The sequence below is a fragment of the Diospyros lotus genome, chromosome 3 (assembly GCF_014633365.1).
Source record: "Diospyros lotus cultivar Yz01 chromosome 3, ASM1463336v1, whole genome shotgun sequence".
Lineage (NCBI taxonomy): Eukaryota > Viridiplantae > Streptophyta > Magnoliopsida > Ericales > Ebenaceae > Diospyros > Diospyros lotus.
Window position 1 is genome coordinate 39646428 of NC_068340.1, and position 222399 is coordinate 39868826.

Genomic DNA, 222399 nt, shown 5'->3' on the forward strand with positions numbered 1-222399 from the left:
TTTTTTATACTACTAAAACTAAGACTAAAGCATATCATTGCTCTTATACATTTCAAAATTTTTATTCATTTATCTCTAAGGAGAATTATTATAAACATTAAATGCGGAAGTTAGAATCGAACCTAAAAAATCAACTTTTACATCACGAGAACATAAATTTCTCAACATAACTTAATCATAAGTTCTCAACTAACATTAACCCTGAATAGGGTTTTACATCATCATTTCTCAAACATTTAGAATTCGAAGCAGCAGAATTTAAATACATGAGCAACATAACATACGTTCAACTGATCATACAACTCATCATGCACTTTGCTAAGTGCCATTACATGCCTCATTCATCCTCGTTTCTGTTACTATTTTCATCTGGAACGTTTGAATATTCCAGGGACAAAGCCTAAGTTAGATAATGAATCATCTAAGTAAGGATACAAAATATTTAATACTCATGTATGTATGCAATGCACATAACATTATAACTCTCATGTTTGGGTCGACTGTACCTTAAGATTACCCGCCATTTTTTCAGTCTCCCTGCCAGACCGAGGTGTATGGGTGCACCCTTGGCAAAGTAACGGAGCCAATACCTAATCCCAAACTCATGCAACGTATGACCGTGAATCTCATTATGCTCATATGCATATTTCATCATCAAACATGTAAATGTAAACTACATGACATACTCACATCAAGATATGATAAAATTATTTACTTAAAATCAGTTTTTTTGGGGTCGAACAACTTACAAATCAAACATTTTCATAAAACTAAATCCAGTTGGGAAGTACCACTTACAAATTATTTTCATAAACTAAATTCAGTTGAATAGTATCACTTACCTTGCAAAAAGATAATTTTGCCCTTAGCGTAATTTTGTCTCAAAATTTGCTTTGAACTTCCAATCGAACTCAATTATAAACCTTGGCGTACCCTGGGCATCATAATTATTTAAGAAAAATCATATTTCTAATTTTCTTCAATTTTCTTAATTTCTCCCATTTCCTCCTATTATTTCCTCAAGATTATGAAATAAATACTTTCTCATAAAATTTTCTGAATTTCTCTTCTCAATAATTCCTAAAGCAATATTCCTAAACCCCAGAAATTTCCTCATAATTTTTAGAATCCAAGTTCTATTTATTTCTCATTTTCTCTTTGATTTTCAAATATCTATTGCCTCAAAAATCTATAATAAATACTAATCATGCATTTCTCTTCCAATTTCATCATTGAAAATTCTAAAATATCATTCTCATATTTCTGAAATTTTTGAAGAAATTTTTGAAGATAACTCATTTTCCCGCGGAGCGATTCGGTATTCTTTAATATTGCGATAAAATCTAGATTTGCGCATCCAACAACGGCTTCTATCACAAATTTTCACACAAACTACTAAACCCAGCTTATAAGATTTTTCTAGAAATTTTTTGGTATTTTTTTTCTCTCCCTCTCTCTCTATTTTTTTTTCTTTCTCTTTTTCAAATCCCTTTCCCACTCTTAAATCTTTCTTTCAACCTTTCTCCTTCTAATTTAAGTACTCAAACCTTTCAAATTTCCTCTATTTATAGGAGGTTGAATTAAGCTTAACCTAATTGTAGCGACCCACTATCTTTAATTATTTTGTCACATTTCTTAATTATTTTTCACTAAATCTCACTAAAAATCCTTAATTATTTATCCATACCTTACTTTGTCTCCCACATTTTTCAATTATTTCACCCATTATTTTTTATTATTTGTCCACACCTTAATTTGTCTCCCACATTTCTCAATTATTTCACTCATTATCTTTAATTATTTTGTCATCTTTCTTAATTATTTTTCACTAAATCTCACTCATAATCTTTAATTATTTGTCCACACCCTACTTTGTCTCTAACATTTCTTAATTATTTCACTCATTATCTTTGATTATTTGTCCACACTTTAATTTGTCTCCCACATTTCTCAATTATTTCACCCATCATCTTTAATTATTTTTTCATCTTTTTTAATTATTTTCCACTAAATCTCACTCATAATCTTTAATTATTTGTCCACACCCTACTTTGTCTCCAATATTTCTTAATTATTTCACTCATTATCTTTGATTATTTGTCCACACCTTAATTTGTCTCTTACATTTCTCAATTATTTCACCCATCATCTTTAATTATTTTGTCATCTTTCTTAATTATTTTCATTAAATCTCACTCATAATCTTTAATTATTTGTCCACACCCTACTTTGTCTCCAACATTTCTCAATTATTTCACTCACTATCTTTAATTATTTTGTCACCTTAATTATTTTTCACTAAATCTTCTTCTAAATAGATTATTCTTTTATTTAATTCATTAATTTTAAACCTATTTTCTTAGTCTACTAATTAGCCCATTTACTTAACCTTTTATTTTTTTCAACTTAGTCCACTAACTCTAAGCCCATTTACTTAGTCTTTATTTTTTCAATTTAGTCCACTAACTCTAAGCCCATTTACTTAGTTTTTATTTTTCCAATTTAGCCCACTAACTCTAAACCCATTACTTTTTTCAATTATAATCTCTAATTGATGTCAAAAATATTTTAAATATAAAATTAATTATTATTTATTATCAAAATATTAGGATATTCCAAGTGTCCTTATCAGTCTTTATTTTAAAAACCATGCATTAATGCTAATGGAAAGTAATATCTTAATTTATAATAATTATTTTTTTAAAAAAATAATATCTAGATATTCAGGAGTGATTAGTGTGACAATCTTGTATTAGAGTATTATACATTTATATATATTAGTCACACAGTACAATACACTAAATATTGTTGAAATAGCATAATATAAAAGATTTAGTTATTATAAGTCCCTTCATCTTTTCAATCCATAAGGACCAACAAAATTAATCTACGTTATTTTTTATAAACCTTTTATCTCTTTATAATATTATTTTTATTACTTATTAGTAAAGAGTTTTCACTCCATAACAATTACAATAATAATAATAATGTATTAAATTCTAATTTTATCATATAGATTTGGCTAAATAAATTTAAGTTTGCCTGTTATTTCTATGTATGGTGTTATTTTATGTAAGTTCATATCATATCATGTTTAAATATTCTATAAATTTTTTTTTTTTTGCTAAATATATATGTAATTCCATTCATTTTTTCACATAAGTCTTTATTATTCTTCTTTAAAATTCATATTATTTGTAATGCTCTGCTTTCTCGAGCGTGTTATAACTTGGAATAATTTTGAGATAATAAATTTTTTTCTTTCAAACTTAAAGCTAAATCATATTATTCCTCATATCAATCCCAAAATTTTCATTCATCTATCTCAAAAAAAAATCATCATACACATCTATTGCAGAAGCTAGAATCGAACTTGATATCTTAAAATTGATCATAAATCAATCCTTATATCTTCATTAACCATAAATAAGGATATACATCATCAGTCATCAAAACGTTTAGAATTCAAAATAGCAAAACTTAAATACATGGACTACATAACATACATTTCATTTATCATGCACTCTGTTAAGTGTCTTTTTATGCCTTATTCATCTTTGTTTCTATTACAATCTCCATTTGGAACGTTTGAATATTCTAGGGGTAAAACCCAACTTAGAAGATAAATCATCTAAGTAATGGGATAATAAACATAATTTATGCATGAAAGCAAAATGTAAAATGTTATTTCCATATCATTTCGGTTTGAGTCGATCATACCCAACTGCTGCTCTCTATTTTTACAGCCTTCTTACCAGATAAAAGTGTATGGGTGCACCATTGGCAGAACAGCGGTGGCAGTCCATAATCTCAAACCCTTATGCGATGCTTGATCACTAATATCATCGTGAACATATGCATATTTCATCATCAATACATGTAAATTGTATTTACATAATATATTCACATCAAGGCATGACAACATGATAAAATCATTTGCTTAAAACTGGGTTTTGGGTTAAACCACTGACAAACCAAGAATTTTTCATAAAACTAAATCCAGTTAGGGAGTATTACTTACTTTCTCAAACTTATCTGGCTATATTACTTCGAAATACGTGCATCGCCTTGATTTGAGTGTTAATATCAAAATTCGCACAAGTCACTTCAACTTTAAGCCTTAAAGCATTCTAATCACCATATTTGATTAAATAAGTATTAAAACCTATTTTTTCATAATTTCTTACATTTTGTTTATTTTTCTCTCTATTTCTTCCTATTTTCCTCAATAAATCCAAACTAAATATTTTTCAAATATTTCACTATGACAATTCATAAAATAATATTCCTAAATTTTTGAAATTTTCTAAAAAAATTTACTTACCTTAACTTAGCCTCTCAGGCTTTCTCGGTATGCGCATCATATAATCTCTGGAATATTAATAAATATTCATTTCCTATTTTTAAGGATTTTTTCTATAACTTTCTCAATTTTTTCTATTTCCTTTCATTTTATTTCTTTTTCTTCTTCATCCTTCTTCTTCCCTGTTCCCTGTGCACGAACAGCCATGCCATCGTTTATTCTTTTCTTTCTTCTTTATTTCTTTTTCTTTTTCTCCCTTCCTCCTCCACCCGCTCACTCACTCACGCTCTCTCTCTCTCTCTCTCTCTCTCTATATATATATATATATAACACAAATAACATAGCAACCTTCTCTTTTTTCCATGCCGTCAAATGTATGCTTTCTGTTTTTTTTTTTATTATGCCTCATTTGTAATATCCCGGAAATTGGAAAATAAATAAAGATTATTAATTTAGAGTTTGGGGTCATTACAAAAAATTTGAGGAATTAAGGAAAAATTAATATTTGTGCCGTTTTGAGGAAAATAAGGAATTTAATGTAATTGATTAAATTATTTGAAAGTAACTAATCATTATTATTTATTGTAGTTATGGGTTTAAAAGAAATATGAATTTATTTGGGTATTTAGGGATTTAAGAAAATGTTTATGTATGTTAGTTTGAGGAAATAACTATTTATTGGGGAATATTTAGAAAAAGATTAAAATAAAGTAATTTGGGAGAATTTCTGGAATGTTTGGGATATAAGTGTAATAAGGGAAATAGGAGTTAGGAGTGTATGTGGAGGTTTCTGGAAGTTGTGGGTTTAAGTGTAAATTTTCGGAAGTGGATGAAAGTCACTATAAAATTAATTAAGTGTGTATATATTGTTAAGGAAGCAGTCAGCTCAGTGGCCGCGTGTGTGCGGGTGCTGGCGTGAAGCACAAGATCGAGCCATGGAACGGGTGCGCGCGCTGGGAAGAAGAAATTAAATTTTGGGGCAGCAGAGGCAGCCCAAAACGATGCCGTTTTGAGGCGCCAATGCTGGCCCCTTGCGCGGCCACGTGGCGCGCGCTGGCGTGCCTAGCGGCTGCCTATCTCACGCCCACTGTTTGCATGCTTTTTAAGGCTAAATTGGCCATGTTTTTCTACCGATTTTACTGCCATAAATTGCTTCAATTGAAGCTAAAAATTTAGATTAAATTGGGAGCGAAACAGAGAGCTCGGGAGAAGAAGAAAATGGCGCGTAGAGGCTGGAAATCTTGAGGAAAATTAGGAGAAGTTGAGGATTAAGTCAAGTTTAATTGCGGATTAATTACTCGGGTGAGTAAATAATTATGTATTAATAATTTTGTTCAGTTAGAATTTATTTAAAAGTTTGATTCTAGTAATTGTGGATGATTATGCTATGTTATGTGTAATAATTTGTTGCATAAGTATATATATATATATATATCTACGCGAGTGCACTGTGTGCAAGTGGTGAGCTTACTGTGTGTATATTAATTTGATTGTGAGGGTTTGTGTTGCAGTGAGTGTGCCGTGTGCCAATTTATGTATCTATATGTATATATGTGTAATCAGTGTGTCAGTGTGAATCAGTGGGTGAGTGCAATGAAATTAGGATAAAAGAAAAGTTAAGGAATGCCTGGCCGTGTAAGCATATTGGTGAAGATATGTGTATATGCTGTTAAGTAAATATATATATATATTTTCTTATGTTTATAAGCTAAGCAGGAAGTAGTGGTGCATATTGGTGAGTTGTTGTAATAACCCAAAATTAATAAAAGTGTAAATTAAATCTACCTAGATTAAATTTAGTTAATTATTTAATGTGATATCATTTCTGTGTAGTTGTGTGCGTGTGCGTGGAGGTTTAGGAATGGCCAGTGGCCGTGTTTTTCAAAAAAGAGCAGATAAGAGACAGAGGGAGCGAGCAGAGAAAGAGCTCGCGAGAGATTGCAAAGGAGAGAGCTTGCGAGAAAGAGAGAAAGAGAGACCGAGAGAATAAGAGAGAGACAAAGTGCAGGGCGGCCATGGGAGGCTGGCCGAGAACTCGGCCATGGCAGCCGAGCACTTCGTCGTGGCCATGGGCGACACGGAGCAGCGGTGGCGGCAGCGACGCGAGGCAGTAGCAGCGGTGGTGCGCGCGGCCGTGGGAGGCGAAATTGGAGGCGGGGGCGGCGGCAGATGGTGGAGCTCGGCTGCGCCACTGGTGTGCTGGTTGCAGGAAAGAGGCAGTAGCCGCGGGGAAGAAAGGAAGAAGAAGGAGAATAAGAAAGGAAGAAGAAGAAAGGAAGAAGAGGAAGAAGAAGGAAGGGAGGGCGACTCCTCATGCGTGCGCAGGGGAGATGACGCAGGGAAGAAGAAGAAGAAGAAGAAGAAGAAGAAGAAGAAGAAAGAGAAGAAAATAAAAGAAAAGGAAGAAATTAGGGAAAAATAAGGGATTTTGGAATTATTTCGGCGTGGAAAGTGACCAGGTATGTGGGTAAAAATTAGTAGAAGCCTGATATGTTTAAATTATAAATTTTACGCGATTAAAATTAATTAATTTGAGTCTCGGTTGTGTTATTTGCTAGAAAATGATTTAATTTGCCTCGGGAGCTTGAGAGAGGTCGGAATCAGCTAGTTTCAGGCAAGTTCCTAATGCTTTTCTCGTATTCTTTAATTCCCGCGTGAAACGCTATGATTTCTCGTATTTTATACGCTCCCTTCGTCTGTTTCGATCTGTTTATTAATTATGAAATTTTGAGTCGTTGATTTAAATTTAATTTATTAAGCTGGCTTCGAGGATTTTATTAGCGTGATTTAATTTAAAATAAATATGAGACTCGTTGAGATTTTAATTGTGGTGCGCTTACGTGGAATTTTAGACGGCTAAATTAATTATATTACACGGTAGATTTATTTAATTAAAGCCGCGATTTTATTTATTGCCAGCGAACGTTTTACTTAGCAGCGGGTGGGCAAGAAAAGCAAGGAACGATCGTGTAAAGGCAAGCTCTCAACCCTCTTTTCCTGATCTTTAATTCCCGTGAAAGACCCCGTGATTTCTTGTATTTTATCACCTCCCTTACTCTAATGCGGCACTTAACCTTATTTGTTAAACTATTATTTATTTGTTTTAATTTAAATTAAAACCGAGACTTCTAGAGTTTTATTTGTTGAGCGCTTATGGGGGTTTGTACCGCCTCAACTTCTTTTGGGAATGATGTTGTACTCACCCGGATTAGGTTCTTAGCGGTTCGGGTATTATTACTGAATTTTTGGTTGTTTATTGGCTAGAGTAGTTGTGTAGTGGGGGCAAGGATTGGCTGTTCGGTGACGGTGCGACTGTTGTACGGTCTATCTTAGGTCGTTGGCTGGTCACGGACTGCTAACCGATGCCAGGCACTGCTAACTAGCTCTGCCGTTATGTGATTATAGCATGCTTGTTTTTATTTTATTCTTGTTACATGGTTTGATGTGCACATGGGTACGGGCTGCATGTTGGAATTATCATGATTTGGTTATGCTTGGTCAAGGACATTCTAGTTTGGTTAGGTTGCATCCAGCACGGGCATATGCATCGTGTATGGTTTACTATGTGGGCGGAGCATGGCCTGATGCCTGGATGTATGGGCGCCTTGTATCACGTTGATGCTCATTACGCCATTGCATTTCTATGTGCATTGCATGGCTACTCGTAGTATTTAGTTCTCGGACGGGAGTACCGTTCCGAGGGAGCCTTTGGCTCGGCTGTCGGGAGTACTGGCAGGGATACGGGTAGCGGGAGTACCGGCCCGGGACAGCGCGCGCAGGTTTATTGCAGATACTTGTTGCCTTTCAGGGCAATGGCAGGTTGGTATGAGACTTGTGTGCCGTGTGTCTTGTGTGGGCCCCAAGGACCGGTATGTGCTTTTATTATGCTCTACTATTGTATTGTAGCGTCTCATGACTTGTGTATACCTGGGGGTTTATTTTGGGAAGAGTTTTCTGGTTATGCTCAGCCTACAGCCTTTCTTTTCTTTATGCTTGCTGAGTCTCTCGACTCACTTTGCTTTCCATCATTCCAGGTAGTGCCAGCGTGGGTCCGAGCAAGAGAGTCAGCGTCTAACGGCCGAGTCGGTATGGTGTACAGGCAATCCTGGTTAACTCTGATAGTTCAGTAGGACTTACTCTATTATTTTTACTGTGCCAAGTCGTTTCTTGAGTCTCGTGTATATTGGCACAGGAGTCTGTGTTTATTTATTTATCATGTGACCGCTGTGATAGTGGGGCACCCGTAGTGCATGCATGTGTTTAGCTTTGTTTCTGCTGTTCTTATTTTTGTATATGCATGCCAGGGTAGTTTTTTGTCTCGTGTCTCATTCTTTTTCTCCCCCCGTAGGCGCTCCCGTTTGGGTAGTCCGGGTGGTTGGGGATATCCGGCCAGGGGTGCTTACAGTTGTTATTATTATATATTAATTAATTAATTATATATATTAAGGATGTTATTGATGTGATATAATTTAAATCAAATATAAGACACGTCGGGGTTTTATTTACGGTGTGTCTACATAGGATTTTAGATGGTTAAATTATTTAAATTACACAGTTAGATTTAATTAGTGTGAGCCACGAGTTTTATTAATAATTATTAAATGTTTTACTTCGCAGCAGGAATGCAAGGAAGAGAAGAAACGACTGTGTAAAGGCAAGCCCCTAACCTTCTCCTCGTGTTCTTCAATTCACGTGAAAGACCTTGTGATTTCTGGTATTGTATCACCTCCCTTACTTTAATTCGGCACCTAGCCTTATTTGTTGAGTTATTATTCATTTGTTTTTAATTTAAATTAAATCCAAGACATCTAGAGTTTTATTTATTGTGAGCTTACGGGGGTTTGTACCGCCCCCACTCCTGTTAGGAATGATGCTGAACCAGCTTGGGAATTAGGTTCCTAGATGTGCGGGTTTATTTACGATTTTATCGGGTTTATTTATAGTTTTTTCCAGATTTATTTATGGTTCGGTTAGAGCTATCGAGCAGTAGGGCAGGGGTCGGTTGTTGGTGACGTTGGAGTAGACTATTGTACGACCCTGATGTGGACCGTCGGGTGGACACTCCTAGTCATTGGCCGTTAACCGGTGCCGGGCACTGCTGACTAGCTCTGCCAGTATGTGATTTACTGCATGTTTAGATTCATTATACTGCTATTCATGATTTGATATGCACATGGGTACAGGTTGCATGTTGGGATATTCATTTATTGAGTATGCTTGGACACGGACATGCTAGCTTGGTCAAGTTGCATCCAGCATGGGCATATGCATCGCGTGTGGTTTACTATGTGGGCGGAGCATGGCCTGATGCCTGGATGTATGGGCGCCAATGTATCACGTTGATGCTCACTACGCCGTTGCATTTTTATATGCATTGCATGGTTACTGACAGTTATTAGTTCTTGGACGGGAGGACCATTCTGAGGGAGCCTATGGCTCGGGTGTCGGGAGTATTGACACGGACACACGGGTGGCGGGAGTACCTACCTGGGATGGCGCGCACAGGATGCTGGAGGTATTTGTTACCGTCCAGGGTAGCGATAAGTTGGTATAGGACTTTGGTGTTGTGTGTCTTGTGTGGGCCTCAATGATCGGTATGTGCTTTTATTGTGCTATACTATTGTGTTGTAGCGTCTTATAGCTTATGTGTACATAGGGGTTGGTGTTCTAGGGGAAGTATACCGGTTCTATGCAGCTTTTAGCCTTTCTTTTCTTATACTTGCTGAGTCTCTCGACTCATTTTGTTTTTCCATCATTTCAGGTAGTGGCAGCATGAGTCAAGGGCAAGGGAGTCAACTTCAGCAGTAGAGTCGGTACGGTGTACAGGCAGTCCCGTTAGTCCCTGTCAACTCTGATGTCTGAGTATGATTTATTCTATTATTTTGTACTATGCCAGGTTATCCCTCGAGTCTCGTATATGTCGGGACAGGAGTCTGTGTTTATTTATTTATCATGTGACCGATGTGCTAGCGGGGTACCCGTAATGCATACGTGTGTTTAGTTTCGCTTCCGTTGTTCTTATTTTTGTGTATGCATGCCAGGATAGTTTTTGGTCTTGTGTTCATTCTTCTTTTCATTCCGTAGGCGTTCCCGTTCGGGTAGTCCTGGTGGTTGGGGATATCCAGACAAGGGTGCTTACATCATTACTGGCGTCTTCAGCCACCCTACCCTTAGAACTACACTGAGAAGGAAAATTAAGAGATATGGCTAAATGATCAGGGTGGTAGGCCTTAGCACCACTAATGTCACTCCTAAGATCCTCCCCTAGAAAGAAGCATTTTACTTCCTCCAGGAATTGAATTCACACTAAGAACTTCCAGATAAACTTTCAACTTACCCCTTTACCACTTGGCTATGCCCCTAAGGGCTGCTTTCTGTTACTTTTTGATCGCATTCGCAGGTCATTGCGGTTTCAACTTCAAGCCCCCTCTTACGCTTTATTATAATAATCTTACGCTTTGTTATTCGTTTTCAAATATCATTTTATCAAAATTATATGATAACTTAATCAAAACTCTTTGATTCTTAACAATTGTGTTTATGAGTAATTAAGTATTTTCAAAACATAATTATAACTTCTTAATAACAAGGAGAAGGAGGTTCCAAATAAACATGGGTTTTGCTTTGTTTAGGACACAATAAAAGTAGCCTTCAGTACCACATAATAGATATGTTGCCACCAATTAATTCATCTTTTATTAAGGTTAAAATATATTTTTAATTTTTTTTAAAGTTTATAACTTAAGAAACTTAATTTTTTAGTATGATAAAGAAAAAGGGGGTAAAGTCGACTATGAATCTCTCGCATTGTGAGATTTAAAAAATATAAATATATAATATAATTTTATTATTTATTAATAAAAAGAATGAGTCAACAAGTAAAAAATAAAAGGTGTGTAATAGTTGATTTGAGCAATAAAACGTATTTTAAATCACCTAAATCATAGTTTAATAGTTTGAGTGATTTGAGAAATATAATAAACACAGTTATTAAAAATATAATTATCAACAATTAGTAATTATAGAATTTTTATATTTTAATTAAAGGGTATTGGTGGTCGATTTTATATGTCTATTTATGAAATAAATTGCTACAATTAATTTTTTCAATAATTCAAATTATTATTGACTGGTCAAATCAAAAAATTGTGATTTGAAAATTTAAGTCAGATTCTTTTAAATAAAAGAAAATAGGAAAACAAATACCTCACTTAAAAAAGTTTTTGGATTGTCTGTTTTTAAAAAGTGATATAATTTTTACTAATGATAAAAACACATAATATTGGTTAAATTATTGAAGAAATATAATATTTCTTTACATCAAATAAGTATGTAAAAATTTGTATTATGGTTATTTGAGAGATGATTAAACGCTTGTGATAAAAAAAAACTCACTATAATCTCTTATTATAGAACCAAATTTAAGATTTAATAATTTATTAAGAAAAATAAATAATAAGAATTTTATATAGATAGAAAACAGGGTAACTGGTAAAAAAGTTATATATATATATATTGAGAATAAAATTGCTCGTAATATTCTCATTTTCAAAATCAGAAACTAATTTGGAAAACAAAAGCCAAACACGCCCCATGGCATCTGTAATCGTATTCATTCATTTTCCGACGGTTACTAAATTCGACCAACACGTGTCCCTGTGAGGATAAGGTTGGTGTTTGCAGTCATTGAAGTCTTATTCGAAATATTACTATTTTGGAAGAAATTATTTTTTGAAACTAAAAAGACATTATTTTTAAATTATAAATTACACGTGGCATCCTAGGTTTGGCGAAAAGTTGAGGATTTCATTCAACTTTATATGAACTTCGTATGTGATAAAAATAATTATTGATTTTTTTAAAATATCAAATTATCCCCTTTCTTTGTGTGTTGCAAAAATATAAATTAAAAACTAAAAATATAAGTGCTCTCCCAATTGATTCGATTATTGTGATTATTGAATTGATAGAATTTTTTAAATCAAATAAATTAATTTTTTTAAAAATTAAATTGAACTGATCAAATAATTGTTCGAACTAAAAATATCAAAAAAATAAAAAATAATAAAGTGTAAGTAAATAAAAATAATTAAAGATAAATAAAATTTTAATTAAATCAAAATAACTGGCCAATGTATCCTTTGAAATGTACATGTTATTATAAAATCTTTGAAATTTATGCGTTATTACACTACAAGAGGTTTGATCTTTTCTAGCGGTTAAAAAACTGCCGGAAAAAGTAAAAAAATCGCCGGTAAAATTTTTACCGGCGGTAATTTTATCTGTCGGAAATACGTCCGTCGGAAAATATTGCCGGCGGTTTTTAACTGCCGGGAAAAAAAATTTACCAACGGTTTTGTTGAACCATCGGTAAAAATAAGAATTTTCGGCGGTTGCTGGAATCTGCTGGCAAAGTCAAAGATTTGCCAGCGGTTTAAAAACCGCCGGTAATGATATTATTACCGACGGTTAAAAACTGCCGGCAAAGGAAGATTGACTTTGCCGGCAGTTTAAAACCACCGGCAAAGTTTTTCCTTTGCCGGCGGCTTAAAAACCGCCGGCAAAAGTGCATATTGACAACTTTACCGGTGGTTTTTAAACCGCCGGCAAAGGTAAACCGCCGCAAAAAACTAAAATGCAGAAAACTAAAAGTGTGTTCAAACATAATGAAGTGGCATAATTCAAAGAATTGTCTAAACCGGAGAGGTAATGCTTAAACAGACAAAGACCACTCTAAAAAGACAAAGACCACTCTAAGTCATGCTTAAACAAAAAGCTAAGCACACGTAATTAATCGCAATCCACAAAATAGTCTGTGCCTATCTGAAAGCATCACAAAACAACACCAGCAAATTTCAATCTTCATCAACTTTATTCTGACATGCAACTATGTTGCAAATCATGACCATAATGCAACCACAACTAGCTTCATTGAAATGATGGGTAACATCAGCCCCAAAAATGATGGTACATCACTAACTAAGGTATGCGCCTTGAGAGTGCATCAACAAGTACTGTATTCCTTCCCCCAACTTTCACGTTAATCTTCAAGGCCACATTTGCAAGATATTGTTTATTCATCCCATGATGCTATGACCAAACTGCATCCTCAGGGCAAGGAGCTGGACCTGCTTATTGTCATTTTGCCTGATAATAATGGTACTCTATATGGTATGGAATTCACATTGGTTCAAAGAATGCTTCATATTCATTTCTATTTTGGGTTCAACATGTTGCATTTCTTCTGTTGAACTATATTATGTCTTCAGGTGATGTGAAGCGGATTTGTGAGACAGATCTTGGCATTGTTTCCCAGTGCTGTTTAACAAAGCATGTATTTAGGATGAATAAACAATATCTTGCAAATGTGGCCTTGAAGATTAACGTGAAAGTTGGGGGAAGGAATACAGTACTTGTTGATGCACTCTCAAGGCGCATACCAGCACTGGGAAACAATGCCAAGATCTGTCTCACAAATCCGCTTCACATCACCTGAAGACATAATATAGTTCAACAGAAGAAATGCAACATGTTGAACCCAAAATAGAAATGAATATGAAGCATTCTTTGAACCAATGTGAATTCCATACCATATAGAGTACCATTATTATCAGGCAAAATGACAATAAGCAGGTCCAGCTCCTTGCCCTGAGGATGCAGTTTGGTCATAGCATCATGGAACCGAGCTTTCAAGACCCTTTCTACCTGATCAGGGCGGGCACTGATTAGTGGAAGCACAGGTTCGCGATGAAATACCTATTCAGACCACCCCAAGGCTCAGATGAAACAACTCAATGTCATCACAATGATAAAAAAAAAGAGTTGCTTCACCTTGTCAAATTTTGAATTTGTTCTCCAAAAAACGGAACAGTTACAAGAAATGATTTAAGTAAATTAAGATACATGAAAAGGCCCATACCATTCCTGAAATTACACACATTTGTGCAAGCTCAGAACAAAAACTACGAGCCACACTGTCTTACACATTCCTTGAAAAGTTTATGCAGATCCAACTGTTCACTGTTCCACCATTACCTGCATAACTCTCTTTCTTTTTCTTTTTTCAAATAAAAAATGAACTGCCACCCTCGTTAAAAGAAATAAGATAAATTATGCATGCATAGTGTCTTCGCTAGCACTGGTAATCAATAAAATAAGCCAAACAGATAAGCTACAAGCATCAATCAAATATCCAACATATTTACTTACAGCAACATTGCGCATTATGATAAAAAATGAATGACAAACATGACAATTTTCTCCTTAACATATTACATCACTAATGTGGGAAGAAATAAAACTTGTCGCACAATCAAGACAATTAAGAAATCCCTACACATTAAATTTCCAGAAAATAAATGCAAGGTTATCCAATCAAATTTTAAGAATGCTAACCTTATTCATCATGTTCCATTGACCAACTTGAGGCAAACAATTCTTTTCTCTACCTGTGTCATGGTAGAGAAAAAAAGTTGATAAGAAAACAACCTGAAGAATGTCGTACTCTCTTTCATGAGGACGTTGACAGGTCACCTTAAGTAAAGCAGTTATTTGCCTCTCATTCAGCCTTTTCGAGTATCTCTGACCAGGTACAATCTTGCAAACCTGAATTCACCAACACTAAGTTTGTATATCAACAATAAAAAAGGATCAGGGATTAATGAGAAATGCCAATCTCCATGGGCAAATAATTGGGTCTCTGCTGGTTCCCAACTTGCAGGCAAGGCCATTGCATATGTTGTATGGCAAAGCCATACGTCTCATGAAAGTACTCAACAACAGACTTCATTGTGCCTCTTTCATCAACCGGGAAGCTAGCAAAATGCATAAGATAAATCAATCACACAAGGAAGAGGCAACAAATGTGCAAATAAAATGCTTAAACCATATAATACAAGTGACATTTGATAATTTAATCAACAACACACACACTAGGCATTGTCTCTTACGTTAGCTCTCTTGTTGGCTGTGATGTTAAACCAGATATAGTAGAAAAAGGCATTTTAAGGTTAATGAAATTATTCAAGTGATGCTTACATCAAAAAGGAACTAATGGCTACAAAATGAACACTTCATTTTGCAGGAATGAAAAAGATGTTCAAATTTGTGAACTTACGAATGAATGAAGCCACTGATCCATACTATAGAACCTAAGGTTAAGATCATGTAGCTAATTATTTTACTTTATTAATTATGGTGTAATTTATTTCTTATTCATTGTATTGTTAAATTTAAAATGTTAAGACTATAAAAGTCAATAAATGTTTATAATTAGAAAATAATACTTTATTGTTAAAATTAAAAATCATTGAAATGATCAAATCAATTTTACTCCAATCAACACTAACTCTAAAAACAACAATGTTGATCAATAATTATGATCTAATAGAATGAATTATCATCTAAATCTCAACCGATAAACAGAGGATCTGGGATAACACGCAAGATTCATACGTATAGATAGATAAATAAACGATAGAGATACATTATACACAAGCTGGAGACAAACCTGATCAAGGAAGAACAACTATCGCGGAGCAATCGAACTGTAATTTACCCCAATTCCAATCAACACTTCTCTGGTTGCATGTGCGACTGATCAGTGAGCGAGGGAGGGCGAGGCCGATGGCGAGAGCGACTGAGAGTGAGCGAGGGAAGGCGAGGCGAGGCGAGCGAGCGAGGGAGGGCGAGGTCGAGGGCGAGAGTGACTGAGAGTGAGCGAGGGAGGGCGAGGCGAGGCGAGCGAGCGAGGGAGGGCGAGGTCGAGGGCGAGAGCGACTGAGAGTGAGCGAGGGAGGGCGAGGTGAGCTAGCGAGCGTGATCGAGGGAGGCAGCGAGGCGCGAGCTAGATAATGTTAGGGTTTGTAGGGGGGATTTTGGAAGAGATCGAAGGGGGTGAGGGGAAGATCAATGCGGCCGGGTGCGGGCGGGAGAGAATTGGGCTGGGTCTTATATAGTCCTATCCCCGGCGGTTTTAAAACCGCCGAGGATGGTTAAACACAACCGGCGATATTTTTAAACCGCTGGTTATGCTTCAAAAATCACCGGCGATTTTAAAAAATCGCCTGAGATGTGTAACCCATTACCGGCGGTTTTGAAACCGCTGGTCATTTTGACCCATCACTGGCGGTTTTTAAAATCGCTGGTAATTGTGGTGTTTTCCCGACGCTTATTAAAACCGCTAGAAAAACTTTGTCGCCAATACCCCTTTTTCCTGTAGTGTTATAATAGTTAACACAATTGTCGATTTTAATGTACCATTTGAAATTCTTATAATAGTTCTCAATTCTTTGTCTTTGAAATATTTCCCAACGAATGAGGTTTTTATGGTCACACTTAGAATAGAATAAAAGAGTGGAATGATGTCTCCAGACATAGTGCAGTGGTAAATATATAAATTATTGGGATTTGAATCAATGCAACAACTTAAAGAGTAAAATTATTGTTTGAAGATAGTTTTTAGCTAGAAGGCAAGTTATGCATGTATTACGCTGAATGAACAACTTTAAGTGTGTATAGATTGTGTTTGTAATGTCCCGAGAGTCCAAAAGATGATAGTATATATCGAGAATAAGTAAGAAATAAAACATCACCAGCTAGATATATTTTGAGCTGAATATAGCCAACGAACTCTAGGGTTAAGCATGTTTGAGATAGGGTAACTCAAAAATGGGTGATCTACTAGGAAGTTCACGTAAGCCCATCAGGATAAGTTGCTCCGGTTTTTCATATCGCTTGATGCGGGATATTACAGGTGGTATCAGAGTCGACCCTTAGAGAAGGCGGTCTGATGAGGGCGGGGAGTGGTGCCGGGGCGCGAGGCCTGATCAATGAGCGGCTCCTAGTAGGCTTTTAGGATAACAGCCTCCAAAGGATAGAAGATCTGGGACCAGTTGTAAGGTCGCATAACGAGGATCTCATGTGCTCAAGGGGGGATAATGTAATACCCTGAGAGCTCAAAGAATGATAGTATATGTAAGCACTCCCGCTCGGATATCCCAGCCACCCGGACTATCCGAACGGAAGCACTTACGGAAGGGGAAAAATAATGAAACACGAGACAAAGACCACCCTGGCATGCATACACAAAAATAAGAACAGCGGAAGCTAAACTATATACACATGCATGCACTACGGGTACCCCGCTAGCACAGCGGTCACAATATAAGTAAAAGAATACGAACTCCTGTGCCGACATACACAAGACTCAAGGAAAGACCTGGCACAGTACGAAAATAAGAGAATAGACCTTACACAACCATCAGAGTTGACAGAGATTGACGGAACTGCCTGTACACCATACTGATTTTGCTGCTAGACGCTGACTCTCTTGCTCGGACCCACGCTGGCACTACCTGGAATGATGGAAAGCAAAGTGAGTCGAGAGACTCAGCAAGCATAAAGAAAAGAAAGGTTGTAGGCTGAACATAACCAGAAAAACTCTCCCCAAAATAAACCCCCAGGTACACACAAAGCGTGAGACGCTACAATACAATAGTAGAGCATAATAAAACACATACCGGTCATTGGGGCCCACACAAGACACACGGCACCCAAGTCTCATACCAACCTGCCGCTGCCCTGAAAGGCAACAAATATCTCCACAAACCTGCGCGCGCAATCCCGGGTCGGTACTCCTGTCACCCGTATCCGTCGGTACTCCCGACAACCGAGCCATAGGCTCCCTCGGAACGGTACTCCCGTCCGAGAACTAATAACTACCAGTAGCCATGCAATGCACATAAAAATGCAATGGCGTAGTGAGCATCAACGTGATACAAGGCGCCCATACATCCAGGCAGGCCATGCTCCGCCCACATAGTAAACCACACGCTATTCACATGTCGCGCTGGATGCAACCTAACCAAGTTAGAATGTCTGTGTCCAAGCATTCTCAATAGATGAATATCCCAACATGCATCCCGTACCCATGTGCATATCAAATCATGAACAGTAATATAATATATCTAATCATGCAGTAAATCATATACCGGCAGAGCTTGTCAGCAGTGCGTGGCACCGGTCAACGGCCAGTGACTAGGGGTGTCCACCCGACGGTCCATATCAAGGCCGTACAATAGTCTACCCCAACGTCACCAACAATCGACCCCTGCCCTACTGCTCGATAACTCTAACCGAACTATAAATAAATCCGAGAAAAACTATAAATAAACTCGATAAAATCATAAATAAACCCACCCGTCTAGCAACCTAGTCCCCAGGCTGGGTCCAACATCATTCCCAAATGGAGTGGGGGCGGTACAAACCCCCATAGGCTCACAACGAATAAAATTCTAGAAGCCTCTAATTTAATTTAAATTAAAACAAATGAATAATAATTCAACAAATAAGGCTATGCGTCGAATTAGAGTAATGGAGATGATAAAATACGAGAAATCACGGGATCTTTCACGGGAATTGAAGAACACGAGGAGAGGGTTAGGAGTTGCCTTTATACGGTCGTTCCTTGCCTTTCTTGCATTCCCGCTGCAAGGTAAAGCGTTTAATAACTATTAATAAAACTCATTTATCACATTAATTAAATCTAACCGTGTAATATAAATAATTTAACAGTCTAAAATCCCACGTAGATACACTGTAAATAAAACCCCAATGAGTCTCATATTTAATTTAAATTGAATCACGCTAATGAAATCCTCGAAACCAGCTTAGTAATTTAAATTTAAATCAAACAATTCAAAATTTCATAATTAATAAACGGGCCGAAACAGATGAAGGGAGGGTAAATAAATTGACAACGAAAGGAACATCGCAGAGGGAATAAAGAACTTGCCTTAACGAAGATATCCTTAGACTTGTTCTGTCCCAAAGCGATAAAAATTATACAAACTGTAACACCGCAATAATTTGTCAAAATTAATAAAATTAGGCTCTAAACAAAATTCCAACCGTACAGAATGTTTAATACTAGCTTCTCTACTTACCTGACTAATTAAATCGCAATAAAACTTGATTAAACCCCAATTTCTCCTCCATTTCCACCATTTCTAGCACTGGTTTGCGTTTCTTCTTCTCTGAAATTTCTCTCCCCAGAAACTGCTGCTCGAAATGCCCAATTTCATCTCAAATTGAGACTTAAAAATGAGAGAAAAGTGGGCGGCACAGCGCGTGCCGGGTGGCAGCTGCTGGCTGCCCACCGCCTTCCGTTTTCTCCTCCTACTCCCTTTAACTTATTTGCTTTACTATTTCTTAGGTGTATTAATACAATAAACTCTAATATTATATAATACAACATCTCATATTATATATATATATACATATATTTATTCCTTGCACCTCGGCAGCCTCCTCATTTTAAATTTTTAATTTCTCCTAGCTAATATATTCATTTACATAGAATAACATATACTATTAAAGTTATTTCTATGTTAACACTATACATACATCACATGTATATGAATATACTGGTGCCCGGCTGCCACTTCCAGCCTCTCAATTGCTTTCCTATTATTGTATTTATTTTATTTTTAACATACAATACATGTTACACGTCAAGAGTTATAATAATATAAAAAAAAAATAAAATCCTCAATATGCCACACGCAATCCTTTTTTCTTAAAAACCTTATTATAATCACTTTTAAAAAAAATAGAAATTAGTAATTATTATTCATTTTTGAATTACCAGGATGTTACAGTATATATTGAGGATAAATAAGAAAGAAAATAACACTAACTAGATACCTTTTGGACTGAATGTAGGCAACAAACTCTGGGGTTAAGTATGCTTGAGATAGGGTAGCTCAAGGATGGGTGGCCCCCGAGAAATTTGTGTAAGCCATCAGGGTAAGTTGTTCCGATTCTTTATATCGTTAGATACGGGATGTTACAGTGTTTGCATTCAGATTTATCGGGGGTGCATCACGAGGGAGGTCACCCGCCCTTAAGAATTAGTCGGGAGAAGTTCGAACACTCCAAGTGAATAAAAAAAAGTGGAATGATAATTTTATTTTATTATTACATTTAATATATTTTAGGATGACTATTCTTGCGAGGCCTCGGTGTTCGTGTCCTCAATTACGCTATGGAAGGTAAATCACATGTAGGGTTTTCAGCCCTTGTATAGGTAAAAGATTAAACTTACAACCCACCAAATTAACACAAACATATTATTCACCCGACCATTTGATCTATACCTTCGGGTTACGTTTAATATATCTTGATTTTTATAAAATAAAATATCATATTTAATGTTAATAAAATGGAATGTATTAGATAAAATATTCTGCCTCGTTCACACTTGCGTATGCATTCCCTTTGTTCTTCGATTCGATTGACGGAGAGATCAAATCAAATTCTTAATCTGTGTTAGAAAATTGAATGCTGGGAACCCTAGCTTTCTCTCTCCTTCCTTTTGCTGATCTGATCTTAGAGTCGTGTTTGCATATAGATAGCGACAATTCATTTCAATGTGGATGTAAACCCTATATTGATCTACTTCCAACACTCACTCTAACTGGATCTTCAAATCAGATCCTCAAAGATCAATATCTTCGATCTGTTCACGATTGAAGTTGTTTCGCAGTTACATAGCTCGAAGCGCCTGATTTCTTCAAAATTTTCTGGGTTTTATTTCCATGCTCCTAGGATTAGATTAACCAGTATGGGAGCTGGGAAGAAATGGTTCTTTGCTCTCTTCGCCCCTGCATTTGTGTCTCTTATGCTCCTCCTCAGGGCCTGCTACTACACTTCGCGAAGGCCCTTCGCCGTCGCCGTCCGCCGCGGAGTCGGCTACCCCCCGGCCTTTCACTTACTACATCTCAGGCGGCAGAGGCGACCCCGAAAGAATTTTCCGGCTGTTGCTGGCGGTTTATCATCCCCGGAACCGGTACTTGCTCCACATTAGGGCGGATGGTTCGGACGACGAGAGGCGGAAATTGGCTGGTTTGGTCAAGTCCGTGGAGGCTATACGTTATTTCGCAAATGTTGATGTGATGGGGAAGCTTGATCCTTTGACGTACATGGGATCGACTACCGTCGCCGCAACTTTACATGCGGTGGCTGTACTGTTGAAGGTTGATGGTGGATGGGATTGGTTAATTACCTTGAGGGCAACTGACTATCCGTTACTTACTCAAGACGGTATGCTACTTTACTTTTTGAAGAGAGCAGTATATTGTATAGTGCCAAGACCTATCCAATGTGAGAACACATAGTTCATATGGTCAAATTGGGAATATTTGCTCCCTTTATGCTGCTTTTTTTATTTAGCGGTTATTTATCAAAAAAGAAAAGTAAGTCTACTTGGATTTACTACCTTTGTAATATTATGCAGAATGCTTGTGTTAACCCTTTTAGATTAGAGATTAGAACTTTCTGATTAGTTTGAATGTTGAGGCAAATGGTTTTAGGAAGATCATCATCCATTGTTTATCTGTATTAGGTGGGTTGGAGGCCATCCTGGAGGAATTTGTGATTGAAATGATGCAATTTTCTTATCTTGATCACAATTCTGTTTTATTTGAAATTTTCTTTTTGACTATCAAGTTTACCATCTGCCGGTGAAAAAAGGATTCTCAGGATTGTTTGTGGATACCAACAAAGAGCTTTTGGATTTAACAATCAATGGGTTTTCAATATGAGAAGAAACTTATAGACATACGTGTAAGGCAAGCGGTTGGAGTGGAAGAAGTTCGTAGTAAATGAGATAGAGAAAGACCAAAAAAGTTAGTTTGAGAAGACTTAGATATAACATGGGATATAATGACCTTATAGAAAATATGGCCATGAATAGAGATGATTGAACAGTTATACTTCATTGAGTTGACTCCCTTATTGGGATTAAAGCTTAAGATGCTGATCAAGAAAATTAGAATCATAATTATCATCATCATCTATACCTTCTCTTACCATTGTGAATGTGAAATTGGTATTTTCTTGACATGCATATTTTGATCTGTGATTAATTGTGTCACTGTCATGAATTTGATGCCTGAGGCTTTTAGTATATACATCAATAAGTTGATATTGAATACCCCAGCATCATGATTTCAATCAAATGCTGAATGGTATTTCTTGTCATTGCTTTGATTTTCTTCGAAGTATATGATATAGGCTGTTAACTTAGTATCTTTATCTGTTGGTTTCATTTTGTTCCAGAAACTAGGGTGCTTGTAGCAAATGCTTGTGCCGTTGCCTGGCATATGGTGTTTATACTTGAATAATGCACCTTGTGTGGTGGTAGACAATCAAACTTCTTGTTGTGAGTCTCCCACAAATTCCTATTGATTATTGTATAGGAAGTCCTGAGTTAACTAAAGATTTGCTTGTCTTAAATACACTTTCAAATTTATCCCACGTGTTCTCTTCTGTCCAGAGAGACGTCAATTTCATTAACCACTCGAGTGATCTTGGATGGAAAGAGTAGGCTAACCCTTATTGCTAAATAAGCTATAATTTTGCTGCTGACAACACGAACCATATCTGAGCAGCAGGGCTTTGTTTGATGTCAATGCAGGGGTAAAAGGATTCAGCCAATTGTGGTTGATCCAGGGCTTTACTTGGCAATGAGGGTCCAAATATTTCATGCCACACAAAAACGGCCAACGCCGGATGCTTTTAGGGTCTTCACAGGCAAATTATCTTTCTGCTTCTTTACTCATGTTGCTAGTTTAGTTTCCCGTAAATGTTAGCATGAAAAAATTGGGATCAACAAAGGAAAACTACGCTGAAACAGAGTTCTCTGTTACCAGGTTCTCCATGGGTTTTCTTAACCCTGGGTTTTCTGGAATTCTGTATCTTTGGCTGGGATAACCTCCCCCACACCCTTCTAATGTATTTTAACAACGCAATCTTGCCCCAAGAAGTCTATTTCCAATCTGTCATCTGCAATTCACCCGAGTTCAAGAACACAACTGTTAACAGTGATCTGAGATACATGATCTGAGATAATCCCCCCAAAGATGGAACCCCTCTCTCAACACATCAGATTACGAGAAGATGGTTCAAAGTGGAGTTGTTTACATATTATATTTAATTAATTTAATAAATATTAAAATTAAAATAATTATAATTAATACATGGGCATCACTATGAGACTACACCAGGAGATTACTCGTATATACAATTTAGTGTATCACTATGAGACTAACACAACTATTTGCGACCCAACTGACAAACTAAAAGATTTTTGAAGAATAAATATTATACTCAATTATAATAATGTAACAACATAGCAATTTTAATCTACTATTTTAATCTTCCTTTCTATAGCAAATTGAAATAAAATAGCATATCAAAGTTAACATTTAACCGTAGGTGAAGGAAGATTAATCTGCTATTATTGTTAACATGAAAGGAAGATTAAAATAAAATTAAATTAATATTAACAGTTAACAGTTAACAGATTAACAAATAAAATAGCAAAAAAAAGAACAAAATACATATAAGAACAGAGCCTAGATTATATATAGGAAAAAGAAATTGGGGGCAGCAATCTGGGAGCTACAATACACGAAATATATATATAAACTCTGCCTTACAACTTATATATAAGAACAGAGCTTATATATACAAACATCAGCACATTGATACACGAAATCTATATATAAGAAGCTTATATATACACAAATATAATGTTATACAATGCTTATTCCCCTTGAGGCAGCGAGCCAGACAAAACATATTCCACACACAAAATACATAAATATACACACACAACACCGCCTTAGCCGGCGATTTCTGGGGCATCCATCTACCAGTCGCCGGCGACTGTCACTGCCACCAATGTATTTTTATATGGTGATTTTGATGAACTCATTTATATAGAATAACCTGTTGGATATATTGACATTCATCATTCTGAAGTTTGCTTAAAAAATCATTATATGGATTAAAATAGTCTCCTAGACAATGATACGTACAAAAAATTTGATAATTTTGCTGATAAAATTAGTTTTAATCGAAGTAAATTTGATAATTATTTTTATTATATACTATCTGATATCCCAGTTTATCTTCTTTTATATGTTGATGATATCTTGTTAATTAGCAAGTCTAAATTTAAAATATGTGAATTAAAATCTTTGTTAAATATTAATTTTGATATGAAAGACGAATTATTTCAAGTAAAATGTCATAGTTTTTTTTCTAATATATACAAAATAATTATAAATATCAATGTTAAAAGGTATAAATAAATTTAAAACCATAAACTCATATTTATAATTTTTTTAATTTTAACATCACGAATTGTAGTGAGTTTTTATATATCATTTATATTATACAACTAAATCATTAAATATTGGTGTGAGAGCAATTTCTTTTTAGTTAGGTGACTGTAAAAGTTAAATTTAAACTTTACATAGTTGTTTTTATTAATAAATTTAATATTATATAACCAAAACATGAAAAAACAAAAATAAAAAATTTAGCAAAAAAAAGAGTTAATAAGGAGTTGTCACGTCACAATTCATACAGTGAAACTATTTCAGTCTTCACAACAGCAGCATGGTGCCATGCATGCGTTTTTCTTCCTGTAAGATTTTCCAAATTCTGGTGAAATAAGGATAGTAAACTCTTTCGATTCAGCGTTTGTTAAAATAAGCAAGGTAAGAGAGTATTAATATATAATTGAAATACTTTTCAGATCAAGATATAAAATAATCAATATAAGGTTGGAAAGCATTTCAAGATTTTTATCAAGCTGTTTGTTAAATTTTTTAAACTGCATTAGAGGATTCAATTATTATTTTTTTCTTATCTATAAAGATCAAGATATACTTATTTTAAGAGGGAAGAGATAAGTATATCTTGAACAATCAAGATAAGAAGTCATTAAGGACATTTTCAAGAATTGTTAAATAAATTTAGCAAACATATTGAAAAAAATAGAAATCTGGGATGCATCCCATATTTTGACTTTTTTATCCTATATCTTGATTAACAAACGTCTCCTTAATGGGATGAATAGTTGAATGATAATAATTAGTTTGTACCTTCGTGTCCTTATTTTTATGTATTGATTTATAATCGGCTTAATATATATGACGTTTTTTTAATAATTAAAAAATATAATATTTAATTTTTAATGTATAAATCTTTAAGATTTAATATTTTAAATATTAAAAATTATTATTTTTTAAAAACTTTAATAAATTTGGATTCACAGTCAACAATGGCATTACCTATTATTTTAATATATATCTACTAACATTTTTCATGAATATATAATTATCGTACCCACAAGTACTTATTTGTTTATTTATATATTTTTTTAATTTTATGAATTTATCTTCCACCATAAATTACCTTTATCAAGGAAGTGGAGAATTACAGAACATTTAATAGAATTAGAAATTCTATTTAAATAAGTCAATTGTGACATAGAAAAATATGATCCGACAAGGGCTTTAATTTATTAGGTGAGGACTTATTGTACAGAAATTAATTATAAAGAAATCAAATCACCAGCTACCCACCCACCCCAACAATTAATTATTGTACAGCAATTAATTTATTAGGTGAGGAGTGAGGACTTGACCGGCTTTTCCAATTCCACCAATGACTTGAATAAATTTCTAATTGTGATAGCCAAAGACTTTGGGGTCAAGTAGAAAATTTTAACTTAATAATTATAATAATACAAATAGAATTAATGAATTTATTCTTATTTAGTCTTTCATTGATGAATTATTTCAAGTATTGCCATAGTTTTTCCCTTTTGTTTATACAAAATAATTATAAATATCAATATTAATACTAGAGTAACAGTCGCATGTAAATTTAGAACTATAATCTCATATATTTATATTTTTTTTTAATTTTAACATCACAAATTGTAGTGAATCTTTACATATTATTTATGCCTCACAACTAAATTATTAAACATTACCTAATTAATATACACATATGTCAAATTAGTAGGAGAGCTCGTGATTTGCACAAAATTAGTGTTTTTTTTCCTAATTTTTAAATTTATTAATATAAATAAATTTTTTAATGAGTTTTATTTCATTTTGTCAAATACTTATTAAAAAAATTATAGATTTTAAATAAATTCACTATAGTTTATAAAATTTTATGCATGTAAATGAATTTATTTAATGGGTGTTATTTTGTTTTTATTTTTGTAATTGAAAGGAAGTTGTAATATTTAAATAAACTTTAATAGAATTTGTGAAATTGTGATTTTATTTTCTCATTTTTCTTTTTTCTGCAAATAAGAATTTCATTAAAAAAAACAAATAATTTGCAACTTAAAATTAGAGCATATCTCGAGTTTCACAACGAAAGAAAAATGCAAGAAAAGATCTAAACTATTCATATATATATATGGACAGTCCATCGAACATTAATAATAGGTATAAGAAAATGTCATGTGAAATCTTTATCATTTTCATGGTCTGAATCCATCTAGCATATCATTTTTCTAAGCATTATTTAAACTTTTTTATGCGAGTGTTAATAGTTGTGTTGTCGATTCCTGATTATTTATCAAAATAAGCACTTATGATGCAAAATGTACTCATAATTCAAACCACCACTTGGTGTGAAAGTTTTATTAATTGCTTTTTCATGAAGGCAATTTAAAGGGTTCACAAGAAGTTTTTTTTTTTTCCTTTATAGAACATTTAAAAAAAACCTATGGATAAGAGTAAATCAAGTGCATTTAACAATTAACGACAATTGTTATTTAACCTATGGATGTTAAATTTTGCCAAGAATTCTAAAAGTCTGAATATCGCTCAAATGTAGATAGTCATATAGGCTCATCTTTGCAATTGAATTTGAATCGATTTCCATTCTTTCTCCAATAAAGGGCTGCCATTCTTGTATGTGCTCATTTGGGATCTAGTTTCAAGCTTTTGGACCAATTTAAAGACAAATATACCTTTTATCTTGAATTCATTACGCTAGTTTAAAAACACTTCCTTTAACTAACATGATGTTATTGAGCTGTGGGACATGTATATTTTCATCTTTAATAATGTTTGATGGTTTAAGATTCTTGGGATAATGTTAATGTTCTTGAATCACTTTCAAGTATATCTTTGCAAAGACACCTATCTATTAATTGTAAAGGAGCTTGCACTTATGGGAGTTGCCTAAATTTGTGGGAGGGAATTTGTAGTTTTATACGATTACTTTAGAATTTGTGGGAGGGAATTAATTTTCAATCTCTGTAGAGATATTTTTTGAAAAACTAATTTAATTTTTCAAAAGTTATACTATTCATTTCAAAAATCTGATATAATTTTGAATTAATAACTTTCTTTATCCTTTTTCAATTAATCATCTCTATGCACAAACAAACATGACACCAACACTACCACGCCACTCATATTTCATTTTCATACAAATATTAATTTATAAAATTAAAAAGCTAAATTAAATATATTTTTTCACCTTATTAGTTTTTATTTATATACTTCTACGTACGAGGCTCCCAAAAGGCAAGCAAACATCATATTGTTCACTCTCTTATCTCTCCCCTTCCTTTTGCATAATGCGGACATTGGCAGTGTTTGTGTTTGTTTGGTCTGTGTGTGCAACAGCCAGCAGTGGAGGTGTGAGTTGCAATGAGAAGGAAAAGCAAGCCCTTTTGGCTTTCAAGCAAGGTCTCTCTTCTAATCCTCCAGGCGCCCTATCTTCCTGGTCTCTGCAGCATGCTCCCGACTCCGATTGTTACAATTGGACAGGTGTTCGCTGCGACAACATGACTGGTCGAGTCATTGAACTGGATCTTTCCAATCTACATCTAATGGGCAATCTTACACCTTCATTGTTAGATCTGAAATTTCTAAGTTATTTGGATCTGAGTATGAATAATTTTGGAGGCTCTCCCATTCCAAGTTTCTTAGGTTCTATAACAAGTCTCGTGCATCTGGATCTCCGTTCCAATGACTTTGAGGGGTTGATTCCTCACCAGCTTCAAAATTTGTCCTACATTCGTCACCTCAATCTAAGAGATAACGATGGGCTATATGCAAACAATCTCAATTGGATTGGTCATCTTCGTGCCTTGGAATATCTTGACATGAGTTCGATTGACCTCAGCAGGGAAGTTGATTGGCTTCGAGAGGTGAGCAGCCTTCCTGCCCTTTCAGAATTACATTTGATGGACTGCCAGCTTGAGAATTTGACTCCTTCACTTGAACATGCCAATTTTACATCTCTTGCACTCCTTGATCTTTCTGTTAATAATTTCAATTGTGAGATTCCAAAGTGGTTATTCAATCTCAGCATCCTTCAAAGTCTTCAACTCTCATATAACTCTTTGCATGGTTTTATACCATATGAGGTTGGGCAATTCAAACATCTTCAAGAACTGGTACTGGATATGAATAAATTGAAAGGTCCAATTCCTAAATCTCTTGGTAACTTATCATCCTTGGAATCATTAGATCTCTCCTACAATCAATTGAATGGAACTCTTCCAAAGAACATTTGGGTTAATTTAACGACCTTAGACATTAGTAATAATCTCCTAGAAGGCATTGTTACAGAGGCTCATATGTCCAAACTCTCAAACCTATGGATTCTTGATTTGTTTGGAAACTCTCTCTCCTACAACATCAACTCCACTTGGGTTCCATCTTTTCAATTGATACAGCTTTCAGTTAGTTCTTGCAAAATGGGTCCAAATTTTCCTTCATGGCTAAAAACACAAACATCTCTTTTAGATTTAGACATTTCCAATACTGGGATATCAGACACAATTCCACACTGGTTTTGGGACTTGGCTTTAGGCATGGACAATATTGATCTCTCGCAGAACCAGATTGATGGTGACTTGTCCTCCATTATGCTAAATTCCACTACCATTGATATTAGCTCTAATAGATTTAGAGGCAAACTACCACATCTCGGTTCAAATGTTAAAGCATTTAATATTGCACATAATAATTTTTCAGGACCTATTTCCACTTTCCTTTGTCAAAAGGAGAATAACCAAAATATATTAGAAAGTTTGGATGCTTCATATAACCTATTCTCCGGCAATCTTTCTCATTGTTGGATGAATTGGCAATCTTTGATCCATGTCAACTTGGGAAACAACAACTTGTCTGGTGAAATTCCCATCTCAATGGGTTATTTATCCAACCTTCAATCGTTGCAGTTGAATAACAATAAGTTACTTGGATGTATACCTTCATCATTGAAAAATTGTCAATTTTTGGGTTTCATGAATCTGGGTAGGAATGAATTGACAGGGACTATACCAAGTTGGTTGGGACATATTACAAATCTGTCAATTCTCTGCTTAAACTCGAACAAATTTACTGGTAGCATTTCACCAGATATATGCCACCTTTCTTCTCTTATAGTACTTGATATTGGCAACAATAACCTAGTTGGATACATTCCGAAATGCCTTAGTCATATCACTGAGATGGTTGCCCCAAATAAATCATACTTTGACACTTTTATTTATTACTACAATATAAAAGAGCATGAAGAAGGACTTTCATTGGTCACAAAAGGAAGGGAATGGGAGTACAAAGGGATTCTACCACTTGTTAGGAGTATAGATCTTTCAAATAACAACTTGTCTGGATCAATTCCTTCTGAAATATCAAGTCTTGCAGGATTACACTTTCTGAATTTATCTCATAATCAATTCGTTGGAAAGTTGCCAGAGAAACTTGGAAACATGAAAATGTTAGAGTTTCTTGATGTCTCAAGAAACCATATTTCCGGTGAAATTCCTCAAAGCATCTCAACCTTGGCATCTCTTAGTGACTTGAACTTGTCGTTCAACAACTTGTTTGGAAGGATCCCAACGAGCACTCAACTCCAAAGCTTTAATGAATCTGGATTCATGGGCAATCCAGGACTTTGTGGGGCTCCTCTCAAGATAAATTGCACTGATCAACAGAACTATCCAAAAACAACATTTGCAGTTCATAAAAATGCTAAAGAGTCTGAAATGTTTGGATTTTATATTAGCATGATACTTGGATTTATCATTGGTTTTTGGGGAGTTTATGGGACTCTTTTATTGAAGAAAACTTAGAGACATGCTTATTTTCAGTTTATTGATGACATGAAGAACCACATATATGTCGTTGCAATTCTACCAATGAATTGGATGCGTAGAAAGTTTGAGAGGTCAACTGATGAAGATTAAATGATGCCATCTTTTTTAAGGTATTGCTTGAAGTCCTTTCAATAAAATTCTAGCAAAAAAATAAAATAAAAATACTCTTTCTTACCCGCATTTATTGTAAATTAATTTACCCATTTTGGTTTCTTTAAAATAGGAAAAAAGAAAACCAAATACTACCTTGAAGTTCAACGAAAGTTTCCCCAGTCAATGTGCCTTTCTTATACTAATACTACCGTCAAAATCTCGTCGCTCACAACGTAACGTGGCAGGTTCGGAGGATGAGTGACGGTAGCATTGCCCACTTTATATATTATTTAGAATGGATGAAAGCTACTTAAAATCCACTTAGGCACTTTGGTTTAGATTTGATTACTATTGGTGTGAGCCCAAATGAACATTCAAAATGAAGCCCAAATCCTTTCAATCTAAATAAAGCATTTCAGCTTTTGCCTTTAGGCGTAATTGTAAAATAATATTTATTTTATTATTTTTTATTGTAAAATAATATTTATTTTATTTTTTAAAAATAATATTTATATAATATAATATTTATTTATGAAAAATCATTAAGAGCGTTATTAATGAACACTTGTTAAGGCCACTTGCAAACGTGTATTTAAGATATATTTAATATATTTTATTTTTAACATCTAAACACTCATATTAATTATTTATATTATATATTTTAAAATATTTTATTAATTAATAAAAATATTAAAATAAAATATATTAAACAAATCTCAACGAATACGCATTTTTATTAGTTCAAAGGGGACAAAGCATTAAAACCAATACTTGGTTAGCAGGGGCCCAATCAAAAAACCCAAAATACACTTTTGATTAGCCTGATATTTTTGCCTTCTCTGGCAGGATTAGGGCACATAAGTCAATGTCAATATGAAAACGAGCAATTCTATTCGCAGTCATGTTTTTATTCTTTGCAATTATATTTTAGTATACCTAAAATATTTTTCTTTAAAAATTTATTTTTACCCTCACACCCATTTTCTCCCTCAATTAATTACCCACCACCCAACTATTCATGCATACACAAACACACACAAATATACATTAACAGTCACATATACATCGCATACACAAACATAAATATATATATATACAGATACATATATATATATATATATATAGAGGAAGGTAGGAAGTAATAGCCATGGACGCCTCACGCCCCCCGAACCCTGGGGTTCGGGGAGCTTGAAGGCTCCCGAACTCCAGGGTTCCATCGCTTTTTATGAAAAGAATATATTTATTATCCTTAATTTAAAAATAAAATACATTAAATGTTTATTAAAGAATACTTGTTAAGATCACTCTTTAACTTATATTTAAAATTTATTTAATATATTTTATTTTTAGCATCTAAACACTCATATTTATTATGTTTTATGTTTTAAATATTTTATTAATTAATAAAAATATTAAAATATTAAAATAAGATATATTAAGTATATATTAACAAATTAATGCCTAACATATCTAGATAACTTGGACAAAGCATTAAAACCAATAATTGATTGTAAGAATAATCTTCTGGAACTGATTAGGAGGGGCCCAATTGACATCATTCATGGTCGTGGCATTTACTTCTTCCATATAATATTGTTTGAAAATTTTATATAAAAAAAATATTGATAAATTACATCTAAATTCTTCCTAAATTTAAGATAAGGAGTCTTCTAGAAACTAATTAAATTAAAATCATGTGGGTTTTTGTAATTAAAGTGGATGACTGGGATTGTTTATGAGTGAGATTGCTAGGGACTACAAGGGTGGTAATCAAGACCAAGGTAGAATCCTTGCTCTTTCTTTATAGGGCCACGGTAATGGGTCTAGAGACTTTAAATTATTAAGTGTACAAAGCCCCATAAACAAAATAAAATAAAATAAAAAAGTTCATTTTATTTTGTTTTATTTTTTTAATAATGGGTTAATGGGTCGGGTTAAAACTAATTCAAATCTGGTGGATCCGGGCAGCCAACAAGGCGGATCCAAGCAAGGATCTTGTTTCATCTGATCCGACAAGAGATCTGGGTCTTAGACCCATCTCCTTAAACATTAGCTAGGGTTTCTTCTTCTCCAAAACTCCGCCGCCGCCGCCACTGCTCCCTCACTTCTCTTCTTTACTCTGTGTAAGCATACACAGAAATACACATGTATGTATATAGATAAAGAGAAGATCACTACAACTGATTACAATAATTTTGTATCTAAATGAATGAATTGACGGGTTTTAAGAATTCATACAACCTTGTTCTGATAGCACATGTAGAATAATATAATTAAACAACAGAATGTATGAATTATATAGAGGGCACAAAATAGATAACAGACATATATACATCGATTTGAATGTTCTATGTCTGACTATCCGTTATCTACTCAAGATGGTATGCTCTACTTTCTGATTTTCATATATTCGTAATGTTCTATACATGTCTGTTGGAGGGAATTTGATTTCAATGTTGCTTTTTACATTGCTATATACAAATTTTTGTAAGAGAGCAGTATATTGTACAGTGCCAAAACCTATCTAATGTGAGAACACATACTTCATATGGTCAAATTGGGAATATTTGCTCCCTCTTTATCATAATTATCGTCTATACCTTTTGTTACCATTGTGAATGTGAAGTTAGTATTTTCTTGACATGCACATTTTGATATGTGATTAATTGTGTCACTGTCATGAATCTGATGCCAGAGACTTTTAGTATATACATCAATAAGTTGATATTGAATACCCCAGCGACATGATTTCAATCAAATATTGAATGGTATTTCTTGTCATTGCTTTGATTTTGTTCCAAATATATGATATAGGCTGTTAGTACATTTGTGTGTTGGTTTCATTTTGTTCCAGAAACTAGGGTGTTTGTAGCAAATGCATGTCAGTTGCCTGGCATATGGTATTTATACCTGAATAATGAACCTCGTGTGGTGGTAGACAATCAAACTTTTTATTGTGAGTCTCCACAAATTCCTATTGATTATTATATAAGAAGTCTTGAATTAATTAAATATATGCTCATTTTATATACACTTTCAGATTTATCTCACGTGTTTTTTTATGTGTAGAGAGACGTCAATTTCATTGAAAACTTAAGTGATCTTTGATGAAAAGAGTAGGCAAACATTTATTGCTAAAGAGGAGTGCTATTTTGCCTGATAGATTAATCGAGGGGTTATCGAAAGATGTTAAAAAGACAAAAAGACCCTCGTCTAAATTATAAATTTACAAAATTTGCCATTGCCTTACCCGCTGCTCTCTTCTCTTTCCATGGCTACCGATGTAACCATTGATCGCCGCTGCCTTCACCTTGATGTCTCGCCGCCGTCGCCTCGCTGCTAAACATTAGACTAGCAATCAGTATATCTTGAAAAATGATCAATTCAGTAAAAATTATCTTACGACTACAATTAAGTGTTGATTTATATATATTTATGTCATCAATAATCACTTTAAATTTTTATTATATGATGGAGTAAAATTAAAAGTTATTTTTCCAACAAATTAATTAAAAGCAAAGAAAGTTATTTTTAATGTTGAAGTATCTGTAAGATGTTTATTTTTTTTATTCTTTTGGCAATAAAAACATTTCTCAATAACTATATATATAATTATAAGAACAATTTTATTGATTAATGCATCATGTTTAGCATTCTGAGTTTAATCAAGTAATAAAATTATTTAATTATTAAAAACGAAATACGTTTATTATTACCTATTATTGCTACTTAACTATTATTATATTTGCAAACAAGATACATTTATTGTTATTTGTTGCTGCTTAATCACTTAACCTGTACTTATTTTATTTATTTATATATTTTTTAATTTTATGAATTTATCTTCTACCATAAATTGCTTTGTTCAAGGAAGTGGAGAATCAGAAATGCTATTTAAATAAGTCAATTGTGACATAGAAAAGTATGATCCAACAAGGTCAAAGAAATCACCACCTGGGTCCCACCCTCCCCAACAACGACTTGATCGGCTTTTCCAATTCCACCCTTGACTTGATGGTTGTGATAGCCAAAGACTTTGGGGTCATGTAGAAAATTTTAATTTAATAATTATAATAATATAAATAGAATTAATGAATTTATTCTTATTTAATTATTCTTTCATTCATGTCAGATTTTTTTTCTTTTGTATATACAAAATAATTACAAATATCAACATTAAACTTTTGTTGGAAAGATTGATAACCAAAGACACAACATAAGTTTATTAAGTGTCTATATTTTATAAACTTATGTCTCTTCTCTTTCACTGACGAATTCGGGACCTTAGTGCCTATAACAGAAGTTTGGTAAGCGTCAACTTCTGAATGTTAATTTTATTATATAATTGATATAGAAATAAATTTTAAAATTCTTTTAATAATTTAGACAATTTTATTTAGTGTCTTTGTTACAATTGGCATTCCAATACATTGGTTGAATCCCATGGCAGTGGGTGGTTTTTCCAAAATGAGAGGTAAGCCAACGACAGAGAATATGACAACGTTATTTGTTGAAAATTAATCATCAATAAAAATGAAACATCGATAAATCAGAAATGTTTGATATAATACTCTCGATAATTGAAGATCAAATCTAAAGAAAGAATTCTAGAGAAGTTAGTGTATATATTGAGAATAGTAAAAAAAGAAATAACACTAGTTGAATTTTTTTGAGCTAAATGTGGATAAAAAACTCTCGAATTAAATGTGGTTGAACTAGGGTAGCTCAAAAATGGGTGATCTCTACAAAGTTTACATAGACTTATTAGGGTAAGTTGATTCTGTCTTTTCTATCGCTCGATGTAAAATGTTACATATGATCTATAAAAATTTAATAGATAAGAGTGATCGAAATCAGTTGAATAATTAACAACAATTGATTTCTAATAACATGAAAAAACACATACATCTCATGCCTTATGATTAGGAGGTGCACTAATGTAAATTGATTGTTGTTAATTAGGGTAAGTTGATTCGATTTTTTCTAACACTCAATACGGGATGTTACATCTAATCTATGAAAATTAAATTTAAGTAGATAAGAGTGACCGAAATGAGTTAAATAATTAACACAATTGATTTCTGATAACATGAAAAATACATACATCTCATGCCATATGATTGGGAGGTCCACTGATGCAAATTGATTGTGCCCATCTATCTTCCTTCCTTAAGGTATTTGCTAGAGTAGTTGTTTGTTGTCACCATTAATTTACTCTAAATTTGGCCATTTTGGGTTTCTTCCTAAATGCCCCCGGGGGGCGATGGTTGGGTATACTTGAATCTTGGTTCTGGTGTTGTGAGCATCCACTGATGTTGTTTTCAAATGACCAAATTTATCTTTAATAGGAATTATGTCTAGTCCTGTTTTTAACAACTTTTATCTTTAATTGTTTTTATAAGTGTACACCATTAAGCACCCCATTGAAAACGTCCATGACTTGGTGGCTGTGATGGCCAAAGACTTTGCGGTCAACGTCTACAAGTTTCTAATTTAATAATTATAGTAATATAAATAGAATTAGTGAATTTATCCTTATTTAGTCTTTCATTGATGAATTATTTCAAGTAAAATGTCATAGTTTTTTTTTAGCATATACAAAATAATTATAAATATCAATGTTAAAAGGTATAAATAAATTTAAAACCATAATCTCAAATTTAAAATTTTTTTAATTTTAACATTACGAATTATAGTGAATCTTTATATATCATTTATATTATACAACTGAATCATTAAATATTATCTAATTAATATATACATATATCAAATTAGTGTGAGAGCTTAGTTAGGGGACTATAAAAGTTAAATATAAACTTTACATAGGTGTTTTTATTAATAAATTTAATATATATAACTAAAACATGAAAAAACAAAAATAAAAAATTTAGAAAAAAAAAAGAGCTAATAAGGAGTTGTCACGTCACAATTTATGCGGTGAAACTATTTCAGTCTTCACAACAGCAGCATGGTGCCATGCGTTTTTACCTTAGTGTCCTTATTTTTACGTTTTAATTTATGACAATTTTTTAATAATTAAAAAATATGATATTTAATTTTTAATGTATAAATCATCAAGTTTTAATATTTTAATTATTAAAAATTATTATTTTTTAAAAACTTTAATGAATTTGGATTCACAGGCAATCCAAGCCAGGTTAACTAACAATAACTGTACTTTGTTTTTATTTTCAACAACTAAACGACAATAAATGCATCATGTTTCGAGTTTTGAATTTAATCAATTAATAAAAAAAATTAATTATGAAAAATGAGGTGCCTTTATTGCTACTTAATTATTGCTCAACAATGGCGTTACCTACTATTTTAATATATATCTACTAACATTTTTCATGAATAATTATCGTACCCAGAAGTACTTATTTGTTTATTTATATATTTTTTAATTTTATGAATTTATCTTCCACCATAAATTACTTTTGTCAAGGAAGTGGAGAATTACCGAACATGTAATAGAATTAGAAATTATATTTAAATAAGTCAATTGTGACATAGAAAAGTATAATCCGACAAGAGCTTTATTAGGTGAGGACTTATTGTAAAGCAATTAATTACAAAGAAATCACCACCTACCCACCCACCCCAACAGCGACTTGACCGGCTTTTCCAATTCCACCCATGGCTTGAATAAATTTCCAATTGTGATAGCCAAAGACTTTGTGGCAAGTAGAAATTTCTAATTTAATAATTATAATAATAATATAAATAAAATTAAAGAATTTATCCTTATTTAGTCTTTCATTGATGAATTATTTCAGGTAAAATGTAATGGTTTTTTTCTTTTTGCATATACAAAATAATTACAAATATCAACATTAATACTAGAATAACAGTAGTATATAAATTGGAACTATAATTTCATATTTGTAGATTTTTTTTTTTAATTTTAACATGGTGAATTGTAGTGTTTTTTTATTAAACATTACATACACATATATCAAATTAATAGGAGAGCTCGTGATTTGCACAAAATTAGTGTTTTTTATTTTTAAATTTATTAATATAAATAAATTTTTTAATGAGTGTTATTTCATTTTGTCATTTACTTATTAAAAAAAATTATAGAGTTTAAATAAATTCACTGTAATTTATAAATTTTTATGCATGTAAATGAATTTATTTAATGGGTGTTATTTTGTTTTTAATTTTTGTAATTGAAAGGGAGTTGTAATATTTAAATATAGTTTAATAGAATTTGTAAAATTGTGATTTTATTTTCCTATTTTTTTTATAAATAAAAATTTCATTGGTGAAAACCAATAGGCATCCTATAGCTTAAAATTAGGGCATATTTTTGAGTTTCACAACAAAAGAAAAATGTGAGAGAAGATCTAAATTAATAATATATATATGTACAGTTCACCGAACATTAATAATAAATATGTACAAATATCATGTGAGATCTTCATTATTTTCATGGTCTGTAATACCCCGAGAGTCCAGAAAAATTAGTATATATCGAGGATAGTGTAAGAAATGAAACAACACCAACTGAATATTTTTTGGGCTGAATGTTAGTAAAGAACTCCCAAGTTAAGCATATTTAACCTGGGATAATCCAATGATGGGTGACCCCCTAGGAAGTTTATATAGGCCTATTAGGGTAAGTTGTTCCGATCATTCCTATCACTCGAACGGGATGTTACATGGTCTGTGTCCATTCATCATGCCATTTCCCTAAATATTATTTGAACTTTTAACACGAGTGTTAATAGTTGTGTTGTCAATTCTTCATTACTCATTAAAATAAACATTAAGCTTATGTTCTATTTATTGTTTTCAAATTGTTTTTAGTTTTTAATTTTTCAAAACGGTGAAAACATGTTTCTTTACCTATTTTCAAAAATGACTTTTCCAAAATACAAAAAAAAAAAAAAAAATTGTGCACAAAACTAAAAATTAGAAAATCTCATTTTAACTTTTTTCATAACAAACATGTTCAAAATTTCCGAAAGCTAAAAAACGTTATAGACTGTTTTAAAAGAAGCCGTTTTTAGCAATTTTCAAACAGGCATTCAAAACATGAATGTAACATCCAGTATCGAGCGATAGGAAGGATCGAAACAACTTACCCTTATGGACCTACGTGAACTTCCTAGGAGGTCACTCATCCTTGAGCTTTTCTACCTTAAGCACGCTTAATTCGAGAGTTCATTGCCTACAATTAATCTAAAACGTATCCAGTTGGTGTTATTTCATTTCTTACAATATTCTCGATATATACTAGTTTCTCTAAACTTTCAGGATATTACATTCTTCCCCTTTAAGCACATGACGCCCTCGTCATGTAACCTTATAACTGGTATTAGATTTTCTCCTCTTTGGGGATAGTCATCCTAGAAACCTGTTAGGAGTCGCTCCTTGTCCAGACCCTCGCGCCCTAGAATTACTTTCCGCCCTTATCGGACTGCCTTTTCCAAGGGTCAGTTCTGAGACCACCCGTAACATTCCACATCGAGCGATAGAAAGAATCAGAACAACTTACCCTGATGAATCTACACGAACTTTCTAGGAAGTCACCAATTCTTGAGCTTTACCAGCTCAATCATGCTTAATCCAGGAGTTTCTTGCCTACATTTAACTCAAAAGGTATCAAATTGGTGTTGTTTTCTTTCTTACATTATTCTCGATATATAATAGCCTTTCTAAGCTCTTGGGATATTACAATAAAACTAAAATAAATTTAAAACTGAAAATTAAAACACAAAGAAAATATCCCCTAAGGGTGCAAAGTATACTTATAATTCAAACCACTATTTGATGTGAAATTTCTGTTGATTGCTTTTTCACGAAGGTGATTTAAAGTGTCCACAAGAAATTTTTTTTTTCACTATATAGAACATTTAAAAAAAAAAAAAAAAAAACTAATCACCACTAGAAGCTAGCATACTGCAAACTCAAGGGATCTCTTATCATATAAAAACCTAATGGATAAGAGTAACTCAAGTGCATTTAGCAATTAGCGACAATTGATTTCTCAAAAAGGATGGGATGTCGAATTTTGCCAAGAATTCTAAGAGTCTTAATATAACTAGGCAAACCTCTATGCAAGTTGGTATTGGAGTAGACCTCCAATGTAGATAGTCTTATAGGCTCATCTTTGCACTTGAATTTGGATCGATTTCCATTCTTTCTCCAATAAAGGGCTGCCATTCTTGTATGTGCTCATTTGGGATCTAGTTTTAGGTTTTTGGACCAATTTGAAAACAAATATACCTTTTACCTTGAATTCTTTAAGCTGATTTTAAAACATTTCGTTTAACAAAGAACATGATGTTATTGAGCTATGGGACATGAAAATTTTCATCTCTAAAAATGTTTGATGGTTTAAGATTCTTGGGGTGATGTTAATGTTCTTGAATCATTTCCAAATATATATATGCAAAGATGCCTGTGTGGTAATTGTAAAGGAGCTTGCGCTCATGGGAGTTCATCTCAATCAGTGGTGAGAGTTGGTGGAGGGTGAGACGTGAAATGATGAGGTTGCCAATATAGACCCAGAAAAGTCTGTTTGGAAGAAAGGAAAGAACAGTTTGCCCCGAAGAAAATTGACGAATGGCGAGCTCTGAATTGTCAAATGAGGGGCCTCTAAAGATTTTAATTTATCAATCTTTACACTTAAATACAAATTGTCTAATTTTATATTGACTCAATTCAAGCCTTCACATCAAGTAGGGGACCAACGACCTGCAATTTTTGCTTCTTTCTTCTTCTTCTTTTTCTCCCGTCAAAATTTCTATCTCATACGTTAATGTATTAATGATGGTAATAAATACGTGAATGTATTTTTACAAATAAAAGATGTACATAAATAAAATTTATATATTTAATAAAGTTTTTTTGTTTTTCATTTGAATTCTCATTATCACAGTTTTCCATTAAGTCTTTTTATAAAATTTGGTCTTCTTTTGAATATTTTTAGTTTTTTTTTATTTATGAAATTTAGGTTTTTTTAATATTTTTATGAAATGTATTTTTTTTAATATTTTTAGTTTTATGAAATTTTTAGGTATTTTAATGAAAATTTGGTCTTTTTATTATTTTTAGACCTTTTTAATTAAAATTTTAGATCTTTTTTTGAACTTGTTAGTTGTTTTTAGGAAATTTAGGTTATGTTTTATCAAATGTGGTCCTTTTTTTCATATCAAGAATTAAATATTAAATGAGAATATTTTTCATTTTTATTTTTAATTTTAATTTTTTGCCTTTATTTTTCTAATTTTCTATTTCTATAGAGATATTTTTTGAAAAACTAATTTAATTTTTCACAATTCTAATATAATTTGTTCCAAAAGTTATACTATTTATTTCAAAAATCTAATATAATTTTGCATTGATAACTTTCTTTATCCTTTTTAAATTAATCATCTCTACACACAAACAAAGATGACACTCACATTTCATTTTCATACAAATATTAATTTATAAAATTAAAAAACAAAATTAAATATATTTTTTAACTTATGTGACCTTATTAGTTTATATATATATATATATACTTCTACGTACGAGGCTGCTAGAAGGCAAGCAAACATCATATTGTCCACTCTCTTATCTCTCCCTTTGCTTTTCATAATGCGGACACTGGCAGTGTTTGTGTTGGTTTGGTCTGTGTGTGCAACAGCCAGTAGTGGAGGTGTGAGTTGCAATCAGAAGGAAAAGCAAGCCCTTTTGGCTTTCAAGCAACCTCTCTCTTCTGATCCTCCAGGCGCCCTGTCTTCCTGGTCTCTCGATGGTCCCAACTCCGATTGTTGCAATTGGACAGGTGTTTATTGCGACAACATGACCGGTCGAGTCATTGAACTGCATCTTTCCAATCTACATTTAATGGGCAATCTTACACCTTCATTGTTAGATCTGAAATTTCTAAATTATTTGGATTTGAGTGGCAATAATTTTGGAGGCTCTCCCATTCCAAGTTTCTTAGGTTCTATGACAAGTCTCGTACATCTGTATCTCTTTGATGCTGGATTTGAGGGGTTGATTCCTCATCAGCTTCAAAATCTATCCAACATTCGTTACCTTGATATAGGGAACTATGGGCTACATGCAGACAATCTCAACTGGATTGCTCATCTTCGTGCTTTGGAATATCTTAACTTGGGTGGAATCGACCTCAGTAGGGAAGTTGATTGGGTTCGAGAGGTGAGCAGCCTTCCTAACCTTCTAAAATTACATTTGATTAGTTGCCAACTTGAAAGTATGACTCCCTCACTTAAACATGTCAATTTTACGTCTCTTACGATCCTTGATCTTTCTTTTAATAATTTCAATTGTGAGATACCAAAGTGGTTATTCAACCTTAGTAGCCTTCAAACTCTTCACATCATAAAAAGCTCTTTGTATGGTTTTATACCATATGAGGTCGGGCAATTCAAACATCTTCAAGACCTTGATTTGGGTGTGAATAAATTGAGTGGTCCAATTCCTGAATCTCTTGGTAACTTATCATCCTTAGATGAATTATCTCTCTCCGGAAATCAATTGGATGGAACTCTTCCAAAGAGCATTTGGGTTCTCTCAAATTTAGAGACCTTGGCTATTAGTAATAATTCCCTAGAAGGCATTATTACAGAGGCTAATCTTTCTAAACTCTCAAAACTAAGGGCTCTCTATTTGTCTGGCAACTTTTTCTCCTACAACATCAGCTCCACTTGGGTTCCATCTTTTCAATTGGGAATCCTTTCAGTTAGTTCTTGCAAAATGGGTCCAAATTTTCCTTCATGGCTAAAAACACAAACATCTCTTTTCGATTTAGACATTTCCAAAATTGGGATATCAGATACAATTCCACACTGGTTTTGGGATTTGGCTTTAGGCATCGACTATATTGATATTTCACAGAACCAGATTGATGGTGACTTAACCTCAGTTATTCTAAATTCCACTATGATTGATATTAGCTCTAACAGATTTAGAGGCAAACTACCACATCTCGGTTCAAATGTTCAATTTTTTAATATTGCAAATAATAATTTTTCAGGACCTATTTCCACTGTCCTTTGCCAAAAGGAAAATAACCAAAATACATTAGAACTTTTGGATGCTTCATATAACCTTCTGTCGGGTAAACTTCCTCATTGTTGGATGAATTGGCAATCCTTGATCCATGTCAACTTGGGAAACAACAATTTGTCTGGTGAAATTCCCATCTCAATGGGTTCTTTATCCAAGCTTCAATCGTTGCAGTTGCATAACAATAAGTTACTTGGATGTATACCTTCATCATTGAAGAATTGTCAATTTTTGGGTCTCATGAATTTGGGTGGAAATGAATTGACAGGAACTGTACCAAGTTGGTTGGGACATATTACAAATCTGTCAATTCTCAGCTTAAATTCAAATAGATTTACTGATAGCATTTCACCGGATATATGCCACCTTTCTTCTCTTATAATACTTGATCTTGGCAATAATAACCTAGTTGGATGCATTCCAGAATGCCTTAGTCATATCACTGAGATGGTTGCCACAAGTAAATTAAACTTTGGCACTTTTATTTATTACGGTAAAAAAACATATGAGGAAGGACTTTCATTGGTCACAAAAGGAAGGAAATGGGAGTACAAAGAGATCCTATCACTTGTCAGGAGTATAGATCTTTCAAGTAACAACTTGTCTGGATCAATTCCTTCTGAAATATCAAGTCTTGCAGGATTACACTTTTTGAATTTATCTCATAATCAATTCGTTGGAAAGTTGCCGGAGAAACTTGGAAATATGAAAATGTTAGAGTCTCTTGATGTCTCAAGAAACCATCTTTCGGGTGAAATTCCTCAAAGCATCTCAACCTTGACATCTCTTAGTGACTTGAACTTGTCGTTCAACAACTTGTCTAGAAGGGTCCCTACAAGCACTCAACTCCAAAGCTTTAATGAATCTAGATTCACGGGCAATCCAAGACTTTGTGGGGCTCCTCTCAAGATAAATTGCACTGATCAACATAACTATCCAAAAACAACATTTGCAATTCGTAAAGATGTTAAAGAGTCTGAGATGTTTTGGTTTTATATTAGCATGATACTTGGATTCATCATTGGTTTTTGGGGAGTTTGTGGGACTCTTTTATTGAAGAAAATTTGGAGACATGCTTATTTTCAGTTTGTTGATAACATAAAGAACCACATGTATGTCATCGCAATTCTAACAATGAATTGGATGCATAGAAAATTTGAGAGGTCAATTGATAGAGATTGAATGATGTTATCTTTCTTAATGTATTGCTTGAAGTGATTTTAATAAAATTCTAGCAAAAAATAAAATAAAAATACTCTTATTGCTCGCATTTACTGTAAATCAATTTGCCTATTTTGGTTTCTTTAGAATAGGAAAAAAGAGAACTAAATACTATCTTGAAGCTCAACGAAAGTTTCCCTAATCAATGTGCCTTTGCTGTACTTTATATAGGCAGTTTGGTTTAGATTGATTACTATTGGTCTGGGCCCAAATGAACATTCAAAATGAAGCCCAAATCCTTTTAATCTAAATAAAGCATTCAGCTTTGCCTTTGGGCGTAATTGTAATTGAGCTATCATTGTTCGGAATTGGTTCGTTGGATCAATAGGAGGACCCTTGGGCCAAGCGTTATTTGTCAAAACTTTGGGTTCAATTCACAGAACAACTTGGGGCAACGTCAATTTCAACCACTTAATGAAGCATTGGCTAATTAATAGTAAATTAGAACTTTAAAATTCTTAAATTCTAAATTCAAGTTTAAAATTCTTAAATTCTAAATTCAACTCTTGCGATGTTTATTAAAATGTATTTATATTCATAGAAAAAGAAAATCAGTTATGGACTTGTTCTCTTTGTGCCAATCTGATACTTTTACAAGTTTTGGGTTGTTTTTGTTTGTGGGGCTTGGTTTCTTCTTGTTTTCTCTAATATTTGTGCCAATCTGATATATTATTTATTTTTTTATTCATTTATTTTTTTATCGACAATTAAGAAATTTTATTTCTAAGTGGGGATCGAAAAATTATTTAAACACTTAAATTTAACGTTTTCCAATGATGTTTAGTACATTTACATTAATATAAGATATGATACAATATATTAATACAAATGTCACTATATAAGTGTCAAAATTTAAATGTTCAAATATTTGTTCATCTAGAAGTGTCAATTTGAACTGAGAAATCCAATCCAATAAAATTCTCTTAAAATTGAAATACATTTCCCTTCTAATAAGATATAAAGATATTAAAATTTGGCCCTTAGGGTATAGGTCAAGCAATTGAATGAGTAATATACCAGTATCAATTCGGTGGGTTACGAGTTCGATTCTCGTCATGCGCGAGAACTAAAGTTTTAACCTTTGATTTACCTCCTCTAATATAATTAAGGGCATGAACACTAAGAATTGCACAAGAACGCCCATCCCGATATATTAAAACCTGTATTGAGCTTAATGATTGTTGGAGGAGGGCCGCATAAAGATCGAAACTAAAACCTGCATTGAGCAATTCCTTTCATTCTTTCAATAACGCAACTATACTTTGGACACTCCACCTCCAAAGCACGTACATAAGTATATTAAATGCATTTTAATGAGTGCTTTAAAAGTAATAGTTAACAAAATCATATATATATATATATCTTATAGATGCTATTTGAACACTCAATTATAATATTTTTAATAATATTTATACATTAATATATTATATTTTATGTCATATTAATATAAATCTAGAACATTGATATACATAAGTTTCCTGAGAAAATTACATTTTAATATGTAAATAATATTACATTATATGTTATACTTTGTGCCACAATTGAGAATCTCAATCAAGACAGCATATGCAATAACTTCTCCAAGAACAGAGTACCACATAAAATAACAAATTTTGAAATAAATGAGAAACACAAATTAATAGATATGATAAATTCAGCGTTGCTTTAGCACCCATCACATCCTTGCCTCAATAATGCACCAGATTGTATTCAAACCCTAATTATAAAAAACAAGCAATCTGTGTGAGTGTAATAAATTTATCTAATACATAATAAAAATATAAGACTTAATACATACACTGATCTTTTAACAATTAAAAAATATTGCATTGGGTTTCTAAAGTATAAAATATCAAGATTTGATACCTTAATTATTAAAAATTATTATTTTAAGTCATTATTGTTGTTTTACTTTTATATACTTAGTTTTGATGATAAAAAATAATATTTTATTTAATCCCTAAGTTATGAATTAAGGTTTTGGTTTTCAATATATGTCAAGTATTACTTCATGAGAATGAAAATCAAATGAATTTTAAGTATCGAGATTTCAAAGTCATATTTTTCTAAGTCTGGAAGGTTAGCACCTTATAAGAAGATATATATGAAAGTGTTTTCTTTTTAGAAAACCAACTCCCAGTAATTCAATAACTAATATTCATTAGTGATAAAATGATTTTTAACGAATTTTTCAAGAAATAAAAAGTATATATATTGGAGGTGGTAAAATCGCAAAATCCTAAGTTTATATTAAAACCCAAATTCCATTTTCTTATTCTTATGAATTTTGATTTTTTAGATATTTTTATTGAATCCAAATGGGAGGTACTTTCTTATTTACATTTATGTATTAAAGTAAATTGAAAGTAAAATATAAATTAAATAAAATGAGGACATTTACTTAAACTAAAGAAATGTAAATATCTTGTGATGTTTTGTATCAATCAAGTGTGCTTCTTCATGATTATCAGTTAAGTGTTCAGATTTTTTCAAAATGAATAGTTGACTATGTAGTTTAGTGCTGTCGACTATGCTTAAAGATAGTCGACTATGCTTGTATAATCTGTTGACTATAAATGGCTTCTGTTGACTATTTTTCATTCTATCGACTATTATATAAGGATAGTCGACTATGATTTTTCTTCTGTCGACTATGTTTGTATATGATTTTCAAAATCTTCTTCATATTTTTGTATCTGTCGACTATGTGAATGTGTTTGTCGACTATGGGTAATTTATGTTAGAAGATAGTCGACTAACCTATTTTGTCTGTCGACTATTTGTTTCTCATAAACTTATAACGGCTAATTTTTCAATCTCCAACGGCTAGTTTCTCATTCTCCAACGGCTCAATGACGGCTAATTTTGGGCAAGACTCTTGGGATGCTTACATATTCATATCAAGGAGATCAAAAGAAGGCTAATGGATGGGAACGAATTGAATTGAACTTACATTTTATACTCGTTTCTATTTACATTCACTGTGCTTCTATTTTCTCTCTTCAAAGCTATGATCTTAATTTGTATACATTCATTTAAGACTTGTATCATTTTTTAGAGACATTGTAACTAAGAGATTAATCTCTTAGATTCTCTCCAATTATACATTTTTTGTATTTCCTATCTTGTGTAGCTAGAGGGCTCATTTGATTGGGAGGTTTGTAAATTTTCTAGTCAAGGACTAGAGGACCTACTCGGGTTGAGTAAGGGGTTGATAGTATATTGTTTTAAAAATCCTTATTGAGGAGTTAAGATAGTGGATTAGACTTGGGTTAAGCCGAACTACTATAAATTCTTGTGTTCATATCTTGTTTGTACTTTTATTTCATTTATTATTTCAATCATTTCAATAATTCTCACTTGCATCAAAATTTCCATCAAAAGGATTTCAAAATTCTATCAAGTTTTTAAAATAACCAATTCACCCCCTCCCTTGGTGTGTGCCATAGCACCTCTCGGTCTAACAATTATTGTAACTAAGAGTGAACAAAACTATCATCTACACTACGTAAAATGTCACGTCACAAAAAAAAAAAAAATAGTTAGAGAGGCACGTCGAATTAACTTTAATACATAAATATAATATTTGAACCCTCAATAATATTTAAAAAAATTAAAATTTGGTCCATGATATAAAAAATGAACAAATTTAATAAAAAAAACCTAAATTTCATAAAAAGACATAAAAGTATTCAATAAATCAGCTAAATTTCATAAAAGATCTAAAAATTTTATAAAAATACCTAAAAAAATAAAAAGCATAAATTTTATAAAAAGATATACAAATTTCATAAAAGAGCTAAAAATATTTAGAAAAGACCAAAATTTCTTAAAAATACCTAAAAAAAATTCATAAAAGACCTAAAAATATGCAAAAAAAAAAGGACCTAAATTTCATTAAAAAAGCCTTAAAATATTTTTTTAAAAAAACCTAAATTTCATCAAAAGACCTACAAATTTTATTAGAGGACCAAAAATAATAAAAAAACACAAATTTCATTTTATATTTCATAAAAAAACCAAAATTTCATTTTATATATTTTATTTAGGTCTTTTTTTATTTTTAGGTCTTTTATGAAATTTAGGTATTTTCCTATTATCTTTAAATATTTTTTATGAAATTTTTTAGGTCTTTTTTGGGAATATTTTTAGTTCTTTTTATGGAATTTGTAGTTATTTTAAGAAATAATCTACAAGTTATATTTATAAATAGTAGCTATAGCTAAAAAATAATTCATAAAAATGGATAATAAATTTTTTGAAAATGGTATTTATATAATATAATATTTATTTATGAAAAATCATTAAGAGCGTTACTAATGAACTCCTGCATAGTTTAATGTATATTATATTATATTATATACGTTAAACTACAAACCCAAAATACCCTTTTGATTAAAACCAAAATTAAAAGGGGGAGATAACTTGAACAGGGCATGATCTTCTGGTACTCATTGGCGGCGGCCCAATCAAAAAACCCAAAATACCCTTTTAATTAGCCTGATATTTTTGCCTTCTCTGGCAGGATTAGGGCACATAAGTCGATGTCAATATGAAACCTCTATTCCTTGCCCAATTGACATGATTGATAGTCGTGGCATTTAATTCTTCCATATAATATTGTTTGAAATTTTTTATATAAAACAATATTGATAAATTACATCTAAATTCTTCCCCAATTGAAGGTATAAGAAGTCTTCTAGAACCTAATTAAATTAAAAAAATAGTGAAACTCACCAATTCAATATCACTTAATTTGTTAGGGGGCAATACGTTCCCTTGCGTTGTACCTTAATCTTTACAAAAGAAGAGTAAAACTAATTAATTTTGATAAAAGAAGATTAGAATTAATCATATTTTTGGATGCAAGTTAAAATAAAATAAATAAATTTTTTTGATAGTAATATATTTAATATGTATAATCAATAAATTAATAAACTAAAAAAAATAATTTAACACTATATTTGTCGACTAACGTTTTCTTTCACTTAAATTTATAACACCATTATTTATTCGAACCCTTGCATAATTTATTCTTTCAAAATGCTTGATTAGTTAGTGTTAAAGTAATATCTCCTGTTCCATCATTAAATAAGCATCGGCAAATCAAAGTTTTCATCCAACTCATCACATTTTTCTCAACAAAATGCTAAATTTAAATCACAATAATTTCTTATAAAATAACTCAAATTATATTTTGAGAATTGAGGTAAAATTTACCTAATAGTATAACATATTAAACATTATACTAGAAAAACTAAGATCAAAATTATTGATAACTTATCAAATTAAATATAACTTAGCCACAATATAATATAATATAATATAATACTTAATGACACCTTTTAGCTAAAAATTATATGAAAATAATAAAAATAACGCTAATCACTACTCATACGGGTAATGTAGTTTTTAAATAATATTAATTTAGTACACTTTATTTTCAAGTAAAAAAATATTATTATTAATTAATGACACGTCACAAAATTTAATATATTATTATCAATTAATAAAAATATTTTATAATTAAAATTAAAGTATAATAAATAAATAATATATAAAAATAAAACACATTTATTATATCTTAACTATTAATAGCTAGTAAAATAACATCTACTCCTTCCCCATGGAAGCTCTTTATATACACCTCGTGTATGTGTATATATATGATTCGTAGCCAATCCAATATCAGCCCACCTCCCTCTCTCTCTCTCTCTCTCTCTCTCTCTGAAAATGGGTTACCTGGATCATCTTTCGAACTTGTGCACTGTAAACACAAGGAAAAGCAAGAACAAAGTTATGCAGGTAGATACCCTTTTTCTTCTTCTTCTTCTTCTTCTTCTTCTTCTTCTCCGTGGTTTCATTGGATGGCTTACTTGTTCTTCTCCCACAGTACGTATTGGTTCTAAATTACATTTTGGGGGCGGGTTTTGCTTAGTTAATTAATTTCATTCTTAATTTTCAGACGGTTGAGATCAAAGTGAAAATGGACTGTGATGGCTGTGAACGACGAGTTAAACATGCTGTTTCCTCCATGAAAGGTTCTCTCTCTCTCTCTCTCTCTCTATATATATATATATATATACACACACACACTTGTAGTCTAATTTGTATATTTTTTAAGTCAAAATTTAGACAAACATTAAAGTTCTTAAAGTGGTTATGAGATTAAATATTTTAAAACATTTGTAGGGAGTATCATTCATGAAACTTGAAGACTTCAATCTGAGTTCTTAAAAGTGGTTGTGAGATAAATTTCCATTGGTAGATGTAGTTCTCTCTCCCCATCTTAATATTATTATTATTATTATTATTATTTATAAAAGGGGATATATAAAACTTCGACTTAACTAGTACCCATAAGAGGGCTACTAACACAACCTTAACTTATTATTATTAATAATATTTTTTTAACATGAGATATCTAAAATCATCCAAACCACTCCACCTATATGAACAAAACAAAACACTACACCTCGAGATGGAGATCAATTGATAAAAGAAGAATCGTTGGAGTGTTACTTTTTGGACATTTGGGTTCCGTGTTTGACCCCTGGATAAGAAAAAAAACTCAGCAATTAAGGATCATCATAAAAATTGAAAGAATATTAGATCGTCCTCACGTCAGCGAAAAGAGACTAGGAATAGAAACTAATTATTAGGTTCCTTGATTTACATCTTCTATTGGAATCGTGAGATTGAATAGCAGAAAACATTTGTAATGATGTGTTAACCAAATAAAAAAAAATAAAACAAAACTCTACACTTGGCAGGTGGTGGATGAAGTACATCATCAACCACACACGATGCAAAAGGGCACATAAGCCCCATCCTGCATCATAACGAGCATGACCTCGCAAAAATTTAGGTAAAAAATATCATTTGCACACCATCAACTAGATCCAAACTTACGTCAAATAACCCAAAATTAGGACAAGGACCGTTGTTATGCTAAATTAAATTAGTGGCAGCCTTTCTAGAGAAAAGAATGCAATAAATGCAGCCAAAGTCCCAACAAACAAAAAACAGACACTTGAAATGATTGAACCAACTTGAATGTTTAGTCAGCTTCCATAATAAATGGAGCGTCCTTATCAGTCTTTATTTTATCAACCATTCATTAGCTAATGGAAAGTAATATCTTAATTTATAATAATTATTTTTTTTTAAAATACTATCCAGATATTCAGGAGGAGCAATTAGTGTGACAATCTTGTATTAATGTATTATATATTTATATTTATTAGTCGTGCAGTATAATATACTAAATATTATTGCATAATATAAAAGATTTTGTTATTATAAGTGGCTTCATCTTTTCAATCCACATAAGGACCAACAAATTAATCTACGTTATTTTTTATAAAGCTTTTATCTCTTTATGATATTATTTTTATTACTTAGAGTTTTGGCTCCATAATAATAATAATAATCATATATTAAATTCTAATTTTATTATATAGATTTGGCTAAATAAGTTTAAGTTGTCAATTATTTCTATTAATGATTTTATTTTCTGCAAGTTCATATATCATAACATGTTTAAGAGTATTCTATCATTTTTTTTTAATTTTTTGCTAAATATTTATTTAATTTCATTCATTTTGTCACATAAGTCTCTATTCTTCTTCTTTCAAATTTGTATTATTAACATTTTATACCATACAACAAAACTAGTTTTATAGAGTTGTCTTATAAAATTCTTTTTAACTTTAATATTACATAAATTTTTAAATGCATTTTTCTTTTTCTTCTTTTTTGTTGTCAATGAAACTCGTGACCACTTCTCTTCCATGTACTACCAAACTCGTTAGTTGCATGCAATAGCTCACAAAACATATCATCACTAGATAAGCATAGAGAAATATGTCGTGGACCACTATAATCTCTTATCGTTAAGGTGATCTTTGATCTCATCTCTTTTAAATATGACTTTCTATTCAAGTTTTACCATATATCATATCATTTGGGTAAATTATACCACAACTCTCTAAATTTTATACTTCATAACAAATTAATTATGGTATTTTAATTTGTATCACCATAGTGCTAAACTTTAATTCTTGTTATAATCTAGTCATTCTTTTGATTTTTTTTTATCAAAATTTGTTAATGAAAACTAATGTAACATATATTAATATAAACTCAAAAAATCATTTAATGTTAAGATTAACATAAATTCCATAATAAAGTGATTTTGAAATTTATATACTAATGTCTACCCATGTTAGATCTCAAAAAAAAAATTTGATGAAAAATTAAAAGAATGATTAAATTATAACAAAAATTAAAATTTAGTGGTTGTGGTGACAAAAATTAAAGTATAATTATCAGTTTATTACAAAGTGCAAAATTTGAGAGTAACATTCGATATAGTAGATGAGTAGCTAACCCAAAATTTTTAGAATAGGAGTAAAATCCGTCGACGTGAACAGGAAGCAAAGCCGGGTGATGGTTAGTGGGTACGTGAAGCCCAACAAGGTGTTAGAAAGAGTAAAGAGCACTGGAAAAAGGGCTGAGTTTTGGCCCTATGTGCCCTACAATTTGGTGTACTATCCTTATGTCCCTCAAGCTTATGACAAGAAGGCACCCTCCGGCTTTGTCAAGAACGTCGCTCAAGCACTGCCCAGCCCTAACGCACCTGTCGAGAGGCTCACTGCGCTCTTCAGCGATGAAAACCCAAATGCTTGTACCATTATGTGAAGCATTATGTGGAATTGGAGTTGGTTTCAAAGAGTTAGCATTTTTTCTTTAATTTTGAAGATAATATTCAATTTAACATACTTATAGGTTTTGCTAATGTTTGGATAGAATTTGCTTGTTAAGTGACCCGTTTTATACGTTGGAAATGTTATTTGGACATTTCAATATTTGAAGTGATATTTGTGTATTGAAATATTGTATTATGTGTCGTATCAATACAAATATTTTTTCAAATATTTTCTCATCTATTATCTGTTTGGTTATGTTTACATTTTTTTTTCTTTTATTTTTTTTTTTGAAATGGTTATATGATAAATTATTCTTGTGAGAGGATAGTAGTGAACAAAAAGGCCTTTCATTGCTTTCATATTATGATGGATTAGTAATTGAAAATTAACATTTACTTTTCTACAAAAATATTATTAAAATTAGATGACAATTTTTTTTTTTTATGATTATAAACTATTTTTCTATAAATATTCTTATTTTTTAATAATGATAATTAATAGGTTGTATGATATCCAGCATCACACACTACACAGAAGAAGGGATAAATATTTATTACTAATGACACTTGTATAAAAATATGAGAAATATTAACTTTTATTAAAACAAAAATTAAAAAATACAATTTTTTTTTTTAAAAAAAAATTGATCTTTGGTGCTCTTTTAGTATAAATTTTTTCTTTTCTTTAAAAAAAAATAGCTATCAAACACTTCTATTTTAGTTTTTTTTTTAAAAAATCATATAATAATTAAGGTAAATTATATTAATCAACTCTAAAATTTGACGGAAGGACATAAACTGACATATAAAAAATGACAAATATCTTCCCTGCTATTCAATTATTGCATAAGAAAATATCCATTTTGCCCTTGTTAGATAAGTCTTATCTCTCCTTTTTTTTTTTTTTTTATTGCAAATTGTCCTTTTCGAGAACCATCCATCTTTTTCAATAGGCATCAACGTTATGGACAACATTGGACAATGGTGGCAACAATTAACAGGCATCCTTCTCTATTTTATTTTTATTTGTAAGGGGTCCCATTTGATCTTGGGTTTACACCCCCTCGTCGGTGTCCCCCAGCTGGCCCCAGAGCACAGAAGATGAGGTTAAATAGGGTCTGAGTTTTTCCTTAGTTTTGATTTCAAGACAGTGCCTCAAACTTGATGGAGGTGCGTATAGGAGTCGCCAGGTTGACACTCTGGGATAACCCCTGGATGCCATTTGATCTTATAATAACCTAAGGAGGATAAAAGTCAAGTAATTTATTTTTTTAACTTTCTACCTCTTAATTATAGTTTTCTAATGGTACTTGGGACTCTGTTGGTTGGCTTTTCATGAACGAGATTTAAAGGGTTCACAGTGGGTTTTTTTTTTTATTTTTTTATAGTACATTAAAATAAAAACACAAACTAATTAATCACCATTAGAAGCCGGCACACTGCCAACTTGAAGGATCTCTAACATATGAAAATCTAATGGATAAGAGTGATCCAAGTGCACTAAGTAATTAGCAACATATTTAATTTCTCAAAAAGAATGGGATGTTCAATATTTCCATGAATTCCAAAGAAGAGTCTGAATATATACAAGTGAGAATAGGAGTAGGCCTCCAATGTAGATAGTCAGATATGACTCATCATTGCAGTTGAATTTGAATCGATTTTCATTCTTTCTCCAATAAAGGGCTAATATTCTTGTCTGTGCTCATTTGGAATTTAGTTTCGGGCTTTTGGATCAATTTTAAGATAAATATATCTTTTACGTTGAGCTCATTACTCTAATTTAAAAACACTTCCCTCGAGTTATTTTTAGGCCTACTGAGTTTATTTTAAATCTCTTAGATTTTTTTTTTTTAAGACTTAATACATAAGGCCATCACTAAACTAGTAAAAAATATGACCTTTAGTATTTCAACTAAAATTCTTGACATGCATATTTTCTCTTTCAACCATTTTTTGGGTTACCTTAAGTCCTTAGCATTAGTATCCATTACAAAGTGAATTACATGTATTACAAGCATATGAAGAGGACAAATAATATAACACCTAAGCAAATTTTAGGGAATTAATACTATTAAGAAATGTTACCTTTAATTAACCCATAAACTAAAATTTTGTCATATTTCCTCCCTCTTTCAACCATTTTTTTCATCATCTTAAGTCTTTTGATTAACTAATTAAGAGTTAATGACTTAATTAGGAGCGATAACTAAAACTAACACTCTCTAACATGTTATATTAATTTATACACATCAAACTAAATATTTACACCTCATCCCTTGGAATAACCATAAAAATAAGAAAAAAATATCAAATTTCCCAAATCCCTAACCCCTTTTCTCTCTTCCTTTTCTTCTTTATTCTTTTTCGCTTGGTCATAAAACCACCACCACTATCTTTATCTTTTTTTTTTTTTGTTCTTTTTGCTAGCCATCGCCACTATCATAGCCACTCTTCTCTCCCTAGCTATCTGCAAACAACAACACCCTTGTTTTTCTTTTCCCTTTCTTCTCGGTGGTACCTAGAGTTTCAATTGTGGCAATGACGACAGCTAGAGATATAGTTGATGTTGGTGAGAAATTCGTGGAGGCAAGTAAGGCAGAATCCAATAATAGGCTTGGAGGGGTGGTGATAGCAAGTGGAAAGGTAGTGGTGGATAGTGTCACAGATTTGAGAGTTTAGGTTTTTTTTTTTTATTTTATAATTTTCAATCTATATTGCCAAAAATTTACATAAGCGGATTCCTAGACTATTAAGAAATGTGGTCTTTAGTCTCTCAACTAAAATTTTGACATATTATCATTATTTAGTTACTTAAGTTCTTGGTGTTAGTTTCCGTTAAAGCATGTATTGCACATATGTTATAGGCATGTAAAGAAAGGGGACATAAGATAACGAAAAGAAATAGTTGAAGGAAAAAATATGTTAAAATTTTAGTTGAGAAGTCAAAAGCCACATTTCTTAATGATCATAAATCCTCTTATGTATTAAGCTTTTTTTTTAAATATCTCTAGGGCCTTTCAAATTGCATGCATTTGGCATCTTTAATTTTCTTTTTCATTTTCACTTTATTTGCCGTGATTTTGATATTTGATTAATGCAGACATATAAAGCAATAAAGGAAGGAAAATGTAGAAGAAACGTAAAATATCTCATGTGGGCCAATGAAGGAGAAGAAGAGAGAGGAATAACAGAGAAAAGGGGATTTGATTAATTCTTCACGACTCTGATTGTTGCAAGAGGTGTTGCAATAATATGACTGGTTGGGTTGGATCTTTTCAATCTAAATTTAACGGGCAATCTTATACTTTTGTTGCTCAATCTGAAATTTCTAAGTTATTTGGACTTGAGTTTCAATAATTTTGAAGGCTCTCCCATTTCAAATTTCTTAAGTTCTAAGATAAGTCTCATACATTTGTATCTCCTAATATTTTTACTTATTGAAAATGAGATGCATTTATTGTTACTTAACCATTATCTAATGATGATATTATCTATTATTTTAATATTTATCTCCCAACATTTTTATAAATAATTGTCGTATTCACATGTACTTATTTGTTTATTTATATATTTTTTAATTTTATTGATAATATTTCACCACATACATAACAAATTTATTGGTAATATAATAGAATCAGAAATGCTATTTAAATAAGTCAATTGTGACATAGAAAAGTATGATTCAACAAGGGCTTATTTTATAGCAATTGATTAAGTGAAAAGTTATTGTAAAGCAACTGCGGGACTCTTTTATTAAAAAAAATTTGGAGACATGCTTTTTTTTAATTTATTGATGATATGAAGAATGGTATATATATCATCACAATTCTAATAATAAATTGTATCCACAAAAGGTTTGAGAGGTCAACTGCAGATTGAGTGATGCCATCTTTTTTAAGATATTGCTTTCTTATATGTATTTTTATGAAGTCAAAGTTTATCTTTATGTAGATCATGGTTTCATCGTGGTTGTTGGAGCAGATATTGTTTTGTAATTTCTTATATATTGTAATAAAAAGTTCATCTTTATGTTTTTGACTTAATTTTGATGATGAGTATTTTTACAAAACTTTAATAAGTATTAAAAAGAGTAAACTATCCATTGTCTCTCTTAAATTATTAATTAATTTCATCAAATTGTCGACTATTTTTGTCAAATCTAGAAAAACTATTGATTGCCTTTTACACTTCACAAAAACTATTGACTGTGTTTTTAAAATTTTAAACAAATTATCGACTGTTTTATGTTTGAAAAATTATTAACAATTACTTTTCTGTAAATTATCTTTTTGCGTTTTGATGTCGAACGACTAATTTTCTGTGATGAAGGTTGAAGGCTATAAATACAAGACTTTTGGCCTTTAAAAAGACCATGAAATATAAGAATCCATTGAAAAATCATTTATATGAGCTTCAAGTGTCTTCCTAGTCAATTTTAGAATTTCATTTGTAAATCTATCCTAGAGAAGATTTGTTGTAAGGGAAAGGTTGTGAAACTTTTTGAGTTAAACTTCTACCATTCTGTTGAGCAGGGTGTTAAAAAGTTTAAAGTATAACTCTTGAGTATTAGATTTGCTAGTTTTTAGTAAGAGAAAAACTAGTAGGTTGAAGGTTGTGATTCTTTATTCATAAAAAAAAAAAAATTGGGTTGTGATCTTAAATTCAAAAAAAGATCTTTTTAAAGGTTTGATATTTACCGAAGAAGATTGAAATTAGTGGATTAAAATATCAAGTGGAGATTGAGGAGTGAATGTAGAATTAAGGAGAAACCGAACTACTATAAATCTGAGTTTAACTTTTCTCTCTTCCATTGCTCTTTAAATTCTAAGAGCTACTTGATATTTGTTTATATTGAGTTGGAATTTATGAACATATTTATATTTATATTATTTGCATATTTTATTCACCACAAACAATTTATATTAGTATTTGAGGTTAAAGTAAAAAATCTCAAAAATCTAATTCAACTCCCCTCGTGGCGTTGGCTCATTACTTGGGCCAACATATGTCTCATATTTATGAAAATAATTTATTACTTATTCTATTGGCTGTTTACGTGTAAACTTTTTTTGAAAATATTATTTTTATAAACAAATATTTGAACTGACAATTTTATCCAATTCAATGTGTATTCGATAAATTTGATCAATTTGAGAGTGATATGTGTAACAACCCGTTAATGGGCCTAGACATTATGGGTATTTTATTTTTGAGCATTGGAAATTTTGCCCTATTAGAATAAATGTAAAAAATATTTCTATGAGGCAAATTTATGTAAGTAAATTATGTGAATAAAATTATAAATATTATTATCATAATTGATGAAAAGAGGAAAAATAAAGGAAATGAAAATGTTTGAAAAGTCCAACTTAGTGGGCTAGAGTGGATTGGGCTACTAAAAGTGGGTTAAGCCCAAGCGCAAGTTGTGTGGTATTTTAGTTAAGTAAATGAAATGTATTGGGTTGCCCAATGGGCCATTATGATTGAGTTAGTGAGTTGGGCTTTGGCCTATGTATTTATATGAGTGGATTTTTTTTGATTTGGGCTTAGTCGCATGTGTATAATTATGAAAGATAAAATTAAATAAATAGAAGAGAAAATAAAATGAGATGAGAAATGTCCTCAAGGGGCATGAGATTTTTTGTGTGTGTGTTTATGTGGAGGGTAATTTGGTAAAAGCAAGGGGGAGAGTGGTTGGCAAGCCATTCCCTCCCCCTCATCTCTCCATGCCACCTTAATTGCTTTCTTCTTCATTTCCCAGTCTTTCTCTCTCGTGACTTTCATTTCTTCTTCTTCTTCTTCTTCTCATTTTTTCTTCTTTCTTTTTTCTTGTTTTCCATTTTTGTTGTCCATTGAAGCTTCAAGTGGAGAGATCCAAGTTGGGTGCTTTTTTTCTCTTTGGGATTCCATTATCACGGCAAGTTCTTCTTACACTCATATTTTTATTTTAGTGCAAGCATCCTTCTTTATTTCTCATATCTTTGTTGCGAGATCATATGTTCATGTCTTAAAGTGGTGTTTTGAAGCTTGAGTTGAGTTGGTTATTTCCAATTTTTCCAAAAAAAAATGTGGGTTTCTTTCAATGGCTTCATTGAGTCTTGTTCTTGGTCTCTATGGGGCTTGTTTTCCCCATCTTTATTTCATGGAATGGCAACTTGGGGGTTAAGAGATTAGCCATGGTTTGTTTTGAGGTGTTTTGGGGTTATTTAGTGTGTTTGTGGGCGAAGAGTCAACTATTTTTGGGTCCTAATTGACTCATCGAAGACCTGTTTTTGCATGTTTTCGATGCCAGCCTCGACCCAGTCGACTAGTGGGTGTTAATGAGTCAACTAAGCATAAGTTGATTAAGCATTTTCTTAAGTCGACTAAGCTTCAATTGACTATTCCCTCTCAAAAGTCGACTAACCAACATTTTTCAGTACTGCACAGGTTGCGCTATTTTGACCATAATTTTGATGTAAAACTTAGAATTGTGATATGTTTGAAGCGTCATAAACTAGATTTCGAGGGATTTAATTTAATATATAATATCATATATTTTGGTGATAATTTGAGTGGGTCAAGACTTTCCTTAATCTAAATCAAGCATAATTATTAACCTAAGTTGTTGTAATTGCTTTCTCTAGCATCACTCAACCCTCCAAAATGCTAGGAGGTGATTGAAGATATGCATATGTGTATGCATGGGCTCATGGATGAATATGTTATTGGAATGTTTAAATGTGCATGATGGTCATGATGTGTACATTTCTATAAAGGAACATGTATGTCATATTTATGTGAGCTTTCATGAGCATAGCATGGTATTATGATTTGCGCCCTATTGCTATTATTTTGGCGTGGCGGCTATGTTCCGCAAATAGGGAGAGAAAATGATATCCTAAAAGAGCCCCTGACGCGGGTGAGGTAACCATAAACCCAGTAGGTGATGCTTGAGCCAATGAGTGGCAAATCGATTTTGTATATATATGTATGCATTCATGCATGTGAATAAATGGCTTTGAGAGCCAATGTGAATAAAGGGCTTGAGAGCCAATGTGAAGTATGGAGATTTATATATTCATGAGAAATGAATCGAGGCATAAAATGCATAATGGCAATGGCATTGGAATGATTTTATTGATGGGAATTAAATGGGAAATGCTACCTGTACTTAGAAAGTTGAATCTATTCCACTTTGAATTTTTCCATGCCTTAACAGTATTGCTTCATTTGTTGTTGTAACACCCCATTTTTCCAGGCGCGTTATAATTTGGAAAAATTATGGGATGATAATCTTTTTTTTCTTTCAAACACTAAGTTAAATCACATCATTCCTCGTATTCGTCCCAGAATTTTCATACATTAATCTCGAAAGAGAATCATTATACACATCAAATGCAGAAGTAATGATCGAAACCTGATATCTTAACATTGATCATAAATCAATTCTTATATCTTCATTAACCATGAGGATATACATCAACATTCCTCAAAACGTTCAGAATTCAAAGTAGCAGAACTTAAATACACGGGTTACGTAACATACATTTCATTCTCATGCACTCTGCTAAGTGTCATTTCATGCCTTATTTATCCTCGTATCTGCTACAATCTCCATCTGGAACGTTTGAATATTCTAGGGGCAAACTCCAAGTTAGATGATGAATCGTCTAAGTAAGGGTACATAATTCTATATCATGTGTGTATGCAATGTCTTACCCATCGTAGGTGTCAACTGCACCCCTCACGCTACCTATCATTCTTACAGCCACATCTTTTGAAGCCGGGGTGTCTGGGGGCACCCTTGGCAAAGTAACGATGCCAGTTCATACTTCCTACGACCTCAATGCGTGCGATCAATGATATCATCATATACATATGTATTTCATAGCATGTCATGTGTGCTATCTACGTGATAGGTGCATACCAGAACATGTCAATATGATATAAGCATTCCCGAAAATCAAGGTTTAGACATAAACATTTATAACCGTACTAATTCGTAACAGTACACTTACAAACCAAGCATTTTCCATAAAACTAAATTCAGTTGGAAAATACCACTTACCTCGATATGCGTGCCTTACCTTGAAATTCATGCATTGCTTCAATTTGGGTGTCAATCTCAAAATTCGCACAAGTCACTTAAACTTAAACTTCAAAGCATCATAATCACTACATTTATTTAAATAAACATTAAAACCTATTTTTCCATAATTTCTTGCAATTTTTTTTTTTCATTTTTTTTCTTTCTTTTCTTTTCTTCTTTTCCTTTTTCTTCTTCCTCCCGCCTCCCCTGCTCCTGCAACTCCCTCATTTTTTTCTTTCTTCTTCTTTATTTCTTCTTCTTCTTCTTCCTTCTTCTTCTTCTCCTTCTCTTCCTCCTCCTTCTTCATTGCGCGACCTGCAAACCAGTTTTCCCCAGCCGCCGCACTACCTGCTGCCACCGCCCTTGCCGGCTGTTGCCGCCGCCCTCAGCCCGATGGACCATCGCCGAGTTGCGCACCACGCCCGCAGCTGCCACGAGTAGCCTCCCCTGCCTTGTGCCTGGCCACGAGCTCGCGGCCATGGCTGCGGGTTTGCCACTTCCGGCCTCCTCTCGGGCCTTCCCCGCTCTCACTAGCCACCGCGTACCTTGTTGGGCCGCCCTCCGCTTGCTGAATGCTGGTCGCAACCATTGCCGGCTGTGGCTGGCTACTTCATTGCCGCAGCAGCTTGCGGCCATGGCTTCCGCTTGCTGTTATGGCCTGTTTCGGCCTTCCTCGTGGCTGCCTTCAGCCACCAACAGCTCTCTCTCGATCTCTTTCCAGCTTCTCCTCGATCACCTCGGCCATTTGCTCGTTCGCATTCGCTCTCTGCAACTTCGGTCATGGCTTGCCTTTTGCTTCTCAACTCTCCTCTCTATTTATAGGCGCTCGGCTGCTCTCTCACCTCACTGAAGCCATATCTCTTTGCGTGAAAAGCTTTCTAAATCTTGTAGCGGCGTGACTGATGATTTGCAGGGCATGGTGAGTTTTGCAAGGCATGGCACACAAAGCACACACGCACACACGCATTCTATATATATATATATTACATATATTTTATACTATAATAATAAAGAAATATATATTTAAATACCCAATTTCACCTCTATTTCACCTATGCAATTCCCCAATTGCAAATATAGCCTCAAACACTGAATTAAATTGTATTTCGATATAGAAAATTCAAAATTAATAACTCGGAGTTACTTGATAATGACGATTTCGCCCCAGTTTCCTCACGGAGCTGTTATTTCATCTTGAAACTACTGAATGGTTGCTCATTACGCAAAACCGAAGCCCCCTTAGGGTTCCGTTGATTTTTCGGGAGTCTCTTACGACGATTCAGTTTTGCCACCTAAATGGCAGCTGCATTTTAGCTATACCAAAAATTGTTCCGGATTCGATTTCTTTTGATACCATAAATCCTATCTCGGAACGCTCATCGAGACCATATCATTTTCCTTAAACAATTTTACTCTGAGGCATTCCTTGTAGTTGATTCGGTACTTATAACTACTATCAATTCAATTTTTCGGTATTCTAAACTTATTAAAATTTCGTGGCAATCTCATACAAACATAGGGTATTACAATTGTAGCATATGGTTACTTATAGAATGACTTTATTAATGAGAATTGAAGGATATGTTTAAATTGTATTGGGGAGTCGGGTGTACTCTATTTTGCATCTATCCCTTCATTCGTACTTCGGGTATTATATATATATATGTTTACTTGTCGAGGCTTATGGTTCACTTTGAAATATGGGTTTGATGATCCATAAGCAAGTGTATTCCTTGAGGATGTTGTTGTCTAGTCTAGAAGATACGAAACCAATGGGTATCTGGATGTTAGGTAATGATTTTTCTTTGGCTCTGAATTATTCATGCCTTCATTTATCGTTTTATGGATTCTTCCTTTGCTATATACTTGCTGAGGTTTGTGGCTCACATTGTTTCTATTGTCATTTCAAGTAATGGAAGATAGATATTTTTGGGGCGAATTCAGATTAGATGTGTACAGAGATGTCCCGGTCTCAAAAATTCATGGGTGTATGTTGAGGGCAAGAATTAGAAGGCTTATTGTATTTTCTTTTAAAAGCCTTAGTGCCATTTTATTTTGAAAATGTATGGGCGGTAAGTCCAAGATGATAATATATTGAATATTAAGTAATTTATTCTGGCTCCTATTGTTAATGAGTAAATTCGGAAAATAATTTTTTTTTAAAAAAATGAGTATCTATATCCATCTTGAATGGAGCTTCTCTCGAACTTTCTATGCTAGTGAGAAAATTCGAGAGCGGGCCCTGACAATATGGACTTAAGATTTTTTTTTAATGGGACATGTATGAATTGAAAAAAAAAAAAAATACCTACATGGTAGATAAAAGGAATGGGTATAAGGCTAATAGAATGTCACCGTGGAGTAGTTTATATCAATTTTTGATCATGATTGTTGCTGAGAGGTAAAATAATTTTCAACTTTTAAATATAATGTTTGAAAATTCAATCATAAATTGTATTTATAAAGGAAAAATAACAAATTCCAAAAATTGTGTGTTTAAAATTTTAATTAAAAATTGTATTCAGTACAAAGAAAATTATGTGTAATTTTTTAATATTAATTGTGTAATTGTTTCATATTTGTGTACTTGGCCAATTTTTTCAACATCGAGATCATTTTATTTTTGTTGAAAAATGATGTTAAAAATGATTTTTCGTTAAAAATAAAATAACAAGGAAATTAAGGTAGTGTTCTCTTCGTGTTTCAATTTTCAATTTTGAGTTTTGAATTCATTTTTAGTTTTACATTTTGAGTGTTTGTTTTGAGATTTTTAAAAATGCGTTCTTTTTGTTATTCTGAAAAATTGTTTGTCAAAATAAAAAACTGGAAAACGCTTTTACTTTGAAATTTGTAAAATATTATTTTATAATATTTTATTTAAAAACTTTGATTCAAAGTAAATTATAAATATTTATTAATAAGTTATAAATTTAATTTAAAGAATTTAAAATATAATATTAGAGATAATTAATAATTTAATCATATATAATGTATTAAAATTACAAAGTACTTTCTAAAATCATTTTTAATTTGACTCAACTATTAATTTCATAATAAATTATTTTTATCTACAAATTGAAATTATCTACAGATTTAGATTACCACAACAGAAATATTAAAAAAATTATACATCATAAAATAATAAAATATTAATTTATTCAAAATTTTAAAAATATCATTGAAAAGAAAAAATTAATAAAAAAAATTATATTACATATCGAATGAGCGTGTGGGGCGGTGAAGGAAGAAAAAAATGGCAGATGACGTCTGAGGCGGTGAATGAAGGAAGAAATGGCAGAGGTGGTGGTAGAGGCAGGTGTGGATGGTAGATCTGGGTGTGGTGGTAGTGGGCAGATTTGGGCGTGGAGAGCAGTGGCGGGCGGTGGCGATGGCAAGCGGATTTAGGCGTGGCGGATTTGGGCGTGGTGGCGGCGGTGATGGATAGCAATGATGGCAGTGGCAAAAACGAAGAGAGCTGAAAACGAAGAGGGCTTGAAGAGAAAGAAAAGGGAGAAAAGAGTTGGAAGAGGAGGTGTTTTCTGCATTTTGGAATCACTCAAAGGTTTTGGCTAAAAACAGCCAAAACGCGATTTTGCTGTTTTGAGTTTTGTGTGTAAATTTTTTTTTTTTTTTTTTTGTGTTTTGAAAAATGTATTTTTGAAAATGGGTAAGTAAACGCGTTTTGGGTGTTTTCAAAAATCAAAAACAGAAAATGGCCCGAAAATAACAAAAAGAACAGACCCTAAGGCTGCATTCTCTTTGTTTTTCAATTTTTAATTTTGAGTTTTGAATTTATTTTCAGTTTTCTGTTTTGGTAGTCTGTTTTTAAAAAATTAAAAACGCGTTCTCTTTGTCATTTTGAAAAACTATTCCTCAAAACAGAAAATTAGAAAATGTGTTCTCTTTGAAATTTTGAAAATAAGTTTTTAATTATATTTTATCCAATAAATTGATTATTCAATAAATTAAAAATATTTAATGTTAATATATTATTAAAAAAATATATACATTTTAAAGTTAATGAATTTTATAATATTTTTTTCCATTACAATAATAAAATATGAATAAATAAATAAATAAATAAATGTGTTTTGAGTTTTAAATTTGTTTTGGTTGAAAACACTCAAAACAACTTTTTGTTGTTTTGAATTTTCTTTACAATTTTTTTTTTTTATTTTCAAAAATACATTTTTAAAAACAGTAAAGAGAACATGTTTTCATTATTTTAGAAAATTGAAAACTAAAATTGACTTGAAAACAGTAAAGAGAATGCAGCCTAAGTATTTCAAATTATAAATTTTGAATGAATTTAGTAGATTTTAGACTTCATTCAATTTTGAACGTGTTTTGATTAAGTCATTTGTGTCCTTCTCTTTTGTTTATTTTTTATTAATGTTATATATTTGTGTGTGTGTGATTAACTCATTATAGTTGAATAAACACTATTATTATTGAAAACCACTACTTATACATAATGGATGATCGAAAGATATCAAAATAACAAAAATACCCTTACCTGCAATTGCTTTCCCTTCCCTTCCCTTCCCTTCCCATGCCTGCCCTCTCATTTCTCCTCTCTCTCCTCTTTTCATAGGAACCTCAAGCAACCACCGACAGCCATCGCCTCGCATCGATCGCCGTACCGCCATCGCCTACTCCACCGTCAAGAGCTGCTCTAAGAAAACAATGAGTGATTAAAGCATTTTCTACCCCTTATTACTAAATTATAACTTCAATGTTGAATTATAGCTTCAAGTCAACATCATCGTGCATTTATGGGTCTTCTCTATATATCTAGCTATATATAGATTTTTTTATTTAGGGTTTTGTTGCTTGATATGGGCAGATGTCATTGAACAGTCTGAGTCACAACGAGTTCGATTTTGAGTTCCTAGGCAACACCATCGGTGAACCCTACTTGGTTCAAACCAATGTTTATGTTAATGGCATTGGAAACAGAGAACAGAGATCCCCCGATGAAGTTCGGATTTCATCTAGTCTAATCGGACTTCATCCTTCCATGGAGACTTATTGCCCGAATAAAATCCGATCAGACTTCATCCATGGAGTTCGATCTTGGGCTTCATCCATGGCCGCGATGAAGTTCTCCAATTTACGATTGAGAAGTGCCCAGAAATGTCAGTGACGGTACGTGCATGCGACAGGCAGCTATGATCGGTCAATGGGGGCGATGGCAATGCGAGCTTGGGTGCGGGTAAGGGCGACGATGGCGGTGGATTTCTCAAGATTGAAGGATTTCGTGGAAGTGATTTAAGAGAGATATTTCCGTTATTTTATCATTTATGTAAGGTTGTGTAAATCATGTAGCATTGCCCATTATTATTTTGACTTGGACTCTGCTTGTTTTGCTCTCAAATATTTTATATATTAAAAAATACTTTTAAGATGATTTAAAATGTCAAGAAGCAATTGTCATTTCTTAGACGTCAAATAACCCGTGTTTTTCTTTATTTCAAGTGAAGAGGATGTAATTTATCTTAATAGTCAACTAATTTGTATGGAGATAATACTTGGCAGTTACATGCACCTAAAAATTCTCTTAATTTCCTAAATTATTTGGTCAATTAAATTTCATTTCAAGCTTAGTGAAGTGTTGAAAAATCCAGTTCCAAATTGAAGAGCGGAATATAACATAGACTTAATTTATATGTTCCTTCAAGTTCAGTTGTTTGCAAGAGAAGAAGAAAATTCAAGATCAGGACGGCTGCTCCTGTCATCGACCGCTTCCAGCGGCGTATTGCTACAATGGGTGCTGTTTTGTGTTTGCTTTCGCTTACGCTTTCTTTGTCTTCTGCGTCTATGATTTATGGTGGTATTTTCTGATGAGATTTCATGGAGAAGTAGTTCTAAAGAAACAAAAATTCAAATAAAAAATCAACATTAATTTGTTTATAATGATATCAATTTAAAAATATGCATTTTAACTTTCTAATTTTAAAGCTCGTTTTCTGTTGGCGGTGACAGGAAGAATGAAATTCTGTAGAATACTAGTTTGCTTTTGCAATTACTGCTTAAATGGAAAATTCAACTCAAATGGTGTACTTGCTGATCAACGTCTGTTTATTTCCTATGTTTACTTTTGGACTGAACAAGCCCAATCTTGACCCTTGATCCACGGCTCAATCTTGGCCCTCAGCCCATGGCCCATTTTTGGCCCTTGGCTTCTGGCCCGATCTAGGCCCTCAACCCACGGTCCGATCCTGGCCCTGCACGAGCCTGCAACAGCATTATTGTAACTGCATGTTCAGTATTTTCACGTTTGTTCAAGATCTCATTCCCATTAATGAGGATCTCGTCAGCACTATGCCACCATCAGGGAACCCTGTCGGCATCGAATATCCAATATCCTCACCATGTGAACGCACGACCCATGCATGCAGGAGGACCTCTTATCTTTCTATATAAGTCAATTCTCTCCAAGAGCTAATGTTTGTTCTCTTCTAATTTATCCTTATTGTGTTAATTTACTCTCTTACTCATTTGAGTATCGGAGTACTTGCAGATGCCAACCGCCTTCCTGACAGACCAATCGTTAGAGCCTACTCCTTGTTGTCGCAAGCTCCCGTCCTACCACCACCCCTTTTGGGCCGAAAGGAACAACTTTCCTTTCCCCTCCATTATACAACTCTTGATGGCCTCAGAAACTGTTCTATGTTCTGGAATTTCTAGTTTTACATTATAAATCATAAGAAAAAGATGGCATGTTTTGACACTTCTGATGAAATATGAAGAAAATGAAAAGTTTGACATCGACATCAAACGTAGCATGTCCTCTATTATCTAGTCTCCATGCCTATTGGAAATTAACTAGTTTTATGGAAATTCAAAATTCAGTATTTCAAATTCAGCTTCTCAGTGGTCAAATAAAACCATGTATGTTGACATCCATGCTGGTGACTAATATGATCCTGAAAGTAGTCTCAGGTTTTATGATGATTATGCTGCCTTTGTATAACATGGTATTTTCTGTTCCTATTTCGTCTGAACTCACTTTAGTGCTTCCATATTGGAAGAAATGGGATTCCCATAACAGCTTCTGCTAATGGGAATCATCTGAAACCTAATTAGATATCTTTCTTTAGCAATAAAAACCTAGCATTCAGAAGTGGCGATTAACAATTCAATTTTGCAATCTTGTTTTTATCTGTATCTTTTCAGCTGCTGAGCATGCTTTCAAGGGAATACTGACCAGTCTCCCCAAGCCAGGGGGTGGTGTATTCGGAAAATTCTATAGTTTGCTTGCTTTGAATGATCCAAGCATTGGTAATGCTTTTGAGCCTGTTTTGGGATTTAACTTTTAGCAGTCTACTCCCCTGCTAATTACTGCTTGCCCAACATACCAGAAGTTCCCCCCATTGAACCTGCTTCCTTTTCCTGTAACAGAACACATCCTCTAGAGGGACTTAAATGAGCCTTTCATTTAGCACTTTGAGATACTTTAGTTTGTTTAGGCTTTTGATTTCTGTTCAAATGAGGCCTGCCTGTTTATCTCTTATGCTTATACATTGTAATTGACCCGTCAAATGCAATGCCATGTTGAAACTAAGGCTTAGTTGCATGTCAGTCTCAATGGAATTTGTCTTCCCTGGCATGATGCTTTGGAAATTAACAACATTGAGTAATTGCTCCCTGCATTCAGCGTCAATGCTGTATTTTTACTAACGGTTACTTTTCTGCAGACTGTCTTTTTGCCAATTCAATGGGTATTCGATAAATTTGATCATTTTTAGGACATGGACTTAAGATTTTCTTTAATAGGACGGATATGAATTGAAAAACAAAATACCCACATGGTAGATAAAAAAATAATGGGTATAAGACTGCCCTCAGGGCATAGGTCGGATGAGCTATATGTTAGTGCTAATTCAGTGGATTGCGAGTTCGATCTCGCCTTACGCAAGAATCAAAATCTCAACCTGCAATTTATCTCCCTTGATATAATCGAGAATACGACCACTAGAGATCGCACAAGAGCACTCATCTCAATGAGTTTGAAAATTTTTATCAATTTATATTAATTTTTGGTCATGGTTGCGAAGATGTAAAGTAATTGTCAGCTTTTAAAATTAGAAGCATAAACATATATAGTGTTTGAAAATTCGATCATAAATTGTATTTGTAAAGGAAAAAAATAAGGAAATTCCAAAAATTGTGTGTTTAAAAATTTAATTAAAAACCGTATTCAATACAAAGTAAATTATGTATTAAGATTAATTGTGTAATTGTTTAAGATTAGTGTACGCTCAATTTTTCCAACATTGTGGTCATTTTATTTTTGCCAAAAAATGATGTTAAAAAAGATAAAGTGTCAAAAATAAAATTATAAGGAAATTAAGTATTCTAAATTATAAATTTTGAAGGAATTTAGTAGATTTTAGCCTTAACTAGTATTAAACCCGCGATGCATGGAAGGTGTAATTAAAATAAATTTAAAAATAAAAAATTAAATTTATTATTTTAAATAATTGCAGAATCGATAATTACAGTTTTTTTTAATACTTAATCTTTTATCAAAATTTAAGTTTAATTAATTATTCGCTATTCGATGTGTTAATAGAGAACAACCTTAATTCAATGTCTCTCCATTTAATGTGCTAAAGAATAATTAACATATTAAATAGGTTGTCACATTTTTTTGTTTGTCCTTTCACAAGATTTTTGATACTTAGTATTGTCTTTGCCAATGACCTCTCTAATTATATCTTTAATACAATTAAAAAAATTATCAATTATAAAGGTATAAATAATTACATAATCAATTTTATACTTACCAAATAATTCATATTCGTCAAGTTCAACTACACTCAAAATATTAAACAAATGACTTAAAAGATAAAATTTTGTATTAAAAAACTTCCATCCATAGCATTTACAACATTAGACTTTGACATTAAATTTAGCTTGTACTTGTGACCTGTAGTATTGTAGTCTTGTATTTCATATTATTATATATAAGTATAAAATTGAGCATAAAATATAATTGTCATTTACAAATCAATATTTTGAAAGACCAAATCAACTAACACTTGATTGTTACATGAATCATTTCACCCTATAAATTTGATAGCAAAATCTATATAAATAATTAACAATAAATTTATAAGAGAAAAAAAACATGTTCATCCATGAAAATCATCTCAATGGCAATGCTATAAGTTTCTGACTTATCTTCAAAGCATAAAATCTCCCAAAGTCTCACGACTCAAACCTTTAACATCCATATTTTGAAAAGTTATTTTTAAAAAGCTTATACTAAATTGGATAACGTTATCTGAAATGAAAAATCTTAACATAACTTTCTATTTATACACAAAAACTATTACATTGGAAAAATAAATTATTAAATATTTACATTAAATTAAATGTAGTGATTAATTAATTATTAAAGTAAAATTATTTATTGTATTATATATTTATTTACAAATTTATAATAAATATAAATATAAATTAAAACTCCTAAACGTGAGGAAGCATGGGTTTTCCAATGCTAATTAAATTTTTTTTTGAAATTTTTAATTTCTGATCTTGAAATTTAATTTCTGCAATGATAACAAAACTTTAAAAATATGAATTTTGATTTTTTTTTCTTTTACTATGCATTAATTTTCTTCTATAGTCCTAAAAATGTGATATCTTATATGGTAATTAGTATTAGAAAACCCATGTATTAGTTTTGAAAATGTGATGTTTTAAATCTTAAATGTGAGGGACAATGAGTTTTTCAATACATGGTTTTTCAATAATAGTAAAACTTTAAAAATATGGATTTTGATTTTTTCTATAATCTTGAAAATGTGATATTTTAAATATTAATTAGTATTGAAAAACCCAAAGTATCACATTTTTAAGATTATAATATAATTATTAAAGTAAAATTAATAATTAATTAATCACTACATTTGATTTGATGCAAGTTTTGGAGGAAAAGAAATTCACTATTGATTGCCACTTGGCAAAATACTTTGACCGACTATCCAATTTTAATATATTATATATAGGATTTAAAGATAAAATTTGATATGAATGAACGATTTTCTATGACTTAATTAATAGTTTAAGTTTTCTATTCATATTTTATATAAATAATATTTATTTTTGATTAATTAATAGCTTTGGAAAATCTATGCAAATTTTAGAGGCAGAAAACAGTTTTGTAAACTATTCTAGTTTATTTAATATATTATATAAAGAAAAGATAATATTTTATACAAATAGATAATTTTTTATGACTTAATTAATAATTTAAATTATCTATTCATATTTCTTAGAAATAATATTTATTTTTGATTGATTGATGGATTAATTGATGAGAAGATATGACAAAAAATATTTATTTTTGATTAATTAATAGTATTGGAAAACCCATGTAAATTTTAGAGGTACCTTTCTGACGAGAAACTGTGTGCAGAAACTTTGTTACTTTAATATATATTAAGATTAAACTTTGAGCAAGTTTTGATTAAGTCATCCATGTCATTTTCTTTTGTTTATTTATTATTTTTTTTATTAATATTATATGTATGTGATTGACTCTTTATAATTGAATAAAAACATATTGTTCTTTTGACTTAGACTATGTTGGTTTTACTCTCAAATATTTTATACTAAAAAATAATTTTAAGGTTGTTAGAAAGCTCATGGGAAGCAATTGTCATTCTTAAATGTCAAGAAATCGTGTTTTTCTTTATTATCAGTTATGAAGTTTTCGATGTAATTTATCTTAATAATTAACTAATTTGTACAGAGATAACATAGAATTAATTTGTATGTTACTTCAAGTTCAATAGTTTACAAGAGAAGAAGAAAATTCATCTATTTTATAATTTATTATATAGAAATAGAAGTTTTATGTAATTTTTTTATATGTTAAAAATGACATGACCCATTTATATATACATATATATATGTGTATATAATTTCGATTTAAGTATTGAAAAGTCAATATAGGATTAGCGGACTCGACACATTAGTAGAGCTAAAAAAAGTGAGATTTTAGAGAAAAATCATTATTAAGTTGATATGATTGACTTAAAAAGAAAAATCTATAAAAGTTGGACCCGTACAAAGGCATTTGGGACATTCTAAATTTTCAGATAAAAATACACTCACATCATTCATATATTGTAACTGATTTAAACATAAGAAGACATATTCATAAGTGGTCCGAACAATTTCCTATATTTCATAATTACAGATTATTTTGAATGGAAAAAACTCGAGATCTAAAATTAGTGTGGAGACAGTAACTATTATGATTTAACAAATTTTATGGGTGTAAAAATTCAAACCGCATCAATTGTATTTATATATGTTTTCAACTACCAATATCTTGGGAGATCCCACTCTACCCATGATCAAGTTCAGACCGTATTTATTATTAGTGATTTTTTTAATTAATTATTATATTATTTAGATACTATATATATTCACTGTTGTTCCTCCACGTGTCAAGACACTATTTGGTGGCTTTGAGGGACCAAATTAGCTTGCACACGTGGAGTCATTAACTGAGCCAAGTGGTCAGCCAATCAAATCAGGTGGCACAAGCAGGTGCCGGGAAATTGGGGTAAAATATATTATAAGATAGTGAAATGACATAACCCCGAAAATAACGTTTGCGACGCTAAAGCAACGAAAGAGTTGAGTTGGTCCAAGCGATGAAATTTTGATCGTATCAAAGGTGGTGCCCGGTCAAGCAAATTAAGCTACCGCCGTACGTCAAACCACTTGCTTGAATCTACGCCGCCATTAACACCATACACTACACGCCACATGCAGGACCACTTCAACGTCCACTCATTGTATTCTTTTTCATACGTAGCAAATAATTTAAAATGTTTGGGTCGAAGATTGAATCTTTTTTTTTTTTTGGCATTCAAAATCAGATTGAACTTATACAATTTTGGCTCCGATTATGTAACGACCCAAAATCAGATTGAACTTATACAATTTTGGCTCCGATTAGGTATTTTTGTTCGGTCCGGTCTGATTTCTCATTTCAAATTGAAATTTGAGCACCTTTATTAAATAATGTAAAGCGTTCATTTTAAGAATTGTGGTAAAGTTTAAACCTATGATCTCATATTAGCTATTAGAGCGCTAACTATGTTACATTAACTATTAGAGCGCTAACTATGTTACATATGCATAATAAAGATATAGTTGAAGACATTTTCTGACACATGCAGGCATAGTTTCCTTTCTTGTTTCTTTATTTGCTTGTTTAGGTTTTTTTTTTTTTAATATTGCTTTGTAGTGCTCGAAACATACTTTAGCATAAAGTTATAAACGTTTTTGTGGTTATTTTTATTTAATAATATTCTTATGTATAAAAAAAATATAAAAAAAATTAAATAAAAGTTCATTTGGAGATGTTCAATAATAACAGTTTGTTCTTTAATCTTTTACGTAAAACTTTAAATAAAAGAGTCTTAACGTAGTCGTAAAATTGTTTGAGAAATTAGTTAATGTTTAAAATTATACAATGACGTTAATTTTTTAATTTTTTTGTGATAAAATAAAAGTTTCAAATTTAATTCTCTTTATGTTCCGTCTAAAATGATTATATAAAATAATAAGTAAAAAATATAATGGTTATGTACTAATTAATCGTACGAGATGAGATCTTTCCTTTTGCCCCACTTAGAAATTTATAGGTTGAGAGGTTTATTAAGGGCTACACTTAATAATTTAAGAAATTAATGATATCTTCAGTTAAATGCATGATTATGTTACGCATTTACTAGCTGTTTAATCTAATTTTGGTAATGACAGAAGATTATTATTATTATTATAAATATAATAGTCAAACAACTTTAAAGAAAAAGCCCAGCTTAACCAGATCACCTCGGCCTGCTCTTCGCGTAATAATGATAAAAAAACAAAATTAAGGTTCTGAAAGTTTGTTATCTTTAATTAAAGGCTATTGTTATTTTAACTTAGACTCTATTTATTTTACTTTCAAATATTTTATATTAAACAAAAACTTTTAAGATAGATAAAAATATCAAGGGAAACAATTGTCATTTCTGAAATGTTAAAGAATCTGTATTTTTCTTTATTAAAAGTTAAGAGGTACTTGATATAATTTATCCTAATAATTTTATTTATTTATCCAAAAAAGATAAATAAATAAAATTATTCAAATAAAGTTGCCTACTAATGATATTTTCAATAAATTTCATCTAAACATATGGTGACCCAAATTATAGGCCGTTGTTAATTTTTAGCATTTTAAACTACACAAAAAGTGAGTAACAGACTAAAAGTGACCCAAATTAATAAAACTTTATTGTCCAAACTTGTCTACAAATTTTCTTTTTGATATAGATTTCAATGAGTTGATATTGATTTATTTCATGTTTGATATATTATTTATTTTTTATTCAATTGTCTTTTTATCGATTATTAAAAAAAAATTCTTTCAAGTGAGAGAGATGCTACTCTTGCAGCCTTAGCTTTAGTAGAAGTTGAAATACAAGCTAGCGGGAAACTGCTGGGGATCAAAAATTGTTTGAACACTTAATTTAGACATTTTTATTGATATTTTGTATATTTATATTAATATAACAACTGACCAAATATTTTTTCAAAGTTGGCCAAATATTTAAATATCTAAATATATTTTCATCTACGAGTGGCCAAATATTTTGATTCAACTGACCAATTCAATCCAATAAAGTTCTCTAAAAATTAAAATACTTTTCTCTCCTCTTTAACAAGACATATACCAACTTAATGGATGTTGAAGGAGGGCGGTTTCTTCCAATAATTCAAAGTTGGTTTCTTCCAATAATACCAACTTTGCACGTCCAAAGCACCTCCATAATAACAAAGACGAGCAATAATTTATTCCTGACCAATAATTTCTTTTCTTCTTCTTTTTTATTTTTTTCACTTGCACGTCCAAAGCACCTCCATAATAACAAGGACAGATAACTCTTCTCTCATTTAATAATTATAGTGACCAAAACATACATTAGACTAACAGTCAGTACTTACTGTATCTTGAAAAATGATCAATTCACCAAAATTATTTTAAGGCTATAATTAAGTGCTGATTTATATATAGTCATGTCAGTAATAATCACATTAAATTTTTATTATGTGATGGAATACAATTAAAAGTTATCTTTCCAACAAATTAATTAAAAGCAAAGAACGTCATTTTTAATGTTGAAGTATCTGATGTAAGATGTTTCTTTTCTTTTTATTTATTCTTTTGGTAATAAAAATAATTCTCAATAATTATATATATAATTATAAGAACAATTTTATTGATTAATGCACCATGTTTAGCATTTTGGGTTTAATCAACTAATAAAATTATTTAGTTATTAAAAATAAAATACGTTTATTATTTCTTAACTATTATCCAATGATGGCACTATCTATTATTGCTACTTAATTATTATTATATTATTATTTGCAAACAAGATACATTTATTACTATTTATTGCTCCTTAATCACTTAATATTTTTTGTTAATAATTGTCGTATCCATCCGTACTTCTTTTTTTATTTATATATTTTTTAATTTTATGAATTTATCTTCCACCATAAATTACTTTGCTGAAGGAAGTGGATCAGAAATGCTATTTAAATAAGTCAATTGTGACATAGAAAAGTATGATCCAATCAGGGCCTAATTAGGTGAGGATTTATTTAAAGCAATTAATTATAAAGAAATCACCACCTACCACCCCAACAACCACTTGATAAACAACAAAAAGTTTACAATTAAAATTTAAAATTTTACATAATAAATAATAGAGTAAGAACAACATTTAACATATTTAAATGCCAAAACTTGAATCATTTAATTTTATCACGATGTTGACAGACAAACATATTAATCATCTCTCTACACAAATATATCTATTTTTTATTCTATTATTATTATTATTATTTAAATAATAAGTTATCAGATATTGTATATATATATATATACTTCTACGTACGAGACTGCCAGAAGCCAAGCAAACATCAGATTCTTCACCCTCTTTTATCTCTCCTTTTACTTTGCATAATGCGGACATTAGTAGTGTTTGTGTTGGTTTGGTCTCTGTGCGCCACAGCCAGCATTGGAGGTGTGAGTTGCAATGAGAAGGAAAAGCAAGCCCTTTTGGCTTTCAAGCAAGCTCTCTCTTCTGATCCTCCAGGCGCCCTATCTTCTTGGTCTCTCAATGTTCGCGACTCCAATTGCTGCAATTGGATAGGTGTTCGCTGCAACAACATGACCGGTCGAGTCGTTGAACTGCATCTTTCCGATCTAAATTTAGCGGGCAATCTTACACCTTGGTTGGTAGATCTGAAATTTCTAAATTACTTGGATTTGAGTTTAAATAATTTTGAAGGCTCTTTCATTCCAAGTTTTTTGGGTTCTATGACAAGTCTCGTATATCTGGATCTCTCTAACACTAAATTTGAGGGATTGATTCCTCATCACCTTCAAAATCTGTCCAACATTCGTTACCTTAATCTAAGATATAATGATGGACTACATGTAGACAATCTCAATTGGATTGCTCATCTTCGTGCTTTGGAATTTCTTGACATGAGTGGAGTCAACCTTAGCAGAGAAGTTCATTGGCTTCATGAGGTGAGCAGCCTTCCTTCTCTTTTAGAATTATATTTGGATGGCTGCCAACTTGAGAATATGATTCCCTCACTTGAACATGTCAATTTTACATCTCTTAGATCCCTTGATCTCTCTGGTAATAATTTCAATTGTGAGATACCAAAGTGGTTATTCAACCTTAGCAGCCTTCAAAGTCTTCGCCTCATGCATAACTCTTTGTATGGTGTTATACCATATGAGGTTGGGCAATTCAAACATCTTCAAAAACTTATATTGGCTGGGAATAAATTGACTGGAACTCTTCCAAAGAGCATTTGGGTTCTCTCAAATTTAGAGATCTTGGCTATTGGTAATAATCTCCTAGAAGGAATTGTTACAGAGGCTAATCTATCCAAACTCTCAAAACTAAGGTTTCTTTATTTGTCTGTCACCTCACTCTCCTGCAACATCAACTCCACTTGGGTTCCATCTTTTCAATTGGAATATCTTTCAATTCATTCTTGCAAAATGGGTCCAAATTTTCCTTCATGGTTGAAAACACAAACATCTCTTTTCTACTTAAACATTTCCAAAACTGGGATATCAGACACAATTCCACATTGGTTTTGGGACTTGGCTTTACACATTGACTACATTGATCTCTCACAAAATCAGATTGATGGTGACTTGTCCTCCGTTATGCTAAATTCCAGTGTCGTTGATATTAGCTCTAACAAATTTAGAGGCAAACTACCATATCTTTCTTCAAATGTTAAAATATTTAATGTTGCCAATAATAATTTTTCAGGACCTATTTTCACTTTCCTTTGCCAAAAGAAAAATAAACAAAATACATTAGAAGTTTTGGATGTTTCATATAACCTTCTGTCAGGCAATCTTTCTCATTGTTGGATGAATTGGCAATCCTTAATCCATGTCAACTTGGGAAACAACAACTTGTACGGTGAAATTCCCATCTCAATGGGTTCTTTATCCAAGCTTCGATCGTTACAGATGGATAACAATAAGTTATTTGGGTGTATACCTTCATCATTGAAGAATTGTCAATTTTTGGGTCTCATAAATCTGGATGGAAATGAATTGACAGGGACTATACCAAGCTGGTTGGGACATATGACAAATCTATCCGTTCTATGCTTAAACTCGAATAGATTTACTGGTACCATTTCACCAGATATATGCTATCTTTCTTCTCTTATAATACTCAATCTTGCTAGTAATACCCTATCCGGGAACATTCCAAATTGTCTAAATAATATCAGCGAGATGGTTGCGACAAGTACAACATCTTTTGGCCCTCTAGCATATTCCTACCTTGCTACGTCCACGAGATACCTTGCTACGTATAAGGAAGGACTTCGATTGGTCACAAAAGGGAGAAAATTAGAGTACAAAGAAATTCTACGACTTGTGAGGAGCATAGATCTTTCAAGTAATAGTTTGTCTGGATCAATTCCTTATGAAATATCAAGTCTTGCTGGATTACACTTTCTAAATTTATCTCATAATCAATTAGTTGGAAAGTTGCCAGAGAAACTTGGAAACATGAAAATGTTAGAGTCTCTTGATGTCTCAAGAAACCATCTTTCGGGTGAAATTCCTCAAAGCATTTCAACCTTGACATCTCTTAGTGACTTGAACTTATCGTTCAACAACTTGTCTGGAAGGATCCCTATGAGCACTCAACTCCAAAGCTTTAACGAATCTAAATTCATGGGCAATTCAGGACTTTGTGGAGCTCCTCTCAAGATAAATTGCATCGATCAACAGAACTACCCAAAAACAACATTTGCAATTCATAAAGATGTTAATGAGTTCGGAATGTTTTGGTTTTATATCAACATGATACTTGGATTCATCATTGGATTTTGGGGAGTTTGCGGGACTCTTTTATTGAAGAAAACTTGGAGACATGCTTATTTTCAGTTTATTGATGACACGAAGAACCACATATATGTCATCACAATTCTAACAATGAATTGGATGCATAGAAAGTTTGAGAGGTCAACTGATGGAGATTGAATGATGTCATCTTTTTTAAGGTATTTATTTGAAGTCTTTTCGATAAAATTCCAATAAAAAATAAAATAAAATTACTCTTTATTACCAGCATTTACTCTAAATTAATTTGCCCATTTAGGTTTCTTTAGAGTAGGAAACTAAATACTATGTTGAAGCACAATGAAAGTTTCCCTAGTCAATGTGCCTTTGCTGTATTATTTAACACTACCATCATTTACACTAAATCAACCTTATATTTGATAAAAAAAAATTATAACATAAATGCTCAAATTTCAGTCATTTAATGATAATTAATATGTAATTGTATAACACTCAGCATCACACGGAAGAAGGGAGAAATATTTATTAGTAGTGATAATTGTATAAAAAATATGAGAAAATTTATTTTTTTATTATGACAAAAAATTAAAAAATAAAATTTGTTTTATTCTTAATTTTTTTTTTGATCTTTGGTGCTCTTTTAGTATAAATAAGAGAGAGAATTGGAGGGCCGGTCTGATATTATTACAGATTTTGGGCTGTTTTTGTTCTCATTTCCTCTTGTTTTTTGTAATATTTTTCTAATTAAATGCAGGTCTAATATATTATTTATTTTTTTATTCATGTCTTTTTGTCAACAATTAAGAAATTTTCTTTTTAGTGGAAATGGAAAAAGTTATTTAAACACTTAAATTTGACATTTTTATTGAGATTTATCATTCATGTTTTGTACATTTATATTTAAGTAAAAAACATGTATATATATTTTTTATTTAAATATTTTTAAATTTATCTTCCACCATAAATTAGTTTGTTCAAGGAAGTGGAGAATCACAAATGCTATTTAAATAAGTCAATTGTGACATAGAAAAGTACGATCCAACAAGGTCAAAGAAATCACCACCTACCCCAATAACGACTTGACCTGCTTTTCCAATTCCACCCTTACTTGATGGTTGTGATAGCCAAAGACTTTGGCGTCAACTTCTGAATGTTAATTTTATTATATAATTGATATAGAAACAAAATTTAAAATTCTTTCAATAATTTAGGCTATTTTATTTAGTGTCTTCGTTACAATTAGCATTTCAGTACGTTGGTTGAATCCCATGGTGGTGGGTGGTTTTCTGGAGTGAGTCGTAAGCCAACGACAAAGATTATGGCAACATTATTTGTTGAAAATTAACCACCACTAAAAGTAATACATCGGTAAATCAAAGATCCCTGATCTATGAAAATTTAATGGATAGGAGTGACTGAAATGAGCTAAATAATTAACGACAATTGATTTCTGATAACATGAAAAAACACATACATCTCATGCCTTATGATTGGGAGGTCCACTGATGCAAATTGATTGTACCCATCTTCCTTCCTTAAGATATTTGCTTAGAGTTGTTGTTTGTTGTCACCATTAATTTATTCTAAATTTGGCCATTTGGGGCTTCTTCTAGAGCCGAAAAGATAACATATATACATACTATGTTGTAGTTATAAAATAAGTATTTGAAATTACAAAATCAGCGATTGTAATAGTTCTTTACATTTTCACCTTCCTATTGAATACATGAACATCACCTAATTAGCATGGTTAAGAGAAATGAAAGGGTAATAGATACTGATCGTGAATAAATAATTGAAGGGCTAATAAATGAGATGGTTTTGCCACCAAAAAATATCTATCAAAAAATTAAAAGAAATTATAGAGGCCTAGCTCAAAAATTCAAATGGGAAAAAACTATTGAATTAATTGATAAAGTGTTAGGTGTGCAAATGAAAAATCATAACTGAAATTCTGAACATAAGAAACAAAAAATGACGACTAAATAATGATAAATTAACAAAATAAATAATTAAAAATAAATTATCCAATTTTGTTCCAAGTATTAAACTTTTTACATTAATTTCAAATGATATATATATTTTTAATTTGAAATACTTTCTTTTATCTTATTTCAAATATTTAAATTGCATACTTACTAGCATAGAAAATTCGAGAGAAGATCCATTCAAGATGGATACAGATACAACTCACTCAAAATTTGTAAAAAACTTCTTTTCATTTCTATATTTACTCACTATCAATAGAAGCCATAAAATATTATACAACATTCTTTACATTAAGCTTGGGTTTACAACCCATACATTTTGGCATAGCAAGTATATATATATATATATATATATAACAAAAGGAGCATCAATAAAGTAGTATGTGAAGACATGAATAACTCAAAGTCAAAGGAAAATCACTACCAAACATCTAGACAACTATTGGGTTCATGCCTTCTACACTTAACACCAACCTCCTCAGAGGCAATCATTTCTTTATATTTTAACAAAATCCATTTTAAATTTTTATAAGGTATACATGCACATGCACAACAATTGGCATACAAAGTTCCTCTAACCATATGCATCATAATATGCATTTCACATGAGTACTAGTCTCCTTTTTCCCATACCATGGACATTATACATGATATGCATTATTCCCATCATCATGAACATGAAACCATAACAAAGAAACCCACGTGATCCCTAAGGCTACCACTACTATGCATACATGCATATATTATGAAAGATACTCATCATTCAACTTAATGCTATGCCTTTAAAAAATCATTGCATAGCTCATGCCTCAATTTATAAAGGGATGACTTTCATATGTATCACCACAGCTCAACAGCCAATCATCATACAGATATATATATATATACTCAATAGCCAACTCATCCATACAGATGTATATATACACACACACACACAAATACCAAAATTTCAATAGCCACTCCTGGCTCAAGAAATGCCTACTGGGTTTATGGTCATCTCACCTGCATCAGGTTCTCATAGGGTACCTTCTTCCACACATGCAGACTTAGTTATTGCACCCAAAATAATAATAGTAGTGTAAATTATAACATCAAGCATGCATATGCGAATTCAACACATGCAGACTTAGTTATTGCACCCAAAATAATAATAGTAGCGTAAATTATAACATCAAGCATGCATATGCGAATTCAACTACATGCCACATCATGAGTGACCGCCATAATACATGCAAGCCCTTTACACATAGTGTATACCCATGACTATATGCGTAATACATGCATGCCCTTCTTTAAACTATGAGTGCCCAATGATAATTACCATGCCATGCTTAACGTACTTCATATAAGCCATGATCCCACCATCATGCATTAAATCCAAAATCACAAAATATATCATGATTAATATCCTTAGTGATTCATGGAGGCATTTCCTTCATTGAAGACTCTTCTAAATCATAAAAGATCATTTAGGGCTTTACTAAGTCTGTAACATCCCGATAATTTAGAAATAATTAATAACCATTAATTTAATTGGAGCAGCTAATAACTATTAATTTAAATAGGAAGTGATTAATAATTATTAATTATTGTATTTATGGTGATTATCGAATATTTATGAGTTTAAGGAAAGTATTAATTTATTTTATGTTAGAGTGATGGGTAATTAATTGTTGAAAAATATGGGCATAAGAGTTATTTTTATATGGGGTGTATGTGAGAAATTATAGAAGTATGGGGTCTAAATGTAAATCTTGGAAGTGGTTGAGGATTCCTTTAAGTTTATAGATGTGTGTACATATTCTAAAGATGTAGCCAACTTGCACGGTCATGTGCGCGCGCGTAGCAACCTCAGGTCTAGGGTTCGAGTCAGACGCGTGAGGGAGAATTTTGGCTAAATTAATTTAGCCATTCCTTGCCCAAAACGGCTTCGTTTTAGGCAAGACATTGGGGGGCTGCTGGGCAGCCGCTGGTAGCCTCTTATTTTGTCTTTTTAAGTTGCATTTTGCAGCAAAAATTAAGGGGGTTCGGGTAGTACCTGAGGAAGAAAAATTAGAAGAAGAAGAAGATGAGGCATGCACAGAGGTGAAAAAAAATGGGGAATTTTGGAGGAAATTAAGGATTTAACGCAGTTTAAACAATGTTTAATTAGTCAGGTGAGTATGGAGAAGTGTATTAATAATTTTTTACGGTTGGAATTTAATTTAGGGTGCGATTTTATTAATTTTGGTTGAATATACTATTGTTATGCGGCGTGTATTAATTTAGCAATGTGTGGGTAGAATAATGCCAAAATCAATTAATTTAAGACAAGCTCATTACTCCCTTTGTGAATCTCCTTCAATTTGTAGATTTTGTTTTCTTCTTTAGCTTGATTTGGTTTAGAAATTATTTACGTGCGTTGTGGGTATCTGATGTATAAATTAAATTTAATTAAATTAAATAAGAGACTTTCGAGATTTAATTTTGTAAGTGTTCACAGGGTATTGTATCACCTCTATTTCATTGAGAATGATGTCAAACCTGGTTAGGGCTAGGTTCCTAGTGAGTCAGTTGTGGTTGTGGGTACCTATAACGCCCTGTGTTGCTGGTGTTAAAAAAATAAAATAAAATTCCAAAAATGCTATTTGAGAGAGAAGCCTGAAATGAAATGATGGTGCCCTAGGAGGGCATTCTGATAATTTGGTTAGTGAGCGGTTCAGTGGGCCCTATGGGTAATTTTGAGAACTAAAGTAATAAATTGCCAAATCAATGGCAAGAAATACCCTAAGACTTGGATGTCCAGAAAATTGGGTAAAGCATTATTGGGCTTTTTGAGATGAGACTAATAACGCTAAAAGAAGTTAGATCGGGAATAATTTCCGGTACTGCTGCTGTATAATCTTAAATTATTGGTTGAACCGAATGTTCGCGAAAGACAATCGAAAAATTACAAGTAAGTCAGAGGGGCCCGAGGGGTGGCCCGGTTTTATAAATAAGTCAACCCTACAATATTTTTAGGTTGAGATAAAGTCATGTGAAGGCATAGGGACAAAATGGATCTTAACGAGTAATGGCCTATTATTATTTTTGAATAAATCAAAATTTTGTGTAGCTTGATGTAATTAATTAAGACCTTAGAGGGTATAAACACGATTATTAAAATTCCTTAAGTGAAATTATGGAGAAAATAGGGGATTAATATGTAAATTATGTAATATATATATATATATATATATGCGCATTGGATGCGCTGGAACAAGCCATCATCAGTGGCTTTTCTTGGATTCGAACAGAGCAAATGAAGAAGGGAGAGGCCGAAGGAGTCTCAGCCGGATCCAAAGCGAGAGACAGAGAGCTGGGGAGAAAGAGAGCTCGCGAGAGGGAGAATGAGATCGGTGGAGAGAGCCGATCGGCCATGGCAGCAGCTGCCATGGCCGATGATGAAGCAACAACGGACGGCCGATGGTGGCGCGCGGAGGCTCTCGTGAGGCAGCTGGCCAATGGCAGGCCGGGATGGTGGCCAGCAGCGGCCTGAAGCGGCGGTTGAAGGCGCGAGCAGAGTCGGCCATGGCAGCCGGTTGCGCACAGGGGAAGCTGGACCGCGGCTGCTCGCGGTGGCGGTGATCGTTACGGTGGTTCCGGGGCATTCAACGGCGACCGACAATGGAACGAAAGGCGACGGCAATGGCCGACGGAGGCCAGGCATCAAGTGGCTGACAGCGCGCGCAGGCAGTGTGCGGGAGGAAGAAAACGCATGAGGAAGAAGAAGCTGGGAAAGAAAATAAGAAGAATAAGAAAATAAATAAATAAATAAAAGAAATAAAGATAAATCTGGAAAAATGAGGAAAATAGCTAGAAAATTCCAAAAAATTGGGAAAAATTCTAGAAAGTATTTTGAGGCTCAAGGAGCGTATTGGAAGCTCGAAAATGGGGTTTTGAGCGCGAGGTGGCGCCCCATGAGGCGATGCCGGTATAAGCGTTTGGCTGATTTTCTTCTCCAAATTCGATGAGGTAAATTAATTATTTCTTTTTAGTTATTTGCCTTATGTGAAATGTTGTAGAATAATTATTTATGGAATTAAACCTTGGGTCGGGGTTGTTTGGAAATTATTGATGGCTAGTTTATGCCGTGGTAGGTGTTGTTTGAGGATAGTGTTGATTAGTGATTTTGCAGTGTAAGCAAAAGCGAAGGCATTGGTTAATGATTGATATTGTGGGGTTTTGTGTGATTGGTATCTAGATTCGACTGGGGAGGCAGTGATTCTAGAAGAGCTCGGAGTTCGGGCTGGAGTTCTCGCCGAAGCAGAAATGAGGCTTCGAGCCAGGTAAGGAATGACCTCATGTAGAAGTGGCCTCGCAAGTTAGTAAATATGTTTAATAATGTTTTTATGTTGCGTTTGCATGTAGTGGTTAACACTTGCGTGATGTGAGATCTAGTGGACCTATGGCTATATAGAGGACTAGTGTTGTGGAGGTTGATAGGTTAATGCCTCGGACGTTGGAGGGTTATGAGGATGGATGGTGCTAGCCTTATTTGCATGTATTTGGCATACATAAATATGGTTATATTCATATTTACATGCATTGCACCTTACTGAGTCTTATGACTCATGAGGTTTTACCTCATGTTGTAGATGATGCAAGTCCAAATACAAGCAGGGATCATGCCGAGAGACTATTATGGCAACTAGCATCGTTGCCCGAGATGGGTGGATGTGTATTCTCTTGTATTTTCTTATATGTGTTCATGTAGTTGAATGTAAACGTTATTGAGCTCTAGAGATATCTAGTTGTTGTAATCATAATAGTGTGATAGATAACTGTGAGTCTGCATGATGTATATGTGGCTTTAGTTGTTGAAGTCAAGTTCGGACCGAATACAGATCAGCGAGGTATGTTCTCATAAATCATCAATACTTAGCGAAGTGTTTGTTATGCTAGCTTTGTGCCTGGGTCACCTTTAGCTTGCTATGAGGCAAGCTGAAGAAAGGTAAAGCTCACTCGGGTCTCGGGTTTTGGTTCGCTGTGTTTTCTTGTTGAGTTGGGACCGATTCCTGAATGGAGCGAAGGAAAGGACGAAACCTAGTTCCCACCTAGAGCATTTTCTGTTGAAACATAGTCCAACCCTTCCATTGTGGTTTGTCGAGTGAATAACGTGGGGTGGGATAACGTGTTGACTGTTTGGTGACACTGGGGTGAACCGTTATCGAGGCGAAGGCAGCTGTCAATTGGATGTTCCTAGTCACGAACTGTCGACCGATACTTGGACACCAGTGCCGTCTCAACCAATTTGGAGGCTTTAGGCAAAAAAAAAAAAAAAAAATTAGGCCTTATTAATTTTTTTTGTAAAAAAATAAATAATATATATTTTTACAAAAAAATATATTATTTTATTAAATTAAAAAATATTAAAGTTCAATCAACTACAAAATGCAATAAGTTAAAGTTCACCAATAATAAGCAAATTTTCATTTCACAAACATTTGTTAAACTATGTTCAACTTTATATAAAATTAATTTTTCTTGTCTTTTGAAATGCAAAATTGTTGATTAAATCTTCACAATCAAGTTTATCTAATAAATCATATTTAATGGATAATATTGCTAATTCATTCAATCTTTCTTGCGACATATTTGATCTCAAATGACTTTATTAACTTCAATTTTGAAAAACTTCTTTCTGCAAAAGCCACTGAAACTGGAATTGTGAATAATATTCTATAAACAATATATGCATTCAGAAAATAATCGATTTTTTTATGTAATGAAGAATTTCCATTGGACTATTATTTTTCTCTTGAAAAGTTTCTCTTAATACTCTTAATTCTAAAAATAAATCTAAACCATCTATATCAAAAAGTCCATCAAATTTAAAAACATTTTCAAGATTTAAACAATACCCTTTTAAAACATCTTCATCTATTGATTTTAATCTCTTGAAATTGCATAGAAATTCAAAAAAAAATTCATATATTTCCAAGTTGCTCAAATCTATTTCGAAGTGAAGAAATGACTTGATCAATCATATAAATAAAATAATTATCTCTAAAGGATTCTTCAACAGATTGTATTTTATCATTATTGACATTTTCATCAAATTATTTTTTTCCTATGAATCACACGTTTTTCACGAAATACAGGTTCTATTTCCATTTCATTTGCAAGTTTTTGGGCAGAAATCATAGCAGATTGAAATTTGTTTTCCCTGTAAGTTTCAAAAAAAGAAAGAAGACATTTTAATTGATCTATAGCAACATCAATATGCATATCTTCACTTTGAAAACTCTTACTAACTGAATTAACTGCATACAAAATATCATACCAAATAGTCATGCCCAACAAAAATTCAAAATTCTGCATACAAAATATCATACCAAATAGTCATGCCCAACAAAAATTCAAAATTCTCTAATTCATACATTGTAAGACATTCAACTTCACTCTTTATTTTAGGATCATCATTACTTTCTGTTAATTCAGACAAAGCATCTCTTATTTTTGGAGCTTAAAATCTAATTGCCTTGATACTTTCAATTCGACTTTCCCAACGAGTTTGTGACAATGATTTGATAATTAAATTAGATATGTTATCTTTTAATATTTTTCATCTTTTGGGTGAAGAAAAGAATAATGAATATATGCATTGTAGAACTCCGAAAAATGATACAGCTCTAACACAAGAAGCGACAACATCAGAAATTACTAAATTAAGACTATGACAACCACATGGTGTATATAATGCTCTAGAATTTATCTCCAATAGTCTTTTTTGAACACCTTGTTGCTTTTCCTTCATGTTAGATCCATTATCATATCATTGCCCTCTTATATCATTGATATCGAGATTCAAATTTTTAATTTCTCTTATAAGTTCAGTAAAAAGTCATTTTCCAGAAGTGTCATCCAATTTTAGAAATCCTACAAAGTATTTTTCAATTATTATTGAACTAGTTGAAATATCCACACACCTCAATATGAGAGACATTTTGTAATGTCCCGTAAATGGCAATTAATTTAATTTTTGGATAATTTGATTTAAAAGAAATATTAAAATAATTTGTTGTGATTAAATAAAATTAAATTATGTGATTTTAAGGAAATAAGAAATTAAGGTAATTGATTAATTATTTTAGGAATTTCTGGAATTAGAAAAAAATTAAAATAAATTAAATTGTCTGATTTTTTAGAAGTTTCGAGTGTTACTGTAATTATTATAGGGGGGTGAAAGTGTGATTTATGGAAGTTAGGGGTGGCTGGCGTGAATTGCGGAAAGGCCAAAAATTCTCTTCAAATATAATTTAAATCCTATATAGGTTGAAGATGCATGCGGGCGCGAGCGGTCGCGCGCGAGGGCGACTCGGCTGCGGACGCGGGATCGAATCCGTGGGCAGGCGCGCGAGGCTAAGGGATTTTGGCTGATTTTAATCAGCCTTGGATGTCGAAACGACGTTGTTTTGGGATAGAGGCAGTGGCTGCCCAGCGCTACCAAGTGGCCGCATTCTGGCCAATTTAGGCCATTTTTTTTTTAGCCGATTTCGGCCGTGATTTGAGTAGTTCGAACAGTAAACGAATTACAGAAAATTTCAGTGAGCTCGCGGCGTGAAATTGAGAAATTTGGGCTTCAAAAATCAGATTAAATCAGGTTTAATTTCGGATTTAATTATCCAGGTATGTAGAGCAGCTAGTAATTAATATTCTTTGCAGTCGAAATTTTATTTAGAGCCCAATTTTATTAATTTTGTCAATAATTGGGATGTTGCAGTTTGTATAATTTTGATCGCGTTTGGTTAAAGCGAGCCTAAGGCTATCTTCGGAAAGGCAAGTTCTTTATACCCTCATTGTCGATTCTTTCGATGTCAATTTATTTGACCTCCCTTCGTTGGTATTGGTTGTTAACAAATTATGGAATTTTAAACGGTGTGTTTAATAATTTAATTTATTAAACTGGTCTCGAGAGTTTTATTCGTTGGATGCCTACGGGGGTTTGTGCCACCCCCAAGCTAATGGGAATGATGTCGTACTCGTCCAAGGCTAGGTTCTTAGCTGTCGGGTACTATTATTGGATTTTTGGTTGTTTATCGATTAGAGCGGTTGGGCAGTGGGGGCAAGGATCGGCCGTTCGATGACGGAGTGACTGTCGCACGGTCTATCTTAGGCCGTCGGCTGGTCTCTCCTATCCACTGACTGTTGATCGGTGCCAAGCACTATTGATTGGCTCTGCCGTTACGTGATTATAGCATGATCTGGTATCATTTTATTCTTATAACATGGTTTGGTATGCACATGGGTACGGGCTGCATGTTGGGATTATCATGATTTGGTTATGCTTGATCACGGACATTCTAGATTGATCAGGTTGCATCCAGCACGGGCATATGCATCGCGTGTGGTTTATTATATGGCGGAGCATAGCCTGATGCCTGGATGTATGGGCGTCTTGTATCACGTTGATGCTCATTACGCCATTACATTTTATATGCATTGCATGGTTACTAGTAGTATTTAGTTCTCGGACGAGAGTACCGTTCCGAGGGAGCCTATGGCTCGGCTGTCAGGAGTACCGACAAGGATACTGGTGACGGGAGTACCGCTCCGGGACAGTGCGCACAGGTTTGTTGGAGATCTATGTTGCCTTTCAGGGCAGCGACAGGTTGGTATGGGACTTGGATGCCAGGTGTTTTATGTGGACCCCAATGACCGGTATATGTTTTTATTATGCGGCACTGTTGCATTGTTGCGTCACATGGCTTGTGTGTACATATAAGTTTATATTTAGAGTGATCTCCTCTTCTGTTTCATATACAGCCTTCCTTTTCATATAAACTTGCTGAGTCTTGCGACTCACCTTGCTTTCCATCATTCCAGGTAAGGGTAAAGCAAAAGTCGAAGGCGAGGACCGCGCCACCTAGCAGTCAGCCGTGTCAGTAGGGTGTACAGTTAGCTGCCCCCGTTTTCTCTGATGTTTTGTTAGGAGTTTTGACTCTCATTTTTTACTGTGCCCGGCTGTTCCTTGTATCTTTTATTGTTGGCACAGGTGTCTGTATATTTTTATATAATCCTTGACTGCTGTTCCAGCAGGGTACTTGTGGGCGTGCATGTATATTGTTTTGCTTCCGCTATTATATTTTTCGTATGTATGCATGCCAGGGTATTTTTGTCTTATGTCTATTTCTCTTCCCTTATGTAAGCGCTTTCGTTCGGATATCCGGGCGGGGGTGCTTACACATTTATTCTTGGTGACTTAAATCTGGAGTACAATCAAGTATAATGGAAAAATATTATCTTTTCAATTTTCTTTAAAATCATACTCTTGACTTCATGTGCTAACATCTGTATCAATTCATTTTGAATATTATGTCCCAAGTAATGATTATGAATTTCACCATTTTGAATACGTCAGACATGTTCTTCTAACACTAGATCAAATTCAACTATCATCTCAATTAAACTTAAAAAAATTCCATTATTCACATGATAAATCTTTTCATTAGTTCCACGAAATGCCAAATTATTTTTAGTTAAAGTTTTTACCACAGCAATGATTCTTTTTAAAACATTTCTCCAATTTTCTTTTTCTTTACTAATTCTTACTTGCACACACCGGTCAATTTCTTTACTCTTAGAAAATCTCAATTCTAAATCAAACCAAGCATTTATGTTAAGTAAGTGCTCCTTACTTGTTTCATGACTTTTCAACTTAGTACTTACATTTTTCCAATCTTTAGTTGCTTCATTGCTAAATTGGATTCCACTAGGTTTTGTACCAAACAATTTACAACAAAAACAATAAACTTTGTCAAAATCCTTTGAATATACCAACCATCTTCTATCATGAGTTTCCCCATTTGATAATCTCCTCGTATAATAAAAAGTGGAGAAATGTCTAAAAGTTTCATCTTTTGGAAAATCTATATCACTTTCTCTAATTGGACCTTTTTTGATTAACAAGTCTCTTAACTTAATAACAATGTTTTCCCATCTTCCCGGATCATAAATATTAATAGAAACATGATTCGGGTTATTGTCAATATCCTTAGTTTGCACGTTAATTTCTTCTTGTTCTGTATTTTCTTGACATTCTCCATCAACCATATTATTATCACAGTTTTCATCGTTATAATTCTCTATGATTTGTTCTACCATCATCTCATTATCTCATATTTTATTTAAAGTTGTGTGTTCAGTTGTTTCATTATTTTGACTATTTACATTTTTATTATTACTCGTGATAAATTTTTCAAGAACGCTTTTTTGAGATTGAATTAAATTATCTATTTTTTTCTTTTTCTTAAGTTTCTCATACCCTGATGCATATTTTCTATTTGACATATTAACTTTGTAATAAAAATCAAGCAATTGAGTATAAAGAAATGTATCACGTGGAAAGTCTTATAAGCTCAAGTATATAGCAATTTCTCAATGATGATCAAATCGATTGAATCCTAACATGAATCAAAATAAATTTTTAAGTGCTAATTGAATGAAAATCAATTGAATCGTAGCATTCAATTTTATAGAAAAATATAAATCTAGAAGACACGTGGCAGATAAACATCGTCACATCAATCGGATAAGCACTCAGTAAGGAAATCTCCGAGGCTGTGGGAACAGACTAACTCGCCAAAGATCACGGAGGCAGCAGCTATCCCGAACCCCTCGGAGACGGATGCTATTATAAAATCCTTATCATGAGGGTTCCGAGAAAGGCGGAGGGGAGATCCCGAAGATCTCTCCATGATCCCTATCCCGAGAAAAGGTTAAAAGGGGAAGACGAGGTAAGAGAAAGGAAGGTTTGCTTCTTCCTTCTTTTTTCCGACATATAATCTAAGTAAACATACTAAATTCGAGGAGAGGAGAGATCTGACTTGATCGTCGGAGATTGACCGGGGGAGCAAGTCCCCACCTTTTTTGCAGGTACTCGGCTCGGGACAGAAGAAGGTGATCGGCTTGGTTCGAGACAGAAGAAGGTGATTGGTTCTGCATCAGCAAATACATATTGAAATTCAAAAAAAAATCGACAAACAAATTTTTAAAAAATTATTATTTCACCGCTCTCATTTTTGTGAGAATCCAACATTATTTTAAGAGAGAGGGATATGGCTGCCACTTTGTTTATTACTTTATTATTGTTCTAATATCATCCCATTCTTTGTCTAAATAAAGAGAAACTTCCCTGGAATAATTGCTTTACATTCCATTTTTTTTCAAATATAAAAAGAGTTACACGCTAACACCTCTTCCCTCATTCCCACCACTTTTTTTTATCATATATAGGCATATAGATACACTGTATTTTTATTTTATTTAAATTTATGTCATTTTTTATTTTAATTTATTAATTTTTTAAAATAAAAAATAAAAATAAATTAGATGAGTGATTTAATTAAATATTAAAAATAACCTATTTTTTTTTTTAAAATTTTCATTAGACCAATAGCCTATGAAAAATGTATTATAAATTTATATTAGACCACATCTCAAATCATTTGTGCTAAATAAAAATAGTTGGAGATACATCATACATATACGGTGGTTGAAACTTGAAAGGTAGCCACAAAATAATAATAATAATAATAATAATCACAACACAACAATGAATAATTAGCAAATCAAAGACAAGAAAATACTACGAGAATACAAAAGTTAAAGTAAAAAAAATCAAAATTACGGAATGTTGCAGTCTGCTGAAATAGTGAAGCCTAAAGATTGAAGTTGAAGCAACAACATGCAGTGTGCAGATTGCAAAAAAAGAGAGAGCAGATTGCAAAAAAGAGAGAGAGCATATTTCTTCTTCTCTCAATGTCAATGAAGAAGAATACGCACTGAGCATTGAGCAGATTGCAAAGAGAGAGAGAGAGAGAGAAAAGAGGGTTTAATGGGGAAGGAAAATGGGATTTAGTGGGAGACAAAAAAAAAATGTTAGTGGGAGATAAAAAAAGGTTAGTGGGTTTAGAACGGTGGGAGAGAATAGATAAAAATTATATATTATATTTAATTATTTAATAAAATATTTATTATTAATAAATAAATCAAATATAATTTTTTTTTTTTAAATGATGGGCCTCCCTCATTTGGAGGCCCTAGCAGTCGCCTAGTTGGCTTTATTGTGGAGCTGGCTCTGTTGGACATTGTCGATTGACTCTGTTATTATATGACATATTACATGACATTACAGTGCATGGGGTTGGGCTTTCATTTATTGGGAGTCATGCTTTATATATACGGGAAAGTGTGCGCATTGACATAACTCAGTTGGCCTGTTGAGTGTTGACTTGGATACGATAGGTAAGCACTTGCATTTAGAGCATTTTGCCTGTATGAGTTCTTATGTGGGCGTAGCATGACTTGACGCTTGATTTATGGGGGTTTTGCCATCATGTTAATATTGTAAGAGCCACTGCATTTATTACTTGTTGCATTACATTGTTACAGTTTGATGTGGTATGGAGTTAACCCTCGATGGTTATGAGTGTGAGTTGGGCTCCAAATAGCTATGACTCGGGAACTCCGGTATGTGATTCTGATGGGAGCCTCGCGCTCGTGTGGATTGTAACGACCCGTTAATGGGTCTAGAAGTTTATTAATATTTTATTTATGAGAGTTGAGAAATTTGCCCTATTAAATTAAATATAAGTAATATTTTATGTGGCAAATACATGTAAATAAATGTAAGTGTTTAAATTAAATGGAAGAGGGCTTGGGCCAAGTGTTTAAGGCCAATGGAAATTATGTGTTTAGAGAAAATCCATGGGCCTAAAATGGAAGTGGGTCCTTTTATTTAATTGAGCCTAAGCCCATGTGTATTGTGATATATTTAATTGAATTGAAATGAAATGGGTTGTGTCCCAAGTGAAAGAGTGCCTATTGGGCCTAATAATGTGTTGGGCTTGGGCCCATGTGCATAATGGTTGTTTTTAAATAAATAAAGTTATATATATTTTGTGTATTATGTGGATTAAAAGAAAAAGAAATAAGAAAAAGGGCAAATGTCCAAATTGGGTTTAATGTCTTGTGTTGGGTGTGTGTATAAGAGAAGGGTAAAATGAGAATTTGTATAATGAAATGAATAAAGAAAAGAGAAAAGAAATGGTAAATTAAGTTAAATGTCCATAAGGGGCATGTGATATTTTTGTGTGTGTGTGATAGGAAGAGGGTAGTATGGTAAATGCAAAAGGGAGAGTGGTTAGCAAACCATTCTCTCTTCCTTACCTCTCCATACTTGTTTAATTCTTCCCCTTCCCTATTCTCAATCTCTCCCTCTCTCGTGGCCTTGCTCTTCTTCTCCTCATTCTCTTCTATTTTCTTTTTCTTCTCCTTCCATTGTGCTTAAATGAGCTAAAGCTTCTAAGGTAAAGGGATTTGCATCTTAGAGGACGAAGCTTCTTCTCGTCAGTTTAAGTTTTGCAAGGCAAGCTCTCTTGCACTCTTCTTTTATGGTCATGCAAGCTTTCTTTTCCGTTGTAGCAATGTAATGCTTCGTGGTTTCCTCTTCCTCAGTTTTTAAAAGTATGTCGGTTGCGGTTGTATATATTTTCGTTATTTTTTTTCCTTGGATCCGTTTGTTGTGTCAAGCCTTGTTGGGTCTTGTTGATAGTTTCATTAGGGTTTGCTCACCCTATTCTTCCTTCATGGAATGACATTGTGGGTTAGGAAACTAGTTTGAGAGTTTTTTGAGGTTTGGTGGCTATTTTGAGTGTTTTGGGGGCATTTTTTGCCATTTTTTATCCTTCTCGGCCAAGTCAACTTGCCCAGGTGGTTAAGTCAACTCGGGCCGAATCGACTCGATTTCGGGCGAGTCGACTCGAGCCAAGTCGACTCGGATTTCTGCCGAGTTGACTCGGTCGCAGCTTTGACTGCTCCACGCATGCTTCAATTTTTTGGCCATAACTTTTGACGTGGAACTCGGAATTGCAATCCGTTTGAAGCATCATAAACTAGAATTCGAGAGATTCGATTTGATATGAAATATCATATATTTTGGTTATTATTTGAATGGGTTAAGGCTCTTCTTAATCCAACTCAAGTAAAATAGCTAATGTAAAATGTTTTAAAATGCTTCCTTTGATATCCCTCAATCCCCTATAATGATAAAATATGGTTGAAAGCACCCATATGTATATTTGTGGGGTTCATAAGATAAGAATGTAATTGAGTTGCATGAGGAAGTATGATGATAAATCTTTGGGAAGTGTATAAGAAGTGTTCTTGGTTGGCATGTCCAAGTAACTCATGCTTGATGCATGACTATTGTTATATGAATAATTTCCCTTAATTAATGTGAAATGTGTGGAAGATCCAAGGACTCTAATGGGAAATCAAATGAGGATGTATGAATGCCATTAATCATAACATTGTTAATAGTTGTGTTGCATGGCATTGTGTTACTTTATTGCCTCACTTTGGTGATGTTGGATCATGGGTTGCAATCATTGGGGGGTTATGCTTGTATGTGATGGGAGCATGAGCCTCAGCATGACATGATTAACCTATGAGGGTTGACTTGTGTATGTTAGGAGAACATATGCATAAGAGCCATTGCATTCTTTATATGTTGTATTGCATGGTTCCTTTGTGCGCATGGGTGTTGGTGGTGGAAATTAGCTTGTATCGGTGGTGCGTAAGACTATGGGTGGAAGCCCACAGCAGCTGGATCTTGTGATGCATAAGACTGTGGGTGGAGGCCCACAATAGCTAGATCCAGTGATGCATAAGACTATGGGTGGAGGCTCACAGCAGCCAGATCCTGTGATGCGTAAGACTGTGAGTGGAGGCCCACAACATCTAGATCTTGTGATGCGTAAGACTGTGGGTGGAGGCCCACAGCAGCTTGTGACCTTGATCAGATTATGAGTGATATGGTACATGAAAATGATGGTGATGGGTGTGAGATGAGAGTCTCGAGCTCACGTTCTTATTTTGGTAGCCTGTCATTGGCTACAACAGGTTTCTATACAGGGTCTTGGGCGCCTTTATGTGTATTTTCCTATGTGGGCCCCAAGGACCATATGTGTGCATTATGTGTGCATCCATGCATTGATGTTATGATTAGATAACATGTGATATAACCATATGGCATTGATTGTGTGTCATCTATGCTTTTGGGGCTGGTGTGTGCCCATATGTGGTATGATGTGAATGATGTTCAGGGAAGTCTGGTCACATCCAGTTTTCGTTGGTTTATTCGCTTGTTGAGCCTTAGAGCTCACTTTAAAAAAAAATGGGTTTTGGTGAAATGTTATGAATTATAAATTCTTGGGGTATGATGTTGTCAAGTGTAGAAGGTATGGATTCAAGTGAGGTTTACTTATGGGGATTGTGATCTTTCCTTGGCTCTAAATGGTTCATGCATTCATATATTATCCTGTTGATACTTCCCTATTGTTATATGCTTGTTGAGTCTTGTGGCTCACCCTTGTTCTTTTTGTCATTCAAGGTAAATGGAAGATAAGTAAGTGGGGCGAGTTATGATTAGATGTGTACAGAGATGTCTCAGTCTCGAAGATCCATGGGTGTAGTTAAGGGCATAATTAGAGAGTTTCGTTTTGTATTTAACGCCTTGATGCCCTTTAATTTTTAAAATGTATGGGTTGTAAACCCAAGTTTATGATGTAAAGAATGATGTAATATGTGTTATGGCTCCTTTGTTAGTGAACAAATATGGAAATGAATATAATTTTTGGCAAATTTTTGATTGATGTCTTGTATCTGTATCCATCTTGAATGGACATTCTCATGGATTTCTTATGCTAGCGAGTAATCCGGGAGCGGCCCTTGACATGGATCATGTTGTGGGAGCTTCGGGCTCATGGGCTTCATGCCAGCCAATTCATGGCTGTGACATGTTCATATGCTGGGACTTGGGTACTAGGATGTGAATTTTCTATGTGGGCTCCAAGGGCTGTTGTGTGCATTGTTATATTTACACGGGGTATTGGATTCTCTATTGCACGGCATGGCATGATATGTTTATATGTTGCATTGCACTTTGTGTAGGTGTATTCTGGGTGAGGGATAGATTCCCAATATTGTCATTGTTATGTTGCAATGTGTACTTCGATTGTGGTTTATTTCTAGTTTATCTTTGTTTAGTGAGGCATATGTCGAGTATGGTTATTTCTGATTTTATCTCTATCTTACCTACATTTAGTGGGATGCACTCTAGTGTGAAAGGTCTATACCTAGCCTTATCTATTCTTTTGTTATGCTTGCTGAGCCTTGTAGATCATCTTATTCTTGCCATCATTCCAGGTGTGGGAGTTGACACCATGGTTAAACCGTTTGGTGTGTCAGTCGTAGATAGCTATGTGTACAGGGCAATCCCGACTAAGAAGATCCATGAAGTGCGAGTTGTGATCAGGGGCTCGACTATTGTGGCTTGTATGCCTTGGTTGGTTGTTGTGTTATTATGTATGATTAAGCCCTTGAGTAATGTGTTCCATATTCATTTAGTTTCCGCTATTGTATTATTTTGGGGCAGTACCCCAACCCATATTTTTTGGGTTATTAGTGAACTGTAATTAAAAATTGAGAAAAAAATTTTGGATCATCACAAGGTCACTTTATAATTTAATTCATATAATGCTAACAATGCATTACCCATGAGACTCCATGGACATACCAACCAATAATATTTTTTAACAACTTTTCAATGATTATTAATATACTTTCTCATGCAAGTCAATTATATTTTTAACACATGAATCCCATGTATTTACATATATATATTTTCGAACACATCTTATTATTTTAGAAGATTGAGGGATATCAAAGGAAGTATTTAAAAATAATTTACTCTATCAATCATATTTGATTTGGATTAGGAAAAGCATTAATCAACTCAAATCTTAACCAAAACACATGTATTATATATCAAATCAAAGCCATCGAAGTCTAGTTTATGACCCTTCAAACAAATCATAATTCTGACTTTTACATCAAAATTTATGGGTAAAATAGTGAATCATGCGCAGTGTAGTCAAGTGGCGGCTGAGTCGACTTAGGGCAAATCCAAGTCTTTTTTATGAAAATTTTAAATCTTTTTAAAAAAATTAGACCTTTTTTGAATATTTTTAGTTATTTTTATAAAATTTAGGATTTTTTTAACCAAATTTGGTCTCTTTTTTCATATCAATGATTAAATATTAATTTTTTTAATTATTAAGAGATCAAATGTCAAATTTATGTATTAAAGTTAATTTGATATATCTCACGAACGTGACTTTTTTCTTATAACGTGATATCTTACATAACATAAATAATGATTCCGTTTACTTTCAGTAACAATAAAAACTAATAATTTTTAATTATTGAAATATCAAATCTTGACATTTTACATATTAGAAATCAAATACCATAAAGTTTGTAAAAGATATTTTTTAACTTTTAAATTATAATTATAATTTTAAATTATAATTAGAGATATCCTATATATACCATAAAGATGTTTTAAAAGTTATACTATTTATTTCAAAAATCTAGTGATTTGATAAAAAAAAAATTTACAACTAACAGAAATGCTCAAATTTGAGTCATTTAATATAATTTTTCATTTGATAACTTTCTTTATCCTCTTGAAATTAATTATCTCTACGCACAAACAAACATGACACCAACTAAATTATTTTAAGTATTAATTTGAAAATTTTAAAAACTAAATTAAATATATTTTTTAACTTATGTGACACGGCTGGGATGCACCTTTTCGCTAGTATATACTAAACAAAGACTTATTATACAACTACAAGGACAAAGAGCAAAGACTCATGTGAAATTAATTTTGCATTCATAACTTTCTTTTTCCTTTTTAAATTAATATAACTTTCTTTTTAAATATACTAAACAAAGACTTTGAGGCATTAACTCATCACATAGTTTTTATATATATACTTCTACCTACGAGGAGGCTGCCAGAACCCAAGCAAATATCATATTCTTCACTCTCTTTATCTCTCCCTTTGCTTTGCATAATGCGGACACTGGCAGTGTTTGTGTTGGTTTGGTCTGTGTGCGCAACAGCCAGCAGTGGAGCTGTGAGTTGCAATGAGAAGGAAAAGCAAGCCCTTTTGGATTTCAAGCAAGCTCACTCCTCTGATCCTCCAGGCGCTCTATCTTCTTGGTCTCCCCATGTTCACGACTCCGATTGTTGCAATTTCTGAGTTATTTGAACTTGAGTTACAACAATAATTTTGGAGGCTCTCCCATTCCAAGTTTCTTAGGTTCTATGACAAGTCTCGTGCATCTGGATCTCTTTGAAGCTGGATTTAGGGGTTTGATTCCTCATCACCTTCGAAATCTGTCCAACATCCGTTACCTTAATTGGATTGCTCATCTTCGTGCTTTGGAATATCTTGATATGAGTAATGTCAACCTTAGCAGGGAAGTTAATTGGCTTCGAGAGGTGAGCAGCCTTCCTTCCCTTTCAGAATTACATTTGAGTGATTGCCAGCTTGAGAATTTGACTCCCTCACTTGAACATGTCAATTTTACATCCCTCACAACCCTTGATCTTTCTGAAAGTAATTTCAATTGTGAGATTCCAAAGTGGTTATTCAATCTTACTAGCAGCCTTCGAAGCCTTTCTCTTGATGCTAACTCTTTGTATGGTTTTATACCATATGAGGTTGGGCAATTCAAACATCTTCAAGAACTTGGACTATCTGATAATAAATTGAATGGTCCAATTCCTGAATCTCTTAGTAACTTATCATCCTTGGAATCATTATATCTTTTCGAAAATCAATTGAATGGTCCAATTCCTGAATCCTTTGGTAACTTGTCAGATCTCTTTGGAAATCAATTGAATGGTCCAATTCTTGAATCTCTTGATAATTTGTCATCCTTGGAATTATTAGATCTCTTTAGAAATCAATTGAATGGTCTAATTCCTGAATCCCTTAGTAACTTGTCATCCTTGGAATCATTAGATCTCTCTAGAAATCAATTGAATTGTCCAATTCTTGAATCTCTTAATAACTTGTCATTCTTGGAATCTTTAGATCTCTTTGGAAATCAATTGAATGGAACTCTTCCAAAGAACATTTGGGTTCTCTCAAATTTAGTGACCTTGGACATTAGTAATAATCTCCTAGAAGGAATTGTTAAAGAGGCTAATCTATCCAAACTCTCAAAACTAAAGGCTCTTTATTTGTCTAGCAACACTTTCTCCTACAACATCAGCTCCACTAGGGTTCCATCTTTTCAATTGGAATATCTTAGAGTTAGTTCTTGCAAAATGGGTCCAAATTTTCCTTCATGGCTAAAAATACAGACATCTCTTCTTCACTTAGACATTTCCAAAATTGGGATATCAGACACAATTCCACGCTGGTTTTGGGATTGGGCTTTACACATTGACTTTATTAATCTCTCAAAAAACTAGATTGATGGTGACTTGTCCTCCGCTATGCTAAATTCCACTTTCATTGATATTAGCTATAATAGATTTAGAGGCAAACTACCACATCTCAGTTCAAATGTTAAGTTTTTTATTATTGCAAATAATAATTTTCAGAACCTATTTCCAATTTCCTTTGCCAAAAGGAAAATAAACAAAATACATTAGAAGTTTTGGATGCTTCATATAACCTTTTGTCGAGCAAACTTTCTCATTGTTGGGTGAATTGGCAATCCTTGATCCATGTCAACTTGAGAAACAACAACTTGTACGGTGAAATTCCCATCTCAATGGATTCTTTATCTAAGCTTCAATCTCTGCAGTTGCATAACAATAAATTATTTGGATATATACCTTCATCATTAAAGAATTGTCAATTTTTGGGTCTCATAAACCTGGGTGAAAATGAATTGACAAGAACTATACCAAGTTGGTTGGGACATATTACAAATTTATCAGTTCTCTGCTTAAACTCGAACAAATTTACTGGTAACATTCCACTACATATATGCCATCTTTCCTCTCTTATAGTACTTGATCTTGACAATAATAACCTAGTTGGAAGCATTCCAAAATGCCTTAGTAATATCACTGAGATGGTTGTCACAAATACATCATACTTCCGTGCTCTTATGTATCCCAACTATACAAAATATGTGGAAAAACTTTCATTGGTCATAAAATGAAGGGAACAGGAGTACAAAGAGATTCTACCACTTGTTATGAGCATAGATCTTTTAAGTAAAGGCTTATCTAGATCAAATCCTTCTGAAATATCAAGTCTTGCAGGATTACATTTTCTGAATTAGTCTCATAATCAATTCGTTGGAAAATTGTCGGAGAAACTTGAAAACATGAAAATGTTAGTCTCTTGATGTCTCAAGAAACCATCTTTCAGGTGAAATTCCTCAAAGCATCTCAACCTTGACATTTCTTGTTAACTTGAACTTGTCGTTCAACAACTTGTTTGGAAGGATCCCTACGAACACTCAACTCCAAAGCTTTAATGAATATGGATTTATGGGCAATTCAAGATTTTGTGGGGCTCCTCTCTAGATAAACTGCACTGATCAACAGAACTATCAAAAAACAACATTTGCAATTTATAAAAATGTTAAAGACTTTGAAATGTTTGGGTTTTATATTAGCATGATACTTGGATTTATTATTAGTTTTTGGGGAGTTTATGAAACTCTTTTATTGAAGAAAACTTGGAGGCATACTTATTTTCAATTTATTGATGACATGAAGAACTACATATATGTCATCACAATTCTAACAATGAATTGGATGCATAGAAAGTTTAAGAGGTCAACCAATGGAGATTGAATGATGTCATCTTTTTTAAAGTATTCCTTGAAATCCTTTTAATAAAATTGTAGCAAAAAATAAAATAAAAATACTCTTTATGACCCGCATTTACCGTAAATTAATTTGCCCATTTTAGTTTCTTTAGAATAAGGAAAAAAGAAAACTAAATACTATCTTGAAGCTCAACAAAAGTTTCCCTAATCAATGTGCCTTTGCTGTACTAATACTACCGTCAAAATTTCCTCGCTCACAACATAATGTGGCAGGTTCGGAGGATGAGCGACCGTAGCATTGCCCACTTTATATTTAAAATCCACATAGGCACTTTGGTTTAGATTGATTACTATTGGTCTGGGCCCAAATGAACATTCAAAATGAAGCCCAAATCCTTTTAATCTAAATAAATCATTCAGCTTTGCCTTCGGGCGTAATTGTAATTGAGCTATCATTATTCGCAATTGGTTCGTTGGATCAATAGGAGGACCCTTGGGCCAAGCATTATAATTTGTCAAAACTTTGGGTTCAATTCACATAACAACTTGGGGCAACTTCAATTTCAACCACTTAATGAAGCATTCGCTAATTAATAGTAAATTAAAAGTTTAAAATTCTTAAATTCTAAATTCAACTCTTGCAATGTTTATTTTGATAAATAATTCACACATATATATATATTAAAATGCATTTATATTCATAGAAAAAGAAAATCAATTATGGGCTTATTCTCCCTGTGCCAGTCTGATATTTTTACAAGTTTTGGGCTATTTTTGTTTGAGGGGCTTGGTTATCAGGTTTCCTCTTGTTTTCTCTAATATTTTTGTAATTAAATATAGGTCTCGTAACATGCTTGATATATTATTTATTTATTTTTATTCATTTGTCTTTTTATCGACAATTAAGAAATTTTCTTTCTAAGTGGGGATCGAAAAATTATTTAAACACTTATATTTAACGTTTTTCATTGATGTTTTATACATTTACATTAATATAACATATTATACACAATATATTAATACAAATGTCACTACAAATGTCAAATTTAAAATGTTCAAATATTTGTTCATCTACAAGTGCCAATTTGAACCAACAAATCCAATCCAATAAAATTCTCTTAAAATTGAAATACATTTCTCTTTCTCCTCTCTAACAAGACATAAAAGATACTAAAATTTGGCCCCCAAAGCATAAATCGAGCGATTGAATGAGCAATATGCTAGTATTAATTCAATGGGTAGTGAGTTCAATTTTTGTCCTGCGCAAGAAACAAATATTGAATCTATGATTTACCTCTTCTAACGTAATCAATGACACGAATACCGAGAATCATGTAAAAATGATCATCTCAAAATACTAGAACTTGCATTGAGCTTAATGATTGTTAGAGGAGAGTCGCATAAAGATCAAAACTAAAACCTGCATTGAGCAATTCCTTTCATTCTTCCAACAACGCAACTTTGCTTTGGACACTTCACCTCGAAATCGCGTACATAAGTGTATTAAATGCATTTTAACGAGTGCCTTAAAGGAAATAGCTAGCAAAATCACACACACACACACACATATATATATATATATCTTAAAGATGCTATTTAAACACTCAATCATAACATTTTTAATAATACTCATACATTAATATATTATATTTTATATCATATTAATATAAATGTTCAACATATCAATACATAAGTTTTATGAGAAAATTACATTTTAATATGTAAATAATATTACATTATATGTTACTTTGTGCCACAATTGAGAATCTCAATCAAGACAGCATATGCAATAACTTCTCCAAGAACAGAGTACCACATAAAATAACAAATTTTGAAATAAATGAGAAACACAAATTAATAGAAATGATAAATTCAGCGTTGGTTTTGGTAGCTTTAGCACCCATCACATCCTCGCCTCAATAATGCACCAAATTGTGTTCAAACCCTAATTATAAAAAACAAGCAATCTGTGAGTGTAATAAATTTATCTAATACATAATAAAAATATAAGCCTTAATACATACGGTGATCTTTTAATAATTAAAAAATATTATATTGAGTTTTTGAAGTATAAAATATTAAGATTCGACATCTTAATTATTAAAAATTATTATTTTAAGTGATTATCGTAACTGGAAGTAAGCAAAACTGTTATCTATGCTACGTAAAATGTCATGTTAAATTGATTTTAATACATAAATATAATATTTGACCCTTCAATAATTAAAAAAAATTAAAATTTGGTCCATGATATAAAAAAAGGGATCAAATTTAATAAAAAAAACCTAAATTTCACAAAAAGACACAAAAATATTCAATAAATGAGCTAAATTTCTTAAAAGATCTAAAAATTTTATAAAAATACCTAAAAAAAGGATAAATTTTATAAAAAGATATACAGATTTCATAAAAGATCTAAAAATATTTAGAAAAGACCTAAATTTCTTTAAAATACCTAAAAATTTCATAAAAAGACCTAAAAATATGCAAAAAGACCTAAATTTCATAAAAAAAAAAAAAAAGCCTAAAAATATTTATAAAAAAAACCTAAATTTAATCAAAAGACCTAAAATTTTTATTAAAAGACCAGAAATAATATAAAAAACATAAATTTCATTTTATATTTCATAAAAAAACCAAAATTTCATTTTATATGTTTTATTTAGGTTTTTTTTTATTTTTAGGTCTTTTATGAAATTTAGGTATTTTCCTATTATCTTTAAATATTTTTTATGAAATTTTTAGGTCTTTTTTGGGAATATTTTTAGTTCTTTTTATGGAATTTATAGTTATTTTAAGAAATAATCTACAAGTTATATTTATAAATAGTAGCTATAGCTAAAAAATAATTCATGAAAATGGATAATAAAATTTTTGAAAATGGTATTTATATAATATAATATTTATTTATAAAAAATCATTAAGAGCGTTACTAATAAACTCCTGCATAGTTTAATGTATATTATACTATATTATATACATTAAACTACAAACCCCAAAATACCCTTTTGATTAAAACCAAAATTAAAAGGGGAGATAACTTGGGCAGGGCATGATCTTCTGGTACTCATCAGCTGGGGCCCAATCAAAAAACCCAAAATACCCTTTTGATTAGCCTGATATTTTTGCCTTCTCTGGCAGGATTAGGACACATAAGTCGGTGTCAATATGAAACCTCTATTCCTTGCCCAATTGACATGATTGATGGTCGTGGCATTTAATTCTTCCATATAATATTGTTTGAAAATTTTTATATAAAACAATATTGATAAATTACATCTAAATTCTTCCCGAATTTGAAGGTATAAGAAGTCTTCTAGAACCTAATTAAATTAAAAAAATAGTGCAACCATCCCGCCGGATATCCCCAATCACCCGAACTATCCGAACGAAAGTGCCTACAGGAGAAGAAAAAGAATAAACATAAGTCAAAACCACCTTGGCATGCACACACAAAAATAAGAACAGTGGAAGCGAAGCTAAACACATGCATGCACTACGGGTACCCCGTTAACACAGCAATCACATAATAAATAAATGAACACAGACTCATGTGCCGACATTTACGAGACTCGAGGAAAGACCTGGCACAGTACAAAATAATAGAGTAGATCTTACTCAACCATCAGAGTTGATAGGGATTGACAGGACTGCCTGTACACCATACCGACTCTACCGCTAAAAGATGACTCCCTTGCCATGGCCCACACTGCCACTACCTGGAATGATGGAAAGTAGAGTGAGTCAAGAGACTCAGCAAGCATAAAGAAAGAAAGGCTGAAGGCTGTATAAATCTAATAAACTCTCCCCAGAATACCAGCCCCCAAGCACACACAAGCCATGAGACGCTACCACACAATAGTATAGCATAATAAAAGTACATACCGGTCCTTAGGGCCCACATAAGACACCTGGCACCCAAATCCCATACCAACTTGCCGCTGCTCTGAAAGGCAGCAAATATCTCCAGCAGCCTATGCGCGCCATCCCGGGTCGGTACTCTCGCCACCCGTATGTCCTTGTCGGTACTCCCGACACCCGAGCCATAGGCTCTCTCGGAACGATCTTCTCGTCCGAGAACTAATAACTACCAGTAACCATGCAATGCACATAAAAATGCAATGGCGTAGTGAGCATCAACGTGATACACTGGCACCCATACATCCAGGCATCAGGTCATGCTCACCTGCATAGTAAACCACACGCGATGCATATGCCCGATGCAACCTGACCAAACTATCATGTCCGTGTCCAAGCATACTCAATAAATAAATATCCCAACATGCAACCCGTACTCATGTGCGTATCAAATCATGAACAGTAGTATAATGAATCTAAATGTGTAGAAAATCACAAACTGGTAGAGGTAGTCAGCAGTGCCCGGCACCGGTCAACGGCCAGTGACTAGAAGTGTCCACCCGACCGTCCACATCAGAGCCATACAATAGTCTACCCCAACGTCACCAACAACTGACCCCTGTCTCACTGCTCGATAGCTCTAACCGAACCATAAATAAATCCAAGAAAAATCGTAAATAAACCCGCACGTCTAGGAACCTAGTCCCCAAGCTGGTTCAGCATCATTCCGAAAGAAATGGGGGCGGTGCAAACCCCCGTAGGCATATAATAAATAAAACTCTAGAAGTCTCGGATTTAATTTAAATTAAAACAAATGAATAATAACTTAATAAATAATGCTAGACGCCGAATTAAAGTAAGGGAAAAGATAAAATACGGGAAATCACAAGGTCTTTCACGGGAATTAAAAATCATGAGAAGAAGGTTAGAAGCTTGCCTTTACACGGCCATTTCCTACCCTTCTTGCACTCTCACTGCGAAGTAAAACGTTTAATAGCTATTAATAAAATCGTGACTCACATTAATTAAATCTAACCGTGTAATATAAATAATTTAACCGTCTAAAATCCCACGTAGGCGCACCGCAAATAAAATTCTAATAAATCTCATATTTATTTTAAATTAAATCATGCAAATAATATCCTTAATTCATATAATTAATACGCGAAACCGAAACGAATTAAGAGAATACGAGGGATTCATAAAATAGAAAAAGATTGCAAGGGTAGAGGGAGCTTGCCTCTATTTAGCTGTTTACAGCGTTTCCACGCTTAAACACCACCAAATTAATACACGCTGCAAATTTGATTAAACTCCCAAAATTAATAAAATTAAACCCAAAATGAAATTCTAACCGTACAAAATGTTTAATACATATTTATTTACTTACCTGGCTGATTAAAACCCATTTAAACCAAGTTTAATCTTGGATTTCTCCTCAAAAATGGCCTTGCGCGCACTGTTCTTCTTCTTCCTATCTTCCTCTCTGTTTGCTGCTAAATTTCGGGCGAAATTTCACTTAAATTGGCTTTTAAAAAGCCAAGGAATTGGGCCACTAGAAGCTGCCGCGTGGCAGCCAGCTGGTGCCACCGCCTAGCCCCAAAACAACGTCGTTTTGGGGCTGGGCTGCTGATTAAAATCAGCATTTTTCCCCAGTCGCGCGTCTACTTTCCCAAAACCTCGAACCTGCACCAGTCACCTGCACACACGCTCCCTCATACATATATCTGTTCCAATTATATTTAAAGTGATTTGCGGCCACTTCCACAAATCAGGTTCAGCACCCAAAGATTTTGAAAATGCCACTCACCACTCCCATTTCTTTTATTCTTTATTTCACTTTCACCCCATAATTTTTAAAAATCACTAAATTAATTTAATTTATTATTTTTTTAAATACTCCCCAATAAATAATTATTTTATTTAAACAATAAATACTCAATAATCACCAAAATACAAATTAAATCGTTATGTCCTTATTTCCATAAATATTCCCATGTAATTTAATTAAATAACTAAATTTCCTATTTCCTCAAAATTACATAAATAAATATTTTTCTTTTAAATCCCCAAATATTCCATACTAACTTCAAACACCAATATTAATATTTATTATTTATGTCCCAAATTTCATAGTGTTACAAATAGTGAACCTCACCAATTCAATATCACTTAATTTTGCTAGGGGGCAATACGTTCCCTTGCGTTGTACCTTAATCTTTACAAAAGAAGAGTAAAACTAATTAATTTTGATAAAAGAAGATTAGAATTAATCATATTTTTGGATGCAAGTTAAAATAATATAAATAAAAAATTTTGATAGTAATATATTTAATATGTATAATCAATAAATTAATAAACTAAAAAAAATAATTTAACACTATACTTGTCGACTAACGTTTAATACTAAAAAGTCACGATATCTCTTTCACTTAAATTTATAACACCTTTATTTATACGAACCCTTGCATAGTGTATTTTTTCGAAATGCTTGATTAGTTAGTGTTAAAGTAATGTCTCCTACTCCACCATTAAATAAGCATCGGGCGAATCAAAGTTTTCATCCAACTCAAAACCTTTTTCTCAACAAAATGCTAAATTTAAATCACAATAATTTTTTTATAAAATAACGCAAATTATATTTTGAGAATTGAGGTAGAATTTACCTAATAGTATAACATATTAAACATTATACTAGAAAAACTAAGATCAAAATTATTGATAACTTATCAAATTAAATATAACTTAGCCACAATATAATATAATACTTAATGACATCTTTTAGATAAAAATTATATGAAAATAATAAAAATAACGCTAATCACTACTTATACGGGTAATGTAGTTTTTAAATAATATTGATTTAGTACACTTTATTTTCAATTACAAAATATTATTATTAATTAATGACACATCACAAAATTTAATAAATTATTATCAATTAATAAAAATATTTTATAATTAAAATTAAAGTATAATAAATAAATATTATATAAAAATAAAACACATTTATTATATCTTAACTATTAATAGCTAGTAAAATAACATATACTCCTTCCCCATGGAAGCTCTTTATATACACCTCGTGTATGTGTATATATAAGACTCGTAGTCAGTCAATCCATTATCAGCCCATCTCTCTCTCTCTCTCTCTCTCTCTGTGAAAATGGGTTACCTGGATCATCTTTCGAATTTGTGCACTGTAAACACAAGGAAAAGCAAGAACAAAGTTATGCAGGTAGATACCCTTTTTCTTCTTCTTCTTCTTCTTCTTCTTCTTCTTCTTCTCCGTGGTTTCATTGGATGGCTTACTTGTTCTTCTCCCACAGTACGTATTGGTTCTAAATTACATTTTGGAGGCGGGTTTTGCTTAGTTAATTAATTTCATTCTTAATTTTCAGACGGTTGAGATCAAAGTGAAAATGGACTGTGATGGCTGTGAACGACGAGTTAAACATGCTGTTTCCTCCATGAAAGGTTCTCTCTCTCTCTCTCTCTCTCTCTCTCTCTCTCTATATATATATATATACACACACACACTTGTAGTCTAATTTGTATATTTTTTAAGACAAAATTTAGACAAACATTAAAGTTCTTAAAGTGGTTATGAGATTAAATATTTTAAAACATTTGTAGGGAGTATCATTCATGAAACTTGAAGACTTCAATCTGAGTTCTTAAAAGTGGTTGTGAGATAAATTTCCATTGGTAGATGTAGTTCTCTCTCCCCATCTTAATATTATTATTATTATTATTATTATTATTATTATTTATAAAAGGGGATATATAAAACTTCGACTTAACTAGTACCCATAAGAGGGCTACTAACACAACCTTAACTTATTATTATTAATAATATTTTTTTAACATGAGATATCTAAAATCATCCAAACCACTCCACCTATATGAACAAAACAAAACACTACACCTCGAGATGGAGATCAATTGATAAAAGAAGAATCGTTGGAGTGTTACTTTTTGGACATTTGGGTTCCGTGTTTGACCCCTGGATAAGAAAAAAAACTCAGCAATTAAGGATCATCATAAAAATTGAAAGAATATTAGATCGTCCTCACGTCAGCGAAAAGAGACTAGGAATAGAAACTAATTATTAGGTTCCTTGATTTACATCTTCTATTGGAATCGTGAGATTGAATAGCAGAAAACATTTGTAATGATGTGTTAACCAAATAAAAAAAAATAAAACAAAACTCTACACTTGGCAGGTGGTGGATGAAGTACATCATCAACCACACACGATGCAAAAGGGCACATAAGCCCCATCCTGCATCATAACGAGCATGACCTCGCAAAAATTTAGGTAAAAAATATCATTTGCACACCATCAACTAGATCCAAACTTACGTCAAATAACCCAAAATTAGGACAAGGACCGTTGTTATGCTAAATTAAATTAGTGGCAGCCTTTCTAGAGAAAAGAATGCAATAAATGCAGCCAAAGTCCCAACAAACAAAAAACAGACACTTGAAATGATTGAACCAACTTGAATGTTTAGTCAGCTTCCATAATAAATGGAGCGTCCTTATCAGTCTTTATTTTATCAACCATTCATTAGCTAATGGAAAGTAATATCTTAATTTATAATAATTATTTTTTTTTAAAATACTATCCAGATATTCAGGAGGAGCAATTAGTGTGACAATCTTGTATTAATGTATTATATATTTATATTTATTAGTCGTGCAGTATAATATACTAAATATTATTGCATAATATAAAAGATTTTGTTATTATAAGTGGCTTCATCTTTTCAATCCACATAAGGACCAACAAATTAATCTACGTTATTTTTTATAAAGCTTTTATCTCTTTATGATATTATTTTTATTACTTAGAGTTTTGGCTCCATAATAATAATAATAATCATATATTAAATTCTAATTTTATTATATAGATTTGGCTAAATAAGTTTAAGTTGTCAATTATTTCTATTAATGATTTTATTTTCTGCAAGTTCATATATCATAACATGTTTAAGAGTATTCTATCATTTTTTTTTAATTTTTTGCTAAATATTTATTTAATTTCATTCATTTTGTCACATAAGTCTCTATTCTTCTTCTTTCAAATTTGTATTATTAACATTTTATACCATACAACAAAACTAGTCTTATAGAGTTGTCTTATAAAATTCTTTTTAACTTTAATATTACATAAATTTTTAAATGCATTTTTCTTTTTCTTCTTTTTTGTTGTCAATGAAACTCGTGACCACTTCTCTTCCAAGTATGTACTACCAAACTCGTTAGTTGCATGCAATAGCTCACAAAACATATCATCACTAGATAAACATAGAGAAATATGTCGTGGACCACTATAATCTCTTATCGTTAAGGTGATCTTTGATCTCATCTCTTTTAAATATGACTTTCTATTCAAGTTTTACCATATATATTCAAGTTTTACCATATATCACATCGTTTGGGTAAATTATACCACAACTCTCTAAATTTTATACTTCCTAACAAATTAATTACGGTATTTTAATTTGTATCACCATAGTGCTAAACTTTAATTCTTGTTATAATCTAGTCATTCTTTTGATTTTTTTTTATCAAAAATTGTTAATGAAAACTAATGTAACATATATTAATATAAACTCAAAAAATCATTTAATGTTAAGATTAACATAAATTCCATAATAAAGTGATTTTGAAATTTATATACTAATGTCTACCATGTTAGCTCTCGAAAAAAAAATTGATGAAAAATTAAAAGAATGATTAAATTATAACAAAAATTAAAATTTAGTGGTTGTGGTGACAAAAATAAAAGTATAATGATCAGCTTATTACAAAGTGCAAAATTTGAGAGTAACATTCGATATAGTGGATGAGTAGCTAACCCAAAATTTTTAGAATAGGAGTAAAATCCGTCGACGTGAACCGGAAGCAAAGCCGGGTGACGGTTAGCGGGTACGTGAAGCCTAACAAGGTGTTAGAAAGAGTAAAGAGCACTGGAAAGAGGGCTGAGTTTTGGCCCTATGTGCCCTACAATTTGGTGTACTATCCTTATGTCCCTCAAGCTTATGACAAGAAGGCACCCTCCGGCTTTGTCAAGAACGTCGCTCAAGCACTGCCCAGCCCTAACGCACCTGTCGAGAGGCTCACTGCGCTCTTCAGCGATGAAAACCCAAATGCTTGTACCATTATGTGAAGCATTATGTGGAATTGGAGTTGGTTTCAAAGAGTTAGCATTTTTTCTTTAATTTTGAAGATAATATTCAATTTAACATACTTATAGGTTTTGCTAATGTTTGGATAGAATTTGCTTGTTAAGTGACCCGTTTTATACGTTGGAAATGTTATTTGGACATTTCAATATTTGAAGTGATATTTGTGTATTGAAATATTGTATTATGTGTCGTATCAATACAAATATTTTTTCAAATATTTTCTCATCTATTATCTGTTTGGTTATGTTTACATTTTTTTTTCTTTTATTTTTTTTTTTGAAATGGTTATATGATAAATTATTCTTGTGAGAGGATAGTAGTGAACAAAAAGGCCTTTCATTGCTTTCATATTATGATGGATTAGTAATTGAAAATTAACATTTACTTTTCTACAAAAATATTATTAAAATTAGATGACAATTTTTTTTTTTTATGATTATAAACTATTTTTCTATAAATATTCTTATTTTTTAATAATGATAATTAATAGGTTGTATGATATCCAGCATCACACACTACACAGAAGAAGGGATAAATATTTATTACTAATGACACTTGTATAAAAATATGAGAAATATTAACTTTTATTACAACAAAAATTAAAAAATACAATTTTTTTTTTTTTTAAAAAAAATTGATCTTTGGTGCTCTTTTAGTATAAATTTTTTCTTTTCTTTAAAAAAAAATAGCTATCAAACACTTCTATTTTAGTTTTTTTTAAAAAAAATCATATAATAATTAAGGTAAATTATATTAATCACCTCTAAAATTTGACGGAAGGACATAAACTGACATATAAAAAATGACAAATATCTTCCCTGCTATTCAATTATTGCATAAGAAAATATCCATTTTGCCCTTGTTAGCTAAGTCTTATCTCTCCTTTTTTTTTTTTTTATTGCAAATTGTCCTTTTCGACAACCATCCATCTTTTTCAATAGGCATCAACGTTATGGACAACATTGGACAATGGTGGCAACAATTAATAGGCATCCTTCTCTATTTTATTTTTATATGTAAGGGGTCCCATTTGATCTTGGGTTTACACCCCCTCGTCGGTGTCCCCCAGCTGGCCCCAGAGCACAGATGTAACATCCCGCATCGAGCGATAGGAAGGACCGGAACAACTTACCCTGATGGGCCTACACGAACTTCCCAGGGGGGTCACCCATCCATGGATTGCCCCAGGTCAAGCACGCTTAACTTGGGAGTTCTTTGCCAACATTCAGCCCAAAAGGTATCCAGCTGGTGTTGTTACCTTTCTTACACTATCCTCGATATATTCTAACTTCTCTGGGCTCTCGGGGTATTACATTCTCCCCCCCTTAAGCACATGACGTCCTCGTCATGCGACCTTACAACTGGTCCCAAACCTTCTCCCCTTGGGGGCTGCCATCCTAGAAGCCTGCCAGAAGCCGCTCCTTGTACAGGCCCTCAAGCCCCGGCGCCACTCCCCGCCCTCATCGGACCGCTTTCGCCAAGGGTCGGCTCTGATACCACCTGTAACATCCCACATCGAGCGATAGAAAGAACCGGAACAACTTACCCTGATGGGCCTACACGAACTTCCCAGGGGGGTCACCCATCCCTGGATTACCCCAGGTCAAGCACGCTTAACTTGGGAGTTCTTTGCCAACATTCAGCCCAAAAGGTATCCAGCTGGTGTTGTTACCTTTCTTACACTATCCTCGATATATTCTAACTTCTCTGGGCTCTCGGGGTATTACATTCTCCCCCCCTTAAGCACATGACGTCCTCGTCATGCGACCTTACAACTGGTCCCAGACCTTCTCCCCTTGGGGGCTGCCATCCTAGAAGCCTGCCAGAAGCCGCTCCTTGTACAGGCCCTCAAGCCCCGGCGCCACTCCCCGCCCTCATCGGACCGCTTTCGCCAAGGGTCGGCTCTGATACCACCTGTAACATCCCACATCGAGCGATAGAAAGAACCGGAACAACTTACCCTGATGGGCCTACACGAACTTCCCAGGGGGTCACCCATCCATGGATTGCCCCAGGTCAAGCACGCTTAACTTGGGAGTTCTTTGCCAACATTCAGCCCAAAAGGTATCCAGCTGGTGTTGTTACCTTTCTTACACTATTCTCGATATATTCTAATTTCTCTGGGCTCTCGGGGTATTACAACAGAAGATGAGGTTAAATAGGGTCTGAATTTTTCCTTAGTTTTGATTTCAAGACAGTGCCTCAAACTTGATGGAGGTGCGTATAGGAGTCGCCAGGTTGACACTCTGGGATAACCCCTGGATGCCATTTGATCTTATAATAACCTAAGGAGGATAAAAGTCAAGTAATTTATTTTTTTAACTTTCTACCTCTTAATTATAGTTTTCTAATGGTACTTGGGACTCTGTTGGTTGGCTTTTCATGAACGAGATTTAAAGGGTTCACAGTGGGTTTTTTTTTTTTTTTTTATAGTACATTAAAATAAAACACACATGCAAACTAATTAATCACCATTAGAAGCCGGCACACTGCCAACTTGAAGGATCTCTAATATATGAAAATCTAATGGATAAGAGTGATCCAAGTGCACTAAGTAATTAGCAACATATTTAATTTCTCAAAAAGAATGGGATGTTCAATATTTCCATGAATTCCAAAGAAGAGCCTGAATATATACAAGTGAGAATAGGAGTAGGCCTCCAATGTAGATAGTCAGATATGACTCATCATTGCAGTTGAATTTGAATCGATTTTCATTCTTTCTCCAATAAAGGGCTAATATTCTTGTCTGTGCTCATTTGGAATTTAGTTTCGGACTTTTGGATCAATTTTAAGATAAATATACCTTTTACGTTGAGCTCATTACTCTAATTTAAAATATTTCTCTCGAGTTATTTTTAGGCCTACTAAGTTTATTTTAAATCTCTTAGATTTTTTTTTTTTAAGACTTAATACATAAGGCCATCACTAAATTATTAAAAAATATGACCTTTAGTATTTCAACTAAAATTCTTGACATGCATATTTTCTCTTTCAACCATTTTTTGGTTACCTTAAGTCCTTAGCATTAGTATCCATTACAAAGTGAATTACATGTATTACAAGCATATGAAGAGGACAAAGAATATAACACCTAAGCAAATTTTAGGGAATTAATACATAAGGGTCCTTGGACTATTAAGAAATGTTACCTTTAATTAACCCCTAAACTAAAATTTTGTCATATTTCCTCCCTCTTTCAACCATTTTTTTCATCATCTTAAGTCTTTTGATTAACTAATTAAGAGATAATGACTTAATTAGCAGTGATAAGTAAAACGAACACTCTCTAACACATTATATTAATTTATACACATCAAACTAAATATTTACATCTCATCCCTTGTAATAACCATAAAAATAAGAAAAAAAAATCAAATTTCCCAAATCCTGAACCCTTTTTCTCTCTTGCCTTTCTTCTTTATACTTTTTCTCTTGGTCATAAAACCACCACCACTATCTTTATCTTTTTCTTTTTTTTTGTTCTTTTTGCTAGTCATCGCCACTATCATAGCCACTCTTATTTCCCTAGCTATCTGCAAATAACAACACCCTTGTTTTTCTTTTCTCTTTCTTCTCGATGGTACCTAGAGTTTCAATTGTGACAGTGACGACAGCTAGAGATATAGTTGATGTTGGTGAGAAATTTGTGAAGATAAGTAGGGCAGAATCCAATAATAGGCTTGGAGGGGTGGTGATAGCAAGTGGAAAGATAGGGGTGGATGGTGTCACAAATTTGAGAGTTTAGGTTTTTTTTTTATTTTATAATTTTCAATCTATATTGCCAAAAATTTACATAAGCGGATTCTTAGACTATTAAGAAATATGGTCTTTAGTCTCTCAACTAAAATTTTGACATATTATCATTATTTAGTTACTTAAGTTCTTGGTGTTAGTTTCCGTTAAAGCATGAATTACACATATGTTATAGGCATGTAAAGGAAGGGGACATAAGATAACGAAAAGAAATAGTTGAAGGAGGAAATATGTCAAAATTTTAGTTGAGAAATTAAAAGTCACATTTCTTAATGGTCATAAATACTCTTATGTATTAAGCTTTTTTTTTAAATATCTCTAGGGCCTTTCAAATTGCATGCATTTGGCATCTTTAATTTTCTTTTTCATTTTCACTTTATTTGCCGTGATTTTGATATTTGATTAATGTAGACATATAAAGCAATAAAGGAAGGAAAATGTAGAAGAAACGTAAAATATCTCATATGGGTCAAAGAAGGAGAAGAAGAAAGAGGAATAACAGAGAAAAGGGGATTTGATTAATTCTTCACGACTCTGATTGTTGCAAGAGGTGTTGCGATAATATGACTGGTTGGGTTGGATCTTTTCAATCTAAATTTAACGGGCAATCTTATACTTTTGTTGCTCAATCTGAAATTTCTAAGTTATTTGGACTTGAGTTTCAATAATTTTGAAGGCTCTCCCATTTCAAATGTCTTAAGTTCTAAGACAAGTCTCATACATTTGTATCTCCTAATATTTTTACTTATTGAAAATGAGATGCATTTATTGTTACTTAACCATTATCTAATGATGATATTATCTATTATTTTAATATTTATCTCCCAACATTTTTATAAATAATTGTCGTATTCACATGTACTTATTTGTTTATTTATATATTTTTTAATTTTATTGATAATATTTCACCACATACATAACAAATTTATTGGTAATATAATAGAATCAGAAATGCTATTTAAATAAGTCAATTGTGACATAGAAAAGTATGATTCAACAAGGGCTTATTTTATAGCAATTGATTAAGTGAAAACTTATTGTAAAGCAACTGCGGGACTCTTTTATTAAAAAAAATTTGGAGACATGCTTTTTTTTAATTTATTGATGATATGAAGAATCGTATATATATCATCACAATTCTAATAATAAATTGTATCCACAAAAGGTTTGAGAGGTCAACTGCAGATTGAGTGATGCCATCTTTTTAAGATATTGCTTTTTTATATGTATTTTTATGAAGTCAAAGTTTATCTTTATGTAGATCATGGTTTCGTCGTGGTTGTTGGAGCAGATATTGTTTGGTAATTTCTTATATATTGTAATAAAAAGTTCATCTTTATGTTTTTGACTTAATTTTGATGATGAGTATTTTTACAAAACTTTAATAAGTATTAAAAAGTGTAAACTGTCCATTGTCTCTCTTAAATTATTAATTAATTTCATCAAATTGTCGACTATTTTTGTCAAATCTAGAAAAACTATTGATTACCTTTTACACTTCACAAAAACTATTGGCTGTGTTTTTAAAATTTTAAACAAATTATCGACTATTTGAAAAATTAATAGTCAATCAGTTATGTTTGAAAAATTACTAACAATTATTTTTCTATAAACTATCTTTTTGCGTTTTGATCTCAAACGACTAATTTTTTGTTGTGAAGGTTGAAGGCTATAAATACAAGATTTTTGGCCTTTAAAAAGATCATGAAATATAAGAATCCATTGAAAAATCATTTATATGAGCTTCGAGTGTCTTCCTCGTCAATTTTAGAATCTCATTTGTAAATCTATCCTAGAGAAGATTTGTTGTAAGGGAAAGGTTGTGAAACTTTGTGAGCTAAACTTCTACCATTATGTTGAGTAGGGTGTTAAAAAGTTTAAAGTATAACTCTTGGGTATTAGATTTGCTAGTTTTTAGTAAGAGAAAAACTAGTAGATTGAAGGTTGTGATTCTTTATTCATAAAAAAATAAAATTTGGTTGTGATCTTGAATCCAAAAAAAGATCTTTTTAAAGGTTTGATATTCACTGATGAAGAAGATTGAAATTAGTGGATTAAAATATCAAGTAGAGATTGAGCATTGGATGTAAAATTAAGGAGGAACCGAACTACTATAAATCTGAATTTAACTTTTCTCTTTCTCTTGCTCTTTAAATTTTAGGAGGTACTTGATATTTGTGAAGTGTTGGAATTTATATTGAGTTGGAATTTATGAACATATTTATATTTATATTACGTGTATATTTTATTCACCACACACAATTTATATTAGTATTTGAGATTAAAGTAAAAAAATTCAAAAATCTAATTCAACTCCCCTCGTGGCGTTGGCTCATTACTTGGGCCAACATATGTCTCATATTTATGAAAATAATTTATTACTTATTCTATTGGCTGTTTACGTGTAACCTTTTTTTGAAAATATTATTTTTATAAACAAATATTTGAAATGACAATTTTATCCAATTCAATGTGTATTCGATAAATTTGATCAATTTGAGAGTGATATGTGTTGAGTTACATAGATCTTATCATATGCGCAGCGGAAATTAAAATTTAATTTGGAGGTATCCCGTTTTTCAGAAATTATGCTTTAATAAAACGAAGGCATAAACGAAAAATACCTCTTTGATGAAATCTTATTTCACCGTTAGATTTCCCGCCGTATAATCCTCCAAGTGTAGGATGCCGAGTCGGTCCACCCGAAATCACTTCTATTCAAGAATATCAAAGAGAGAAGATAAGTAGAAGAAATTTTTCACAAAAATTTCTAACTTACCTCTTGGATTCAAGAACACTTCTCCAAAATTCTCTCTACATTCAAGTGAATCAAGAAGACACTTATGAGAGAAAATAAGAGTTTGGAGCTATTTATAGTTCCAATTAAAAATTATTCTTCATTAAATGGGTTGGGCTTCTCAAGCCCATTCCATTTAATGCAATTGGACCAAGCCCAATCCAATGGAATTTATTTGAATCCAATAGTGCCATTGGCCAAGCCTAATGTACTAGCAAAAGGCCCAACCCAATCTATGATTAAATAATTACATTCATAATATAATTATTTAATTATTCTTATTTATCCAATAAATAAATGCACTATAATTAGTAATTATAAAATTACTAATTTATTTATTTTCTCTTTGAAAGTAATTTCTTTTTGGGTGGGACTTTCTGGGTCCACAAATAAATTGGCAACAAGAATAATCAACAATTAATTCTCGTAAATCATGAGTGACATCTAGCAATATATCATGATTGCCCAATTTATTGTGAAGCGGGTATTGTGAACATTTTACTACGTTATCATATAATACGATCCTTCTATCATCCTATATCCCGACAAGATATGAGATCATGGTCAGTAGGTCGAATCTCTTAATCTTGTCATATGACCAAATCCAAAATCAATCTTAACAAATTATGACACAACCCGTATGGAACAAATTCCATCGTCATATTACCTCGGCCAAGGATTTATCGTCAAGTGATTACTGGATCGCATAGGATATCTTCCTCATAAATCTCGAGGTGATAGATTCCATGTCTAATGCACACATACCTCATGTATCACTGAATCAGGCACATAGATACGTATGATTATCCTTGATTAGAACAACCACATGATATCGTTGATATCCTAATCCACCAATACACAGATATCCATGTCATCTCAGGTCTAAGGACTAGTTGTAAAATCGCAGCTAACATTAAATCATTGACCCGTGAGAAATAACCCATGTGATTTAATGTTAACAGTCCCGTTCAGTGAACTCGTTCTTGTAACGAGCACCCACTTATCTTCCTTCTATAGCTCATACAGAATGGCACGAGACTCACCAACCTTATCTTTCAGTATCTCATACTGAAACAAGGAGGAAGACAATGTGCTGGCCTTTACGAGTTGCTATCATCCATGATAGGAATTCTATGGCCAGGAACATGTTTATAGTATAACAAATTGTGGATTATCCGTAACTCGTATTCTTAACACTTAAGAATGGTATCCACTTCTTATTATACTAATGGATATATGTTTTATAATTTAAACTATATTGTAATTTAAATAAAAACATAAACTTGTCATTTAAATAATATTTAAAGAATTACAAGATCGAGTCCCTTTGTGTCACTGGAACTGGTCTTTAGGGCTCATATCTAACAATATGGACTTAAGATTTTTTTTTAATGGGACAGGTATGAATTGAAAAAAAAAAATACCTACATGGTAGATAAAAGGAATGGGTATAAGGCCAATAGAATGTCACCTTGGAGTAGTTTATATCAATTTTTGATCATGATTGTTGCTAAGATGTAAAATAATTTTCAACTTTTAAATATAATGTTTGAAAATTCAATCATAAATTGTATATAAAGGAAGAATAACAAATTCCAAAAATTGTGTGTTTAAAATTTTAATTAAAAATCGTATTCAGTACAAAGAAAATTATGTGTAATTTTTTAATATTAATTGTGTAATTGTTTCATATTTGTGTACTTGGTCAATTTTTTCAACATGGAGGTCATTTTAGTTTTGTTTAAAAATGATGTTAAAAATGATTTTTCGTTAAAAATAAAACTACAAGAAAATTAAAGTGGTGTTCTCTTCGTGTTTCAATTTTCAATTTTGAGTTTTGAATTCATTTTCAATTTTATATTTTGAGTGTTTATTTTGAAATTTTTAAAAATGCATTTTTTTTTTGTTATTCTAAAAAATTATTTGTCAAAATAAAAAATTGGAAAACGCATTTACTTTGAAATTTTGTAAAATATTATTTTATAATATTTTATTTAAAAGATTTGATTCAAAGTAAATTATAAATATTTATTAATAAGTTATAAATTTAATTTAAAGAATTTAAAATATAATATTAAAGATAACTAATAATTTAATCATATATAATGTATTAAAATTACAAAGTACTTTCTAAAATCATTTTTAATTTGACTCAACTATTAATTTCATAATAAATTATTTTTATCTACAAATTGAAATTATCTACGGATTTAGATTACCACAACATAAATATTAAAAAATATATAAATTATAAATCATAAAATAATAAAATATTAATTTATTCAAAATTTTAAAAATATCATTGAAAAGAAAAAATTAATAAAAAAATTATATTACATATTGAATGAGCGTGTGGGGCAGTGAAGGAAGAAAGAAATAGCAGAGGACGTTTGAGGCGGTGAAGGAAGGAAGAAATGGTAGAGGCGATGGCAGAAGGAAGAAATGGCAGAGGACGGTGGTGGTGGCGGACGTGGACGACGGATCTGGGTGTGGCGGTGGCGGGCAGATTTGGGTGAGGAGAGCAGTAGCGGGTGATGGCGATGGCAAGCGAATTTAGGCGTGGTGGTGGCGGTGATGGATAGCAGTGATGGCAGTGGCAAAAACAAAGAGAGCTAAAAATGAAGAGGGTTTGAAGGGAAAGAGAAGGGAGAAGATAGCTGGAAAATAAGGTGTTTTCCGCATTTTGGAATCACTTGAAGGTTTTGGCTGAAAATGGCCAAAACGTGATTTTCCTATTTTGAGTTTTGTGTGTAAATTTTTTTTGTGTTTTGAAAAATACATTTTTGAAAATGAGTAAATAAACGCGTTTTAGGTGTCTTGAAAAATTGAAAACAGAAAATGGTCGAAAAATAACAAAAAGAACAGGCCCTAAGTATTTCAAATTATAAATTTTGAATGAATTTAGTAGATTTTAGCCTTCATTCAATTTTGAACGTGTTTTGATCAAGTCATTAGTGTCCTTCTCTTTTGTTTATTTTTTATTAATGCTATATATTTGTGTGTGTGTGCGCGCGATTGAGTCATTATAATTGAATAAACACTATTATTATTAAAACTACTACTTATACATAATGGATGATCGAAAAATATCAAAATTACAAAAATACCCTCACCTGCAATTGCTTCCCCTTCCTTTCCCTTCCCATGGCTACCCTCTCATTTCTCCTCTCTCTCCTCTTTTCATGGGCACCTCAAGCAACCACCGACAACCGTCACCTCGCATTGATCGTCGTACCGCCATCGCCCACTCCACCGTCGACAGCTGCTACAAGAAAACAATGAGTGATTAAAGCATTTTCTACTCCTTATTACTAAATTATAACTTCAATGTTAAATTATAACTTCAAGTCAACATCATTGTGCATTTATGGGTCTTCTCTGTATATCTAGCTATATACAGATTTTTTATTTAGGGTTTTGTTGCTTGATATGGGCAGATGTCATTGAACAGTCTAAGTCACAATGAGTTCGATTTTGAGTTCCTAGGCTTCACCACCGGTGAACCCTATTTGGTTTAAACCAATGTTTATATTAATGGCATCGAAAATAGAGAACAGAGATCCCCCGATGAAGTTCGGACTTCATCCTTCCATGGAGACTTATTGCTCCAATAAAGTCCGATCAAACTTCATTAATGGAGTTCGATCTCGGGCTTCATCCATGGCCGTGATGAAGTTCTCCAATTTGCGACTGAGAAGTGTCCAGAAATGTCAGTGATGGTACGTGCATGCGACAGGGAGCTGTGATCGATCAATTGGGGGGGGGGGCAATGGCAATGCAAGCTGGGGTGCAGGTAGGGGTGATGGTGGCGGTGGATTTCTCGAGATTGGAGAATTTTGTGGAAGTGATTTAAGAGAGATATTTTCGTTATTTTATCATGTATGTAAGATTGTGTAAATCATGTAGCATTGCCCATTATTATTTTGACTTGGAAAGTGCTTGTTTTGCTCTCAAATATTTTATATATTAAAAAATACTTTTAAGATGATTTAAAATGTCAAGAAGCAATTGTCATTTCTTAGACGTCAAATAACCCGTGTTTTTCTTTATTTCAAGTTAGGAGGATGTAATTTATCCTAATACTCAACTAATTTGTATGGAGATACATGCACCTAAAAATTCTCTTAATTTCCTAAATTATTTGGTCAATTAAATTTCATTTCAAGCTTAGTGAAGTGGTGAAAAATCCAGTTCCAAATTGATGAGCGGAATATAACGTAAGACTTAATTTGTATGTTCCTTCAAGTTCAATTATTTGCAAGAGAAGGAGAAAATTCAAGATCAGGACGGCTGCTCCTGTCATCGACCGCTTCCAGCGGCGTATTGCTACAATGGGTACTGTTTTGTGTTTGCTTTCGCTTACGCTTTCTTTATCTTCTGCGTCTTTGATTTATGATGGTATTTTCTGATGAGATTTCATGGAGAAGTAGTTCTAAAGAAACAAAAATTCAAATAAAAAATCAACCTTAATTTGTTTATAATGATATCAATTTAAAAATATGCATTTTAAGTTTCTAATTTTAAAGCTCGTTTTCTGTTGGTGGTGACAGGAAGAATGAAATTCTGTAGAATACTAGTTTGCTTTTGCAATTACTGCTTAAATGGAAAATTCAACTCAAAAGGTGTACTTGCTTGTCAACGTCTGATTATTTCCTATGTTTACTTTTGGACTGAACCAGCCCAATCTTGACCCTTGATCCACGGCTCAATCTTGGCTCTCGGTGCATGGCCCATTCTTGGCCCTTGGCTCCTGGCCCGTTCTCGACCCTCGGCCCAAGGTCTGATCTTGGCCTTGTGCCAGCCTGCAACAACATTATTGCAGCTCTATGTTGAGTATTTTCACGCTCGTTCAAGATCTTATTCTCATTAATGAGGATCTCGTCAACATCATGCCACCATTAGAGAGCTCTGTCGGTGTAGAATATCCAGTCCTATCACCCTACGAACGCACGATCCATGCATGTAGGAGGACCTTTTCTCCTTCTATATAAATCAACTCTCTCCAATAGCCAATGTTTGTTCTCTTTTAACCTACCCATATTCTACTAATTTACTCTCTTATTCACTTGAGTGTCAGCGTGCTTGCAAGTGTCAACCGTTCTCCTGACAGACCGATCGTCGGAGCTCGCTCCTTACTATTACAAGCTCCTGTTCGACCACCACCCCTTTTGGGCCGAAAGGAACAACTTTCCTTTCCCCTCCATTATACAACTCTTGATGGCCTCATAAAACTGTTCTATTTTCTGGAATTTCTAGTTTTACATTATAAATCATAAGAAAAAGATGGCAAGTTTTGACACTTCTGATGAAATACGAAGAAAATGAAAAGTTTGACATCGACATCAAACGTAGCATGTCCTCTATTATTTAGTCTCCATGCCTATTGGAAATTAACTAGTTTTATGGAAATTCAAAATCCAGTATTTCAAATTCAGCTTCTCAGTGGTCAAATAAAACCATGTATGCTAACATCCATGATGATGATTGATGAATAATATGATCCTGAAAGTAGTCTCAACTTTTATGATGATTATGCTGCCTTTGTATAACATGGTATTTTCTGTTCCTATTTCGTCTGAACTCACTTCAATGCTTCCATATTGGAAGAAATGGGATTCCCATAACACCTTCTGCTAATGGGAATCATCTGAAACCTATTTAGATATCTTTCTTTAGCAATAAAAGCCTAGCATTTAGAAGTGGCGATTAACAATTTAATTTTGCAATCTTGTTTATCTGTATCTTTTCAGCTGCTGAGCATGCTTTCAAGGAAATACTGACCAGTCTCACCAAGCCAGGGGGTGGTGAATTCGGAAAATTCTATAGTTTGCTTGCTTTGACTGATCCAAGGACAGGTAATGCTTTTGAGCCTGTTTTGGGATTTAACTTTTAGCAGTTTACTCCTCCCCTGCTAATTACTGCTTGCCCAACATACCAGAAGTTCCCCACATTGAACCTGCTTCCTTTTCCTGTAATAGATCACATCCTCTAGAGGAACTTAAATGAGCCTTTCATTTAGCATTTTGAGATACTTTAGTTTGTTTAGGCTTTTGATTTCTGTTCAAATGAGGCCTGCCTGTTTATTTCTTATTCTTATACATTGTAATTGATCCGTAAAATGTAATGCCATGTTGAAACTAAGGCTTAGTTGCATGTCAGTCTCAATGGAATTTGTCTTGCCCTGCATGATGTTTTGGAGATTATCAACATTGAGTAATTGCTCCCTGCAGTTAGCTTCAATGCTCCTTTTACCAATTCAATGGGTATTCGATAAATTTGATCATTTTTAGAGGGACATGGACTTAAGATTTTCTTTAATAGCACAGATATGAATTGAAAAAAAAAAATGCCCACATGGACTTAAGATTTTGGTCATGGTTGTTGCATGGACTTAAGATTTTGGTCATGGTTGTTGCCAAGATGTAAAGTAATTGTCAACTTTTAAAATTAGAAGCATAAATATATATAGTGTTTGAAAATCTGATCATAAATTGTATTTGTAAAGGAAAAAATAAGGAAATTCCAAAAATTGTGTGTTTAAAAATTTAATTAAAAACCGTATTCAATACAAAGTAAATTATGTATTAAGATTAATTGTGTAATTGTTTAAGATTAGTGTACGGTCAAATTTTTCAACATTTTGGTCATTTTATTTTTGCCAAAAAATGATGTTAAAAAAGATAAAGTGTCAAAAATAAAATTATAAGGAAATTAAGTATTCTAAATTATAAATTTTGAATCAATTTAGAAGATTTTAGCCTTATTTAAACTTTGAGCGAGTTTTGATTAAGTCATCCATGTCCTTTTCTTATGTTTATTGATTGTTTTTTATTAATATTATATGTATATGATTGACTCTTTATAATTGAATATAACATATTGTTATTTTGACTTAGACTATGTTGGTTTTACTCTCAAATATTTTATATTAAAAAATACTTTTAAGGTTGTTAAAAAGCTCATGGGAAGCAATTGGCATTCTTAAATGCCAAAGAATTCGTGTTTTTCTTTATTATCAGTTATGAAGTCTTCGATGTAATTTATCTTAATAATCAACTAATTTGTACAGAGCTAATGTAGACTTAATTTGAATGTTACTTCAAGTTCAATAGTTTACAAGAGGAGAAGAAAATTCATCTATTTTATAATTCATTATATAGAAGTTTTATGTAATTTTTTTATATGTGAAAAATGACATGACCCATTTATATATACACATGTATGTATATATAATTTCAGTTTAAGTATTAAAAAGTCAATACAAATTATACGGTTAATGGCTCGACACATTAACAGAGGTAGAAAAATGAGATTTTGAGAAAGAACCATTATTGAGTTGGCATAATCGATTTAGAAAGAAAAATCTATAAAAGTCGGACCCATACAAGGCTTTTGAGACATTCTAAATTTTCGAACAAAAATATATTTTTTTCTCTTTGTGAGGACAAATTCTAAATGTTTAGAACAATTTACTCTATTTCATAATTATACATTATTTTAAATGAAAAAAACTCAGAGATCTAAAGTTAGTGTGGTGATCAGTAACTAATCTGATTTAATAAATTCTATAGGTGTAAAAATTCAAGCCGCATCAATTATATTTATATATGTTTTCAACCACCAATATCTTGGGAGATTCCACTCTACCGATGATCAAGTTCAGCCCGTATTTATTAATTATTTGTGATTTTTTTAATTAATTATTATATTATTTAGATACTATATATATTCACTGTAGTTCCTCCACGTGTCAAGAACCTATTTGGTGGCTTTGAGGGACCAAATTAGCTTGCACACGTGGAGTCATTAACTGAACCAAGTGGTCAGCCAATCAAATCACGTGGCATAGGCAGGTGCCGGGAAGTTAGGGTAAATATATTATAAGACAGTGAATGTGACATAAGCCCGAAAATAACGTTTGCGACGCTAAAGCAATGAAAGAGTTGAGTTGGTCCAAGCGATGAAATTTTGATCGTATCAAAGGTGGTGCCGAGTCAAGCAAATTAAGCTACCGCCGTACGTCAAACCACCTGCTTGAATCTACGCCGCCATTAACGCCATACACTACACGCCACATGCAGGACCACTTCAACGTCCAGTCATTGTATTCTTTTTCATACGTAGCAAATAATTTAAAATGTTTGGGTCGAAGATTGAATCTTTTTTTTTAATTATTTTTTGCATTCAAAATCAGATTGAACTCATACGGTTTTGGCTCCGATTAGGTATTTTTGTTCGGTCCGATTCGATCTAATTTCTCAGTTCAAATTGAAATTTGAGCACCTCTATTAAATAATTTAAAATATTTATTTTTAAAGGGTGTGATAATGTTTAAACCAACAATCTCATATTAATTATTAGAGGGCTGACTTTGTTATATATGCATGATATATTTGAAGACATTCTCTGACACATGTATATAGTGGTATAGTTTTTTTCTTTGGGACTAAAAAGTGAAGTCCCCTCACCTTAAGATCCCATAACTCAGTCTCAAAATTTTTATAAGAGAAATTAATCACGAAACTCAATAACAAGATTCAAATATGAAACCCTAATCGATATAGTTTTCTTTCTTGTTTCTTTGTTTGTTGTTTAGTTTTTTTTTTAATATTTCTTTATAATGCTTAGAGTATACTTTAGCATAAAGTTATTATAAACATTTTTATGGTTATTTTTGTTTAATAATTTTTTTTATTTATAAAAAAATAAAAAAAATTAAATAAAAGTTCATTTAGAGATGTTCAATAATAGCAGTTTCTTCTTTAATTTTTTAGGTAAAGCTTTAAATAAAAGGAGGTAAAATTTTTGAGAAATTAGTTATTGTTTAAAATTATGTGATGGCATTAATTTTTTATTTTTTAAAATAAAATATATAAAAAATATTTTTAAAAAATACTTTAGGGACACAATTTCAAAAATCTAAAACATAATACTTGTTTATTTAATAGTATAGATGAAGAGTGAGTGGCCACATAAGCAGAGTCGGTCCTAGATTTTTTTGAGGGGCAAGACAAATCTTTTCAAGTGTGTCTCTTTATATAAATTAAATAAAAAAATAAAAATTATTAATTAATTAATTTTATTAAAATTATAAGAATTTACAAAAAATAAGAAAGAATAATTTGGGGCCTCATTAAAACTTTGTTTGAAAAAATTCAATAGGACAAAATCCTAAACGAAGAAAAAAGAGTACCCTGCTTTATAAATATTGCATTAAAAAATGAAAACTACATATTTAAGTCTACATTCTTCCTCTCGAATCTCTGTAAACATTTATTGATTTGATCAATCTTCCTTTCATCTAGGATTGTCAAAAAATATCCGAAAATCGATGAACCGGATCAAATCGGACCGAACCGTGCCTTTTGGATTGGTTCTATAATTAGGTTCTGATTCTAAAAAAATTAAGAATCGATATATTTGATTTGGTTACTGAGTTTTTTTTTTTTTCAAATCATAGTTCGAACTGAATCAGAACTGATATTATACTTATATATATTATAATTTTTTGGGTATATATATATACATATGCATAAATAGTATAACTTTTTAAGAAACTAACGAGATTCCTGAACTCTTTCATTTCTAGGCTTTTATACGTTATTGCTATACTAAATGATCGATGTAATCTCATTTGATGAGATAATATATGAATTATTTTGTTCTATTATTACTTCAAGATTTGAAGCATTAATGAAGTTATAGGTTTATTTTAATTAAAAAATTTATTTATAATTTCATTTTTGCGAAAATGTTTAGAAACTAAATGTTAATTGGATAGAATCGAAATTGAACCGAAACCGGTCCGGTGTGACGGATTGGTCATGATTTGATTTTATATATGTAATGGTTTGGTTACGGTTCTTATTTTTTCAGAACCATTAAAAATAATTCGATTACTGGATTTTTATAGAACTTGACCAATCCAAACTGTTGACACCCCTACTTTCATCCTCCACAATTAATGGAATAAAAAACAATCATTACATGTACCAACAAAATAAAAATAACAATGAAATCTTTTTTTGACAAGGTATAAGAGACAACTTCTTTTGTTAATTTTTTTTTTATTTTTTATACATATATATATATATATAAATTTAAAAAAAAAAATTGAACACCCTCAATTGTGGGCGCTAGAATATAGCCCTGGCGCAGGGCTGGCTCTGCCCAGGAGCCACCCTTAATAACAATCATTATATATTTTTTATAATATAGTATTAGGAAACAACTCACATAATTTTTAACCAAATTATTGTAGAAAAAAAAAATATTAAAGCCCCCGTTCTCTCTGTAAAATAATGGTTTATACTATGAGTATGATTATTCATCTTAATGATTATTTTTATGAATATACTGAGATTATCAGTATAATTATTAATGTTAGACAACTAAAGTTAATATAATATTTAAGGAAGTTGTTTCTTTTTAAATAAATTTAGGTGGCCGATGATGTTTTTTTCTTAATAGTTGTACATATCTTGATATTAGAGTGATTGTATATTTTTATTAGTTATTTAGATCTTCTAATTTATTTTTTTAGTGTGAGGCTCGGAGTCTATCATAGTTTAAAATTATAGACGTTTTTTAATTTTAATAAAAAAATTATTTATAAAAAAATTATTTAGAAATATTAAATGTAACGAGGAGGAATAAAATTAATAAATTAAGTGACTATTAGTTAAATAAAAAATAAATACATATATTAATACATAAGTTATACATGTATAGCTTATATTCCATTTTTAAAATAACGGATTACCCGCGTAGCCAAATTCTCGTTGCCGGGTCAAACCAGTTGCCCATTTTAAAAGATAGGGATAAAAAATTAAAATTTGTATAAAGTTTCATACACAATAGATGTCTTTTACTAATTATATACATTGAGAAAAACATGCTCATTACCTAGTTAAAAAATATAAAGATATTATTTTATGGGTAAATTCATTAGCTCCCACAATAATATATAAATTACTATTAAGTAATAAGAAATACATAAAAAATTATGTATAAATCTATCAAAAATAATGATAAGTATAATAGTTGTAATCTTTGGGCATAGCTCGAATAATAAAAGATGGGCCATGATATATTGGTGTCAATTTAGTGGGTTACAAATTTAAATTTTAGTCTCTTTTAAAGCATATTCTGTGATTTATTTTTTCTAACAGAGTCAGGAGATTGAGCGCTGGCCTAAAGGTTATCCCAAATATGATATTTGTAATAATATTCCGTGTTAAGATTTTATATATTAGTATTGATACCATACATAATATAAGATATAATATCGGTACAAAATGTTATTAATTAATACTTAAATACAAAGAAATGTTATTTTCCCTCGTTGTATAGTGTTTCTCTGACCAATCCCAATTATCCCGGGCAACAACGACGACTGGGAAACTAAAATTCTTATCTTACGGTGACCGTTTCATATCTATAAATATAGACCAATTAAGCCATTAATTAGCAAGAGTAATCCATAATCCGGATTGATTTCTCGCCGGAAAATCAGCCAAATGGGTAACAGCTTAGGAGGAAGAAAGACGGCAAAGATCATGAAAATAGACGGCGAGACCTTCAAGGTGAAGACGCCGGCGCAAGCCATGGAGGTGACAAAGGATTTTCCCAGCCACGTTTTGCTGGAATCTGAAGCAGTGAAGCATTACGGCTTCCGGGCGAAGCCATTGGAACCGTGGCGGGAGCTCAGGCCGAGAAGGCTGTATTTTCTGGTGGAGTTGCCGGATGATAAGGCGGCCAGGAGGGTGTGTTCGGGGATAAACATGGGCGCCATGGAGCGGCTGGAGAGCCTGATGCTGGCGAGGAGGTCGGCTTCGGATCTTTCGCAGGTGAAGCCGCCGATGGTTATGGTGGAGGAGGCGGAGGCCGGGGCCGGGAGTGTGAGGGTGAAGGTGAGGCTGAGTAGGGAGGAGGTGGCCAGGTTGGTGGCTGAGAGTCAAGACGAGGCTGAGGCGGTTGAGAAGATTATGGGCCTCTGCAGGGCGGCTGACGGCGGCGATGGCTCGGCTCACCGCCGGCAATTAAATTGTAAGGAGGCGGATGGCCATGATGGAGCAGTGAAAGGTTGCCTGAAACCGCGCGGGGTATGCCAACCTTCCCATATTCCTCCTTTTTTTTTTCATACATTAATATTATTTTACTAAATTATAACAAAAAAATCATCTTAAGCCCTAAACATTTTGAGGTCTCATCTCCAAATCTACATGTCTATCAGATTTTAAAGATTGAAGGGATTTAGTTAGTCATCTTTGTCAAAATATAAATTGTAGATGTTTCTCTAATGGTTTCATTTCTTCTTACTTTACATATCATCAACTGATCATTTTGAATGAAAAAAAATTATATTATAGCAGCTGTAAATATTATCTCTTTGCTTCGGCTTTGATAGCCCACACAAGTTAATAAGAATTTATTTAATCTCTTAAATAATTTAAAAGAATCCCTTCAATTAGCTTGTTAAAAAAGAATTAAGCTATTAAAATTAAAAATGTTTAGCTTTTACCAAGTCTTGACAAATCAACTAATTAAACTCAAGTCTTTATGTGTACTTTGAACTTTTCTTCAGACCCAATCTTAATTAAGGCAAATTAAATTGATGTTTAATTTATTAGTACTTTAGTCAATTGACTAAGGACAAATTTACATAAAGTCTCTCAACTTGCTATTTCCAAGTCCCTTTCATCCACCTTAATTAATCCTAATCATGCCATTAACCCATTTCACAAATGAAAAAAAAAAGTAAGCAATTGAGTTTACATAAACTAATTATAATTAACAAATGCGTTACCAAATAACGATATTAAAAGAATGTTCTTAATATACGAGACTACTTAAAAGTTTATTTGTCGATATCTTACCATTTGGCTTACTTTGTCTTTTGCAGAAGCGAGTTGGTTTCTCGCCGGTTAGGGATACGGACGTCCGGTTAGTGGCAGCATCTTAGAAGAAAATTACCAAAAGCTCCACGTGGGTAGCTGATTGGATTATTCTTAGCCACCTTTGTGTAGAGTACATGTAAATGCGAGTACAGGGTTTGTGACGTCTAAAAGGTTTTGGGTTTTTGTCTTCTTTATATTATTGATTCATAATAAAAATATTGAATAATTTGAATGTAAATGTCTTGTGTATGGAGATTTAATGGACCCCTTATGAGCATCTCTTGAAAGTATTATTCTAATTTAGTTTCAGATTAATCGGGTCTCAATCCACTCATAATATGCAATCGATTTTCAGTCCAATTAAATCTAGGGGCCAATCCGTAACTAAAAATTGGTTGTAATTAATATAATAATATTATTTATTAATAATATATATATTAAAGTAAAAATATTTTTAGATTTACCACAATTTTATAGTTCCGAAAATTGTAAAAAGAAATAAAACGGCCCATCCGAATAATGTCACCAAATGGGCCAACCCGATCCAATGGAGACCTATACTATACATTTGCTGCCTTCTCATAAAGCGGCCACGTGTCTTCCGCTGGACGTTGATCGAGAGCATTCGCAGAAAAGCCAGGGTCCTGCCGGAAAAGTTAGCGCCACAGCCGGTGGGGGGGATAAATGGCGTCGTCGACATTGAAGCCTGTGAGTTGCGCTCTCTATTCAACAGGCGGAGCAAATCAATCGCACGTTCGTGCCCCTAACCCTAAGACGTTGATCGCTGTGTCAGCTATTCGTCCAGATCAGGTTCAAATTCGCCAGTTTCATTCATATATATAAAGTACAGCTGATAATATCAGTATTCCTGTGTTTTGTTTTGTGCGTTTTGGTTAGTGAGTGGTGAATCTGGTGATTGATCTCTTTGTCGGTTCGTATCTCTCTTCCGTCACCGGGAAACCAAAACTTGCGATCTTTTGCTGTTTCTGTTACTCTTTGAAGTTTGAACTACTTCTCCGTGATCTTTCATTCCTTGTTGAGAAACAATACATCTTTGCATAAGCTGAGCTACGTCACGCTTCAAACTGTGCCAAGTCAATTTGATCACTATCTAGCCAATAAAACATATCTCAGTAAGGATTTTGGATATGGAATTTGTTTGTTGTGATGAAACTAGAGAAATAGAGCTCTATGGTGATGTATGGAACGTCTTGTGTTTCCTTCCCAATGAATAGACTTTAGTCCACAAAGTTAGAACAACATCTGCCTCAATGCCGCAGAGAGGAACCTGCTCTACTGCCAACATGATGCAAGCACTGGATAGATTGGTAGGGCTGGCCCAAGGACCAGATAGATAGATGGCCCCAAACAAGGAAGAAGAGATAACTAGGGATGCCACTCAAGCAGGGATGATGGATGCCACTCGATGTCACTAACCGTGGATGCGACTCAACGTGACCAAGACATTTGAGTTTGTGCTAGCTGTTTCCTTGCAATTCTTTATTCTTGTTCTTGGGTGTCCAAATTCAACAGTGCATTTCATTCCTGGGCTTTCCAGCTCAAATGTGACATTAACATTTTAATGGGTTTGTGTGCAAATTTGCATCTCTCTGTTTTTCTTCTAATTTGAACAAGAAAAATTTAAAGCTTGAAGTTTCTTTAAAACTAAGCTTTGTTTGACAAATAGTGCCTCATATTGTTGGATTTATAGATTCGCTTTCCAGATGTTTTCTGTTGTTCAATTATGCTTTCGAAGGGTACCTTCATGAACTTGAGGTGTTTTCGCTCTGTTACTCTAGGATAATGGGGCCAAATTTAATTGGTCTCCATCCACATGGTTGAAATGTTTTTGTTTCCTAACAAATTGATTTGAAAGAATGTTAAAAAACCTAAATTCTATTTCCAATAAAACAAATGAAGCATACTGAAACACTTTCAAAGCTGAGAAAATTCTGGCGTCCAAATTTCTAGGAAGGTCTTTCTAGAGTCATTGTTATTTCCCTTTTATATTGGAAGAAAAAATTGGAGAACAAAGAAAAATCTGATATTTATTAGAAAAACAGAGAAAATGGAAAGCATTTTTGCATTTCTCTTTTATATCCTTATTACTAGAACCTATTATTATCGTGAACCTCCTTCTAGAAGTAAACATGAAAACATTTTGTTTGTGAGGTTTTGGTTTTGTCCATCTCTATTCAACCATATTTCTACTCCTGTTGGAGAAAAAGGAAAATAAACTTTAACCAAGTTTGCACAAAGGACTTTATCACATTGGGAATTCTTTCTTCTTTCTTTATTTTTTAGTATTTAATTTGTTAAAGTTGAGGTCAAGCCTTGGAGGTAAGGTTGCTTTTTGTGATTGAAAGGTCTGGATTCGAGTTGTTGAAACAATTTCTTTGCATAGAAAATGTAACGCTGCATAAGAAAATAACTCTCCCCTGATCCTTATAAAAGCAAAGATCCTCATGCACATTAGACGCTCTTTTTATTTTAATTTGTCAAATTTCATTTGGTTGGAGCCTTGTGCATGTTAAGAAGGTATGTACTTGTGTCTGAGGGTTTGGATTTTTTGAGATCACACCAGTTGGATTTACAGTGGCTGATTCCATGTCACATTTCCTATAGAAGATATAGATTAGTTGCTGGATTACCTAGTACTCCCTGCTGATCTCAGGCTCTCAGCTTCATACCACACTACAACAATTTCTGGTTATTTTGCTCGACCAGCTGTAGAAGATATATGTTTATTTTGTTTACCCTTACCAGAATAGTGATTAAAGGTTTTATTGCTAGCTCGGCTATTAAATTCATAATGTTTGAACATGTTAGGAAGCTTTGTTGTCTAAAACTAAGATCAAATTAATGAAAAATGGCACCTCATGGTTTGTTCCTTGTTTGCGTCAATTGACCACATTCGTTTGGCTTTGTTGTAGGCCAGAAGGAAAGAAGAGGAAGATCAGGAAGATGTTAAACCCTTCACCATTGCCTCGCGGAGAAATATGATGCTGTGTTTGGCTTCTGCCCCGCTGAGCGGGATGACTCTTTTCATAAGACCTGTCGAAGCACGGGTTGGGAGGAGGCTCGAGAACAAAAGGAAGGCAAGGGAAAAGCTCGAGATGCTTAAGGAAAAGGCTGGGAAGTTGAAACCTAAACCTGAAAACAAGGAATAGAAGACACTTTGACCACCATGAAAGGAGAAAAAAGCTTGCTAAATCCCGGCCGCCTCTAGCAATTTCCAGGTGCTATAAGAAGCCTAGCTTGAATGTTGAATTCAAGTAACTGTCCCCCTCATGACACACTGGCTACGAACAATGTTTGATGGCTTCTTCAAGTATATTAGAGCTACTCTCTGGTAGCATTGAGTTGGATGATATTTGTTTGCTGCAAATCTGTCTCTGTTTAGATGTGTGATAATCAGAGTATTGTAGACAAGGTCATAGAAATAACTGGTGAGCTGTGATATATCTAAAAATTGCACTTGTGACGCGTACACCAAGCCACCCTTGGTTTCGGTCCACTTTACTAGGCCACTTCCGGCCTTGGTCTACTTCACCAAGCCATCCTCGGCCTTGAAGTTCTACTAGGCCCAAAACGGGGTCTTTCACAAATTTGAGAGCAAATCAATTCAACTTAAGGGTTGAATTATTCTAATTCTTTTTTAGGATTATGGGATAAGTACAACTATAACAGGGGTTATTTTTTATAATTTAGTGATTCATCCAACTCTTTATAAACTTGAGATAAACATTTTTATTAAAATTTTAAAAAGACGGTCTTAGGGGACAACTTACTGTCCTCAAATCTGTATAGGATAAATTATTTTTAAACAACAATCAATAAGAAAACCTAATCCTAAGCAAATAGTACAAAAGGTAAGCATTCTCAATAATGATCTCAAGTTCTCCATTTATTTATTGTTGCTCCATGTCTGATTTAAATATTATAATAGCTTTTTTGACCAATCCTGAGGTAGTCTTATCGTTTCTTTCTATAGAGAATCACCTTGAGAATCAGAAGTTTAAGCCACTCTTCCATCTTATATTTTTTTTTCATAAATATATTAATATTTAATTTTGTACATCATTAAGCTGATATCATATAGTAAAATTTATGTTTGTAACGTTGTTTTTATGATAACAAAAACGTGTAATGGAATGCCATTGCAAACGGATGACTCAAAGATGAGGGTTTTTCATATGTTGTAAATAATTCATTCACGACTAGATAAGATTAGAAAATACTTTGTGTCTAATTATCTAAAATTTTTATTTTTTATTTAAAAAAAAGAAAAAAAAAATCTAACTCAGTATAAATTCTTGTCTTCTAACCAAACCTCTAGTCCAAAAAGAGTGACAGGGATGTCCCACGGGCATAATTCAACAGTTCTCGAACTTTAGTCTTTACATAACCAGTGATAATCTTGTATTCGATCCTCAACTCTAAGTTCTATAATTAATCTTTCTCACAAAAATTTTAGGCCTAAACTATGAGAGGGTTTGAGACGAGGGATTTCAACCTTTTTTTTCTTAAACCTAAAGAGCGGCAGCGAGACCGAATATTAGGCACTTTATTCTACTACAGCCACTTAAACTTGTGAAACACAACAAACGGGTGTCACCACTGTCACGTGCTCTGCATTCATTATGAATCCCATCTGATGGTGCTTGTTGGACTGTGTTCCACGTAAACTTTTCTCATGCTATAATTACCCCTTTTGGTAATACAAATATAATCTAGTGCCTAATTTACTTATTATTTAAAATTTAATAATTCCATTAAATTAGAAAAATATCATACCCTTAAATACTTGAGTAATCACCTATTAGGATAAATGACATTATTAATCTTTAAATTTTATATTTCATAACAAACTAATTACTTATTTTATTTTTTATATTTATAACTATTAAATTTTGACTTATGTTAAAATTTAATTTCTCCTTTACATTTTTATCAAATTTTATTAAAAATTATAGACTTCTTCCAATTTTCCGGTCTTCAAGAGACCATAATGGTCTCTTAATTTTTTTATTATTCAATAAAATTATATACTTTTAGTCTAAAAAATTATTTTAAAATTTTTAAACTTTTAATGAATTTTTACCTGTAAGACATCATATATATACTCAGTGGCGGAGCCACATTCAGCCAAAGGGTGGGCAGTTGCCAACCCTGGATTTTAAAAATATATATTATATATAATAATTTAGTATTTTTTAATTTTTTTTTCTAAATGTCTACCCTAATTTTTTAAAAAATTCTAAATTTTGAATATATTGGTAGATGAAGATAAGGGTATCGGGTGATGGCTTCTTATTGCCAAAAATCATCGGCCACGATAGTTGGTGGCCATTCCTAGTCTATTTACGCGCATTGGGTTTGGCCAAAAGTTTAAGTTTAGATTTATGAAATTTGGCCGTTATATTTTATTGTTTTTTGTGTACGTTGATCAATGAGAATAAGGGTGTCAAGTGATTGCCTCAAATCGTCAAAAATCATCAGTCATAGTGGCTGGTGGCGACTATTAGTGCTTTTTTCAGTATTGGTCGAAAATTAAAAATAAGATATATGAAAATTTGACCCACTTTTCTTTTGTGTATGTTAACCTCCCTTGACCATTTTTTTAACTATGTTTTAATTAAAGGGATTAATTTTTTTATTTTTTGTTATAAATTTATCAATTACATATTTGAAACTATAGTAGAAAACATATTTTCTATCATGAAATTTATCAAGATTCGACTACGTAATTGAATTGGAGATTAATGATTGAATGACAGTCTGTTATGAAATTTATCAAGACTTGACTACGCAATCAAATTAGAGATTAATGATTGAACGACAAATTAGTTGTGTATATTAAAAAATAGATATTTAATAAAATTAATAATGATATTATTATACAAAGTTATTAAAATATGAAAATACGTCGATTGTATAATTTATTAATATATATATTTTAATACTATATTATATTAATTTTAATTTTTTTATATTATTTAATTTTAAATAGAATTTAGAGTTTTAGAGTTTAATTTTTGCTCATCTTGCCTAAAATTTTTGGCTCCGTCACTGTATATTCTATGGTAATTTTTGTTAAAATAATTTGATAAAAATAACAAAATTGGATTTTAATAAAAACCAAAATATAATAATAAATTTATTATAAATATTTAAAGATTAAGAATATAATTTACCCTCCATCCCCTGTTATCAAATTGAGAAGGGGGGGGGGGGGGGGGGGGGGGGGGTTTAAATTTGAGATTCCACGTAATGATTGTCAGGCAGTTAACGGTGGTGGTCCCGCCGTTAACCTGAACTGAAAATATCTGAATCTTTCGTGGTATGGAGTTCGGGAATGTTCCGGAAGGAAGAAGAGAATAAGCTGAGCAAGTGACACGTAAGCCGATAGCAACAACAAGATGTTTCCACTCAGAAGATATTTCGCTTCGAAATTTCTCGCGTCTCTGAGCCCTTCACCGCCACGCCACCGCTTAGCATACGCATATATACACCTACGGATTCGGCTCTCTCTGTCTCTCTGTCTCTCTCGGCGATGACATTGGCCGATATTTCTCAATTGGCCTTCGCTTTCCTCCGAATTCTTGAATCCAAGCTAACAGAGATCGAGGCTTCGAGGGTTCTCTCTTCCCCCCAATTGGCGTGTTCTGAACCTGTTTAGTGGTGGTTCGAATGGGCTACTCCGATCGGAATTCGTACTACGGCGTTCTCGGCGTCGCCGCCGACTGCTCCGAGGAGGAGATTCGCCGTGCCTATCGCAAGCTGGCTATGGTATGTCAAAAAGACCCTAACTCTTCCCCGATTTTTCAGAAATTCCTTTAAATTTTGGGTTGGACAATGTCGTAGAAAACTAGGGCATGTCGGTTGTTTGTGACTTTTTAGGTCGTAACGGTATATGTCTGTAGGCTTGCAATTTTAGTTTTTGTGACTTGGAGGAATGCATTTAGGGATCTGATGACGATTGTGTTGGTGTAGCAATGGCATCCTGACAAATGGGCAAGAAAACCGTCCCTGTTGGGCGAGGCCAAGCGCAAATTCCAACAAATTCAAGAAGCATATTCCGGTATGTCTGGAATTTCTAAGATCAACCTGATGTACTATTTCACTTCACTTCTTTACCTAAATATTTCTCTGTTTTGTTCTATGGGTTACTGACTTTTGGATTGGAACTGCAGTATTGTCAGATAAGAGGACGAGAACAATGTACGATGCGGGTTTGTTTGACCCTGAGGAAGAATATGACGAGGTTCGTGTCTATTTCGCTTCATCTTGGTGGGTTTTGTGTCTGTTTGTTGCGTCTTTGAGGTTCGTTATTGACAATTTATCAATTAGTTCAAATATTTCAAGAGAAAATGTTCATAGCACGGGGTTACCATTTGGATTATTCAGATACAATCCGATATTATTTCTAATTTCTTATAAACGTAACATAACATATTTGGTAGTTATAGTTATCAGAAATAGCTAATTTTAATTGGATTGTTATTACGACCTTCAATCACTGTTGTAATGGATATTTTCTTGTATTCCAGGGCTTCTCTGACTTCATGCAAGAAATGGTCTCTCTTATGGATCAGGTTAGGAGAGAGGTATGTGTAGGTAGACTATCCTTATTAGGGCATCTTTTGAATTATGTCTGAATTCTTTCGCTTCTGAGTTTACTTTCTCTAGATGATCATACTCCGTCCTGAATTCCTGCTTTGTCTCATGTTGGGATCACAGCTCAGCTCATTTAATGCTAATTAGTACAAAATTAAATTACTTTGATGGTTTTGCTACTCTATACTCATTGTAGGTAGTCATTGGGTAAAAGAAATCACATAAATTGTCTTTACTGTTTGATTATGTGTGGCGCTGTAATAAAATTGATAATAATTTCCAAAAGTCTATTTCAGTCTTCACAACCGTAGCATGGTGGATAGTGCCATGCGTTTTTCTTCCCGTAAGATTTTTCTCCTCTAAATTCTGGTCAAATACAGAGAGTAGAACTCTTTCGGTTTAATGAGATGACTAGTTGATTGATAATAATTACTACCTCACTACTTTCCTTTTTTCATTTTGAGAAAGTTTTTCAATTGAGCTAGTGAGACGCACCTCACATGAAAATAACTACATTTCATGACAACTTTTAATGAAAAACCCAGCTCTAGTACTTTAGTGTTCTTATTTTTTTTAAAAAAGAATTAGATGGAAGAGGGGGCTACCTCCCCTTCTCCCATCCATGTCAGACAGCTGTGTTTAACAAGCCATGTTGAATAGTTTTTAATGAGTTCATGCAAATGGCACTTCTATGGTCGTCTGTGTGTTTCTTCAGTGCATTATGAACATTGAAGAATGCAATATGTTATCTCTTCAATTGCTTGATTAAAAAAGACCAGACATTTTCTAAATGTAGGTTATTGGCGCGGTAATTGCTTGGTCAAGTGTCAAAACGGGACTGGAATCTGGAACTTGAAAACTGAGATAAAAAGAAAGGATGATGTGTTTCTTTTTTTATTTTTTTCTTTGTTTGTTGGATCGTAGTGGAGGAAAGGATATAATTTTTTTATTTTTCCCTTGCCTAAAGATTAAATATTCGCTGGTACATATAAATGAATTGAGATGTTAAAATTCAATTGATTTACAAAAGTATAACGAAAGAAGTGTCATTGGAACTCTGTTTCCCTTCGACTTTGACTTGACATTTCTCATGAACTTTACAGGGACAGGCATATCACAGATGCTTTTTTTTTTATTTCCCTTATGAGATCCTTTATTAGAGACCTTTCTCTAATAACTAACATAATGTTATTGAACTGTGGAAAATTCATATTTTCATCTTTAATAATGTTTGATGGTTTAGGATTCTTGGAATGATGTTAATTTTCTTGAATCACTTCCACATATATCTCTGCAAAGATGCCTGTGTGTTTGTGGACTTAATTGTAAAGGAGCTTGCACTCATGGGAGTTGCCTAAATTTATGGGAGCTGATCTGTAGTTAGATACAGTTGCTTCAGTTTGTTACTGGGACTCTGTTGTTTAATGGAGTGTCGCATTTGTGTTACTCCCACAGGAAAAAAGTTGCAGCATGGAGGAATTACAAAGCATGTTCATGGAAATGGTGAAAGACTTTGGATATCCTGAGCAGTCTTATTCATCTCCTCCTCCACAGGTGTATGAGGCGTGTGAATGGGGTTACGGAGGACCAATGATGATGTTCAATGACTTTGGAAGTTCAAGTAAAGCCCAATGCGAGGCGAATCCTGCTTCGGGAAGAGCCTCACATTTGCACATACCATCATCAGGTTGTGGGATGTATGGAACGAAACAGTTTTGCAGTTAGTTCAGTGGAAATTAGAGAGGAGTGGAGTTGTTTCATTCTTTCTTGATCTCTCCCTTGTTTTTGCCCCTTCAGCTTCAAAGCTGCTGGTGATCTCCGGAGTGGGGTTTGTTGACTCTCTGGCTGGGATAATGTCCCTTTTTGGGGTGGTACAGCTAAAATTTGATGGGCCCTCCGGTGGGCGTTGTAATATACACCTTACTACTTAAATGTGAGCAAGCAAACCTCCATGCCATACAAGTAGAGAAATGGGTCTTGTTTTGATAGATTTTTAGATTGAACTTTTATTTATACCGTATTTTTATACGTTAATTGGGATTGGTCATGAACTTATTTAGAGCATCTTCAACGTTGGACATTAAATTTAGCACTAATTTGGTGTTCAAAAGTGTTTTACACTAAATCTTTAACACCAAATTGACAATAAATTGGTGTAAAAGAGAATGTTTAAAGAATATTTTATAAATAAATATTTAATAAATATTAATTTATTTATTTAATTTAGCATAATATTATATAAAAAAATTAAAAAATTACTCTCAATTTTTTTAAATTTTTTACAAAATATGTGATTCTAATTAATATTTTTACTAATTTTTTAATTAATTATTTTTATTTAATTTTTATCCATTTAATTATTTATTCATCTTATTTTTAACTAATATTTTAAATCAAATAAATTATTTTTTTTACAAATATTTGTTTATTTAACATTTCAACTAATTTTCTCTTATCTTCTTTTATTTATATATTTTTTTTACTTATTTCACAACTAACTTTGTTATCTAACATTACCTAACTTTTATTCAATGTATAATAATTTATCTTTCATTAAGTTTTTTTCTATTATAAAAAGTAATACATTATTATCTATTTTATCATTAACTTATTACGAAAGTGAAAAATTTATTTGACATTTATCTTTTAAATAAATTTTAAATTTGGTTCATCTCATATGTTTTCATTTTTATCTTCGTCTTTAAATTCTGAAGATGAACTTGATATAACTATAGCAATTTACATACAAACTCAAGGTTTTAATCAATGTTGTTTTTTTATTTTAAACTTTTTTTTATTTTTTTCATGTATTTTTAATTTAAGTTAATAGAAATATTATTATTTTTTACTATATTATTAAGTTTTTGTATTAAGAATATTTTCTTTCTATCAAATAATTATTAAAATAAAAAAATTTATATACATAAATAAACTCAGTTCATTTTATATTAACACGGTATTTATTAAATATATTCAATATTTTAAAATATATTCAATATTATACTCATTTTATAGATTTTAATAAAATATTTTCATCAATATATATTTTTTATAATAATTTAATTTATATTTCTAATTATTAATCAAAATATACAAATATAATAAAAGTGATAAAGGATATAAAAGGAATAAATTATTTTAAAGTTATACAAAGTGGGGGAAAATAAGAAATAAAAAAAAATTAGTGTTGATAAATAGTATAATACTAAATTTAGTGTTATACCATTCACTCAACGTCAAATTTAATGATTGGAAGTTGTGTTCAACACCGCGATTGAAAATTGTGTTTAACACCAAAATTGTGTATTTGTTGGAGAGTAATTTAACACCAAATTGGTATTGATGCTGGATTTGGTACCCCATTAGAGTTGCTGTTATATCTTTACTCCCACCAAACACAATGTAGATAAAATTTCATGTTACACTTAAATATAAATTGGCTTTCAGTTAATTTTATATTGACTCAATTCATCCCATCATATCAAGTAACAATTTTGGTTTCTTTCTTTGTCTTTTTCTCCCATAAAAATATGATAATGTTGATGATAGGGGAAGGACTTATGATCAATGGAGTTACAGAGGATTGATGATAATGGTTAATGACTTTGAACTGATGATGTTACACTTAAATACAAATTACTTTTTTGTTTGTTTGTTTGTTTGATAGGGTGATTTGGTTGGGTTATTTGTCAATTTGAAATCTATTATTTATTTATGTAATTATGAAAATTAATTGAAATTGAGTTCAATTTTAAAATTAAGAAATAGAAAATATCCCTCTAAATGTGAACTTAAGAAATAGAAACACCTACATGTACAAGTGTCTTTTTAAATGATAAATTTTAAAATCAAAATATTCTAAATTGCAATATTTAAAATATTTCTATAAGATATTATTATGAACTCAATCAACAGTGAGAGTTGATGGAGGGTGAGACGTGACATGACATGACGAGGTCGCCAATATAAACCCAGAAAAGTCTGTTTGGAAGGAAGGAAAGAAGAATTTGCCTGGAAGCTGGCGGGACAATCGTAGCAAAGGTTACACAGAAAAGTCTGTGTTGTTGCTGTACTGATGCCGTGACATTGAATTTTAACTTATGTGACACGGCTGGGCTGCACCCTTTCGCTAGTAAACCCATCCGTACAGCAAGAAAGACTTGCGTCAACCCATCCCATTATATATACGGGAAATTCTATTGACACTTTTATAAATTACTTTTCACAATCCATTTCATGTAAAATTATGTATTAATTTTTAATTTCTCATTTTAACTCCAACCTATTATCTCCTCCGACCACTGTCTCAGCTCTCTTTTTTTTTCCCACACCATATACACATATACACACACAAACACACATATACCATATATATATATATATATACACACACTCACACACATATACCATATATATATATACACACACGATTTCATGGCAATGGTCATGGCAGTCGCGGCCATGAAAACTGACCCATCTCGTGGAGAGAGACACATTTATATATATATACACACACACACTCATACACATGCATGGCCGCGACTATGGACTCAAATCTCCGCACCTCGCAGTGTGGTGCGGGGTTTCCATGACTACGACTATGCGTGTGTGTATATATGTGTGAGTATGTATAAGTATATATATGTGTGAGTGTTTGTATATATATATATATAAATGTGTGTGTGGGTTGGCTATGTCTCTCTCCATTTGTCGCGGTATACGCGTGTGTGTATATATATACGTGTGTGTTTTTATATATATATATATAATATATGTGTGTGTGGGTCGGCCATGGCAGCTGACCCACTTTCTCTCTTTATGTGTTTGTGTGTATATGCATATGGTATGGGAGAAAAATAGAGAGATGAGATAACGGTTGAGATAGTCAGAGGAGATAGTGGGCAGGGTTAAAATAAAAATTTTAAAATTTTAATAGAATTTTGTATGGTGTCGGCTGTGGAATGTAATTTGTAGAATTTCCCTATATGTACATGGACGAGGACAGAGAGCTTTTATATATATATATATATATATATATACTTCTACCTACGAGGCTGCCAGGGCCGAGCAAATATCAGATTATTCACTTTTTATCTCTCCCTTTGCTTTGCATAATGCGGACAGTGGCAGTGTTTGTGTTGGTTTGGTCTCTGTGTGCAACAGCCAGCAGTGGAGGTGTGAGTTGCAATGAGAAGGAAAAGCAAGCCCTTTTGGTTTTCAAGCAGGCTCTCTCTTCTGATCCTCTAGGCGCTCTGTCTTCTTGGTCTCACGATGTTCGCGACACCGATTGTTGCAATTGGACAGGTGTTCGCTGCAACAATATGACCGGTCGAGTCGTTGAACTGGATCTTTCCAATCTACATCTAATGGGCAATCTTACACCTTCATTGCTAGATCTGAAATTTCTGAGTTATTTGGATCTGACTCTAAATTATTTTGGAGGCTCTTCCATTCCAAGTTTCTTAGGTTCTATGACAAGTCTCGTGCATCTGAATCTTGAAGACAATGACTTTGAGGGTTTGATTCCTCATCAGCTTCAAAATCTGTCCAACATTCGTTACCTCAATCTGGGATTTAACTATGGGCTATATGTAGACAATCTCAATTGGATTGCTCATCTTCGTGCTTTGGAATTTCTTGACATGAGTGGACTTGACCTCAACAAGGAAGTTGATTGGCTTCGTGAGGTGAGCAGCCTTCCTTCCCTTTCAGAATTATATTTGGATGATTGCCAGCTTGAGAATATGACTCCTTCTCTTGAACATGTCAATTTTACATCACTTACATCCCTTGTTCTTTCTGGTAATAATTTCAATTGTGAGATTCCAAAGTGGTTATTCAATCTCAATAGCAGCCTTCGAAGTCTTGATCTTTCTGGTAACTTTTTGCATGGTTTTATACCATATGAGGTTGGGCAACTCAAACATCTTGAGCGACTTGATTTGGGGATGAATAAATTGAATGGAACTCTTCCAAAGAGCATTTGGGTTCTCTCAAATTTAGTGACCTTGGACATTGGTAATAATCTCCTAGAAGGCATTGTTACAGAGGCTAATCTGTCCAAACTCTCAAAACTAAGGATTATTTATTTGTCTGGCAACTCTTTCTCCTGCAACATCAGCTCCACTTGGGTTCCACCTCTTCAATTGAAAATCATTTCAGTTGGTTCTTGCAAAATGGGTCCAAATTTTCCTTCATGGCTGAAAACACAAATATCTCTTTCCATCTTAGACATTTCCAAAACTGGGATATCAGACACAATTCCACACTGGTTTTGGGACTTGGCTTTACACGTGAAATACATTGATCTCTCACAGAACCAGATTGATGGTGATTTGTCCTCCGTTATGCTAAATTCCACTATCGTTGATATTAGCTCTAACAGATTTAGAGGCAAAGTACCACATCTCTCTTCAAATGTTAAAGTATTTAATGTTGCCAATAATAATTTTTCAGGACCTATTTCCACTTTCCTTTGCCAAAAGGAAAATAAACAAAATACATTAGAAGTTTTGGATGCTTCTTATAACTTTCTGTCAGGCAACCTTTCTCATTGCTGGATGAATTGGAAATCCTTAATCCATGTCAACTTGGGAAACAACAACTTGTCTGGTGAAATTCCCATCCCAATGGGTTCTTTGTCCAAACTTCAATCGTTGCAGTTGCATAACAATAAGTTATTTGGATATATACCTTCATCATTGAAGAATTGTCAATTTTTGGGTATCATGAATCTGGGTGGAAATGAATTGACAGGGACTGTACCAAGCTGGTTGGGACACATTACAAATCTATCCATTCTCTCCTTATGCTCGAACAAATTTACTGGTAGCATTTCACCAGATATATGCCACCTTTCTTCTCTTATAGTACTCGATCTTTCCAATAATATCCTAGTTGGAAGCATTCCGAAATGCCTTACTAATATCACTGAGATGGTTGACACAGATGGATCATACCAAAACACATTTATTTATGACACAGTTATTTATGACACAATTATTTATGACAACTTTACAAGCTATGAGGAAAGACTTTCATTGGTCACAAAAGGGAGGGAAACGGAATACAAAGAGATTCTACCACTTGTTAGGAGCATAGATCTTTCAAGTAACGGTTTGTCTGGATCTATTCCTTCTGAAATATCAAGTCTTGCGGGATTACATTTTTTGAATTTATCTCATAATCAATTAGTTGGAAAGTTGCCAGAGAAACTTGGAAACATGAAAATGTTAGAGTCTCTTGATGTATCAAGAAACCATCTTTCGGGTGAAATTCCTCAAAGCATTTCAAACTTGACGTATCTTAGTGACTTGAACTTGTCGTTCAACAACTTGTCTGGAATGATCCCTATGAGCACTCAACTCCAAAGCTTTAATGAATCTGAATTCATGGGCAATCCAGGACTTTGTGGGGCTCCTCTCAAGATAAGATGCATCGATCAACATAACTATCCAAAAACAACATTTGCAGTTCATAAAGATATTAAAGATTCTGAAATGTTTTGGTTTTCTGTTAACATAATGCTTGGATTCATCATTGGTTTTTGGGGAGTTTGCTGGACTCTTTTATTGAAGAAAACTTGGAGGCATGCTTATTTTCAATTTATTGATGACATGAAGAATCACATATATGTCATCATAATTCTAATAATGAGTTGGATGTCAATTGAATGAGATTGAATGATGCCATCTTTCTTAAGGCACTGCTTGAAGTCCCTTTCGATAAAATTCCAGCAAAAAGTAAAATAAAATTGCTCTTTATTGGCAGCATTTACTCTAAATTAATTTGCGTATTTTGGTTTCTTTAGAGTATGTAAAAAGAAAAATAAATACTATGTTGAAGCAAAATGAAAGTTTTCCAAGTCAATGTGCCTTTGTTGTATTGTTGGAAGCTATTTGTGTTGGAATAACATCCATCATTTACATTGAATCAAACTATATATTTGGTCTTGTCACCATTTTTGTAACCTCTTTTGCTTGATTTCTGCATGTGGTATATGTGATTCAATCCTGAAATGTTTTAGAGAGTAAAAATAAATATTATTAAATTAAAAATATAAAAGCGATTGCTAAAAAGCTAAGTCTTCATTTTATTTCTCAAAAGAGAGACACGTCATTTATACACTTAACACCAAAAAGAAAAAAAAAAAAAACTTGATACTAAAAATATGGAAATGGCTATTTGTACTTTCAGTGAATAAAACTAATAGAATTGTTATTGGTATGATACTCTATATGAATAGTTATGATATATATAAAAGATGTAACTTTCTTACATGTATTCTTATGAAGTCAAAGTTTATTTGTATGTTAGTCCTGGTTTCATCGTGCCTTTTAGTGCACATATTTTTTATAATTTCTTATATATTCTAATAAAAAGTTCATCTTTATGTCTCATATTTATGAAAATTATTTATTACTTATTCTATTATCCATTTTTGTGTAATTTCTTTTAAAATATTCAGTTTCTAAATAAATATTTGGGATGACAATTTTATCCAATTCAATGGGTATTTGATAAATTTGATCAATTTGGATGGATATGGACTTAAAATTTTCTTGTTCCTAGGTTTTCTAGAAGGTTAATGTAATATGAGGGTTATTTAGAGGAAATTGATGAAAGATATTGCTGGAATTTTCTAATTCTAGACTTCATTTCTAAGGATTTGGATATTATAAGTAGATTAGAGAAGATTGAATTATGGATTGGTGGATGTAATGCTGAGAAATTTGTTGATCAAGAGTGACAGGCAAAGGATTTTGGTGTATGTAAACACAAATGATCTTTATCCTTAATTAATAACCATAATCAACCTCTAAAGGGGCTGGAAATACTAAGCCATGTGTTCATGGTGAATGTTTTCACTCTTAGAATGACCAAGTGTAGAGTAGAAAAAGTGGAACAGTTTTTTTCCATGCATTGCCAAAACAAAATATTTTATTGAGTGATTATTATTATAATGGACTATAATTGGCCAAGGAAACCCAATCCTGAAATGCGTGTTTACTTCTCACTGGCGCCTCAGGGATACATAATGATTTTCCCTTTTCCTTTTTTTATTTTTGTGAGGAAAAGCATGACTTTATTTGGTCTATTTCATGTACTGCCATTGAATTGGCATAATCCTTTCCCTGGTAGTGCGGTCAGTGGCAGCTCCTTCAGAAGCCACTACTGGGTTTGATGAGATGGTTTCTGGGACCAATAGGAAATATTATATGTTAGGTGGAAAAGGAGGGGTTGGAAGGACAAGTTGTAACGACTTGTTGGTGGATCTAGGAGTTATTAATATTTTATTTATGAGCATTGAGAATTTTTCTCCTATTAAACTAAATGTGAGAAATATTTTATGTAGTAAATGAATGTAAATAAATGTACGTATTTAAATTAATGGATTGGGTTGCCATTTGGGCCTAAACCACATGTTTTGTGATGTGTTTAAATTAAATGGAAGTGGGTTTGGGCCAAGTGTTTAAGGCCAATGAAAGTGATGAGTTTAGAGAAAACCCATGGGCCTAAAATGAATTGGGCTTTTGATTGGGTTTGGGCCATTGGTAAAGTGGGCCTTGGCATTATATATATATATGTGCATTATTTTGTGTGTGCAAAATTTGTGAATATAGAAAAAAAGTTAAGAAAAGGAAATAAATCCAAAAGTCAAAAATGGGCTTGCTTTTTGAATAAAGAATAGGGTAAAATGGTAATTGGCATAATTGGTTTGATAAAGAAAAGAGAAAAGAAATGAAAAATGTTGCAAAATGCCCAAATGGGCCCTTGATATTTTGTGTTGTGTGGAGGGGCAAAATGGAAAGATGAGGTGGGGGTAGACAGAGTTGGCGTGAAGGCCACTCCTCTCCCATTCTTCTTCCTCTCTTTCCTTGGTTCTCTCGGCAGAATCTTCATCTTCATCTTCTCTTTTTTCTTTCATTAAGTGTGGTGTAATCAAGCTCAAGGTGGGGAGATTTAAAGCTCTTGGAGTGCTTTTCTTCCCTTGGTTTTTAATAAAAAAGGCAAGCATCCCTCTTCTCTCCTTCCATCTTTTAATGCAAGACTATGTCCTCATGTGTGGTTGTATTTTTGCATCTCTAAATGGTGTTTAAAAAGTTTGAGTTAAATGAGTTATTTTTTTCATGTTTTCCTAAAGTTGCGGGTCTCTCCTTGAGTCATTGTGGTGTCCCGTTGATGGTTTTGTTGGGGCTTGATTACCCCATATTTTTCTTTCATGAAATGACATTGTGGGTTAGGAAGCTAGAATGAGAGTTTTGGAGTGATTGGTGTCCATTTTGAGTGTTTTCGGTGGATTTTTGGCCTTTTTTCTTCGTTCTTGGCCAAGTCGACTCGGGCCAAGTCAACTTGGTTTTGGGTGAGTCGACTCGGGCCAAGTCGACTCGGCCGCAACTTGACTGCACTACACAAGCTTCGTTGTTTTGGCCATAACTTTTGATATAGAACTCAGAATTGCGATCCGTTTGAAACGTCATAAACTAGACTTCGAGGGCTTCGATTTGATATATAATATCATATATTTTGGATATGATTTGCGTTGGTTAAGGCTTGTCTTAATCCATATCAAGTAAAATTGTTAAAGTAAATTGTTTTTAAATGCTTCCTTTGATATCCTTCAATCCTTTAAAATGATAGCATGTGGTTGAAGACACCTATACGTATATGCATGGGATTCATGTGATAATGGCGTAAATGAGTTGCATGAGGAAGCATGATAATCATTTGGGAAGTTAATAAGAAATGTTCTTGGTTGGCATGTCCATGGTAACTCATGTGTGTTGCATGACTATCGTTATATGGATAGTTTCTCTTAATTGATGTGGTGAAATCTATTCAATGTGAAATGTGCGGAAGAGCCAAGAGCTCTAATGGGAAATCAAAGTGAGGATGTGTGAATGCCATTTATCATAGCATTGTTTGTGGTTGTGTTGCATGACATTGTGTTTCTATATTGCCTCACTTTGTGATGTTGGATCATGGGTTGCATTAATTGGGGGTCATGCTTTGTATGTGATGGGAGCTTGAGCATTGGCATGACACGGTTGGCCCGTGAGTGTTGACTTGTGTATGTTAGGCAAGCATATGCATTTGAGCATTCGTGTGTGTGTGGATTCTTACGTGGGTGTAGCATGGCCTGATGCTTGGCTTATGGGGGGCCTGGTCATCACGTTAATGCTGCAAGAGCCATTGCATTTCTTATATATTACATTGCATGGTTTCTTTGCGCGTGGTGGTGATGGTGGTGGAAATTAGCTTATGCTTGTGATGCGTAAGACTATGGATGGAGGACTATAGCAGCTAGATCTTGTGACGCGTAAAACTGTGGGTAGAAGCCCACAGCAGCTGGATCTTGTGATGCATAAGATTGTGGGTGGAGGTCCACAGCAACTTGTGACCTTGATAAGATTTTGAGTGATGTGGCACATGATGACGATGGTGATGGATGTGAGATGAGAGCCTTGGGCTCACGTTCTTATTTTGGTACCCTGCCTTTGGCTACAACAGGTTTGTATACAGGGTCTTGGGCTCCATTATGTGCATTTTCTTATGTGGGCCCCAAGAACCATATGTGTGCATCCATGCATTGATGTTATAGCTGGGTAACGTGAGATATAATTACATGGCATGGATTGTGTGTCACATATGCTTTTGGGGCTGGTGTGTGTCCATATGTGGCATGATATGAATGATGTTCAGGGAAGTTTGGTCATATCCAGTTTTTGTTGTTTTGATACACTTGCTGAGCCTTATGGCTTACCTTGGAAAATATGTTTGATAAACAAAAATAAGAAATGGTATTTCTGTGAGGTTGTTATTAAGTGTAGAAGGCATGAGCCCAGTCAGTGTTATATGTTGGGTAATGATTTTCTTTTGGCTCCAAGATGTTCATGCCTTCATATATGGACCTATTGATACTTTCCTTTTGCTATGCTTGCTGAGGCTTGTGGCTCACCCTTGTTTTTTTCTCATTCCAAGTAAGTGGAAGATGAGTAAGTGGGGCGAGTTCTGGTTAGATGTGTACGGAGATGTCTCGGTCTCAAAGATCTATGGATGTAATTTTGAGGGCTTCTTTTTGTATTTGTAGGATTAGAGCCTTTCATTTTGAAAGTGTACAAGTGGTAAGCACTAGACGAATGATGTAATATTTGTTATGGCTCATTTGATAGTGAGCAAATATGGAAATGAAAATAATTTTTGGCAAATTTTTTATTGATGTCTTATATCTGTATCCATCTTACATGGACTTTCTCATGGATTTCCTATGCTAGCAGGTAATTCGGGAGTGGGCCCTGACACAAGCTGTGCTGCATCTCTTTTTGTAAAATTTGCTAACAATGGTCACCCTACTCTTGTGGTTTCAACTGACCCTGCTCATTCTTTAAGTGACTCCTTTGCTCAGGTTTGAGATGATTCTTTCTTGTTCCTTCATCAAGCTTGGTCAAGTCATTATCTGTGCAAGCATATATTAGATTCTTGTGTGTCATTTTTATTTTTTTGGTGATAAATTGCATTCTATGCTTATATATATATATATATATTCTAGGATTTGACTGGAAGGATGCTTGTACCAGTTGAAGGACCTGATTATCCACTGTTTGCCCTGGAGGTGAGTGGGAAAGTATTACTGAGACTTTGTTTTGTTGATAAATTTTCTGTGTACCTGTGGTGGACGCTATATCTCACGCATTTAGTAAGTTTATATGGTAGTACTATAACAGAAAAACCCTGAGAAAGCTAGGGAAGAATTTTGCAGCGCAAGCCAAAAAAAATGGTGGGAGTGGAATCAAAGATTTCATGGATGGCATGGGCCTTGGGATGCTTGTTGAACAGGTAAAACTTTGCTCTAGACACACATTAAGCAATGATGTAGAGCTATCATCTATACATAGTTAAGTCAAATGTAGGATTAGTAGTTTGAACTATCAACAACAATCCCCAGCCTTAATTAGTACTGGGCGGAGTCAACTACATGAATCCTAGATTGCCAATTATCTCTATCTATAATTATATCTTCTGTGAAACTATTATACACCATGTTATGTTTAAGGGTTTTCCACCAAGTTTCTTTGGTCTTCCTCTACCTTTTTGGTTACACAACTTTTCCATCCATTTACTCGCCTCTCAAATGCATCTATTTGTTCTCTTCTCACATGTCCAAATCATCTTAATCAGCTCTTAGCATCTTATTAGCTTCAATAGAAACCATTCCTACCTTTATGATACATAATCTCATTTCTAATTTTGTTTTTTCTTGTGTGGCCACAAATCCACTTTAATGTTTGCATCTCAAGTACGTTTATATTTTGTACGTATTTGTACTAATTGCCCAAAATTCTAAGCCATATTACTTACATTTGTTCGATAAAATTTCCTTGTTAGCTTAAAGCAATTTTATGTTTCCATAAAATGTTGGATGCCTTTGATTTTATGAGTCACATCCACAATAATCTCCCATTATTTTTGAACAATTGATCTCATATATCCAAATTTGATCATTTCTAAGAATAACTTGATCTTTAAGTCTCACCACGACGTCTTCTATACTTATTATCTTTACTTAAACTTACATTCCATATATTCGGTTTTTGACCTACTCAACTTGAAACCTATAGATCTAAGGCATTCCATCTTCAATGAAATGCTTTTTCTTTTGTGTGAAAGCTTAATGCCTTGATTTTTGTATTCCTAAAGCCAACACTGCCGTATGGAGTATGCCCTCAAAGCTCTTTTCCAATCTTCAACCTATGGCTGTTACAGCCTGTGTTGTGATTCCTTTGTTGCCCACACAGATTCAATCAGAACATCTAGAATATTTACTGTCTTCTTTACTATATGATGCTCAATTAAGAAATTACTTGATGACACCAGAAAAATAGCTTCACAATAACTATTCAATTACCTTACGATTTCCTATATTTTCTACTCTTTCTGAATTCTGTTTGATTACTGCTTCAAATTTTTCCCCAAGTAAAATGTCAATTTGCTCATCTATGTCTCATTAACCTTTTGACCATCTTCAAATTTTTAATGGAAGTTGGGAGAGCTGCTGGACACACCTCCTCCTGGTCTGGATGAAGCAATTGCCATTTCCAAGGCACGTGACAAGTGTTTATCTTTTATGTGTTTCCTTGTATGATGCTTAGGCATTTTCTTTTATTGTTGCTGACTTGCTAACCTCTTGCCAGGTTATGCAATTCCTTGAACCAAAGGAGTATAATATGTTTACGTGAATAGTTTTTGATACTGCCCCAATGGTGAGAAAGAGGTGGAATTTTAATTCATTTCGTATGAGATTATTTCTTGAATCTGATGGGCATTCCTTGCAGGGTCATACACTTGGGCTTTTGTCCTTGCCTGATTTCTTGGATGCATCTATAGGGAAGATATTGAAGGTAAAAGTCTTTTCCCAAGTTTAATACTGCCCATGTTTGATGTTGTACACTTTCAATGTGAAATTAGCTCATTTATTACCTGGAAGAACATGTTTTTTGCATACTTTTATCATATATGTAAGTGGTTGAGCTGGTTTCTTATTTTTCTTGAATGAGAATCATTTGGAGAAATGCCATTCCCTGTTAGAACTGTTGGATCATTTGGTGTATATTTTAAGTCCAGTTCCTAATGTCTTAGCTTTCCATCAGTAAATGTGATATACATGGTATCAAAGTTCTGATTCCAGGAGGTCTATGTTAAGTCTCTGAGACTTTTTTTCTGCCATCATAATTATTGTATGTACAGTTTGCTTGTGTTTGTCCAAGCTAGTTAATCCAAGGAGGGGTGTGTCAGATAGCTTGTGTATGTATTCTCATATCTAATAGCTGGGAGGGACAATTGATAATCTAGCTGGAAGAATACTAGAATTTACTCAGTTTACAGTCAACATGCCATTTTAGAGCATGTGCTATTTCTATATATATGAGCATGAGTTCTTCCATTACCCTTTCAGTTGAAGAAGGTCAATCTTGCAATAGTATTCTCTTTGTTCTTTTTGACTTTCAACCAAAAATTTCGATGGTCTCAGAAAAGGTTGCTGATTACCTGACCTAATTATGCTGCTACTTTTGCAGCAACTCACTGTTCCTATTAACCGGGTAGCATCTTTTAGCATTGCCCTGATGTAAAGCTTACACATAATTTAGGGCTTGGACATTCTAGGGCTGGGCACGGACTGAGCCTTACTCTAGCCTTCACTCATAGAGAAAATGGATGAATATGTCCACCCTAACAGAGAGTTGACGGCGAGTTTTTGAACATTATAGAAAATCAAGTGTCCTTTCATCATATTTTTGATGCCTAATTTAGTCTCTCATCCCTACATCTAATGCATATGTTGCCCATGCGTCTTAGAAGATGCTTCCATTCTGAAGAGACCGGCTAGCATTCTCTCCCTTCTCCTCCTGGTCCCCCTGCCTCCTTTTTCCCTTCTGGTAGCCTCGTTTCATTGGCCAATTGTCTGATTACTGGAATAAAAAGCCTGTTTTACGTATCAATGTGGCATGTTTACAGGCCTTGAACTGTTTGGGCATACAATATGTTATTCGCTGGCTGTTTTTCATGGTTTAATCAAACATTATTGGATGTGCTTAAGCAATAATGCTGCATGTTGACTTGGTAGATGGTCCTGCTGTACTTTCCTCCTCCGGATTGTCATCATGCACTGCATTCCATCACATGCTCTCTTAGAGCCTGTAATGTAGATTTAGTGTTTTTACAAACACTAAAATGTGTTTCTATTATATGTAGAGACCACCATCTTTCATTCTATTTTACATTATCATTGACTACATTAAATGTTTTCCCCCGCACAGCTTCAGCAGAAGCTAGCTTCAGCTACCTTCAGCCATCAAATCTGTCTTTGGCCAGGAAGGAACCCAGCAGGATGCTGTAAGACTGTTTGACAAGGGGTTGATGTTTGATTATGCTGTCAAAAAAAAGTTAGTAACATCCTATGCATGCTTTATTGTGCAGGCTGACAAATTAGAGCGTTCAAGGGAGAGAATGATAAAAGTACGGGAGCTTTTCCGTGACACAGATGCAACAGAATTTGTCATTGTATACAGCCATTCAATCTGCATCTATTAAGGGATGCATGTCTACTTAAGTTTGCTAAAACAGAGGTTATATATAGTTTCAAAAGAAATGCTTTATTATCTTGCTTTAAAGCGTGTGCAGCTGTGGATAATTTATTATCCATAAAATGGTTTCAATGAGCGTTTCAAGATAGAATTTATGGTATCAAAAGAAATCGGATCGGGAACAATTTTCGGTACAGTTAAAACACAGTTGCCATTTAGGCTGTAAAATCAAATCGTTGTAGGAGGCTCCCGAAAAATCAACGGAACCCTAAGGGGGCTCCGATTTTGCGTAATAAGCAACCCTTCAGTGGTTTCGGAGTGAAATGACCGCCCGGTAAGGACACTGGGGCGAAATCGTCCTTTTTAGCTAAGATTCGAATTATTAATTTTACATTTTCGGTATTGAAATGCAAATTAATTTGAAGTTTAATAGCATAGTTAGAATAAGAGAATTACCTAAGAGATATTATGAATAAAAATTGAGATTTATATAAATTAGTATAATATATAATTATATATATATGCGTGTAGTGGCACGCAATGGCCACGCCCCCTGCAACTTCAAATCCCATGCCATACTCTACAAATCCATCTCATGCCCTGCAAGCCGTGATTTACGGAGATTTTGTACGCTAAGAGAGTCTTTCACGCCAAGAGGGATGGACAAGCGGATCCCTGGCAGTAGAAGCGGCTATAAAAGGGCGAAGAAGAAGAGGGAAGATGTGGGCTTCGGTTGAGGGAAATAGCCGAGAAAGAGAGTGGGGGTAGGGAGCTTGAGGGAAGAGATTGAGAGAGAGAGAGTGTAACGCCCCGTAAATGCCAATTTAATTTAATTTTGAGGTAATTTAAATTAAAAGAAATATTAAAATAATTTATTGTGATTTAATAAAATTTACTTATGTGATTTTAAGGAAATAAGAAATTAAAATAATTAATTAATTTGTTTTAGGAATTTCTGGAATTATAGGAAAATTAAAAGAAATTCAATAATGGGATTTTTAGAAATTTCGGGAGTTAATGTAATTAATTAAGTGGGCGTTAGTGCAATTAATGGAAAGTTTCGGGTGCTGGCGTGTGTTGCAGAAAAGGGCTCAAAATCACCTTAAATATAATATAAGTCACATATAGGTTGAAGACACACGCGGGCGCGAGCGGTCGCGCGCGAGGTTGCCAGGCGGTGGACGCGGCTTCGAGTCGCGGGGGCTACGTGCGAGGGGGATTTTTGGCTGATTTTAATCAGCCACTGGACGTCCGAAACGACGTCGTTTCGGTGAGGCGGTGGCCTCCCAGTGGCTGGCCTGCGCGCTGCCACGTGGCCGCGTCTCCTCCGCTTATTTTTGGCCGCATTTAAGCCTGATTTCGGGCGTGATTTTGAGCATAGAAACAGTAGCAATTTCAGAGAAAAACCAGCGCGTGCACGGGCAAAATTTGTGAGATTTTGGGGCTGAAAAATTCGGATTAAATTGCGTTTAATTCCAGATTTAATTATCCAGGTATGTAGAGCAGCTAGTAATTAATATTCTGTACGGTCAGAATTTCGTTTTGCGTCCAATTTTATTAATTTTGGCAAATAATTGGGATATTGCAATTTGTATAATTTTTACTACTTTTGGACCCAACGAGCCTAAGGATATCTCTGATAAGGCAAGTTCTTCTTACCTATCTTGACGTTTCTGTCGTTGGCGATTTATTGGGCCTCCCTTCATTTGTTTCGGCGATTAATTAATTATGAAGTTTTTAAACGGTTAGTTTACGATTTAATTTATTAAATGGATCTCGTGGGTTTTATTCGTTGGTTGCCTACGGGGGTTTGTGCCACCCCCCTGCCTGTTGGAAATGATGCCGTACTCACCTGGGGCTAGGTTCTTAGCGGTTCGGGTATTAATTGGATTTTTGGTTATTTTTTGGCTGGAACGGTTGTGTAGTGGGGGCTAGGATCGGCGGTTCGGTGACGGAGTGACTGTCGTACGGACTACCTTAGGCCGCCGGCAAGTCTCTCCTACCCACTGACCGTTGACCGGTGCCAGGCACTGCTAACTTGCTTAGCCGTTATGTGATTATAGCATGCCTGCTTATATTTTATTCTCGTTGCATGGCTTGATGTGCACATGGGTACGGGCTGCATGTTGGGATTAACATGATTTGGTTATGCTTGGTCACAGGCATTTTAGCTTGATTATGATGCATCCAGCACGGGCATATGCATCGTGTGTGGCTTACTATATGGGCGGAGCATGGCCTGATGCTTGGATGTATGGGCGCCTGGTATCACGTTGATGCTCACTACGCCATTGCATTTTATGTGCATTGCATGGCTACTGATAGTATTTAGTTCTCGGACGGGAGTACCGTTCCGAGGGAGCCTATGGCTCGGTTGTCGGGAGTACCGACGTGGATACGGGTGACGGGAGTACCGCCCCGGGACAGTGCGCACAGGTTTGTTGAGGATATTGTTGCCTTTCAGGGGCAGCGGCAGGTTGGTATGGGACTTGGGTGCCAAGTGTCTTGTGTGGGCCCCAAGGACCGGTATGTGCTCTTACTATACTGCACTGTTGTGTTGTAGCGTCTCATGACTTGTGTGTACTTGTGGGGCTGTGTTTGGGATGGTCTCTTCTTTTATTTATAGCCTTTCATTTCTTATAAACTTGCTGAGTCTTCCGACTCACCTTGCTTTCCATCATTCCAGGTAAGGGTAAAGCAAAGGCCGAGGGCGAGGATCGTTCCACTTAGCAGCCGGCCGCGTTGGTAAGGTGTACAGTTAGCTGCCCCCGTCATCTCTGATGTTTTGCTAGAGTCGTTGTCTTTTATTTTTTACTGTGCCAGGTTGTCATTTGTACCTCCTATTGTTGGCACAGGGTCTGTATGTATTTTTATATACTCCATGACCGCTGTATCAGCGGGGTACCTGCGAACATGCATGTATATCATTTTGCTTCCGCTATGGCATTTCTTTTATGAATGCATGTCAGAGCATTTTGTCTTGTATTTGTTTATCTTCCCTTACGTAAGCGCTTTCGTTTGGATAGATCGGGTGATTGAGATATCCGGGCGGGGGTGCTTACAATGTTGGTATCAGAGCGTCATTAAGTCAATTTGGGGGACAAGTAACTGTACACCAAGGCTGTTAGGTAGAGTTAGAGTGTTAGGACGTGTCTGTTATTACGAAATGCATTCTAATTAATTCTGGTTGTATAGGTATCATGGACGCACGACGTGGGCGAGGTCGTGGTAGACCGCCAGCACGAGGTAGAGGACACCTTGTCCCTACTCCGGAGGTTCAGGCTACAGGTGCGGGAGAACAGAGACAGCCAGGGCCACCAGATATGCAGGAGACATTAGCGGGTATTTTACGAGCTGTAGATGTACTGGCAGCATCTCAGTTGCGACAGGAGCGCAGACATGATGATAGGACTGCTACGGCCCAGGCGTCGCATTCAGGTACGTCGGGAGCAGGGGACGGTTCAGGTGCTACAGTGCTTAGAGATTTTATGGCCCTACGACCACCAGAGTTTAGTGGAGGCGCTGATGCGACGGTGGCTGAGGATTGGTTACTAGCGGTGGAGAAGCATTTGAGATCCATAGACTGTGCAGAGGCCCACAGAGTTCGGCTGGGGACTTTCTTGTTACGAGGTGACGCCGAGCGGTGGTGGGAGACCACCAGACAGAGATATGGCGATGGAGGTCCGACATGGGCACAGTTCGTCGAGGCGTTCAATGAGACCTATATACCGACTTGGATCAGAGAGCAGAAGGTGTTTGAGTTTATCGAGTTACAGTAGGGCAGTAAGACAGTTACACAGTATGAGACTGAGTTCGTGGCATTGTCTCGTTATGCTCCTGAGTTAGTGACCCCTGAGTCGCGTCGAGTTAGCAAGTTTCAGAGGGGGTTACGACCAGAGATCCGTCATGCCATGGCTGGTATTGAGGCCCCTGACTTCTCTACGGCTGTTCAGCGAGCCCACGCGGTGGAGAGGGATCGATTGGAGGCCCGAGCAGAGCAGTTAGTCTTGAAGGGTGCAGGGAGCAGCAGTAAGAAGAGGAAGTGGGATACAGGCAGCCAGAGTTCGGGGTTTCCACAGTGCCGACAGTGCGGGCAGAGACACCAGGGGCAGTGTCGGGAGGTACGTCGGGATGTATGTTATCGCTGTGGTCAGCCAGGGCATTTGAAGAGAGACTGTCCACAGGCGCCTAGACCGACTACACCAGCCCCACCAGCTACACCGGCCACAGGGCAGGAGATTATTTGTTTTCGCTGTGGACAGAGGGGCCACCGAGCGAACAGGAGCACCCAGCCAGCACAGAGTGGAGGGCCACGGACTGGAGGTGTGGGGCCCAGACCAGTTCAGAGACAGTCTGCACCTAGGACGCAGGGTGCAGGAGCACCATTACCTCTTCCAGCAGCACAGCGCCCAGGACCTACAGAGAGAGTTCAGATGCAGGGACAAGCATTTGCAGTGTCAGCGGCCGAGGCAGCTGAGAGCAGTGATATAGTGCAAGGTATACTTACTCTCTATGGCCATGACGCACGTGCCCTATTTGATACAGGTTCCACCCACTCTTTCATAGCACCCCATTTGTTGCATAAGATCCCAATCCCGTGTAACCCCTTACCATATGATTTATCTATTTCGACACCGGGAGGGACGGTGTTGTTGGGGAGTGAGATGGTCAGGGATTGCGAGATAGGGATTTACGACCAGGTATTTGTGGGGGATCTTGTCGTTTTGGCGATCCAGGATTTTGACTTACTGTTGGGTATGGATTGGCTCTCTCGGCACTATGCTCGGGTTGATTGTCGTCGGAAGGTAATTTCATTTAAGCATCCGGGGAGACCAGTTGTTACATACCGGGGTGTGAAGCCAGTGGTGACTACGCCGATGATATCGGTTATGCACGCCGAGAGACTTATTCGACGTGGGTGTGAAGCCTACTTTGCGTTCGTGACCGTGATAGCGGGGGAGAAGAAGGAGTTGGCTGCCTATCCTGTGGTGCGAGACTTTCCAGATGTGTTCTCAGATGAGTTGCCGGGACTACCACCGCACCGAGAGATTGATTTTGCAGTCGATCTGATGCCAGGTACGCAGCCTATTTCCAAGACTCCTTACCGTATGGCTGCCAACGAACTGAAAGAACTCAAGGTGCAATTGCAAGATCTTTTGGAGAAAGGTTTTATTCGGCCGAGCACATCGCCATGGGGGGCCCCAGTATTATTCGTGCGCAAGAAGGATGGGTCTATGCGACTTTGTATAGATTACCGACAGCTTAATCAGGTAACAATCAAGAATAAGTACCCCCTACCCCGTGTGGATGATTTACTAGATCAGTTGCGTGGTGCATCGATGTTTTCCAAGATAGATTTGCGGTCAGGTTATCATCAGGTGCGAGTCAGAGATGAGGATGTTGCGAAGACCGCATTTCGTACACGTTACGGCCATTATGAGTTTGTGGTCATGCCATTTGGGCTGACCAATGCACCTGCAGTGTTCATGGATCTGATGAATAGGGTGTTCAAAGAATATCTGGATTCCTTTGTCATAGTTTTTATTGACGACATCCTAGTCTACTCACCGAACCCTGAGACACACGAGGTGCATCTGAGCGTGGTTCTGCAGAAGCTCAGAGATGAGCAGTTATATGCCAAGTTTTCGAAATGTGAGTTTTGGCAGACCCGAGTGGTATTCTTGGGACACGTGGTCTCAGGAGAGGGTATCTCAGTAGACCCAGAGAAGACTAGAGCCGTGATGGATTGGTCGAGACCGATGACAGTGACAGAGATTCGGAGTTTTCTTGGCCTTGCCGGATATTATCGACGGTTCATAGAGGGTTTTGTACGGCTTGCATCTCCCCTGACGAAGCTGACAAGGAAGGGCGCCAGATTTATTTGGGATGAGTCTTGCGAGAGATCATTCCAGGAGTTGAACCGGCGGTTGACTTCGGCGCCAGTACTGACGATACCCAGGAGTGGTGAGTTATTTACTGTTTACAGTGATGCCTCATATGCAGGGTTGGGATGTGTTTTGATGCAGGACGGCCGAGTAAATGCTTATGCATCCAGACAGTTGAAGAGGCACGAAGAGAATTATCCCACACATGATCTGGAGTTGGCGGCTGTCGTGTTTGCCTTGAAGATTTGGAGGCATTATCTTTATGGTGAGAGAGTCCAGATATATACAGATCACAAGAGTCTCAAGTATTTATTTTCTCAAAAGGAACTTAATATGAGACAACGACGTTGGTTGGAGCTGCTTAAGGACTATGATTGCGAGATCCTCTATCACCCAGGTAAAGCCAATGTGGTAGCAGATGCACTGAGTCGCCGTGGAGCATCAGTTACAGCTATGATGGTGCAGGAGTGGTTCTTACTGGAGCAGATGAGCGATCTTACTATCTCTGTGGCACCAGACAATCCTACACTCTATTGTGCTGCCATGAGTATCCATTCAGATCTAGAGGGTCAGATTTGCGATCGACAGCGACAGGATGTGGAGCTTGGTGAGATTATGGCTAATATGGAGAGATTTGGCCCATTGGGGTACAGCCAGAGGGATGATGGTTTGCTATTATTCCATGGGCGGATTTGTGTGCCGAGTGACGGTGATATCAGGCAGAGGATCCTAGAGGAAGCTCATCGTTCTCCCTATACTATCCATCCTGGAGCGACGAAGATGTATCAGGGCTTACGGCGTCAGTATTGGTGGAGCGGCATGAAGAGGAGCGTAGCAGAATTTGTATCGCGATGTTTAGTGTGCCAGCAGGTTAAGGCTGAGCACCAGAGGCCCGCAGGATTGTTACGACCTTTATCTGTGCCGGAGTGGAAGTGGGAGCGCATAGCTATGGATTTTGTCTCAGGATTGCCACGATCCAGCCAGGGGTATGACTCGATATGGGTAATTATTGATCGGTTGACTAAATCAGCGCACTTCTTACCTGTCAAGAAGACCTATCCTATTCATCGACTAGCCAAGCTATACATTGATGAGGTGGTGAGACTGCACGGAGTCCCAGCTAGTATTGTGTCAGACAGGGATCCTCGGTTTACCTCACGATTTTGGGAGGCGTTGCAGAGTGCTATGGGGACCCAGCTGACTTTCAGTACAGCCTTCCATCCTCAGACTGACGGGCAGTCGGAGCGGACCATTCGGACTTTGGAGGATATGCTCCGCACCTGTGTACTGGACTTTCATGGGAGCTGGGATGACCATTTGTCGTTGGTGGAGTTTGCTTACAATAATAGCTTCCAGGCCAGCATTGGGATGGCACCATTTGAGGCATTATATGGGCGGCCGTGTAGGTCACCGCTTTGCTGGACCGAGACTGGGGAGCGAGCGTTACTTGGACCGGAGTTGGTGGAGCAGACGACAGAAAAGATCCAGTTGATTCGGGCTAGGATGAAGGCAGCTCAGGATCGTCAGAAGAGTTATGCTGATAGACGACGCCGAGATTTGGAGTTTGATGTGGGTGATCATGTTTTCCTTCGAGTTATGCCGATGAGGGGTGTTCGACGCTTCGGAGTATCTGGCAAGTTGAGTCCTCGCTATGTGGGACCGTTCGAGATATTGGAGCGAGTCGGATCGTTGGCATACCGATTAGCTTTACCCCCTCAGTTAGCCCATGTACATGATGTCTTTCATGTTTCTATGCTCCGCAAGTACGTGGCAGATCCCGGGCATGTCATTGATTATCATCCGCTTGTGGTGCAAGAGGACGCGTCGTACATCGAGTTGCCTACCAGCATCGTGGATCGGAAAGAAAAAGTGCTCCGTAGTCGCACGATTCCCTATGTAAAGGTCCAGTGGCAACGGCATACCCCTGAGGAGGCTACTTGGGAGCTAGAGGAGGACATGAGGCGACTTCATCCTCAGTTGTTTGCCTAGCCAGGTACGAATTTCGGGGACGAAATTCTTTTAAGGGGGGAGGATTTGTAACGCCCCGTAAATGCCAATTTAATTTAATTTTGGGGTAATTTAAATTAAAAGAAATATTAAAATAATTTGTTGTGATTTAATAAAATTTACTTATGTGATTTTAAGGAAATAAGAAATTAAAATAATTAATTAATTTGTTTTAGGAATTTCTGGAATTATAGGAAAATTAAAAGAAATTCAATAATGGGATTTTCAGAAATTTCGGGAGTTAATGTAATTAATTAAGTGGGCGTTAGTGCAATTAATGGAAAGTTTCGGGTGCTGGCGTGTGTTGCAGAAAAGGGCTTAAAATCACCTTAAATATAATATAAGTCACATATAGGTTGAAGACACACGCGGGCGCGAGCGGTCGCGCGCGAGGCTGCCAGGCGGTGGACGCGGCTTCGAGTCGCTGGGGCTGCGTGCGGGGGGGATTTTTGGCTGATTTTAATCAGCCACTGGACGTCCGAAATGACGTCGTTTCGGTGAGGCGGTGGCCTCCCAGTGGCTGGCCTGCGCGCTGCCACGTGGCCGCGTCTCCTCCGCTTATTTTTGGCCGCATTTAAGCCCGATTTCGGGCGTAATTTTGAGCATAGAAACAGTAGCAATTTCAGAGAAAAACCAGCGCGCGCACGGGCGAAATTTGTGAGATTTTGGGGCTGAAAAATTCGGATTAAATTGCGTTTAATTCCAGATTTAATTATCCAGGTATGTAGAGCAGCTAGTAATTAATATTCTGTACGGTCAGAATTTCGTTTTGCGTCCAATTTTATTAATTTTGGCAAATAATTGGGATATTGCAGTTTGTATAATTTTTACTGCTTTTGGACCCAACGAGCCTAAGGATATCTCTGATAAGGCAAGTTCTTCTTACCTATCTCGACGTTTCTGTCGTTGGCGATTTATTGGGCCTCCCTTCATTTGTTTCGACGATTAATTAATTATGAAGTTTTTAAACGGTTAGTTTACGATTTAATTTATTAAATGGATCTCGTGGGTTTTATTCGTTGGTTGCCTACGGGGGTTTGTGCCACCCCCCCTGCCTGTTGGGAATGATGTCGTACTCACCCGGGGCTAGGTTCTTAGCAGTTCGGGTATTAATTGGATTTTTGGTTATTTTTTGGCTGGAACGGTTGTGCAGTGGGGGCTAGGATCGGCAGTTCGGTGACGGAGTGACTGTCGTACGGACTACCTTAGGCCGCCGGCGAGTCTCTCCTACCCACTGACCGTTGACCGGTGCCAGGCATTGCTAACTTGCTTAGCCGTTATGTGATTATAGCATGCCTGCTTATATTTTATTCTCGTTGCATGGCTTGATGTGCACATGGGTACGGGCTGCATGTTGGGATTAACATGATTTGGTTATGCTTGGTCACGGGCATTTTAGCTTGATTATGATGCATCCAGCACGGGCATATGCATCGTGTGTGGCTTACTATATGGGCGGAGCATGGCCTGATGCTTGGATGTATGGGCGCCTGGTATCACGTTGATGCTCACTACGCCATTGCATTTTATGTGCATTGCATGGCTACTGATAGTATTTAGTTCTCGGACGGGAGTACCGTTCCGAGGGAGCCTATGGCTCGGTTGTCGGGAGTACCGACGTGGATACGGGTGACGGGAGTACCGCCCCGGGACAGTGCGCACAGGTTTGTTGAGGATATTGTTGCCTTTCAGGGCAGCGGCAGGTTGGTATGGGACTTGGGTGCCAGGTGTCTTGTGTGGGCCCCAAGGACCGGTATGTGCTCTTACTATACTGCACTGTTGTGTTGTAGCGTCTCATGACTTGTGTGTACTTGTGGGGCTGTGTTTGGGATGGTCTCTTCTTTTATTTATAGCCTTTCATTTCTTATAAACTTGCTGAGTCTTCCGACTCACCTTGCTTTCCATCATTCCAGGTAAGGGTAAAGCAAAGGCCGAGGGCGAGGATCGTTCCACTTAGCAGCCGGCCGCGTTGGTAAGGTGTACAGTTAGCTGCCCCCGTCATCTCTGATGTTTTGCTAGAGTCGTTGTCTTTTATTTTTTACTGTGCCAGGTTGTCATTTGTACCTCCTATTGTTGGCACAGGGTCTGTATGTATTTTTATATACTCCATGACCGCTGTATCAGCGGGGTACCTGCGAACATGCATGTATATCATTTTGCTTCCGCTGTGGCATTTCTTTTATGAATGCATGTCAGAGCATTTTGTCTTGTATTTGTTTATCTTCCCTTACGTAAGCGCTTTCGTTTGGATAGATCAGGTGGTTGAGATATCCGGGCGGGGGTGCTTACAGAGAGCGCTTGGGCTGAGCATGGCCGAGGCAGAGAAGAAGATCGAGAGGACGAGCTGGGGCGGCCATGGCCGCAAGAAGCTTGCAACAGCCACGATCAGCAGCCATGGCAGCGGCTGGAAGCAGCCGCTGGACGCACGAAGTAGGCGGTGAGGCTGTTGGCAGCATCTAGGGTGGCTGGGGCAAAGTTGGCGCGGTCGTTGAAGGCTTGGGAGGCGACCCGAAGCAGTGGAGCCGCGGCTATGGCCGCGAGCTCCAATAAGCTGGACGCGAGGCTGAGGAGCTGCCGCGATGGCAGCTTGCGGTGGCAGGCGACGGTGCAGTGGCTGGGAGAGGCAGAAGTCGCTGGCGGTGGAGGCGCGCGGAGGCGTTGGCAGCAGCGGCGGCCGCGGGCAGTGCTGGTTCGGCCATGGAGGAAAGAAGAGAAAGGAAAGAAGAAGAAGAAGAAGAAGATAAGGAAGAAGAAAAAGAGAAGAAAAAGAGAAAGAAGGAAAAGGAGGAAGAAGAAGAAGAAGTTGCAAGCGCAGGAGGCGGGAAGAGGAGGAAGAAGAAGAAGAAGGGAGGAGAAAGAAAAGAAAAAAAAAGAAAAGAAAAGAAAAGAAAAAGAAAGAAAAGGAAGAAAAAGAAAAGAAAATGGGAAAAATGTCGAAAAAAATCCCGGGAAAATCTCAAAAGATAGGAAATTATATTTCGATGACATCCCAGAGATTTTGGAGAGAAAACGGCTCGGGCACGTATTTCGAGGAAATGGCACGCATATCGAGAAAATCCGAAATGCTAAGTTAAGGTGAGTAAAATTCCTTAGAAAATTTCAGAAATTCAAGAATATTATTTTATGAATTGTCGTAGTGAAATATTTGAGAAAATATTTTTAGAAATATTTAATTTGGAATTATTGAAGGAAAATAGGAAATAGAGAGAAAATTATAGAAAATGCCAGAAATTATGGAAAAATAGGTTTTAATGTTTATTTAAATAATTATGGTGATTAGGATACTTTGAAGCTGAATTTGAAGAGACTCGCGCAAATTTTGAGGTTGGGACGTAAATCGAGACAAGACACGGATATCGAGGTAGCCTGATAAGCTCTAGAAGGTAAGTGGTACTTCCTCGATAATGATTTCATTATATTGACATGCCCTGATATGTATCCATCACGTAGACTGCATACATGACTATGAAATGCATAAATACACGTTGATATCATCGATCACACGCATATGAGGCCGTAGGGGGTACGAACTGGCACCGCTGCCTTACCAAGGGTGCACCCATACACCCCGCCTTCGAAAGAGGTGGCCGCTAAAATGATAGGTAGCATGAGGGGTGCAGTTGACACCTACAATGAAAGACATTGCATACACTCATGATATAGCATTATATACCCTTACTTAGATGGTTCATCATCTAACTTGGGTTCGCCTTTGGAACATTCAACGTTCCAGTCGGGACTTGCAGAGATGATTTCGAGATTGGTGATATGTAGTGACGCGAGACGTCAAGAAGCGAGTAAATGTACCATGTTGTGTTGTAATATGAGTAGTTTAGGAATTATGTACATTGTATTTATCGTTAGACGCTTATGAATTAACCTTGTAATGAACATCATGTTTAGTTATTATTATATGAGCAGGTTCGATTCAGCTTCCGCTTTATATTTCTAGTGTAGATATCTCGCACTAGAGAAGGTCTTAGGGAATTTCGGGATAATGTAAAGATAAAAAAAAAAAATAGACCAAATTTCCTAAGGCATAACACGCCCTGAAGAAGTGGGCTGTTACAGAATCGATAATTATAGTTTTTTTTCTTTTAATATCTAGCATTTTATCGAAATTTAAGTTTAATTAATTATCCATTATTCAATGCGTTAATAGAAAATACCCCTTAATTCAATACACTGACATTCAATGTGCTAAAGAATAATTAACATATTAAGTAAGTTGTCACATTTTCTCGCCTGTCCTTCTATAAGATTCTTGGCATTTAGCATTGTCTTTGCCAATGACCTCTTCAATTATATCTTTAATAAAATTGAAAAAGAAATTATCAGTTATAAAAACATAAATAATTACATAATCAATTTTATACTTACCAAACAATTCATATTAATCAAGTAGAACTACACTCAAAATATTAGTAAATGACCTAAAGATAAAATTTTGTATTGGAAAATTTTGTCTTGAAAGTTAATTTCTACAATGATAACAAAAACATTGAAAATATGAATTTTGACTTATTTTTCTTTCACAATGCATTAATTTTCTTCTATAATCTTGAAAATATGATATATTAAATTTTAATTAGTATTGAAAAACCCATGCATTAGTCTTAAAAATGTGGTATATATCTTAAATTTTAATTAGTATTAAAAAACTCATGCATTAGTCTTGTATTAAATTAAAGACAGTGATTAATTAATTATTAAAATAAAACTATTTATATATTATATATTTATTTATAAATTTATAATAAATATAAATAAAAATTAAAATTTCTAAACGTGAGGAAACATGGGTATTTCAATGCTAATTAAAAATATTTTGGCTCACTATCCTAATTTAATATATTATATATAGGATTTTATATGAATGGACGATGAGACGATATAACAGAAAATATTTATTTTTGATTAATTAATAGCATTGAAAAATTTGTGCAAATTTAATGCAAATTTTAGAGACAAAAAATAGTTTGACAGATTAATTTTTGGAGGAAAAAAATATCTGCAAACTATTCTAGTTTATTTAATATATTATATAAAGACAAGATAAGATTTTATACAAATGAATGATTTTTTATGACTTAATTAATAGTTTAAGTTGTTTATTCATATTTTTCAAAAATAATATTTATTTTTTATTGATTCAGGGATTAATTGATGAAAAGATATGATAGAAAATATTTATTTTTTATTAATTAATAGTATTGAAAAATTAATACAAATTTTAGAGGCAAAGAATAGTCCGGTAGAGTTTTTGAGAAAAAAAAATATTTACAAACTATTCTACTTTAATATATTATAAAGATAAAGATATGTATTATTGTACGAATTAAACATATTAAATTATTAATTCCACGAATCTTTAGGCGGGAAATTGTATGAGTCAATTTTGTGCAATGACTATCTTATTTTTATATATATAAAGTTTTATTTTATCTTGTTAAATAATTATAATCTTTTTACTGAATTTTAATTTATTATATTGTTAAAAATAATGGTCAAATTAAATACACAAATTAAGGTCAAAATGAATAATTATACATACTAAAATTAAGGGACATAATGGGAATAATATTTTTTTACATTGGAAGAGGAGGAGCAATTTGGCCATAAATTTCCCGTGGTGAACAGTGGAACGCCAAAAATGACGTCCCACTGTTCAGCACGCCAAAATGAAATGCCGTACGTCTCCGTTGGAGATGGCCTAACTGGGGGTCACTGCAAGATTGCATAATTAATTCAGGCTTACAGTTCCTTCTTCTACAAATTTCTCATGAAATTACGTTTGACTCTACACAGTTCATTGCAAGATTGCATAAATTCAGGCCTTCTACAAACTCGGTGTCTTGTTGTTCAATTGATTCACAAAATTAATGGTGATTTTAATTTTCAATACTTCACTACTTTCTTTATCTGTGATTTTAGTTCAGCACTTTTACGTAGATTTTCCTCTTGGTTATTCAGCGGTGAGCGTTGGTGGAGGGTGAGATGTGACATGATGAGGCGGCCAATATGGACCCAAAAACAGTCTGCTTGGAAGAAAGGAGAGAACAGTTTGCCCGGAAGCTGACGGGACAATAGCGTAGAAATAGATCAATAAAGGAACTTTTGAATTTTTCAGGAAAATGACCAATGGCTAAAGGGTCTCCCCTCCCACCAATGAGAATGAAACTAACAAAGTAAAAGGAATGGAAACAAGAAATCAAGATTCCTGGAAATTAAGTTCAACAGCTTAAAGCAATCAAAACATGTGTTTTGCGGGTTGGCTGAAACACATCATTAGGCAGGGGACCAACGACCCGCAATTTTTGCTTCATTTTCTTTTTGTTGCGCAAATAGAAGGCAACCCAAACATATACACAATCTGAATCAAAACCCTTTCTAACATATAACAGAGTCGAAATCGGAAATCAACATACACCACAAATAAGTATGAATAAAATTGAAAAATAGAATGAACACGAGAGATTTACCGTGGTTCACCCGAAAGGGCTATGTCCACGTTGAGCTCCGGTAACAGAGAGCTCACTACACTATCGGAGTTAAAAATAGGGTTTACAAACACACTGTATACAAGTCTCACAATCACTCGTATTTACAGAGACAATTTCTCTATCAAAAACGCCTCAAAATCATAACAACAAATAAATCAGAGGCTTACCCTATTCGAACCAGAGAGAAAACCCAGAAGGAGTCGAAGAGAGTCTGATTCATGGAATGAGAAAGACCCCTCGAACCCTAACAACAACACTCTCTGTAGCGGCCATCTCCCGAATAATCCCACTAGCATAGGAAAATCCAAAAGGAGATCGTCACATAAATGAATACAGAAACAATAACTCAAATTCAACATCAAATATATATATATATATTTTGTTTACTTGCTCACTGATCACCAAGAGCCAAAAGAAAGCATTTCCAAAGGCAATTTAACTTACACTATTCTTTAGGCTCAAAGACCATACAATCAAAATATAAGGGCAAATATCATTTACAAAATAAATCTCACTCTACATGCCCTCAAAACAAATCACTCCCATGAACCTTTTCGGCTGGGATATCTCTATACACAACTAGACCCGAGCTCTAGCCTTACTGGACTCGCCCTTAGCAATTGCTTTTCCCTTACCTGGAATGACAAGAACAAACAAGGTGAGCCACAAGGCTCAGCAAGTATGTATTACAACAAACGAAGCAATAGAGTCAAGGCATGGATAAACCAAAGTGGAATAGACCCGACTTCCCAAGTACGAGTAGCATTTCCCATTAGATCCTATCATTATTATCATTTTCATGCCTTTGTCATTATGCATTTCATGCATCATTTCATTTCTCATGAATATATAATTTTCCATGCAGCATATCGGCTCTCACGGCCTTTCATTCACATGCATGCATACATATACATAGAAAAAAATCACCTAGCCATTCACTTGGCTTGAGCATTGCCTACCGGGTTTATGGCCACCTTACCCGCGTCAGGCACTCTTTAGGATATCATTTTCTCACCTTGCGGTACATAGCCGTCGCGCAAAATAATAAGTGCGCAAATAATAATACCATGTAATACTCATGTTGGTTTCAAGTAAACATATCAAACATGTTTTATTATTAGAAATGTTCTCATCATGATCATCATGCACACTTTGACATTTCAAGATTATATCCTCACATGAGCCAATGGTATTTTCATCACATAATTTAGCATCATCCATGGAAATTCATTTCCATACCATTTCTCAAGGTCAAACAAGTTGATTACATGAATTTACCATTAAAAACTTATGATTTTCATTTTTAATTCTCATAATTAATTAACTTCCCCATTTTTGGAACACCTATATATCCGCGAGATGATTTCAAAGCCAACTAAAACATCACAAGAGCTTTGGGGAAAAATTACAAGCATTAGAAAAGAATCGGACCAAAAAGAAATAATTAATACATTTTGTTGGTTGACCGAATAAAAGAGTTAGTCAACCGACTGTAGACTTGGTCGACCGATGATGAAGACTTGGTCGACTAACAGAAGCTAAATTATCCACTTGGTCGATCGACTAAAATCACTTGGTCGACTAATAGCCCACTTGGTCAACCGACTAAAACACTTGGTCGACTAACAGAAGTTTAAATTATTACTTGATCGACCAACTAAAAAACAAAACACAAACTTGGTCGACCGATAGAAATGCTTGGTCGACCAATAGAGGCCTGAAACTTAAAAATAACAATGATAACCCACAAAACTCAACATCCTAAGCAAGATACACCAAACCTTGCTTCTCTAACATTCCTAATCAATCAAGTGTCATTCCTTTGAGAATTTAGGGTGAATTAGACCCTAATGAAAACTCTCAAAAAGACCCACCAATGATAAAACACCAAATTAAGAAAATGAGAAAATAATCCACTAATCAACATAAACTCATGATTAGATCTTCTAATAAAATAGAAGATTCGAAGACAAGGGAACCAAGAAGGAAATCAACTTGACCCAAAAGGAAAAAAAACCCAAGGCTTACATTAATAAGGAATATCAACATGAACTTGAAATGAAACAACATAGGAGGAATAATAACTTGCATTTAGAATGAGAGCTTGCCCCCAAAACGAAACAATGAGGTAAGAGAACTTGCATAACAAAAAAGAAATGCAAGAAGAACTTGCCTTAATGATGCTTGGTCCAAAGAGAAGAACAACCAGCTGTATCTTCCACCTTTGAAGCTTCAATGGAGATTGAAAATGGAAGAAGAAGAAGAAGAAGAAGAAGAAGAAGAAGAAGAAGAAGAAGAAGAAAATGGCTGATCGGGAGAGGAGGGAATGAAAGAGAGAAGAAACATGGAAAAGAAAGAAGCATGGGGGAGGAATGGCCGCCCATCAACTTTCCACCCACTCCCTTGGCCAAATTACCACTTTGACCTTCTCCTTTACACACACAGACACCATAACTCATTAAACCCATTTTGGTCCTTTTACCTCTTTTTCTTTTCTTTTTCATTTTCTTCTTTACCCCATAATACTCATAACTTCATTTTTATTAATACCCATTTATGAAATTCCCATTTCACCCTTACTTTTCACACACACAATAAACAACTTCAAACCCTCATTAGACTTTTCATAATTCATTCATTTTGATTAATTAAAATACACAAAACTTTATGCTCATGGGCCCAATGCCCATTTTATTAGCCCAACACAATGGGCTCAAAATATATTCTTAGGCCCAAGGGCTTCTCAGTTCATTCTTAAATAAAACCCAACCCAATACACTAGGCTTCACCCCAAGTTTTTCTTTAAAAACTCAACCCCTTAAATTAGGCAAATCACAATTCTATAACATTTAATTCTTGAGGCTAATTTATCACACATAATAACCTGTAACGACCCGATCGAGCAATAGGAAGGACATGAACAACTTACCCTGATGGGCCTACGCGAACTTTCCAGGGGGGTCACCCATCCCTGGATTATCCCAGGTTAAGCACGCTTAACTTGGGAGTTCTTTGCCTGCATTCAGCCCAAAAGGTATGCAGCTGGTGTTGTTTCATTTCTTACATTATCCTCGATATATACTAACTTCTCTAGGCTCTCGGGGTATTACATTCTCCCCCCCTTAAGCACATGACGTCCTCGTCATGCGACCTTACAACCGGTCCCAGATCCCCCTATTGCATGGCCGATGTGGGATTCACCTAAGGTGCCTACACTCACCCCCTATCAGGACTCAGCCTCCTTACTGAGGTTTGCCCCAACACCGCGCTCAGAGGCTCGGGGGTCGGCTCTGATACCACCTGTAACGACCCGATCGAGTGATAGGAAGGACCGGAACAACTTACCCTGATAAACCTACGCGAACTTCCTAGGGAGGTCACCCATCCCTGGATTACCTCAAGTTAAGCACGCTTAACTTGAGAGTTCTTTGCCTGCATTCAGCCCAAAAGGTATCTAGCTAGTGTTGTTTCATTTCTTACACTATCCTCGATATATACTAACTTCTCTGGGCTCTCGAAGTATTACACACACTCTCTCTCGTCTGTCACATTACATATCCCGATGCACAGTAAATAAATAGGGGTCGCACGATGCATTTGAAGGGCTTAGATTGCACCAGATAAAAGGCAGCATCGATAGTTCAGATTGCAGAAGGACGAGACAAGGGGCACGATTGAGATGAAGGACACCCGGGCAGTTGCCGAGCTGCCCTCCAGTGTCACGTGGCACTGTTGCAGCTGACCCTCCTGCCCGGGTCCCTAAGTGAGAAACGGTGTCGTTGGGTGCTTCATTGCCAACACTTTTTCTCCCATTAAAATTTCAACTCGTTCATATCTTATTGTATTGATGATGGTGACAAAGGAAGACTTGTGGTTGTGGTCAAGCAAAGATGTGCTTTTACAAATAAAATTTTATTCTTTATTTATAAAAGTTATTTTCAAATGATATAAAAAATATGATTTATTAGAGTTTATTTTAAGAGTATAATTAAGAGTTAATTTATAATATGTATTCATATTAGTAATAATCACATTAATTTTTATTAGGCTTAGTACATATACCGGTCATTCAATAATTAAAAAATATGACATTTAGTTCATAATATGGAAAAAAAGATCAAATTTAATAAAAAAAATTAAATTTAATAAAAAGATCTAAAAATTTCATAAAAAGACCTAAACTTCATAAAAATATCTAAAATTATTCAAAAAAATTGATAAGATTTATTTTATCACTTCTTGTTTAAGACCTTATTTGACAATTTGTGATTAGTACCACTCCAAGGGATTCTTGTGGAGGTACTGATCTTGTCCCTTGAAGCATTGTAATGACTGGCATGCTTACATGTAATTATTAAATTTCTAATGTAACGTTTTTGAATCTACATGGTGCTGAAGTGTTTCTTTATTTTTTTGAGTAACGTTTGTTAAAATGAGTAAGATAAAAGAGTATTAAGATAAGATTGGAATGCTTTTCGGATCAAGATATGGAATAGTCAAGATAAGGCTAAGAAGCATTCCAAGATTTTTATCAACATGTTTGTTAAATTTTTTAAAATGCACTGGAGGACACAAACGTTATTTTTTTTTTATCTATAAAGACTAAGATAAGAAGTCACGTGACTTCTTTTTCAATGATTTTTAACAAATATGTTGAAAAGACCAAATATCTGAAATACTTTTTATATCTGACTATTTTCCCCTCTTATCCTAGTTAACAAACACCCCTTTGGTGAATATTGAGTAGGTAGTTGATCTTTTTTATATGAAAATTAATGATGAATGCCTTAGTGAATTCTCTCCTTAATTAGTAGAAGGTGGAGATAAATTTTTCTATTAATCAATTGAACCATATATGAGCACGATATTAATTAAACTAAATTGAAATCAAGGATAGCTTTAACTTAAATTAGTTTGGAATCTTACCGATGATGTGTTTTAGCCATTTTAAAAAAGTTTATGGACTAATTTGGTAAAAAATAAAATTCATGAAGTGTCCATGACAAAATCTTAAAGTTCAGGAAGTGCACGATAAATTTATTTAATGTCATAGCAATGATTGGAGACTCACGATTAATTAATTTGAGAAAATTTAGAAACTCTTTTAGAAAATGTAAATTTTAAAAAGTATTTAAACTAAAAATTCAAAATTTAAAGAATATACAAATTTACCTTTTTAGTAAATTGATAAGTAACCCAGTACATACGGCTGGCTTGCACTCCCACCTTGCAATTAAAACACAAAACAAAACACAATAAAAATTTTATATTTTTTTCTTTATTTAGATAAGAGGTTTATACTCGTCAGTGTACGAGTGCAATTGTAGTCCAAATTTAAATTTATATTTTCTGAATGAGTCTAAATCGTCCACTGAGAAATTTATTTATGGCAAGATAAAAAAAATGTCACACACAAGCACACACGTATTTGGACAAATTGGCAACAAAGTTTTTTTATGATTTTTTAAACAACAGATACTAGGAAATAAATTAAGGCAGTAATTGAAATAAATACTTAAAGTGAGAATATAAAATTAGATAGTACTTGAGTTAAGACAATTTCAGTGCCAACCCGTTGATTCCCAAATTTTAACAGATAAGGTTAGTAACATTAATTTAATTTCAGATATGAGGGTTTGTTATTAAATGCAATTAGAGATGATGATGGTTCTAGTTTAAGCAATCCCCATACATGATATGTGAGATTCTAATTTAAACAACTACCATAAATCCAATTACAATTAATATACAAGACAACTAAATTAATCATCCGGGTTTGGGTATGATAGCGTTTCCAGTTCTAGTAACTCTCTTGCGTGACATGAAAGCTCTAAGTTAGGCTTACGCTCCAATCCAAGCCTAGTGATTTCTCAATAATTAAGACGCACTCATACTGAAATTTAAATTAATGTTACTCATTTAAAGCACAGCTTTCTTTGGGAATCATTGGCATTGGACATTGTCCTTGCCTTAACCCAATATTAGATTTAGCTACTCATTTCCATTTGAAAGTTAATTGACATGAATTTAAACGACGTAATTTAAATAACAGAATTTAAATGACAAGAATTAAAATAGCAGAAACTAATCGACCATTTAGGCGGTGGATAATTAAAATACAAGAATTAAAATTGCAGAAATTTAAAGGCATAAACTAACCGGCCATTTAGGCGGTGAATAATAAAGTAACCATAAATGACATAAGAATTTAAAAGAAGAAAGAAAAAAGTAAGATCACAAGAGAAAACAATAGAGAAAGAAGTAAGAACAAAAGCAATTTTCAAAGAGAGAATTCTAATGAAATAACTAAACTTTGATTCAAGAATAATAATCACACTTAAAAATGCAATCAAGTGAGCTATTTATAGGCCACAAGATGCAATACAAACCATACAATTTCAATTATTCAACTAGACATAATTATATCTAATGGGCACTCACACACTTAAAGTTAAATAGATTTTAGCTATAATACACACCTAATATTAAATGGATTTTAGCTAAAATACATACCTAATAAAGCACTCATAAAGTTAAATGGATTTTAGTTATAATACACACCTAATAGTTAAATGGATTTTAACTAAAAAAAACACACCTAATAAAGCACTCACATTAAAAAATAAAAATAGATTTCTATAAATTGATTTTTTATCTTCATTGGGATTAAAAATAATCCTTGGGCTTTCTCCAAATGATATCTTTCATGGGTTGCTCAAGTTAGATCTTAATTCTTCATGGGCTTGATTCTTCATGGGCTTGAATTCTTCATGAGCTTGAATTTTTCATGGGTTTGAATTCTTCATGAGCTTGAATTCTTTATGCTTACAAAAAAATAATTTAATGTTATTAATAAATTATATTATATATATATATTACACATGACACATATATATTAGATTATATTATATATATATATATTACATGCAAGCATATAATGATGTATATGTATTATATATAATTTTATATATTATTATTATTTTTAAATTTTACTTTAAAATTTTATTTCATTCATTTTTCAATTTAAACTTGCATATAACCATAAAATATATATTAATATATAATTTAAACTATTTTTAAGATCAAAAGAAGGATATAATTATAGCAAAATTTTTATAAAATTAACCACTAATCAACGGGAATTACTTGGTTGTTAGGAAAAAGGTCCAACAATGTGAACCAAGCTTTCAAATGCACTTACCTAGATATTTCCCATTCTTGAGTTAAAAGGAACCTTTCCATCGTCAGCCTGCAGCCTCAAATGCTATCGGTCAATATTTACCAACTGGGGGTCCATTGCAAGATTGCATATTTACTAACTAGAAATTTCCCATTTTTGCTGAGTAATGAACATGCAATGCGAGGCTTTCTCCAAACTCGGTGTGTTGTTCAATTGATTCACAATGGAATCCAATTTGCTCTGTGCTAATTTTTTAATGGTCATTTCAATTTTCAATACTTCACTACTTTCTTTGTGTGGTAATTTTAACTCAAAATTCAAATTTATCCGTGATTGGAATTATTAATTTAATCATGATTAAAACTTTAAATTTTATTATAATTAGAATGTCAAATTTAATTTTAATTGAGATTTATCTCATTTGAAAAAATATTTTTTTTATTCATCTTATGAGATTTATCAAAATATATTTTCTAGTCTATATCTTAAAATTAGGGTGCCAATATCAATTTTGTTGTATTAATATCATCATAGTAATATTTTATTCTTTCAGCTTATAATTTTTTTTAATTTGAGTTTTTTATGTTATATTTTGTGTTTATTTGTGTAGTTGATGATTTGATAGTAATTTATTTTTGATTTCAAATTTATTTATGTGGTTGATGATTTGATAATAATTCGCTTTCAATCTAAAATCATAACACTTTGTCTATGATTTTAGTTCAGCACTTTTTAAGTTAAATTGCCTCTTGGTGGTTATTCAGCCTTGTTAATAAATTCAAAGGTTGCTGCCGGAGTTTGAATCTGTGTTGTTGCTGTTACAGGGTTACTGATGACACAGTGCAAACACGTGATCATTTGGAAGCTCACTTGGCTTCAACAATTTTTGCTTCTTTCTTCTAATATTGACTCAATTCATCCCTTCACATCAGGCAGGGACAACGACCCACAATTTTTGCTTCTTTCTTCTTCTTTGCTCCCAGTCAAATTTCAACCCTTTCATATCTTTTTCTCTTTTTAATTACGCCCCATCAGTGACGTCTTCAGCCACCCTATCCTTTCATACCTTATTGTATTAATAAATAATGATGGTAACAAGGGAAGACTTGTCAATTGTGATGAAGCAAAGATGTACTTTTACAAATAAAACTTTATTCTTTATTTATAAAAGTTGTTTTCAAATGACTCGAAAAAAAATGATCCATCAGAGTTTATTTTAATGTAAACTCTGATGTAATTCTTACATGTAATTCTAAGCTTACATATAATTCTTGAATTTCTAATGTAACACTTTTTAAATGATCTACATACTATCAAAGTGTTTCTTTACTTTCTTGGTGAATACTGAATAGGTAGGTGATCTTTTTTTCAATGAAAAATAATGATAAATGCTTTAGTGAATTCTCTCCTTAATTAGATAAAGAAGAAAATAGATCTTTCTATTAATCAATTGATCATATACTAGCACGACATTAATTAAACAAAATTAAATTGAAATTAGGAATAGTTTTAAGTTAAATTAGTTTAGAACATTGCTTCTTAATTACTGATGACGTGTTTCAGCCATTTCATAAAAGTTTATAGACTAATTTGGTGAAAAGTAAAATTCATGAAGTGTCTAGACAAAGTCTTAAAATTCAGGAGGTGTAGGGTCAATTTCCCATTCTTTGAGTTAAAGGAAGCTTTCCATGGTGAGCCTGCAGTCTCAAATGCTATCGATCAATATTTACTAATTAACTGGGGGTCATTGCAAGATTGCATAATTAATTCAGCCTTACAGTTCCTTCTTCTACATGTTTCTCATGAAATTACGTTTGACTCTACACAGTTCATTGCAAGATTGCATAAATTCAGGCTATCTGTCTCTTGTTTTTGCCCCTTCAGCTTCAAAGCTTCTGGCGACCTCTGGAGTTGGGTTTGTTGACTCTCTGGCCGTGATAATGTCCCTTTTTGAGGTGGTACAGCTAAAATTTGAAGGGAGGGGGGGTTGGGTTTACGTTACATTGATTATTTAAATTATTAAACTCGTAGTAAGCACGAAAAGTTATTCTTGTCGTAGAAAAACTCAAACACAATCAATTAATGCATTTAGACAAATTTGATAATCACATAGTATTTGTTCTAACTACTTGAAAAAAACTATTTTAATATTTTACTCTTGATTCATTAAGATTTTACAGTTATTTCGAACTTAATTGCATGCATTATTAACGTCTCTAGCATGAACTTAAAGTCTTATTTTTTTAAAAAAAAATTACTGAATATTTTTTTCATTAAAAAATCACTATCTCCTTGTTCCTCGTTATTTGTTTTAAAAAGATAACAGTATAAACAAAATGCAACATTTTTGCTTATAATATATTCTAACTAATTACTAAATTCATTGAACTAAGCTGGAATGAATCGCTTTGATTTTGAGACTGACACAGACTGCTTTGCAAATAAGTTCTTCTAATTTGATCCTGAAATTTTATATTGTAATCCATTATTGTAGTTTTTAACCCGAGATATATAGGAATTTGTGCAATATCAATTTGCTCAATACTTGCTATGTAAATTTGTTTATTTTCTTTAATATAATTTTTCTCCTTTGCTTCACAATTTTTTTCACTATTTAATTTTATTTACATCCTTGTAAAAAAATAAAATTATGAACAAATTGTAAAAAATGTTGTAATAGTTACTACTAGCCATTATATACTTACTTTCTTCAATGCTTATTTTTCTTTATTTCTAATAGTAAAATACAATATAATTTTTTTTATTTTTAGAAGTAAATTATTATAAAAAAGTATTTTTTTAAAAAAACATCTAACCCTGTCCCCACTGGGCCTCAGGTGGGCTCCGCCCCGGGGGGGGGGGGGGGGGGGGGGGGGGGGGGGGGCGCGCACTGTAATATACACCGTACTGCTTAAATGTGAGCAGGCAAACCTCCATGCTATGGATAAGTAGAGAAATGGGTCTTGTTTTGATAGATTTTTAGATTGACTTTTGTATTTATATTGCATTTTTATACGTTAAAGCCCTTTATATTGCATTTTTACACATTAATTGGAATTCATGGTGAACTCATTTATATCTTTATTCTGGGCGTATCCAAGTGTGAGTTGCTTGGGCTAAAATGCAGGGCAGTCCACGATTAAAATTTATTTTTTTATATTAAAAATTAATTTTTAATGTAAAGAATAATTTTTAATATAAAAAAATATTTTTTAATAATAAATCAGTAAGAAAAAAAAAATTTACACCCCATCCTAAAATCTATGATGCATAATTTTACATCTCAAAAAAAATTTCAATCTCCTCTTATATAAATTTTTCATGGGTGGAAATTCCAAAAAATAACCCCTCCACAAATAGAAAATTCATTTTTAATCCCTTTTTGACAAAAAATATTTTTACCCCCTACAAATAAATAGTTACAAAAAATAACTATTTTACCACTTTTCACCCCAATCTTTGACTTTTCAACTTCCCACTTTAATTAAAAATTAAGAATAAAAATAAAGATAATATATTACCAAACTACCCTCAATACAAAACAAATAAAAGGGTTGAATTTCTATTTTATCCCGTAGACAAGCTCGAGAAACCCCCTCATAATTATAATAAAAAAAATTTAACTATTAAAGTATTATTATTATTTCTCAATATTAATTCTTATTTTTTAATAATTTAATAACTAGGTGAATCTTGAACCCACGGTGAGTCCCCATCTCTTTTTTATTATTAAATATATATGTATTGTTACATATAAATAGAATTAATTAAATAATAATAATTGAAAATTTTAAATATATATGTATTATTAAATAAATAACTGAAAAATTGTTATTCAATGATTCTTATATTATTTTTCAATTGCAATAATAATTACAAATCTTAATTATAATAATAAATTTTTAACTATTAAATTCTTATTATTTTCAAACAAATACTATTATTTTTAATAATTATTATTTTTTTTAATAATTTAATAACTAGTTGAGTCTCGAACCACGCTCGATTCCTGCCCTTCATTTTTTTATTATTAAATATATATATATGTAATAATATTACATATATAATAAATAAATGGATTAAATAAAAATAATTGAAAATTTGAAAAATATATGTATTATCAAATAATTAAAAAATTAATATTCAATTATTATTAAAATAATTTTTTTGATATTTTTTTTCTTTTCTTGGCCATGGGATTTTTCCAAATTATCCAACAGTGCCAAAAAAAAAATTATTCTTTAAAAAATATACTTGTATTTTTGAAAAAAATTTATAATCATTATATCAATTTAATCCAATGTTATTAGTAGTTAGAACACTTAATCATGTATTGATTGTGTTTTATTATCATTCTATTATTATTTATTGTGAATTATAAATTCAATTAAGCCAAAAAATGTAAAAATACATAATTTTTTATTGGGTAACTTTGGAAAATCACATGGACAAAAAAAAAAAGATCAAAAAATCTATTTTTAAGAAAAAATTAGGTTTTGTGGCCCCACAAAGCCCAATTTCATTTATTAAAATAGTTTTTTTGATCTATTTTTTGTCTTTTCTTGGCAATGAGATTTTTCCAAATTATCCAATAGTCCCAAAAATAAATTACTGTTTAAAAATTATACTTATATTTTTGGATAACTTTTATAATCATTACATCAATTTAATCCAAGTTGTTATTAGTTAAAACACTTAAACATGTATTGGTTGTGTGTGTTTTATTATCATTCCATTATTGTTTATTGTGAATTATAAATTCAATTAAGCCAAAAATGTAAAAATGTATCATTTTTTATTGGGTAACTTTGAAAAATCCCATTGCGAAAAAAAAGAGAGATAAAAAAATCTATTTTTATTAAAAAATAAGGTTTTGTGGCCCCACAAAACTCGGGCCGGGTTTTGCGGCCCCACAAAGCCCGATTTCCTTTATTAAAATGGATTTTTTGATACTTTTTTTTTTTCATTTCTTGGCCATTGGATTTTTCCAAGTTTCCAATAGTCCCAAAAATGAATTATTGTTTAAAATTTATACTTGTATTTTTGGATAAATTTTATAATCATTACATCAATTTAATCCAATGTTGTTAGTAGTTAGAACACTTAATCATGTATTGGTTGTGTTTTATTATCATCCCATTGTTGTTTATTGTGAATTATAAATTCAATTAAGCCAAAAAAATGTAAAAATACATCATTTTTTTATTGGGTAACTTTGTAAAATCACATGGCCAAAAAAAAAAAAAATCAAAAAATTGATTTTTATTAAAAAATCAAGTTTTGGTGCCCCACAAAGCTCGATTTCTTTTATTAAAAAGGTTTTTTTTATTCTTTTTTTTTCTTGGCCACGGGATTTTTCCAAGTTATCCAATAGTCCCAAAAATAAATTATTGTTTAAAAATTATACTTGTATTTTTGGATAAATTTTATAATTATTACATCAATTTAATCCAATGTTGTTAGTAGTTAGAACACTTAATCTTGTATTGATTGTGTTTTATTATCAATCCATTGTTATTTCTTGTGAATTATAAATTTAATCAAGTCAAAAAATATAAAAATACATTATTTTTTATTGGGTAACTTTGAAAAATCCCATGGCCCCCCCCCAAAAAAAAGATCAAAAAGTCCATTTTTATTAAAAAAATCAGGTTTCCTGTGTAACATCCCGTTCGAGCGATAGGAAGGACATGAACAACTTATCCTGATGGGCCTACGCAAACTTCCCAATGGGTCACCCATCCCTGGATTACCCCAGGTCAAGCACGCTTAACTTGGGAGTTTTTTGCCAACATTCAGCCCAAAAGGTATCCAACTGGTGTTGTTTCCTTTCTTACACTATTCTCGATATATACTAATCTCTCTGGGCTCTCGGGGTATTACATTCTCCCCCTTTAAGCACATGACGTTCTCATTATGCAACCTTACAACTTGTAACATCCCGTTCGAGCGATAGGAAGGACCGGAACAACTTATCCTGATGGGCCTACACGAACTTTCTAGGAGGGTCACCCATCATTGGATTATCTCAGGTCAAGCACGCTTAACATCTGAGTTCTTTGCTAACATTCAGCCCAAAAGTTATCTAGTTGGTGTTGTTTCCTTTCTTACACTATCCTCGATATATACTAATCTCTCTGGGCTCTCGGGATATTACACAACTGGTCCCAGCTCTCCCCCGTCTAGTGTCCCCGGTCCAGTACCCCCAGCCTTGGTGTACAACCCGCCTTCTTGGGCGTGTTATGCCTTAGAAAATTTGGTATATATATATATATATATATTTTTTTTTACATTATCTCCGAAATTCCCTAAGACCTTATCTAGTGCTAGACGAGATGTTTACACTAGAAAATACAAAGCGGAAGCTGAATCGAACCTGCTCATGGCAATACATACTTGAATAACTAGACATAATATTTATTACAAGTTTATTACATAAGTTTCTGAAATTAAAACAATTGTACATAATTCTTGAACATAACATGGCACATTCCCTCGTCTCGAGTCACTACATATCTCCAGTCTCGGTGTTATCACTGTAAGTCCCGACTGGAACGTTGAATGTTCTAGGGGCGAACCCAAGTTAGATGATGAATCATCTAAGTAAGGGTACATAATACTATGTCATATGTGTATGCAATGTCTTACCTCATAGGTGTCAACTGCACCCTCAGGCTACCTACCATTTTAGCAACCACCTCTATCGAAGCCGGGGTGTATGGGTTCACCCTTGGTAAGGCAGCGGTGCCAGTTCATACTCCCTATGACCTCATATGTGAGTGATCAATGGCATCGACGTGTATTTATACATTTCATAATCATGTCATGGATGCAGTCTACAAGTGGGGTACATATCATAGCATGTCAATATGATGTAGGCATTCAAAGGTAAACATTTATAACCGTACCAAGTTTGGAATGATACACTTATAGTTAAGTTGCCTCGAAAAATGTGTCAGTCTCAAAAATCGTGTCAAGCAGCTACTTCTCGCCCTCAAAGACTCCTAGACATTAAACTTAATTTTAGAATATCATTTTACTATTTTTTCATAATTTCCATAATTTGTCTTTATTTCTAAATCTTATTTCTTTAAGAATTGCATAAAAATTATCTAGTATTTCATAAAATCTAATTTATCTTTACTAATATCCCTTATAAAATATTTCTATCATTTTGGAATTTTTCTTGGAACTTTCCAACTTAAATTCCTATTTTTTCCTTATTTCCTAATAGCTAAATATATAATTATTACATAATAATTATCTAATCTTTCATTTTATTCAATTTCTCTTCACTAATATTTCTTAAATAATACTTCTAACATTTTGAAATTTCCTTGAAATTTTTCGGAATTAAAATCTTATTTTTCTTTATTTCCATAATAGAAGAATCTACTTAAATAATTAATAAATTTAGCATTTCCAGAAAATTCTTTACAAAATAAATCATAAACAACATTCCAGATTTAATAAAAATTTTTACAAAATTGTATTTCTTTTATTTTTATTTTTTCTTTTGTTTCTTTTCCTTTCCTTTCTTTTCTTTTTTTTTATTTCTGGCGGGCACGTGTGAGCCACGCGCCTTTGCCTCAACTGCGGGCGCATGCGCCCACGCGCCCAACCCCCCATCGGGTCGTCTTCTCCGACGGCTCTCTTCGCCATCGGCCGACGATCCGACCTCGAAGCTTGGCTTTTCTCCTCCTATCTTCTAAATCTTGCTATTCCGAACACAATGGAGCAAAAATCAACAAAAAAAGAGATCGAACTTACCTTGAATCGGACGAAATACCCCTCAGCTCCGGCGAAGCTTTAAAACTCCGACGAGCTCGATTCCTTCCTCTTCACAGCTCTGTTGGCCACCAAAGTTAGCTAAAATGCTACCCACGAAGCAAAGACTAAGACCCCGCTCTAAAATTTCTCAAACACTCACTCAATCGACCGATTTTTGCCTCGAAACTTTCGGATGTAAAGCTCCATGCGACCTCGGCTATTTATAGCCAAATACCGCCGCGGGACGTCCCATCGAAACACCCACATGGCCGGGAAGCCACTCCGCCGGTCACCTCGGCCATTAATGCCCCCCCTTGCCCTGAGAACCGATTGCAGGCACGGCCATGCTCTAGCCGCGCGTTGCTCTGCAAAATTCGGATTTTTCGAATTTTTTTTTATATATATACATATACATACATATATTACATATATACATACATACTAAATTATATACATACATGTATAGCTATATATGTACATACATATATACTAAATTATATACACAGCAGCTATATTCATATATACAAACTAATTATATATATATACACATACAAAAAAATCCTTTTTAACCAGTAAATAAAATAATTATTTATCTTAAAATTCTATAGCTTTCTTTAGGGTCACATACTTATATTATTTCTGGTATCACCTTACCTTAATTAAATAATTTAATTACATATCATATAAACATAATTTAATTAAACCAATATACTATTTATTTATAATGACTTAGGGTATTACACTTGGGCTAGTACACGGTCCCTAACACAGGGCACGGGTCCGCTCTAATACCACATGGAACATCTCATTGGAGCGATAAGAAGTTCTGGAACAACTTATCTTGATAGGCCTATGTGAACTTCCTAGGGGGTCACCCATCCCTGGATTACCCTAGGTCAAGAACGCTTAAATTGGGAGTTCTTTGCCAACATTCAGCCCAAAAGGTATCAAGCTAGTGTTGTTTCCTTTTTTACACTATCCTCGATATATACTAATCTCTCTAGGCTCTCGGGGTATTACATCCTGCCCCTAGCCGGGTTTTGTGGCCCACAAAGCCCGATTTTTTTATTAAAATGGTTATTTTGATCCCTTTTTTTTTCTTTTCTAGGCCATGGTATTTTTCCAAATTATCCAATAGTCCAAAAAATAAATTATTGTTTAAAAATTATACTTGTATTTTTGGGTAAATTTTATAATCATTATATCAATTTAAACCAATGTTGTTAGTAGTTAGAACACTTAATCATGTATTGGTTGTGTTTTATTATCATCCCATTGTTGTTTATTGTGAATTCTAAATTCAATTAAGCCAAAAAATGTAAAAATACATCATTTTTTATTGGGTAACTTTGAAAAATCCCATGGCCAAAAAAAAAAAAAGATAAAAAAATCCATTTTTATTAAAAAATCAGGTTTTTTGGCCCCACAAAGCTCGGGCCAGGTTTTGTGCCCCCGCAAAGCCCGATTTTTTTTTATTAAAAGGGTTATTTTGATTCTTTTTTTTTTCTTTTCTTGGCCATAGGATTTTTTCAAATTATCCAATAGTCCCAAAAATAAATTATCGTTTAAAAATTGTACTTGTATTTTTGGATAAATTTTATAATCATAATATTAATTTAATCCAATGTTAGTAGTTAAAACACTGTAATCATGTATTGGTTGTGTTTTATTATCATCTCAGTGTTATTTATTGTGAATTATAAATTCAATCAAGACAAAAAATGTATAAATACATCATTTTTTATTGTGTAACTATGAAAAATCCCATGGCCCAAAAAAAATCAAAAAATCCATTTCTATTAATAAATCAGGTTTTGTGGCCCAACAAAGCCCGATTTCTTTTATTAAAATGGTTTTTTTTATCCTTTTTTTTTCTTGGCCACGGGATTTTTCCAAGTTATCCAATAGTCCCAAAAAAAAATTATTGTTTAAAAATTATACTTATATTTTTGGGTAAATTTTATAATCATTACATCAATTTAATCCAATGTTATTAATATTTTGAACACTTAATCATGTATTGGTTGTGTTTTATTATCATTCCAGTGTTATTTCTCTTGAATTATAAATTTAATCAAGTCAAAAAATATAAAAACAAATTATTTTTTATTGGGTAACTTTGAAAAATCCCATAGCCCAAAAAAAGAAAAAAGATCAAAATGTCTATTTTTATTAAAAAAATCAATTTTCCTGCCCCCAGCCCGGTTTTGTAGCCCACAAAGCCCAATTCTTTTTATTAAAATGGTTATTTTGATCCCTTTTTTTTTTCTCTTCTTGGCCATGGTATTTTTTCAAGTTATCCAATAGTCCAAAAAAAATTTATTGTTTAAAAATTATACTTGTATTTTTGGGTAAATTTTATAATCATTATATCAATTTAATCCAATGTTGTTAGTAGTTAGAACACTTAATCATGTATTGGTTGTATTTTATTATCATCCAATTGTTGTTTATTGTGAATTATAAATTCAATTATGCCAAAAAATGTATAAATACATCATTTTTTATTTTGTAACTTTGAAAAATCCTATGGCCGAAAAAAAAAATTAAAAAATCCATTTTAATTAAAAAATCAGGTTTTGTGGCCTAACAAAGCATGATTTCTTTTATTGAAATGATTTTTTTATCCTTTTATTTTTCTTTTCTTTGCCACGGGATTTTTTCAAGTTATCCAATAGTCCGAAAAATAAATTATTGATTAAAAATTATACTTGTATTTTTGGATAAATTTTATAATCATTACATCAATTTAATCCAATGTTGTTAATAGTTTGAACACTTAATAATGTATTGGTTGTGTTTTATTATCATTCCATTGCTATTTCTTGTGAATTATAAATTTAATCAAGTTAAAAAATATAAAAATACATTATTTTTTAGTGAGTAACTTTGAAAAATCCCATGACCTAAAAAAAAAAGATTAAAAAATCTATTTTTATTAAAAAATCAGGTTTCCTGGCCCCACAAAACTCAGGTCCACAAAACCCAGCTCGGGTTTTGTGGCCCCAAAAAGCCTGATTTTTTTTTTTATTAAAATGGTTATTTTGATCTTTTTTATTTCTTTGCTTGGCCATGGGATTTTTCCAAGTTATCCAATAGTCCAAAAAATAAATTATTGTTTAAAAATTATACTTGTATTTTTGGGTAAATTTTATAATCATTTTATCAATTTAATCCAATGTTGTTAGTAGTTAGAACACTTAATCATGTAATAATTGTGTTTTATTATCATCCCATTGTTGTTTATTGTGAATTATAAATTCAATGAAGGCAAAAAATGTAAAAGTATATCATTTTTTATTGGGTAACTTTGAAAAATCCCATGGCCCAAAACAAAAAAAAAAAGGATCAAATAATCCATTTTTATTTAAAAATCAGGTTTTGTGGCCCCACAAAGCACGATTTCTTATATTAAAATGGTTTTTCTTATTCTTTTTTTTTCTTTTCTTGGGCACGAGATTTTTCCAAGTTTTGCAATAGTCCCAAAAATAAATTATTGTTTAAAAATTACACTTGTATTTTTTGGTAAATTTTATAATCATTACATCAATTTAATCCAATGTTATTAGTAGTTTGGACACTTAATCATGTATTGGTTGTGTTTTATTATCATTTCGATGTTATTTCTTGTGAATTATAAATTTAATCAAGTCAAAAAATGTTAAAATATATTATTTTTTATTGGGTATTTTGAAAAATCCCGTGGCCGAAAAAAAAATCAAAAAATCTATTTTTATTAAAAAATCTGGTTTCATGGCCCCACAAAACCCGGTCAGGGTTTTGAGGCCCCACAAAGCCCGATTTTTTTTTTTATTGAAATGGTTATTTTGATCCTTTTTTTTTTTTTTTCTTGGCCATGGGATTCTTCCAAGTTAACCAATAGTCCCAAAAATAAATTATTGTTTAAAAATTATACTTATATTTTTGGGTAAATTTTATAAACATTATATCAATTTAATCCTATGTTGTTAGTAGTTAGAACACTTAATCAGGTTTTAGTTGTGTTTTATTATCATCCCATTGTTGTTTATTGTGAATTATAAATTCAATTAAGCCAAAAAATATAAAAATACATCATTTTTTATTGGGTAACTTTGAAAAATCTTATGGCCCCCCCCAAAAAAAATAAAAAAATTCATTTTTATTAAAAAATTAAGTTTTGTGGCCCCACAAAGCCCGATTTCATTTATTAAAATGGTTTTTTTATCCTATTTTTTTCTTGGCCGCGAGATTTTTCCATATTATCCAATAGTTCCAAAAATAAATTGTTGTTTAAAAATTATACTTGTATTTTTGGGTAAATTTATAATCATTACATCAATTTAATCCAATGTTGTTAATAGTTTGAACACTTAATAATGTATTGGTTGTGTTTTATTATCATTCCATTGCTATTTCTTGTGAATTATAAATTTAATCAAGTCAAAAAATATAAAAATACATTATTTTTTAGTGTGTAACTTTGAAAAATCCCATGGCCAAAAAAAAAAAAGATCAAAAAATTCATTTTTATTAAAAAATCAGGTTTCCTGGCCCCACAAAACTCAGGTCCACAAAACCCAGCCTGGGTTTTGTGGCCCCACGAAGCCTGATTTTTTTTATTAAAATGGTTATTTTGATCTTCCTCTATTTTTTGTTGGCCATGGGATTTTTCCAAGTTATCCAATAGTTCAAAAAATAAATTATTGTTTAAGAATTATACTTGTATTTTTGGGTAAATTTTATAATCTTTTTATCAATTTAATCCAATGTTATTAGTAGTTAGAACACTTGATCATGTAATGATTGTGTTTTATTATCATCCCATTGTTGTTTATTGTGAATTATAAATTCAATGAAGCCAAAAAAATGTAAAAGTACATCATTTTTCATTGGGTAACTTTGAAAAATCCCATGGCCCAAAAAAAAAAGATCAAATAATCCATTTTTATTAAAAAAAATCAGGTTTTGAGGCCCCACAAAGCCCGATTTCTTATATTAAAATGGTTTTTCTTATCCTTTTTTTTTTGCTTTTCTTGGGCACAAGATTTTTCCAAGTTTTGCAATAGTCCCAAAGATAAATTATTTTTTAAAAATTATACTTGTATTTTTGGGTAAATTTTATAATCATTACTTCAATTTAATCCAATGTCGTTAGTAGTTTGGACACTTAATTATATATTGGTTGTGTTTTATTATCTTTCCGTTGTTATTTCTTTTGAATTATAAATTTAATCAATTCAAAAAATGTAAAAATACATTATTTTGTTTTGGGTAATTTGAAAAATCCCATGGCCGAAAAAGAAAAAAAATCAAAACATCCATTTTTATTAAAAAATCTGGTTTCATGGCCCCACAAAACCCGACCAGGGTTTTGAGGCCTCACAAAACCTGATTTTTTTTTTTTATTGAAATGGTTATTTTGATCTTTTTCTTTTCTTTTCTTGGCCATGGGATTCTTCCAAGTTATTCAGTAGTCCCAAAAATAAATTATTGTTTAAAAATTATACTTGTATTTTAGGGTAAATTTTATAAACATTATATCAATTTAATCCTATATTGTTAGTAGTTAGAACACTTAATCAGGTTTTAGTTGTGTTTTATTATCATCCCAGTGTTGTTTATTGTGAATTATAAATTCAATAAAGCCAAAAAATGTATAAATACATATTTTTTATTGTGTAACTATGAAAAATCCCATGGCCCAAAAAAAAAAAATCAAAAAATCCATTTTTATTAATAAATCAAGTTTTGTGGCCCAACAAAGCCCGATTTCTTTTTTTAAAATGGTTTTTTTTATCCTTTTTTTTTTCTTGGCCACGAGATTTTTCCAAGTTATCCAATAGTCCCAAAAATAAATTATTGTTTAAAAATTATACTTGTATTTTTGGGTAAATTTTATAATCATTACATCAATTTAATCCAATATTGTTAATATTTTGAACACTTAATCATGTATTGGTTGTGTTTTATTATCATTCCATTATTATTTCTTTTGAATTATAAATTTAATCAAGTCAAAAAATATAAAAATAAATTATTTTTTATTGGGTAACTTTTAAAAATCCAATAGCCCAAACAAAAAAAAAGATCAAAAAGTCCATTTTTATTAAAAAAATTAGGTTTCCTGTAACGCCCCGCTTTCCCAGGCGCTTTGTGACTTGGGACAATTCCGGAACAATAAATTTTTTCTTTCAAACACTAAAACTAAATCACATCATCCCTCAAATCTGTCCCAGAATTTCCAATCATTTTTCTCAAAAGAGAATCACTATACACATCAAATGTGGAAGCAAAAATTGAAACCTGATTTCTTAACATTAATCATAAATAAATTCAACATTCCTCAAAACATTTAGAATCTAAAGTAGCAGAAGTCAAATATAGGGGCTACATAATGGCTGCACTCTCACCCTGCAATTAAAACATAATAAGAACAAATCATAATAAAACTTTTATATTTGTTTTATTTTAGTGAGAGGTTTATACTCGCCAGTGTACGAGTGCAGTTGTAGTCCAAATTTAAATTTATATTTTCTGGATGAATCCAGGTCGTCCACTGATAGATTTATTTATGGCAAAAGAAAAAAAATGTCACACACACGCACACGCATTTGGACAAATTGGAAACAAGGTTTTTTTATGAGTTTTTTTTAGACAATAGATAATAGAAAATAAAGTAAGGCAGAAATTGAAATAAACATTAAACGTAAAAATATGAATTTGGATAGTGCTCGAGTTAAGACAATTTCAGTACCAACCCGTTGATTCCCAAATTTTAGCATAAAAAATTAGCAATATTAATTTAATTTCAGATATGAGGGTTTGTTATTAAATGCAATTAGAGATGATGATAGTTCTAGATTAAGCAATCCCCATACATGATATGCGAGATTCTAATTTAAGCAACCACCATAAATCCAATTGCAATTAATACACAAAACAACTAAATTAATCATCTGGGTTTAGGTATGATAGCGTTTCCAGTTCTAGTAACTCTCATACATGGCATGAAAGCTCTAAGTTAGGCTTACGCTCCAATCCAAACCTAGTGATTTTTTAATAATTAATACACACTCATACTGAAATTTAAATTAATGTTACTTATTTAAAGCGCAGTTTTCTTTGGGAATCATTGGCGTTGGACACTGTCCTTGCCTTAACCCAAGATTAGATTTAACTACTCATTTTTATTTGAAAGTTAATTGACAGAAATTTAAATGACATAATTTAAATAACAGAATTTAAATGACAAGAAATTTAAAAGCATAAACTAACCGGCCATTTAGGCGGTGGATAATTAAATGACAAGAATTAAAATTGCAGAAATTTAAAGGCATAAACTAACCGGCCATTTAGGCGGTGAATAATTAAATGACAAGAATTAAAATTGCAGAAATTTAAAGGCACAAATTAACCGGCCATTTAGGCGATGAATAATAAAGTAATAATAAATGACATAAGAATTTAAAAGAAGAAAGGAAGGAAGTAAGATCACAAGAGAGAATACTAAAGAAAAGAGGAAAGAACAAGAACAATTCTCAAAGAGAGAATTATAAGGAAACAACTAAACTTTAATTCAAGAATAATAATCACACTTACAAATGCAATCAAGTGAGCTATTTATAGGCCACAAGATGCAATACAAACCACACAATTTCAATTATTCAACTAGACATAATTATATCTAATGGGCACTCACACACTTAAAGTTAAATGGATTTTAGCTATAATACACACCTAATATTAAATGGATTTTAGCTAAAATACATACCTAATAAAGCACTCATAAAGTTAAATGGATTTTAGCTATAATATCCACTTAATAGTTAAATGAATTTTAGCTAAAAAACACACCTAATAAAGCTCTCACATAAAAAATAAAAATAGATTTCTATAAATTGGTTTTTAATCTTTATTAAGATTAAAAATAATCCTTGGGCCTTCTCCAAATAATATTTTCCATGGGTTGCTCAAATTGGGCCTTAATTCTTCATGGGCTTGAATTCTTCATGGACTTTAATTTTTCATGGGTTTGATTTCTTCATGGACTTGATTTCTCCATGGGTTTGATTTCTTCATGGACTTGAATTCTTCATGGACTTTAAGTCTTCATGGGCTTGAATTCTTCATGCCTAAAAAAAATAAAAATAATTTAATGTTATTAATAAATTATATATTATATATATGTATTACACATGGCACATATATATTAGATTATATTATATATATATTACATGCATGCATATAATGATATATATGTATTATATATAATTTTATATATTATTATTATTTACTTTAGAACTTCATTTCATTCATCTTTCAATTTAAATTTACATATAATCATAAAATATATATTAATATCTATTTTAAACCATATTTAAGATCGAAAGAAGGGTATAATTATAACAAAATTTTTACAAAATTAACCACTAATCACATAACATACATTTCATTCTTCATACACCCTGCTAAGTGTCATTTCATGCCTCATTTATCCTCGAGTCTGCTACAATCTCCACCTGGAACATTTGAATATTCTAGGGGCAAAACCCAAGTTAGATGATGAATCATCTAAGTAAGAGTACATAATGTTATGTCATGTGTGTATGCAATGTCTTACCTCGTAGGTGTTAACTGCACCCTTATGCTACCTACCATTTTAGCAGCCACCTCTATCGAAGCCGGGGTGTATGGGTGCACCCTTGGTAAGGCAACGGTGCTAGTTCGTACTCCCTACGGCCTCATATGCGTGTGATCAATGACATCAACGTGTATTTATGCATTTCATAGTCATGTCATGTATGCAGTCTACGTGATGGATACATATCAGGGCATGTCAATATGAAGAAAACATTTTCGAGGAACATAAACTACTTACAAACCAAACATTTTCCATAAAACTAACTTTAATTGGGGAGTACCACTTACTTTCTCAAACTTAACAGGCTATCTCGATATCCGTGCCTTGCCTCAATTTGCGTGCCAATCTCAAAATTTGTACAAATCTCTTCAATTTCAGCTTTAAAGTATCCTAATCACCATAATTATTTAAATAAACATTAAAACTTATTTTTTCATAATTTCTGACATTTTCTTTAATTTTCCTTCTATTTCTTCCTAATTCTCCTCAATAAATTCAAACTAAATATTTCTAAAATATTTTCTCAAATATTCATCTACGAAAATTCATAAAATAATATTCTGGAATTTTCTAGGAAATTTTACTTACCTTAACTTAGCATCTCTGACTTCCTCGGTATGCGTGTCATCTCCTCGAAATGCGTGCCTAGGCCGTTTTCTCTCCAAAATTTTCTGAAATATCATCAAAACATAATTTCTTTTTTCTAGGATTTTTCTCTATTTTTTTCTACTTTTCTCCATTTCTTTTATTTTCTTCTTTTTCTTTTCTTTTTTTTCTTTTTCCTTTTTCTTTCTTCTTTCTCCTTACTTCTTCTTCCCTGCTTCTTCTTTCTGCAAGTCACGAACAGCAAGCTTCCCTCTTTCTTTTCTTTTTTTTACTTTCTTTTCTTTTCTTTTTCTTCTTTTCCTTTTCTTTTCTTTTTTCTTCTTATTCTTCTCCTTCTTCTTCTCTTCCACTACAACGCACCAGCACCTGTGCACGGTCTTCCTGTCCTTCCTGTCAGCCACCGCCGCTTGCCCACGCCACTGCGCGTCGCCTCCGGCCTCCCCGCGCGCGCATCCGACCTCCCTGCTTGCTGATCGCGGCTCCTGCGTGCTGCCATCATGCAGCCAAACTGCTGCAAGCTTGCGGCCATGGATGCCGCAAGCTGTTGTGGCCCACTCCGGCCATTTTCGGCCACCATCGCGGCTGCAACGGTCACCTTCGCTGCTTCCTCTCGCCTCTTCGAACCCTCTTCCATCTCCCTCACCTCTTGGCTGAAGCTCTCATGGGCTCCCTCTACTTCTTCCCCCATCTGCTTCTTCTCTCTCTATTTATAGGCATTCCATAGCTTGGGCGTCAAGTTCTTCTCTACTTTGGCCGTACCTCTTGCCCATACCTCTTACCATAACTCTCTGCAACTTGGCCACCAAGTTTTACAGAAACTTGCCCACCACGCGCACACAGCCACGCATACATATACATATATATATATATAATTATATATTATACTTTAAATTAACTAAATTTACATATTAAATCCTAAATTTCGTCCTTATTACGTCTGTGCAATTCCCTAATTACAATTAGGCCTTAAACCTCAAATTAATTTGCATTTTAATACCAAAAATTCATAATTAATAACTTATATTTTACTCAATATAGACGATTTCGCCTCAGTGTCCTCACCGAGCTATCGTTTCCTCCTGAAACTACTAAAAGGTTGTTCATTATGCAAAACTGGAGCCCCCCTAGGGTTCCGTTGATTTTTCGAGAGTCTCCTACAATGATTCGATTTTACAGCCTAAATGGCAGCTGTATTTTAGCTGTACTGAAAACTGTTCTCGATCCGATTTCTTTCAATACCATAAATCTTATCTCAATACACTTGTCGAGACCATATAATTTTTTTTAGACAATTTCACCCCGAGACACTCCCTGCAGTCGATTCGGTACTTATAACTGCTATCAAATTAATTTTTCGGCATTCTAAACCTATTAAAATTACGTGGCAACCTTATACGAACATGGGGTATTACATTTCCTGCCCCCAGCCGGGTTTTGTGGCCCACAAAGCTAGATTCTTTTTATTAAAATGGTTATTTTGATCTTTTTTTTTTCTTTTCTTGGCCATGGTATTTTTCCAAGTTATCCAATAGTCCAAAAAATAAATTATTGTTTAAAAATTATATTTGTATTTTTGGGTAAATTTTATAATCATTATATCAATTTAATCCAATGTTGTTAGTAGTTAGAACACTTAATCATGTATTGGTTGTGTTTTATTATCATCCCATTGTTGTTTATTGTGAATTTTAAATTCAATGAAGCCAAAAAATGTAGAAGTACATCAGTTTTTATTGGGTAACATTGAAAAATCCCACGGCCAAAAAAAAAAAACAAATCAAAAAATTCATTTTTATTAAAAAATTAGGTTTTGTGGCCCCACAAAGCAGGTTTTCTTTTATTAAAATGGTTTTCTTATCCTTATTTTTTCATCTCTTGGGCACGACATTTTTCAAAGTTTTGCAATAGTCCCAAAATTAAATTATTGTTTTAAAATTATACTTGTATTTTTGGGTAAATTTTATAATCATTACATCAATTTAATCCAAAGTTGTTAGTAGTTAGAACACTTAATCATGTATTGGTTGTGTTTTATTATCATTCCATTGTTATTTCATGTGAATTAAAAATTTAATCAAGTCAAAAAATGTAAAAATACATTATTTTTTATTGGGTATGTAAGCACCCCCGCTCGGATATCCCAACCACCCGGTCTATCCGAACGAGTGCGCTCACAGAAGGGAAGAGGAATAGACAAAAGACAAAAATGCCTTGGCATGCATAAATAAGAAATTTAACAGCGGAAGCAAAACGGTAAACATGCATGCCCACAAGCACCCCGCTGATACAGCGGTCATGGAGTATATAAAAATACATTCAGACCCTGTGCCAACAATAGGAGGTACAAATGATAACCTGGCACAGTCAAAAATAAAAGACAGCGATTCTAACAAAACATCAGAGATGACGGGGGCAGCTAACTGTACACCTTACCAACGCGGCCGGCTGCTAAGTGGAACGATCCTCGCCCTCGGTCTTTGCTTTACCCTTACCTAGAATGATGGAAAGCAAGGTGAGTCGCAAGACTCAGCAAGTTTATATGAAAATGAAGGCTATAACATGAATCGAAGAAGAGATCACCCCAAATACAAACCCACATGTACACACAAGCCATGTGACGCAACCAAACAATAGCGCCACGTAATAAAAGCACATACCGGTCCTTGGGGCCCACATAAGACACCTGGCACCCAAGTTCCATACCAACCTGCCGCTGTCCTGAAAGGCAACATATATCTCCATAAGCCTGTGCACACTGTCCCGGGTCGGTACTCCCGTCACCCGTATCCCTGCCGGTACTCCCGACAGCCGAGCCAAAGGCTCCCTCGGAACGGTACTCCCGTCCGAGAACTAAATAATACCAGTATCCATGCAATGCACATAAAATGCAATGGCGTATTGAGCATCAACATGATACAAGGCGCCCATACATCCAGGCATCAGGCCATGCTCCGCCCACATAGTAAGCCACACGCAATGCATATGCCCGTGCTGGATGTATCCTAGTCAAGCTAAAATGCCCGTGACCAAGCATAACCAAATCATGTTAATCCCAACATGCAGCCCGTACCCATGTGCACATCAAAACATGCAACGAGAATAAAATATAAGCAGGTATGCTATAATCACATAATGGCTAAGCTAGTCAGCAGTGCCTGGCACCGGTCAACGATCAGTGGGTAGGAGAGACTCGCCGGCGGCCTAAGGTAGACCGTACGATAGTCACTCCGTCACCGAACAGCCGCTCCTAGCCCCCACTACATAACCGCTCCAGCCAGAAAATAACTAAAAATCTAATTAATACCCGAACCGTTAAGAACCTAGCCCCGGGTGAGTACGGCATCATTCCCAATAGGCAGGGGGTGGTACAAACCCCCGTAGGCAACCAACGAATAAAACCCACGAGATCCATTTAATAAATTAAATCTTAAACTAACCGTTTAAAACTTCATAATTAATTAATAGCCGAAACAAACGAATGGAGGTCCAATAAATCGCCAACGAAAGAAACGACGAGATAGGTAAGAAGAACTTGCCTTATCAGAGATATCCTTAGGCTCGTTGGGTCCAAAAGCAGTAAAAATTATACAAACTGCAATATCCCAATTATTTGCCAAAATTAATAAAATTGGACGCAAAACGAAATTCTGACCGTACAGAATATTAATTACTAGCTGCTCTACATACCTGGATAATTAAATCAGGGATTAAACGGAGTTTAATCCAATTTTTGAAGCCCCAAAATCTCAAATTCTCTCGCGCACGCTGCTGTTCTTTTCTGCAATTTTCTTACTGTTCGCATGCAAAAAGAACGCCCGAAATCGGGCTTAAATCGGCCAAAAACGAGCGGCTGAGGCGCGGCCACGTGGCAGCGCGCGGGCTAGCCATTGGGAGCCACCGCCATTGACGAAACGACGTCGTTTCGACGTCTAGAGGCTGAATTAAATCAGCCAAAAATTTCCCCCCTCGCGCGCAGCCCCCGCGACTCGAAGCCGCGTCCACTGCCTGGCCGCCTCGCGCACGAACCGCCCGCGCCCACGCTCGCATCTAACCTATATATGACTTAGGTTATATTTAATGTGATTTTTGCCCCTTTCCGCGATTCACGCCAGCACCCCACAACTTCCATTGATCACACAATCACCCCCTATAATAATTACAGAAATGCCTGAACTTTCTAAAAATCACACAAATTAATTTATTTTAATTTTTTTCTCTTTCCAGAAATTCCCAAATAACAAAATTAATTATCTTAATTTCTTATTTCCATAAAATCATATAATTAAATTTTTATTTAATCCCAACAACTTATTTTAATAATTCTTTTAAATCCAATTACCCCAAAATTAATTTAATTACCATATACGGGCGTTACAGGGTAATTTGAAAAATCCCATGGTTCAAAAAAAAAAAGATCAAAAAATCCAATTTTATTAAAAAAATCAGGTTTCATGGACCCACAAAACCTGGGCCGGGTTTTGTGGCCCCACAAAACCCCATTTTTTTTTATTAAAATGGTTATTTTGATCCTTTTTTTTCCTTCCTTGGCTATGGTATTTTTTCAAGTTATCCAATAGTCCCAAAAATAAATTATTGTTTAAAAATTATACTTGTATTTTTGGGTAAATTTTATAATCATTATATCAATTTAATCCAATGTTATTAGTAGTTAGAACACTTAATCATGTATTGGTTGTGTTTTATTATCATCCCATTGTTGTTTATTGCGAATTATAAATTCAATTAAGCAAAAAAATGTATAAATACATCATTTTTTATTGTGTAACTTTGAAAAATCCCATGATCGAAAAAAATTAAAAAATTCATTTTTATAAAAAAATCAGGTTTTGTGGCCCCACAAAGCCCGATTTCTTTTATTGAAATGATTTTTTTATCCTTTTATTTTTTTTTCTTTGCCACGGGATTTTTCCAAGTTATCCAATAGTCCGAAAAATAAATTATTGATTAAAAATTATACTTGTGTTTTTGGGTAAATTTTATAATCATTACATCAATTTAATCCAATGTTGTTAATAGTTTGAACGCTTAATGATGTATTGGTTGTGTTTTATTATCATTCCATTGCTATTTCTTGTGAATTATAAATTTAATCAAGTCAAAAAATATAAAAATACATTATTTTTTAGAGGGTAACTTTGAAAAATCCCTAGGCCCAAAAAAAAAAAAGATCAAAAAATCCATTTTTATTAAAAAATTAGGTTTCCTGGCCCCACAAAACTCGGGTCCACAAAACCCAGCCCGGGTTTTGTGGCCCCAAAAAGCCTGATTTTTTTTATTAAAATGGTTATTTTGATCTTTTTTTTTTCTTTTCTTGGATATGGGATTTTTTCAAGTTATCCAATAGTCCAAAAAATAAATTATTGTTTAAAAATTATACTTGTATTTTTAGGTAAATTTTATAATCATTTTATCAATTTAATCCAATGTTGTTAGTACTAAGAACACTTAATCATGTAATGATTGTGTTTTATTATCATCCCATTGTTATTTATTGTAAATTATAAATTCAATGAAGCCAAAAAATGTAAAAGTACATCATTTTTTATTGGGTAACTTTGAAAAATCTCATGGCCCCAAAAAAAAAAAAAGATCAAATAATCCATTTTTATTTAAAAATCAAGTTTTGTGGCCCAACAAAGCCCAATTTCTTATATTAAAATAGTTTTTCTTATCCTTTTTTTTTCTTTTCCTGGGCACGAGATTTTTCCAAGTTTTGCAATAGTCCCAAAAATAAATTATTGTTTAAAAATTATACTTGTATTTTGGGTAAATTTTATAATCATTACATCAATTTAATCCAATGTTGTTAGTAGTTTGGACACTTAATCATGTATTGGTTGTGTTTTATTATCATTCCGTTGTTATTTCTTGTGAATTATAAATTTAATCAAGTCAAAAAATATAAAAATACATTATTTTTTATTGGGTAATTTGAAAAATCCCATGGTTAAAAAAAAAAGATCAAAAAATCAAATTTTATTAAAAAATCAGGTTTCATGGACCCACAAAACCTGGGCGGGTTTTGTGGCCCCACAAAGCCCGATTTTTTTTTATTAAAATGGTTATTTTGATCCATTTTTTTTACTTTCTTGGCCATGGAAATTTTCCAAGTTATCCAATAGTCCAAAAAATAAATTATTGTTTAAAAATTATACTTGTATTTTTGGGTAAATTTTATAATCATTTTATCAATTTAATCCAATGTTGTTAGTAGTTAGAACACTTAATCATATAATGATTGTGTTTTATTATCATCCCATTGTTGTTTATAGTGAATTATAAATTAAACGAAGCCAAAAAATGTAAAAGTACATCATTTTTTATTGGGTAACTTTGAAAATTCCTATGGCGCAAAAAAAAAAAAAGATCAAAAAATCCGTTTTTATTAAAAAATCAGGTTTTGTGGCCCCACAAAGCCCGATTTCATTTATTAAAATGGTTTTTCTTTATCCTGTTTTTTTTTTCTTGGCCGTGAGATTTTTCCATATTATCCAATAGTCCCAAAAATAAATTATTGTTTAAAAATTATACTTGTATTTTTGGGTAAATTTTATAATCATTACATCAATTTAATCCAATGTTGTTAATAGTTTGAACACTTAATAATGTATTGGTTGTGTTTTATTATCATTCAATTGCTATTTCTTGTGAATTATAAATTTAATCAAGTCAAAAAATATAAAAAAACATTATTTTTTAGTGTGTAACTTTGGAAAATCCCATGGCCTAAAAAAAAAAAGATCAAAAAATCTATTTTTATTAAAAAATCAGGTTTCCTGGCCTTACAAAACTCGGGTCCACAAAATCCAGCATGGGTTTTGTGGCCCCACAAAGCTTGATTTTTTTTATTAAAATGGTTATTTTGATCTTTTTTTTTTCTTTTCTTAGCCATGTGATTTTTCCAAGTTATCCAATAGTCCAAAAAATAAATTATTGTTTAAAAATTATACTTGTATTTTTGGGTAAATTTTATAATCATTTTATCAACTTAATCTAATGTTATTAGTAGTTAGAACACTTAATTATGTAATGATTGTGTTTTATTATCATCACATTGTTGTTTATTGTGAATTATAAATTCAATCAAGAAAAAAAATGTAAAAGTACATCATTTTTCATTGGGTAACTTTGAAAAATCTCATGGCCCAAAAAAAAAAGATCAAATAATCCATTTTCATTAAAAAAAATCAGGTTTTGAGGCCCCACAAAGCCCGATTTCTTATATTAAAATGGTTTTTCTTATCCTTTTTTTTTTCTTTTCTTGGGCACAAGATTTTTCCATGTTTTGTAATAGTCCCAAAAATAAATTATTGTTAAAAAATTATACTTTTATTTTTATGTAAATTTTATAATCATTACATCAATTTAATCCAATGTCGTTAATAGTTTGGACACTTAATCATATATTGGTTGTGTTTTATTATCTTTCCGTTGTTATTTCTTATGAATTATAAATTTAATCAAATCAAAAAATGTAAAAATACATTATTTTGTTTTGGGTAATTTGAAAAATCCCATGGCCGAAAAGGAAAAAAGATCAAAAAATCTATTTTTATTAAAAAATATGGATTCATGGCCGCACAAAACCCGGCCAGGGTTTTGAGGCCCCACAAAGCCCGATTTTTTTTTTTATTGAAATGGTTATTTTGATCCTTTTTTTTCTTTTCTTGGCCATGGGATTCTTCCAAGTTATCCAATAGTCCAAAAAATAAATTATTGTTTAAAAATTATAGTTGTATTTTTTGGTAAATTTTATAATCATTATATCAATTTAATCCAATGTTGTTAGTAGTTAGAACACTTAATCATTTATTGGTTGTGTTTTATTATCATCCCATTGTTGTTTATTGTGAATTATAAATTCAATTAAGCCAAAAAATGTTAAATTATATCATTTTTTATTGGATAACTTTGAAAAATCCTATGGCCCAAAAAAAAAATCAAAAAATCTATTTTTATTAAAAAATCAGGTTTTGTGGCCTCACAAAGCCCGATTTCTTTTATTAAAATGGTTTTCGTTATCCTTTTTTTTTCTTTTTTTGACCATTGGATTTTTCAAAGTTATCTAATAGTCCCAAAAATAAATTATTATTTAAAAATTATACTTGTATTTTTTTGTAAATTTTATAATCATTATATCAATTTAATCCAATGTTGTTAGTAGTTAGAATACTTAATCATGTATTGGTTGTGTTTTATTATCATCCCATTGTTGTTTATTGTGAATTATAAATTCAATGAAGCCAAAAAATGTAACTGTACATCATTTTTTATTGGGTAAGTTTGAAAAATTCCATGGCCCAAAATAAAAAAAGATCAAATAATCCATTTTATTAAAAAATCAGGTTTTGTGGCCCCTCAAAGCCCGATTTCTTTTATTAAAATGGTTTTTTTATCTTTTTTTTTTCTTTTCTTGGGCACTAGATTTTTCCAAGTTATCAAATAGTCCCAAATATAATTTATTGTTTAAAAATTATACTTGTATTTTTGGGTAAATTTTATAATCATTACATCAATTTAATCGAATGTTGTTAGTAGTTAGAACACTTAATCATGAATTGGTTGTGTTTTATTATCATTCCATTGTTATTTCTTGTGAATTATAAATTTAATCAAGTCAAAAAATGTAAAAATACATTTTTTTTATTCGGTAATTTGAAAAATCGCATGGCCCAAAAAAATAATTAAAGATAAAAAAATCCATTTTTATTAAAAAAATCAGGTTTCATGGCCCCACAAAACTCGGGCCGGGTTTTGTGGCCCCACAAAGCCCGATTTTTTTTTTTTATTAAAATGGTTATTTTGAACTTTTTTTCTTTTCTTTTCTTGGCCATGGGATTTTTCCCAATTATCCAATAGTCCCAAAAATAAATTATTGTTTAAAAATTATACTTGTATTTTTGGATAAATTTTATAATCATTATATCAATTTAATCCAATGTTGTTAGTAGTTAGAACACTTAATCATATATTGGTTGTGTTTTATTATCATCCCATTGTTGTTTATTGTGAATTATAAATTCAATTAAGCCAAAAAAATGTATAAATAGATCATTTTTTATTATGTAACTTTGAAAAATCCCATGGCCGAAAAAAATTAATCTAAAAATCTATTTTTATTAAAAAATCATGTTTTGTGGCCCAACAAAGCCCAATTTCTTTTATTAAAATGGTTTTTTTATGCTTTTTTTTCTTTTCTTGGCCACGAAATTTTTCCAAGTGATCCAATAGTCCCAAAAATAAATTATTGTTTAAAAATTATACTTGTATTTTGGGTAAATTTTATAATCACTACATCAATTTAATTCAATGTTGTTAATAGTTTGAACACTTAATAATGTATTAGTTGTGTTTTATTATCATTCCATCGCTATTTTTTGTGAATTATAAATTTAATCAAGTCAAAAAATATAAAAGTACATTATTTTTTATTGGGTAACTTTGAAAAATCCCATGGCCCAAAAAAAAAAGATCAAAAAATGCATTTTTATTAAAAAATCAGGTTTTGGAGCACTACAAAACCCGATTTCTTTTATTAAAATAATTTTTTTATCCTCTTTTTTTCTTTTCTTGGGCACGAGATTTTTCCAAGTTTTGCAATAGTCCCAAATATAAGTTATTGTTTAAAAATTATACTTGTATTTCTGGATAAATTTTATATTCATTACATCAATTTAATCCAATGTTGTTAGTAGTTAGAATACTTAATCATGAATTGGTTGTATTTTATTATCATTCCATTGTTATTTCTTGTGAATTATAAATTTAATCAAGTCAAAAAATGTAAAAATACATTATTTTTTATTCGGTAATTTGAAAAATTACATGGCCCCCCCCAAAAAAAGATCAAAAAATCCATTTTTATTAAAAAATCATGTTTCATGGCTCCACAAAGACCGATTTTTTTTATTAAAATGGTTATTTTGATCCTTGTTTTTCTTCTTTTCTTGGCCATGGGATTTTTCCCAATTATCCAATAGTCTCAAAAATAAATTATTGTTTAAAAATTATAGTTGTATTTTTGGGTAAATTTTATAATCATTATATCAATTTAATCAAATGTTATTAGTAGTTAGAACACTTAATCATGTATTGATTGTGTTTTATTATCATCCCATTGTTGTTTATTGTGAATTATAAATTAATTCAAGCAAAAAAATGTAAAAATACATCATTTTTTATTGGGTAACTTTGAAAAATTCTATGGATAAAAAAAAAAGATAAAAAAATTTATTTTTATTAAAAAATCAGATTTTGTGGCCCCACAAAGCCCGATTTTTTTTATTAAAATGGTTTTCCTTATCCTTTTTTTTTCTTTTCTTGGCCACGAGATTTTTCCAAGTTTTGCAATAGTCTCAAAAATAAATTATTGTTTAAAAATTAAACTTGTATTTTTGAAAAAAATTTATAATCATTACATCAATTTAATCCAATGTTGTTAGTAGTTAGAACACTTAGTCATGAATTGGTTGTATTTTATTATCATTCCATTGTTATTTCTTGTGAATTATAAATTTAATCAAGTCAAAAAATGTAAAAATACATTATTTTTTATTCGGTAATTTGAAAAATCGCATGGCCCAAAAAAAAAAAAAAAAGATCAAAAAACCCATTTTTATTAAAAAATCATGTTTCATGGCCCCACAAAGCCCATTTTTTTTATTAAAATGGTTATTTTGATCCTTTTGTTTTTCTTTTCTTGGCCATGGGATTTTTTCAAGTTATCCAATAGTCTCAAAAATAAATTATTGTTTAAAAATTATACTTGTATTTTTGGGTAAATTTTATAATCATTATATCAATTTAATCCAATGTTGTTAGTAGTTAGAACACTTAATCATGTATTGGTTGTGTTTTATTATCATCCCATTGTTGTTTATTGTGAATTATAAATTCAATTAAGCAAAAAAATGTAAAAATACATCATTTTTTATTGGGTAACTTTGAAAAATCCTATGCCCCCCCCCCCAAAAAAAAGATAAAAAAAATTCATTTTTATTAAAATATCAGATTTTGTGGCCCCACAAAGCCCGATTTCTTTTGTTAAAATGGTTTTCTTTATCTTTTTTTTTTTCTTTTCTTGGCCACGAGATTTTTCCAACTTATCCAATAGTCTCAAAAATAAATTATTGTTTAAAAATTATACTTGTATTTTTGGGTAAATTTTATAATCATTACATCAATTTAATCCAATGTTGTTAGTAGTTAGAACACTTAATTATGTATTGGTTGTGTTTTATTATCATTCCATTGTTATTTCTTGTGAATTATATATTTAACCAAGTCAAAAAATGTAAAAATGCATTATTTTTTATTGGGAAATTTTAAAAATCCCATGGCCCAAAAAAAAAAGAAGCAAAAGATCAAAAAATCCATTTTTATTAAAAAATCAGGTTTTGTGGGCCCACAAAGCCCGATTTCTTTTACTAAAATTGTTTTTTTATCCTTTTTTTTTTTTCTTTTCTTGGCCACGAGATTTTTTCAAGTTTTCCAATAGTCCCAAAAATAAATTATTGTTTAAAAATTAAACTTGTATTTTTGGGTAAATTTTATAATCATTACATCAATTTAATCCAACGTTGTTAGTAGTTAGAACACTTAATCATATATTGGTTGTGTTTTCTTATCATTCCATTATTATTTCTTGTGAATTATAAATTTAATCAAGTCAAAAAATATAAAAATGCATTATTTTTTATTGGGTAACTTTGAAAAATCACATGGCCCAAAAAAAAGAAAAAAAGTTAGTGTAATACCCCGAGAGCCCAGAGAAGTTAGAATATATCGAGGATAGTGTAAGAAAGGAAACAACACCAGCTGGATACCTTTTGGGCTGAATGTTGGCGAAGAACTCCCAAGTTAAGCGTGCTTGACCTGGGGTAATCCAGGGATGGGTGACCCCCCTGGGAAGTTCGCGTAGGCCCATCAGGGTAAGTTGTTCCGGTCCTTCCTATCGCTCGAACAGGATGTTACAGGTGGTATCAGAGCCGACCCTTGGCGAAAGCGGTCCGATGAGGGCGGGGAGTGGCGCCGGGGCTTGAGGGCCTGTACAAGGAGCGGCTTCTGGCAGGCTTCTAGGATGGCAGCCCCCAATGGGAGAAGGTCTGGGACCAGTTGTAAGGTCGCATGACGAGAACGTCATGTGCTCAAGGGGGGGAGAATGTAATACCCCGAGAGCCCAGAGAAGTTAGAATATATCGAGGATAGTGTAAGAAAGGAAACAACACCAGCTGGATACCTTTTGGGCTGAATGTTGGCAAAGAACTCCCAAGTTAAGCGTGCTTGACCTGGGGTAATTCAGGGATGGGTGACCCCCCTGGAAAGTTCGCGTAGGCCCATCAGGGTAAGTTGTTCCGGTTCTTCCTATCGCTCGAGCGGGATGTTACAGTCAGAAAATCCATTTTTATTAAAAAATCAAGTTTCATGGCCGTACAAAACCCGGGCTGGGTTTTGTGGCCCCACAAAGCCCGATTTTTTTTATTAAAATGGTTATTTTGATCTTTTTTCTTTTCTTTTCTTGGCCATTGGATTTTTTCAAGTTATCCAATAGTCCCAAAAATAAATTATTGTTTAAAAATTATACTTGTATTTTTTGGTGAATTTTATTGTAACGACCCGTCAAGGGGTCTAGACGTTTTTGGGTATTTTATTTTGGGTTCAAAAATTTTTGTTTTAATTAATTGAGGGTTGAAAATATTCTCCCTTGTTTATTGGAATAAAGAGTAAGTAGAAATAAGAATTTTGTAGCCTATTTAATTGGGATCCATCAATGTGGGAAAAGTCCAAATAAATTGGGCCATTGTGATGTGTTCAAAATTTTTAATTATATTATGAATTGGCTTGGATTATGATAATTCATTTGGATTAATGAGTTGGGCCATGGAATGGCCCAAGGTATGGGCTGAGCCCAATTGGGGAATGAGATTTGAAATTTTTGAAAGAAAGTCATAATAAAATAAATTAGCCATCAAATGTCAATAGTGCCCTTGGTCTTCCATTTGACCATTGTAAAGGTGAAGGGCAATCAGGTCATTTGGACAAAGTTGCAGGTGCAGACTGCGCATTGCCCTCTTCATGTTTCATCTGCAGTGGAGACCTTTTCTCTTGTGCGTACTCTCCTTTCCTATCTAAGACTTCTTCTCCTTATCTCCCATTTTCCCTCCTGGTTGCTGGTATTTTGATCTGAGTTGATAGCAGCTTCAGGAAGGGAGGATTTTTCTGCGTAGCAAAGTTATCAGGCAAGTTCTTCTTACACTCTCTCTTAATTTTCAGTGCGAGCTCCCTTGTTATTTATTTTCTCGTGCAAGTTCCCCCTGTTAGTCTCTTCATTTTACTCACTGTGAGGGGTTATATATATATAGACATGTATAAAATATATTTATACGCTTGTTGCTGCGTATGGTTCACTCTCTGCTAGAGTTCATTGAGTCTGTGAATCTGGGTATCTGTTGGAGTCTTCTTGAGGTCTCAAAATGGGGTTTGTTTTCACCCCAAGCTTTCTTCGTGAATGGCATTTTATATAGCTAGGTGAGGATGAGAACCTCTGTTCGTTCTGCATCCAAAGAAGCAGTGTTCAATGTATATATATATATATATATCTGTGTGTGTAACACCTTTGAATGAGCTCGCTGATCCAAATGCTTCTTATATGTATATGTGCTGTGTTTGAATGTAAAATGCTCAGTCCATTCAAATGATTTTATTGAGGTATTTGGGGGTCTCGCATCAAACAGCAAAAGCTGAACTGGAAATAAATATATACTGTTCACCCATATATGAGACCCACTTGTAAATACCCTAGCTAATCCATCATATATTCATGCTTAAACAGTCATTTGAATGCCCCTGTTTTGTTCGACAAACCCAGTTATATATATGTACACGTTCAGCTTCATTGATGTTCTAGCGAGCTCGTTCCAGTTCTTTCCGCGAGCTCGTTCCAGCTCTTTGCCGCGAGCTCACACCTATAAGCTCCCTGGCCGCTTAATCGCGAGCTCATCTCGCAAGCTCTTGGCCGCGAGCTCTTGCCGCGCGCCTGACCTCAAGCTCGTCCAGCGAGCTCTTGCTCAACCCTTGACCGCGAGCTCGTTCATGACCTCGAGCTCGTTCGCTTGGCCTTCTCGCGAGCTCTCTTGAGCTCTCTTCGTAAGCTGCGACCTCAAGATCTCGAGCTGTTCCCGAGCTCGTCCCATATGCCTTTGAATGAGAGCTATCAGCTCTCACCCTGTTTATTTACCTTTCCTTAACTGAAGTAAATGTTTGCATTTTCCTTAATTTATATTTTACTTTCCTTTACTTTAATACATAAATGTAAATAAGAAAGTACCCCCCATTTGGATTCAATAAAAATATCAAAAAAATCAAAATCCATAAAAATAAAAAGTTAGAATTTTGGTTTTAGTACAAATCCATGAATTTGCAATTTTACCACCATCGAAATACATAGTTTCCGTTTCTTGAAAAATTCATTAAAAATCATTTTTACAACAATAAATGCTAGTAATCAAATTACCGGGAGTTAGTTTTTCAAGATGAAGACATTTTCAAAAAATGTTCTATTTGGTCCATTACCTTAGGAAAATTTCAGGATTATGTTTGGTCAGCAATTTCACGTGGTGTGGTCATTTGATTGCATGGGGTCGAATAATGAATTTGAGCTATGAGCATGAATGCAAGTAAATGCATACTATCACTGATTAAATGAAATCACAACAATCATATGATGGGAATAATAGTTATTAAATTTATAATACTCCTCAACTGGTGAATCGAGATTTAATATTAAATAGCATCTCTCAAAGAAGTATTCTTGTGTTGTAAATTACATTAAGCATTTTTGTGTCATAAATTACATCTTGAATGTGGTAAACATTATGAAGTAAGATATGTTGAATTTTTCTGATGATGGGGAAAATACCCGGTATGGGTAAGTGATGTTAACAGCATGAATATTGCAGAATCAGGAATTTAAATACATGTGGTTGGCAAATGCATACATGATGCATACATGTACAGGTTTCATATATATATGTTTTGCGCATCTATTATTTTGCGCGGAGGGAGAAAGGGTACCCTAGAGCACTTGGCACGGGACGAGGTGGCCATAGCCCGGCAGGTTGGCTCCATATTTATTTGTGAGGTTCTATAAAACTTATGCACTTTTGCATGCATTGAATTATGGCTTGAGAGCCGGGGAAATTGATATTGATAATGAAATGATGCACTCTTGCATGTATTGATTGATGGCTTGCGAGCCTGTGAGAATTAATAATGATATTGAAATTTTATACACTTTTGCATAGGGATACATGGTGAGATGATATATTGGGTTGAATTGATAATTCATGAATTATGAATCTTGTATATATTGTGGAGTCCTTGATTACTCTTCTTGGTGTCATCGTGTTCTTGAATCATATATATTGTTCCTTGTTTCTCGAACTTGCTGAGCCTTGTGGCTCACTTGATCTTCTTTGCCATTCCAGGTAAAGGAAAGACGGTTATTGGGGGCGAGTCCAATAGGACTGCAACCTAGGGATAGTGGTGTACGGAGACGCGTCCTAGCTTTAAAGATCCTAGTTAGTGATTTGGTGAGGTTTGTAATAGTGAAAATTTATTATGTTATGGCATTTGAGCCTCACATTATTTTGTATGGCCATCGAGCCTAGAGTTATGAGATATTGGGAATGTAATTAAATCTTATTAAATTTCCGCTGCTAGAAATGAAATGAGTTGAGTTCAATTTTGTTCTATATCATCCATGTAAGGACCTTCTTTCGAGTATTCGGAAGCGGGCGTTACATTTATAATCATTATATCAATTTAATCCAATGTTGTTAGTAGTTAGAACACTTAATCATGTATTGGTTGTGTTTTATTATCATCCCATTGTTGTTTATTTTGAATTATAAATCTAATTAAGCCAAAAAAATTAAAAATACATCATTTTTTATTGGGAAATTTTAAAAATCCCATGGCCCAAAAAAAAAAGATCAAAAAATCCATTTTTTCAAAAAAATCAGGTTTTTTAGCCCCAAAAAACTTGGGCCCAGGTTTTGTGGCCCCACAAAGCTTGATTTCTTTTATTAAAATAGTTTTTTTTATCTTTTTTCTTTTCTTTTCTTGGCCGCGAGATTTTTCCAAGTTTTCCAATAGTCCTAAAAATAAATTATTGTTTAAAAATTATACTTGTATTTTTGGGTAAATTTTATAATCATTACATCAATTTAATCCAATGTTGTTAGTAGTTAGAACACTTAATCATGTATTGGTTGTGTTTTATTATCATTCCATTATTATTTCTTGTGAATTATAAATTTAATCAAGTCAAAAAATATAAAAATACATTATTTTTTATTGGGTAACTTTGAAAAATCCCATCCCCCCCCCCAAAAAAGATCAAAAAATCCATTTTTATTAAAAAATCAGGTTTCATGGCCCCACAAAGCCCGATTTTTTTTATTAAAATGGTTATTTTAATCTTTTTCTTTTCTTTTCTTGGCCATGAGATTTTTTCTAGGTATCCAATAATCCCAAAAATAAATTATTGTTTAAAAATTATACTTGTATTTTTGGGTAAATTTTATAATCATTATATCAATTTAAACCAGTGTTGTTAGTAGTTAGAACACTTAATCATGTATTGATTGTGTTTTGTTATCATCACATTGTTGTTTATTGTGAATTATAAATCCCATTAAGCTAAAAAATGTAAAAATTCATCATTTTTTATTGGTTACTTTGAAAAATCTCATGGCCAAAAAAAAAAAGATCAAAAAATCCATTTTTATTAAAAATTAAGGTTTTGTGGCCCCACAAAGCCTGATTTCTTTTATTAAAATAGTTTTTCTTTTCTTTTCTTGGCTGCGAGATTTTTTCAAGTTATCCAACAGTCCCAAAAATAAATTATTGTTTAAAAATTATACTTGTATTTTTGGGTAAATTTTATAATCATTACATCAATTTAATCCAATGTTGTTAGTAGTTAGAACACTTAATCATGTATTGGTTGTGTTTGATTATCATTCCATTGTTATTTCTTGTGAATTATAAATTTAATCAAGTCAAAAAATGTAAAAATACATTATTTTTTATTGGTTAACTTTGAAAAATCCCATGGCCCAAAAAAAAAAAAAAAGATCAAAAAATTCATTTTTATTAAAAAATCAGGTTTCATGGGCCCACAAAACCCGGCCCGGGTTTTGTGGCCCGACAAAGCCCGGGCCAGTTTTGTGGCCCCACAAAGCTCAATTTTTTTTTATTAAAATGGTTATTTTGATCTTTTTCTTTTCTTTTCTTGGCCATGAGATTTTTCCAAGTTATTCAATAGTCCTAAAAATAAATTATTGTTTAAAAATTATATTTGTATTTTTGTGTAAATTTTATAATCATTATATCAATTTAATCAAATGTTGTTAGTAGTTAGAACACTTAATCATGTATTGGTTGTGTTTTATTATCATCCCATTGTTGTTTATTGTGAATTATAGATTCATTTAAGCCAAAAAATGTAAGGATTCATCGTTTTTTATTGGGTAACTTTGAAAAATCCCATGACCCAAAAAAAAAAAAAAGATCAAAAAGTCCATTTTTATTAAATAAATCAAGTTTTATGGCCCCACAAAACCCGATGACGTTGTACTGTTTTGAAAAATTATTTTTTCATGGAAATCAGTATTGATTTAGAATAATATCTATCAAAATATGTTTTATTTACAAGCGTAAACATACTACACAGCCTTTATAAGCAATGTGATCACAAAACAAAACAAATAGAAATGAAATCAATCCTTAGAAATTCAGTCAGTGAAATTGTTTGTTGGAAAGAATCTTGTTGAATGAGATTTCAATGAGGTCGTTGTGATTGATGAAGATTGTTAAATGACTCGACAAGCAAAAAAATTGAATGTATAATGAATGACTGAGTTTGGATGGTTTGACAATGGAGAGAAAGAAAGTAACGTGAACGCTGGAGGATGAGAGAGAAGAGAAAGGCAATATGAAAGAGACAATGGTATTTTAGTAAATGAAGATAAGGACAGTGTGGCCTTTCTAATTTAAAATCTCATTAAGAGTATTTTAGGCATCTCACGTAAAAGTGGCTATAAAGTGCAATTAGTTTGTTTAATTTGTCAAAAATGTTTTTTTTACTAGAAAGTGGTTAAAAATAATTTTTTAAATTTCTTTTAGGTTATTTATGAATTTCTCTCATTTTTGGGTCCACCTCTTTGACCAAAAACAAAGTGGATTAAATTTCATGTTAAGTATAAATTTGGCTTCCAGCCAATTTTATATTTACTTAATTCATCCCTTCACATCAAATTGGGGACCAATGGCCAGCAAGTTTTGCTTCTTTTTTCTTCTCTATTTTATTTTGTCCAAATTAGTTGACGTACGAGATGACTAAAGATATCAAATGTTAAAAATATTCTTATCTTGAAATTGTCGCCTTGCCTCGAAAACACCGCGCACGCATTTAAATAAAATCCGGTGCACGGGCGAATTTCATCTGTGATGAAATAGATAAAATCCGCCCACACAGTGTGGGCAGACTTCATTTGTGATATAGTCTGCCCACACAGTGTGGGTTTTCAGGCATTGTAGCACGACTCCTTCTTCCCATACGTTATATCATGATCAAATATCAAAATTTTTAATTATTAATAGATCAAATATCATATTTATATATTAAATATATAATTTGATATTTCTTGTTGATGTGATTTTTTTTTGTGATGTGATATTTTATGTGGCGTAAATAATAATTTTGTTGGCGTAAATATATAATTTGATATTTTTTGTTGATTTGACTTTTTTTTGTGACATGATATTTTATGTGACATAAATAATGATTTTATTATAATAAAAATTTTAATAATTTAAATACTGAATCTTGACATTTTATAAGATGAAATTTTATATTTTTTAATTGTTATAAATTAAGTGGAGGACTTATTGTAAAGCAATTCAGTATAAAGAAATCGCCACCAACCCACCCCAACAACGACTTGACTCCAGCTTTTCCACCTAGAAAAGTTAAGTGCATGTTTATCTATGGAGAATATTTTTTTTATTTTTTATATTTATAGAAAAATAAATAGAACTAAAGATATATTTATTTTATTAAATATTAAACTAATTTTAAAATTTAAAAAAATGTGTTTGAAATTATAAAAAAATATATATAAAGATCGACGAGAAGAAAGTGAATGATCAAAATAGTTTAACAAAAAGAGAAGCAGAAGAAAAATAAAAGTGAAAAAATTGTCAAAGTGTGTCTTTATAATGTTTTTTAAAATTTAGTTCAATTTTAAAAAATAGAAAACTTATTTTCTATTCTCCAATTTCAAAAAAAAAAAAAATCATTTTGACACAGTTTTCAATTTTTTTTTATTTCTGTAGAGATATTTTTTGAAAAACAACTTTAATTTTTCACAAGTAACAGACTCTAAAGTTTTTAAAAGATATTTTTTTAATTTTTAAATTGTAATTAAGTAGTTGAGGCAACCCATTATATATACAATATGTTTCAAAAGTTATACTATTTATTTCAAAAGTGACACGGCTGAAGACTAGCAGTTTTTTATTTATTTTAAAGACTTGACTTGAGGTAACCCATTCTATACTTCATCATCCCTTCACATCGAGTTGGGGACAGTGACCCGACTTCTCTCTTATTCTTTTTATCCCATTAAAATTTTAACCATTTTATACTTACGTTCCAAGAGGTGAAATCCCTCGCCTAGTCCCCGCACCTCAGAACCCTTTCATACCTTATTATATTAATGATGGTGACAAGGAAAGACTCGTGAGCAAAGATATACTTTTATAAATAAAATTTTATTTTTTATCTATAAAAGTGGTTTTCAAATGACATTCATCGCAGTGCGTTTATTTTAAGAGTATAATTAAGTGTTGATTTATAATATATATTTATATTAGTAATAACTATAATAATTTTTAATAAACTTAATACATACGACAATTCCTCAATAATTAAAAAATATGATGGTTATTTTTTAATGTACAAAATATCAAGATTCGATATTTTAATTATTAAAAATTATTACTTTAAGTCATTACTATGACAAAATGTTAGCATGAACATGAATGCACCTATTTCTGCAAGTAAACGCCATATCATTAAACGTCACGTCACGTCTAAAGTTGTACTATTTATTTAAAAAATCTAGTGATTTGATAAAAAAAATTTACAACTAACAAAAATGCTCAAATTTCAACCATTTAATATAATATTTAATCATCTCTCTACACACAAATCACGTGTTTACGGACAAAACTCATTTTTGAACAAATATTATTTTAAAAAAACTAAAAAACTAAATTAAATATATTTTTTTAACTTATGTTACACGGCTGGGCTGCACCTCTTCGCTAGTATATACTAGACAAAGACTTGATTCAACCCATTACATATACAAGGACAAGGACATATATATATATATATATATACTTCTACCTACGAGGCTGCCAGAAGCCAAGCAAATATCATATTCTTCACTCTCTTATCTCTCCCTTTGCTTTGCATAATGCGGACAGCAGTAGTGTTTGTGTTGGTTTGGTCTGTGTGTGCAACAGCCAGCAGTAGAGGCATGAGTTGCAGTGAGAAGGAAAAGCAAGCTCTCTCTTCTGATCCTTCAGGCACCCTGTCTTCCTGGTCTCTCGATATTCGCAACTCCGATTGTTGCCATTGGAAAGGTGTTGGCTGCGACAACATAACCGGTCGAGTCATTGAACTGCATCTTTCCAATCTAAATCTAGCGGGCAGTCTTACACCTTCGCTGCTAGATCTGAAGTTTTTGAGTTATTTGGATTTGAGTCATAATAATTTTGGAGGCTCTCCCATTCCAGGTTTCTTAGGTTCTATGACAAGTCTCGTACATCCCTATCTCTTTAATGCTGGATTTGAGGGGTTGATTCCTCATCAGCTTCAAAATCTGTCAAACATCCGTTATCTTAATCTAGGATTTAATGATGGGCTACACGCAGACAATCTCAATTGGATTGCTCATCTTCGTGCTTTGGAATATCTTGACATGAATAGAGTTGACCTTAGCAGGGCAGTTGATTGGCTTCATGAGGTGAGCAGCCTTCCTTCCCTTTCAAAATTATATTTGGATGGCTGCGAGCTTGAGAATATGACTCCCTCACTTGAACATGTGAATTTTACATCTCTTACATCCCTTGTTCTTTCTAGTAATAATTTCAATTGTGAGATACCAAAGTGGTTATTCAATCTTAGTAATCTTCAAAATCTTCAACTCGGTGACAACTCATTGTATGGTCTAATTCCTGAATCTCTTGGCAACTTATCATCCCTTGGTTCTTTAGATCTCAGCTATAATCAATTGAATGGAACTCTTCCAACGAGCATTTGGGTTCTCTCAAATTTAGAGTTCTTGAATATTCGTAATAATCTCTTAGAAGGCATTGTTACAGAGGCTAATCTATCCAAACTCTCAAAACTACGGGGTCTTGTTTTGTCTGGCAACTTTTTCTCCTTCGACATCAGCTCCACTTGGGTTCCACCTTTTCAATTGAAATATCTCGTATTTAGTTCTTGCAAAATGAGTCTTGTAAGCACTCCTGCCCGGATATCCCAATCACTCGGTCTATCCAAATGAAAGCGCTTACATAAGGGAAGAGAAACAAACACAAGACAAAAATACCCTGACATGCATACATAAGAAATATCACAGTGAAAGCAAAACGATATACATGCACGCCCACGAGTATCCCGTTTAAACAACGGTCATGGAGTATATAAATATATACAAACCCTGTGCCAACAAATAGGAGATACAAGGAACAACCTGGCACAGTCAAAAATAAGAGACAGAACTCCTAACAAAATATCAGAGACAACGGGGGCAAGCTAAATGTATACCCTACCGACACGGTTGGCTGCTAGGTGGAACGATCCTCTCCCTTGGCCTTCGCTTTACCCTTACCTGGAATGATAGAAAGTGTAACGCCCCGCTCCCACTTATGGGTGTTACTCGTGAACAATTACCCGAATTGTCCACCTGCCCGGTCTTTGATGAAGGGCGAACCATGTTTCAAGAAGAAACGCCCTAGGTGGGAACTAGGCTCGTCCTTCCCTTCCCTTAAACCCCAGGATTTACTAGCAGAATTGGGCTTTAAACCACACCGCATTTGGTTAAAAAGAAACCTAGCAAAGACGCCCAATCATTATTTTCTCATTTGAATTTAATTATTTTCCGACCAAGAATTTTACCGGGCTCCAAAAATCACCATTTAAACCAATCCATTGATGGATCACCAATTTTGGAGGAAAATTCATCATTTTCAAATTTTCAAAATTTCGGCATTAATCTCCAAAATGCCCGAAAAATCCCTTTATTTTTGAAAATTCCTCCGGGGCCCAAATTCAATTAAGAAATGCCCCAAAATTCCCCAATTTTTTCCATTTTTTTAAAAAAAATTGGCCGGTGGGGCCCGCTGGCCCGCACGGGGCCCCGCTGGCCGCTGGCTGCGCGGGCTGGCCGTGCGCTCGCTTGCGCGCCCCGACCACCCTCGATCGGCCGCCCGCGCACGGCCTCTCGCGTGCGCGCACCCGCGCGGCTGGCTGCTCCTTCACTTCCTTTTCTTTTTTTCTTTTTTTTTCTTCTTTGGCTTCCTAACCCAAATTTTCCAGAATTTAAAATAAATAAATAAAATTCACATTCCTTCCATTTTAGCCTCTTTCCTCCAAGATTAAGGCTTAAACCATGCTCTTTGAATATTACACAACATACACTATAATCTCCTTCCATTTCACTTCCATTTCACACATGAGCCTTACACAATCTATTGTTGCTCACATAACATCATTCATATATGAATACCACACATGATCAACAACAACAAATAGGCTTTCATAAGCCATAAGGCCACAAATTAAATGCCACATGTCTAGGCTTCTCAAGTCATAAATTACATCAAAACAAAAGAAAAATACACCAAGAGCTTCCAACCACAAGCTTGCACTTTCCCTTTTTTTCTTTAATATAAGAACAACCTACAAGGGGAGGATAAAACCTCATGAGCCACAAAGCTCAGTAAGGGTGCATATGCAAGGTAAGTAAAAGCATAACAAGTCTATGTAATAACAAATGCATGCAAGTATGGTTAGGTCATTCCATCCTCACAACCCAACATAGTTTGAGGCATCAACCTACCACTTCTTTCCCACCCCTATGGCCATAGGTCTCATGTACAAGTAAAGCATGCAAAAAGATACATAAAGATTTATGCAACCTACTTACAATGCAATGCAAGGCCTCCACTACTTGGAGTCATCCCTTACCTCATTCTTGAACCTTTAAATCTTGATTTCAAGAGAGCTTCCATCTTCTTTTCTCCCATCTAAGATGGCATTCAAACAAGAGCTCACTTTACACTCAAGCACCCTTAAATAAAGAGAAGAAAGAATGAACTTACCTTGATTTCTTCTTCTTCTTCTTCACTTTTCCCTCCATGGAAGACTTCTCTTTCACTTTCTTTCCTTCTTTGAAATGGCAAAACTTGAGACAAGGGCTTACTTTCCCTTTAAATACTACTCTAGTCTTGAAATCTCCATTTCAAGACTTCATCTTAGACTTTGATTTCCAATTGCTTTTTGAGAGAAAATCCCAACCATCCATCTCTTTGGATTAAATACATCTCTCTTGGAAGAAACACAATCCATGCCATTTTCTTCCTTTAAATCTCACCCATTGGATTTACTTTGTCTTTACAAGACTTTATCTCCATCATTAAAAGAAAGCACACCTTTAATAGGTTGGCAATCCATGCCATTTCTTCTCTTTAAATCCCCACCATAGGATTTATTCTCTAATTCAAGAATACATCTCATCCATTGAATTTATATTTATTTCCCATTTAAATTAATGGGTCTAATTTCCACCATCACATGAGAGACCACTTGAAAGACATAATACTTTCTTTCTCATTTAAATAAATCCCACAATTTTCCAAGCATTAATGGGTGACCATTTTCCCATTTTTCATTAGATTTATTTAAATCTCATATTTTTCAAGGCATTAATGGTGACCATTTACCATTTTCTTTTGGATTTTCTTTAATCCATATAATCATGCCTCTTATTAAATGCTTGAAAGACCATTTAACATTTCTTTTACATTTAATTAATTCACTCAATTATACTTGAACCACAAAATGCCAAGTGTCACAACAAGACACTAACCTTGGCTTCCAAGTTTAATCTCATCTCTCCAAGTGGCATTACCACATTAATTCACAACTTAGAGAAAATATAATTATTCTCCTCAAATAATTTAATATCCACCATTTTCCCTATTTCCAAAATTAAATTTCCTTTATGGAATTAAATTCCAAAATTCTCAAATACTCTTTGTGAATTTATTAATCCCATATATCTCCACATAAATACCAAATTGGGATTTTTATTCACTTACACACCTAATTTCACATAGGAATTATTTTTAATTTATCAAAATACCCTTTATTGGATTTCTCTATCTAAATTACCAAAATACCCTTCTCATGGGCATTCTCAATCTCAAGGATCATCATTTTCTCAAGGGCATTTTTGGAAGTTTACTTACTTCCTTTCCTGTTCTCTTAACACCAGTTACACCGGGTGTTACAGAAAACAAGGTGAGTCGCAAGACTCAGCAAGCTATAAGAAAAGAAAGGCTATACAGTAAATAGAGGAGACCACCCCAACACAGTCCCACGCGTACACACAAACCATGTGACGCAACAATACAATAGTATAGCATAATAAAAGCACATACCGGTCCTTGGGGCCCACATAAGACACCTGGCACCCAAGTCCCATACCAACCTGCCGTTGCCCTGAAAGGCAACATAGATCTCCAACAAACCTGGGCGCGCTATCCCGAATCAGTACTCTTGTCACCCGTCCATGTCGGTACTCCCGACACCCGAGCCATAGGCTCCCTCGGAATAGTACTCCCGTCCGAGAACTATATACCACCAGTAGCCATGCAATGCACATAAAATGCAATGACATAGTGAGCATCAACATAATACATGGCGCCCATACATCCAGGCATCAGACCATGCTTCGCCCACATAGTGAACCACATGCGATGCATATGCCCGTGCTAGATGCATCATAACCAAGCTAGGATGTCCGTGACCAAGCATAACCAGATCATGAAAACCCAAACATGCAGCCCGTACCCATGTGCACACCAAAACATGCAACAAGAATAAAATATAACTAGTCATGCTATAATCACGTAACAGCAGAGCTAGTCAACAGTGCTTGGCACCGGTCAACGGTCAGTGAATAGGAGAGATCAGTCGACGGCCTAAGATAGACCGTACAACAGTCACTCTGTCACCGAACAACCGATCTTTGCTCCCACTGCACAACCGCTCTAGCCTATAAACAACCAAAAATCCATAATAATACTCAAACAGTTAAGAACCTAGCCTCGGGTGAGTACGGCATCATTCTCATAGGCTTGGGGGTGGCACAAACCCCCGTAGGCAACCAACGAATAAAATCCTAGAGACCAATTTAATAAATTAAATTTTAAAACAAACTGTTTAAAATTCCATAATTTATTAATAGCTGAAACAAGCGAAGGGAGCTCAAATAAATTGACAACGAAAGAAACGTTGAGGAGGGCATAAAGAACTTGCCTTTACGAAGATATCCTTAGACTTGTTTTGGCCCAACGCGGTAAAATTTATATAAACTGCAACACCCCAATAATTCGCCAAAAGTAACAAAATTGGACTCTAAACGAAATTCCGACCGTACAGAATATTAATTACTAGCTTCTTTACATACTTGGAAAATTAAATCCTTGATTAAACTTGATTTAATCCTGATTTTCCTCCAAAATCTTCCAAGTTTTCTCCCGCGCGCATGTTGCTTTTCTTCCAAAATTTTTGTTGTTTCTGCTGTAAAAGAAACGCTCAAAATCGGGCTTAAATTGAAGCAAAACCAGCGGAGGAGGGGGAGCCACGTGGTAGCTCGCGGGCCAGCAGCTGGGAGGCCACCGCCTCAACTGAAACGACGTCGTTTCGGACGCCCAAGGCTGATTAAAATCAACCAAAAATCCGGCCCTCGCGCGCGCAGCACCCGCGTCTCGAACCCGCGACCGCCCTCACCTTCGCACGCCCGTGCCACACGTTGCCTTCATACATATACCATACTGCATTAAATTTAAAGGGATCTTCGGTCCCTTTTTCGAAATCGCGCCAGCCCCCTCCAACTTCCATTATTTACACACACACCCCTTATACTATTTACACTAACGCCCAAAACTACCAAAAAATCCCATAATTTAATTTATTTCAATTTTTTTCTTATTCCAGAAATATTCTAAAATAATTAATTAATTACCCTAATTTCTTTTAAATTAAATTACCTCGATACTAATAATTAAATTAATTTATAATTTATGGGGCATTACAGGTCCACATTTTCCTTCATGGCTAAAAACACAAACATCTCTTTTAACCTTATACATTTCCAAAACTGGGATATCAGACACAATTCCATACTAGTTTTGGGACTTGGCTTTACACATTGAATACATTGATCTCTCACAAAACCAGATTGATGGTGACTTGTCCTCCGTTATGCTGAATTTCGCTGTCGTTGATATTAGCTCTAATAGAGGGTAAATCATACCAAATGTCACAAAATTTTGTGTCCTTTTCAATTTGGTCACTAAACTTCAATTCCTTGCAAAGTGATAATAAAACTTTAAAATGTTTTACAATATGGTCACTAAAGTGATTTTTGGATAATTTCTCACCAAAATTGCTGACGTGGCAATGGCCACATCATCGCCACATTAGCGCCACATCATCGCCACGTTAGCAATTTCAGCTAGAAATCATCAAAAAATCACTTTAGTGACCACATTACAAAACATTTTAAACTTTTGTTATCACTTTGCAAGAAATTGAAATTTAGTGACCAAATTGAAAAGAACACCAAATTTTTGTGACTTTTAGTGTGATTTACCCCTCTAACAGATTTAGAGGGAAACTACCACATTTCTCTTCAAATGTTAACGTATTTAATATTGCCAATAATATTTTTTCGGAACCTATTTCCACTTTCCTTTTCCAAAAGGAAAACAAGCAAAATACGTTAAAAGTTTTGGATGCTTCATATAACCTTCTGTCATGCAACCTTTCTCATTGTTGGATGAATTGGCCATCCTTGATCCATGTCAACTTGGGAAACAACAACTTGTTTGGTGAAATTCCCATCTCAATGGGTTCTTTATCCAACCTTCAATCATTGCAGTTGAATAATAATAAGTTATTTGGATATATACCTTCATCATTGAAGAATTGTCAATTTTTGGATTTCATAAATTTTGGTGGAAATTAATTAACAGGGACTATACCAAGTTAGTTGGGAAATATTAGAAGTCTGTCAATTCTCTGCTTAAACTCGAACAGATTTACTAGTAGCATTTCACCAAATATATGCCACTTTTCTTCTCTTATAGTACTAAATCTTGCCAATAATACCTTATGTGGAAGCATTCCAAATTGTTTAAATAATATCAGTGAGTTGGTTGCCACCAATAAAACATCTTTTACCCTTCTAAAATATTTCTATCTTTCTACGTAAGCGAAAACATTTGGGGAGCAAAGACTTTGGTTGTTCATAAAAGGGAAAGAATCAGAGTACAAAGTAGAGATTCTATCACTTATTAGGAGCATTGATCTTTCAAGTAACAGTTTGTCTGGATCAATTCCTTATGAAATATCAAGTCTTCTTGAATTACACTTTCTAAATTTATCTAGTAATCAATTAGTTGGAAAGTTTCCAAAGAAACTTGGAAACTTAGAAACATGAAAATGTTAGAGTCTCTTGATGTCTCGAGAAACCATCTTTCGGGTAAAATTCCGCAAAACATCTCAACCTTGACATTTTTGAGTGACTTGAACTTGTCGTTTAACAATTTATTTGGAAGGATCCCTACAAGCACTCAACTCCAAAGCTTTAATGAATCTGGATTCATGGGCAATCCAAGACTTTGTGGAGCTCCCCTCAAGATAAACTGCATTGATCAACAGAACTATCCAAAAACAACATTTGCAGTTTGTAAGGATGTTAAAGAGTCTGAAATGTTTTGGTTTTATATTAGCATGATACTTGGATTTATCATTGATTTTTGGGGAGTTTGCGGGACTCTTTTATTGAAGAAAAATTGGAGATATGCTTATTTTCAGTTTATTGATGACATGAAGAACGACATATATGTCATCACAATTTTAACAATGAATTAGATGCATAGAAAGTTTGAAAGGTCAACCGATGAAGATTGAATGATGCCATCTTTCTTAAGATATTGCTTGAAGTCTTATCGATAAAATTCTAGCAAAAAATAGAATAAAATTGTACTTTATTGCGGGCATTTACTCTAAATTAATTTGCTCATTTTGGTTTCTTTAGAATAGGAAAAAAGAAAACTAAAAACCATGTCTAAGCACAGCAAAAGTTTCTCAAATCAATGTGCTTTTGTTGTATTGTTGTAGCTATTTGTGTTGGAATAACACTACCCGTCATTTATATTGAATCAAACTATATATTTGGTCTTATCACTATTTTTTTTAACCTCTTTCGCTTGATTTGTGATATATGTAGTTCAATCCTATTGCTAAAAAGTTAAGTCTTTATTTTATTTCTCAAAAGAGAGACATATCATTTATATACTTTAACGCCAAAAAGAAAAAAAAAAAGTGACAGGAAAAAAAAGAAAATGGGTATTTGTACTTTTAGGGGATAAAACTAATAGAATTATTAATGAAAATTGGTTATGATACTATATATGAAGAGTTATGATAAATAAATATAAAAGATGTAACTTTCTTACATGTATTTTTATGTAGGTTGTGGTTTCAACTGTGCCTTTCAGTGTGGATATTTTTTATAATTTTTTATGTATTCTAATAAAAAGTTCATCTTTATGTCTCATATTTATGAAAATAATTTATTACTGATTTTATTATCCATTTTTGTGTAATTTTTTTAAAAATATTATTTTTCTAAATAGATATTTGGGATGACAATTTTATCCAATTCAATGGATATTTGATAAATTTGATCAATTTAGATGGATATGGACTTAGATTTTACTGTGCCTATGATTCAAAAATGGCTTAGATTTTACTTAGATTATGGACTAATTTACTTTTACATTTTTTCACATATACATTAGAATTTTATTTAGATTTAGGAACTAAGTAAGGTTCAAGGTTACATCTTCCCATTTTTTTCTTTATTTTTCCTCTCAAATAATCAATTAGAGCTACTTTCCTCCGCTTAAAAGACAAGTTTGGTACTTTTATTTTTACTACAAAGAATTATGTGTAATTTTTTAAGATTAATTATGTAATTGTTTAAAAATTAGTGTACTTGGTCAATTTTTTCAACATTGTGGTCATTTTATTTTATTGAAAAATGATGTTAAAAAGATTCTCTATAAAAAAAGCTATATTAAAATTAAGTATTCAGAATTATAAATTTTGAATGAATATGTGACTGACTCTTTATAACTGAATAAAGATTGTTGTTTTTTTAAATTAAGCTCAATTTGTTTTACTCTAAAACATTTTATATTAAAAATACTTTTAATATTAAAATTCAATAAAAAAATATTTTAAGTTATTTTTAGTATTTGATTTGTAATTTAAAAAAATGAAATCTACTCTCTTAGTGCATACAAATGCTAGTATGTTAATTTATTTACATATCATTTGCACCTTACAAATGAATTAAATAGAAATCATTTGCATAGTTTTATCTTAAATTAGTTTAATTGATGTGGACATGTCCTAACCATTTTAAAAAAAATTATGAACCAATTTGATGAAAAAAAAATTCATGAGGTGTGAGGATAAAGTCTTAAAAGTTAGAGGGTGTATAATTAATTTATTTAATATTATTAATGATTGGAGTGTCGAATTATAAACTCTTTTAACAAAATATAAAATTTAAAAAGTTGTAAACAAATTTAAAATTATAAA

At 33.3% G+C, this 222399-nt stretch overlaps 8 protein-coding genes and 1 pseudogene across 28 annotated transcripts; 8 read left to right on the forward strand and 1 right to left on the reverse strand.

Moving 5' to 3' along the window:
* Positions 1-13380: 13380 nt before the first annotated feature.
* Positions 13381-14337, reverse strand: LOC127796996 (protein argonaute 1-like). Its single transcript, XM_052329390.1, has 4 exons — positions 14223-14337; positions 13894-14059; positions 13744-13795; positions 13381-13450 (listed from the first exon to the last, which is right to left on the reverse strand). Exons 1-4 carry the CDS (start codon positions 14241-14243, stop codon positions 13381-13383), a joined length of 309 nt encoding a protein of 102 aa, XP_052185350.1. The 5' UTR covers positions 14244-14337.
* A 6241-nt stretch (positions 14338-20578) lies between these two features.
* LOC127796997 (receptor-like protein EIX2) lies at positions 20579-30281 on the forward strand (annotated as a pseudogene).
* Positions 30282-40943: 10662 nt separating this feature from the next.
* LOC127797288 (receptor-like protein EIX2) lies at positions 40944-46906 on the forward strand. Of its 4 annotated transcripts, none has more exons than XM_052330058.1 (2): positions 40944-41564; positions 46486-46906. In XM_052330058.1, exons 1-2 carry the CDS (start codon positions 40995-40997, stop codon positions 46516-46518), a joined length of 603 nt encoding a protein of 200 aa, XP_052186018.1. In that variant the 5' UTR covers positions 40944-40994; the 3' UTR covers positions 46519-46906. The 4 variants fall into 4 exon arrangements, with proteins under 4 accessions (XP_052186018.1, XP_052186016.1, XP_052186017.1 ...); XM_052330056.1 differs by lacking the exon at positions 46486-46906 and adding an exon at positions 43827-44168; XM_052330057.1 differs by lacking the exon at positions 46486-46906 and adding an exon at positions 42403-42548.
* A 2419-nt stretch (positions 46907-49325) lies between these two features.
* On the forward strand, positions 49326-115001 carry LOC127797295 (heavy metal-associated isoprenylated plant protein 21-like). 11 transcript variants are annotated; one of them, XM_052330077.1, is made up of 4 exons: positions 49342-49482; positions 107659-107735; positions 107809-107884; positions 110293-110821. In XM_052330077.1, the coding sequence occupies exons 1-4, from the start codon at positions 49389-49391 to the stop codon at positions 110583-110585; spliced, it is 540 nt and encodes a 179-aa protein (XP_052186037.1). In that variant the 5' UTR covers positions 49342-49388; the 3' UTR covers positions 110586-110821. The 11 variants fall into 11 exon arrangements, 6 of the variants coding, with proteins under 6 accessions (XP_052186042.1, XP_052186041.1, XP_052186040.1 ...); XM_052330079.1 differs by having other exon boundaries at positions 49350-49479; XM_052330082.1 differs by lacking the exons at positions 107659-107735; positions 107809-107884; positions 110293-110821 and adding exons at positions 49621-49696; positions 52066-52550 and having other exon boundaries at positions 49326-49460.
* Positions 111938-204550, forward strand: LOC127797296 (uncharacterized). Of its 2 annotated transcripts, none has more exons than XM_052330084.1 (2): positions 111938-112255; positions 204283-204550. In XM_052330084.1, exons 1-2 carry the CDS (start codon positions 111938-111940, stop codon positions 204481-204483), a joined length of 519 nt encoding a protein of 172 aa, XP_052186044.1. In that variant the 3' UTR covers positions 204484-204550. The 2 variants fall into 2 exon arrangements, with proteins under 2 accessions (XP_052186044.1, XP_052186045.1); XM_052330085.1 differs by lacking the exon at positions 111938-112255 and adding an exon at positions 112352-112668.
* Positions 128620-133427, forward strand: LOC127797290 (uncharacterized protein At1g66480-like). Its single transcript, XM_052330059.1, has 3 exons — positions 128620-129261; positions 130062-130866; positions 132990-133427. The coding sequence occupies exons 1-2, from the start codon at positions 128677-128679 to the stop codon at positions 130119-130121; spliced, it is 645 nt and encodes a 214-aa protein (XP_052186019.1). The 5' UTR covers positions 128620-128676; the 3' UTR covers positions 130122-130866; positions 132990-133427.
* Positions 136505-139727, forward strand: LOC127797294 (uncharacterized). 3 transcript variants are annotated; one of them, XM_052330075.1, is made up of 5 exons: positions 136505-136848; positions 137053-137140; positions 137253-137382; positions 137610-137666; positions 139132-139334. In XM_052330075.1, exons 1-5 carry the CDS (start codon positions 136750-136752, stop codon positions 139181-139183), a joined length of 426 nt encoding a protein of 141 aa, XP_052186035.1. In that variant the 5' UTR covers positions 136505-136749; the 3' UTR covers positions 139184-139334. The 3 variants fall into 3 exon arrangements, with proteins under 3 accessions (XP_052186035.1, XP_052186036.1, XP_052186034.1); XM_052330076.1 differs by having other exon boundaries at positions 136506-136848; positions 137253-137349; XM_052330074.1 differs by having other exon boundaries at positions 136513-136848; positions 137253-137323; positions 139132-139727.
* LOC127797281 (receptor-like protein EIX2) lies at positions 142700-153845 on the forward strand. 5 transcript variants are annotated; one of them, XM_052330046.1, is made up of 9 exons: positions 142700-144792; positions 149955-150082; positions 150227-150289; positions 150402-150513; positions 151718-151777; positions 151869-151937; positions 152010-152075; positions 153514-153567; positions 153652-153845. In XM_052330046.1, exons 1-4 carry the CDS (start codon positions 142791-142793, stop codon positions 150507-150509), a joined length of 2301 nt encoding a protein of 766 aa, XP_052186006.1. In that variant the 5' UTR covers positions 142700-142790; the 3' UTR covers positions 150510-150513; positions 151718-151777; positions 151869-151937; positions 152010-152075; positions 153514-153567; positions 153652-153845. The 5 variants fall into 5 exon arrangements, with proteins under 5 accessions (XP_052186006.1, XP_052186005.1, XP_052186004.1 ...); XM_052330045.1 differs by having other exon boundaries at positions 150437-150513; positions 153492-153567; XM_052330044.1 differs by having other exon boundaries at positions 150437-150513.
* Positions 204551-212902: 8352 nt separating the features above from the next.
* LOC127796998 (receptor-like protein EIX2) lies at positions 212903-213997 on the forward strand. Its single transcript, XM_052329392.1, has one exon. The coding sequence runs from the start codon at positions 212903-212905 to the stop codon at positions 213995-213997; it is 1095 nt and encodes a 364-aa protein (XP_052185352.1).
* Positions 213998-222399: the final 8402 nt, after the last annotated feature.

What these genes read in the sequence shown, in the direction of transcription:
- LOC127797288 (XM_052330055.1), top strand. Translation starts at nt 42,507, where the DNA reads ATGAATTGGCAATCCTTGATCCATGTCAACTTGGGAAACAACAATTTG.
- LOC127797281 (XM_052330042.1), top strand. Translation starts at nt 142,791, where the DNA reads ATGCGGACAGTGGCAGTGTTTGTGTTGGTTTGGTCTCTGTGTGCAACA. An exon ending in CATAGATCTTTCAAGTAACG is followed by an intron (nt 144,793 to 149,954) that starts GTTTGTCTGGAT and finishes CTATGCTAGCAG; the next exon opens with GTAATTCGGGAGTGGGCCCT. An exon ending in ATCCACTGTTTGCCCTGGAG is followed by an intron (nt 150,290 to 150,390) that starts GTGAGTGGGAAA and finishes TTTATATGGTAG; the next exon opens with TACTATAACAGAAAAACCCT.
- LOC127796996 (XM_052329390.1), bottom strand. Translation starts at nt 14,243, where the DNA reads ATGTGTGTAATTTCAGGAATG. An exon ending in TGTGTGTAATTTCAGGAATG is followed by an intron (nt 14,060 to 14,222) that starts GTATGGGCCTTT and finishes TGGTCTGAATAG; the next exon opens with GTATTTCATCGCGAACCTGT. An exon ending in TAATAATGGTACTCTATATG is followed by an intron (nt 13,796 to 13,893) that starts GTATGGAATTCA and finishes TTATGTCTTCAG; the next exon opens with GTGATGTGAAGCGGATTTGT.
- LOC127797296 (XM_052330084.1), top strand. Translation starts at nt 111,938, where the DNA reads ATGACGTCCTCGTCATGCGACCTTACAACTGGTCCCAAACCTTCTCCC. An exon ending in GCCAACATTCAGCCCAAAAG is followed by an intron (nt 112,256 to 204,282) that starts GTATCCAGCTGG and finishes TAGGCCCATCAG; the next exon opens with GGTAAGTTGTTCCGGTCCTT.
- LOC127797290 (XM_052330059.1), top strand. Translation starts at nt 128,677, where the DNA reads ATGGGTAACAGCTTAGGAGGAAGAAAGACGGCAAAGATCATGAAAATA. An exon ending in GTTGCCTGAAACCGCGCGGG is followed by an intron (nt 129,262 to 130,061) that starts GTATGCCAACCT and finishes TGTCTTTTGCAG; the next exon opens with AAGCGAGTTGGTTTCTCGCC.
- LOC127797294 (XM_052330074.1), top strand. Translation starts at nt 136,750, where the DNA reads ATGGGCTACTCCGATCGGAATTCGTACTACGGCGTTCTCGGCGTCGCC. An exon ending in AATTCAAGAAGCATATTCCG is followed by an intron (nt 137,141 to 137,252) that starts GTATGTCTGGAA and finishes TTGGAACTGCAG; the next exon opens with TATTGTCAGATAAGAGGACG. An exon ending in TGGATCAGGTTAGGAGAGAG is followed by an intron (nt 137,667 to 139,131) that starts GTATGTGTAGGT and finishes TTACTCCCACAG; the next exon opens with GAAAAAAGTTGCAGCATGGA.
- LOC127797295 (XM_052330077.1), top strand. Translation starts at nt 49,389, where the DNA reads ATGGGTTACCTGGATCATCTTTCGAACTTGTGCACTGTAAACACAAGG. An exon ending in AGATACCCTTTTTCTTCTTC is followed by an intron (nt 49,483 to 107,658) that starts TTCTTCTTCTTC and finishes TAGATACCCTTT; the next exon opens with TTCTTCTTCTTCTTCTTCTT. An exon ending in TTACTTGTTCTTCTCCCACA is followed by an intron (nt 107,736 to 107,808) that starts GTACGTATTGGT and finishes CTTAATTTTCAG; the next exon opens with ACGGTTGAGATCAAAGTGAA.
- LOC127796998 (XM_052329392.1), top strand. Translation starts at nt 212,903, where the DNA reads ATGCGGACAGCAGTAGTGTTTGTGTTGGTTTGGTCTGTGTGTGCAACA.